General features: G+C 58.6%; 4 protein-coding genes across 34 annotated transcripts; 3 read left to right on the plus strand and 1 right to left on the minus strand.

Annotated features, from left to right (window-relative positions):
* The first annotated feature begins 9,827 nt into the window (after positions 1–9,827).
* NKD2 (NKD inhibitor of WNT signaling pathway 2) lies at positions 9,828–44,671 on the plus strand. Of its 16 annotated transcripts, none has more exons than XR_013418244.1 (12): positions 9,828–10,100; positions 10,189–10,224; positions 10,496–10,575; positions 36,351–36,440; positions 37,084–37,144; positions 38,275–38,429; positions 39,173–39,268; positions 39,730–39,877; positions 40,509–40,593; positions 41,257–41,453; positions 42,912–44,374; positions 44,467–44,671. XR_013418244.1 is itself a non-coding variant. In XM_078004578.1 (11 exons), the coding sequence occupies exons 1-11, from the start codon at positions 10,076–10,078 to the stop codon at positions 43,487–43,489; spliced, it is 1,551 nt and encodes a 516-aa protein (XP_077860704.1). In that variant the 5' UTR covers positions 9,828–10,075; the 3' UTR covers positions 43,490–44,671. The 16 variants fall into 16 exon arrangements, 8 of the variants coding, with proteins under 8 accessions (XP_077860704.1, XP_077860706.1, XP_077860705.1 ...); XR_013418246.1 differs by having other exon boundaries at positions 41,326–41,453; XR_013418245.1 differs by having other exon boundaries at positions 38,302–38,429.
* Positions 44,672–48,870: 4,199 nt separating this feature from the next.
* SLC12A7 (solute carrier family 12 member 7) lies at positions 48,871–152,985 on the minus strand. 11 transcript variants are annotated; one of them, XR_013418239.1, is made up of 26 exons: positions 107,422–107,665; positions 88,292–88,386; positions 87,677–87,799; positions 85,171–85,317; positions 84,566–84,620; positions 82,675–82,805; positions 81,126–81,367; positions 79,706–79,917; positions 78,841–79,008; positions 75,966–76,064; positions 75,050–75,107; positions 74,169–74,343; positions 72,917–73,035; positions 72,362–72,460; positions 71,406–71,525; positions 70,620–70,724; positions 69,716–69,884; positions 63,544–63,739; positions 62,496–62,665; positions 62,244–62,375; positions 61,842–61,935; positions 61,305–61,498; positions 59,272–59,379; positions 56,329–56,507; positions 51,843–51,976; positions 48,871–50,947 (listed from the first exon to the last, which is right to left on the minus strand). XR_013418239.1 is itself a non-coding variant. In XM_028849317.2 (25 exons), exons 2-25 carry the CDS (start codon positions 152,574–152,576, stop codon positions 50,856–50,858), a joined length of 3,321 nt encoding a protein of 1,106 aa, XP_028705150.1. In that variant the 5' UTR covers positions 152,577–152,590; positions 152,780–152,985; the 3' UTR covers positions 48,871–50,855. The 11 variants fall into 11 exon arrangements, 8 of the variants coding, with proteins under 8 accessions (XP_028705150.1, XP_014995182.2, XP_077860676.1 ...); XR_013418242.1 differs by having other exon boundaries at positions 50,411–50,947; positions 61,842–62,009; positions 107,422–107,664; XR_013418240.1 differs by lacking the exon at positions 61,842–61,935 and having other exon boundaries at positions 107,422–107,664.
* A 48,023-nt stretch (positions 152,986–201,008) lies between these two features.
* Positions 201,009–225,441, plus strand: SLC6A19 (solute carrier family 6 member 19). Of its 3 annotated transcripts, none has more exons than XM_078004589.1 (13): positions 201,009–201,079; positions 202,513–202,829; positions 210,004–210,144; positions 211,673–211,810; positions 213,370–213,551; positions 214,482–214,592; positions 214,977–215,089; positions 217,415–217,543; positions 217,646–217,802; positions 219,750–219,954; positions 220,312–220,471; positions 222,380–222,542; positions 222,931–225,441. In XM_078004589.1, the coding sequence occupies exons 2-13, from the start codon at positions 202,628–202,630 to the stop codon at positions 223,132–223,134; spliced, it is 1,905 nt and encodes a 634-aa protein (XP_077860715.1). In that variant the 5' UTR covers positions 201,009–201,079; positions 202,513–202,627; the 3' UTR covers positions 223,135–225,441. The 3 variants fall into 3 exon arrangements, with proteins under 3 accessions (XP_077860715.1, XP_028705155.1, XP_077860716.1); XM_028849322.2 differs by lacking the exon at positions 201,009–201,079 and adding an exon at positions 208,226–208,358 and having other exon boundaries at positions 202,568–202,829; XM_078004590.1 differs by lacking the exons at positions 201,009–201,079; positions 202,513–202,829 and adding exons at positions 205,031–206,006; positions 208,226–208,358.
* Positions 225,442–226,309: 868 nt separating this feature from the next.
* On the plus strand, positions 226,310–246,827 carry SLC6A18 (solute carrier family 6 member 18). Of its 4 annotated transcripts, XM_001119131.5 has the most exons (12): positions 226,310–226,706; positions 233,387–233,527; positions 233,898–234,035; positions 236,303–236,484; positions 239,006–239,116; positions 240,100–240,212; positions 241,158–241,286; positions 243,153–243,309; positions 244,010–244,214; positions 244,673–244,832; positions 245,066–245,228; positions 246,442–246,735. In XM_001119131.5, the coding sequence occupies exons 1-12, from the start codon at positions 226,547–226,549 to the stop codon at positions 246,613–246,615; spliced, it is 1,833 nt and encodes a 610-aa protein (XP_001119131.3). In that variant the 5' UTR covers positions 226,310–226,546; the 3' UTR covers positions 246,616–246,735. The 4 variants fall into 4 exon arrangements, with proteins under 4 accessions (XP_001119131.3, XP_028705156.2, XP_077860718.1 ...); XM_028849323.2 differs by lacking the exon at positions 245,066–245,228 and having other exon boundaries at positions 246,442–246,827; XM_078004592.1 differs by lacking the exon at positions 233,898–234,035 and having other exon boundaries at positions 226,320–226,706.
* Positions 246,828–253,184: the final 6,357 nt, after the last annotated feature.

A 253,184-nucleotide genomic window follows, 5' to 3' on the forward strand; every position in this document is an offset into this window, starting at 1 on the left:
TCAGAGATGCCTCAATGCAATTCACTGTTCTGGCAATGGGGAGGGAAGAGCCTCTTTTAGTAACTCCCAAAACTGCCATTGAAGAGGGGATCCTGGACATAGCCAGCCTGACCCTCTGAGGTGAGAAAAGAAACTATAACACAAGGACTGCTGCAGTTGCTCTCCTAAGCAGCCCAGCAAGCTCCCCTGTTGCCAGGAGAATCCCAGAGACCCTCTGGGACCCTCCAGCACCCAGCTATACCAGCTCCACTCCACAGCTCACCCAAGATGGACATGAGGACTTCAGATCATGATGTCCAGTTTTAACTAAACTAACTCCCCAGAAACAGGACGCGTGACTTCACAAGGCTTTTGCCGAGGAGCCCTTGGCTGCAGGGAACGTAAATGGGGTAGGTGTACCCAGGCAAGGATGTGGGCAGACCCTCCAGTCTCTTGTGGTCTGGGTCTGCCCTGGGAAATGGCCAGCAGGATTCTTGTCGGAGGCAAGCTGGAGGTTTCTAGGTCCTGGGTTGGAGGGAGAACTATGTGATTCCCCTCAGAGACCTGGGGATGGAGGGATTGGACCCTTCCAGCCACCTGTGCTGAGCCCATCTGCTGCCTCCTAAGGGGCTCCTAAAGGGCGAAGGGTGGAAGTCTCCTGGGCCATGCCCTGAGCAGACACCACCCTTTCTGCTCCTTTGCAAAGATGCCTCTCAGGATCAGAGCTGGTGGCCCGGTCCCTCCAGGAGGGATGGGAGGGCCAGCTTCCTTCCCTGACAGCTGTGGGAAGCTGGATCCCAGTCCAGGCCTTGAGTGCAGTTCCCTGACCCTCATGGTAAGCGCCATGCCTGGTCCCCTCATCTCTCTGGGGAAGAGGTAATAAACACTGTTGGGTTTCCCCGACTCAGGCACAGTGACTTACACATCCTTGTCACAACCTGGGCTTTAAACGCTGCACCACACGTTCCCAGCATGAGTGAGGGCTGCCTTTCTTTAGGAGATGGAGGCACAGCCGCCTCCGGGGGTCCTGCTGCCTGTGGGCACCCATCAGGATAGAACTCACAATCTGCCCACCACTGCCTACCATGTGGTCCCTCAATATCCCCAGGCCTCCTCCCACCAAGTACCCTCAGGCTTCTGTGCCCACTGCAATCTCATCGTAGTGACATCCATGATGTGGTGAAGACTTGAAGAAAAAGATGTTAAATGAGGGATTCCTTCCTCAAAGTAGAATGCCCCTTTTGTGGGCTGAGAATTGAAAACTGAGGACAGGGTTCGTTCCTTGAGTCCACATCTGCTGCTGCAAGGAAAATCTGCAGTACAACCCCAACCCAATCTGCCTGGCATCTACACCTGTGCACTGGGCAGGGGAAGGAGTGGGTCCTTGTGACTGGGACCCCAGGGAGTCCCCAGCGGTGGATGAGATGGACCATGGAAAGGGACTCCCCCACCACAAGAGCTGCACAACCTGTTAAAGGGGCTGAGGCCTCCATCTTAAAGATAAGTGGCTTTAGGCTGGGCTCGGTGGCTCACGCCTGTAATCCCAGCACTTTGGGAGGCCGAGGTGGGCGAATCACTTGAGGTTAGGAGTTCAAGACCAGCCTGGCCAACATGGTGAAACTCTGTCTCTACTAAAAATAGAAATCCAAGCTACTCAGGAGGCTGAGGCAAGAGAATCGCTTAAACCCAGGAGGCAGAGTGAGACTCTGTCTCAAAATAAATAATAAATAAAAGATAAGTGGCTTTGTGAGCCCAGGGCTGGGGACTGTCCTGGGCAGCTACGAGGCAGTAGACCCAGCTGGCCTGCTGTCCCTGGGAACTTGGGACTTGGGTAGGTAATAGCAGCATATCTCAGCACTGCCCCAGGTAGAGGAGTGGACGGGGGAACCTTCCTTCCTTCTCGGGGATGATTGGCACACACAAAGCACCTTCTGTATGCACACAGGCCCATGGACAGGGCAGGAGGCAGGGCAGTCAGGGGCGGTGGCAGGTGTCCTGGCAGGAGGGAGGATGCACCCCTGGTGAGAACCATCAGGAGACAGTTTGGCATTGCATGACCAGGCTGGAGAAGGGGAAGCCCGTGGGACCAGGCCACAGAGGGGCATCTTGTGGCCCACCAGATGGCAGAGACTTCCCTCAGGCAGCATTCCCTGCACACTCACTGACAACACCCACGAAGGCATGTGGATTCTTCCAGAAGCAGCTCAGAGCCACACAGGGAAGCCTGCAGTGCAGTGGAGAAGCAATTCTCTGGGTTTCTCAGGGGCAGGCAAAGAGGTGTGTGAGCCCCCTGGGCTGTGGACAGCGGGACACCTAACGGCCCCCCAAGCCTCTGCAGAAGCACCAGTCACCATGCCCAACGATCACATCCCCTGTCCCCAGGTGAGGCCTGCGTGGGAAACAGGTGTCCACAGAAATCCCTGAGCCAAGGTCCCTTTGTGATCTTTTCTGACTTCCCAGTGAAATTTCACCACAAACTGCACATTTGGAGCATGGCTGCTGCAGCTTAGGCAGAAGCAGGCCTCGGTGGTCGGGTGCAGAAGCTGTTGGAGTTGCCATGTCTCAGGCCACCTCCGGCCTGGGCACCCAAGGCTGACCACATGCTGCGTTGAGTGGAGGACGAACCTGAGCCCCTTAACCTGGAAGTGAGAGCAGTAACTCACTGCTGATTCACTTTAATTTCCAGCTGGGAGAGACTTTCCTCCAAGCTAGAGCTGATAAGATACAAAGACTAAGACTAAAACTCCCCAGGTTGGGGTAAGATAAATATCACTAAATTACAGTGAGTGTTTAGGTGGAAAGCACCTCAATAATCATAATTGATTCCCACACATGTTTCTTGGCAGTTGGGCTTCCTTTACTGCTCACTCAGATTCCTGGGTTATTTAAAAACTCACGGCCAGGAGTGGTGGCTCATGCCTATAAATCCCAGCACGTTGGGACGCCGAGATTGGCTGGGTGGGGGGAATCACTGGAGGTCAGGAGTTCAAGACCAGCCTGGCCAACATGGTGAAACCCCCTCTCTACTAAAACCAAAAATTAGCTGGGCATAGTGGTATGCACCTGTAATCCCAGCTACTCGGGAGGCTGAGGCAGGAGAATCACTTGAACCCAGGAGATGGAAGTTGCAGTGAGCCAAGATCATGCCACTGCACTCCAGCCTGGGTGACAGAGTAAGATTCCATCTCAAAACAAAAACAAAAACAAAAACAAAAACAAAAACAAAAAACTCATGCATACAGGACCCTGGGAAGGCATCTTCTCACTGTCACTGCTGTCTGCCCTTCTACACATGATAGCTGTGTTTTACATGTTCACCGGTGTGTACGCCTGGGTGTGCTTCGAACTGAGGAGCCAGGAGCCCAGGGCTTCTCTGCTGCCCACGAATCATGCCTTCCTCTTGCCCCCGCTGCCCAGCTTGCAAGGCCCTTTTACTGAACTTACTTTATTTTGATTGTGATAAAAACCAGTAAAACCCAAAAAACAAGTGCATACAAAAGTATGCCCAGTACACCTCTGGAAAACCATTTTCTGAACTGGGTGGTTTTTTCCCTTCTGGGTCTCTAATCACAAATTTGCCTAAAAGATTTGCACAAATATTTACCTGAAACTGGAAGAGGTGTTTCCTCAACTATGAATCGTGGCCAGTCTGGGTCCCTTTGAGGCATTTTCCCTTGAGAAATGCATGTTATTAAATTTAATAGGGCAGATGATTCATCTTTTGGATGCGGTCAGAATGATGGCTGAAGATAAATGTAGAATTATCCTTCTAAGTATCCAGTGGTCTGGCAACGTTCCAGGTGTGCCAGGAAACAGGTAGGCATGCTTCACATCCACCTCCTTTTTAATAGTTTTAACAGTCCATGAACCAGAGGTGATATCACAACCACCCTGTAATTCAAAATAAGCGTCCTGTGGCAACACCCGGCGGGGGGGGGGGGGGTGCGGGGAGCAGGTGAAATGCAAGGCACTTGGGTGTGGCAGCCACTTGAACTTCCTGTTCATGCCTTAGAAGTCATGTTCATGCCAAAGCGTGTGTCTGCAGGGAAACTCGGGGCACGTGGGAGGCACAGCCAAGGCTTCAGGAGTCAGCATGGCAGGCAGAGGCTGCACAGACAAGGAGAGGTGGACTCAAAGGCTGCCTAGGGGGCAGTGTGCAGGCGACATCCAGGGGATCTTGTGCACTTAAAAACGCAGTGATCCATTTGCAAAGTGAAGAGCACGCAACGGGAGCACACATCCGGACCCGGAGTCGCCATCCTCCCGCATAGGGCAGAACCGCCAGGGCCAACGCAGCATGGGCAGGGAGGGGAAATGGCCCCAGCAGGCTCCCTGTGACGTGCCACAGTAGCGTTCTGTCCCATGTCAGGCAGTGCTTTTCTCAGAAGTTCCCAAGGCTCACGCGAAGACCAGCCCGTGTGTGAATTTCAGTCTTGCCGGCTACTTCGGGTCTCGAGGCTCACGGGTTTGCTCGCACTATGGGGACAAAGCTGGGCACCAAAGTGGGTGTTGGCTCCGCGCATGCGCCTATTTCAACTCCAGCCACAGCCTCAGGCCAAGACAGTGTCTTCAAAAGAGGCTCCTGACCCCAGGGTCAGAGTTGGCTACACCATGCCTTCCAGACATGCCACACCCTGACGTCACGCCGCGGACGCCCCTCACACAGGGCCACCCCCCACGCCGCGGACGCCCCTCACACAGGGACGCCCCCCACGCCGCGGACGCCCCTCACACAGGGACGCCCCCCACGCCGCCGACGCCCCTCACACAGGGCCGCCCCCCACGCCGCGGACGCCCCTCACACAGGGCCACCCCCCACGCCGCGGACGCCCCTCACACAGGGACACCCCCCACGCCGCGGACGCCCCTCACACAGGGACGCCCCCCACGCTGCGGACGCCCCTCACATAGGGACGCCCCCCACGCCGCGGACGCCCCTTCACACAGGGACGCCCCTCACATAGGGACGCCCCCCACGCCACGGACGCCCCTCACATAGGGACGCCCCCCACGCTGCGGACGCCCCTTCACACAGGGGACACCCCTCACGCCGCGGACGCCCCTCACGCCGCGGACGCCCCTCACACACGGACGCCCCTCAAACCGCGGACGCCCCTCAAACCGCAGACACCCCTTCACACAAGGACGCCCCTCACACAGGGACGCCCCTCAAACCGCAGACGCCCCTCACGCCGCAGACACCCCTTCACACAAGGACGCCCCTCACACAGGGACGCCCCTCAAACCGCAGACGCCCCTCAAACCGCAGACGCCCCTCACGCCGCGGACGCCCCTCACGCCGCAGACACCCCTTCACACAAGGACGCCCCTCACACACGGACGCCCCTCAAACCGCAGATGCCCCTCAAACCGCAGACGCCCCTCACGCCGCGGACGCCCCTCACACAGGGACGCCCCTCACGCCGCGGACGCCTCTCACGCCGCGGACGCCCCTCACACAGGGACGCCCCTCAAACCGCAGACGCCCCTCACGCCGCAGACACCCCTTCACACAAGGACGCCCCTCACACAGGGACGCCCCTCACGCCGCGGACGCCCCTCACACACGGGGCACCCCTCACGCCACAGACACCCCTTCACACAGGGACGACCCTCACACAGGGACGCCCCTCACGCCGCGGACACCCCTCATTCCGCGGACGTCCTTCACACAGGGGATGCCCCTCACGTCGCGACGCCCTTCACACAGCAGACGCCCCTCACACAGTGGATACGCTATGAAGCCCTCACACGGCAGACGCCCCTCACGCGGCGGACGCCCTTCACGCTGCAGACGCCCCCTCACGCCACAACGCCCCCTCAGATGGCAAACACCCCTTACCGCAACGCCCCTCACATGGCGGATGCCTCCTGACTCCATGGACTTCCCACACACGGAGGACGCCCCTTGTCCGCGGATGCCCCCTCTCACACTGCAGACACGCCGCGGACGCCCCCTCACGCACTCCACGCCCCCTCACGCAGTCCACGCCCCTTACGCCGTGACGCCCCCTCACACGGTGGGCGCCCCTCCCAGCGAGGCTCACCCACACGGTGGGCGCCCCTCGCCGCTACGCTCACCATCAGCGGACGCCCCTCATGCCTCCGACGCCCCTCACGCTGCAGACGCCCCTTCACGCCGCGGACGCACCTCACACAGCGGACATGCCTCGACGCCCCCTCACATGGCGGATGCCCCCCTCACGCTGCGCACGCCCCTCACACGGCGGACCCCGACCTCGCTGCCTTCTAAACGGGAGAGGAGGAGCCATGGCCACCGTGACAACCGCAAAACAGGATGAGCCCCGCCTCCCAGAACGGTGGAGTCGCGGTGGGAGAGGCTGAGTTCACGAGGGTGTCCCAACCCGAGTGAGGAGCGCGCGGGTGCGCTTTTGTTCCCAAGGCCGCATGAGCGCCAAGGCCTCGCGGGGACAATGGCCACGGAGGGAGACGGGGTCCGTGGTGCCCCATGAACGCTGTTGGTGGGGACCCCGCGGCTGTGTCCGCTGAGGTGGAGGGGCCGGGAGGACAGAGCCCCGCGCACGCCGCCGCCCGCTTCGGAGCCTGCGGGTCCTGGGCTGGTGCAGAGAAGGGCGGGCCCAGGCGGCCGTGCTGGGAGCGGCGCCCCCTCACGCCGCGACGCTCCTCACACGGCGGATGCCTCGGCGTCCTGCGGCCGCACCTCCCCAGCCTGGATACCAGGCCCCTGCCCCGCCCGCTGCTGATGAGATAAGGAAAAGCTGTTTTGAAAAGCTGCGAGGAGGAGGACGCGCATTTTAACCTCCAGGGACGGCTTCAGCCCCGCCCTGCCCTTTGAAAGTGCTGGGAACGGATTTTATCAGCAGGCGAAACTGTCCTCAAAGCTCCGTGGCCCAGAGAAAGGCAGGGCGAGGACGACCATGGTCCCCGGACCAGCCCCCTGCAGGCTCAGCCTCGGAGCACTTCCGGACTGGACGTGCGGGCATCGGGGGTCCAGGCTGCTCCAGCAACCCCCCTGTGAGCCCGAACCACGCTGCAGCCTCTGGTCACTTGTGGGGGTCCCCCGCGTCCTTTCCTCCAGGCCGGCAGTGGGCTGGGGCCGCAAGTGTCCCCGCATACACTGGCCGTTCCCCAGGGACAAGGACACTTGCCCTGAGAAGCTGCGGCTCCCGCCAGAAGGTCCCAGCTCGGGCTGTCCCGGGCAGACGCAGAGAGAAAGGCGAGGCGGGGACGGGCCTGAGGAACCTGGAAGTCCCTGCAGGGCCCCTGGAAGAGGCAGGCAGGGGGTTGCCCCACAGACAGGCCCAGGAGAGGACACCAGGGCTGGCATCCTGTGAGGAGGGCATCCAGCAAACCACACTGGTTCCAAGGCCTCTACAAAAGTAGACGGGCACCTTACAGCAGCCACCACTGAGGCAGCATTAGGAAGGCGTGGTGGGTGCCCACTGGCCCCGCAGAGGGCAAGGGCATGCACATGCCAGAAGGGAACGTCAAGGGGAGCAAAGAGAACCCCTTCCTCCTGAAATGGCTGAGGGGACCAGGCCGCCCTGTGATGCAAACATCTCAAGGGGCTCTCCCTTGCGCTATCCCATGTGGACTTTTAACTCCCAGTTTGGAAAGTAACGATGTCATCTTCTGTGGTCTCAGGGTCCTAGTGAGTGTGTGAGGATAATAGTGTTACGTGTTATGTAAAGGGATTGTGAACTGGCACAGGGGTGAGCTTTGCAGGGCCTGGAGCTGGTGACTCCAGCTCTGGAACAACCCCAGGTGGGCTCTGCCCTACCCAGGAGAAATGGTCATAAGAGGAAGAGTCCACTGGGCGTTGGGGGCATAGGGACCATTTAGGGTTGCCCTTTGAGCTGACAGCCCACCCCTGCCCCCCAGCTCCACCTGCCCTCCCAGGACATGTCCTCCCCAGACCTCCTGACATCTGCATTTGGCCAGGACCAGAGCTCAGCCACCTGAGGAGTGAGACACAATGGCCCACAATAGCCAACCTCCCCCAGTGAGACCTTCTCAGGGTCTTGGGAGGAGTGCCCATGAGTGTGTGAGGCAAGGCTCCCAGCCACACAAGGGTCACAAGACCACCAGCAGATCTTCACCCAGGATGGCTCACCAGTCCTCAAGTAGGGGCAGGATTTAGAGGCATGGAAATGGCTGCAATCCTCAGGCTGTGCTACTTTGCATAACATGTAATACTATTATTCTCACACACTCACTAGGACCCTGAAACCACAGGTGACATCGTTACTTTCCAAACTGGGAGTTAAAGTCCACATGGGGTAGTGCAAGGGAGAGAGGAGGGGCCGGAAGAGCCTGGGAGGGTGGCCCTGGCCCTGAAGCTGGACGCCTGGACACTACACCCAAGGGCACTCTGAGCCCATCCCAGGCAGGGCCTGGCCAGGTGCAACCCTGCTACAGGTGCCAGAGCTGTCTGCCTGCAGGAAGTGGCCCCTCCACTAGGGTTCTTCTGAGGATGCTGGGAATGGTTCGCAGGCAAGACTACTCCCAGCAGGGTTGGTGGCTCACGGGCAGCTCAGGTATCCGCAAACAGCCAGCACGGGGGTCTGCTGAGGTGGGGGCTGGCCTGTGGTTCAGCTTCCGGTTTTGACACTGAGCAGCCTAGGCCTCTGTAAAATGGAGTGATGGCGGCATCTGCCCTGAGGATGGTCTGAGAATGGGAGGCAGTAATTAGCCTGAAAGGGCTTGGCTGGACGTCAGTTCCAGAGGTGTAGGTCAGCGCTGAGCAGCCGCGGGACTGCGCTGCTCAGCTGGGAGACAGGGCTCCAGCCAGCGGAGTGGGAACCGAGAGATGGGGTGGGACCTGGGCCAGCTCAGCGGAGGCCTGGCAGGGCCTGAGCAAACCGAGAGATGGGGTGGGACCTGGGCCAGCTCAGCGGAGGCCTGGCAGGGCCTGAGCTGGGCAGGTGAGGAGTACCCGACCGCCAGCCTCGGAGCTCCTCCACCAGGGACAGGAGATGCCCTGGCAGTGGGGTCACCCACTGAGGTTGGAGACGTGGGCGTGGCAACAGCCCATGGGGAAAATGCTGAGCTAGCTCTTGAAAGGCTAGAGAGATACAATGTATCAATGCAACAGTGCATGTCAGGGAGGAGATTCATGGGTAGGGAAGGGAGAAATGTCCCAGAAACAGGAGCAAGTTAGGGTTCCAGGAGGTGAGGGAAGATGGTTCCTCTGAAGGTAAATAAGGAAGAGAGCCCCCAGGTACCCAGCAGGGTAGGAGGCAGAGAGGGGGTCCAGGGCAGGGTCCTGAGGGAGTGGTTTCCAGAGCCAGCCGGAGGATCTTGAGATGAGGCCAGGGAGGGAGCTGAAGCCACTGAATTGGACACGTGGAGGAGGCAGCGCAGGTGGCCAGGCTTAGGGCTCCTGGGAGGCTCCCACACCCTCAAGGCACAGATCAGAGGAGACCCTGCCCAAACCAAGGACAAAGTAAGGGGGTGTAGGGCGCTTCCAGCCGGGGGGGGGCCAACGCTGGTTCTTCATCAATTTGGAGCGCCAGGAGAGGGCGGGAACTAGTCCTGTACGGAGACCCCCCCACTTTGGGCTGCCCACACCCCCACCCCCTCTCAAGCAGCCAAGGGAGGCGGGTCCTCCCCTTCAAAGGGAGGGGCCCTCAGGCTCCTCTGGAGTTGGACGTCTTGACCCAGGACGGCCTGGTGAGGGGTCGGAGCTGACTCCCGCCAGGCTCTGCTGCAGCCCCTGACCGCCCTTACGGGTGGCCAGGCCCGGTCCTCGTCGCTGTTGGGGGCTCCGGCTGGGGGCGGGGGTCGAGGCCGATGCGCTGCGGGCAGCGGCCGCCGGGGGCGCTGCGGGGGCCGCAGTTAAAGCCCCGGCGCGGGCGCACGCGCTCAGAGAGAGCTGGGCCGCCGCCGCCGCTGCTGCCGCTGCTGTCCCCGCGATCTGCGCCCGGTGCCCTCCATCTCCGCCCCGCGGCCCCCGGCTCCCCCGGCCCCGGCACGGCGTCAAGCCATCTTCCCTCACCTCCTACCGGAACCCTAGCTTGCTCCCGGCCCATGTGGCCCCCGCGGGCGCCCGGCCCCAGCTCCAGAACTCAGCCTTGCACCTGAGCGCGGGGCCCGGCGGGGCGCGGCGGCGGCGATGGGGAACCTGCAGTCCAAGCACGGTGAGCCGCGGGCCGGGAGGGCGGGCGGGCGGGCGTGGGGCCGCCTCTCACTGTCGTTTTCCTCTCCCCGCGCCCCGCCGTGCCGCAGCCGCCGCCGCCCGCAAACGGAGAGAGAGCCCGGAAGGTGAGCGGGCGAGTGGACGGGCGGGGCGGGGCGGGGGGCGGCGACCCCGGCCGGGACCCTCGGAGCCAGGAGCCCGCGCGCGCCCTGCCCTGGAGCCAGCGGTGGGGGGACGGGGCCGCGGGTCTCCAGGAGCGCGCGGGACCCGCACGCCTGCCCCTGCGAGGTCTCCGGGAGATGGGGACACAGCGAAGGCGCAGCGCCCGCGGGGCTCACGGCGCGTCTCTTTCCCTCCTCGGTGCGGGTTTCCCGCGCGTCCGCCCCCGGGCCGCAGGGGACAGCTTCGTGGCGTCAGCGTACGCGAGCGGCCGCAAAGGAGCGGAGGAAACGGAGCGGCGCGCGCGGGACAAGCAGGTAGGCGGCGGGGCGACGGCTGGGTCGCACTGCGCACCCGCCTGGGGACAGGGAGCGGTGTCAGAGCTGTTCCTGGCGCCCACCCGCGGACAGGCGAGACGTGGGCCGCCATGGCCGCACGAGTTACCGAGGGGCCAGGAGAGCCCGTCCCTCCCCAGCCTCCAGGACGTCTGGGGGTCCCGTGGGGGAGGCCTTGCTAGTGTCCCGTGCTGGGTGGAGGAATAGGAATTCCTTGTCCTAGGCTGGGGGCGGTGTGGGGGCTCTATGTTTCGGGCTGGAGGAGCTGGGGGAGCAGGAGGGGCTGGACTTAGACGTCCCGGGCTGGAGGTCTTGGGAAGCGGGAATGCAGTACCCCGGTTGGAGGAGCTGGAGGAGCTGGAGGAGGAGTGGGAGCTACAGGCTTGGGGCATCACTGGCCAGAGCCTCAGTGCTCGCTCAGCAAACACGGCCAGAGTCAGAGGCCGCGGTGCCTCCCATCTCTGGGGGGCCGGGGGGTGACCACAGGCCTGCTAGAGGCTCAGGAGACAGAAGGACATCTGCACAGCTGTGGCCACCCAGACTGCAAGGCTGGCTTAGGACCCAGATGGCCCTGAGTGTGGGTGAGGAAGGTTCTATGTCCAGGAGCAGAGAACTCTCTGTCCAGGTCTGGCATCCTGGAAGGGTCTGGGGTAAATTAGACCTGCATGTTTGCTGAGTGTGAGAAAGCTAACATTCAGTGGTCATCAGTGTCAGTGTGAACAGGATCGCTGTAGACAGGCCCACCAGGTGGCCAGGCCCACACTTGCCCCGTGCTTCCTCCCCCACTGTCCCCACAGGTCCCCAGACACACAGCATGCTGGGACACACAGTCAGTTTCTTTTTTGGAAAGATGTTCTTCTGGCAGTTGATTAAAAAAAGCTCTGGGCGTGTTTGGAGACATTTTCTGCAGCTCTGTCTTGAGAAGGGGCTTAGATGTGCTTGGAAATTAACACGCAATAGAGTTAGGATTGGTGTTTCCTGAGAGTGACCATCTAACGCCTGTGACGGTAGGAAGCATGCTCTAAGGTACAGTAGCTTGGGTGGTCCTGTGAGCCTCCATCCGGGATAGGGAGACCAGGGTGAGGCCATCCAGGGAGCTGCCCCTGCCCCAATCTGGCTCTCTCTGCCAGTTACATTTGCACAGGGGCTTGCTGGTGAGTGGATGGTGCCATTTAGCAGCCAGGTTCTCCTAGTATGATTAGTCAGTGATGTGAGCACCTGGGGTGGCCGGGTGTTCACCTCACTCACAGTCAGGGCTTTGGCCGGCCCCTGTCCATTGGCCCATCAGCCTGGGGCCTTCTCCCTGGGAGGTGCGGCACCGTGAACCTTAAATTCCCTGAGCCAGCGCCCCCACCGTGAAGTGCGGCTCCCAGGGCCATAGCGGGAGGTCAGTGCGCTCTGGAAAATGCACGTGCTCCCCGTGTGGCTACGATGTCAACGTGAAGGCTGCGTGTGGGCATTTAGACCCGGCACTCCCCTGGGACGTTTTCTTTAGAGAATAGTTTGGGGGTTGAGGCTTGCTTGGATTGTTACCTTCTAATTTTGCCATCATTTCATGAAAGAAAACTCCTTTCTGAGTTAAAATGAATAAACTCAGAATCAAAGGCTAGCCTGTGAATTAAATACATTTCAGCTTTCAGACAAAAGTGCTACCTTTCTGTATTTTCCACCTCTGGCCGTGACTCCGCCCACCTGGCATGGAGACCCCTGGGCCCAGGTGCGCCCTCACCTGGCCAGGTGCCCTCCCTGCCACATTGCTGTTCCTCTCACCTGGCAGCCGTGCCGCCAGCGACAGATCCTACCCAGGTCTGGGAGAGCCGTGGCCACCACAGCAAAGTGTCTGGCCAAAAGTTAGGTGTTGAGTCCAGCGTCCCTCTGGCTCTTACTTTCTTCCTTCTTTGTGTAGTCCAGAGCCTTGCCTATCATCCTTGTCCTCCCAGGTGGTATCCACTGAGGAGGGCCAGTTCTGAGTCACCCAAGGCACCCCTCGTGATGCCTGGCTGGGGCCAGCGAGGGGACTCGCTCCTTCCCTTCTCCAAAATCCACCTCGTGGTTCCGTGCGAGGCATCCTGGATGCCACAGAACGGTGGCAGAGAACCCTGTGGAGATTGGGTGCACTAAGAGCCAAGACCTCCAACCTGCCCTCTCTCCCCAGCCCCCAAAATAACACAAATGAGATTGGCCATTATTAATTCTCTGTGAGCAGTGCTGGCTCCTGCCTCTGTACGTGTCTGAAAACACCAACAGCAGCACTTTCCCAGACAGGTGTCTCTCTGCACCCCTGACGTGGCTCTCCCTGGTGACTCTGCGGAGCGCCACACTTTGCTTTTGGTGGGGCCCGCGCGGCTTCATCACCGAGTGTCCCTGAAGGGCCAGGGCCATGGGATTGCTAGTGACGGTGCCATGAAGGTCTGGAGAGCGGATTGTGAGGGATCCAGAGTCTCTGGGGTCGTGCGTGGGTGAGGAGTGGTGCATGGTGGCAGTGCACTTGCGTGGCTGTTTTTAAAAGTGGTAGTGACTGCGGGGAGGATGGCTTCAGTCCTGGGAACAGGCTGCCCCTGCACACTCACCCTCACCATCTGGTCTGCAGAATAGCTTTGGTTTCCACGGCGCTCCCTGAGGCTGGCAGAAAACAGTTCCAAAGACAAGAGTCACTGTTAACTGGAATGTTGTGAACAGAGCACAGACGTCCATGAAGTAGCGCTGAGGAAGGTGCACTGGGGTAACTCCAGAGGCAACACTGGAGTGAACACTCATGACAGACCAGCCTGTGCGTTGAGGAGGCCGTGGCCCTGGCCTGCATGGGGGGCTCCTGCCCACATCTGTGGGAGGCCGTGGGCACGGCTCTGATTGGCCTGTGTAGGGCAGGTCCCAACTTGTAGGATGCACTCGCCGGTCCCACCCCCATGCCATGGCCCTTCTGAATGTGCTAACATGGTACATGTTTCCCGGAAGGGAGCCGGGAAGAGCACAGCTGCAAGACATGCTGGCTCTGTCCAGGGCTGAGCTCCAGGCCAGGGCCCAGGCCTTCACCTGCACTGGCCTCTGGCTTCCCGCAGCAAACTCCGTCTGCCCTCGGCATGGCCTTGCTCACAGGAACTGGGGGCTCAGCCCCATTACATGACTTGATGCCTTCAGACTGGAGCCAGCCACAGCGCTGAGGACTGCAGCTGGCCTTCCCCCAGAGGCAGGGGTGGGGCTGCCCCTTCCCTGCCCCTCCTAGCCACCCAGAAGCCACCGCTCACCTGTCCTCTGTGGGGCCAGAGAGCTGGATGTGGCAGTGGAACGCCCAGTTCTCGGTCAGGGGGAGCAGTTTCTTGTAGAAGATCCTGGGAAATTCTTCATGGCTTCGAGCACAGTCTGGACACTACCACATCAACACAGAGATACGGGGTGGAGACAAGATACACATTTGCAGGAGAGACTCAGGCCAGCACACATGTGCCCAGAGACAAGGCAACGTGGACCATGCTCTGCTTGGTGCTCGGCCACATTCCACGCAGAAGGAGAGGTTGTGGGTGCCCGGTCCAGCCAGCTCTGCATTTGAGGGTGCAAGCCACTCCAAGATGTCCAGGAGGACGGCAGCCTCCAAAAGGAGCAGGGGCACTTGGGGATGCCTCTAGCACAAACACTGAGGGCCGACCTTCTGTCTTCTGTGACCCGTGTTCCGGGACCCTGTGGCCTCATGCAGCTGAGGCCCACGTGGGGCCTTGCGTCAGAACCGGCGGCGGCTGTAGTATGTCGTGGCTGCCCTTTGCTTTCTTTTTGGTGCTCTCTGCATGCCTGGCCCTTGGATACAGGCAGCTGTGTTCCTACCCTGGGATGTGGTCTGGCCATGTGGCAAGGCCGGCACAGACGTGCACAGAGGCTCAGGCACAGAGGGAGCGGAAGGGAGTTGCCAGGCCACCTGGCCATCCCCGCTTGTTGTGGGGGGCATCGAGGTCACCTCTGGGCACGCAGCCGATGGCAGCTGATGCCCAGCACCTGAGAGCCATGGGACAGACTGGACACCATGTATGTAGTTTCTGCGCCAGCCTGGGCCCTGGGGCCACCGAGGGCCATGTGTGCCCCCAAGCTCTCCACCAAGCCACAAGCATCCCCTGTCCTGCAGCAGAGGCTCTGGGGTGCTGACTGGGAGAGGCTGCTGCCGGTGCCCGGCCATGAGGCTGGGCCAGTAGATCTGTGTTGCCCATGGTGGAGGCCGGAGGCTGGCCGGTGGCATGGTCCTGCCCGCCCAGGTCACTGCGCCTGGACAGTGCAGGTGTGCGCTCTCACTGGCAGCCACCTCACTTTATGTCGGCCCCTGTGTCTGTGAAGTGCATCCTGACAGCCCTGCACATGGGCCAGGCAAGTGTCTGGATGGAGGCCCTGGAGCGCAGAGCGTCCCTGCCGCAGGGCCTGGGGCTGGAGCTGGGGGTTTCACAGACAAGGCCGAAGAAAGAGCCCACAAGCCCGCAGCTGCATCTGGGGCAGCTGTCACCCCTGGACTTCCGAAATAGCTTCCTCAAGCTAAAACTGGCCATTTTGCTGCTGAATGAGCTGAAGGTTTAGATTTCTGCAGGTGAAAGAAGACAGGCGGCTTCGCTCTGCCCTTGTCAGTGGGAACCTCAGCCTGGTGCTGCTCCGTCCTCCTTCCTTCCTTCTTGTGGCTGAGTAATTTGAATTCCTTTGAGGTTTTCATCTTGTTTTGGCTAAAGAGCTTACATCTTTCCTTTTCTTAAAAAACCCAGGCTGGTTTGCAATCCTCAGAAACCGGTCATCAGCCCTGCAGCTTCGGGCCGTCCTGTGCCTGCTTTAGGGGGTTGGGGGTCCATCAGACACACGTGCGACTCCTGGGAGCCGCGGGAACTGTGGCTGGTGTGGGCCAAGGCGGTTGTGCCAGAAAGGGCAGGGCCGTCTCAAGTACCCGTCCACGAGTGCCCTTTGGTGCACTGGCCCCTGCTGTGCATGTCTCCCGTGTGAGCAGCAAGGTGATGGCGAGATTGGAAGTGCAGTTTCACCTGCCTCATAGGAGTGGCTGGCTCTCCTTTGCCCTTAGGTGGCCACCGCTTGTTCAGAGCTGCCTGAGCAGGCGGTAAGTTCATGGCCACCCCAGGTCTAGGCCCCGGCAGGGGGAAACGCGCACCTTGCCACTGTCCTGTCTAGGCTGGGGTTGGGGGTTCGGCTGTTTCTATTTCTCAGGAAGTCAGGAGTCTGGGCCAAGGGTTCCTGTCCTCCACCCTCACTTTGCAGCCAAGGGATACCCACCTGGTCAGCCCTGACAGAGGCTGTGAACGATGTCCTGGTCAAAGACCACAGTTGGGAGCCACCATGTGGCCGTTTTACGTGTGACTGGGCCCCGTCGTCAGTACCAGGTTTCTGTCATCCCATCGTTAGCGGAGGCGGCTTGTGGGGTGGCTCACAGCCTCTGGACCCGGCTCCGGACCCAGTGCTGCCACTCACAGCCTGGCCACATCCCTCGTGCCTGGGCCGCCTGCTTCACCTTGTGGTCCTGTGAGGAAAGACAAGGGACAGCTCCACACTCCATAAGGCCGGGCAGCGAGGGCCACCTGGAGAGCAGCCCGGTGTGGCCAAGCCCCTTGCTGGGCTTTTCCCCAAGTGCCAGGGTGCTCCAAGCCAGAGGGGTGCATGAGGCCGTGAGCTCACGCCAAGATGCTGTGGGCCCGACCTGTACTGCACAGTCGTCTGAGCTGTCAGCAAGCTCTCACTGGTTGGCAATGCCCACAGCCTCCCCGGTGTGGCCAGGTGTGGTGGGAGCAGAGGCCAGAGGGTGGGAGGGGGGTCTGCCCTCCTTCCTGTAGAGAGGAAGGCTCTGGCCTCCCGGCTGCTGTTCTTGAGTTGGCAAAGCCACACTTTACGGAAGCAGCAGTTCTTGAGGCCAGACATACCTGAGTTTGGAGTTGCCCAGCCTACCCCAGAATTTGTGGATAGCTACCTGCCAAGTCACTGGGTCCCTGGAGCTCTGAAGGCTGAGCCCTGTATCCTTCCTGCAGGGCTCTCAGACAGATGCCTGCATCAGAAAGTCCCTGGGTTATGAAGAAAGGCCCATGACACCCCCAGGTTGTTGGGGAAGCCTCAGGAGCATCAGGAAGCAGGAGGAAGCAGGAGCCCCTGCTTGGGTGAGGTCAGCGTTTAGGGGTGGTCCTGCCTGCTCATGCGGCTGCCGGCATTTCAGGGTGGGCTGCTCCCAGCGGGACTGCGGATCTGCCTGTCCACGTGTGGAACCCAAGGGGGCCTGTGCTGCGTCCTGGGGCACTCATGGTGGAGGGTTCCTGTGGCTCTGTCCTCTCACAAGTCTTGCCAACCATGGCCCCTCTCCTGTTGGACTTGCCTTCCTGAACATGGGGAGGGGTCCCAAGCCCAGGACCCCTAATCAGTTCCAAGGGCTCCAGAGCTTTCAGTCCCTGCCACCTTCTGAGCCATTGTCTGTCACAGATCATGACCATCAGCTGTCCCTGGAGGAGCCCTTCCCACAGGGCTACTGGGTTAACGCTGGAACCATGGGGAGGAGAAGGCGCGGTGTATGAGGGGTCTGCCCAGGTAGCAGGATCCCCCCACATGCCGGACACTTCCCAGTGTGGGGCGAAGCTCGTGGTGCTGGCCTGGAGGGACACATGGTGCTGACCTGGGTCAGCACCGCTCCTCTGGCTGCCGCCTCTGGGCTGTGAAGCCTGGACATGCTGGGACAGAAGCCTTGCAGAGACCGCGGTCTGATCCGCTCTCACAGTGAGCTGCACCCATGCTAGCTGATGGGAGCTTTAATTTGCTTTCATGTTGGCAAATACTTGGCAGGGCACCCTCTGGCAACCTTTCACGCTGGCGTTAAACAAATTGGGTTTGTTCGATCCTGTCCTGCGCAGAGCTGGAATTCACTGGCGGTGATGGCCAGCCCTCGGCAGCGGGAGGGGGAAGGTTTGTTTTCGTTTGTTCTGCAGAATTTTCCAGGGAAATTGTACATAGTTTTGTGCATCAGAATCAGAGAAACCAAAAAGCATGAAATATTGTAATACAAACATTCAAATTGGAGATTATTTTAATGGTAAGTGTCTTGGTGGATTTGGACTGAGAGCTTTGCTGGAGGCCGATGGAAATGGGGGGTCCTTCCTTGCTGTCTCTGGTGAGGTTCCATGGCACTCACATCGGTGGCTGTCAGGACCCTCCAGGGCTCCCACCTGTCCTTAAGGCCGTGGTCCTGCATGGACCTACCTCTAGGACGAGGCCTCTCACATCCACTAAGGGGGACATGGCAAGAGCTATAGCTGCTTTTGGGTAACAGAGCCCACCCCATCCTCGTTCCCACAAGGATAACAGAGCCGACCCCATCCTCATTCCCACAAAGGATAACAGAGCCGACCCCATCCTCGTTCCCACAAAGGATAAAGGAGCCGGCCCTATCCTAGTTCTCACAAGGACCTGCCTGGACATGGTGCAAAGCTGCTGCCCCTGGTGGCCTCCCTGCTGCCCCGGGGACGTGGGTAGCCTGGCCCTCGGTGGCTGGCGTCTGGGCCTCAGCGTCACCCCACATCCCTCTGCGTGCCATCGCTGCCTGCTCTCTTGGCTGCCCAGATGTACCCGGTTCATCCGTCCTGAGGGCCCTGCCAGGCCAATGGCCAGGTCCGTGTGCCCTGCACCCTTTGGGGCAGCCACTCACGCTTGAGACCAGCCAACCCTAGACAGGGCTGGAGCAGCGGCCATTTCAGTGGCTCTGATTTTGCTCTTGAGGGCTGTGGTGTAACATGAAAGAACGTTGCCGTAGGCTTCCGGCCATGGGATTCCGGGACTGCCTTTGCCTTGTGCTGCTGTCACAGGCTTGTCCTGGGCACGCCCTCAAAAGGAGGAAACAAAAACAGAAGAGCTGAGTCCCGGACCCAGGACCCCAACCCAGAAGCCCCCCGACCAAAGCCCGCACCCCCACCACCGGGCTGCCCTGCTGCCCCAGGGTCTGAGCTGCTCTCTGGCTGCTGGGAGAACCTGATGGTGGTTGCCAGAAGGAAGGCCGGCAGGGCCCTGGGTTCTGGGATGCGGGAGAGGCCAGGCATGGGTGCAGGGCCTGTGGTGCTGGGGTGTGAGAGAGGTCAGGCCTGTGGTGCTGGGGTGTGAGAGAGGCCAGGCTGGGGTGCAGGGCCTGGGGTGCTGGGTGTGAGAGAGGCCAGGCTGGGGTGTGGGAGAGGCCGGGCAGGAGTAGGGGCTGCCGCTTGTTGTGGGTGTCAGGACAGTGTGTGGTGAGGAGGCATGGAGGAAGTGTGGCCCCCTGGAGGCTTCCAGGCTGGGTGGCCAGTGTAAAGGCCCTGAGGAGTAGACCTGGAGAATGGGACAGTAGCAGGCAGGGGGCTGCGGGAGATGGGGGGAGGAAGAATGGCGGCCCCCACCCATCTTCCTCTGCCTAGAAGGAGCCATGGGCACAGCCTACAGGTGTGCACTGGTCTCTGTGCTGTGGGAGGCCAGACCTGGTGTCTGTGAGGAGCACCACAGCTGCAGACCTGCCGGATGACCCTCGGGTGACACTTCAGGGTGGAGGACCCCCACCCACCCTGCGAGCCACATTCCTTGGGCTCCGAGCCTGTCCTCCCGTCTGTGGAGCAGGTGGAGCCACTAGCAGGGGCTTCTGGCCCTTCCTCTCCTGCTGTTGATTTGTTGCAAGTGATTTAGGTTTTCTGTAAAACAAAGCGAATGTGGGCCTGGGGAAGGCTCTCGCGGGTGTTTCATGAGCTTTCCCAGGCCTGAGACGCATTTTAGGCGGCAGCCAGCTCACGTGTGTTGGGAGAGGCTGGTCACAGTCGGGTGACTCGGGGGCTTGTGCTCAGACGGTGACACCCAGCCCGCTTGTCCCCAGGGTGACGGGGAGGTGGCAAGAACTGGCAGCTGCCCCACAGGCTGAGCCAAGCCCAACAGAAAGGCCCAAGGCCGGAGCACAGAGGTGGCCCGGATGCTTCTGGCCAGTGGTCAGGACCCTGCCAGGCCTTGCTTGGAGGCGTCTTGTGTATGAGGGGAGCCCTGTCCATGCCAACCACCTGGATTTGCCCAGGGGAAACTGCCCTGGAGGCCTGTTCTCAGGGTCTGTTTGCCTGTCGTGGGGAGAGCGTGGCGCAAGCTGGGTCCGCGGAGAGGAACGTCCTTGACCTCTGAAAGGGCTGAGAGCACCACCCCTGCGTTGGGCCATCTTGGGGGCAGCAGGTGGGGACGTTGCGCCTCTGTCCACAGCTCAGTCTGGGAGACTCAGAGCCCTGTCGGTGAGTCCTGGGTCAAAAGGGCATAGCGACCAGGCCAGAGTGCCACCTTCCTGCTGTCCCCTTGGCAGGGCTGTGATTGCCTCTAGCTCTAGTGACCGGGGCAGTGGTCCTGGCTGCCTGCACCTCCCCTGCCAATTATGTCCCCCATCTGCACCCCCCATGCTGGCTTCTCCTCTTTCGAGTTTGGAGTGTGACCCCAAGGCTTTGTGTGCTGCTCAGAGCTCAGCCTGTGCACCCTGCAGCCTCGGGCCCAGCGCCCTTCCTGAGATGAGATTGTGTGTCCTGTAACAAAGATGTGCGTGGTCTCCTCTGAACACTTCTTACCTCTCATGCGTGGGTTGTCACCACTCTCCCTTGAGAGTGGGCTGTGGCTCGTGTGGATGGCAGCTGCCAGGCATAGCCCCTGCCCCCTAGAGCCCTCTGCAGCCTCGGCCAATAGCAAAGTTGCGGGTGGGCACCAGGCCCTCCTTTCATCTCTTGGAGCCCCTCGCCAGCCACAGCAGGGCCCATGTGGAAGTTCTGAGATTGTCATGTGCAGGGCATGCAACGGGGGTGCTTAAGAGAAAGAAAAGGCCTTGATTATTTGTTTGAGTAGCTCAGTCCCCAGGGTCTGGAGCTGTAATCAAATATAAGCCCCTCAACCAGCATTTCCCGCTGTTTCTCCCTGGTAAGGACATCGACGTTGCATGTTCACATGTGGTGTCTTCCAAATGAGAAAAAAGAAAACTCTGAAATGCAGTGTTATGCCCAGACCGTTTATTCCCCGAAGAAGACCACCAGAGTCCAGAGTCAAAGCTAAGCAGCAAGGATCTTTATTACAGGTTCGAACCTGGAACTCTCCCTCGCTCGTGAAACGAGACGGGCAGGAGAGCTCCCCCACTGAGCTCCGAGCAGTGTTATATAGTCTAAGAAAAGTGGGCATAGAGTTATTATACAAATCAGATATATGATTGGCTAGTGTTTGAACAAGGCGATTTGGCTAACTATGATTGGTTCCCGCCATTTCTGATATTTTGGTTCAAACTTTGAGGCGGGAGAGCAGGTTTATGGCAGCAAGAGTTTATCTTACTTAAACACGTCTTGTGACCTTGCCTCAGAACTTACAAAATCTCTGGTATGTGCAAAACAAAATCTCTGGTACGTGCAGAAAACCAGGTACTCACAGAACTTACGAAATCTCTGGTATGTGCAAAGATTAGAGAGCAGAACAAGGGTGTAGCGGGTGGGGGGCGGGTACACATCTATCTTTGTGTCCTTTCATTTCCCCCTTCTCATAAGTAACTGGATGTCCAATCTTGGATTTCCAGAGTCTTATAATATAGCCTCACTTTCTGGGTGCAGGAGAGGCTGGTGATGGCTACGGAGGACCATTAGTTGGATGGTATCAAACCTTTCTCTGACAAATTGTAAAATTTTATTTACCACACAGGGGCCTATAGTGAATAGAAGTAGTAAAGACATTAGGGGGCCTAAAAGGGGTGCCAGAAGGGAAAACATTGAAGAGCTCCACCAATTGTTAGCGGCTGTAGTGAATTGTTGCTTTTTCATTTCTAAGCTTAGTTCGTGTAGGCGTTGGACTCTTTCCTCAACTAACCCTGACTCATTTATATAGAAACAGCATTCTTCTTTGAGGAACATACAGGTACCTCCTTTCTCAGCCGTGAGTAAGTCTAAGGCTCTGCGGTTTTGAAGGGTGACCTGTGCTAGGGAGGTGAGCTGCCGCTGAAGGGAGGCTAGGGAATAGGCGGAGTCTTCCATAGCAACAGAGAACTGTTGTAACAGCTTGTCGTTTTCTATCATGGAGGGCCCCTCCTGCTAACCCCGCTGCGACGACAGAGGTGGTTAAGGATATTCCGGCAATTAGTGGTAGAAAAACTGCTCGTCTATGTCACGCAGTTTCAGTTGGGGCAGTCCCTGCCCAGCCTATGAACTCTGCCGGGGTCAGCAGGGTCAGTCGGGGAACTAGTGTAACAGGGATGCACAACTGTCCGTCAGAGATGCTTTTGGACAGAGTTTTTAACAGAGTCATATTACACCAGAAGAACACACCAGGGGGAGCACGTATGGGGCTATTAGGGTATGTAGCCGTCTGGTTGCAGAGGCTGCTACTAAATGCTGAATAACAGTAGGGGTATTTCTCTTGGTATGGGTCACGGTACAGGGCTACATCAGGTATTGCAACTGTTGATGAATTAGAATCTGGCATATAGTTTGTGGGTGGGGAGGAAAGGGGAACAGCGGTTAATGGTGGTCTTCCTAAGGTTGCACACATCAAGAGGACAGGTCGCCCAAACTGGTGAGGTTGGCGAATGCTAGCCCTTCTTGTAATAGGGTTAGCCAGGAGAAGGGCTGCAAGTCTTGTGATAGCTTGGTTTCCTGTCTGTGGATTTGTGTATGGATTAAGGGTCGAATCTGGACTAGACTCCGCCACAAGTACAGGTGGCTACTAGGCCAGCTACTACTGGCATCGTAGTAGACTGCCCCATGTTGGGGCGATGTCCACCGGGAGTGCCCTGGATCTGTTGTTATCCAAGTGAATATGTTGGGAGTCCCTGTCGGGTAGCGAGTCCTGAGGAGGTTAGACTTTCTCGGGTATTCGTCCCATACCCTGGCTGAGTGCATTTTACAATAGTGGTATGGGCAACCTGCATTCTGGTGCCACCAATAATTCTTACAATTATATTCAGTCTGATCATATTCAAAACAAATCATGGGTATCCCCGGTTGGGCAATTTGGAAATTAGTGAAATTGAGGTAAATTGGAGTATTGCACCCGGAGGGGGGGCAGTCTGCACTAGCTAGCAGTTTACCCGCTTGGGGGGTTTCCCCGGGGTGAGTTTTGTTCTCATAGAGCCAGAACCTCCAGACATAGGGATTAGATGGCGCAGCAGTTAGGAGAGTCAGATGTATAAGGCATAAAAGCATAGGCAAGCTAGACATGGTTACGGCTATGTGGGTGACGGCGCAGGGTTAGCTTTAAGGGATTGTTCTTAGCTTTGTCTACAGTCCATGTAACCGGTGCTCCAGACGGCTCGAGAAGGTCGGATGTTGGGTCCACTGGTTTGACGTGTGTGTAGTGGATCCACGAAGCGATGCCTTCTACTTTGAGAGCAGTGGGAGTAGTCAGGAGTACTTGCAGTGGTCCTTTCCACCTGGGTTGAAGAGTTTCTTGCCGGTGGCGCTTGACTAGGACCCAGTCTCCCGGCTGGAACGGATGAGGCGTCGGCGGAGGTCCTGCCTCGTACAGTTCTCGTAGTCTGGGCCAAATTTCCTGGTGAATTTTCTGTAAGGCTTGTAAGGAGAACAGGAGCTCGGAGACATTTTCAGTTTCAGGTTTGAGTAAGTCATCTTTTAGACTGGGGACCAGGGGTGGGGGTCTGCCATACATGATTTCATATGGTGTGAGGCCCAGTCTGTAAGGGGTATTTCGGGCCCGGAACAGAGCGTAGGGGAGAAGTACTACCCAATTAGCGCCAGTCTCCATGGTCAATTTAGTTAAGGTCTCCTTCAGAGTCCGATTCATCCTTTCTACCTGTCCTGAGCTTTGGGGCCTATAAGCACAATGTAATTTCCAATTTGCCCCAAGAATGGAAGCCAAATCCTGACTTACCTTAGCAACGAAGGCTGGTCCATTGTCTGACCCTATTTGGACGGGAAAGCCATACCTGGGGAGGATTTCTTCCAAAATTTTCTTTGCTACAACCTGAGCAGTTTCTCTCTTAGTTGGGAACGCTTCTGTCCATCCTGAAAAAGTATCTACAAAGACAAGTAAGTACTGATACCCATATTTTCCAGGCTTTATCTCAGTAAAGTCTATTTCCCAATAGATACCAGGCCTAGTTCCTCTACACCTAATTCCTGTGGTGGTCTGGGTTTGGGGGCAAGTGTTGTTTAGTTGGCAGGCTTTGCAATTTGTTGTGACATCGCTGGCCAGTTCAGCTATGCGCCTGATTCTAAATTTGGCGTGCCTGATTAAGTCCATCATTCGCCGGGCACCCAGGTGGGTTGTCCAGTGGATGTGTTCCAACACCTGCTGTCCTAATTTTTCTGGTAGGATGGTTTGGTCATTTATATCAGTCCACCACCCATTTTTAACCTGTTTTAGGGGAAGCGTGTTCATCCATTCGCGATCCTGTTCGGTATAGTCGGGAAAACATGGCAAATTTCGCAGGCCAGGATCAGGGAGCTGGAGCGCGAGGAGCTGACTGGGAGCTTTTGCTATGCTCCTTGCGGTTTGGTCGGCTAAGAAGTTGCCTCGAGCAATTGGCGTAGTTGGTTTCTGATGCCCAGGGCAATGTACGATAGCCAATTTCTTTGGTTTCCACAAAGCAGTTAATAGAGCTAGGATCTCTTGCTTGTTTTTTATTTCTTTGCCTTCGGCTGTTAATAGTCCCTTTTCTCTGTAGATGGCCCCATGTATGTGCGCAGTAGCGAAAGCATAGCGGCTATCCGTGTATACTGTTAGTTTTTTCTCTGCCCCTAGAGTGAGGGCCTGTGTGAGGGCTATCAGTTCGGCTCTTTGGGCCGATGTCCCTGGAGGCAAGGGTTCCGCCCAGATTACCTCAGTCTCTGACGTTACAGCCGCTCCTGCATACCGCTGGCCTTGGTGGACGTAGCTGCTGCCATCAGTGAACCAGGTGAGTTCTGTGTCGGGGAGTGGACGATCTTGCAGGTCCTCCCGCACCCCATGCACCTGAGCCAGTATCTCAGTGCACTCATGGAACGGGGCGTCCAAATCTGGATTTGGCAGCAGTGAAGCAGGGTTTAAAGAGGTTGGGGGCAGAAAAGTTATTCTGAGGGGGTTTAACAGCAGTCCTTGATAGTGGGTGAGCCGGGCGTTACTCATCCATCGGTCCGGCGGCTGCCGGAGGACGCCTTCAATGGCATGCGGGGTTATAACGCGCAACTCTTGCCCCATGATAAGTTTATCAGCGTCTCGGACCATTAGGGTGGTCGCCGCGATTATCCGCAGGCAGGGTGGCCAGCCAGCAGCCACTGAATCTAATTTTTTTGACAAATAGGCAACTGGCCTCTGCCAGGGGCCTAGGTACTGTGTTAACACGGCTTTTGCAATACCCTTACTTTCATCTACGTATAAGTGGAAGGGCTTGGAGACATCAGGGAGCCCCAGCGCGGGGGCTGATAACAAGGCAGTTTTGATTTGTTGAAAGGCCAGCTCAGCCTCTTCCGTCCAATTGAAGGGCTGCCGTTCCTTTGTTGCCTGGTATAGGGGCTTGGCTAACTCAGCAAATCCGGGTATCCATAACCTACAGAACCCTGCCGACCCCAGGAATTCTCTCACTTGCCGTGTCGACTGGGGTCTAGGGATGCGTAGGACTGTTTCCTTTCAGGCTTTGGTTAGCCAGCGTTGCCCCCCTTTTAATAGGTACCCCAGATAAGTTACCTCCGACTTGCAGATCTGAGCCTTTGTTGCTGAGGCTCGGTAGCCTAGCTCCCCCAGAGTCTTCAAGAGGTCCTCAGTCCCTTGAACACAAGTTTCCGGGGATCTGGCTGCTATTAAGAGATCATCAACATATTGCAAAAGAGTTATTTCAGGGTGTTGCCGCCGGTACTCACCCAGATCTTCATGAAGGGCTTCATCGAACAGGGTTGGCGAGTTCTTGAACCCTTGTGGCAGCCTGGTCCATGTTAGCTGACCGTTGATGCCCCTCTCAGGATCCGTCCATTGAAATGCAAAGAGTCCTTGACTTTTGGGAGCCAGAGGAAGGCTGAAAAAAGCATCTTTTAGATCAAGAACGGTATACCACTGTTTTTCGGGATGTAAAGCACTCAGAAGGGTGTATGGATTGGGCACAGTGGGATGTATGTCCATGACCCTTTTATTAACTTCTCTTAAATCCTGTACTGGCCTGTAGTCCGTACTGTTGGGTTTACAAACAGGTAACAGTGGAGTATTCCAGGATGAGTGGCAAGCCCGTAGGACTCCCTGGTCTAGGAGTCGGTGGATATGGGGCGTAATTCCTTCTCTTGCCTCCAGGGGCATAGGATATTGCCGAACCCGAACCGGGTCCGTCCCTGGCTTAACTTCCACAAATATGGCAGGTCGATGTTTAGCTAGCCCTAAGCCCCCAGTTTCTGCCCACGCTTCAGGGAAACGCTGGAGCCAAGAGTCAATTTCCTGATCGGGGGGCTTTTGCTCTTGATGGAGTCTGTACTCATCTTCTAAGGTGACAGTCAGGATAGATATTGGCCTGTTTTGGGAATCAGTTATCTTGGGCCCTTCTGGCTCAAAGTGGATTTGGGCCCCCATTTTTGTCAGCAAGTCCCTCCCTAGTAGAGGGCAGGGGCTCTCTGGGATGACTAGGAAGGAATGGGAGACTTTTCCCGTTCCTAAGTCTACAGTCCTCTGGGTTGTCCAGGGGTATTTTTTGATGCCTGTGGCCCCGTGCACCCAGGATGTTTTCTTAGACATTTTTCCAATTGGTTTGGTTAGGACTGAGCGTTCCGCCCCAGTATCGACCAAGAAGCGAACTGGGTTCCCCTCCACTTGCAAAGTTACCCTGGGTTCGGGGAGGGGGTCCGAACCCCGTCTTCCCTAGTCAGAGTCCTGGGTAACGAGTACGGAGGTAGGGTTAGCTGGTCTCCGTTTCTTTGGGCAGTCTTTAATCCAGTGACCACGTTCCTTGCAATAAGCACACTGATCCTTTTCTAATCCTTGCCTAGAGCCTTGCTTTGTCTGCTTTCTGCTTTGGCCATTCCCTGCCTGGGGGAAAGCTGCTACTAAAACTTTGGTCATTTCTTTGGTTGCCTTGAACTGTTTTTCTTCTGGAGTATCCCTATTATTATAAACTCGCTGGGCCATCTGAAGGAGGTCCTGAATCTGCTTTCCCTCTAAACCTTCTAATTTCTGGAGTTTTCTTCTAATATCTGATGCTGCCTGGTTTACAAAGGACATTACTACCGCAGCCTGATTTTCCGGTGCTTCCGGGTCCATAGGGGTATACTGTCTGAAAGCTTCCATTAATCTCTCTAAATACACAACGGGGCTTTCTGTCTTACCTTGTAACACAGAATATACTTTAGCCAAATTGGTGGGCTTGCGAGCTGCAGCCCGGAGACCCGCCATTAGAGTCTGGCGATAAATGAGCAGTCGTCCCCTACCTTCTGCCGTGTTGTAGTCCCATCTGGGCCGGGTCAAAGGAAAAGCCGCGTTAATGAGGTCAGGATTTGCAGTTGGCTGGCCGTCATCTCCTGGAACCAGCTTTCTGGCCTCAACTTGGATTCTTTCCCGCTCCTCCATTGTGAACAGGATTCGGAGGAGCTGTTGACAGTCATCCCAGGTTGGCTGGTGAGTAAACATGACACTGTCTAACAACGAGGTTAGATCTTTGGGATTATCGGAGAACCGAGCATTTTGGGACTTCCAGTTGTATAATCACTAGTGGAAAAAGGCCAATACATGAGACGGGAGAGCCCGGTATCATCGAGCGATCCTATTTCTCTGAGAGGCAGGGCTACGGTGGAGTCAGGGAGTCGGGAAGCTTGGTCCCACAGTACGCGGCCTCGCGTTCGGCCGGCCGGCCCCCCCGGGTTGCTTTCGCTCTTGGCTGCTTCCGCTTCTCGGTTTCCCTCTACAGAAGCACCACCCTGGGGGACTGGGTCCTGCGGGATAAGGTGCGGATATGGTGGGGGAAGTGTGGGTTCTAACGTTAGGGGGTCCTGGCTGTCTGGCAGCACAGGGGCCGAGGGAGCAGAGAGAGTCCTTTGTCTTGTAGGTCGCATTACTAGGACCTTGCAAGGCTCAAGGATGAATGGAGTTATCCAGGGCGGTGGGTCTTCCACAAGATTTTGCCACACTAGAATATAAGGAATTTGATCAGGATGTCCTGACTGCCCTGGCAGGAAAATCTTAGTTTTTACCTTAGTAATAATAGAGAGACAGAAAGTTCCTTCGGAGGGCCACCCTATGCCGAAAGAGGGCCACTCCGAAGGGCAGAAAGTAACTAGCTTTCCTTTCTTTAGTTCTACCCTTAAGTTACGCCCCCGAGCCTTCACATCCTTAAAATTGGTAACAAGGAGTGAGAGCGGCGTGCTCTGGTTGTTGCCCATCTTTGGACTGCTTCTACAAAGAGAAGGAGGGACGAAAATGAGTGTGAAGCAGAGGGGAGTATCCGACAGGTCCGGTCCTGGAAGGGGAAGAAAAGGTTTTATGTTTCGTTTTGGACTTACACTTAACACTTAACAATAACGGACAGACAGTGAGAAACGATGAGCCTTCGTGAGCGCGTGTCGGACTTCCGACCTGAGTCAGACGGGGCAACCAAGGATGGAGACCCCCAGATGGGCACTGGGGGACGTCTCCCACCAGTCCCGAGTGGCTGTCTTTTAGCGCGTCCGCCAAGACCATGCCACTTATAAAACAGACCAATACAGATTACAGATTACGGATTTCGCGAAATTTCAGGGAGACAGACAGAGACAAAGACAGAGACAGTGACAAAGCCGGCTTACCTACAGATTAAGATCCATTGACTTGGGGGTCTGGTGGGCTTGGGGGAAATCCCGGACGAGCCCCCATTTGTTATGCCCAGACCGTTTATTCCCCGAAGAAGACCACCAGAGTCCAGAGTCAAAGCTAAGCAGCAAGGATCTTTATTACAGGTTCGAACCTGGAACTCTCCCTCGCTCGTGAAACGAGACGGGCAGGAGAGCTCCCCCACTGAGCTCCGAGCAGTGTTATATAGTCTAAGAAAAGTGGGCATAGAGTTATTATACAAATCAGATATATGATTGGCTAGTGTTTGAACAAGGCGATTTGGCTAACTATGATTGGTTCCCGCCATTTCTGATATTTTGGTTCAAACTTTGAGGCGGGAGAGCAGGTTTATGGCAGCAAGAGTTTATCTTACTTAAACACGTCTTGTGACCTTGCCTCAGAACTTACAAAATCTCTGGTATGTGCAAAACAAAATCTCTGGTACGTGCAGAAAACCAGGTACTCACAGAACTTACGAAATCTCTGGTATGTGCAAAGATTAGAGAGCAGAACAAGGGTGTAGCGGGTGGGGGGCGGGTACACATCTATCTTTGTGTCCTTTCAGCAGCAGGGTTTTTTCCAGCTTTGGAACTAATCTTCCTTTGAAATAGGAAACATGAGGCGTTAATGTGAATGAAAGAAAACAAAAACGTCCGGTGGGTTTTTCCCGGGGAAGAATTCAGATAGAAGGGAAGTGGATTCGGGTCTGCTTTCAATCCCGCTGGAATTCAGCCTCCTCTGACTGGGGCGGCCGAGGGTGCAGCCGTTCGGAAGTTCAGGGCCTGAGTCGTGGTTTTATTCTGTGTGTTCTGTGGCCTGGATGTAAGCTGAGGGTGGCAGCTGAATTTGGAAGGTCTTCACCCTTGGTTTTCCTTTTTCTGCGACATTGGGGATCATTAGCTCTGAAGACAAAGACAGTAGCAGGCGTGACTGGGAGAAGAAAAACCTGCAGATGAGTTTGTGAAATGGTTGTTAACATTCAGTGTCAGGACGTCAGGATGCTGAGAGTAAAAAGCAGGGCATAAAGTTTCGGCAGAATTTATGATCACACCTCTATTATCTGGGCAGAGGCACACGTGTGTATGTAGGTGTATGTGTAATGTGTTCACGTATGTGAGTACACGCGTGTATACATCCATGTATACAGGTTACACACACACGTACATAGGTCTGTATTTAATACCTGAGCTGAAAACATTTCATATCAAGGCACCCGCTCTCCACCCCTGGCCCTGGTCACCCTGCTCAGCCTCAGCCACACCTGGCTGACAGTGGAGTCTCTGGGAGGGCTGTGGGTTCCCATTCCTGAGCCAAGGTGTGGGCTCAGCGGCGCTGACGCCTTCCCCCTCCCGTCCAAGTCGGTTAATGCGGGTAAAGTGCTCCCTGAGTCCCTCTCTCTAAACATGGGGGGAGGGAAGCTCGGCTGCCTGGTTGTAAAGCCAGGTCTCGCTGACCACGTGTTGCTTGTCATGTTTTTTTTTTCTCTGCATATGTTTAGATTGGAGTTAATTTCATGGGCAGGGCAGCCCTGGGCCTGTCGCTGTAACTCATCTCTTCACTTCCACTTGTAAGGGTGCGCCGTGGCTGGGCTAGGTGCCCCTTGACCCCTTGGTGTGGTCAGTCATCCCCTTAGGCTGAGCGTCCACCCTCGTGGCAGGGGTAGGCCCTGCAGAGACCCTCCCTAGGCTCAGGGCATTTACTGGGTGAGGGGGCAGATGCCAACACAAAAGCCCTGTAGTGAGGGAGTGAGGGGCGTGGGGAATGTGGCGCCTCCATTTAAACGATCCAGATGATGGAAAAGCTGCTGTGAGGCAGGATGAAGAGGGAGACGGAAACATTTGTATTTTCTGGGCCTACAGGTAGTTAAGTTGCAGCAGAACTCTAGCTTATGAGGACATCTGAGTATTTTAGGAGGCCTTTTGACCCCAAAGTTACTGCTTTTCTAGATATAAATTTCACATGTGGTTATTAAAAGATCTCTCAAATCAGTCCTAACCCAGAAGAACGGATGGGCAAAATCTGCAAATGCCTCTCAGATCCGGAGGCTCCGTCTGAATGTATCCTGGGCTTGCGTGGGAAGCCTGGCTCCCCTGCCCAGTCCCCCCGCCCCTCCCCTCCGCCCGGCCCCCCTCCACCCGGCCCCCTGCCCCTCCCCCCGACCTGGCTCTCCCCAGCCCCTCCCCACAGGGCCTCAGTCTCATCGTCCTTAAATCTTTCACTTTAGAACCAGAAGTTCGGAATAGCAAGCACAGCCTGGAGGGACCGGCAGCAGGCGGTGTTACTGTAGCCTCTGTGGGCCCCAGCTGCACATGTGTCGGAATTATTAAGCCCATAAAACTACATTGTCACATCTGAAACTGTTTAGCCATTGAAACCGAGACTTTGACTTCAAAGCCGGCTGCAGGGTTTCCAGACAGGCGTGCTGGCGGATCACCTTGAAGTCAAATTCCATCCCATGGCGGCCCAGCAGAAGTGGGCCCCAGCACCTCCTTGTAAGAAAACACACTCTTCTGCAGACGCTGGTGGCAGGTCCCCCCCACGGTGACATTTTGGAGAGACGTCTTTGCATCTGAGCTCCCAGCAGGGAGGAGGCGGGTGGGGTGGTGGTCTTTGCATTTACAAATGCTTGGAAATCACCGTCCCCCACCAGGCCCCAGGCCCTCTCCCTGCTGCTCTGGCCCCTCCCCCAGGGCCGCCTGCAGCCTGCTGTGACCCAACCCGCCTCCTTCCTGTTTCCTGCCGGCCTCACCTTCCACCTTGTCTCGTAAGGTGCCCTCCCACCCTCCCCCTACCACCAGCCGAAAAGGGGTCCTTGGCTGTCCTTCAGCCCCAGAACCTGCACCCTTGACCTTGCTGGCTCCTGTCCGCCAGTTGCCAGTGACGCTGTCCCTGCTCTTCCTATCCACTGTGAGGTGTCCCAGCCCTTTGTCCCTCCTCTTCCCACCAGCTATGGGTGTCCCAGCCTGTTGTCCTTGCTCTTCCCACCTGCTGTGAGGTGTCCCAGCCCTTTGGGTTCCTTGGGATCCTGGCATCACCCTCAGCCTTTTCCCGAGAGGCCCAGCTCCAGCCCGTGTGCCATGTCCTGAAGCTCCCCTCCCTGAGCCGCCTGCTGGGCACTCACATCATCCCACCACGTCCAGCGTTCTCGCAGCTTCTGAGGCAGAAGGTCACTGCTGGCCTGGACATGGCCTTGGTCCTGACCAGCTGCACTCCAGGCACCTCCCGACTGCCCTGAGGCAGTGGTGGCTGTAGCCCAAGCCTGGCAGGTGCCCACCTCGCTCCTTACCACCTGGCGTCCTGCCTGAGCCCCACAAACCTGCCCTCGATGCCACGACAGCCCCATAATTCTGGAAGCCTCGGGCCTTTGCTGCCCAGCAAAAGGCAGCCCAGTTTGCAGGATTAGCCTGCAGAACAGGGTGGCCACGGGGGTGGTGGCAATGACCGCAGGACATGGGCCAGGCCGTTGCCTCGGCCCTTCCTTTCAGCTCCTGGAGGCCCCCTGGGTGCAACTCCAGAGCCACTGCTTGACCTGCCAAAGACAGGGAGGTGCACCGAGGCCATTTCCCCAGTGGTAGGAACTTCCAGCCAGGGGCTCCACCCGACAGGGCCGTCCCCACCACAGTGCAAGGCGGCTGAGGCACTGGGGAGCCAGGGTACAGCGCGGGAGGCACCTGTGGATCCAGGGGCACCAGGCGCTGCTGGTGGTGATGGACGCTGTAGGAGAGGCCCGTCCCGCGTCGGGTGGAGCAGGAGCTGCGCCTTTTGGACAATGCCCCAGACTTGGGGCTCCACATCCACTCCAGAGGGACCTGGGAGCCCCGAGTTCTGGAAAGTGCTGCCCGACACACCACCCCGTTCTCCGAAGCCTTCCTCTCTGTCTCTCTCCTCCCTCCCTGCTCCCTCTCCTCTGCCTCGGCTCCCATCACCTCCACCCTCCCAACTCGTGGGGAGACGTGGGCTCCAGGGGATGCTCCCAGCCTGGCCTCCTGGATATGCCACAGCCTTTGCCTGTTTATCGGGGCTGGTATTTCCAGAACCCTAGACCAGGGCTTAGGTCGTGACCCAGGGGCCATGACTTCACTGTGGACCACCCGTGTGCTTCCCGCCGGGGGTTCCACCAGGGCTGTGGCCAACAGCTGCCCTCACGAGGCCCAGGAGGGGACGGCACCTCCCTGCGTTTCCGAGACCTGGGAAACGTGCCTGGCCGTGCCCGCCTGTCTACTGGGAAGAGGACATTGCCCACTCCAGGTGCCTTCCAGAGGCGCCTGCACCGGCACTTCCAGATTGAAGGCCACTAGGATGATACCTGTGATGCAGCTGCCTGGCGCCCCTCCAGGGGTTCCGACAGACGGGGCGGCTCTGGGGGGCAGTGGTGCTGCAGCTGCTGGGCGCTGCCGAGTGCTGGCACACGGGACACGGGAACATGCTCCTTTTGACTTTTCTAAGGAAGCTGGGAGTTGTTTTGTGAGCGTCTCTCCATGGCTGGCCGCCTGTGGAGGCTGTGGTTTGCATCTTACCATCTGGGCTGGGACCAGGACGGGAGCTGGGTGCTGGGAGGACGAAGCACTCAGCCTGGTGCCTGTGGCGGGGAGCAGATGTCCTCACTGTCATGGCAGGGACATGGACAGTGGCCTTGGGGCTGTTGGCCCACAGACCGGAGTGACCTCTGTGAGCGTCCCACGGGGCCATGGGACCTGGAGCAAAGGCCACCTGTTGTTGACGCCGTGTGACAGACACCTGCCGCTCATGCAGCTGTGAGGCTGTGGGCTCTGGCCTCCGTGGCCTGGGGTCAGACCCTCCTCCCAAATCTGAGGTGATGCTGAGTGAGGGAGTGGGGTCGAGCTGCTCAGGCAGATGCGGCTGCTTTCCTTATGGGATGAGGCCCCACGGGGCAGGCCCATGGTCGGGTTCCCTGTCCTCCCAGGGGCCAGGAGAGCGCCCAGCATTGTAGGAGGATGCCGTGGGCAGGAGGGGACAGCGGGCATGGGGAGGCCTGAAGGCCAGCCGTGGAGTTGCTGCTGACATGGAGGGTTCTCAGGGATGCAGGGCAGTGGGACAGGTTAGAGGAGGTGCCCAGGCACCCCAAGCCGGAAGTGCAGCTGGGACGGGGCGGGGGTGGAACAGGTTGGGGGGTCACAGGAGGCTCTCACTGGGGGCAGGGTGAGAGGGATTGAGGGGGGGTTGGACCCTTGGGAGGGAGTGAGGGGAGGGTGGGTCCTCGGGAGGGCGAGGCCAGGTGGGGGCTGCATCTCAGGGAGGGGCGCCTGCCCTGGGAAGCTGAGGCTTTGGTGGGTGCTGGGGCACATTGGGCCAGGCCTGCCGGGGTTCCGAGTGCGGACTTGGCCTCTCAGGAAGTCTCCCCAGTGGGGAGGGGCCGCACATCTGGCCAGTGGCCCGGGGGCAGGTTTTATAAGTTGCAATTAAAGCTCTTGGCCTTCTAGTTAACCGAGGCAGCATAGATTAAAGGGCAATTTTATGCAACCAGGACGGATTCGATGAAATCACCAGCCACAGAGACCGGTGTGGCTTTGACTGCAAATATTTCTTCCCGTTTGATCCGCTCTGCATCTCGGAGGCAGCTGTTGACTTGTGGCTTAGAAAAAACACTGTGCATTCGAGGGCTGAGAATTCTAGGGCTGAGGTATAAGTGGATTTTTTTAAATGGGATTTTCCTCTGTGTTAGGAACTCGGTCATGAGCTGGTTGGTGTAGCATTGGCTGGTTGGTGTAGTGTTGGCTGGTTGGTGTGGCGTTAGCTGGTTGGTGTAGTGTTGGCTGGTTGGCGTAGCATTGGCTGGTTGGTGTAGCATTGGCTGGTTGGTGGAGCGTTGGCTGGTTGGTGTAGTTTTGGTTGGTTATTACAGTGTTGGTTGGTTATTGTAGCTTGACTGGTTGGTGTAGTGCGGGAAGCGTTTCCAGAAATCAAACCACGGGTCTGTGCAGATTTCTGTCTTGAACAGCTGCACCCCTCCTCCTGCCATCTCGCAAGTTTAGACTCCTGTCTGTAACCAGTGAAATCCCCCACAAGTGGCCGGGCGGTGGCTCACGCCTGTAATCCCAGCACTTTGGGAGGCTGACGTGGGCGGATCACGAGGTCAGGAGATCGAGACCATCCTGGCTAACATGGCAAAACCCTGTCTCTACTAAAAATACACACACAAAAAAAAAACTAGCCAGGCATGGTGGCAGGCACCTGTAGTCCCAGCTACGTGGGATGCTGAGGCAGGAGAATGGCGTGAACTCGGGAGGCGGAGCTTGCAGTGAACCGAGATTGCGCCACTGCACTCCAGCCTGGGCGACAGAGCGAGACTCCGTCTCAAAAAAAAAAAAAAGAGAAATCCCCCACAAGTGCACTCAGAATTTTTAGACACATGACATGGACGGCGTTTGCATGTTCGCTGTATTGACATCATGCTTGGAGTGCGTGATGCGCCATTTCTCACTTGTCATTTTCAGCAAATCGTGGAAAACACTTAAAAATCCCTTAAAAATTACTCCACCCCGCCCAACTTGCTGCCCGGCTGCTCCTATGAGTTCTGGCACTTTCCAGGAAGCCGCTGCTGCTGCCCCCATCTGGACAGCAATGTGGCCTCCATGAGTGACTTCATTTAGGGCTCTTTAGCAAGGAGTGCTGTGCGTGCCGGCCCTCAGGCCCCAGGGCACCTCACTGCCATCTGTAAAGAGGCTTGGGGCACCCAGCACCATGCAGGAGGCCTGAGCTCTGCCTGCTGGTCTGATGGGAGGTGAACTGGGCACTTGGTGGGGGATTGTGGTGCAGTGGGGTGGGGGGACTGAGAACCCTGCGTGGTGCAGCCCCCCAGCACCCTCCCCACGTCCCAGAGAAGGTCTGGGCTGGAGCTCCCAGGGGTGGACAGGGATGCCTCGGGGCGCCCACCTCAGCATTTAGGGTCACTTTCCCCTCCCTACCAGCCCTCCACAGTGACAGTGCCTGCATCCCTCAGCCTGGGCGTTGGGGGGCCTTGGCTGCCCTCATGACACCATTTCTGTTGGCAGCCGCCGCCAAGCACCTGGACGAGTCCACCTGAGGGGCTCTGGAGCTCCCGGCACCTGGTCCTTCCCACGAGGATGCTGTGCCTATGGGGGCTGCACCTCTGGGGCTCTGGGCACTGCTCTGCACTCCACAGAAGCCTACGACTGCAGCCTCATCCATTATTCTGATTTTGAAAAAAAATAAATAACCACAGCCCGGGTTTTAGAGATGATTTGGTTTTATGCCAGTGTCCACCTGGACAGAGTTTTACCTCACAGCGGTGCCTCCCTGCTGTGTGGATGTACGAGGGCCTCGCCAGGCTGGGCTCATAGGGCCCCTCAGTTCCGCAGCAGCCAGTCCCGGAATGTCGGGACTGCAGCCCCCAGGAGGGAGGCCTACTTTTTAATAATCAGCTGTTTTGTTTCTTATTAAAATGAGGGCAAGCTCTCCTGCCTCCCACTGGGAGCTGCCTACCCTGCCTTGGCACCTCCCTGGGTGACCGGCAGGAGACCTCAGCTCCAGGGGGCCCTTGGCTCAGCCACAAGGAGGGCTGGGGGCCTGGGTCTGACTCAACCATACTCAGCCTCGGCAGCGTCACCTTAGTGTCCATGTGCGGATGGGGGTCCAGTCCTTCTCCCTGCCCAAGGTCTGGGGTGGCAGCCAGCCAGCCTGGAACCTTCCAGCATACCCTGCTTGGCCCCTGGCCAATGACCACGGTGGCAGGAGGCGCTTGGGGGGGTCCAGGTGCCCTCGAGGGCGACCTCTCTCGGCCTCCTGCCCGGGCCAGACTCCAGGAACCCCAGGGACCCCAGCGGGGCCGGTAGCCCCCCAGGAGGTCAGAAGGGATGAAGGGCATGTGACCCCGGTCAGGAGGAAAGGATGAAGCGTGGGGACCATGAGGGCAGCCCTGGGGTCCCGTGTCCACCCACGGAGACACCAACTCGCACCAAAGTCATCGCCAGGGTCAGGCTCTGGCCATCCAGGTGGATGGGACTCAGCTCTGTGCTCTGTCTCCTTGCGGGCTCTCCACGGCTTTCCAGGGACCTGGAATCAGAAGCAAAAACACAGCTGCCCATCCCTCCAGCCCGCCTGTGCGAGAGCTGCCTGCTCTCAGGAAATGCTCCAGGGCGGTGAGTGCTGGGCTGAGGGACGCCGCATCTCCACTGCCACGCAAGGCCCCTGCCCTGACCATGGTCTGTCTCCTCCGTGTCCTCAAGGCTGTAGCTAATTCATGAGGACCCTGTGAGCTTTGGCTCAGCAGAAACACCGCTGGGATGTGTTTGAAGTTTTTCCCCATTTTCTGTAACTGGTCTCTGCCGGCAGCCCTAGAAGAGGCACGCTGGGGTGCTGGGCAGCCGTGGGGGCAGCGGCTGGAGTCCTCGTGTCAGGCTCCGGGGGGCAGTGCTGGGAGCAGGCCCCAGAGCAAAGGGGCAGGCGTGTCTCCTCTTGTATTTAGGGTGATCCAGCGTGGGGCCCTGGCCAGGGGCATCCTCAGGGCAGGACTGACCGAAGGGGTCATTCTAGGCAGCCGCGTCTTCCACCTGGAAATGCTCTGGGGAACCTGACAACACGGGAATGTCTGTGTGTTTTGCCTCCTAAAATCCGAGGCTGAGTGGGGCACAGAGGGTTGGTGTTTCTGGACCCAGAGATTGAGATGCCCCAGGAGGCTTGAGGCGAGTGTCAGGCTCCAGTCTAGACACCCAGAGCTCCTGCCCGTCTCCCCCGCCTGCCCACTGAGCTGTGTGGCCGCTGAGTGCCCCGTTCTTCCTGCAGGAGCTGCCCAATGGGAACCCCAAGGAAGGGCCTTTCCGGGAGGACCAGTGTCCCCTAGAGGGTAAGTGCAGCTCCCGCAGCCCTCCCTCCCCAAACCTCGCAGACTTCATCCCGTACCAAGGCAACGCCAGAAAACCACCCTTAAAACCCCCCTGTGTGTGAGGCAAGGGGCGCTTCCCAGACTCAGACGCACCTTGTTCTTGAAACGTGCTCGGCAGCACAACTCGCAGGGTCCTCGCTGGACTGGCAGCAGAGATGAAAAAGGCCCACCCCACATCCCATGGCCAGAGCCCTAAGCATCACCTTTATGTGTTTGGAGTCTCTGTGAGCCTGTGTTTGTGGATGGGGGTGGCTCTGTATAAAGGTGACCTGTGAATTTTCACGTCAGCCCTGGGTCAGAGGATGTGTGAGATGCTGGCCCAGCCTAAGTCCCTGCCACTTGTGTGTCTCCGTGGCACCAGTCCTACCTGTGGCGTGTGGCAGGTCGACACTTGGCTTACCTGTGGGTCTGTGGGAGGGTGCTGGGAGGTCAGCCAGCCGGGTCACCTTCAGATGGCTGCTGAAGCCAAGAGAGGCACCCAGACCCCCCTCAATGGGAAGGCAGGCCCAGAGTGTCGTCCCAGCTCAGGCTCGACGTGCACTTGTCTGCAGGTGCTAAGCTGGGACAGGCCCATGCTCCTATCCTGGGGACGCGGCTTGCAAGTGCCAGAGAATAATGGAATAATTGTGCCCCAGAAACCTGAGTGCTGTTCATCCATCCTGCCCAGAGGCTGGGGGAGGGGGCCGCCTTTGACACACTCAGTGCACAGGTGGTCTGCATGGCCTGTGGGCTCAGTGCCAGGATTCTGGAGTGGAGGGCGGTAGGGACTGTGTCTACGGGGAGGGGGGCCTGATGATGACACAGGGAGCATCTCCTGGAGGCCCAGGCTGTCTTCCCCTATCTGTGCTCCTCGGAGTCTGCTGCATCCCCAGCCCCGAGGTGGTGGTTGCAGTTGGGAGCCACTGTGGGCTGGTGAGAGGAGGGCACACCTGGCTGAGGCTGGCTGGGATGGGGCCTCTCTCCCCTCTGCAGGGGTCCCAAGATCAGGCTCTTGGCTCAGGCTCGTCTGGATGGGATCATGGTGCGGGGAGGGGAGGGCAGCAACGCCCCCCCCCCACGGCAGGCCACATCCTCCATGTCTCCTCTGCCAGCCCCTTCGCCACCTCTTGTCCCCGTAGTGGCACTCCCCACTGAGAAAGCTGAGGGCCGCGAGCGCCCAGGACAACAACTCAGCGCAGATGACGGAGAGAGGGCAGCAAACCGTGAGGGCCCACGAGGACGAGGCGGGCAGCGCCTCAACATTGACGTAGGTCTTTCTCCGGCCTCACTTGCGGGAACACATCCCTGGGGCCGGGGGCACAGGGACAGGCGTGTGTTGCCCTAAAATGGGTATCTGTGGACACTACGTAGTTCACTCAGTTTTCCCCACAGTTCACCCCATTTAAAGCACTGAAGCAAAACTTGAATATGCAGCCAAAGTCAGCAGGAGCCAGCAAGTGCGGGATGTTGCTGTGAATTTGGCCAAAACTGACTGGTCTGGCATTAAATAACTTGAGCCGCGTTCCCAGCCTTGGTACCCTTAGCACTACAGGAGTAATGCCAAAGCTGATTTGACGGACAGCCCGACTGGAGGCAGGGCACCGGGCCCAAGGCACAGGGCACTGGGCTTCCGCTTCCCGGGAGGGCTGAGGGAGGGGTGGGGTCTCCGTGTCCAGTCAAGATTTCTGGAATTGACAACACTTGACGGCCAGCGTGTCCTCTTCTCCTTCTGGGGGACATGGAGTGCTTGCATGAGCTGAGACAGGTGTCACTGTGGGGAAACCAAGTCACGGAGCACAAAGCTGGGTCCCCCCAAGGAGGGCCGAAGACGGACAAGAAAGATCTGCTGGTTCCAGGGCCTGGGCTCCAGCCACGCTGCCCTCTAGGCTCCCCCTTTCCTGGCTGGCATGAGGGACCCCCGGGAAAGGCCCCAGAAGATCCTGCCCCCTACGGAATGGGGCGTGTTGGTGTGGGTAGGAGGCGAGGTCCCAGCCCCCATGTCCCCTGCAGGCACTCCAGTGCGATGTCTCGGTGGAGGACGACGACCGCCAGGAGTGGACGTTCACGCTCTACGACTTTGACAACTGTGGGAAGGTCACCAGGGAGGTAGGTGAGCTTGTGTTTGTGTCAGGTCTACAGGAAGGGCTGCACAGGGCCCAGTAGTAGACAGACTGGGGGACAGATGGAGGGACAGATGGACTGTGCTGGCCTCGCCATACCTCAAGGGGCGGGCGGGGACCTGTCTGCGGCGAGGTCCTCACGCCAGCTGGGCTTGCGTCTCCCCAGGGCCTGATTCACATGTGTTTCTGGGCCAAGCCTGCACCGCCCATTTCTGCGGCTGTGCTTCCCACACGGCAGGGCTGCCCTGAGGGCACTGGAGGCACTCACAGGGCCTCCCAGGCAGACCCAGGCTGCTCAGAGAAGACGCCTGTGTTGGTCCCTGAGGTCTGTCGGCAGCTGCGAGGATGGTGTGGGGAGGGGCAGGGGATGGGTGTGTTTTCTGGCAGGGAGGGCGGGTGGCATCCCCTGGGGTCTGCTCTGTCAGTGACACCGATGCTGGGCCCCAGGACATGTCCAGCCTCATGCATACCATCTATGAGGTCGTGGATGCCTCGGTCAACCACTCCTCGGGCAGCAGCAAGACCCTCCGTGTGAAGCTAACCGTCAGCCCTGAGCCCTCCAGCAAGAGGAAGGAGGGTCCTCCTGCCGGCCAGGGTGAGCGAGGCCTGAGCACACACACAGGACCCTACCCCACATTGGCAGGGGCCTAAATTGTGTGCTGGGGTCAGGGAGGGACAAGTGAGTGGATGGAGGAGTGAGTGGGTGAATGGATGGGTGAGTGAGTAAGCAGATGAATGAATGAGTGAACGAGTGAGCTAATGAATGAGTGAACAAGTGAGTTAATGAGTGAATGAGTGAGTGAGTTAATGAGTGAATGAGTTAATGAATGAGTGAACAAGTGAGTTAATGGGTAAATGAACGAGTGAGTTAATGAGTGAATGAACGAGTGAGTTAATGAATGAGTGAACGAGTAAGTTAATGAATGAGTGAATGAGTGAGTTTATGAATGAGTGAATGAGTGAGTTAATGAGTGAATGAGTTAATGAATGAGTGAACGAGTGAGTTAATGAGTGAACGAGTGAGTTAATGAGTGAACGAGTGAGTTAATGAGTGAACGAGTGAGTTAATGAATGAGTGAACGAGTGAGTTAATGAATGAGTGAACGAGTGAGTTAATGAATGAGTGAGTTAATGAATGAGTGAATGAGTGAGTTAATGAATGAGTGAATGAGTTAGTGCTGAATGAAGAAGGGAGTGAGTGAGTGACAGCAGGACCCCCCTTTCAGACCGGGAGCCCAACCGTTGCAGAACAGAGAGTGAACTGCCAGAGGAGCCAAGGGTGGCCGACAGGAGGTTGTCTGCACACGTCAGGTGAGGGCTGGGGTGCCAGGGTGGGGCTGTGCCTTAGGCAGAGGCACCCTGGCCATACCCCTGTTTCCCGCAGGCCACAGGCCATGCATTGTCCTCTAGGTCAGACCTGCTGGGGGCACCTGGGCCGGCAGCTCTGTGGGGCACGGGCCCTTCCAGCATCTGGCACCGTGGCTGAGCTGGGCCCCCGAGTCTGTCTGAGCAGAGGGCTTTGAGGGGCAGCAGTTGCAGCAGCCTTGACACCCTCAGCTTGGACTTGCCGTGGCTCCCTGTTGCTCCACTCAGCAGCTTTGGCAGCAGCAGGGCTGGGGGTGGCTGGGGCAGTGGTTGGGGGTGGCTAGGCAGTGGCTGGGGCAATGGTTGGGGGTGGCTGAGGGTGGCTGGGGATGGCTCAGGCAGTGGCTGAGGGTGGCTGGGCAGTGGCTGGTGCAGTGGCTACAGTGGTCCCAGAGTGGTGACCAGGGGCCACTACAGCATGAGCCGCTCCCTAGAGCACCTGCAGCTCTGGTGCCTGGGACAGAGATCACAGGGTTCCGGGGGGCGGCCATGACCTTGTTTCTCTGGACGGCACTTGGCTGTGTCTGCGCCCAGTCGTCCGCTCTTCCTGCTCTGCGAGGAGGTGGGTGCTGGTCAGGACACACCCCGGACGTCCGCCGCCTGCTGCAGGTACCCCATCCTCGGGGACGTGCCGCCCAGTCTGTGTGGCGGTCAGGCCCTTCTCTGTGCTCCATGCAGGAGGCCCAGCGCTGACCCCCAGCCCTGCTCAGAGCGGGGACCCTACTGCGTGGACGAGAACACGGAGCGCAGAAACCACTACCTGGACCTCGCCGGGATTGAGAACTACACGTCCAGATTCGGCCCTGGTATGTCCTGGAGGCCACCCTGGGCGCGAGGCCCCGGCTGTGGGTGCCCATTGAAGGTCCTGCTTCCTGCAGCCCTGAGTGCAGGGGGACCCTGCCCCGCCCCGCCTGGCACCCAGGTCCTTCCACAGCTACCTGTTGGTCGTGACTGCCTCCTGGCTACCTGTTGGTGCCGCCCAAAAGCAAGGCGGGCGCCCCGTCCAGGTGTGTGTGTATGGCAGGGGGAGTACCTGGTTCAAAGTGAGATGGAAGACGTTGGGTTTGCATTCAGGAAAACCCTGCCTTGGGGTGAGAAGTCAGTATTTTAGGGTCGAATCACCAGCTCACTCAGCAGAGGGGTTGTCCAGTAGTGTGGACGGCAGGCAGTGTGGACGGCAGGCAATGTGGACGGCAGGCAGGCAGTGTGGACAGCAGGCAGTGTGGACGGCAGGCATTGTGGACGGCAGGCAGGCAGTGTGGATGGCAGGCAGTGTGGATGGCAGGCAGTGTGGACAACAGACAGTGTGGACACCAGGCAGTGTAGATGGCAGGCAGGCAGTGTGGACAACAGACAGTGGACAGCAGGCAGGCAGTGTGGATGGCAGGCAGTGTGAACGGCAGGCAGTGTGGACGGCAGGCAGTGTGAACGGCAGGCAGGGTGGACGGCAGGCAGTGTGGACGGCAGGCATTGTGGACGGCAGGCAGTGTGGACGGCAGGCAGTGTGGATGGCAGGCAAGCAGTGTGGATGGCAGGCAAGCAGTGTGGACGGCAGGCAGTGTGGATGGCAGGCAGTGTGGACGGCAGGCAGTGTGGATGGCAAGCAGCGTAGACAGCTGGCAGCCTGCCCAGCACCCATTTATTTCTGACCAGCAGCACCCTCGTGTGGCCTGCATGGAGATTATTGGACTAAAGCCCAGGCCGCTTCCCAAGGACTGGGGCCAAGTCCCTCTCCTAACCCCGGCTCCAGGAGTCCCCAGGGGCAGGAGGGGTGGAGCTGGATCGGGGTCACGGGCTCGGTGTGCTGTGTGCTGACGCTGAACTGGGCCATTCTGTGCATGGGGCTTGCACTGCACCTTGTGAAGGTGGAAGCCCTGGGTCCTTCTGGAATCTGTTTTGTAATGAGGGTTTAGGGGACGTGAATCCTGGGGGTGCCCTCCCTAACATAACCTGGCTTTCTGCCATGGGGCCCCAGGCAGGGTCTCAGCTGTGCGAGGAGAGAAGCTCCGCTCCCAGGACACGCAGTGGGGATGGGGCTAGAGGAGTCGGCCTTTGCAGGGAGCTGTGGAGCCAGGCAGGTCATCCCCGGTGGCCGGGCCCCTTCCCTTCAGGGCTGGTGGCCGTCTGACTGCAGACTTGGCTAACAGGCCGGCCTCAGATGGGACACCTGGCACAGCTCTTCCAGTGGGCCTTGGGCCGTTTCGGAGGAGATGGGAACCTGGGCCTGCACTCCCAGGGCTTCACACTCTGACCTGTGTCCGCAGGGTCCCCTCCTGTACAAGCCAAGCAGGAGCCCCAGGGCAGGGCCTCGCACCTCCAGGCCCGGTCCCGCTCCCAAGAGCCGGACACACACGCTGTGCACCACCGCAGGTCGCAGGTGCTGGTGGAACACGTGCCATCCTTGGAAACTGCTGCCCGGGCCCTGGACCCACAGCCCCGGCCGAAGGGGCCGGAGAAGCAGTTCCTCAAGTCCCCCAAGGGCTCCGGGAAGCCGCCCGGGGTGCCAGCCAGCAGCAAGTCCGGGAAAGCCTTCAGCTACTACCTGCCGGCCGTCCTGTCCCCCCAGGCCCCTCAGGACGGCCACCACCTCCCGCAGCCTCCCCCGCAGCCCCCACCGCCACCCTACGGCCACAAGCGGTACCGCCAAAAGGGCAGGGAGGGCCACTCGCCACTCAAGGCCCCACACGCCCAGCCTGCCGCAATGGAGCACGAGGTGGTGCGGGACCTGCCGCCCACGCCAGCGGGAGAGGGCTACGCGGTGCCGGTGATCCAGCGGCACGAACACCACCACCACCACGAGCACCACCACCACCACCACCACCACCACTTCCACCCGTCCTAGTGCCGCCGCCAAGCACACCTCGCTCCAGCACACCACGGCCCGCACCCTCGGGACGGGGAGCCCAGCACCCCCAACCTCCGACAGCAAACAGCAACTGACTGCAGGTGCTGGTGTGACGGAGGCGGCACAGCTTGGACACGCGGACAAGGCCCAGGGGCCCTCTGCTCTCCTGCCCTCGATGCCACGTGGCGGTGAACACATCTGGGCCGCTGCGTTTCCTGGCTCTAAGGCTCATCTGTGTCACCCATAAAACTACTTTCCTTTACAATTCCAAAATGAGGTCCTAGAGTGCGCAGGGAACGCCCGGATGCTTGGGGTGGGTGTTCCTCCCGGGCTTCAAGCAGTGGCCTCCGTAGGCTGTCCCAGTGCGAGGCCGGGAGCGAATGGAAAAGCTGAAGCTTTGCCTGGCTTGTGCATCATGAAGTCAGAGGGGACAGGGCCGAGGGGAAGCAGCTTGTGCTTAGCAGGGAGCATCCGCGGCTCCCTGCAGGAGGCCAAGCAGCAGACGTAGCAGAAGGCAGCAGCGCTAGAAAGAGAAGTGCCAGAGTGGGGAGCCCAGACCAGCGAGGAGGGACCACAGGGCACAGGGAGCCCCGACGAGCGAGGAGGGGCCACAGGGCAGCATGCGGCGGTGGAGGTAGGCCCTGGTCCCGGAGCCACAGCAGCTCAGGTGGATGCAGGACACAGTCAAGGCGGGGAGGGGCAGAGGCTTGCGCTTGGTGCGGCCCAGAACACGGGGACTTGAACATTCACTGTCCAACACTCACGGGGCGGCTTCTGTGACGTGTCAGCTTTGGAGAAAAGTGTGTCCTCCTGCAAGGGTCAGGAGAGGGTTGCAGGGTTGAAGGACGTCCCAGTGACATTTCTGAGTCTTGCAGCCTGCGGGTGTCCACATGGTTACCCCGAACAGGAACGTGCGGGCGCTTTCCGGGATCTGGTGGGCCCGTGCCAACATTTCTGAGTCTTGCAGCCTGCAGGGGTCCACGTGGTCACCCCGAACAGGAACATGCGGGCGCTTTCCGGGATCTGGCAAGCCTGCACAGCAGTTTTGCGTTTACATTCCTCGTTCTGTTTTTAAGGATAAAGCAAATTGATGCCAACTGGTGACAGATGTTTTTCAGGCCTAATAAATATATCTGCATTTTGTACCATGCCACACCTTGTATTAAAACAAGCTTTTCAGAGAGAGATGGTCGGTGCTGTGGTCGGTCGGTCCCCTCCGCCAGCCCGTGGCCGAAGGCGTGGAGAGCAGGCTGCCTGCGCGGGGCTCTGGGAGGAAGTGCGCCTGTTCGTCTCGGCTTAGAGGACGGTAAATTTACATGCACACACACAACTCCATAATTATAGGTAGGATTTTTTGTTTTTCCATTTTACTGCTCTAAGAAAACCCCGAAGTTCAGTTCACGGTAACAGGAACACAAGGCTGCGCGAACCCAGCTTTATGGAGAGAAGCTGGGCTCTGTGTGAACAGGAATCTGTGGAGAAGCCACGGCCTTTGCCAGCTTATTTGCTGCTTCTCTGTGGACAATGTGCCCTGCTCCTGGGTGTTTACAGACCCCTCGGGACTGCCCAGTGGTGTCTCCTGTGAGCACAGGGAGGGATTTTCGGGGTTCCTGAGGCCAGAGCGCTCACAGCGTTTCCAGGCACTTCCGAGCCCCTGGAGGCACTGCCTGGCCTGGTGCCTGGCAGCCCCTGGTTTGGCGATGACTGCATCTCATGTGGCACTTGCTTTGGGGATGACACATGAGGAAGATTCATCTGGGGGTGCAGTGATGTCACACGTGGCCTCACGCTGAGGGGACCTTGTTTGTTTAGTCCCGGAGGACCTATCAGACCCCAAGTGACATCGCCGACTGGAGATCCCTGCACACCCTTTGGGCCAGGCTCAGCCAACCGACTGGGGAGGAGGGAGGCTCTGCCAGGCCTGGGCTTCAGCCTGCTTTGCCTCTAAACCTTGGTGTTAAAAACGAAAACGGTCAGTGCAGACGAAACTCCAGCAAACACAAGACAGGAGCAGAGTTGTTCTGGTCTGGTGCTCAAAGAGCCCCGGAAACAGTCGCTGACACCACTGCCAACTCCAGCTGCTGGGGCCTGCCTCACCCAGCAGGGCCCTTGGTGCCTCAGGGTGCCACACTTGAGCCTGAACGAGGTAAGGGGAATGGACAGGGCTTGGGTGTATGTCCCCTCCAAGTCTCATGTTGAGATGTGATCCGCGGTGCTGGGTGGGGCCTGTGGGAGGGGTTTGAGCCACGGGGGTAGATCCCTGGCAAATGGCTTGGCGCCCTCGCCATGGTGATGAGTGAGCTCTCATTCTGAGTTCGTGGGAGATCTGGTTCTTTAGAGCAAGGGCCCCCAACCCCCAGGCTGTGGATTGCTACCGGTTTGTGGCCTGTTAGGAACGGGCCACACAGCAGGAGGTGAGCAGTGGTGAGGGAGCACGACTGCCTGAGCCCCACCTCCTGTTAGATAAGTAGGGGGATTAGATCCTCGTGGGCCCTCGAACCCTGCTGTGAACTGCGCATACGAGGGATCTAGGTTGGGTGCTCCTTATGAGAATCTAATGCCTGATGATTGGAAGTGGAAGTTTCATCCTGAAACCATCCCCCCACCCCGTCTGTGGAAAACTTGTCTTCCACAAAACCAGTCCCTGGTGCCAAAAAGGTTGGGGACTGCTGGGTTAAAGGAACTGGCACCTCCCCCTCTCTCTTCTGCTCTGACCATGTGACATCCCTGCCCCTCCTTTGCCTTCTGCCTTGAGTGGAAGCTTCCTGAGGTCTCCCCAGAAGCTGAGCAGATGCAGGCACCGTGCTTGTACATCCTGCACAACGGGGAGCCAAATACACCTCTTTTCTTTATAAATACCCCAGTGCCAAGTATTCCTTTATAGCAATGCAAAACAGACTAACACAAGAACCACACCCCCCTCCAAAAAAAACCCTGCAAAAAACACACATGCACAGAAAGTGAGCCAGTGCTGAATGGGTGTCATTCATTAAACACCCACGTGTAAAGATTGGTGTGTCTCGTCAGTTATGCTGCAGCAGCTTGGCCTGGGCCTGGGCGAATTGTGTGTGTGAAGCTGTTGGGTACCATGTCCAGCAGGCCTGGCACGTGGCAGATGGGAAGGGACACAGCACAGGATGGCATCAGGTCCTGCTCTGGCTCCCGGGTCACACCCGTCGGGGGACGTGGGTGCCACTAGAAGGAAGGCCATGCATCACTGCAGGCGAGACAGAGGCGGAGGCTCCTCGGAGGACTCCCGGCACACAGCCTGCTCCTGGGGCAGCTCTACCTGCCGTTCGGCCAGGTCTTCCCACCATGCTGGCGCCAGGAAGGCTTTGCTGCAGGAGACCGGGTGACAGAGGTGACACAAGGACAGAGGCCTGTGTCACAGAAACCAAGAGCTTTGTTCTTTCTTACGTTTGTGTAGACTTTGACTAGCAGATGATCTTGTAGCTGAACCAGCCTGTATCTGAATGAGTGGGAGTGACCTGGTGTAAATTAGTGAGTGAATGGGTGAAGGATGAGTGGGTGAGTTAGGGAATGAATGAATGAATGGGTGAATAAATGAATGGAACAGTGACTGAGTTTGTGAATGACAGCGATGAGTGAGGGGCTGAGGGGTAAATGAGTACGAGTAGGCGAATGAATGGGGTGGGTGACCGTGAGTGGTGAGTGGGTGAATGAATGGGTGAGGCGGGGCACGGGTGGATGAGCAGTAAGTGAATTAGTGTGCAGATGAGTGGGAGAACGACTGGGTGAGTGAATGAGGGAACGAGGGAACGAGTGGGTGACTGCTCTAGCCGAGTTCTTGCTCCTTGGGAAGCACCCACTGAGGCGAGGAGGCAGCCTGGTTTTCGGGTTCCCAGGGAAGGGGACACCTCGGGGTCTCTGACTGGGCCCTGGTCCCAGACGTGTGGGTATCAGTGGGTCCTCAAACCTCCCTGCTGGAATTTGTGAGCACGTGGCCCTCAGGACAGCAGGCCCACCCCAGCTGGCCACTCCTGTGCTCCAAGTCCCGGGTGTGGATTCCTGGGTGCAGCCAGCACTCACCCGTCAGGGGTCTGAGGACAACGCTGCTCTCACGGTCACTCTCCTGTGGCCTGAGAGCCAGAGCAGGACCCGCCACCCTCCTGTGCCATGTCCCTTCCTGTCCACCATGTGTCAGGCCCTCTGGAGACGGTGCCCAACAGCTTCACACACATAATTCACCCTTCGACACACACGAGGCAGTGTTCCAGCACGTTCAGTCACGTAAGCTTCACCACAGCCATTTCGGAACATTTTCACCCCAAAAAGAAATCCATACCCCATGAGCAGCCTCCCCCCATCCCCCATCTCCCCCATTCCCTCAGCCCACCCCCGGCACCTGTCAGTGCACACCCTGCCTCTGTGCCTGGCCCGCTCTGGCATTTCGCGTTAAGTGGAGTCCCGCAGCGTGAGACCCCTTGTGTCCAGCTTCCTCCAGAGCAAGAGGCTTCCAAGCTTGGCTCCTGGTTCTAGCTGGATGAGGCCCACAGCAGGCACAGCCTGCATGGACTCAGCATGTTCTCAGACCGCGTCCAGTTTGGCTGCTGTGAACCTGCGTGCACCCGTTCCTGAGGCCGTGCCACACACCAGGAGTGGACCTGCTGGGGAAGGGGCAGCTCTGTGTCTCGCACTTTCAGGAACCACAGGCCCTTCCCATGTGGCTGCAACCCCGCAAGAAGGGTCCGATTCCGCACGTCCTCACCGTGGTTCTCCACTGTTTTGGCTGTGGCCAATCACAGGCGTGAGGTGGCATCTCACCGCGTTAGAACGTGCTGTCCCCACTCAGGTCAACTCTCTGGTGCCTCCATCCTTATATAAATTATAAATCAAATGGCTGGGCACGGTGGCTCACGCCTGTAATCCCAGCACTTTAGGAGGCTGAGGTGGGCAGATCACTTGAGGTCAGGAGTTCAAGACCAGCCTGGCCAACATGGTGAAACCCCATCTCTAGTAATATACAAAAATTAGCTGGGTGTGGTGGTGCATGTCTGTGATCCCAGCTATTCGGGAGGCTGAGGCAGGAAAATAGCTTGAACCCGGGAGGCAGAGGTTACAGTGAGCTGATATGGCGCCACTGCATTCCAGCCTGGGCAACAGAGACTGTCTCAAAAATGAATACATAGATTGGGTCATTTTAACATGCAGCACTAGGAAGTTTGGGGTAAGGTCAGTTCCAAACTGATGACATGATTTAAAGCCCTCGTCCGATTCATATGGTCACTCTCCAGCCACCTGCGTTGGCTGTGGCTGGTCAGCCCTGACGCTGCTGCTAGAGAAGGGGCGGCTAGTACCATTTTCTCCAGTTGTCTAACTTTTATGCTGAATGACACTCGAGAGATTCTTCAGCATACTCAGATTTCATCGGACTTTATTTTTCTACTAACAAAATCATACAAAGAACAAAGACAGGGAACCTACAAAAGGAAACGGAGTCAATTATAAATGGCCGTAGTTACTGGTTACATGGAGTTGATAACAGAAAGGATGCCTGTCGCTTGCTTGCAGAGGCTGCAGCCCAGGGCGGAGGCAGAGCTGAGCCCTCACGAGCCGTTTGGTGTGCGGGACTGAGCGGCCCTCAGAGGCATCCAGCACACAGGGCTGTTCTCCAGCCACCAACCGACATTCAGAGCCAGCACCCAGCGGCCACTGTGCCTCTAGCCTGCTCTCCTCCAGGTGCAGGGGACACAGGACCTGCTGGCCCCATTCATACACGGAAGAGAGTTTTGCTGCTTAACTCACACTTAGCCAAGGCAGGCAGAGGCTGTGGGAACTGCTGAGCCCCGCTGTGATGTCCGGGACATGCTCTAGGCAGCCGTCACTCTACAGCAATGCCAGCCTGGTGCGGAAACCACTGTCTGGAGGCACAAGTGCAGCCTCTGCCCTGATTTGAACTTCGTTGATGGGGCTGATTCCCTCGGGAGACCGTGCAAGCCGGACGCAGCCCGAGGCCTGGCCATCTGGGGCCTCCAGTATAGAAGCAAGCTCTTTATGGACAACCTCCTTACCATGTAACTCCCTGGGGTGTTTAAATAAATAAATACGCCACACACAAAGGAAGGCCCAAGTCGGTGCCACTGCTCGCAGTCTGCAAATGTGACCACAGCCTGTAAAGCAAACTCACAGCGGAAGTGCAAAGTGTGCTGGGCCCTTGAAAGGTATCTCTTCAGTGCCGCCGCCGCCGCCGCCTCCACGCAAGGCACAGGCCATGGAGGGGACGCCCGGGACTCAGCCAGACAGGTCCGACGCCAGGCGCCACTGCTGCCCGAGGACCTCCCACGCAGGGGCCGTGTCCACCTTCCCTGGAGCGCCCGGGTGGGGATGGCACGTGTGAGCCGGCTCAGAGGCTGAACCATGTGCCATGCTCCTGGGGTGGGGTGGGATGGAGAGTCCTGGCTGTCGTGGGCCGTATGGGAACTCGGTGTTCACTCCGTGTGCGTGTGCCCCTGGGTTTCAGTGCATTCACCTGTGCGAGGCACTGACGGCAGCGGTGGCTGTGGGCTGGGCCCTGTCAGTGCTTATGAAAAGAAGTGGCTGGTTTTCTGAAGGCGGATGGAGACTCGGATGGCTACGAACACAGCCCGGCATGGCAGAGCCACAACTGGGGGCTCCTTCCTGGAGCATAGGCCCTGACGAACACACCGTGTTCACCACACACACAACAGATGATCCACCATATTCCAGAAAAGCTGAGTTCCCTTTCCAGATGGCCCCAGCCCACGCCTCAGCTCGTGAAACGCGGACCTGCTGAGCCCAGATGCTCCCACACGAGGGTGACACGGGCATGGACAGAGTCCTCCAGCCTCCCTGCCTTGAGGTGCAGAAACACAAAGACAGTCAAGGAACACAGCGACTCGGAGGTGACCAGGGCCCTGAGCGGAGCCACGGCCAGGGCTGACGTTTCACCTTCATCACCAGGGACAGCTTCGGCTCCGGGTGCTCTTCCAAGAATGTTCTGGATGGGGTAGAAATGCAACCTAACCACTGGGTAAGTCCAGCCAAGAAAAGAACTTCCAGAAACCAAGGCGAGGGCTCGCTGGCGTCTTGTGACCTGCGAGAAGATGCGGCCACGTCCAGGTCACTCCTGCAGCAGTGTCTGCCCTCGGACGCAAGGAAATCGTCCAGCCGCGCCCTTGCTGGTTGAGCCTGTCGTTTAAGGCTGCTGAACAGGAGAGCCCCAGGTGACGGGCCTAGAAACTTCCGTAGGAAGCCCCACGGGCAGGTTGGGTGGCATCACTGGGGGACAGGTGTGTTTGCTGTTTCCCTGGGCCAAGCCCAGGTGCAGGCCGCCCACGCCGTCCTCCGTGCCCGTCCCAGCGCGCCGCAACGCTGTTGGGCGTTAGGAGTAGATGGTGATCACCTCCCGGCCGCCACCCCTGACCAGGAGGACTCTGTTCAGCCCCTCGGTCAGGACCTCAAGAAACTCCATGTCTGTGGTCAACAGAGTTAAGGCCAGAGCTGATCTCACCTGGGCGTGTGTAGCTGGAATCGTGTTGGGAGCGAGGTTTTATCCTCTTCCTAGTTAGCTAAGATTTGATTTGTGAAAGCCAGAGCCAAGGTGAGAAGAGGGGTGGGGATTAGAGAGACCCCCAGGCACAGAGAGGCAAGGCAGGGGGGAGAGGCCGGTGCTCAGGAAAGAGAAGGAGCACCGTGGCCACAGGAAGGATGAGCAGAGACAGCGACAGAGCCCACGGTGCTGACCCCACGACAGGGAACCCCAGCCAAAGGACTGGGTCCTTGCCAGTCTCTAGGGGACCTGGGCCACAGCTCCTGACCAGGACCCGTGGAGGACATGCCCTCACTGGCCCCAGCTCTTGGTGCCGACCTGGCAGGGATGTGCCAGGCATCGCCCTGTCTGTGCCAATACGCCCAGATGCACCGCGGAGTTCTCCTTCCCAACAAAGCACAAATTCCCAAAGCTGCGGCTAATTGGGGCCTTAAAGCCGAGCTGGGCTCTTCACCTCCCACCATCGTCCGGGCAGGGTGGGGCCAAGCCCCAGCAGAGGTCCCACGATGCACAGCTGCTGTGGGGGTGCACAACAGGGAGCCTCCCAGCCCCAGGGCAGCCCTGAGCACCCGGAGACAGTGGGGCTGGTACTGTAGTCGGGTCCTCCCTCTCCCACACCAATGCAGGGTTGGCCTCAACTCTGGCCCCGTCACCACTGGCCTCAGAGTCCCACTGCATCCCAGTCGCAGCTCCCAGGGCCTGGGGCTGAAGGAGAGGCGGGAAGCCAGTCTCGCTCACAGGACCCACAATCCCAGGTCTCAGTGAGAAGCCGCCAGGGGATGCCCACATGCCCAGCAGGCACACTGCGGGGAAGGATACAGTTCTCATCTCCCTGCCGGTTTTTGGGGGGCCCTGGCATGTTGAGCAGGACCAGTTGTGCGTCCTGGGACTTGTTGAGGACGACGCCATTGAGCTTCACAGCCGTGTGCATCCGCCTGACGTTGGACTGGTCCCTGCGGGGGAGGTGGGCACGGTCAGCGGGCAGCAGGTGCGCCCCACGCTCTGGACATGAGGCTGAGCCGAGCCCTGATGAGCCACATTTACACGCGCTGGAAAGGGCTGTGTGAGTCAGGATCAGGCAGTTCCTCTGACCCTGAAGGATGCAGAGGCGGCCGCTCTGAGCGAGAGGCGCTGAGTGCAGCGGGGCGGCTGTTCAGCAGTGGGTGCTTTGGCCTCCAGGCACCTAGAACTCAGCACACTAAGGCTGCCAAGCTTCTAAGGGCTAGTCACACGACACAAACAACAAGCGCTTTCTCAACTACATCTACATCTGCGAAGCAGGCAGAACAGAGTGGAAACCGTCTGGGTGTCCCGTGTGCCTGACGCCTTCAAGGCTGACACATTTCTCTTGACATTCATGGCGTTGCCCCTAAACCCCATGTCAGACGCTGCCAAGCACCACCCGTCAGGCTGAGCACACGTGGCCTCCTCTCCCCTCCTCTCCTCTCCCCTCCCCTCCCCTCCCGTCCTCTCCTCTCCTCTCCTCTCCGAGGGTCCTGATACGACTGGGTCCAGGGCCCAGAAGCTCAGGGAGGAAAGGCCCCGAGGAACCCCCGGCCTGTGCAGCCATCGCTGCTGAAGCTCTCGGGGGGGCAGGGTCTGCCGAGAACTCAGCTGGAGGCACAGGTGCTCACAGTGGCCACTATTGGGGTCCCCTCCCACAGCCCACCCTGCCCTTGCCTGGCCAAGGGCTAAAGGACAAGCACTTCCACTGTGTGGCCGTCCAGCCCCGGCCTTCCGTCCTCACTGACAACGAAGCTCTGCTCCACGGCCCTCCCTGTCTGCTCTCCGAAGCTGCCGTGGCCAGTCCATGTCTCAAAGCGTCCCTGGCAGCCTGGGCCCGGCCGCGGCCCCCCAGGAGACTCCCCAGCCAAGCAGGTTTGGGGACACTGCAGAATCATGCTGTGCAGTGCTCAGGCCCCTGCGGGACAGAGCTTACCTCCCTCCTCTACCCCATGGTCCCCTCCCTAGGCAGGCCCCGAAACCGCAGCAGAACTGGCGTTCCAGGAAGCCACCTCGGGAAACGCCGGCAGAGGGCAGCCCTAGGGGAGCACTCGCGTTTCTGTGTTGGAAAAACCCGGCCTGTGTGTGGACCTGCAAGTCAGAGCGGGTCTCAGGCCAGCTGCAGTCAGCACAGTCGTGACCGTGGCCCCCTGGGGAGGTCACCAGTGCCCTGGACGCAGAGGGGCGGCGGCGGACAGACAGAGCCCGCCCATGCAGGGTCACGGAGAGGCCCCACGGACGCCGTCCAGGCTCACGCCCTTTGATCCACTTGACCCTTAAGCCAAATAAACCTGATCACAACCACCAATTTCCAGGAGGAACACGGAGAGGCCTTTCATCTCCTCTCCAGCTTGGTCTAATTACAGATGGGGTCTCTGTCCACAGTACAGTCAAGGGGCTTTCGTTACAGGAACTTGGAACTTTGAATTCGACTTCTGGATAGACCACAATTACCAGTGTGTTTGGGGACAAAGAGCAACGCCAGGAAGTGAGACCAGGCCAGGGGCAAGGGGGGGTCGGAGAAGGCAGCATGTCTACAGCAGTGAGTGCTGGGGGGAAGCAGGGACCTGTCCCTTGGCTGCTGGTGGAGTATGCCGGCTGCCACAGCGAGGAGGACCAGTGCAGACACAGGCACAGATAAGCACACTAATGTGTATACGCACGCACACATACATGCAGACACACTGACATGTACACACAGGCATGCAGTCACACTAATACACAAACACGTGCACACACTATCATGCACACACAAATAGGCGTGCAGTCATAATGTGCACACAAACAGGTGCAGACACACTAACATGTAAGACATGCATAGTATGTGCAGACATGCATACTAACACGTACGCAGACATGCACACAGGCAGGTACATGTCCACCTGCAGGTGCGCTGACAGGTACATGCGAGCACGCACACAAATGCACAGACATTCCTAAGTGCGCTCCCAGTGACGTCACAGTAAGCTGTGCACATCTCACACCTGCACTGCCCAGAAGAGGTCAGGGCCCAACCTCCAGATCTTCGGAGGACTTCTAGCCCAACCCCAAGGAACTGCTGGGCCAGGAGAGTCAGTGCCGTCCCAAACGCACGCCCCACATGAACACAAAGCCCATGCTTCGTCCATTCTGGCCCACCTTCTCCTGACCCTACAGGCCTGTGGGGACCTGCCCCTGCCCCAGCCCAGGAGAGGCAAGCCCTGGTGCTGGGAGGAGGCACAGGTGCCACTGCAGGTCCCCGAGTGTGCGTGCACGTGTGTGTCAAACCCTACTCCTGGGTCTGCGTCCTCATTCTGCAGCTTTAATTAATACGCTATTCTGAAGGCACTTTCAGATTCACAGAATGGAGCAGGAAGTACAGGGATTCCCTACACGCCTCCCACACAGCTGCAGTTTCTCAAGTCTGATTAATTCAGATTTCAGGGTTAAAGATAAAAAGGGAAATGTGGCCACTCAGCCAAGGCGTTCCTCACTCAGGCCCCAGGCACTGCCTGCCCACAAGGAAAACACAACCCAGGCGGTTACTGGCAGGGGCAGGCAGGGGACAGAGACAGCGTCGAGGACTCCCAGGGAGCAGCTTGGGGGTCCGTCCAGGGTGCTCCCTCCCACCCACCCCGGAGCTCAGACACAAGCAGCTCCCACCCCAGGGTCCGACCACACAGAGAACTGATCTGCAACCCTCTCCGCCTGGAGACTGAACGGTCAATCCCCAGGGTGTACGGCTTTAACATGGAAGGCATTCCATGTGGGGCGCAACTCAGCTAGCGCCCGACCTAAAAGGACGTGGAAGGACTGATGGGCCCTGCGAGGCGGACGCCTCCCCTCCACTCTGGAGCAGCTCGGCCACCTCCCAGGTCTCAGTTCCTGGGCCTCACTGACCGGCCCTGTGAGGCACGCGCCTCCCCTCCACTCCGGAGCAGCTCGGCCACCTCCCAGGTCTCAGTTCCTGGGCCTCACTGACGGGCCCTGTGAGGCACGCGCCTCCCTTCCACTCCGGAGCAGCTCGGCCACCTCCCAGGTCTCAGTTCCTGGGCCTCACTGACGGGCCCTGTGAGGCACGTGCCTCCCTTCCACTCCGGAGCAGCTCGGCCACCTCCCAGGTCTCAGTTCCTGGGCCTCACTTAGGAAGAGGCTTCAGGTGTGTGCTGGAGCCACCGTGAACAGAGGGGAGCAAAGGCAACAGGAAGTTGATGTGAAAGCCGCAGCAGCGCTAGGTAAGCTCTGGCCACACTCGGATGCACACAGGCCAGCGTGCACAGGGCAAGCACAGGCCTGGAACACACACACACAGACACACACAGGCCATGCACACACAGGCATGCAGGGCAACCGGGCCCGGGAGGCAACCTGGTAGTAGCGAGTGGACTTACAGGTTTCCCCATTCTCTATGCAGCAGAGAAAAACAAGAGTGCGTTACTGACTTCAGAGGTGAGCACCGGGGCTGTTCCAGACATCACGGCTGCCGGGGAGAAGGCCACCTCGTCCCACCCCACAGGGCCTGGGAGCCCCCAGTCCTTCCTGAGAATCCAGCTTTAGGATCTGGCTCCAACCCCAGGTGAGAGGTGTCTCTGGTGCTGTCACCCTGGGACTCAAAGGCTGCGTCTGCAGAACCAGACCCACACCCCCAAGGACCTTGTCCAGCCCCGGTGTTCGCAGCCCAAGGCCACAAGTGGGAGCCTTGGCGTGGGGCAGGCCCTGGGGCCTGACAGCAGCCTGAACTACCCACAGGGTGAAGGCCAGGAATTCCGTGCCCGCCGGCACACACCTCCTCGCCTCCATGGAACACTCATCTGCCTGCCACAGTGAGGCTTGCACAGCAGAGCAGAGCAGGCCTGGCTGCAGGGCTGACTTCGGGGCCGGCCTAGGTACCAGGAGGACCACTTGGCACCCAGCTGTGTGGTTAACACTGGGGCCCAGCCTAGGTCCTAGAAGGACCCCTCAGCGCCCGGCCTCAGCACTAGAAGGATCCCTCAGCGCCCGGCCTCAGCACTAGAAGGACCCCTCAGCGCCCGGCCACAGCACTAGAAGGACCCCTCAGCGCCCGGCCTCAGCACTAGAAGGATCCCTCAGCGCCCGGCCTCAGCACTAGAAGGATCCCTCAGCGCCCGGCCACAGGGTCGAACTCAGGGCCCGGCCTTGGCAGCAGCAGGACCCCTCAGTGCCCGCTCAGGCGGCTCCCTATTCTCTAACGGGCCCACTGGCCTGCGGGGTTGCCCCGAAGCTCTTCAGTGGTCAGGGAAGGGACTCTGTCCTCACTGTCAGGTCAGCACTGCCAGGATCTGTCACATGCGCGGACACTCACGGCTTCATGCTGAAGAGGTCTTTGAACCCAGACAGGCTGGTGTCTCTGTTCCTGTACTTCTCGGCAATCAGCTTCTCCCTGGTCCAGGTCATCTGCACCTTGTCTGGCGTAGGCGGCGCTTGAGTCCTGGCCGCTGCTGCGGTGTGGGACGCACTGTTCCTGTCGTGGATCAGCTGGGCCTGGTGGGACCGGGATTCGTTGAGACCAGCCAGTCTCAAAACTCCCCCGGGCGAGAACGACCCAGGACGCCAGGCCAGAGGCGAGGCCAGCCCACAGAACCAGAAGGGCCCTGCGTGCCTGACCCGGGACCCAGCCTGGCTTCCCACACTGGCCCTGCGCCGCTCCCGCGGCTGCCTCCCTCCTCCCAGGCTTCCCGACCAAACGCTCACTTCCTCCTCCCATCTTCACCCCCTCACCGTCCCGCCCTGGCCCTGAACTGGAGAGAAAGGCCCCACGACCCCGTGCTGACAGGAGGGGACACGTGCTGGGAGTCTCCCCCTACCTGGCGGGGCTCCACACACACTGTGTTCGCCCGAGACCACCCGCTCGCCCACACAACCGGCATGCAGGCGTCCCTGTCTCAGGGAGGCTCGGGGCAGGTGGGGCCGTGCCAGCATCCAGGCCCTGTCCCAGGGAAGCAGGCTGTGTCTGACCAGCCAGGGGACGTTTGGGGGCCAGCCAGGCTGACTGGGGCCCTGTGGGGCACCGTTGGGGCCAATGACAGGGCCGGCCCCATAGGTCACTTCGGATAATCCAAGGAAAATGAGAACACCGTCCGCCCCTCGCTGTAGGCACCGAAGGGGAAGTGGTGCCCTCACTGCGAGGTCGCACCAACGGCACAGTCCCTGGTGGTTGAACACCCTCCACGGGGTCCTCCCTCCCTCCCTGTACCCTTCACGCCCTCCTGCTGTTGTGGCCAGTCTGAAGGGGAGGCCAGTGGGAGCTCCCAGACACGGGTGCCACCTTGGAAGTGATATTTACACATGTGCCGGAATGGCCACCTCTCCCACCGTGGCTGGAGCCCTGCCTGAGTCTGTGCCGCAGCCCGGGGGAGCCGCTCGTCCCGGGGGCTTCAGGAGTCTGTGAGCCCCGGGATGATTTTAAAAAGCCAAAGGCCCAGAGTGATTTCACTGGACCAGGTTCTTCCTCCCCAAATAAACATGCTTAACTTGGATGCCAGTCCTTCCAGAAAGGGAAGAGGCTGGCACAGATTGGGGAGGGCCTGGGGCTGCCTCCCTCTCTGGACATGGACAGCAGGCCCCAGGCCTCTACTCACTGTGGCTGGCCCTGCAGTCACCTCACAGCCCGGCCCAGCCTAAATTTCCCGTGGCCTTGAACGCGAAACCAGAGCCCAAGGGCTGCCCGCTCTCGCCAGAGCCAGCGCCGCCCACCTGGCCCTGAGGGTCACCGTGTAGGGCACTAACTAGAGGGTGCCCAGCCAGCGTCTGCACAGTGGCTCAGCCAAACCCCGGCCTCTGCAGAGCAGCGACACCTGCAACCCCGCCCTGGCCCAGCAGGCGCCCTTCGAGCTCAAGCTTGCCGTTCCCGCCCGCGGTCCCTCCTCGCTCAGCATTTGCCGACTCTCCACACTGAACTTCCCATCAAGCCGTGGGTGGATTCTTGCTCCTGGCTGGACCTGGGCTGAACCCTTGTGATGCCAGGGCGACCCTGCTGGAGCTCAGGGACCTGGCCTGGACAGAAACAGAGGATGTGGGTCCTCCCAGCACTCCTGGCTGCCCGGGCCACCGTGGAAGGGGTCTCTGTCCACAGACAAGCTGGGCATCCCCCCTAGTTCCCACATCTGTGCCCACCCTGACCTTCCCGGGGTCTGGGAGCGGGCAGAGCCGCGCTTCTCTGTTGGGGAGTGGGTGGTCACTGCTTAGTGATTCCGGCTGGCAGCGCATATGGCCCCATACACAGACCCGTGTACTGCAGGTTCCTGCTGAGGCCGAGGCCCCAGGGCAGGCAAAGCCTCTGTCCCTGCCGCTGCTGCCACTGTAGTCTCAGAAAACCATCGCCTGCACCTGGTCTGCAGACACAGACACGTGTGTGATGCCAGCCTGGTGGGAGCCACGAAGACCCCACGGGGCCGTGACCTCACAGAGCTGAGCATCCTGCTACCAGGCGACCCCCACACCGTCCTCCGGCGTGAAGTGACCCCAGAAACGCCTGCCCTCAGGGTCTCACAGTGGCCACGGGGCCCAGCCCAGTGTAGCTCAGGTGGACACACCTGGACATCCTCAGCAGCCTACAGGTACCCACGGAGCCCAAGCCTCTGCGGCTGGGCGAGCAGCTTCCATGTGCGGAGGCTGAGCAGGTCTGCATTGGTGGCAGGGTGTGGTGGCACCTCCTCTCCAGCTCACTTCCCTCCCTCCCCACACACTCACTCTCCCCTCCCACTTGGTCTTGGACAGGACAGAATCTGCGCACGCTGCGGGGAAGGGCGCTGAGGGGCTCTGGGGTGTCAGGCTGTGAGACGAAGCAGCCATCGTAAGAAGCTGCAGGCACTCATGTGGGCACTCATGCAGGCACTCATGCGGGCACTCATCTGGCTCAGAAGCCGCTGACCCTGTCAGAGGGCACCGCCCTTGGGGAGGGTCCCCACGTCTCCCGCCTGCATCGCTGCTCAGTCAGAAAAGCTAAGTTCAAAGGTCCCGGCCCTGTCCCTTCCTGTACGTGAGCGTGCCTCTGGCAGGCCGCCGCTCCTCTAACCAGGCACCCGCACGCCCAGGCTCTGACGCGCTCTGGCTCTGACCCCACTCCTGTGCTCCTGCAGGGCCTCTGCCACCTCCACGCGGACCGGGGGCTGAGACCGCAATGCAGCACCTGAGGAATGCTCCCTGGAGGACCCTCCTGGGCTGCAAGAGAGTCCCAGGAAAGACTCAGCGAAGCCGGCTGTACTTCTCAGAAAGTCTGATCTCTGTGGCCGCGGCCCCCACGCACCTCTCGCTCCCGCTCGTTCTTGGACAGCTGCATCTGCTTCAGCATCTGTGACCTCTGCTCCATCATGAGTGTCCTCTCGTAGGTGAAAGCAGAAATGTCGTTTTCAACCTAGAAAGTTCCCAAGCACAGAGTGAGCCCGGTGTGCACAGAACCATGACTGCCTCCACCACCACCCCGGCACCCAGACTGAGCTGCCCTGAGCGGTGGGAGAGGCCATGTGTCCCGGGCCCCACAGGCCCCCTCTGGCTCTCAGGCCCCCCGCCCAGTGGCCAGGAAGGTGTGAGACAACGGGCAGTCACGCTGCACACACACTCTGCTCATGTCCCTCCCCAGGACCCTCCGACCGGGCACAAGGGCAGCTGTGAGGACAAGGCCACAGTCACAAACCAACCCGGCGCACGCAGCTCAGGGCAAGGCACTGCCCCATGGGGCTGCAGGATCCACGCCCACAGGTGTCACTGTCTATGCTCAGGGGGGCTCGGCACCACGGGAAACCCACCCAGGACACATGGAGAAGCCACAGCACAACCTCAGCGCCCACCGTGTGGGACCCTGGGTCTCACCCAGTGCACCCGCCATGCGGGACCCCTGCGTCCACCTGCTGCACCCGCCGTGCGGGACCCCTGATCTCACCTGCTGCACCTGCTGTGTGGGACCCCTGCGTCCACCCGGTGCACCCGCCGTGCGGGACCCCTGCGTCCACCTGTGCGGGACCCCTGGGTCTCACCTGCTGTACCCGCCGTGCGGGACCCCTGCATCCACCTGTGCGGGACCCCTGGGTCTCACCCGCTGTACCCACCGTGCGGGACCCCTGGGTCTCACCCGCTGCACCTGGCTCATGGGAATTGGGAGCAGCTGTGCCTGTTAAGCACCAGTGTTTAAAACAGCACACCAGATCGGGCCCAGTGGCTCACACCAGTCATCCCAACATTTTGGGAGGCTGAGGCAGGTGGATCACTTGAAGTCAGAAGTTTGAGACCAGCCTGGCCATCATGGTGAAACCCTATCTCTGCTAAAAATACAAAAAAAAAAAAAAAAAAAAATTAGCCAAGTGCGGTGACGCGCACCTGTAGTCCCAGCTACTTGGGAGACTGAGGCAGGAGAATTGCCTGAACCCAGGAAATGGAGGTTCCAGCCTCAGGGACAGAGCGAGACTTTGTCTCAAAAATTTTTTTAAAAAACAAACACCATGCCAGACTGAATGGCAGTGGCCCACACACCCCTCTCCAGCCAGGTGACACTTGTACCTGGGGCCAGGGCCACGGGGGGCGGGCAGCACCAGCCCTGCCAGAGATGTGGCCGAGAGCATCGGGGGTGCTGGGAACTGCAGGTTCCCGGACTTCAGAGCTAACAACCCCTGCTCAGGAGCTGGTGAGCTGCCTCTGGCACCACAGGGGTGCTGGGGTACGGCTGGGGGTGCGGCAGGGGCCATGGGCTCACTTTGCCTGTTTCCTCTGGGCCCCAGTGGCTGCCCCACCTGGGCCCCTGGCAGGGCTGGTTCTCCCAGGCAGCATTTTGTTACCATTTTACTAAGTGGTTTTATGACTTGGAAATAACGTTATTCATACAACTATTAGCACCAATAATAACTCCTACAACCTTGAACCTGCAAAGCCTCGTCCAAGCAAGACAAACTCCAGCCATCGTCCCCGAAGACACGGCCACGTGCAAACTAAGCCCAGTGTACAAAACTGGGCAGAAAACCGCCGGGCGTCACGCAGGCCTCAGCCTCGGCCTCGGAAAGGTCCCACAGGGCAAGAAGAAAAGCAGCCCCACGGGACAAGCAAGCTCCACGGGAACTGACGCAGAAACACAGAAGGTTGTCGGCGGGGCACGAAGCCATGCCTGGCCTCTCACAGCCAGACACAAACCAGGAGCAGGTGCTTGGGGCCTCTGCCATACCCAGGGCTGGGGGGCTGAGGGGCTGGGGGGCTGCGGAGACCGCACCTCCCAGGCTGCTGCAGGGGCACAGATGGCTTCCTGGGGGACAGCATGACAGTCTCTATCCAGCTTTATGTCTTTCCAGCACCCACCTCCAGGAGTCCAGGCCACCGAGGGCCTGCAAAACCGTGCGCTGGGGTCACGGGAGCCAGAAGAAATCAGGACTTTGCGGGTTCTGACTTCAAGGCCAGTGTAGTTGGTGTGATCCACATGGGGTCAGAACCCACAAAGTCCCAGGACCGCCAACAGGACCACAGGGGAAGGCACAGCCGTGGATCCGGGTGGGCTGGTAGGGAGCAATAGCATGGTTCTATCCAGCACAAGGGGCCCACCAGACCCCCAGGGTCCAGAGCTTCATGCTTGGGGGCCCGGAGCAAGCACTCCCACGTCAGGCCTCCGCCCATCAACCCCGTCCTCTCCAGGCTTGAAGGACAGGACGAGTCTCTGTCCAGGCCCCACCTGCAGCTGACTGAGGGGCTGTCTGTCCTACGCGATGGCTGCAGCCCGGCCTCCCTCTGACCAGTGCCCTTCTCCCCCAGTCCCGACTGCTGACGTGTGGTTTCTAGCCATGGGACTGAGCCCATCTGGGGAGAGCACCCAAAACGGGAGGTGCTCAGAGGTGCACCCACCATGGCAATACCACTGAGGTGTGAGGTCCTGGACAGGGCCCCGGGCCGAGGAGGACATGAGACCATGGGGCACACGGAGACGCCGACGCCGGCTCTAGGGCAACACCCACGCCCAGGTTACACGAGGTGTCAACAGGGACAACGGGGCTCTGTGCTCTCTGCATTGTCCTGACGATTCCAAAACCAAGCCTCCTCAACCACCCCACAAGGCCTGGCAGTCCCCACCACAATCGCCACCACCTTCTCCTCCCCACCTCCACCTCCACCTCACGAGGCCCACAGCCCTCCCCATCCCCCTCTCCACCTCACGAGGCCCACAGCCCTCCCCCTCCACCCCCACTTCCACCCCCACCTCCTCCCCACTTCCCCTCCGACCTCCTCCCCTCAAGCCGCAGGCCTCACCATCTCCACCACCTCCACCTCGGCGCTGATGCGCAGGTGGTACAGGAACATCTGCAGGTCCTTCTTCATCTGGATGCTGTTGTCGTCCACCTGGGCCACGGTGAAGATGCGCATCCGGCACTTCCTCCACACCTGGAGACGGGGCGGGCGTCGCTGCGGGTCCTCGGAGGAGCCTGCCCGGCCCGCGGCGCGGGGGGTAGCCGTGCTCCGGCTGGTGCATCCCCGTCCCCACCCGTCCCCGGCGCACCCCACCTTGTGCTGGCGCAGCAGGAAGGGCAGCAGCATGAGCATGCCGCCGTCGTGCACGATCCACCACACGTCGATGCAGCCCCCGCTGAAGCGCTCCTGGTTTTGCGGAAACGAGTCGACGTTCTTGGCCACCAGTAGAGCCTGGTGCGCGGTGGTGGTGTCGCGGACGGTGTCTGTGAGAGAGGCGGCCGTCCGCAGGTCACCTGAGGCCAGGGTGCGGGACGGGCCTCGGCAGAAGCGTCTGGCCTCCCCCGGGACTCACAGCCGGCGCAGGGGCGGGCACGGCGAGGTGAGTGGCGTCCCCGCAAAGCCCCCACCCTCACTCCGTCAGCTCCTCCAAGGCCCAGCCAGAGACTCACAGCAGAGTTCAGTTTCTGGTCATGCGCCCAGGGACTCCCCCAGCCCTCGTGGGCTCTGGGAGAAGGGGAGGGAGTGCCTGGACGCTTTCAGATGACCACTCCCCGGGCCAGAGCCCTCCACAGCCTCGGAGCACACACCCTCAGGCCGGCAGCCTCGAGGCCCATCGGGACCTGACAGCGCACAGGCCTGGGGACGTCGAGGGGACAGCGAGGAGACGGCGAGGGGACAGCGAGTGGACGGTGAGGGGACAGCGAGCGGACGGTGAGGGGACATCAAGGGGACATCGAGGGGACAGCGAGGGGACATTGAGGGGACGTCGAGGGGACAGTGAGGGGATGGTGAGGGGACATCGAGGGGACAGCGAGGGGACAGTGAGGGGATGGTGAAGGGAAGCTGAGGAGACAGTGAGGGGACACAGGGGACAGTGAAGGGACGCTGAGGGGAGGAAGAGGGGACAGTGAGGGGACGCTGAGGGGAGGAAGAGGAGACAGTGAGGGGACGGTGAGGGGAGGAAGAGGGGACAGTGAGGGGACGCTGAGGGGAGGAAGAGGGGACAGTGAGGGGACGGTGAAGGGACGCAGAGGGGACAGTGAGGGGACGGTGAGGGAATGCAGAGGGGACAGTGAGGGGACGGTGAGGGAATGCAGAGGGGACAGTGAGGGGATGCCAAGGGGCCACCAGCCACACCTACCCACGAAGTTCTTCCAGGAGAAGGGGTTGTCCTCCTGCTTCCAGGACGCAGGCCAGGCCATGAGCACTGTGTTGTGCTTCAGGCCGCCCAGGCCGGCCGACTGGATCAGGTGAGACATGCCGTCCCGCAGGCTGGACGAAACCACCAGCTGGCAGAAACCCTTGGCCTTCTCTGCACTCATCAGGGACCGAATGTTCTGTGGGAGACAGGACAAGTTAGTGCTACGGCCCCCAAGAAGAAGCGGGGCGCACAGACCCACACCCACCACCCACGGTGGCCAGAGCACCCCCACCAGCTCCGTGGACCCAGCAGGAGGGAAGGCCCGAAAGCTCAATGGTGTGCTGCGGTGCTCCAGGCCGCTGTGTGCGTGTGCGTGTGTGTGTGCGTGTGTGTGCACGCGCGCTCACACACTGGGGAGAGACACACAGAGCAGGTGCGACTGATGCATGTGCAGGTGATGTGGAGGGCTGCTCTGGGCACACAACGCCAGGCAGTTCTCTGAGGTGATCCACAACATTCTAGACCCACCCGCCACTTCACTTGGATTCTCTGGGCCAGGTTCATACACCTGGTGCCTCAGAAACACCCAAAAAAGGGTCAAACTAGCAACTCTTTAAAGAGAGGCCGTGAGGTCCAGGATGAAGCAACCCTAAGAACAATGGCAGTGGGGGAGGGTCACTGCTGTGTGCAGTCTCCTCCCGGGGTGTGGGGGGGTCACTGCTGTGTGCAGTCTCCTCCCGGGGTGTGGGGGAGGGTCACTGCTGTGTGCAGTCTCCTCCCGGGGGGGGTGGGGGTCACTGCTGTGTGCAGTCTCCTCCCGGGGGGGGTGGGGGTCACTGCTGTGTGCAGTCTCCTCCCGGGGTGTGGGGGGGTCACTGCTGTGTGCAGTCTCCTCCCGGGGTGTGGGGGGGTCACTGCTGTGTGCAGTCTCCTCCCGGGGTGTGGGGGGGTCACTGCTGTGTGCAGTCTCCTCCCGGGGTGTGGGGGGGTCACTGCTGTGTGCAGTCTCCTCCCGGGGTGTGGGGGGGTCACTGCTGTGTGCAGTCTCCTCCCGGGGTGTGGGGGGGTCACTGCTGTGTGCAGTCTCCTCCCGGGGGGGGTGGGGGTCACTGCTGTGTGCAGTCTCCTCCCGGGGTGTGGGGGGGTCACTGCTGTGTGCAGTCTCCTCCCGGGGGGGGGGTGGGGGTCACTGCTGTGTGCAGTCTCCTCCCGGGGTGTGGGGGGGTCACTGCTGTGTGCAGTCTCCTCCCGGGGTGTGGGGGGGTCACTGCTGTGTGCAGTCTCCTCCCGGGGGGGGGTGGGGGTCACTGCTGTGTGCAGTCTCCTCCCGGGGGGGATGGGGGTCACTGCTGTGTGCAGTCTCCTCCCGGGGTGTGGGGGGGTCACTGCTGTGTGCAGTCTCCTCCCGGGGTGTGGGGGGGGTCACTGCTGTGTGCAGTCTCCTCCCGGGGTGTGGGGGGGTCACTGCTGTGTGCAGTCTCCTCCCGGGGGGGGTGGGGGTCACTGCTGTGTGCAGTCTCCTCCCGGGGTGTGGGGGGGTCACTGCTGTGTGCAGTCTCCTCCCGGGGGGGGGGGGTGGGGGTCACTGCTGTGTGCAGTCTCCTCCCGGGGTGTGGGGGGGTCACTGCTGTGTGCAGTCTCCTCCCGGGGGGGGGTGGGGGTCACTGCTGTGTGCAGTCTCCTCCCGGGGTGTGGGGGGGTCACTGCTATGTGCAGTCTCCTCCCGGGGTGTGGGGGGGTCACTGCTGTGTGCAGTCTCCTCCCGGGGTCGGGGGTCACTGCTGTGTGCAGTCTCCTCCCGGGGTGTGGGGGGGTCACTGCTGTGTGCAGTCTCCTCCCGGGGTGTGGGGGGGTCACTGCTGTGTGCAGTCTCCTCCCGGGGGGGGTGGGGGTCACTGCTGTGTGCAGTCTCCTCCCGGGGTGTGGGGGGGTCACTGCTGTGTGCAGTCTCCTCCCGGGGGGGGGGTGGGGGTCACTGCTGTGTGCAGTCTCCTCCTGGGGGTGTCTGAGTGGCTCGACTCCATGGGGGGGCTGCACAAGCGTGGCCGAGGGCCTGCCACACACTAAAGCCACACGTGTGTGGACACAGGCCTTCCACCCTCTGATCTTCGGGCAACCTCAAGCCCTGGAACCCCAGAGCCTGCCCTGCTGGGTCTCAGCCTTGTGTGGTACCAGTGGCCCCTTCCCGCCTGATTCTCCCTTTTGGAGCAAACATGCCTCTCCCGGACTGTCCCCTGCTGTGTTCTGGGATAACCACTTCCTTGCTTGCACAGATCTACAGACAGAGCAGTTCTGTCCAGGATGGACCAGATCCCACATTTCACTGGCTTCTGGTTTGGATGCTTACAGGATGAGATTTGGGAGCTCTGAGCGATGAGATTTACATGAGACTTGGGACTCAGCTGGTCTGTGCAGGGCTGAGACTTTGGGAGACGCTGGGATGGGGTGAACATACTGTACACGTGTATCAGATATGAATTTTAGGGCCCAGAGCACAATTGCAGTGGGTTGAATGGTGGCCCCCAAAAAGAGGATACCCACATCCCGGCCCCGGGAACCTGAGAATGCGAGCTTATTTGAAAAAACTGTCTCTGTGGATGTATTGAAGAACCTTGTAATTAAGTGATGATCTTGAGAGAGCATCCTGGGTCAGAGTTGGGCCCTGAAGCCACTGACAAATGACCTTACAGGATGAAGGCAGGAAGAGCTCTCAGACTGGGAGGGGGCGGCTGCGTGCAGGCGTGGACAGAGGCAGAGGGACCGGCGCCCAGGGTCGCCTTGGGGCCACAGGAGCTGGAGGAGGCGTGAGGATCCTCCCAGGAGACTCTGGAGGCAGCGTGGCCTGTGGTCTCCTTCATCTCAGACTCCCGGGCTCCAGAACTGGGAGAGAACAGACGCCCTTTGCTGTGAGCCGTGTGGTCTCTATCCCATCATGGCAGCCCTGGGCCACTCAGAGACCAGAGCCACCACCTGGATCCTTTGCCAAGATTCCAGTGGCCCCTATGTCAGCCTGACTGGTGTCCTCACCCCCTACCCTGGCTCACACCTAGAGCTCCACCAGCCCTCCATACACAAAACAACACCCAATGTTCTCCCACAGCCCCGCTCCTCCTCGGGCACCCCTCGCCCACACCCTGCTCTCGACACCTCCACCTTCTGCCCAGCTGCCTGGGGCAAGACGGGACAGGGTGCAGGGCCAGCAGATATGCTCCTCTTTGAGACTTTTGCTTAGGTCAGGAAAGGCCTGAACATGTTACCCCCAAGGGGCACCAGCCAGCGAGCAGAGGCAGGGGCCCCAGCGAGGCAGAGACCAGCTAGAGGCGGAGGCTGTGGGGTGGACACAGCGGCCCCTGGGCAGGAAGGCGCCGGGAAGCGCCCGCATCAGGGGTCACGTGGGAAGACGGCAGGAAGCACGGCTGTTTCAGCAAAGGCTGCACAGCGGCCCCTTTATGCGGCTGCTTCTCATCCCCACGAGACCCCTCTGCAGGGCAGTTCAGGCTCTCTGTTCCTGGGCCCCCATCTGGCCGGAAACCAGAGCCCAGGGAAAGCGCTGTTCAGGATCAGCCAAGTTTGGACGCAGCCACTGGAGGGGCCCTGAGGGTCTCCAAGTGCTGGAGCCACGTCACGGGGGCCACTTCCCACAGGACCGGCTGCTGTGTTCACCCCACGTGCTGGCTCCGAGGAGTCGGAGCTGGGGATCTCCCCTCTCCTCCGGCCTCACCGTTGGGAAAACCACCTTGCAGGACTGCAGGGTTTCAGGAGGACGCGGCACTGCCCTGGCCTGGCAGGAACTCAGCACTGTGTCAGGGGGCCCTGTTACTACAAGTCCCCGCACCAGCCCGGTGCGGCAGCCACAGAGGCCCCCATGCAGACAGACCTCAACCCGGAGGGCAGCGGGCCCTTTACAAGCGGGGAGCAAGAACGCCAGCGCCTTAGGACCCCTTTCGTGCCAATCAGTGCCACACAGAACCGAGCACAAGGGCGTGCGTGAGCCTCTGGCGACTGCATATGAGTCACGAAGCCGCACGCTTCTTAGAGAAAAGTCTATGCTTTACAGACTTGCTCAGGCCGGGCGCAGTGGCTCACACCTGTAATCCCAGCACTGTGGGAGGCCGAAGCAGACGAATCACTTGAGCTCAGGAGTTCGAGACCAGCCTGGCCCCCGTGGCGAAACCCCATCTCTACTAAAAGTACAAAAATGAGCCGGGCGTGGTGGTGGGCACCTGTAATCCCAGCTACTTGGAAGGCTGAGGCAAGAGAATTGCTTGAACTCGGGATGTGGAGGTTGCAGTGGGCTGAGATCGCACCATTGCATTGCAGATTGCAGCCTGGGCAACAGGTGAGATTCTGCCTCAAAACATAAATAAATAAAAACTAAAAAAAAAAAAAGATTTGCCCATATTTGTCTAATTTCACACTAACATAGCCACAGTGCAGGAGAACACAGCTCCCCAGAGCAGTGCACCCCAGAGGCAGCCAAGGGAAGGCGGGGCCTGCAGCTGGCTCCAGCCCTCACCACTAATGCAGCTAAGTCACAGCCAAAGGCTCGCTGAGAGCAGCAGGGGCAGGGTGGGCTCAGTCTCCCATCGCGAGAGCGGGCTCCTGTCTGAGGCTGCCCCAGAGCCCCCAGCCGAAGGGCTGTCAGCCGGAGAGGATCTGGCTGTGAGCTGCATTAGATGTGAGAGTGAAAGTGAGGGCAGCTCTTCCCATGGCAGTGATGACTGTGGCAGAGCGTGGCAGGCCGTCCCATCATCCCCCCAGTCACTGCAATCCCGGCCCTGTCCCCCAGTCACTGCAATCCCGGCCCTGTCCCTCGTGTGCACAGACGCGCCTTCACACACCTCCAGGGAGGTCAGGTGGTGCCAGGATTCTTAGAATCCACACCATCGGGGCAGTTCCAACTCCAGGATTCCTCCTAAGAGCATTCCAGCACGGGATAAGCAACACGGAAAGGGACATACGGGGACCAGGACTGTGAACATGCCCCTGAAAACCACAATACCTAAATCCACAGGTTCACAGTCAATAGCAGCTAACGCCTGAACCTGTGGTGAGCCACGATGCCACTGTCAGGGAAAGGGAAGGCCCAGAGCATCTCCTGTCTTCCCTGGAAAAGCAACCCTGTGGAGCAGCCTGAGAGGGCAGCCGTCCACGTGGCCAAGGTGGCGGGAGGGGCGGGGGCCATGTTTTACCTCCACGGATCCTGGCCCTAGGTCACGCCACCTGAGGCTGCCACCGTCCACACGCCCACGGCCTGCGTTCCCACCCCTAGGCTGACCGGCCTGGATCTGGACGGGCCTCAGTGCAGCTGTGGTTGTGCAGAGAAATGGACAGCGGGGGCCACCTGCAGATGCCTGGACACACCCACAAGGCCCCAGTGGGGGCCTGACAGCACGGAGCTGGCTCCCGACCCACAGCAAGGACAGAGTGGGCACCGCATGGGAGGGGCCTCGGACACACACCACCACAACAGGCACTTTGTGTAGGCTCCACAGACTCCCACAGACACGAGGGGGAAGAAGGAGGCTCAAGGCATGAAAATCATGCAGGTGGGTGCTCAGAAACTCCCCGCTTTAGCGAGAAATACAGAAGTAACTCCAGGTGGCGTGACGGGACCCGCGGGCTTTGACGGTGTCATAATTCCATTTCCGGACAGGGAGAAGCTTCCCATAAGAAGTTTGAAAATCAGAGAAATGAAGACATGAAGTCTCAGGCCCCGATGTCCTGGGGGAGCCGACTGTAGCAGCACGGTACACGCGCAGGGCACTCACCCGTCCCTCCCCACAAAGCTCTGAGTGGGCAGAAGTTCGGCCGCACATGGGCATCACGCTGACGTGGCCCCCAGTGAGCTCGAACAGCGGAGGAGACTGAGCTTGCAGCAGAACCATGACTGCGTCTCTGGACGGGGCTCACCCACGGCGGGAGGAGGCGGTCCCAGGGTTCGCCCTTGGAAAGCTAACGGCCCTCAGCGCCTCCCAAGCGTCCCGGGGTGCGGCTGGCACTCCCAGGCCTCAGCACACTGCTCCGAGCTCAAAGCCACCGCCACGGCTGAAACACAGCAGCGCCATGCACGGCACCGTGTTGACACATCGCGATGAGGACATACCAGGGCGCGTTTCCTGTGCAGCCCAGGTGGGAAAGGGGCCCGGCCCCCAGACCCTGCCCTGCCCACCTCCTCAGCCCGCTGTGCCTCTGTGTGCTTGTCCAGGTACGTCCCCTCCAGCACCGAGCCCACGATGGTCAGGCCCTTGCCGGCCTTCAGCTGAGACGTGAAGGACAGCAGGCGGGGGTGCTTCACAGCCTGCTCTGCGTCCAGGTTCAGCATCACCAGCACCTGGGGCCTGCAGCGGGCGTGGGGCGGCTGTTACCACGGCAACACTCACCCGCACACCCACACACGGCCCATCAACAGGGCAGGCGGGACGGCTGGGGCACGTGACACAGGTGGGACGGGGGACACATGACAGGCGGGACAGGTGACAAAAGGGGCAGGTGACACAGATGGGATGGGGAGACACATGACACAGGTGGGGTAAGTTGAACAAGTGACAGGTGAGACAGGCCACACAAGCCAGGTGGGACAGGCAGGGCCGATGGACAGGTGGGCACTAGCCAGGCAGGACAGGTGAACAGGCAGGTTAGACAGGTGGGACAGGTGACATGCTGGACAGGTGAGACAATGGCCCAGGACACATGCCGGATGCCCCTGCCAAGACCCTGAGGGGACACTGGCCCAGGGCACAGGCCTGAGGCCCCCGCTGAGACCCTGAGGGGCAGAGGCTTCCTACAGATGGCCTGTGCTTCAGCAGGAGCCACCCTCTCCCACCCCAAGCCCAGGGCTGTGCCGGCAGAGGGGCCGGCTCCCCACACCCCCGCCCTGCAGCAGGGACACCCCCGGTGCTCCAAGGCCCCCAGCTGTGCAATTCGCTCTGCACCAGGCAGTGTTCACACCCCAGACCGTGCCCAAGCGGCTGAAGGTAAGACGCCCCTGAGACTCCAAGGTCCCCACTCAAAGGCCAACCTCAGAAACGGCTCTTCTGTGCATCTGAGGAACACGGGGCACGGGCAGTGCTCACCTCCAGTTCTTGGTGTGGGGAGGCCCGTGCTCCACACGCAGCAGGGCATAGCGGGCAGCGTTCAGGGACAGGCCGCGGATGCCGTCACCCCACTCCTTCTCGGCACTGCGGGAAAGGAAGTGGGGGGCTTGTTCAGCCCATCTGGGAAAGAGAAGACTTCTGGGGGCAGGTGAGTCAGGGCAAACAGGACCCTCGGAAAAAGTCCCTGGATAAGGAGGGAGGCCTCCGTGCCCACCCCTGCCCTCAAGGGAGCCCGTCCCAGGAGCCACGGGGTCAGAGGGTGCCGTGGCTATGGAGCAAATGAGGTCTACGTCCAGCATGCGTGAGGCGCCTTCCTCGCAGGGTGGGGAGCAGAAGGCCTGTGACAGGGAAGTGGCTGGACCCTGGGAAGGAGGCGGGTGCAAGGGGAAGGAGGGTGGGCGCTGGGGCACGGGGAAGGACATCCGTGGCTGCCAAGTGAATACAGGCACAACCTGGGGACACCTCGCGAGACATGTAGCAGGAATAGTCAGCCATGGGCTCACCGCCTGCTGAGGACGGCACGAGACAAGAGCTCCAGGCTGGAGACACTGTCCACGAGTACAGGCACCTTGGCCTGGCTGGGGGCAGGAGAGAAACCCTGGCTTTCACAGCACAGCCCATCTGCATGTGCTCCCAGCTGCTCCCAGGACGGCACACAACATTCGGGCCCCAGGGAGGCCCCTCTAGGGAGCTGCCCTGGGCATAGTGTGAGAGGGGCCCGCAATCCTGTGCACCGGGTCCGTGAGGGGGACTAACGGTGCTTACCCGCGGTACTCGATGTACTTGTAGATGCAGCCAGCGATGAGCATGGCGGAGAGCGCATAGTACCAGGAGCAGATGAACATCAGTGCCAGGCACAGGCTCATGCCCAGGAAGGACAGGGTCCTGGGGGCGGGACAAGTGGCTCAGGGGTGGCCCAATGCCACACGGACACTGCCCCTCCCTCAGTGAAACTCTCTGTTAACACCAGGAAAACAGTCACTGATGCCTGACGACCATGCCTGCACCCAACCACCTCTGAGGGGTGACGTGGCTCCCTGGGCCCCTGTGGGAGCCGCTGCTCCAAGACCCAGTACACAGCTCCAGCTCCCAGCGTGCACACAGCACCTCGGCTGTGCACGCAACACCATGGCTGCAGCATCCACCCAGCACCTGATTCCTGAGGAGGGGAGTTAAGAAGACCCACAGCCCTGATGGAATACGCCCCAAGTCTGGGAGGGCCGGCTGACCACGGGAGGTACAAGGCGGCACACAGACACCTGGGCATCCTCGTAACTAGAGGCCTTCCTCAGGTGCAGAGGCAAAGAGAGGCCACAGTCTCATCAGCTGCCCAGGGGCTTACTCCGCAAAGGAACAGTCGAGGACCCGCCTGGGGTCTTCAGGCCCAGGGCAGCTGGCCTTGCAGAGACACCCGGTGTCCCAGCCTGCAGGGCCCCTGACGCCCATGCTGAGCGGCCTCCCCACTGGCAGAGGCACCCAGTGTCCCAGCCTGCAGGGCTCCTGACGCCCATGCTGAGCGGCCTCCCCACTGGCAGAGACACCCAGTGTCCCAGCCTGCAGGGCCCCTGACGCCCGTGCTGAGCGGCCTCCCCAGTGGCAGAGGCACCCAGTGTCCCAGCCTGCAGGGCTCCTGACGCCCGTGCTGAGTGGCCTCCCCAGTGGCAGAGGCACCCAGTGTCCCAGCCTGCAGGGCTCCTGACGCCCGTGCTGAGCAGCCTCACCAGTGGTAGAACTTGAAGCGTGGACGCCAGTTGGGGGTACGTAGCAGGGTCTGCACGGCGCAGGCCAGGTTCACGAACAGGTAGCACATGAGGAAGAACCTGCAGGGACGACCAGACACTGACACGCGCCGGCTGGGCCCCTCCAAGCCCCCAGTCACTGCAACCTGGGAGACCACCCTTGTCATCACTGTCCCTCCCACCTGCGTCTTGTCTCCCCGTGTCTCTGTACATAAGCTGACTCAGACTGACTCCGAATCAGGCCCCCTCAGGCCCCAGTCATCCTGTGGCCGCCTGGTCCATCAAGAGATGGGCCATTGTCCCTTCCCCAGCAGCCATTTGTTCAGCCACACTGTCCCGGGCAGACCCTGGCCGGCGCCTGCCTGGAGGCCTGTGCACCTGCCTTCCCCGGCCCAACTCCCTTCCCGGCAGGATCCTGACTGCCCACGGCTGGCCCTGCCTGTTTACTGATTGTCCTGAGCAGGGCCTCCCGTCCACACTGCCCCATGCTCCAGGCCCATACACCCAACCCCAGGTCCCCGTCCTGCGGGGGCTCACATGGAGAGGATCGGGGCCACGCTGTCCAGGGAGGCAATAAGGATGCCAGTCTCACAGATGAGGACCGTCAGCAACAACGCCCACGTGGGCTCCCCGTTGGCCTTCCCGTGGCCAAACACCTGCAGGGACAAGGGCAGGAACATGGGGCAGATGACACCACCCTTTTAGGAGAGAAGCTGCAGTCTGGTCAGGTCCAGCCCAGATGAGTCTTAAAGGCAAAGACCAGCAGACACCGCCTTTCACAGTAGGTCCCCGGGACGTCACCCGGCTGGCCTGGGAGGAGGCCCTGACAAAGGGTTATAGCCCAGGAGGCTTCAGAGCTGTGTCTACACCGGGCTTGCCTGCAACCTGTGTGGCCTCAGCCCACCCCCCACCTGCCTCAGTTTCCCCAACCACACAACACAGGACCAGCGTCTCCAGGGCACTCACGGTTCCCCAGACCCTGTAGTGACCTTTCTCACCCTCAGGCCGCCCTCACCTCCCAGAAGCTGAGGCCCACGGGGTCTGTGTGTCCGTCCCCTTCCCGGACACCAGGCCCTAGGCCCGGCTGGGCCTGACAAGATGCAGGTCTGTGTGCCCATCCCCTTCCCGGACACCAGGCCCTAGGCCCGGCTGGGACTGACAAGATGCAGGTCTGTGTGCCCATCCCCTTCCCGGACACCAGGCCCTAGGCCCGGCTGGGACTGACAAGATGCAACCACACAAAGGCCCTGTGGGTCGGCACCCTGCTGAGGGACCGGCGATGGGCGAGGACGGCTCTGCCATCCACAACCTTCCCACAGCTCCCCTGGGCCCGAGTGGCAGGAGGAGCCACAATCGGCAGCTCTGGGCACAGCACACGGACAGGACCCAATGCGGGCGTCTCTGCCATCCTCAGAACAGCCACACACTCTGGCTGCAGGCTGGTGACGCCACCTCCCACGGGCTGAAGAGCTCAGCCACACAGAGAAAGGAGTGGCAGGCAGGCAGGGGGCTTCTGGCCAGACAACAGACCAGGCACCTCTGGACAGCCGCTCCTGACACACCCGGGGCTGCACTTGGAGGGACCTGCAGGCAGGAGGGCTGGAGCTGCCTCTGCCCACCACTCACCACCCACCACTCCCATGCTCAGAGCAACGGCCGGGGCAGAACGACCACCACGGGGTCCAAGCTGCAGGCATGTGCCCCACACACGGCACTGTGAGGATCCCGCAGGGGAACAGAGCCCGACCCTGACCTTCCAGGGTCCCCTCCCCGAGGACGCAGGGCTCACCCGCAGGAAGGGGATGATGCCATCACGGGCAATGGCCTGCAGCAGGCGCGGTGCCCCCGTGAGGCTCTGCAGGCCGGCGCCGCAGGTGGAGAAGAAGGAGCCGATGACGATGACCCAGGGGGAGGGCCAGGCCAGCATGCCGATGACCAGGTTCCCCTGCAGGGCCTCCCCGAACCTGCGGGCGGGCGGGCGGTTTTCAGAAATGTGCCTAAATCAGACAAAACGTCTTCTCCCACCGACGGGCCCGGTGTGGCGGGAGCAGCTCCTTGGAAAGCTGAGGCCTGACCTCCAGCCCCCGTTGGCTGAAACCTCCACCAGGCTCTGCCCGGCCGGAATGCTCTGGAGGGTCTTCAGCGGGGGAGCGGGTCCTGCTCACCTCAGGGTCGCTCTTGGGAGCAGGGAAGACCCAGCCTGGCATCAGCTTCAGTCGGGGACCACCCAGGATCCCCGGGGCTGCCAGACAGGCACATCCCATGAGGATGCAGGTCAGCGACGACCTGCCTGGGACCCCACTACTTCTCCACTTGGCAGCAGGGCTGGGGGCTCTCCCAGGGCCAAGCCTCACCCGTCCGCACCCCTGTGGCCTCCCCAGGAAGGGCCTGTGCCCCCAGCCGCATCAGGCTTGGAGGCGGCTCTGAACGGTTCCTGTGCCCCCAGCCGCATCAGCACTTGGAGGCGGCTCTGAACGGTTCCCCAGGCTCTAGGCTCCAGTGGAAGAGACACACGTCAGACCAAGGGGATCCCAACCCTGGGACCAGGAGGCGTCAGCTCTGTACACGGACATGAAGTCCTAGGGCGATGCGATTTCAAAGTCGAACTCGTCCTCAGGAAAACCCATGAAGACGACAGGCTTTGCGAGAAAACTGCAGATGGAAACGTACTTATCTCGTAAGACCACACCTTCGATGCAGGCCCCAAACAGCACAATGCAGGAGAGATCTACAGCTCTCGTCAAGGAAAGGCGGGTCTGCGGGTGCAGGGTCCTCAGGTACGGGGGGTGGGGTAGGAGGGGAGACGCGCTGGCCCCAGGCTCCAGGTACGGGGGGTGGGGTAGGTGGGTGTCCTCGGGTACGGGGGGTGGGGTAGGTGGGTGTCCTCGGGTACGGGGGGTGGGGTAGGTGGGTGTCCTCGGGTACGGGGGGTGGGGTAGGTGGGTGTCCTCGGGTACGGGGGGTGGGGTAGGTGGGTGTCCTCGGGTACGGGGGGTGGGGTAGATGGGTGTCCTCGGGTACGGGGGGTGGGGTAGGAGGGGGGACGCGCTGGCTCCAGTTGGGCAGGGACCATTCTGCACCCCGTCCCATCCCGGGCACGTCCTGTCCCCCGCGTCCTCAGCGCACCCTCCCGGGGCTCTGTCCAGCATCACAGAACAGGGCCCTGGGGTGGTGGAGACACACCTGGCCTGGTGCTTGACTGCCAGGGATCGGCAGGGGACCTTGCTGAGGGGACGATGCTCGGCTGGAAAGAGGCAGCCTTGGGATTGAGAAGCCAGAGGCCCCACGGGCCCAGCCTGCCGATGGCACACACCACACACAGCTGCGCGTCACTGTCCACAGGCAGCAGGGTGACTGCTTCTGTTTTATCTACGATGGCATCACACAGTGGCGAAGAAGCCGGGGTCCTGACAGCAGCCCCAGCCCCGTCTCCCAGGGAGGATGACGTGGTCAGAGCCCGGCCTCACCCTGGAAGTCACACGCCAGTGGCCGAGGGCGCAGCGCTGAGCCGGGGAGGGCATGGGGGCCTCCCCCCAGGCAGAGGCTGGAACCCGCACCTCCCTTGCCTGCACCCCTCCAAGGATACAGATGAAAGACGTGGTCACTATGGCCAGGATGGTCCCCGTGGGGATGGACTTCTGCGCATCCTTGAGGTCCCCGGACCGGTTTGAACCCGCCATGATACCTGCGAACATGGAAAATGCTGCCAAGACCCATCTGAGGAGTCAGTGCCATGTGACGGCGGCCCCTGCCCAGAGAGCCGGAAAGGTGGTCTCTGGGGAGACCCCGAGGGTGAGCCGCTCCCGAGGCTGCAGTCCAAGCTCCACCGGCCCACGCTGCAGGACCACGGCTGGGGGGACGCAGGCCCAGGCACGTTTACCTCTCCCCTGGACCGAGGACAAGGCCTGACCCCAACACTGACCCCACGCCCCCCACACCCCGGGCTCCTCTGGAGCCTGCGTTAATCCCACGACCAAGGGCCAGCCCAGGGACGCTGCTGAGCAATGGCTCACAGGCCCCCCAGGACCTAAGCACTTTCGGAATGAGACCCCAGAACGACTCAGAGCCCAGCCAGCCGGGCGGGCAGACGCTGTGACCCCTCCTGCTGCAGTGCCACGTGGGCACCACCTTCCTCTAGGGAGCCACGGCCACGGGCATTTCCACACAATCGGCTCCCACAGAGCTCCGGGAAGCCGGGTCGGTGGCGGCCACTTGACGCCTGGCTCAGTCCCATCCAAGGCACAGCCTGAAGCGCCTGTGCTCAGGGTGGCCTGGAAGGCGGCAGAGCGCACAATCCGGTGCGGTAGAGCATAGAGACACCCGGAGCCACGCAGAGGCTCTGCCCCACGCCCTCCACCCACGGTGCTGAGAGCAGACGGACGGGGTAGGCTGGAGCGGAAGCACACGGAGAGGTCCCCGGGCTGATCGCCCCCTCCACGGTGAGACGGGCCCACCTTCAGGGGTGGCGAGGTAAACACGAGACGCCAGCGCTGGGCCAGGCCCTGTGGCTGACCCTGGGCTCCAGGGCTTTGAGATGCGCTGAGATAAAGTCCAGGAGCAGACATGGGAGGGACCGGAAGGGCAGCCCAGGCCACACAAGCAGCCAGCGCCAGTCAGGGGCATCCCGACAGGAAGGCCGAGTGGAGACAGCCGGGCGCGTGTGCGTGTGACGGGGGGAGCACGGGGCCCGGCCCCACCCCTTGGGGAACAACCAAGGGCCCCACCCCCGGTCAGAACAAGGCCCACTGTCTGAGGAGGACACAGAGGGCCGAGGTCCCCGGCCTCTGAGCTCACACGAGGCCACTCCTAGGCGTCTGCTAATATTGTGCCACGTACTCTCAGCAACCCTACAACAGCCTCTCCTGACACAGGCCTGCCCAGGAGAGCGGCAGACAGGCGTCTTGCGAATCCATCAGGACACAGAGCGGAGACCTCAGCCGCTTCCCCTGAACCAAACAGGCAAGATAAGCAGGGACAGGAAGAAACACACGAGAGAGAGAGACAGAGAGAGACACAGAGAGAGAGACACAGAGAGACAGAGAGAGAGAGATGGGGGAGGGAGAGGGAGACACAGAGAGAGAGAGAGACACAGAGAGACAGAGAGAGAGAGAGAGAGACAGAGAGAGACACAGAGAGAGAGAGAGAAACAGAGAGACAGAGAGAGAGAGAAACAGACAGAGAGAGAGAGAGACAGAGAGAGACACAGAGAGAGAGAGAGAAACAGAGAGACAGAGAGAGAGAGAAACAGAGAGACAGAGAGAGAGAGAGAGAGACAGAGAGAGACACAGAGAGAGAGAGAGAAACAGAGAGACAGAGAGAGAGAGAAACAGAGAGACAGAGAGAGAGAGATGGGGGAGGGAGAGGGAGACACAGAGAGAGAGAGAGACACAGAGAGACAGAGAGAGAGAGAGAGAGACAGAGAGAGACACAGAGAGAGAGAGAGAAACAGAGAGACAGAGAGAGACACAGAGAAAGAGACACAGAGAGAGAGAGAGACACAGAGAGACAGAGAGAGAGAGAGAGACAGAGAGAGATGGGGGAGGGAGAGGGAGACGCAGAGAGAGAGAGAGAGAGACAGAGAGAGATGGGGGAGGGAGAGGGAGACACAGAGAGAGAGAGAGAAAGAGAGAGACAGAGAGAGATGGGGGAGGGAGAGGGAGACGCAGAGAGAGAGAGAGAGAGAAAGAGAGAGACAGAGAGAGATGGGGGAGGGAGAGGGAGACGCAGAGAGAGAGAGAGAAAGAGAGAGACAGAGAGAGATGGGGGAGGGAGAGGGAGACGCAGAGAGAGAGAGAGAGAGAAAGAGAGAGACAGAGAGAGATGGGGGAGGGAGAGGGAGACACAGAGAGAGAGAGAGAAAGAGAGAGACAGAGAGAGATGGGGGAGGGAGAGGGAGACACAGAGAGAGACACAGAGACAGAGAGAGAGGGAGGGAGGGACAGAGAGACACAGAGAGAGGCAGACAGAGAGAGAGAGGGAAAGGGGGAGGAGGAGAGAGAGAGAGAGAGAGACAGGAGGGCAGAATGACAGAGACAGAGAGATGGACAGAGAGACAGAAGAAGGGAAAGATGGAGAGAGGCCGGGCGCGGTGACTCAAGATGCCTGTAATCCCAGCACTTTGGGAGGAGTAGGATGGCTTGAGCTCAGGAGTTTGAGACTAGCCTGAGCAATGTGGGGAGACCCCCCTCTACAAAAAATACAGACATTTGCTGAACGTGGTGTCGTGTGCCTGGGGTCCCAGCTGCTCCCCCTCTACAAAAAATACAGACATTAGCCGGGTGTGGTGCCGTGTGCCTGGGGTCCTGGCTGCTTGGGAGACTCAGGTGGGAGGAATGTTTGTGTCTAGGAGGTCGAGGCTGCAGAGAGCCATGATCACGCCACTGCCCTCCAGCCTGGGTGACAGAGCGAAAAAGAGAGGGAGAGAAAGAAAGAGAAGGAGACGGCTGGAGCGGCGGGCTCACCGGTCACGGAGGGGAAGTAGATGCCAACCAGGAGGGTAAAGGAGGCCGCAATGTCGGTGAGCACGTAGGGCAGCGTGCTGGCGCGGCTCTCCTCTGCCACAGGCACCGAGGGCACACCTTTCTTCTCCACAAACGCCCCTGCGTGCGCGTACGTACTCCACAGGTTCTCTGCCGGACAAGGAAGATCCCATGGGTTTCTGGCACCTTCCGTCCAGCGCCCACACCACGGGGCAGGCCACTCCCTGGCAGGTCCCACTGGTGGCCAGAGGGGAAGGGTCACAGCTTGTGCGCTGCAAGCAGGCTCCAATTCAAACAAGTTTTTTGAGACGGTACCTCTGGGAAAGCTACCTGTCTGCGTCTACGGAAGGAAGGTCAGCACTAAAGAGAAGCCTCAGTGCGGAACAACATACTCCTGGGAAGCCTGGGCCTCCCGTCTCGGGTTCTGGAGCAGGTCTCGTGTACCCTGCCAGGGGTCCTTTCCCTCAAGCCCCTGGGGCGGGTCCAGGGCAGCCTCTCCTCAGGGAATGACGCACAGAGGGGGTGTCACCGCCCAGCCACCGCTCCCTCACTAACACAGCAAGCTCCCCACACACACTGCCAGGTGGTCGTGGACGTAAATCCATGGCTTTAAGACCAGCTTGCTGACCACGACAGAGGCCATCTCCCCGCCACGCTATGTTTGGCTTCTGTGGCTCTGCCAGGGGTGTGCACAGGGACCCCCAGGCTCGTCAGCAGCAGCTGGGGAGGGGCTCGGCCAGGCAGGAGGAACTGGGGCCCTGAGAGCGACTCTACGGTGACAGTATCCACCGGGGCCAGCGCCGGCCGCCGCCACCCCCAGCCCCTGCTGCAGCCCTGCGGGCCTCACCCAGGAAGACGCCGCTGGCCGCGCCCGGGATGCCCTGGATTTCGGTGACGTTGTTCTGGATGAAGTACTCGTCACACGTGGCGCTGGGCTGGGAGCCGTTGCAGAAGAGGCCCCAGAGTGCAGAGGCGGCCGAGTTGTTGTCGGTGACGTAGGCCTTGACGCAGGCATCGAAGCTGCGCCGAGACAGCGTGCGGTTCCCCAGGAGGCAGACCCTAGGGCGGGACAGGGAGGCACGGCCGTGTGCTGCTGCCGAAGTGGCTTTTACTGCCCCACCCGGCTCCTCCAATGGGCACCCGTGGTGTCACCCGCAAGTGGCTCCTGGCACCCTGCACCTCCCAAGACAGGAAGGCCACAGATCACGCTGGGAACTGGGCCCGAGCCAGGCTGCAGCAGGAACGCAAGGGTCACGGATCATGCCGGGGACCAGGGACCCGGGACCGGGCCAGGCTGCAGCAGGAATGCTGTACCGTACAGCCGTCCCCTCATCCATGGTTCGGCCACCCATGGTCCAAACATGCTTAACTGAAGTGTTCTAGACATAAACAATTCACACGTTTTCCACTGCGCAGTGGAAACCACTGAGGTGGAACCCCGCAAACCCCCCGTGCCGACACAGCCACGCTGCAGTCGCTCCTGCCTGAGGCCCTCAGCGGTGTCCTGGCCGGGTCGGCTGTCACAATCTCAGTGCCTGAGTCCAAGCCACCCTCCTGCCACGTCCCAACGGCCAAGAGCACAGGAGTGCCGCCTCTGGTGTGTAAACCAGGCCTGTGTGTAGAAAACAGTCTACACGGGGCCACGGCTTCAGGCATCAGCAAGGGGTCTCAGGACGGGCGCCCCAGGGAAGTGCAGAGCTGTGTTTCCCTAAAACAGGCTCGCAGGGTTGCGGCTGCTCTGCCTCCCTCTGTTTTGAGGCCTCTATGAGGCTATTCCTTCAGGGGCTCCCTCCACACGGAGACGGCAAAAACTTGGGAACCTCGAGGGGCTTGGCTGCTGGCCTTTTCTGGACCCGCTCCTGAGGGCTCTGGCGGCCACTCTCGTGTTCCAGGACGTGGGCCGCCTCCCAGCTTCTCCTCCAAGAGGACAAGAAAAGAGACTCTCCAAGCACCTCTGGGAGGGAGAAGGGAGCCCACGACCCTCGGTGCCACCTGACCGTGCTCAGGCCGCCGGCCATCCCTGAAACCTGCCACTGAGGAGGGTCTTCACACTCAGACCCGGCCACAAGGATGCCTCGGCCCGCCTCACGGCTGGGTTTCCCATAATCCTCAGAACGAGCCCACAGGGGTTCCTGCCGTGGTCACACCCAGTCCCGCCCCTCGCGGGGAGCTCAGTGTCAAGGATGACGGACCAGAGGCGGGCAGAGCCCATGGGACCTGGCCCCAGCCCTACACACCACCCACGGCTCAGAGGCCCCGAGACTTACGGGATGTCCGGGGGGTCGAAGGCAGACTTGATGACACCGGCGTAGATGGCCAGGATGGACAGCACGACGCAGGCCAGGAAGACCAGCGCCAGCTTGTTGACGTACTTGACGCCCACGAAGACCACCAGGGCCATGAGCACCAGCGTGCACGTGCCATACACACGCATGTTGTGCAGCATGGCGGCCGCCTCGCCACCCGCAGCCTCTGCCTGGAAGATGGCCGCACCCGGGGAGATGTACGTCTGCAGGGACAAGACGGGTTGGGAGGCCGTCCCCGGACAGAACTCCCCAGCGCCCCTCCCTCCTGCAAGCGCCACACAGGGGCCTCCTCCCAACAGGCGCTGGGGCCATCGGGAGGCATCCGTGCTGGACGGAGCCCGCGGGGTCAGCGCACGGGCAATGGACGGCCAGGGGCTTGCACGTTTCCCAGGAGCCACCCGGGCACCTGAGAGTAAAGCAACTTCAGGACCTGGGGCGGCCGCACGTCCACACTCAAAAGAAACACCTGCTAAGAGGAATGTGACAGCCCAGAGAGCTCGGCCCATCCCGGCTGGACGTCCTGGACAAACACTGGGTCTGACCACGCCGGCTGGGTGCAACCTCTGTTCTGCCCAAATTCAAGGGACGGAGATGCGAGACGGTGCTGCTCAGCTCCCTCAAGACCGGGACAGGACTGGGGTACAGTAGGCACGGAGGACACGGCACTCATCCCCACCAAAAGCAATCCGGGGAGTGCGGCAGCCATGGTGTCTTCGCAGCCATGGCACCCGGGGCAGGAAAGACCGAGGGGCATGGCCAGGGGACTCAGGGTGGGACAGAGGTGGATGCGACCCCACTGAAAGGTTTCAGAAACTTCTCAGCCATGTGGCTCTCTGCAGGAGCCCAGGAGGCCGGGAACCAGGTCTGGCAGCGGAGGGAGGGGCAGAAAGACTGGGGATGGGGGCTCAGGTGGGCATCTCTGAAGCCCTGTGGGGACAGTGGGTTTCAGAAGCTCACAGGAAGGGTGGTGCTCAGCAGCCAGAGAGGGCGGTTCCTGTCCCCACGGGGACCAAGGAACTCAGGCCACAGCTCTTAGCTGTGCTCAGGTGATGTGGGGCGTGCTTTGAGCCTGTTTTGGGAAGGTGATGACATCACCTGGCCGTACACTGCTGGGCTCCGTAACCCTCGACCAAGTGCCCAAATCAATCAGGCAGGGAAGGGGCTGGGGTCCTGGCAAGAGGTTCTTCTGAGCCAAGTTCCAACCCTGCCCCTAAAACAGCTCAGACTGCAGGGCCGCACCCACGTGGGGCTCAGATCTACAGCCCAGACGTCTACCCAGCTCATGCCAGGCACACCTCGCGGAGGGCGGCAATGGTGCTCACGGGGGACCCAGGTCGCTGCGGAGTGGACGCTGCCGACGGCTTCCGCCAGGGAGAGCCCAGGGGCAGTCAGGGCAGTGGGGTCGGGAGGGCTCCGTGTGCTGTGTGTGCCACAGAGCGGGTCAGGCAGGGCCCCTTGGCGTCCTGCCGCAGACTGTGGGGTGGGGAACACTCCAATGCAGCATGCTCACCAGAAGGATCTCGATGGTCCCCAGAATATACATGGCCCCTGCGAACGTCGTGCCCAGGTAGAAGCAGAGGCCGACAGCGCCTCCGAACTCGGGTCCCAGCGAGCGCGATATCATGTAGTAGGAGCCGCCAGCTGTGGAGACACAGGCGGCAGCCGCGGGTCAGGGGCGTGCTTGGACGCAGACTTGAGGTGCGGTCTGCGCTGTCGCTCATGAGTGAAGGAAGGCCCGTCTCTGCGAAGGCAGCGTGTTCGCCCACCGCAAAGCAGCACATGAAGACGTCCGGCTGCTCCCCTCCCGAGGCTCGGCACTCATTCCACACCGACCGTGCCCTCGTGGACATGAGGACCAGGTGAGGTTGGGGCAGGAGGCCCCAGCACGTCCGGGAAAAAGGCCTGCGTACATCAATGGCAGCCCCAGCCCCCACTTCCACTACATTTTGCTTATAAAAAAGGCAAAAGAGAAACCAGGATGTTCAGGAGTTCTCTGGTAGACTGTGAACCACGCATGCGATGGCTGACGGGAAAGCTGGGAGCGACCCCAGGGTTGCCTGGAGAACGCGGCTCTCCCTGCTCTGAGCAGTGCATGTGGCCATGAGGAAGGGGCCCTAACGGATGCAGTCATCGAGAAGCAGAGACTGGTCCCCTGGCTGCTGAGGGAGACCCCCGGTGAGGGCCCTCGTGCTCTCCTGCGGCGGGGGAAGTCCACTGAGCACCACGCAATGCTCCTGTGGGGGTGGGGGCCAGTTGCGTGACGACCTGGTGCTGAGCAAGCCCGGCCGTTAACACACGCAGGACACGTGCACTAGGGAGCAGACGTGGCATCATCTCAGTTCACTAGTTATTTCGTGTTGCAATTTATTACTAATTAACAATATCATCTCGGTTCACCAGTTATTACGTATTGCAATTAATTTATTACTAATTAACATCATCTCAGTTCACTAGCTATTTACGTAATTAATTACTAACAGTATCATCTCAGCTCACCAGTTATTACGTACTATAATTAATGCTAATTATCATCTCAGTTCACTAGTTATTACGTATTATAATTAATTTATTGCTAATGAACATCATCTCAGTTCACTAGTTGTTACGTATTGTAATTAATTTATTGCTAACGAACATCATCTCAGTTCACTAGTTATTACATATTGTAATTAATTTATTACTAATTAACATCTCAGTTCACTAGTTATTACGTATTGTAATTAATTTATTGCTAATGAACATCATCTCAGTTCACTAGTTGTTACGTATTGTAATTTATTGCTAATGAACATCATCTCAGTTCACTAGTTATTACGTATTGTAATTAATTTATTACTAATTAACATCTCAGTTCACTAGTTATTACGTATTGTAATTTATTGCTAATGAACATCATCTCAGTTCACTAGTTGTTACGTATTGTAATTTATTGCTGATGAACATCATCTCAGTTCACTAGTTATTACGTATTGTAATTAATTTATTACTAATTAACATCTCAGTTCACTAGTTATTACGTATTGTAATTAATTTATTACTAATTAACAAGGTCAGGGCAGCGTTTTGTCTTCACCTTCCCTCATGAGATACAGGTTCCAAGAACTCAGCCTATGGCACATGCCAGGCTACAGGCGTCACTGGAATCGCCCGTGCCTCCCCCTCCCAAGCCTGCTGCCTGGTGGGCACTGCCTACCCTGGCAAGAGACGGTCACCATGCAGCAAAATGGGGAAGAAAACCAAACAGCCGTGACCTCACAGCTCAAACGCTAGAGGAGCCAGTGGAGAACACGCAGAAGGCCTGGCAGTGACCCCCAGGCAGCCCCTGGCCCTGCCTCGCGGAGCGGCCTCCTCCCAGTTACCAAACACACAGACTCCTCTAACAGGACTCAGGCACCCCTTACCTGGCACCACGCCGTTGGTAGCAATCGCACTCATGGAAATGGCGGTCAGCATTGTCTGCAGAAAGACAGGCGGCCATCTGAGGAGAGCTTTCCAAGAGCCTGCCGGCATCGCAACACTCCCAAGGCGCGGTCTATGGCCTGGCTCCCGCCAAAAGTCAGCCCCCGGCTCCAGGGCTCTCCATCTCAATGGAGTGGCTGGGAAACTAGGACCCGGAGGCTCCCGGGCACCAGGCATGCAGTGTCCTGGTTCCCACCCCTTTCCCTATGACAAGGACACCTGAAAGTACCCAAGGTCCTTCCAAACTGGAGGTGATGTCGTCAAAACACAGGGTGTCCCTTCCCTTGGAAGCCTCAGCCCCCTGAGGCCACCCCACAACACCCACCACCGGCCGAGATGCCTTTCCGCAGACACGGGTAAATGAGGTGCCAGCGCCAATCAACATGCCAGCGCTAACCCCGGCCAGTGCGGTGTCTCATCCCCGCAGCTGCCCCGGCTCTCGTGGAGGGGACGGTGCTGAACAACCTCTACACGGGTGTCTGGGGAGGGCCCTACTGTCCGGCTGCCCCCGCCTGAAGGCACAGCCACACTGGCCGGGGAGACTCACGCAGGTGCAGCACATGGCCACGATGAGGAAGGACTCCAGGACACCAGCCACCCCCACGATCCACGTCAGGCGCAGGAAGAGGATGACGCCCAGGATGTTCTGCAGGCACGGCAGGTAGACGCCAATGAAGGTGCCCATGCGCGGAGCCTGCGACGGAACACAGTGTGTGCCGGGGGCTCGGACCCCACACCCGAAGGCAGCCCCCTCCCCAGGCTGCACTCAGGCCCTGGGCAGGCAAAGCGGCCGTGGGGGCAGGAAGAGGCAGAAGGGGACTGGAGGGGACAGGAGTCCGTCCCGGAACAGACGGAGGCTCAGAGAGAGGCCCAGGGTGGGACCCTGACCATCCCGGGGGCGGGGGCTTAGGGGAGGGGAGCAGAACCACATGGTTGGCAGAGAACCAAGATGCAGCTGCTCTGCTGTGCCTCCCTGACGGAGGGGAACCTGTTACACTGGAAAAGTTATGGGAAAAACTAGAGGGAGAACAGGAGGGCCCCCAGCTCCATTCCCTGGATGGCTCAGGGCCTCAGACCTGACACCTGGGGAGAGCCTGAGACTTCAGGAATGGAAGCAGAGCCGGCGGAGGGAAGAAACGGCTGCTGCCCATAAAGCTAAAAAAAATAAAATTAAATTAAAAAAAACAAAATCCACAGCTCAGCATTGGCCCAGGTCACCACAATATAACAGCAAAGGTTCAGATATCCACCCTGGGGCCACCCCGCCTGCCCCAGCATGGAGCAGGCAGCCCGCTTCAGACACCTGTGCCAGAGAGGGGGACACACCCCGTGGCCCTGAAGAAACCCGCACGGGCAAGGACCAGCAGCACAGCCAGAAGCAGGTCAGTGCCTGCGAGGCAGCCCCCCAGCCCCGCTCGGGACCGGCCAGGCTGGGGCAGAAGTTTCAGCTCTGTCCCCATTGCCTGCTCAGCCCCACTCCCGCCATGAGCAGGGGCACATGGCTCGGACCTGGAGGACAGCTGGCCCCAGCACAAGGTGACGTTTTAACAGGAAAACATCTCAAGGTCAATGTAGAAAACGGGGAAGGTTTTCTTTGAAGACATTTCCTGTGAACAACGGCCACAGTGCAGATCAGAACAGGCTCCGTGAGGAGGCTGAGGAGGGGGTTCGATCCTGGGGTTCACACAGCCCAGGCCTGGGGATGGGGCCGGCTGCCGGATGGGAACAGGGGACCAAGTGATGGACAGCTCCCAGGGAGAGCACGTTTAGCACCACACCACAAAAGCAAACAGGGCGGCTTCCGGGGTCATTGTGCCGGAACGCCTCCCACAGACAGGCCGAGTACAGGGCTTGGCAGAGATCTAGGGCTCCAATAACTTTAGGACCCTGGAGAAAATAATTTAAGAGAGCAGCCGGGAGCATGGGAAGCTCTGGCTCTGAGAGCCTGGGGGATGCACTTGGTTCCCTGAGCCCTAGGTGGGGAGCAACAGGGGAGCAACTTGCTTGTGACAGGGGCCCTGGAGAGGAGAGGGTGACGGGGCCGGGGGCCGCTGCTGGGCCCTCCAAATCTGGGTACGCCTTGTTCTTGGTGCAAACGACAGACGTGGTGGGAGATGGAGAAGAACCGGCTTTGGGACATTTTCATGGGATAAAACTGAGAACCCAGGGCAGGGGTGACAGCAAGGCCCCGGGGACAATTGTTGCTGTGACTTCACAGCAAGGCTTCAGCTAACGCAGGAGCCGACAGGCAGAGCTCCAGGCAGAGACGCCGTCCACACAGGGGACCCTGCCCTCCAGGCTCAGCCTCAGATCCCATGGCCCCGTGACAGGCAAGTCAGAAGCTGATTCTCCGCCAAAGGCGGAGGATCCCGACTCCTCACGAAAGGGCATGGCTGGCCTTAGCCTCTCGGTTTGCGCCTAAAAGGCAACTTATAAGGCCCAACCCGACCCAATTTCAGGCGCGGGAGGCTGGAGATGCCTGGCCCTTTTAATGGGTGCAGGTCTGCTGGGGATGAGCCTCTGAGCCTGGCCAAAGAGGACGAGGGGCGGCCCCTGCCCTTCCACCCCAGGGGCCGAGCCACAGTCCCCAAAGGGAGCTGAAGGATTCACTGCCAACCGAAACCTGCCATCGTCACACAACAGGCCTGCTGGGGTCACGGGCCCTGGTCCCTCCCCGACTGAAACGCAGGCTGCACCAGCCTCGAGCACCTGCATGTTGACCCCGAGGGACAGAGGCCTGAGAGCCACCGGCCTGGGGGTAGGGTTGCCAGGGAGGGCCGGGGAGAGCCCTCCAGGTGGGAACCTCCTGGACCCTGGCCCACGGTGTGCCGTCAACAAACGCACCTGCCAGGACGTTTCCCTCATGTCTCAGTACCACGTAGGGTGAGAGAAGCTGGGGTGTGCTCTCTATGGGCACCTCATGGCAGGCTGGGCTCCACCAGGCAGAGGGGTTGGAGCTGGGTGGCCAGGTCAGTGGTGCCTGAGCCCAGCTGAGCTGGAACTGAAGCCAGTTCCCAGAGCACTCGGACCAGGCATGGGCAGGGCAGCAGTACCTTGGCCTCGCGCCGCCGGCTCTCCTCGTCCTCCTCATGCTCCACCACGCCCTGGCTCAGGTTGGTGTAGTTGGCCAGCTTGTTGAGCAGTGAGGACACCATGGGGTTGCTGTCCATCTCCTCCTGTGCGGTGTGGACATAGGTCACAGGCGGCCCTCACCTCGCCGCAGGCCCCCAGGCTGCCTCCCCATGTTCAGGTTGTGGAGCTCAGGCTCTTGCCCGGTCCTGCGCCCCTGGGTCTGAAGCCAGCCAGAGAGGCCTGGACACCTGGGTGGAGGTCTGAGTCTGAGGCCGGGGCTCCAGGCCTCACTGAGTGGGACCACCCACCCACGGCAGGGACCCCGGGATGGCCAGCACTCAGCAGCTCTGAGGGGTTCCCGTGGGGCTGGAACACCCTCGATCCAGGAAGGACCCCAGAAGGCGCCCGTCGAGGACCACATCCCAGCTCAGGTGCGGGACTGGGTCCCCTCCATGGCCTTCGGGACAGGGAGGCCCCAGTTCCTTCCACGTGGTGTCCAGTCCTGTGGGAGGCCCCGGCCTGGGGGCCCCCAGGGGCTCCTTTACTTTTCCACATCAAAGCAACGGCCCTGGCACCTTCTTCTTCCAATAAGTTACCTCGAAAAGTGCCATGTTCTTCCCTTCAAAGAAACTCTCCTGTTCCGCCTCAACATTGTTGAGGAATGGGCTGTTTTCTCTTGGATTTCCATCTCCTGGTGAGGGAAAAACAGTTCAGAGTCAGCATAGAAGAAACTAAAAGCAGGCACAGAAGGCCAACCGCAGATCCTGCATGGAGGGCCCTGGTCCCCACCAGCTGTCACCTCCAAACCGTGGCTAAGGGTGACACTACCCCTTCCTTCCACATATCTGTGTTCCAAAGAAAAGGGCATTTCCCAGGGTGCACGCTAGTCCCAGGACACACGCTAGCCCCAGGGCACATGCTAGTCCCCGGGCACACACTAGCCCCAATGCACACGCTAGCCCCAGGACACACGCTAGCCCCAATGCACACGCTAGCCCCCGGCACACGCTAGCCCCCGGCACACGCTAGCCCCAGGACACACGCTAGCCCCAATGCACACGCTAGCCCCCGGACACACGCTAGCCCCAATGCACACGCTAGACCCCGGCACACGCTAGCCCCAGGACACACGCTAGCCCCCGGGCACAAGCTAGCCCCCAATGCACACGCTAGCCCCAGGGCACATACTAGCCCCCAATGCACACGCTAGCCCCAGGGCACACGTTAGCCCCAGAACACACGCTAGCCCCAAGGCACACGCTAGCCCCAATGCACACGCTAGCCCCAGGGCACACGCTAGCCCCAGGACACACGCTAGCCCCAGGGCACACGCTAGCCCCAATGCACACGCTAGCCCCAGGGCACACGCTAGCCCCAGGGCACACGCTAGCCCCAGGGCACACGTTAGCCCCAGGGCACACGCTAGCCCCAGGGCACACGCTAGCCCCAATGCACACGCTAGCCCCAGGGCACACGCTAGCCCCAGGACACACGCTAGCCCCAATGCACACGCTAGCCCCAGGGCACACGCTAGCCCCAATGCACACGCTAGCCCCAGGGCACATGCTAGCCCCCACACACATTATCATTTAAAACAAAGCCCCTGAAAGCCTCAGCAAATGAGCTGTTCAGCCCAGGGCAAGGGTACCTCCCTCTGGCATTGAAAATCTCTCATTCAGCCAAATGTGGGCAAAATTCTCACTTTCAAAAGTCAAGGCTGCACCTCCTGGCCTTGCTACTTAACCCGCCGTTTCTGAGGGACACAGAGGATTTCCCACTGTTCCCTGTCGAGGATGCTGCCCACGGGCTCTCCAGGCAAATGAGCCCCCAACTCCTGCATCTTTCAAGAAGGCTGGGCTGGTGACCCCTCCGGGGGCTGGGCCCAGGGCTTGGAACCAGGGGGTAGATCCTAGCAGCTGCTCGAGGGCATGAACAAGGGGGTTGGGGCGGAGGAGGACTTGAGGCTCCCTGGCAAGTTGAGGCCCAGTGGCCCATGTGATGGTGTTAGGAGGCAGGGTCTGTAGGAGGTGGTCTGTAGGAGGTGGTGAGGCATGGAAAGGATGAAAGTCCCTATACCCAGCCCTCAGCAGTAGAACTCTCTCACCCTCCCACCCTCCCACCCTCCACGCAAGGACACGGCAGGGAACCTAGGGCCCTCAACAGACCCCAAACTTGCCCAGGCCTTGGTCTGAGACTTTCAGCCTCGAAAACTCTGAGAAGTTTCTGTCTTCATGAATCACCTGCCCTTCAGGAATCATCAGGGAATCAGGGACTGTCACAGCAGCACAAGGACCTCAGCACAGCCACTGCAGAGACCACAGCCTGCCCATCATCAGGGACTGTCACAGCAGCACAAGGCCCTTGACACAGGCCACTGCAGAGACCACAGCCTGCCCATCATCAAGGACTGTCATAGCAGCACAAGGAACTCGGCACAAGCCACTGCAGAGACCACAGCCTGCCCGGGACCCCCGAGCCAGCAGCCCATGACCAGGAGAACAGGGTCTGCAAATGCACATGCCCCAGCCAGGCACGGTGAGGAGCTGAAGGGCATCAAACCCACACCCACCCGTGCACCCCAGGGCCCTCTGCCCCATGAGCTGCACACCAGCCCCCCAGACTGGGAACGACCAGGCCGGGACCCTTCCTAGCGGTGCTCAGCCCATCCTTGACCAGCCACCCTAGCCCTGAACAGAACTGTGTGGGACGCTGAGGGTCCAGAAGAAACGGCCAAGGTAGGATGCGAGGTGGCCGGAGGACGGCAGGCCAGGAGCTCATCACTGTGGCAAACAACACTAGGGGGAAGGTGGGCATTTTCTATGGTATGTTTCAGATGTGCCAGAGCCCACTGGCGGCCACCTTGGCTGGCTGACAGGCACCAGCTGCAGGAGTGGTGGGTTCCGGCCATGCCAGCAAAGAGGGCATCGCCGTCCCGGGGCGGGCGGGCAGCACGTGCTCCCAGTACGGTGCCCACGGCGGAAAGCACAGCCCTCAGGTTATAAGGTCCTTGGTGCGACCATGAGCGACTGCAGACGCCCAGACCGCGGGACACACCACAGAGAGGCCAGCACCACAGAACAGCAGCCCCACCCCTCAAAAACATCAGGGAGACAACACAGACGAAGCTCCAGATGACAGAGACGGCCAAGTGCACGCACGACCTCAGACTTTCTTTTTCTAGAGACCGTGTTTGGGCCAGTTGGTGAGATCCGAAAAAGATATCTCGTGTGTGATCATTAACTCCCTGCTTCCGGGGACTGCACTGCAGATTCCGAAAGAAACGTGCTTGCCTTTAGGAGACACACCTGTGAGGGGGACACCACTCAGCTGCTTCTTCCCAACCGTTCAGAAACAACGTGAGGGTGAAAGATGGAGACCCAGGGCGGGGCGGGGAGCAGGAGGGACACGGCCGACACGGCAGGAGGTTGATATTTGGGCAACGAAGGCCAAGGCCGGGTGGGTGTTCTCCACACTGGTCTTGCAACCTTTCTGAAATCTGAAGTTCCATGAAAATCAGGTTAAAATAAAAATTACAAATACATTCAACTAAGAAAATACGTCTAAATGTCTTTCCCAAGGATTATAGGTGTCTTTCCAAAATGAGCCCCATCCAGGGCCCTTCCCCACTCCTCTCCCATGTTTTCAGCGGATTCCTGCTCAGGCCCTTTGTCTGGACAGAATGGCCGACTGTTTACAGAGAGATCAGCGGTGACTGGCGAGTCTTTCGGGAGTCAATGGAAGATGAAGGACCAGGAGCCTGGTACAGCTGTTCTTGGAGGGAGGGAGGGACGGACGGAGGAAAGGAGAGAGGGAGGGAAGAAAGGAGTGAGGGAGGGAGGGAGGAAAGGAGTGAGGGAGGGAGGGACCCGAGGGTTTCAGGTTCTCCCTCCCACGCAGCCAACCCCACATACAACCTTGGACAAAGTCACAGCTGCTTGGGTTCAAGTTTCTCTTCTCCGCAGGAAGGGTGCGCGGCTCTGGAGGCCGAGCCCTGCCTGCCCTTCTCCACCAGGAGGGCAGCTTGGGGCTCCACTGCTCGGCCCACATCCCTTCTGGAAAGCACGGGTTGACTGGTGGTTGGGGTCTTAGCATGGAACTACGTTTGCGTTCAGCAAGCAACCACTGTTTATCTGAACTTCTACGAACCGCGCAAGTAGGAAAAATGTGTACACAGCAAGCACGTTCACTCAAACCAAGGAGACCAACATCCTTCCCGTCACCTCCAACACTCCCAGCAGCAACAACCACTGCTCACCTCGGTGTCTCCTCTGCACAGCCTGCTTGGGAAGATGGCAACACCTATCAGGCCCCAAGGACACCTCAAAAAATACACATGCAAGCCTCCTACAGGCAATCTATGCAGTTGGAAAAAAGCACTAGCAACAACTTGTTCAAGTTGGATGAATATCGAGCAATTCATTAAACTTAGAAAACATAACCATGTAACCGCCACAGGGTCACACCTGGGATCCGTGTGTCCGACTGTGCACCAGCGGCCTCACGACAAAGCCCCACACGTGGGGACAACGAGGCGTGAGTCTGTCCTTTCACTGCTTACTAAAGTAACACAGACGATGAGTCCAGAACACAAAGACGCACAGAAAAGGGGGACGGAGCACGCCAGCGGGGTATGGCTGGTCCTCCCACGTAGGGACTGCACTGAACACATGAGCATGTTCTACCAGCCACCAGCACGTTCTTGTTACCAAAAGCAGCCTCAGACCATGACTACAACCTTCGAGCCTTTGTTTTTTTTTTGTTTTGTTTTGTTTTGTTTTTTTTGTTTTGTTTTGTTTTTTTGTCTTTTTGAGACGGAGTCTTGCTCTGTCGCCCAGGCTGGAGTGCAGTGGCGCGATCTCGGCTCACTGCAAGCTCCACCTCCTGGGTTTACGCCATTCTCCTGCCTCAGCCTCCTGAGTAGCTGGGACTACAGGCGCCTGCCACCGCGCCCGGCTAATTTTTTGTATTTTTAGTAGAGATGGGGTTTCGCCGTGGTCTCGATCTCCTGACCTTGTGATCCGCCCGCCTCGGCCTCCCAAAGTGCTGGGATTACAGGCGTGAGCCACCGTGCCCGGCCACCTTCAAGCCTTTGAAGAGAACGCGTCTCCCCTCGCTTTCTTAAGAGTGTCGCTTGGTCTCTGTGGAGGCCACGGCAAGTGTGCTCTCAGCAGGATGGACGTGCCCACTCGGGAGACGCACAAACATTTCCACCTGGTTAAAACAGCCAGGTCAGACCCGAACCAAGAGTGCGTCCCAGGGACGTCATGCCTCAAACGCCACCCAAGAGACTGTTAAAAATCCAATGTCCCCTCTAACCCTCTGCATGCCCAGCCCCCTCTAACCCTCTGCACACCCAGCCCCCTCTAACCCTCTGCACGCCCAGCCCCACCTCTAACCCTCTGCACACCCAGCCCCACCTCTAACCCTCTGCACGCCCAGCCCCACCTCTAACCCTCTGCACACCCAGCCCCACCTCTAACCCTCTGCACGCCCAGCCCCACCTCTAACCCTCTGCACGCCCAGCCCCACCTCTAACCCTCTGCACGCCCAGCCCCACCTCTAACCCTCTGCACGCCCAGCCCCACCTCTAACCCTCTGCACGCCCAGCCCCACCTCTAACCCTCTGCACGCCCAGCCCCACCTCTAACCCTCTGCACGCCCAGCCCCCTTCAAACCCTCTGCACACCCAGCCCCACCTCTAACCCTCTGCACGCCCAGCCCCCTTCTAACCCTCTGCACACCCAGCCCCCTTCTAACCCTCTGCACACCCAGCCCCACCTCTAACCCTCTGCACGCCCAGCCCCCTTCTAACCCTCTGCACACCCAGCCCCCTCATCTAACCCTCTGCACACCCAGCCCCCTCATCTAACCCTCTGCACACCCAGCCCCCTCATCTAACCCTCTGCACACCCAGCCCCCTCATCTAACCCTCTGCACACCCAGCCACCTCTCTAATCCTCTGCACACCCAGCTGTGTCCCTTGCGCTCCCCTGGCCTGGACTTGGACATCGGCAGGCCTGGCTGCTGTGAAGGGCAGCGAGTTTTCCTCTGGCCGAGCCCCGCCTGTGTTTTGGGGATAGGGCCACTCGCCTGGGATGGCACCTCCTCCCTCGTCATTCTGCACATTCATGATGACCGGAAAGCTCCTCAGAGGACAAACGGACACACAGGAAAGACTGGGTGTGCGGTGCAGGAGGGTGAGACGGGCAGGGTTCTTGCCGGGCGGCCCACAGTGTCTAACCCTCAGGGCAGGCCTCGGCGGTGCCCCTGCCCAGGCGCCATGCACAGGTGGCCTCTGACAGGCTGGGTGAAGCGGGGGCAAGGGATGGCCCAACAACCCAGATCAAGTGTCCCCAGCCAAATCCACCCTGTGGGCCAAAAAACAGCACCCAGACACCGCGTGCCCTCAGGCAGGAGCGGGGCACAGACACCGACCCAGCCTCAGGCAGGAGCGGGGCACAGACACCGACCCAGCCTCAGGCAGGAGCGGGGCACAGACACCGACCCAGCCTCAGGCAGGAGCGGGGCACAGACACCGACCCAGCCTCAGGCAGGAGCGGGGCACAGACACCGACCCAGCCTCAGGCAGGAGCGGCACAGACACCGACCCAGCCCCGACCCAGTCCTTCTCCCCTGGGGGACGGCAGCGCCCCGACCCGGTCCGTCTCCCCTGGGGGAGGGCAGGGCCCCGACCCGGTCCATCTCCCCTGGGGGACGGCAGGCATCTCGGCAGGTCAGAGGATTGATCCCGGTTCCGGTCAGGACACATAATGAGCCACGGTACCGACCCCCACCTAACTTGCCTCCTCAGAAGACAAACCCATTTCTGATTTGTCTCCACATTTAAGGACTGAAATACTCAACTCACCTCACAGAAACCCCTGTAAAGGCCTGCTCCTTTCACATTTTACATCACAGCAGTGGCCTGCCCAGGACAGTTTAGAAAGGCTGACTCAGGAATCTCAGTTCATGCCAAGCTCATGGTCTCCCCAAAACCAAGTGCAGCAAAACTCGGGACACCTTAAAACCATGCGACCAGGCCGGGCGTGGTGGCTCACGCCTGTAATCCCAGCACTTTGGGAGGCCGAGGCGGGGGGATCACGAGGTCAGGAGATCGAGACCATCCTGGCCAACATGGTGAAACCACGTCTCCACTAAAAAATACAAAAAATCATCCAGGCGAGGTGGCGGGCGCCTGTAGTACCAGCTACTTGGGAGGCTGAGGCAGGAGAATGGCGGGAACCCGGGAGGCGAAGCTTGCAGTGAGCCGAGATCACGCCACTGCACTCCCACTTGGGCGACAGAGCGAGACTCGGTCTCAAAAAAAAAAAAAAAAAACAACCATGTGACCAGTCGGGAGCGATGGGAACGGCCCCTTCGCTAACACCACGGTCCCTCCGGCGGGCGTGTGGGGCAGGAGTGTGGAGCAGGAAGTCCAGGGTCCCCCAGGCCTGGGCCGCTCCACTCCGCACCCTGACCGTGCGTGATGGTTCCTGTTATCACTGAGAAACGTGATCAATAAGGCTTTAAAAGAAGGCACCTTCAGCCAGTAGCATCCAGGGCGAGAAGTAGCAGCCACGGCATTTCAACCCTCTCCTCCCACCAGGCCGGCTGGGCTCCCACACGCCTTGGAAGAGAACAGCGAGGCGAGGCGGCCGCTCAGGAATTTCCCCTTGAAGGAGACTCGGGCGGATGTCTGCAAATAGCTCATGAAGCCCGTGAATCATCCACGAATGTCCCTCGCCCTCGGGCAGCATCAGGACGGCAGGGGCTGGTACTGTCCGTGCTGCCTGTCGAGGCTTGTACGGTGCTTCATTCTGCAGACACGCCGTCAGAATTAAAAATCCACAGGACCCGGCCAGAGTCACGGGGAAAGAAGCCCCTGTACAGGCCGCCCGGACCCTGGGCCTCCTGCAGCCGCTTGCTGTCATCTATCTTTCCAAAGCCTTTCAAAGGCTGGATGCTCTCACAGCAGCCCCCAAATCCACAGCACGGCAGGCCCCAAAGGCAAGCCCATCTGCAGATCCAACAGCGGGAACCAAAACGAGACCCCAAACCCTGAATGAGGGTCCAGAAGCCTGGCTGGGGTGGGAGAGGAAGGTGAGCTGCACTCATGGGTAACGGAGGGGGAGACGGCGCCCTGGGGAGACTGCACCCAGTCCGGCTGACGCGTGTGCCCAGACGCCGTGTACAGGGAGGGCGCCTGTCCTCTGGGGTCTTCCTCCCGGAAACACCCAGCCACAGGCTAACCACGAGAGAAAACACCAGACACCTCCCAACTGAGGGGCGTTCTCTGAAATGGACCAGGATTCCCCAAAACTGCCAGAGTCATCAAAAAAAGAAAGTCCGAGAAACCGTCACAGCCAAGAGGAGCCCAAGGAGGTTTGGGAACTCGGTGTCTGTCACGCTGGATGCTGGACGTGTCCTGGGACAGAAAAGGACACCAAAGGACACCGGGAAACAGGAGGTGAAACACGAGCCTGGAGGGGTGTGGTTCTGCGTGGTGAGCACCCACCAGGAGCCCTCAATGAGCTGAGCCCCCCACCGCCCGTGGCCACTCCCCCACAGCTGTGTGCATTGCTCTCCTGCTCCGTCCATCCCAACATCTTCCCAGCTCTGGGAACAGCCCTGGCCTTGGCCCACCTCGTCCCTGGGAACAGCCTGTTTCAGTGCCTTCTCCCCAGAGGCCCCTCCTCGCTCACCTGCCCCAAGCGGCCCTAGGCAGCTGGCACTGGGTGAACCGCCCTGCCTACCTGTGCTGGGACAGGGCCTTGACCAGTGCCACCGGCGCCCGTCCCTCCAGGTTTAAAGCAGTTCCAGCAGCAGCTCTGCTCACAGCTTGTCTGGTGTCTTCATGAACCCCATGCACCAGGCTGACCTATCCCCAGGGGCCAGGGTCTCAACAGGACCTGCCCAAGCAGACAGGCCCTGGACTGACAGCGTCTGGCCAGCAGGCCCGGCCTGGGTCCAGGCCCCAGAACCACGGCCTCTGGTGGGCCCCTGAGACCTTGGAGGAGCCCTCCCAACCAGACACACCAGGCTGACCAATGCCGCTCTCCTCCTCAGCCATGAAGGCAGCGAGGTCGAGCCCTGGCCTGGAGAGCTGGCCATAGGTCAGTTTTTTCTCATCTTGTTTTTTTCTACCTCTTAATTTTATTATGAAAATGACCTCAGGTAAGCAAGTGGGCAGACATCCTGTGCGCCCCCAGTGCTAGCTATCCACACACAGATCCACCCCATGGACGCATGTCACAGCACACAGTGGCCACCACCGCCCCTGCCCGGCCTCCAGCCCCCGACACTGAGCAGCCTTGTGGCCCTCTGGAGCCACTTTGCTGAGTTTTCTCTGGCTGCGGCCACCTGGGCAAGAAAACATCTATCTGCTAAGCATTAACAAAGGCCTGTCCCTGCTCACCGGACCTACCAAAAGCCTCCCACCACTTCCCCAGCTCCCTCCCTGCCAAGCCCCCCAGCCACAGAGGCAAGTTCTGGTCTGTTTTTCACTCTAGATTAGTTTTCCCGACACCTTATCAACACAGTGAATGCAGACTCTGTGGTCAGTAAGCAGATCCTGATGGGCTGGGCTCTTGGGGAGCAGCCTCCTGGGCTTGTCCAACCAGGCTGTGTCCCCACCCCAAGAGGGAAGGGGGCGGCTGCAGATGGAAGAGTGAAGACCAGACACACAAGTGTCCCGGCCAGAGGAAGGGCAACCCCTCCAGCCAGAGAGGCAGCGAGAGTCTGCGTGTCAGACCCCTGACCCATCCCGATCCACGCCTGGGAGGTGCCTTCACGGGTAGTGTCTGCAGGGAGAAGCTGGTCTAACCCCCTCTGAGATCGAGATGCCTCCACCAGCCTCCCTATCTCCAGGCACAACCTCCTCCCTTTCTCAGTGGCTCATCCCTCCCCCTATTCCTCCTGCGTTTTGGGATTTTACAGCCATTCTCCGAAAAGGGCTCCAGGAACGTCCTCTTAGAGCTGGAAGCAGCTGACAGGCAGGAGGGGCTGTGAAGCTGGAGTCAGGTCCGGCAGCCTCCGCCCCTTCCTGCCCTCCAGCGTGGGTGGTCTGTCCAGCTCCCCAGCCCTGCAGAGCAGTGGCAGGCGGCACAGGACCTGTGCACACAGAGAGGCGCCAGGCCCGGGGCAGGGGACAAGCAGGTCCAGGCTTCCCGGCTCCCTGCACTCCGGGAGGTGCTCAGGCCTGGCTCTGTGTGTCCCCTGGGTCCAGGGGGCCACCCTCCCCTGGAGCCACAGGGACACCTGCAGCAGAATGAGTCCCACGTGGTGACCTAGTGGCATCAGTCCACGTGGTGGCCCAGTGGTATCAGCCCACATGGCCTCTGGGAACAGCCCGCAACTGAATGGACCCAGGAACACCCCCCGCCCACACCACTGTCTGGAGGCTGGGCTCCCTGTGAAGACGCAGACCCAGGAGCACTCCCCCACCCCCACCGCCTGGAGGCCGGGCTCCTGGTGATGGCACCAGGCACCAAAGTACAGTGTGTTTGGGTTCCAGGACCCGAACGCCAGCTGATGACCCCTGACCCTTGCCCTCCCTCTGCCCCTAAAATCCAGAACCTGAGGCTCTCGGGGGCAGAGGATGAGAACCGCCCAGTGTTCAGGCTGGGACCCGGGGGTTTCAGGTAAGCGCTGAAGCTTCCAGCACAAGTTTCTGGCTAAAGCAGTGCTGCCTTCTGAGGCAAAAACAGGCCCTTCATCACCCATTCCCGAAGGGCCCTCCTCCCAACGGTCTGTGCAGACACCACTGCCAGCATCCTGTAAACCAGGAGAGCCCAGGAGATCCCAGCTCACCGTAAGAGGCACTGGGAGCAAGGAAGCCTGGCTGGAAGGTCCTGGCAAGCTACGGCCAGACACACATGAACACCCGCCCCACAAAACACACACTCACACACACACAGACTTGCATGGGTACGCGTGCACAGACAGGCACTTCCACGTGCACACGCAAACATGCTCACACGTAAGACACTCTCCATACCCGTACTCAAACGCACACACGGTACCCCACTCATCCATACACACAACACTCACCTCGCAAACCTGCACACGCACCTGTACTCACGTGTGCATACCCTTACCACAGTCACAGTCACACACAAACACCCGCACATACACGTGTACACATACACATATCTGCAGCACACACATCTGCAGAAAGTCCCAGGGGCTACAGCCCCCAGACTGCACCACCCATGGGGCGGGGTGCCCAGGACACAGACACACACTGGGACCACAGTCCTTCCATCTAAAGGACACGCCTGCTTGTGGGAAGGCGGCCTCGGGTGAACTCACTTCCCGAACCCTCTGTCAGGTGGCTCTTTGCTGGTCCTGGTCCAGCCTCCTCCCTTAGCAGCCCGAGTGACGTCTGAGCCATGGAGGGGCCACGGGGTCCCCTAGTGCCAGAGGCTCGGGGCCCAGGCAGCCTGCAGGGGCAGAGACGAAGGAAGGCGGGAGAGGCAGGGCCCCAGCGCACCTGCCAGGCCCTCCCAGGGCAGCTCCTGTTACAGGCTCCATCTGGGCTGCGGTCGGGACCCTTGGTGGTGTGGAGGGGACCCAGGAGGGGCCTGGCCTGGCGCGCTTCCCTCCTCTGATTTCCACTCCACTCAATCCCTCCCCAGTGACTGCCCAGGGCGTCTCTGAGCCTCCCTGAAAGCCCAGGCCCGACCCGCTGGCGCCAGAGGTCTGCAGACAGAGCCAAGGAGACTAGAGGTCATGGCCACTGCCACCCTCGTGACAGGCTGGCTCCTGGCAAGGGAAACTGAGGCACGGAGCAAATGTTCAAGGATCACTTTAACATCCTCCTCGCGAATGCACATGTACAAGGTGGACATCCCCTGTGCACTGGGTCTAAATGGACAGGAATGCTGGAAGGGCCAGCGGGGCTACCCCACCATGAGGACGGCTCCAGGCCATGGCAGACACACCAGCCAGACACGCCAACCAAGCACACGGGCATGCTGCGTGCGGCTGTCCATGGCCAGCCTTGAGCTCAGGCCCCAGCCCCCTAACTTCCCAGAGCCACTGGAACCAGCACAGTGGATGGCAATCTGACTCCAGGGGTCAACACAGGCCTCACTCTCATCCCAGACCCCAGGACCACTCCCCACAGAGCCGAGCTCCCTCCCCAGCCAAGGCCCCCAGCCACAGAGGCAAGTTCTGGTCTGTTTTTCACTCTAGATTAGTTTTCCGACACCTTATCAACACAGTGAATGCAGACTCTATGGTCAGTAAACAGATCCTGATGGGCTGGGCCCTTGGGGAGCAGCCTCCTGGGCTTGTCCAACCAGCCTGTGTCCCCACTCCGAGAGCGAAGGAGGCGGTGCAGACGGAAGGGCGAAGACCAGACACACAAGTGTCCCGGCCAGAGGAAGGGCAGCCCCTCCAGCCAGAGAGGCAGTGAGAGTCTGCGTGTCAGACCCTGACCCATCCCGATCCACGCCTGGGAGGTGCCTTCACGGGCAGTTTCTGCAGGGAAAAGCTGGCCTAATCCCCTCTGAGATCGCGATGCCTCCACCAGCCTCCCTATCTCCAGGCACAACCTCCTCCCTTTCTCAGTGGCCCACCAGGGAGGTGCGTGTGGGGTGCTGCCCGAGAAAACCCCAGAACGCAGGAAACAAACCACCCTTGATTCACACGTGATTCAGACACAGCACTCTCCTCCCCACAACTGTTTCCTCAAAAAGAAACCGCCCAAGGAGAGAGCGGAAACAGGCACTGGCTGGCAGGCTGGGGGCCCGCGTCACAGCCCAGGGCCGCAAGCACCTCAGACCCTGAGACCTCTGCAACAGCAGCACACACCCCTCCCCGCAGGGATGAGGTCCTGCAGTCACCGACCAGCCAAAGGGGACCCTGCTGTAGGCCTGTTCCCCGGCACTCCCGGCCAGAGGCTCCAGGACCCTTGGGGCGTCAGCGGCCACGAACAAGGGAAGAGGCAGGGCCTGGACAGCATGGCCAGCCAGGCAGCTCATCGTTCAGGCTGCTGCATCGAAGCCAGAGGTTTATCTTCACAGAACAGGCCTCTGCCCCCAAAAGGGAGTTTCCCTCCTCTTCACAAAGGAAAGGTATTAACCCTTTGTGCTCTGCCCTTGTCCCTGGGCGGCACTTCCCCAGCCTCTGAGAAGGAAGACCAAAGAAGACCAGCCCCCCCCCCGTGTCAGTTACCAGGAGGGCCCCCAGTCATCTGTTCACCAGGCCCCAGACGCCCCCAGCCCAGCCCAGTGCCCTGAAGACCAGCTGGTCCACTCCTGAACGCCGTCCATGCCCAGCTCCGCCAGGCTCCACAGGGTTACCAGGCCCCACAGGGAGCAGACTGCCGCTCGCTCAAGGCCCCGGCGGGTCTCACACTCCCCAGCACCCAGGGACTCCTGCCCCACCCACCACGCGGCCATCACAAAATGACTCTGGGAGCCGCCCCCAGAAACACTCAGCTGATGGAGCTGGTTGAAATCAAAAGCACCCAGCCAGGAAGTGTGGTTAATACTTAACATCAAACATCAAACTTTGCCCTCCAGACCTCGGTCTAAGGCACAGCTTAGAAAATTCATATTCCGGCCAGATATGGTGGCTCACTCCTGTAATCCCAGTGCTCTGGGAGGCCGAAGTGTGCAAACTACTAGAGGCCAGGAGTTCAAGACCAGCTTGGCCAACATGGCAAAACCCCATCTGCACTTAAAATATAAAACTTAGGCCGGGCGCGGTGGCTCAAGCCTGTAATCCCAGCACTTTGGGAGGCCGAGACGGGCGGATCACGAGTTCAAGAGATCGAGACCATCCTGGCTAACACGGTGAAACCCCGTCTCTACTAAAATACAAAAAAAATTAGCCGAGCGAGGTGGCGGGCGCCTGTACTCCCAGCTACTCGGGAGGCTGAGGCAGGAGAACGGCGTGAACCCAGGAGGCGGGGCTTGCAGTGAGCTGAGATCCGGCCACTGCACTCCAGCCTGGGCAACAGAGCTAGACTCCGTCTCAAAAAAAAAAAAAAAAAAAAAAAACTTAGCCAGGCGTGCTACTGCACGCCTGTGGTCCCAGCTACTCGGAAGGCTGAGGTACGAGAACTGCTTGAACCTGGGAGGCAGAGATTGCAGTGAGCTGAGCTTGTGCCACTGCACTCCAGCCTGGGTGACAGAGCAAGACTCTGTCTCAAAAAAGAAAAAAAAAAAAGAAAATTCATATTCCAACAGAGATGTAACAGGAGAGCCCTCCGGGCAGCCGGCCGGCCCCACAGAGGCAATCGATCACTGGTGTGTCAGCTCCACTCGTGCCCTTCATGGCTGGGATGTCCCCCTGAGCTGACCTCCACTCCCAGTGCTGTGCCCAGCGGTGCCACGTCAGGGTCTGTCTGCAGTGCCCGAGGACGGCAGCCCTGGGACGGCTCGCTGGTCCAAGGTATGGAAGGAAAACAGGATCTCAGGACCAAACCCACTAAGTCTCAGGCAAGAGTCACGCTGGGAAACGGGTCACGCAACCTGCCTTCTGTTTTCTTCCTGTGTAGGAAGCTACACGCCTCCCTCACATTTTGGGGCCCACAGGATCCTTACGCTAAAGCAGTTGCAACAAAACACACCCTGACCGTGGAAACGACAGCTCATCCTCACGGTGCGGGACCAAGGACAGAACCAGGAGTTGTTGCTCTGCTCGCCAGAGGCAAACGCACACCTGAGCACTTCACGCACCCCGTGGTGACTGTGTCGTAGGTAAATGTGCAGATTCGCTGAGTGTGAGGCGTGAGGGGTTCTTCCTCTACCCCCACGTGTGACACACGGGTTCAGTGAACGCTGATCAAATGCTGCCTGCCTCTTATCTGCCCTCCCTCTTCTTTTTCTTTCTTCCCCTAATACGCACGCTTTACCCTCTGAATATTCAAGTTCCCAGCCTTCTTTGAGAAGAAAAGCCCGGACCACAGAAGTTTCCCGTGGTTCTGTGCTACGCACATCCTTAACCTTGGCAAATAAACCTCTCAAGTGATTGAGGCCCACCTAGGTCGCTTTCTGTGATTTACAAAGGCCACCCATCCCCCATGCAGGAGCCTGGGCCATCCCGGAATCCCTGGGTCAGGTCCAAGGAGCTCTGCAGGACGTGGCCCCACGTCCAAAGGGCAGAGGCCCTGACAGAGGTGACTTCACTCCTGCCAGGCATGAGGGAGGACAGCCCCCAACTCACCTTCAGGGTCCCGCAGGTGCCTCTGCCTGACTCCAGCCCGCCTGGCAAGGTCTCCGACATTCACTGATCCCCAGCAAGCCTGGGGCTTCAGCCCCGACCAGCCCCCTGCACCAGGCCTGAGCACCTGGCCCTCCTCTTGGCACCGCCCTCCCAACAGCCATCCAGACCACCGGAGAGGCACTGAGAAGTCACCCACTCTAAGTAGGGGATCTGGTGTCCAACACGAGACAGAAAACCACTGTGGAATCCGCTGGCCTCGCCCACTCCGAGAGGCCTGGGGAGCTTTGCAAGACAGGAAACCAAGTCCACGAGGCAAAGGTCTCCTCACATGATCAGAGGCCCTGGAGCAGGTTCAGACCTGAACATAAGGCCACACCAAGAGGGGGAGCTGCTGGCCACTCACTGACCGGCCTAGCCCAGGGGAAAGGAATGGATATCCAGAGGGACACTCAATGCCATGTGTCCCTCTGCTGCGAAGGAAGCCCCAGTCCCTGTCTACCTGCCACGGTACGCGCACACACACATACACGCACACACGCGTGCACGCACACACACATACACGCACACACGCGTGCACGCACACACGCACGCACACGCACACGCGCACACGCGAGCATGCCCACAGCACACAGCTGTGCAAGAGCACAGTGCACTCATGTGTGCACACGTGTGTACATGCATGTGCACATATACATGGTGCAAGCACATGACTCACACATGGATACACCTGCACACTCACAAGGCACACAGGTGACTGCACACATGCGCCCGGCCAGCTGATCGAAGGCACCACACTTTACCACATGCCTGCTAAGGAGGGCCTCTTGCCTGGAGACAGCCTGGGAGTATACCAGGCGCAGGAGGAAGCACAGGCCCCAGCCTAGATGCCCAGCAGCCACCACCTTCCTGTGTATCTTTTGTTTCCTTTGGTTTCAAAAAGGGAAGCTGATACACAAAATGCATGTCTCGTAGCCTCCCTGCCTGCCCACCACATATCCATGACCATCCATACCCACAAGGTGGTGCCCAGCTGCTGCAGGGGTTCCCAGGCACAGCCACAGGGTCAACGGCCTGCCTGTCACCTCCAGCTCCGACTGCCTCCCGTGTCTGTGTCAGGAGCGCCCTCCTGAAATCTGGGGACAACAAGAGCTGTCCGTCCCTACTCAGAAGGACGGAACCCGGATGCTCTGTGCATGGTCCCCCTATGTAATGCATGATCCCCCAAGTCCCTGCATCCCCAAAGGGGACCCCAGATCAGTGCAGCCGGCGTGCACCGTCTCGCCGTTCCCAAGGCCAGTGCAGAGCATGGCACCCAGCACCCAACAGGCAAGGATGGCCCAGGACGGCCTTCTGAGTAGGGACGGGAAGTGGCAGCTCTTGTTATCCTAAGATTTAAGATTTCAGGAGGGCACTCCCAACACAGACACGGGAGATAGTTGGAGCAGGAGGGACAGGCAGGCCGCTGACTGTGCGACCGGGCCTCTGTCAGCGGCCAGGGGCAGAGGGAGGCGAGACCGCCCCTGGACAACCAACACGAGCTCAGCCACAGTGGAAAATCTCAGAAACGGAACCCAAAGAGGGAAATGGCGCCCGAGCCAGGAAAAGCTCCCGGCAAACCCGGCAGAGCCCCAGCTGAGGGTGGGAGACTTGGGGGTGCCAGGCAGGACCCACCCTCTCCCAGCCCAGGGAGCCCCGGACATGTGGACGTCCCTCCTAGAGAGTGGGTGGTCCGGGCCTGCGGGGCCTCGCCGGAGGCTCTGCACACTGCACCTTCCAGACAGGCCAGGGCACTGGCCAGCCCTCCCTCCCCACCCCTCCCACGGTCTCCTGGGTCCCGACACCCCTCGACGCATCCGTATAACCTGGGAAGGAGCGAGTCTACCCTGATGTAGTCACGGAGGAAGAGTGGGCTCCCCCAAGTCAGTTATAAAACCCAACCCACCCTGAAGTCAGAGGAGACGCAGCCGGCCCCCAGCAGTGTCCCCCCATCTCCTACTGAAGACGTAGCCAGCCCCCAGCAGTGTCCCTCCAATTCCTACTCAAGACACAGCCGGCCCCCAGCAGTGTCCTCCCACCTCCTACTCGAAAAATCACCCCACTGAGAAACTGAGGGCTAACATGTCCCATCACTTCAAGACGAGGCATTTCACATAAAAATAAAACCAGGAATAAAAGCTCTGTCCGAAGAAGTGCTGAGGGCACAGTGCCCATCCTGGGAACAGGACGCCTCCCGCAGAGGCTCCGCCAGAGGCAGCAGGGAAGCTGCAGGGGTCGGGGACAGGAGGCTCCTGGAGCCAGGCTGGGCAGACACGGCCTTGCTGGGTTCTGGGTCGAGCCAGGCAGCCTGGGCAGCAGCATTTACCCCTCCTCCCCCCGAACCCCCAACCCGGGCTCAGGACGCCGAGTCCCCTGTTCAAGCTGGGGTGGCTCAGGACGCCCTCTCCACGCCCACCTAGCAGTGCCCAGGAGCAACCCACCAGGCCCCCCAAACTTGCTTCACCGTCACCCAGGCGCCAGCCCAGAAGTACCTCTATGGTACCTCCATGGACCATTCGAGGGAACGGCAATGGAGTCAGGAAGAGCTTGGGTGCCAGTAACTCCCGTGGCTGGACAGGTTTGGAGCTGGTCTGTGACCTTGTGGCGTGGACCCCATGCAGCAGGCCTTTGGGAGCAGCTCCGGCTGCTGCAGGACCCCTGCCCCCGACCACCACCACCGCCACCAAAAAGCAAAGCCTGTGCCTCCTTCCCCAGGCTCTGTGCCCATCACGGGACTCCTCGCCACACCTCTGTGGGCTGAAGATCAGGATGTGATCAAGTGGATTCCGAAGGGCAGCTGCATGCCCGTTACAGCCTGGCAGTGGCTGGGCACCGGGCCCTTTCTGTGGAAGAGGAAGCGTGGCCAGCACAAAAGCCCCAGGTGCAAGTTCTCTGCCAATTCGGAGAAATCTCCCAAGTTCAGCTCACACCACAGGCCACCTTCAAGTGTGTCCAGAAGCCCACACCTGGCCCGTTCCCTCCTGTTTCCGATTTCATGAAGGGCCAGGGAGCCTCTTGACACGCCTGTAGCAGGACCTGAGTAGCAGGACCTGAGTGCGCCGGCAGGGCCACTGCCTCCCGGGCAGACAGAGGCCCAGGGTACCGCTCAACAGCCTTGAGAGTAGAAGAGACAAGAAAAGGAACAAGCACAAAATTCCCTCTGGCTTAAAAGCAAACGACACTTACAGTCTAGAGACAAAAGTGAACCTGATCAGCCTTGAGAAAGGGCCGGCCAGGCGGGAAGACTCCTGAGTGCGTTTCGGGGGCGTTGCTATAAAGCTCACACAGAAAGACCAGGTCAGAGCCCACCCTCCTTGGTGCTTCCTCACTCAGCCCTGATGGCTGGAGAGAAGGGGCTTGGACTCATGGACCCTGCTTAGCACTTCACCTGGTGTTGAGCCTGGCATCCAGCCTGACCAATTCCAAGATCTGGGCTGGCCTCCGTGCAGAGGAAGCTGAGCCCACTCTTCACCCGCCTCGGTGGGTGCCTTCACGGTGGGTCCCCACTCGTGTCCCTGGGTTCCTAAACTGCCTGGAGGGGATGTCTGGCCTTTCCTGCCGGGGATGGTGGGTTAGGAAGGATCTGGGGTCTGCCGCCGGACTTGTCCCTGGATAGACCTCACCTTCCTTCCTTCCACTGCAAGGGAACAGGGAGGCTGCCACCCACTGCATGAGACCCGGGCACATGCGGGCACGGCCAGCACGCGGGGTGGCGGCTGGACTGAGTCCCGTCACCTTCTCAGAGACTCTGGAGGGAAGGGCCTAACAGCCTCCGCTTTCTAGATGGGGCTGAGATCCCGGGAGTAACTGGGATTTGGAGCCAGGATGGAGGGAACAGGGCTGGGGGATTCTCTCCCCAGTCCCATCCCCAACCCCCAGAGAAAGTGAAAGTGCTAGAAACCTCCAGATTCCCGGAACCGGGAGGACGCGGCCTGAGCAAGGCCCCGGCGGCCGCCCACTCCCCAGCCAGGGCGCAGTCCTTCCTGTTCCGCCGCTGGGGGGTGGGCGGCTCCTCCAGGGTCAGGCGGGTGCAGGACGGGCCGGCCCGGGCTAGTGGGACCGGACGGCCGCGGCGCAGGGGAAGGGAGAGCGCGGGGGACGCAGGACGCCCCGGCTCCCGAACCGCCCGGGTCTCCACCGCCACCCCTGTCCTACCGGGGACCACCCAGGGGCCCGGGCTCCCTCCCGAGCCGCGGTCCGGCCCCTCCCCGTTTCCATAGCTACCAGCAGCGGCGTCCACACCTCCGCCCCCGGTCCCACCCGAGCCGATGGTACCCGGAGCCTGGGCACAGCCCCTAGCCCGCCAGCCCTGCCACTAACGTGGGGTGGGGGCCCTCGTGGGGGGCCGAGAAGATCAGGCGGTGGGGGCGCGGGAAGGGGCGCCTCCTGTACCCCGGCCCCACCGCCGCGGCCACAGCCCCCACCGCGCCGCCCACCTCCCCTCCCGGATGCAGGGCCCAGACCCGCTCTCGGGGCGCTCGGCCTTTGTCCGGCCAGGTGCGGCCGCGCTCACCCGGGCTGGGGCGCTCGGGCTCGGGGCCCTCGGGGGTGCCCGGCGCCTCCGTCCGCTCGGCCGCCTCGTCCCCGCCGCCGTCGGCGCGCGCCTCCACGGGCACCACGGTGAAGTTGGTGGGCATGGCTGCCTGCAGCCCACAGTCCCTGCCCCGGCCCGGCCCGCGCTGCGCCGCTCCCGCCGACGCCACGGGACTTGGGCGCAGGGGCGGGGTCCGACCGACCAGCCCCGACCGCCCCGCCCCGCCCGAGCCACGTGACCTCACCTGCTGGCCCCGCGGCCCCAAGAAAAGTTGGCCCGCGGCGGAGCTGGGCCAGGCGACTTCCCGCAGGGACCCCCAACCCAGGCTGCGTCCGCCCGACCGCCCCGACCCAGGACGCTGGGCCTTCGCTGCCTGCGCCCCCGACCCTCGCAGAGCCAGTGAATCCCCTCTCCTTCTCCTGCACCCCCTCCTGCTCCAGCCCCCTGCCCCGCCTGCTGGAAACCCCATCCCCCTGCCGCCCTCCTGCTTGCCCCACTCCCTGCCCCCCCCTGCTTGTCCCCTTCTTCGATCTCCTACCCCCACCCCGACCCCTCCGCTGCTCTTGCTCCAGCCCCCTGCCCCTCCTGCACGCCCTCCTGCGGGAACCCCCCCCCACCACTCCTGCACCCCCTCCTGCTGGGCCCCTCCTGCTGGCCCCCCCGGCACCCCCTCCTGCTTGCCCCCCATTCCTGCTCCAGCCCCCTGCCCCCCCTGCCATCCTCCAGCACCCACCTCCCACACAGTCCTCCCACCCACTCCAGGCGGTCAACACCCGCTCAGACCCTGGGCTCCTAGCCTGGCTCATGGCTAGCCCAGCCTGGCTGCGAAGGCATCTCCTGTGGAAGGAGTCTTGGATAGTCTGGGGATGGGGTCCTCTGGACCTTGGTCCAGCTCCAGGTTAGGGACCTAACCCAGTAGAGGGAGTGTCCCCCTCCATGACAGATACCACCCACGAAGACCCCAGTCTCCTCCACGCCTACCCCAGGAGTGCCCTGCGGCCCCTGCCCTGGAACCCTCCCTTCCCTCCTTGGGAAATGTTCCAGAAGCTCACAGGGTGGTGCAGGGAAGGTGGAGTTCTAGAACCTGCCAGGCGTACACCAAGATACCACCGGCCAGCACCTGGCACATTTCTCAACAAATGACTCATGAAAAACGGAACAATCAGATGTCCGTCAATGGAGAACTGGGCTAAAATGCTATGGCACACAGGTGCAATGAATCAGCCTTTATTCGTAATCACCCACAACTGCTGTACAACAACAAAGCAGAAACACAGGTGGTGTGGGCAAACATGGCCACAGCCTCTTGTCACATGGAAAATGGGCATGGCCTGGCCATGTTTTAGCAGCATGCCTGTCTAATCCTAAATGGCAGCTGGATGAGAGTGATGGCCTCCAGGCTGTGGGATCACGGGGCTCTGTGGGATCAAGGAATGCAAGCCCAACCTCTCCAGCCATTTCCAGTAAAGCCAGTCATGCCCTGGGATGGCCCAGGGTTCTACCCTTTGCCCCATGGGCTCTTCTGGGCAGAAGCTGGAGGCCTGGGCCCCTCCTGGAATGTCCCCCATCCAGCACCAGCCCTCTGCAGAGGTGAAGGTACCTCTGGCCTGGGTGTCTGGAGCTGTGCCTGGTCCACACTCTCACCCCACCTCCCACCAAAGGGAGCTCAGGGCTGTGGGTGGTGCTAGGTCAGCTGTCTCCCTGGGTCAGTGGGACGGAAGGTGAGAAACCACCTCCCCAGAAGATAAAATGGTTCCCAGGCATCCTCACGAGGAGGGCTGGCCCCAGGTATCCTCACGAGGAGGGCTGGCTTTGCTGAAAAGATCCAGGGGGTGGGAACAGAAGTGCTCAATGGGGTCAATTATAGGGTTCACACTTAGGGTGCTGGGTAAACCCTCTCTTCAGTCACCCCAACAGGGGCTTCTGCACATTCAACCCTGGTTGCCACTCAGCGCTATTTCTGAAGGTTAGACAGAGCTCAGCGTGGGCACGAGGCCTCCCCAAGTGATGCCAGCAGGAGCAACAGATGTGCAGGGCTCCCGTCGCACGTACAAGTTCTGTTTCACACCCCTGGACTGTGGGGACGGCTGCCCGCCACACACTGGCTGTGGACCTTCAGAGGAGCTGGTTTGGAGGGTCTATGGCCAGGGCCAGCGCCCGGACTCAGGACTCATCAGCTTCATTTTACAGAGGAGGAAACCGAGGCCCAGGAGTTTAGGGTCCTGCAGCAGCTCCGAGGGTGGTCTTCTCAGTAATTACAAAATCTTGACTAGGACCAAGGGCCATGGCTGAAGCTCCCTCTTGTTTAAATCTTAGATCTTACTTATGGGAGGCCTGGGGTAGGGGGTGAGGTCTGCCTTTTGCATTCTAATTAGGTGAGTCATTACAGAGATCAGCACCCTGTAAGCACCCGCGGGTCAAGACAGAGAACCTTGCCAGAGCCCAGAAGCCGCTGCAGGCCCCTCCCATCCCGTCAATAGCCCATCCCTAGGGGCCTGGTGGCTCCTTCCTTCGCTCTGTGGGTTTCCACGCCCATGTATGTCCTCCCACACTGCAGCCTTGGGTTAAATGTGCATTGTGTGACTTTCAGTGCTCTCTTCCTACCTACCTCCAACCCTCTGTCCTTTTCTGTACATGGCACCTGTTGTAGGAACCGGCCCTCGGACATGTGGAGGTGCCCGAGACCTGGGTTGGAGTTGCATCTTTTGGTGCAGGCCTCTGTGTCTCCTGAAAGTGGGCGTCTGGAGGCAGGGGACTGCTGGGATCTGGGTCCAGTCCCCTGGCAAGGCCAGGGGCTTGCTCTCAGAGGGAGCCACGCGCTGTCTGGTGGTAGCCCCTCCGTCAGCAGTCGTTGGTGCTTGATGTCTGAAATGACAGATTCGTGGAGCAAAACAGTGATTTTCCAGTGCCCGGTGGCTTCGTCAGGAATTCACTGGAGGAAGAGGCTCATCCTGTTCATCTGGCCGTCTGGATAACGGTGCCCATAGGAAAGGCAGGGCGAGGGTGCCTCTCCCTCACTTGTTGGTTTTCACAGTGGTGAATTGGTTCCTGACGATCTCCCAAGTGTATTTATACATCACTGATGAAACACGTTGGTGGGTCTCAGTCGATCACCATTAGTGCCCTTTCCAAGCATTGGTGTCCAGCTTTGCCCAGCGGAGCCTCTTCAAAGGCAATCTCACGTCCTTATGATGTGAGCCTGGTCGTCTGAGATGGCCTCTTGGCCGTGTGCAGGACATAGCCAGGGGAACCCTAGGCTTTAGTGCAGAAAGTGGCCAATGGTGGTTACATTCTGTTTGTAGATTCTCGGAATAGTCCCTGCTGCCCGCCACCCTGGCATGGAGTTTCTAATTGATTAGGATGGACGCTCAATGCCAGCTTCCAAGTCAGGAGGCCGCTTGTGCCCATGGCTTGGAATCAGAGCTGTGGCCTGGGAGGGCTCTCACCAGGTGCAGGCTGCCTCCAGGTGTCTGTGTGCCTCTGCACACGGAGCTTCTCCCCAGGTCCATGGGTCCCCCCAGTCCACTTCTGCTTTCCTGTTAGGGTGGGGGGCTCATCTCCTGATGTGCCATCTGCATCCTTTTGGGCTGGGAACCTGCTGTTGGGTACCAGGCAGGACGCACCTCCAGGGCTGAAGGATGCAGGTGGGGTCAGTGGGCAGAGCGTCCATGGAGAGCTCCGTGTCCAGGGAAGGGGACACCTGGGGGAGGCTGGCCCTGGAGGCCCCACACTCCTTCTCACCAGAAAGCCACCCGCCTTCTGCCTGGCAGGGCTGGGCACCCACCCAGGTGCTTGCCTGTTGGCCTGGCACCCATGCTGAGTAGGGGGAGTAGGGCAGATTAGAAGAGAGGGGAAAAAGGAGAAGCAGGAGAAGGGTGAATGGGAAGTGGGCAGGGGAGAGGGAAGGGAGGCCCCAGTTACCCAAGGCTAAAGTGATTTTTAAAAAACAAAACTTTTTTTTTTAAGGGTGTTGAGCCTCTCCTGGCAGAGTGGGGTGCGTGGACACCCGCGGAAGAAGCAGAGGCTCCAGCCGCCTGTGGGACCTGCACTCTCCCTGCCCAGGAGTCCCACCAGGGCTGTGAATTCTGCCCATGGTCAGGGTGGCCCTAAAGCCCCACATCCGCCACCACCTGTGGGGGCTTGAAGGGAGCTGTGGTAGATAGCGATGATAGAAGACCCCAGCCACAGCCCCAGGCCCACGGCTGCATCTCCCCTGAAGATGCAGCCCTGTCCCAAGGGTTCTGCAAACAATGCCTGGTTCTTCCCAGGCAGGCACCACAAGCTGCCTCCACCCTCTGCACCCCCGGCTTGCTCAGGGTGGGGCCCTGGGCCTGGTGGATGGTGGGCCTGGCTCAGCTGGTGCTGGGGAGCCCGTCTGCACAGTGGCCGGGTACATGGGGCCTGAGTCCTGAGCCTCCCGGCTCCTATGCCTGCTGGGCAGGGGCACATCCCGTGGAGCTGAATCTGGGAACAGACAGGGCCTCCCCCCGGAACAGAGCTCCTCTGAGACCATCTGTGTCTGAGACTGTAAGTGACGCCAACAGAAGGTCAAGCTTGAGCGACAAAGCTCTCAGTCCTGTAATTCACGGACACCGAGTCTTCACTCAAGTTCCCTCTGGAAGATTCCGTGGACAAGGCCGACACACTCTGCCCCTCACTCAGGAGGCTCCAGGATTTTTAGACCACGTGTGCGGCTTTCCTTCTCTCAAAGTGTTACTCACGTAATGTTACTCAGAATCTCACTCAGACGCCTGTGAGCTGCGGACACAGGGAAGTTCGCATCTCCTCTGAAGTCCAAGCTGCCCAGAAGCCCACCCACCCCCTGCCAGCTCTCGTTCCTGCTCCACAGGTGACTTCTTTCCAGTAAACCGTGGGCAAATGTTTGCTGTCAGCTCAGGGGGAAAGGCCGTGCCAGGGTCCCGATGGGCTCAGAACCTCCCAACCTGGCAGCCACACAGCCCTTGGGAAAGGGATGCAGAGCCCAGGACACGCGAGGCCAATCCTCTCTCAGACGTCATAAAGAACTGGGTATGGAGGACGAGGCCAGCCCTCGTCAATGATGCCCCCAACCCCGGCAACAGCATGAGATCAGGGATCTGCTGGCTCTGTCTCAGAGCCGCAGTGGGTCCTGCTCAAACCCCAGAGCCACAGGGATGGGCCAGGAGGCTGGTGGGGGGTGTGCTGTGAGAGACTGCTGAGCAGGCTGGGGTGAGCTGGGCCTGGTCTGCAGGGGTGGGGGCACAGCCTTCACCGGGGAGGCACCAGGGAAGGGGTTCCTGCCAGCCCGAGATGGAGCAACGGAGCAACTAGTGAAACCAAGTCTGCAAAATTATCACCGTTGGTGGGAGTGATCCGACCTGACTCCCATCTTGGTTATAACCTCCAAGCTGTCCTTGTTCCTTCCTGGGCGTAGGCTGAACTAACTTTGGGAGGAACTTAGTTTACAGTTAAAATAAACCTCCTTCTTGCCCGAGGACTTGACTGCCTTTGTAGGATTAACAAATTAGCCGCAAGATTAAAGAAATTGTGGTTTGGGAGTCATGTAGCTGGAGGCTACAAGATTCTGACCCTCCCTAAACTGCTCCTAAAGTCAATGCTTGAGATGTTTTGCAGACCCTTGTTGCACTAGATGGATCAGCTGGCACCACCCAGATTAATAGACTGGCTCATCTGATCTTGTGACCCCACCAGGAACTGAGTCAGCGCAGAAGGACAGCTTCAGTTCCCTGTGAGTTCATCTCTGACCTGACCAATCAGCACTCCTGGCTCACTGGCTTCCCCACGCACTAAGCTGTCCTTAAAAACGGATCCCAGGCGGGCGCATGTGGCTCACGCCTATAATCCCAGCACCGTGGGAGGCCGAAGCGGGTGGATCACGAGGTCAGGAGATCGAGACCATCCTGGCTAACACGGTGAAACCCGTCTCTATTAAAAATACAAAAAGTTAGCCGGGCGTAGTGATGGGCTCCCAGCCCATCACTACGTAGATGTAGTCCCAGCTACTCGGAAGGCTGAGGTAGGAGAATGGCATGAACCCGGGAGGTGGAGCTTGCAGTGAGCCGAGATCACGCCACTGCACTACAGCCTGGGAGACAGAGTGAGACTCCGTCTCAAAAATAAACAACAACAACAACAACAACAACCTGATCCTGAATGCGCGGGGAGACTGATTTCAGTGATAATAAAACTCCAGTCTCCGCACAGCCGGCTCTGCGTGAATCACTCTTTCTCCACTGTAATTCCCCTGTCTTGATCAATCAGCTCTGTCTGGGCAGCGGGCAAGGCGAACCCACTGGGTGGTTACATGACGGGGAGTCCATGGGCCTCAGCCCCTCGAAGAGAGAGAGAGGAAAACCCCACGCGGGGAAGCGTTTCAGTGCGGTCTGAGAACGTCGTGGGCAGGCCTGGCAGCCGTGCAGACCCGGCAGAAGAGTCTTCCCGACAGCAGCACCAGGGATTCACCAAAAACAGGCGTGACCCAGACCCACGCCCTCGCCAGACACAGGTGAGCTGTTGGCCAAATGTGAAGGCCGACGAAGCCGTCCTTGGGCGTGAAAGGTCTTGCATGAAAGGTCTCTCTAGACTGGGAGATGCCTCCTGCCAGGAAATTCGAATGAGTCCAGGAAGAAGGAGAAAACCTGGACCCGACACAGGCCGCAGAGGGCCTGGCCTCACCCACTTCTAATGGAGCCGATGAAAAATCAGGGAGTGTGGGGGACCCAGACAACAGCAAACAACTGTGCTCATAACATCAAATGCGCCGGCCCCGCAGCCTCGCAGGTACCAAGGCTGGTTCTAGTGGCTTCTTCCAGGGCTGTGGGAGGTGTGCGGGTATCTCACTGAGCTTTTGGACCAGAGGGCCAAGACCAACTAACGTGGAGGAGCACGTGCAGACGCCACCTCGCCCGGGGACGCTCGCCATCGGCAGTGTGCCGGGGACACCACGGGGTGCTGGCCAGATGCTCACAGCCGCTGCACCTCCCAGCACAATGCATTCCACAGGCGGGATTTGGGGGTGTCAGAATCTCACCAGCATCCAGGCAGTGTGGGGATAAAAATTCTGGCTGCCCGGCACAGCCCCTGCCCCTGCACTTGGCACCTCAAGGGGCTTGGATTCTCAACACCAGCTCAGATAACTGGTAAACATGTTTATTAGTTTTAACTTTGCTTTTTCCTTTTTCTAAAAAAACCATTTAATTGTAGTAAAATAATATGTAAAATTGCCATTTTCACCATCTTTAAGTGTCTGATGGAAGAAACATTCCCACAGCTGTGCGTCCACCTTCACCGACGGTCTCCAGAGCCCTCCCAAACTGAAGGCCTCTCCGCAGCCTGGCACCTGCCATTCTGTGTTTGGTCCCTACAGATCTGGGAACTCCAGGGACTTCCCAGGAGGGGATCAGACAGGGCCCTGCGGCACGACGTCCACACAGCCCCTGCGTGCTGTAACCCGTGCCAGCATCTCCTTCCTTTTCTCTGCTGTCAAGTGTCCACTGCGTGGATGGGCCGTGTTTTGTTCACCCACTCATGCACGGATGGGCACGAGGGTTGCTATTCCCCCTCTGTAGAGTGCTGGCTAACAACTTCAAAGGTATATATCTAAGTAAAAATGAAAATGTGTAAAATGTGTGAGGCACCCCACGTGCGCACGCACGAGCCCTCTGGGAGGAACTGGGGGCGTCGCTGTGGCTGCCTGGGGGCGCGGGGCCTGACCTTCTGCCGACGCTCCTCTGTCCTGTTACCTGGGGTGGCTACACCAGCATCATCTGGCCAAAAATACCTCCTAATCGTTCTGGCTGAGCCGCTGCCACTGCCCAAGATAAGCAGGGCACGTTCTGGCTCCCGGCAGTGATTTCTGTCCTATTTTTACACTCGGTTCGGATAAGGTCTCTGGTGGCCTGTGCCCAAGGTCACTCTGTGAGGCCCCAGGGAGGCGGTGGCTTGCCCTGGGTTCACCTTCCCTCTGGGGAAGTGGGTTCCGGGAGCCGCACAGAGAGGCATACTGGGTGTGCAGAGCAGGAGTGGTCGCAGGGACCCCGGTTCCGAGGAGGGGAGGGGTCCACTCCTGGGCCCTCGAACCCTTGGGTCCCAGCCCCTGCAAGCACAGCCCTGCCGGGTAACACCACCAGCTCCTGGAGGCGCATGAGAGCCCACATCTGGGGTTCCTGGCAAAAGAACCCCCAGATAAATGCGTTGAGCTGTCCAGCCTCCCCCCGCCAAAGGCCCCAGATAAATGAATAAAGCTGCCCAGCCTGGCCCCCGGCCCACGGAGGCGCAGCCGCTCAGCAAGGCAACGAGGCCGGCCAGAGACTGTCGCACAGGAGTGGACGTTCCCCGCCAAGGGGCCGGGGGCCACGGTCAGCTTCTCTGAGTGTCCTGGTCTTGGAGGACACACGTCGTGTGTGTCGGCCAAGGAGCCGGACTCGGGGCCTCCATCAAACAGTGTTGCAAACTGGTGCAGCATATCCTCAAGGTTTAAGCTTCAGATTTTGCTTGGCAAACGGAATCCAAATCCACTTCTCTTTCTTGACTTTCTTCGTTTGTTTCATTAAGAGAAGAGAGAAGAGGAAACATGTTTGATTAAGTTTCTGAGATAACTCGCTTGGTCTAATTGCCTCATTGAAACCTTAAATATTTGGCTTACATCACGAGAACAGTCTGGCTAATACGCTGCTAAATTCATCGCTCTCAACGGAGAATGACTTATCTGTACAAATACTGCAAATCATTAATTTGTATTTTCTCAGGGCGATAAGTTAAAAATACATTTTAAAAATAAGTTTTGATTGCTTTTGAAGGATAGCGACCTCCATGGACCTCGCAATGCAAAACCCACAGCTGACAGCAAGTCAATCTGCCCCAACAACTAGCAACAGCTAGATCCGTCCTAAGGGACACACTTCACAGGCCAGAGATCTTCAGCATAGAGATCAGCGCCCACAAGCCAAGAGAAAAGTATTTTAAAGACCACCTAATCCCTCACTGTGCTTTCGAGGAGAAAAGGAATGCACATTTAAAAAACAAAAACCAAAACGATCTGCAACTCCAGCGCCTGGCCATGAGGGAGTAGCTGCGTGCAGTGGTCAGAGAGAACACAGAGGACAGAAGACCGTGGGAGGGAGGGTGCTTCCGAAGTACAGAGAAACAGCTGCAGCCTCCACCTCTGTGCCAGCAAACACTACCTTCAAAAATGAAGGCAAAATCAAGACATTTCCAGACAAACGACGACTGTGAGGATTTATCCCAAGTGGACGGAAAATGGTTCCTGGTGGAAACGCTGAAATCCAGAGCTCAGAGAACACGGACTGGCGGGGCAGGTGAAGAGCCTTGCAGTGCTGGATGCATTAAACACTCAGTGTCCAGCATGGGGGAGGGAGGCCCTGGAGTCCCTGACCGCAGTGGACCTGGACCGTCAAGGGCGTCTGTGCAGGGCAGACGCTAGGGCAATGACCGTGAGAACAGCAGAACACACAGCTACCAAGCGAACACAGGGAGAAAACGGAGTAATAAAAAAAGGGTTTAATCCAAAATAATCAAGAGAAAAGACACCCATGCTTGCACTACCCGGAGAAGCGAGGTGGCAGACCAGGCCTCGAATCTCACGCCCTGATGACGGCCCCACTTCAGCAAAAACCAGAGAAGTGGAGGAGAAGCAGACACTGCTCCAGGGAACAGCTAGAGATTTCAAGATACCTCGCCCCGTAACTGGTAAAACAAATCACTGGAGATAAAGAAGATTTGAACAACACATGAGCAAGACTGACCTAATGGTGAGCTACGTGGAAATACACCCAACCACTGCCCAGCCTGTACTCCGCACCACGGGATTGGGAGGGGAGCTCTGACAGCTGGGAACGCAGCACAGAGCAGCCACGGAAAGATAACGGAAAATCCCCCAGGGCCTGGGAAACTGCAGCACATCGAGAAACCCACGTGCTGAAGAGTGAGCCATGATCGGAATGAGATAATGTTTTAAACTAAAGAGTGTGTGTGTGTGTGTGTGTGTGTGTGTGTGTGTGAATTCTTTTTAATTCTAAGACTTTCATATAGAAACATCACTTCATGGGTAAAAACAAGTAAAGTCAAACGGCACACTTTTAAAGTTTATTTTAGTATTTTCATGCTAAATAATACATAATAATGGTATTGTAGTATTTTCATCGAATCTGCAGTCATGTCAGCACGTTAGAAATTGTACTGCGGAAAATGCCCCGATCTCAGTGGTTTTTGAAAGTTTATCTAGGGCGGGAGACTCTTCTAATTTATTTATAACTTTGACTAATTGGATCCCAATTACTTTGGACAAATGATAAAATATGAAATATATCAAACATGGTTAAAATGTCTACCTGGGCCCGGCGCAGTGGCTCAGGCCTGTCATCTCAGCACTTTGGGAGGCCGAGGGGGGCGGATCACCTGAGGTCAGGAGTTTGAGATCAGCCTGGTCAACATGGCGAAACCCCACCTCTACTAAATATACAAAAATTAGCCGGATATGGTGGCACATGCCTGTAATCTCAGCTACTTGGGAGGCTGAGACAGGAGAATCACTTGAACCCAGGAGGCAGAAGTTGCAGTGAGCTGAGATCACATCACTGCACTCCAGCCTATCTGCACTCCAGCCTGTCTGCCTGCGTTGTTATATCTTCATTAATTTAATTGTTAATGTTTCCAAAAAATCACCCATGTTATTAAGCTAATTCTTAACAATATACACATAGTATATTTACACAATATTAACCCATGAATTCACTTATTCTTTTTATTTTATTTATTATTTTTCGAAACAGAGTCTCACGCCAGGCTGGAGTGCAGTGGTGGGATCTCAGCTCACTGCAGCCTCCACCTCCCAGGTTCAAGTGATTCTCATGTCTCAGCCTCCCAAGTTGCTGATAGCTGGGATTACAGGCATGGGCCACCATGCCCGGCTAATTTTTTGTATTTTCAGTAGAGACAGGGTTTCACCGTGTTGGCCAGGCTGGTCTTGAACTTGAGCTCAGGTAATCTGCTTGCCTCAGCCTCCCAAAGTGCTGGGATTACAGACGTGAGCCACTGCGCCCAGCCTATTCTTTTTAATGTTTAATATAATTGAGATGTTACTCACTGTTTTTGTTTTATGGGTTTTTTTTAAACAGAGTCTCACTCTGTTGCCCAGGCTGGAGTGCAGTGGCCGGATCTCAGCTCACGGCAAGCTCCGCCTCCCAGGTTTACACCATTCTCCTGCCTCAGCCTCCTGAGTAGCTGGGACTACAGGCGCCGCCACCTCGCCTGGCTAGTTTTTTGTATTTTTTTAGTAGAGACAGGGTTTCACTGTGTTAGCCAGGATGGTCTCGATCTCCTGACCTCGTGATCCGCCCATCTCGGCCTCCCAAAGTGCTGGGATTACAGGCTTGAGCCACCACGCCTGGCTGAGATGTTACTCACTTTTTAAAAGATTTTGAAGTGTTTAGTTTTTCTCTTCTGATTTGTTTTTGTTTTGTTTTGTTTTTTAACTTTTAAGTTTCAGGGGTACATATGCATGTTTATTACATGGGTAAATTTGTGTCATGGGGGTTTGTTGTACAGATTATTTCATCACCCAGGTATTAAACCCAGTACCCATTAGTTATCTTTCCTGATCCTCTCCCTCCTCCCACCCTCTGCCTTCACGTGGGCCCCAGGGTGTGTTGTTCCCCTCTATGTGTCCATGGTTCTCATCGTTTAGCTCCCACGTGTAAGTGAGAACATGCGGTATTTGGCTTCCTGTTGAACTAAATTATAATGAAAATACAACCTATCGAAACCGTAAGATGCAGCTGAAACTGTGCTTAAGGGAAGGGTCACCACTGCAGATCCTGCAAAAGTATAAAGGTAGTGGAGTGGGTTGAGCTGGGTTCCCCCAGAAGGATATGTTGAAGTTCTAACATGGGTACCTGTGAATGGCCCTGACTGAGTGGTAGGTCCTTGCAGATGGGATCGTATCGTGAAGATGAGGTCATCCTGGAGTAGGGTGGGCTCTCAATCCAATGACTGATGTCTTTTTTTTTTTGAGATGGAGTCTCACTTTGTCGCCAGGCTGGAGTGCAGTAGCACGATCTCGGCTCACTGCAACCTCCACCTCCCGGGTTCAAGTGATTCTCCTGCCTCAGCCTCCCAAGTAGCTGGGACTACAGGCGCGTGCCACCACACCCAGCTAATTTTTGAATTTTTAGTAGAGACGGGGTTTCACCATGTAGGCCACGATGGGCTCAATCTCTTGACTTCATGATCCACCAGCCTCGGCCTCCCAAAGTGCTGGGATTACAGGCATGAGCCACCATGCCTGACCGACTGATGTCCTTATATGGAGAGGTTTGAGGCCACAGAGGAGAGGCAAAGGGCAGGGGCCACAGAAACAGAGGCAGAGGCTGGGGCGATGGGGCCACAGACCCAGGGATGCCTGGAGCCACAGAAGCTGGACAGGGTAGGAAGGACCCTCTTTTAGAACCTCCGGAGGGCGTGCAGCCTTGCCCACACCTGAACTTCAGATTTCCTTTCTCCACCGCTGAGAGAGAAGGCATATCTGTGAAGCCACAGTGTGTGGTAATCACAGCAGTCCGAGGAAACTTATGGATATAAAAACACCACAAATAACTCTGTGATAATGATCTTGTAAATGGAGATAAAATAGACAAATTCTCTGGGAAACAAAACCTACCAAAATCCATACAAAAAGAAACACAAGCTCTCAATAGTACTATGTATCATGAAGACAATAAATCCTTGATCTAACCTTGCCCCCCTTCTCCACATAAAACCTTCAGGGTCTGACAGACTCACTGGTAAACTCCTCCAAACACTGAAGGAAGAAATAATACCAGTTACATTGAAGTATTCCAGGGAATTTTAAAAAAGAAGTAATCTTGCACAACTCCTGTTATCAAATTAGCACTTGTCACCAAGGAAGGGAAGATAAAGCATGACGAGATGCCCACACCCCAGGAAAGTGTCCCAAGAGTGGCTCAGATTCTTCAGGGCTGCGACGTCCTGGTTTTCATCTGGGAGGTGGTGACAGGCGCGTGATCTCTGGTTATTCCAGAACCAGTGAATGTAGGATGTGTGTCATTTAGCTTCTCACGCCATGCACTGGGGCAAGTTCACTTAGGAAACAGATCTCATCCTTAAGGAAGGCCGGGAGTGGGCGTGGCTGGGAGGTGGGTGCCTGAGGAACCATACCCCCCACCCTGCACCTGTGGTCTCAACCTGGCGGGAAGTCCGCGCCAGCTCCGGTGGGATCAGGGTTGCTGAATCCCAGCTGCCAGGTAAACTCCCGCTGATCTGCAGCACAAGATCCCAATCCCAGGACTGGAGCTCTCACGGGGCAGTCAGGCCCAGTGGAAACCTGTGGCCTCACTCCAGGAAGTGAAGCCGGACTCAGACTAACAAAAGCCAGCAGCAATGCATGGAGGCAGGACAGGACATCTCACGCCGACCCAGACACCTTGGAGCATACCGCGGTACAGATGGAGCCTCCAACAGGGGTTTCCTTCCTCATGTGGTTGATGGAAGGTTCTAGACTTCGTCTTCTCATAGGGAGGAAAAGTGCCGCCCAGCCCCCAACACACCGAGACCACTGGGGCTCAGTAAATATTTGATAAACAACAGGCTCAACGGAAGGTTCTAGAATTCGTCTTCTCATAGGGAGGAAAAGTGCTGCCCAGCCCCCAACACACCGAGACCACTGGGGCTCAGTAAATATTTGATAAATAACAGGCTCAGCAGGTGCGGTGGCCAGTGAGACTGGTACAGACCTGGTGGCCCATGGGCATCGGGTCTGCCCTGTGACTACCAGTCCTGACAGGCTGCAGCGGAGCACGTGTGCATGTATGTGTGTGTGTGCATGCATGCACACCAATAGGAGTGGCCCCAAGTCTGCCTGGTCTCTACACGGCTCCCAGCCTTTTCCTAGAACGGATCACATGTTTGCATACACACGTATGTGCACACACATGCGGAAACCAGACCCACTCCCACCATCTACCCACACAAGCTGAACCCTCAGTCACGCCGCTCCCTGCCACGTGCACCATCCCCACACACGTCAGACACGACTTCTACTGAGTTCTGCTTTCAGCTTTCTCTGATGGCCAAGCATACCCCACCACCCCCTGCAAGGCTTGGGGGTACCGCTGGGATCCCAAGTATGATGGCCTCTAGAAGCCCCTCTCCTCAAACCTCAGTCACAGCTGCTGCCCAGGGCCTGCCTCGCCACGGGGACAGCCACATCTCTCTTTGACACATGAGGACACCCCTCCAAGAGGCCTCCCTCAGCCAGCGGCCACTGCTGCCGGCCCCTCTGTCCATTCCCAAAGGCTGAGCTGCTGCAGGGAGCAACGCCTCCTGGCTCCAAGTGAAAGTCAGAGGTGGGCAGGACATTCAGGTAACACCCCCACCTCCAAGGTCCAGTCTCACAGAGCCTCAGCAGCTACCCAAGGCAAGGAGGTGGTCACAGGGCCACCAGGAGTGTCCCAGGGGACCCCAGGCCCACGAGGGCCACAGAAAGTTCCGGGCTTCCCCTGGCGTAAGGGACAGAACCAGGCGCCCTCCCCTCCTGGCCCCCTCAGCCTTCCTGTGATGTCCAGGACCAGGACCAGGGAAACCACAGCGTCCTGGGAGACAGGGTGGAGGGTGGCTCCAGGAGCCCAGCTGGGGCATCGGCCAGGCCCCGAGAGACGCGCTTGCTCAGGCATCCCTGGCAAGGCTTCCAAAGCCCTCACGCGGATGAACACGAGAACACCCGGGGCACCCACTGTTTCACAGAGAAAGTCACAGCGGTCACCCTGGTGGGATGTAATTTCTGGACATGATTAAACAGGAAGAAAAGATCCCAGCTGAGATTACGTGCAGAGGCACCTTAGAGCCGGGCTCTTGACACCGCTGACCCGAAACCTGGTGATTCAAGAGGAAAAGAACGCCCTGCTGCCGTCAGAGCTGGAAACCTTACAGCCCACTGTGTCCTGGGCGTGAAGCTGTCACCTGACTCCCAGGTGAGGAGCCTGTGGGTCAGGGGTCAGAGCTCAAGGGATGCCCTCGCCAGCTGGGGCAGCCAAAGCTACCTCTGCATTTTCCCCTGAAAGAGGAAGTTTAAACACCCAAGAAGCTTTGATATCACCTCCGTAACTTTACTTCTGGATGTGGTTCAGAAAATCTGCGGAAAATCACCCAGAACTGCACCCGTTTGGTTACAGGAGTCTTAACTGTGGGGGCCCCTTTTCCACTGCTCCCATCAAGTGGCCTCCTGGGCAGCCCAGGACCCTCCAGCATCTTCCAGAAGCCACAGCACTTGCTTCAGTCTTAACCTGCAGGAACCTACTGGGCAAGGCTGGCTGGGAGGAGGCACTCTCAGGACAAGGGACCTGGGCAGGCACCTCCTGTCTCGGCTCGATGCCCAGCGAGGATGGGAGGACCCAGGGTGCGCCTGCATCTGCATCTGGGCGGGGAGCAAAGACGTGGCCCTCCCAGAGCTTGAACTGTGAGAGGAAGAGAGGCTGAGCGAAAGCCCGCCCCCACCCCACCCCAGGAGAGGCCACCTGGGGCCTCCCACAGCCCTGCCCGCGGCTGCACACACGTGTCCCCTCACCTCCGCGGCCGGGGCGGCTGCGCACGCGTGTCCCCTCACCTCCTCGGCCGGGGCGGCTGCGCACGCGTGTCCCCTCACCTCCTCGGCCGGGGCGGCTGCGCACGCGTGTCCCCTCACCTCCTCGGCCGGGGCGGCTGCGCACGCGTGTCCCCTCACCTCCTCGGCCGGGGCGGGGGCAGCAGGGAGGGAGGGCGTGCTGCATTCTTACCTGTGCCTGCCCAGAGGGAGCAGTGGGAGCTTCCAGCAGACACACCTGGACAGGTGCACGGAGCCCCTGCCAGGGAAACCCAGCACATGCAGGTGGGCGGAGGGCGGCAGGAGGGTGGCAGAAGCGGGCAGAGGAGGAGGCTGAGCTCAGCACGGCCCATGCAGTCTCCTTCGGGCCAAGGGGAGTGGCTGGCCCGGTCTGAGCAGGGAGGCAGCTCAGGGAGTGAGCCCTGGGGACAGCATTGGAGCAGCCCGGGGGTCCCGGACGGAACCTCACCTCAGAGGGTGGTCCGAGGGCCGCCGGGGGCCCCCTGGGAGGTCAGGGAGGGGCGGTGTTTTCAGGGGGAGGGCTGGGGGCGGGAGCAAGGCCTGGACTGGGGGATGGAGGCCTGAATCAAAGCAAAACAGACTCAGAGCTCAGCACCCGTATTCGCAGAGACACACAGGGACTCACAGGGACGTCCCGGCTCGCAAGGGGACACGTGGGGACACACTGGGACCCACGGGGATGTGCAGGGACACGATCCCTCCCGGCTGTCCTGCTCCTTGCTGATAGTCGCCCGGAGGCTGGGGCCTGGAACCACTGGCACAGGGGGATTCCTGGGCCCCTCCTTGGGGCACCTCCGCCTCAGCAGCAGCTGAAGGGCATGGGGGAAGGAGCCGGTGTTGGTGCAACAGGCAGATGGTTCCAGAAACTCAGGATTCTACACAATCCTAGCACCTGGGGCGCACAGTCCCGCACGTCTGCCATGCTGTTGGAAGCAGGCACTGGCCCTGGGGGTCAACACAAGCCCTGAGGACCTCCCCAGAGGGTGTGCTCCAGGCAACCTGCCGGGACCACCTCTCCTGCCCGGTGTTGGGGGCCTCACCTCACCTCTCCGGGTCCCTAACCAGGGGCTAGGGCTGCCCCCTTTGGGCCCCCCAGAATCCACCCTGGAATGGCCGCTGGGACTGAGACCCTGAGTCAGGCCAACCCCCAGAGCCTTGCCCAGCAATGGCCTGTCTGGGGTGGGTTCCCAGACCCTCGTCCAGGACACGGGAAAGGGGCTCTCTTTGTAGCTGTGCTGTGGAAGGGCTCAGTGAGTAAACTGATCCTCCCGGGAGGTGGGGCAACACCCCCCAGAAGCAGATTCCCAGGTGGGGCCCAGCACCCTGGTTGTGTACACGGCAAAGTTCACTGCCCCTGGTTCCGTCAGGGGCGTTTGAACCAGAGTGACTCCATCTTGAACAGGGGCTGGGTCTGAGGAGGCTGAGACCTGCTGTGCTGCAGTCCCAGGAGCTTCGGGATTCTCAGTCACAGGGTGAGACGTCGGCACAAGAGGCAGGTCACTAAGACCTTACTGATAAAACAGGTTGTGGTCAGGAAGCCGTCCAATACCCAGTACCCACCAAACCAAGGCGGCCGGCCAGTGACCTCTGGTCGTCCTCACTGCTCACTACACGCTGATTAGATTGCATTAGCATCTACGAGACACTCCTACCAGCACGATGGCAGTTTACAGAGGCCACGGCAACATCGGGAAGCTACCCTCTATGGCTGAAAAAGGGGAGAAGCCCACAGTTCTGGGAATTGCGCGCCCCTTTCCCGGAAAATTCATGAATAATCCACCCCTTGTTCAGCGCATAATCAAGAAGTAACAGCGTCCTTGGTCGGGCAGCCATTCTTCATCCCTTCACTTTAACAAACTTGCTTTCACCCTGTGGACTTGCCTCCAATTCTTTCTTGTGAGGTCCAAGAACCGTCCCTGGGGGGGTCATCTGGATTGGGGCCCCTTTCTGGTAACAGTTCTTTTCTTTTTTGAACTAAAACCCAAGCTGTTTTCTGTCCCTTCCCTTACAGGGTTCCCTGGCGCATGAGGACCCCTGGCCTTCCGGACCATTCCAGTTCCAGCTCTCACCACGGCCAAAGGACCTGGCCAGGGCTGCCGGAGAAGACACGAGCCCTCGGCCCACCGCAAATTTCAGATACATGATGAATTTTATTTTGATGTAGTGTGGCCCAAATATTGCTTCTACTAAGAATTTATTTCTCTCTGAGACAGAGTCTTGCTCTGTCATCTAGGCTGGAATGCAGTGGTGCGATCTTGGCTCACTGCAACCTCTGCCTCCTGGGTTCAAGCGATTCTCCTGCCTCAGCCTCCTGAGTAGCTGGGATTACAGGCGTGCGTCACCACGCCCAGCTAATTTTTGTAGACAGGGTTTCACCACGTTGGCCAGGATGGTCTCGAACTCCCAACTTCAAGCGATCTGCCAGGCTTGGCTTCCCAAAGTGCTGAGATTACAGACATGAGCCACCACACCCAGCTGCTTCTACTAAGAATTGTGTTAATTTGAAAAAAATTTAACCAGGTGCCCCTGCGCTGGGCTGGTGGTTGGGGGTCGCGCATGTGGGCAAGAGCTCCCCCCAACTCCCCAGCCTCCTCAGGATCTTCAGACCTGAGCTTGCATTCCGTCAGCCCCACCTCCTCCCAGAGAGGAGGACATTCAAATGCACACGGCTCCCTGGGAACCCTGCCCTGCTAGTCCTGGGGGGACGGCTGGGCGAGGTGGGGTCAGGGCCATGAGGCACCTGTTCTTTCCATCAACAAGACTTAAGGCAAGAGAGGCGAGGGGGACCCCACACAGCGCTGTCTGCGGTTGACTGGGTGGAGAGAACAACCCCAAACACTCGTAGGCCCTGTGGCTGCTGCTGGACACTTGCTGGCCGGCGTGCTTGCTGGGATCACCCCAAAGCACCATCAGAGATGGGAGGCTGGACGTGTGCCCCTCGGTGAGAACTTCCTCGGCTCTATGTGTGGAGTTTCAGGGTACAAACATCTGATGCTGAATCTCAGAGGCTGAGGTTAGGGGCAGCGCAGGAACCCCCCAGGGTTCTCAGACCCTGTAAATAACTTTCCGAGTAATCCAGGGGAGCCAAGTTATTTCCCCGACCAACCGAGGCAGCAATAGCAAACAGGGTTGTATGGAGCTGCACCTGGAGGTGGGAGTGGGCTCTTGTTCTAACCGCTGCTCGGCCTTCCTCCCTGAACTTCCTGGCACGCGCACTGTGGAGAGACGGGGCTTGATGGTGCCCACAAGCCTGCTCAGCCCAGCCAGACTCCCTCGCCCACCCCAGACACACCCCAGACAGCCAGAGTGTAGAACAAGCCCAGCCTCCCCTTTAAAAGCTGGTTCTCCTGTTGTGGGAGAACTGGGTGACTCTCCCAGCTCCAGCCCTGCAATTCTGGGACAGCTATGTGTTTCTAGTAGGTTAAAAAACTTGGCTGGGCGAGGTGGCTCACGACTATAATCCCAGTACTTTGGGAGGCCGAGGTGGGCAGATCACCTGAGGTCAGGAGTTTGAGACCCGCTTGGCCAACATGGTGGAACCGTGTCTCTACTAAAAATACAAAAATCAGCCAGGCGTGGTGGCACATGCCTATAATCCCAGCTACTGGAGAGGCTGAGGCAGAAGAATCACTTGAACCTGGGAGACAGAGGTTGTAGTGAGCTGAGATCATCCCATTTCACTTCAGCCTGGGCAACAAGAGCAAAATTCCGTTTAAAAAAAAGAAAAATCTTGAACACCCATGAAGATGGCTACTATCAAAACACGAGAAAATGAACGCTGCAAGGATGTGAAAATATTCGGCCCCTTCTACTGGTGGGAGTGTAAATTGGGACAGTCAATACAGAAAAGAGAAAGGCAGTTCCTGAAGAAGTTAATAGAATTACCCTCCCACCCAGCAATTTCACTTCTGCATGTGCTAGAAAGAACTGAAAGCAGGGACTCGAACAGGTATTTGCACACCCGTGATTACAGCTGCACTACCCATAACAGAGAGGTGGCAGAATCAGCCCGAGAGGTGGTGAGCAGATAAAGCCATGAACAAAACGAGTCTGTCCACACAGCAGGATATTGTTCAGCCTTAAAAAAGGGCATGGCTGGGCGCGGTGGCTCACCCCTGTAACCCCAGCATTTTGGGAGGCCAAGGTGGGCAGATTACCAGGAGTTCCACACCAGCCTGGCCAATATGGTGGAACCCCATCTCTACTAAAAATACAAAAATTAGCCGGTTGTGGTGGCGGGTGCCTGTAATCCCAGCTACTCGGGAGGCTGAGGCAGGAGAATCACTTGAACCCGGGAGGTGGAGGCTGCCGTGAGCCGAGATGGTGCCACTGCACTCCAGGCTGGGCGACAGAGTGAGACTTCATCTCAAAGAAAAGGACACTCTGGCCGGGCGCAGTGGCTCAAGCCTGTAATCCCAGCACTTTGGGAGGCCGAGACGGGCAGATCACGAGGTCAGGAGATCGAGACCATCCTGGCTAACACGGTGAAACCCCGTCTCTACTAAAAAAAATACAAAAAACTAGCTGGACGAGGTGGCGGGCGCCTGTAGTCCCAGCTACTCGGGAGGCTGAGGCAGGAGAATGGCGTGAACCCGGGAGGCGGAGCTTGCAGTGAGCTGAGATCCGGCCACTGCACTCCAGGCTGGGCGACAGAGTGAGACTTCATCTCAAAGAAAAGGACACTCTGACACAGGTGGCAGTGTGATGACAGCTGAGGACGTTCAGTGAAATCAGCCAGTCACGAAGGACAAAGACTGTACGCTCCCACGCCTAGGAGGTCCCCGGAGGTGCCGGATCCAGAGACCCAATGTAGACGGCGGTGCAGGCTGGGGAGGGAGGGGGAGTGAGTGATGGGGACAAGGGTCTGTTGGGCAGACAGCAGATGGACGGCAGGGATGGCCGCACAGCAGCGTGGACGTGCTGAATGCCTCAGAACTGTACACTTCAAAGTGGTAAAAACCATAAACGTTGCAGAATGTGTATGTTTGCCACAATAAAGGGAACTCAAGCTGGACACCTGCACAGCACCCGCAGGGAGAGGTCAGGAGGTCGGCTGGGGGAGTGGGGCCCTGGGACACTCACAGGCAGCATTGGCACCCCCTCCCCACAGTGCACACCCGATGCTTTAACAGGCACCGTCTATCAGATCTAACTTCAGTCCCCACCAGTGGAGTCATCAGAGCTCCCAGCGCAGCCTCAGCCCCGCGGCTTCAGTCACCTCAGGGGGAAGATGGGCTGGCCCAGCTCCTTGCTGCCCAGTGGGGGGATTCCTGCCTGCCTTTGAAAGCTGCTGCTCCCCTCTGCTCACAGTTGAGGCTCAGGTGCACCAGTGAGTGGGACTTAAGGATGCTTGCTAACTTCAGCCCGGAGCCCTGACACCACCTAGGCTGACCTTGGTAAGACACTGACCTTCCTCGGCTGGGTGCGGTGGCTCACACCTGTAATCCCAGCATTTTGGGAGGCCGAAGTGGGTGGATCACCTGAGGTCAGAAGATTAAGACCAGCCTGGCCAACATGGTGAAACCCTGTCTCTACTAAAAACACAAAAATTAGCCGGGTGTATGGTGGGTGCCTGTAATCCCAGCAACTCGGGAAGCTGAGGTAGGAGAATTACTTGAACCTGGGAGGAGGAGGTTGCAGTGAGCCGAGATCTCACCACTGCACCCCAGCCTGGGTGACAGGGCAAGACTCCATCTCAAACAAAAGACACTGACCTTCCTAAGCCGTGGTTTGCTCATCTGTAAGATGGGGATGAGTAGACGGAAAATGATGGAAATGATGGAAAATGAAAAGAGAAACATCTGGACAGACTGTGGGGCCAGCCAGAACCTTCCTACTAAGGAAACTGAAAAGGTGCATTTGCAGCTGAGCCTGTGAGATTTTGACTCAACAGGCAAAGGGAGTTCCTGGGACCCAGGAAGTCAACCACACACAACCACCATGCTCCATTTCCATGGCCTTGGACAAATGCCTCAACACTAGACCCGTTTCCAGGGCCTTGGACAAATGCCTCAACACTAAACATTTCGGCTCCAGCCCAGGTGCGCTCACCTGTGGGTGATGTGACCTGCAGCCCTCGCCCCCAGCCCTGCTGCCCTGGGATCCAGGGTGGCCATGGAGATAACATGATGCTGGTCCCAGGGGTGAAGTGGCCACAGGGGTGCGGAGACAGAGCCCCAGAACAAGTCTAGGGCGGTGCTTACCCCCAGTGCCGTTTCTGTAAGGGTGAACATGTGCAAAGTGATGCCACATGTGGGTTCAGGTGCATGCATGAGTGGTGATAGTGTGACGATGTTCCTGGAGAGAGAAACGTCCCATTCAGGGTTTACAGAAGGCTCTGCTGAAGTGTGTCACCCTGGTAAGGGCAGGAACACACCAGGTCTCTTTCAGAGGAGTGCAGTTTCACAGCTGGTGGGTTTTCCAAAAATATTTTCATGAGTTTGACAAACAATGCCAGCTTGGACCACACCGTCCCCACATCCAGGATGTACTCCCTGTTCCCCTCACATCCTCCCCGCTCATCCTGTAAGTTCCCCACAGAAATGGTGGCCTCGTCGGCCCTGCGGGGTGTGGGGGTAAGCAGCACACCCCCTCCAGGCCTGGCTTGGGTGCAGAGGACACGGATGCACATGGCCCCTTGATCCATGCTGGGAATCCCGTGTTTAAGCAAACAGCTGCTGATGGGAAGGTTCAGAGCCCATGGATGAGGAGCCTGTGGAGAGGCCACAGGATAAGGGAGACTCAAGGCCATCTCCACTCCTGCAGGCACTGCTGTGCGGCTTTGTCCTCCCAAGGAACCATCCGCGCAACACAGGGAAACACTCCACTGTCCTTCCGACCCAGCTCCGAGAAATCACGACTCCTGACACCCGCCAAGACATACGACTTGACTGACGCAGACGTGCTCACACCCCAACACCAGGACACGCAGGCACACATGTGCTCAGACACCAACACCAGGATACACAGACATGTGTACACACCCCAACACCAGGACACGCACACATGTGCACATATACCAACACCAGGACACACACATGTACGAACCACCAGGACACACAGACACGTGCTCACACCAACACCAGGACACACACGTGCTCACACACTCCAACACCAGCACACACATGCAGACACACGCGTGTCTACGGCGAGTGTTTCCCAGCCCAGAGCTGGGTGCACAGAGCCACAGTGAGGCCGCTGCAGCCCCTGGTTCTCACCCCTTCAAGTTCACCCTGCCTCTACTCCAAGGACTCATACCCCAATCACAGGTGGGGCCACCTGTGCCCTCCTCCCCGAGCACTGGAGCCCAGGAACGATCCGGAGCCACTCCCTGTGTAGCCCCACCTGTCTGTGCCCCACGAAACCAAGGACTCAAAGGACAAGGATCAGACCACGAACAACAAAGAACCTTGGCCCAGAGAGCCAGGACTCCATCCCTGCCTGCCTGTCTCCCCACCTTGTTTCCTTCCAGCTCGGCACCTGCCAGGGACGTCAAGTACACCCCACCCAGCCCCAGAGGGTCCCGACTGCTAGGGGACAGCCTTCAGTCCCAACTGCACCTTCCCTTCCCGTTGTACACACCTTCCCGCTCCTCAGCCTGCCTGGACATCCAACCCCTCCCTGTAACACGTGCTGAATGACCCTGGTTCCCTCCAGGTGGTCCCCACTCAGGTCCACAGTCTCATCCTGAACTTGGCAAACAGGGCCTGCCCCAGGGCTTCACACAGCTGTCCTCGGGCCACGCATCTGGACGGTTCGGGCCCAGGGCTCCTCTTCCTGGAGGTGGCCTCTGCAGGTCAGGCCTTCCCTGCTCGCCCAGGTGCGTCATCAGAACCCATGGTCCAGCTGGCGCCGGAGGAGCCAGCACAGGCACCCGGATCAGCCCCTCCCCCGGCACCGGCTCCCCGGGGCCTGGCACACCGTGAGAAAGAATCAGGGCGTCCACACCAGTGCTGTGAAAGACACCTCAGGAGGTCCCGCGGGCTGTGGCAGAAGGAACAGTCTCTCTTGTCGGGCTGGTTGCTGGGCTCCTGGTTCCTGAGTGACCCTGAAGCAGGGATAGCTGCCGGCACCCGCCCCTCCTCTTCTCAGGAGTGGTCAGGCTGTGTCCAGAGTTGGTTCCTTCCAGTAGGTTCATTGGTCTAGGCTGACTTCAAGAATGAAGCCCCGGGCCGGGCGCGGTGGCTCAAGCCTGTAATCCCAGCACTTTGGGAGGCCGAGACGGGCGGATCACGAGGTCAGGAGATCGAGACCATCCTGGCTAACCCGGTGAAACCCCGTCTCTACTAAAAAAGTACGAAAAACCAGCCGGGCGAGGTGGCGGGCGCCTGTAGTCCCAGCTGCTCGGGAGGCTGAGGCAGGAGAATGGCGTGAACCCGGGAGGCGGAGCTTGTAGTGAGCTGAGATCTGGCCACTGCACTCCAGCCTGGGCAACAGAGAGAGACTCCGTCTCAAAAAAAAAAAAAAAGAATGAAGCCCCGGACCTTTGCACTGAGTCTTACAGCTCTTAAAGGTGACACAGACCCAAAGAGTGAGCAGCAGCAAGATTTATTGCAAAAAGTGAAGGAAAAAAAACCAAAAACACAAAGCTTCCACAGCACACAAGCTCAGCCCCAGCCTGCTGCCTGCCCACTTGGGGGTGGGGAGGGTTGGTCCCCTTTTATTCCCTTATTTGTCCCCGCCCACATCCTGCCGATTGGTCCATTTTACAGAGCACTGATTGGTTCATTTTACAGAGTGTTGATTGGTCTGTTTTTACAGAGTGCTGATTGGTGCATTTACAAACCTTTAGCTACACACAGAGCACTGATTGGTGTTTTTACAATCCTTTAGCTAGACAGAAGTTATCCAAGTCCCCACCCCACCCAGAAGCCCAGCCTGCTTCACCTCTCAACCTCAGGGGCCTCCTCTGCTTGCCTCTCTTCTCCTCTGTCTCTGACTTGCCAGTGGGTTTAGAGCCCGCTCAGATAAACTGGGGCGACTTCAGCTGGAGATCTTTAACTTTACCCCATGTGCAGAGATTCTTTTCCAAATAAGGTCATATTCTCGGATTCCAGGAATCAGGACATAGATGTAGCTCTTTAGAGGCCACCATTTAGCTTACTACAAACCTTGAAACCAAAACAGGATCAAGATCCAAACTCAGAAGGACTTGGGCTCCAGAGAGAGGCCCAGGAAGCCAAGCCCGACTGCCGGACACAGTCCTGTGTGCACAGCGGGAGACTCAGGGTGTCTGTTCATCTGCAGCACTCGGCTTTCTACCAGGTCCCTAACACGTGCTGGGTCCTAAAACATGTGCCCTGAGGTGGGCTGGGGATATTTGACTCCAGGGCACTGGCCAGAAGCCTGTGGACCTGCACCCACCACCAGGCCTCTGAAAGGAGAGCAAGCTGAAGTCCTGACTTTGAAGTGGCTGCAGGGGTGGCCCCTCACCCAAGCTTAGGGGTGCCTCTGGGCGGCAGCAGGTGCACTTTGAAAGCCTCGGATGGTCCCCACAGCTGGGCTCCTTCCTCATCCCCATGGGCGTGGCCCACTGGGTGGCTGCTGAGTCCTCATGGTCTGCAGGCAGGAGGAGGGGGGAAAGTGTGAGCCCGTGGCCTCCATGGCAGCCGGCTGGGATCCTGGGGGGGGACCCTCACTGGTAGCATCTCCCCAGGATGTGCAGCCCCAGTGCCTGCACCCAAGCCCAGCCCTGGTGGGGAGCAGCCCCTGGAAGGCAGGAATCACTCCAGGCAAATGCAACTGGGGCTCAGCTACATCCTCACGAGGGCCCTGGGCCCTCAACCAAGACGGGGCTCAGCCTGACAGATGCGGTTCTGGGAGCTGGGGTGGTTGACACTGCCTGGGCCTTGCTGGCTTCATCTGAGGGGATGGTGTCCGCACAGCGGCAAAGGTGCCACATGCTGGAACCTGGAGCCGAGGTTGCCTCGAGAACTGTTCAGGCAGTGGCCCCAGCGGTGTGGGTGCCGGGAAACAGGAGGCAGAGTGGCCCCCATGCTCCTCCGCGGGCATCCGCACAGCCTGCTTCCCCTAGTGCACACGGCGAGCTTGCTTGACCCTGGGGTAGCCATGGCCCACTTTTATGACCCACGCCCCTCCTCCTGGCAGGCCCCATGTCTTTGGGGAAGGCGAGTAATTCTGAAGGTTCCCGAGCTCCACTTCCCATTCTAGGGCCTCTACGTCCCCACGGCTCTGGGACACTTGCTGAGACAAAGGCAGATTTTGTGAGTCAAAAGGATTTTCCACATCTCTAAATGGCATTTCCGGATGCATGGGCCTCAGGGCTCTGATCCCAAGAAGTGTCAAGAAGACCTCTGTGGTCACAGATGCGGACCACGCCGGGACGTGCTGGAAGGTGTCAGGACATGCCCGACCTGCACCCCTGTCTCCCGGAGCATCCCAGGTCTCAGGGCATCACATGCTCCGAGGTTAGCGACCAGGCACCACAGCCTTGTCCTCAACCGGCACCCCAAAGGCGCCGTCCTGCCCTCAGAAGGTCCCCCAGAAACGCTGTTTCCCATCACCGGCTGGCTGTGGGGGCCTGCGTTTGGCTGCATCTGGGTCCAGGTTTGGGTAAACTCCTCAGCATTCCCTGGCCCAGGCTGGATTTGAAGGGGTGTGGAAACCTGCAGAACAGCGTGCTGGGCGGAAACAGGTGTGAGAGGGTCTGTGTCCACGGAAGGCAGAAGCCTCACCTTATACCAACAGCTGCGGGGTGTGGGACTCTGCAGCTCCGGCCCACCTGATGCAGGGAGCAGGGCCCCGTGGGAACCCAGGCAGACCCCTCTCCTGAGGAAGGCGGCCCTGCCGCAGCCAGCACATCCCAGACGATGAGTCACGTGGTCCCCACGGCCCCTCAGATGAATCCTGACCACCAGTCTGCCCACATGGCCACACCTGTGTCTCCATCTCCCTGGGTTCCCTTCCCACCCCTGGGTCTGGAAGACACTGGTAAGCAAGGGAGGAGGAAACAGGTACAGCTCCAGCAAGGGGGTGCTCCCTGCTGGCTTCCCTTCCCCACAGCTGCCCCAGAGGGAGGTGTCGTTCTGTAAACAGGGAGATGGGGTTCAGGACAGTGCCAGTGTGCCCAGCAACCCCGGAACTCCCATGCTCAGGAACTCGCACTGCTGGCTCCGCACTCTCTACTCCAGGGGGACAAGAAAGCTCTGGTCACCAGGCAACGAGAGGCGCGAGGGAGGAGCCCAGGGCCCCGGGGAGGGCTCAGGTGGCTGGCGGAGGGGGTGCAGGGGAGGAGATTCACCCAGGAGGGCCGTCGACAAGCACTGGCTGGGGAGGGATGTGGTCACTGCACCGGCATGACAGCTCATGGGGACGACGCCATGGGAGAATGTTCCGGGGGGAAACCCTCGGGAGGCTCAGGGTGAGGCAGAGCTGCAGCCAAGGTGGTCAAGCTGGGCCTGGACAACTTCAGAGAGGCCAGGCTGAGGGGGAGGGTAGACACGGGGAGTTTACATCAATCCGCTCGGGCCGCCGTGGAAATGAGTGCAGCCAGGCTGCGCACACCACGGACGTGTCTCGCAGTCTCAGGCCTGAAGTCTCAGGCCAGCGTGTGGCTGGGCTGCTCCCCTGAGCTGTGGGGGGCTCTGGTTCCAGCCTCTCCTTGGCTTGCCCGCCCCAGCCTCTCCCTGTGTCTCTGCATCGTCCCCGCTCTGTGAGTGTCTATTTCTGTGTCCAAACCCCCCCTTTTAATAAGGACACCGTCATATTGAATTAGGACACACCCCTGTGAGCTGTCACTTGATGACCTCTGCAAACACCTCCCTCCCAATACCATCACATTCTCAAGTGCTGGGCAGTAGGACCCCCAGTCCTCTCCCAGTCCTAATGGAGAGATGTCACTGCCTGTAACTCCGCTGTCCCAGCCTTCCCTGCCGCCACAGGCACCACAGTTGCCACGGGCACCACAGCTGCCATGGGCACCACAGCCACCATGGGCACCACAGCTGCCACGGACACTACAGCCACCATGGGCACCACAGCTGTCCCTGCCACCATGGGCACCACAGGTACTACAGCCACCACAGTACCACAGCCATCCCTGCCTCCCTCTCTGTGCTCTCCCCCAGCTCATTTTCTGTCCCTCCTGGGATGAAGGCTCCCTGGGGACTGTCTTCCCCGCCGTGTCCTCAGCACCCAGACCTCACTGGGACAGCAGCCACTAAGCTTGTGTGGTCACTGAAGTTTAGATTTAAGTTAACATTTTTTTAAAAATGAAGGATCCAGGTCCTCAGCCACAGCAGCCACAGCTCAAGTGCTGATAGCCACGTGTGGCCGGTGGTGCTGCATGGGACGGCGTGGACAAGGAATAGCTCCGTTGGTGCAGAGAGGCCACTGGACACTCAGACAGAGACAGGAGGGTTCACCAGGACAGATCGACGGATGAGCAAATTCAGAACAAAATGCTTAGTGAGGGAGAAGTGAACTTTCATTTTGTCCAAGTCACCATTATCGTGGGTGCTGCTGGCAGGGTCAGATCTGGTCATGCGGAGTCTGAAGCACTCCCAGCCGCCAACTGTGGCTGTGGCTTGGAGATACCCCCACCTTCCCTCAGCCCTGCAGGACTTCCCGGTGCTTCCCGGTCTCCACCTTTGCTTCTGGTGCTAGAGGCAGGGCAGGTGGCGTCAGGGTGGCTGCTCCCCTCCCGGGAGCTGCACTGGGCCACAGTCAGTTCACCCGGCCACCGCTGGCAGCACCTCTGGGCCCCGGACTGGGCCCCTCCATACAGAGCCCAGATGCTCCACAGGGCAGGGGCAGCCCAGCCCTATAAGCCGTGGTGCCCCCATAATCAGGAGGAAGAAAACTCACCCCCTCTCCTGTCCCCCTATCCCCTCCCCACCTCCCGTCTCCCCTCCCCGCTCTTCCCTTTCCCCTCTCGCCTCTCCCCCTCCCCCTCCCCTCCCCTTATCCCCTCTCCTCTCCCTCCCCTTATCCCCTTTCCTCTCCCTCCCCCCTCCCCTCCCCTCTCCTCTCCCTCCCCCCTCCCCTCCCCTTCTCCCCTCTCCTCTCCCTCCCCCCTCCCCTCCCCTCTCCTCTCCCTCCCCCCTCCCCTCCCCTTCTCCCCTCTCCTCTCCCTTCCCCCTCCCCTTCTCCCCTCTCCTCTCCCTTCCCCCTCCCCTCTCCCCTCTCCTCTCCATCCTCTCTCCTTCCCTTCCCCCTTCTCTCCTCTCCCCTCTCTTCCCCGTTCTCTGCTTCTCTGTGTGTCTCTCTCTCTTTCTGTCTCTGTCTCTGTCCATCTGTCTCTCTCTCTCTGTTTTTCTGTCTCTGTGTCTCTCTCTGTTTTTCTGTCTCTGTGTCTCTGTCTCTCTCTTCTTGTCTCTGTCTCTGTCTCTGTGTCTCTCTGTCTCTGTCTCTGTGTCTCTCTCTGTCTCTGTCTCTGTGTCTCTCTGTCTCTGTCTCTGTGTCTCTCTGTCTCTGGCTCTGTGTCTCTCTGTCTCTGTCTCTGTCTCTGTGTCTCTGTCTCTGTCTCTGTGTCTCTCTCTGTCTCTGTCTCTGTGTCTCTCTCTGTCTCTGTGTCTCTCTCTGTCTCTGTCTCTGTGTCTCTCTCTGTCTCTGTCTCTGTGTCTCTCTCTGTCTCTGTCTCTGTCTCTGTCTCTGTGTCTGTCTCTGTCTCTGTGTCTCTCTCTGTCTCTGTCTCTGTCTCTGTGTCTCTCTCTGTCTCTGTCTCTGTCTCTGTGTCTCTCTCTCTCTGTCTCTGTCTCTGTGTCTGTCTCTGTCTCTGTCTCTGTGTCTCTCTCTGTCTCTGTCTCTGTGTCTCTCCCTGTCTCTGTCTCTGTGTCTCTGTGTCTCTGTCTCTGTGTCTCTGTGTCTCTGTGTCTCTGTGTCTCTGTCTCTGTGTCTCTGTCTCTGTGTCTCTGTGTCTCTGTGTCTCTCTCTGTCTCTGTCTCTGTGTCTCTCCCTGTCTCTGTCTCTGTGTCTGTCTCTCTCTGTCTCTGTCTCTGTGTCTCTCTGTCTCTGTCTCTGTGTCTCTCTGTCTCTGTCTCTGTCTCTGTGTCTCTCTCTGTCTCTGTCTCTGTGTCTCTCTCTGTCTCTGTCTCTGTGTCTCTCTCTGTCTCTGTCTCTGTCTCTGTGTCTCTCTCTGTCTCTGTCTCTGTCTCTGTGTCTCTCTCTGTCTCTGTCTCTGTGTCTCTCTCTGTCTCTGTCTCTGTCTCTGTCTCTGTGTCTGTCTCTGTCTCTGTGTCTCTCTCTGTCTCTGTCTCTGTCTCTGTGTCTCTCTCTGTCTCTCTCTCTGTCTCTGTGTCTCTCTCTGTCTCTGTCTCTGTGTCTCTCTCTGTCTCTGTCTCTGTGTCTCTCTGTCTCTGTCTCTGTGTCTCTCTCTGTCTCTGTGTCTCTCTCTGTCTCTGTCTCTGTGTCTCTCTGTCTCTGTCTCTGTGTCTCTCTCTGTCTCTGTCTCTGTGTCTCTCTCTGTCTCTGTGTCTCTCTCTGTCTCTGTCTCTGTGTCTCTCTCTGTCTCTGTGTCTCTCTCTGTCTCTGTCTCTGTGTCTCTCTCTGTCTCTCTGTCTCTGTCTCTGTCTCTGTGTCTCTCTCTGTCTCTGTCTCTGTGTCTCTCTGTCTCTGTCTCTGTCTCTGTCTCTGTCTCTGTGTCTCTCTGTCTCTGTCTCTGTCTCTGTCTCTGTCTCTGTGTCTCTCTCTGTCTCTGTCTCTGTCTCTGTCTCTGTCTCTGTGTCTCTCTCTGTCTCTGTCTCTGTCTCTGTGTCTCTCTCTGTCTCTGTGTCTCTCTCTGTCTCTGTCTCTGTGTCTCTCTCTGTCTCTGTCTCTGTGTCTCTCTCTGTCTCTGTGTCTCTCTCTGTCTCTGTCTCTGTGTCTCTCTGTCTCTGTCTCTGTGTCTCTCTCTGTCTCTGTGTCTCTCTCTGTCTCTGTCTCTGTGTCTCTCTCTGTCTCTGTCTCTGTGTCTCTCTCTGTCTCTGTCTCTGTCTCTGTGTCTGTCTCTGTCTCTGTGTCTCTCTCTGTCTCTGTCTCTGTCTCTGTGTCTCTCTCTCTGTCTCTGTGTCTGTGTCTCTCTCTGTCTCTGTCTCTGTGTCTGTCTCTGTCTCTGTCTCTGTGTCTCTCTCTGTCTCTGTCTCTGTGTCTCTCCCTGTCTCTGTCTCTGTGTCTCTGTGTCTCTGTGTCTCTGTGTCTCTGTGTCTCTGTCTCTGTGTCTCTCCCTGTCTCTGTCTCTGTGTCTGTCTCTCTCTGTCTCTGTCTCTGTGTCTCTCTGTCTCTGTCTCTGTGTCTCTCTCTGTCTCTGTCTCTGTGTCTCTCTCTGTCTCTGTCTCTGTGTCTCTCTCTGTCTCTGTCTCTGTGTCTCTCTCTGTCTCTGTCTCTGTCTCTGTGTCTCTCTCTGTCTCTGTCTCTGTGTCTCTCTCTGTCTCTGTGTCTGTCTCTGTCTCTGTCTCTGTGTCTGTGTCTCTCTCTGTCTCTGTCTCTGTCTCTCTCTGTCTCTGTCTCTGTGTCTCTCCCTGTCTCTGTCTCTGTCTGTCTCTGTCCCTCTCCCCTCTTGCTGAACCGCTGCCCGGAACTCCAGGCAGGAGCTGCTCACGGCCCTCCCCACATCTTCCCCCTAGAATACCGGTGACCATCAGCTGCCTCCCCATATGCGCCCCTCCCCTCCACATCCCAAACTCACTCAGAGCCCCTGTTCTTTGGGCAACGTGCTCAGAACTCAGGGGAGTTAAGGAGGAGTAGGTCAGCAGAAGAAGAAATGGACTTTCCTGGCCCATTCTCCACCCCGGGAGGGCGCTGGGCCCTGGGCCCTGGGCCCTGGTATTCACGGTAACAGGGACCAAGAGGCGGCCAAAGAAGGCTTGTTCCCATGCCAGGCACCACAGAGCTTACGGCTCCATCTGTGACCCAGGGCCTTCCGTCCCTGAGGGCCCCAGCACAGCCTCACGGGCAGCACGCCCCTCCATCCGCAGGGTCAGAAGCTGCAGCTCAAGGATTGCCCATGGAAGGTGGCATTTCCCAAGACCCGAGCTTCCCGACATCCCACCACCTCCCGCAGCGCTGGTGCCAGTCCTCTCGGGTAAGGGACAAGTGTAAGGCCGGCCTCGCTGGCTCCAGCGATTATAACAAAGCTCCTCGGGCGGGGGCTTCAACACCAGAAATTGTTCCCTCGCAGCCTGGGGGCTGGAAGTCCAAGACCAAGGGGCCGATGGGCGGCTTCTCCTGAGGCCTCTTTGTGGCCCGCAGACGGCGGCTTCTCCCGTGTCCTCCCACCACCGCTCCTCTGCACACACGCATCCCTGGCGTCGCTTTCTCTTCTTACACGGACACGTCCTATCATTCCATTGGGTCAGGGCCCTCCTTACAACCTCATTTAACCTTAAATCCCTCCCTCAAGATCCTAGCTCCAGATACAGTCCTGTGGGGGCTGGGGCCTCAGCTGCGAATTTCAGGGGCACGACTCAGTCGGCACCTGTCTGTGGCCTGCGTGCGCCTCTGTGGGCCTTCCCAGGGTTCTCCCTGTGTCCTGGTGCTGCTTCTCCGCCCAGAGCGCCGGCACCCACTCCAAGCACCTTCCTCAGTACCAACCAGCAAACCTGCAGCTGCACCGGGGCCAATAGACATGCTCGGGCAGAGTGCTGGGCACCCTGGCCTCCTGGGCACCCTGGCGCTGAGCACCTTGGCCTCCTGGGTACCCTGGTACTGGGCACCCTGCCCTCCTGCCCCTGGCTAGATGGGCGGCTGTCACCAGCGTGTTCTAAGATTGCAGCCCAGAGTTAAGAAATGGGCAGGGGGGGAAGAGGCCTGCAGGGAGGGTCTCACCCGCCAACATCAGAGAAGGGACCTGGACACACCCACCAACCTCGGGGAGGAGACCTGGACACACCCACCAACCTCGGGGAGGAGACCTGGACGCACCTGCCAACCTCGGGGAGGGGAAGTTGGCCTACGCAGCACTGGGTGGTGGGAGAGGACGGTGTCTGGGGCTTACTCTGTGCCCAAGCTCCCATAAGGCAGGGGCCCACGTCCCGGGCTCCATGCCAGGGCCTTGCACTGCCAGGGTGCTCAGGGCAGCTCCAACAAGGAGTGGCCCCTTTGAGCGAGATCCGGGAGAGTCAGGGTTTTCACCCCAACTTTAAAACAGTCGCCCCCAGGCCGCCGCTACCGCCCCCACCCACCTGTTTTGGTCCCAGCATCATCATGAGAGTTTGGGGACAGGAATTCAACTGTGGAATGGGAGGAGCCCTCAGCTCTGGGTCACACTGGGTGGAGGGCATGGTAAGGTCATGCTGGGTGATGGTGAGATGATGAGGCAGGCAGCCCGGTGGGCACTTGCCTTGAAAATGACCCCTCAAACCAGCAGACCACATCATACTTTACAATTGAGTACAGATATTTTTCCATTAACACCTGCATCCACTTCCCACATCTGTACAATTGAGTACAGATATTTTTCCATTAACACCTGCATCCAGACCCACGGATCACCAGGCTGTGGTGGGGACGTGTGAGAAAATTATAGGCAAGGAAGCAAAGACTGGAACCAGGTGCGTCTCTGAGTTCCAGCTCTGCTGAAATGCCCATCTGAGTAAACAGGTGCTGCTGCCATCCTGGCCGTGCATACACAGGCCTCTGAGTGGCAGAAAGCAGGGATGATACCAATGTGTCTTTAAACCAGTGTTCAGTTTCCCACGGCTGACTTGGAACGTCCTGAGGCAAAATGTGAAGTTTGCTGCATCCCAGGGAGGAAGACGCAGCAGCAGCCGGCACCACTGGACTGACCGGGCAGGGGCTAGAGAAGGAGCACATTCTGCCGGCAAGGCCAGGATAGGCCTGGAGGGCTGGAGAGAGCCCGCGTGGGACAGCAGCTGGAGGCCACAGGGGGCCCAGGGATCACCCCTTCTTCAAAGGGAACCTACGCCGAGAACTCGGCCCTCACACTTGGGTGTGGGGTCTCTGGAGAGAGGACAGTGAGTGGCTGTAAGGGCCAGGCAGAGGCTGCTGCCAATGGGCCTGGAAGACCAGCGAGGACCCACATCCGTCACACGGCCTGTGCAGCAAATGACGTCCGGTTCTGCAGACCCCTCCCCTGTGGGGACACAGCTGCTGGGGTGGTCAACCCTCCCCCTAATTCCCAGCCGAGGTGCCCCTGCAGAAGCCCTGAGTGCCCAGCGGGGTAACTGCGGCCAGGTGCGTGCTCTGGGAGCACCGAGGAGCCATCGGAGGCTGCAGGCTGCCTAGGGGCCAGGCTCGCTGCCCCTTCCTGGAATCTGCCCACAGGAAATCAGAGGCTGCCAGCCCCTTCGCTGACCTTTCCAGGACCAGTCAGGAAGGGCTCACAAAGGATGTTATTTGAAACAGGAAGGTCCCTGCACAAAAATATCTCTTCCAAGAGGCCTGAAATAGCACCCTGCAGAGAGTAATTTAGATTAAACAGGACCCCCTCCCCGGAGAACCTGCCTAGGTGTGAATCGATTTAATCAAACCGGCCTCCTCTCAGAAAACTAGAGGCCAGGATCAGGAGCCTCTGTCCTCGGCAGAAGGAAGGGGCTGGGGGTGGGGGAGGATTTAGTCTATGTCTAGGCCCCTACTTTCTGCTTGCATTTTCTTTTTGGTATTTTTTGTATTGTGATAAAATACGCATAACATTTTACCATTTTAACCATTTTCGGGCGAGCAGTTCAGTGGCATTAAATGCAGTCACAATGCTGTAAAGCCATCACCTCCATCCTTCTCCAGAACTTCCTCTTGCAAAGCTGCAGCTCTGTACCCATTAAACTGACTCCCATTCCCCTCCCCCAGCCCCTAGCACCCCCGTTCTGCCTCCATCTCCCAGAATTTGACAACTCCAGGCTCTGCCTGCAAGTGTTATCCTTCAGGATTGACCTTTCTGTGTCTGGCTGCCCCATCCCTCCTCACTCCCAGAGGCTCTTCCTGGAACCCACTCCCAGCAGGAGGGGCCATTCCCTGTTCACCCACCTTCTTGAGGCTCCTCGGGGAGGGTCTCCAGACCCCAGGGATCTGCCAGCAGGTGCGCTTTTGGAGTGAAGTTGTGAGAGCCCAGATGCTGGTGACCCTTGAGGGTGACCGCCCAGGCTGGTGACCATGGACCTCCAGGCCTGGGTCCCTCTGACCTGGCCGTGGAATGAAGGCTGGGGTGCCTGCATGGGGGTGGGAGCAGTGGTGGCCTGCCGAGAGGTGTTCAAAGCCATCTCTGCGGTGTAAACCAAAAATAAAACTCTTTTTTTTTTTTTTTGAGACGGAGTCTCGCTCTGCCGCCCAGGCTGGAGTGCAGTGGCGCAATCTCGGCTCACTGCAAGCTCCGCCTCCCGGGTTCACGCCATTCTCCGGCCTCAGCCTCCCGAGTAGCTGGGACTACAGGCGCCCGCCACTGCGCCCGGCTAATTTTTTTTCTATTTTTAGTAGAGACGGGGTTTCACCATGGTCTCTATCTCCTGACCTTGTGATCCGCCCGCCTCGGCCTTCCAAAGTGCTGGGATTACAGGCGTGAGCCACCGCGCCCGGCCACCAAAAATAAAATTCTAAGGCTCTTCCCCAACCATCTGAATGGACCCCTCCTCTGGGCCAGGACACCCCAACCTTAACCTGAAAGACTGGTTCAGGCCACGATGGGAAGCGGTCGTCGGCCATGCCTCATGCTGCCCTCCTCCCTTTCGGAATTTAGGAAAAGCCGACCAGCACTAACATCAACACAGACCTTAAGTCTGGTGAGAAACACTTGCCATACAATCTCTTCTCTCTGGAGCCTACTACCTGGAGGCTTCATCTGCATGATGAAACCTTGGTCTCCACAACCCCTTATCCTAACCCTGACATTCCTTTCTATTGATGATAACTTCCAACCAATTGCCAATCAGAACATTTTTCAATCTACCTCTGACCTGGAAGCCCCACTTGGAGCTGTCCCGCCTTTCTGGACCTGACCAATGTATATCTTAAACGTATTGATGGATGTCTCATGTCCCCCTGAAATGTCTAAGGCCCAGCTGCACCTCCCACCTCCCGAGGCTGTCACTGCACGGTCACTCTATGTGGGTCAGAATCTCTCTCTTCAAATATTTAACAGACTTTCGCTCTTTTCGTCAACAGGTTTATTTGATTCACACAATGTTCTCAGCCTCCATCCATGTGGGAGTGTGGGTCTGAATTTCCTTTCTTTCGTAAACTAAAAACAAAATACCCCAGCCTAGTGAACAGAGCACCCCTCTTGGACAAGGGGATCCAGGGCAACCAGAAAAACTAAATTCCTGCCATGATACGAGGGAGGAGGGACTCGCCTCGTCACGGCCGCCTCCCCCCCACCTTTAGGAGTTGAGGTGCAGCTGACCGACACTAACTCCAAAATACAGATCCGAAGACAGCAGACCAGACTCTGTGGCGGTAAGACCCCAAATCCAGACCCGCCGAGGGTCCCACACCCTGAGAGACCTGCCGAGAGTCCCATGCCCAGAGAGACCCAGGCCCACACCCTGAGAGGCCAGGGTCCCACACCCGGGAGAGACCCACCAGGAGTCCCCACACATGTGAAGGCCCTGCCTGCCCTCTGTCCTCTCTGGGGCGCCTCCTGGAGGCTTCTATGTCACCAGCACCTTGGCCTCCACAGTCCCTCAGCTGAACCCAAGCGTTTATTTCCACCCACTGCAAGCCTTCACGTCTTCAGCTGAACTCTTTCAACCAAATGCCGATCAGAAAACGTCTAAATCCCCCTGCTCCCCTTCAAGATGTACCTCATTTCCCACCGAATCAATGTATACCTTCCATGTACTGATTTATGTCTTTGCCTGTAACTTCTTTAATTAAATTAATTAATTACTTTTTGAGACAGGGTCTGGCTCTGTCACCCAGGCTGACAGTAGTGTCGCAGTCACAGATCATTGCGGCCTTCACCTCCCAGACTCAAGCCTCAGCTTCCCAAGCAGGTGGCACCGTGGGTCCGCACCACCACGCCTGGCTAATTTTTAGAAAATTTTTTGTAGAGACGGGATCTTGCCGTGTTGCCCAGGGTGGTCTCGAACTCCTGTAAGGAAACAATCCCACTGCCTCAGCCTCCCAAGGAGCTGGAATTACACCTAGCCTGGCTTTGCCTGTAACTTCTCTCTCCCTGAAATGTGTAAAACCAAACTGTAACCGCCTCAGGCACAGGTTCTCAGGCCCTCCTGAAGCTGTTTTCTGGGCCATGGTCACTCACATTGGCTCAGAATAAACCTCTTTAAATATTTTACAGACTTTAGATTTTTTTGTTGATAATTTTAAGGCTAAATAATATTCCACTACATGTAGTATTAAAATGTTATACAAAATTATAACAAATTTAGCTGTAGATCAAATTGGCTTTTATTCTCGATTCACGAATAGGGCAGCCTCAATCGAGGAATGAGAGCTCCCCCTGGGCAATGACCAACAGTGGGTTTTGTAAAGAGGGTGCAGGGACACGGAGCAGGAGAAAGGCTGACAGTTGACATCGGGTTCTCTCAGGTTCCTTGTTGTAAGGGTTAAAGCAGCAGAACTTCCTTAGTACACTGACCAGGCCGACTGGAGGCTCCTGTTTTCAGGGAAAACTGGTCAGCTTTGGGATCTATCTACTTCCTTAAAGGTTCAGTCTGATGACGCCATTTAGCATTTAGGCCAAATCAAAATGGAGCGATGTGTTGGGGACTGGTGTAGGAGCTCCATTCAAAACGACACCTGCCTATAATTTTTGTTTAAAAGTACATGTCACATTTTACAAATCCGTTCATCCATCCACAGACACCTGGGTAGCTTCCACCTGTGCCTACCGTGACTGATGCTGCCGGGAACATGGGTGTGCAATGTCTCTCTGAGCCCCTACACCCAGAACAGGGACTGTGAATCCTGTGATACCACACCCAGAAGGGGACTGTGGATCCCATGATGCTACACCCAGAAGGGGGACTGTGGATCCCATGATGCTACACCCAGAAGGGAGACTGTGGATCCTATGATGCCACACCCAGAAGGGGGACTGTGGATCCTATCATGCCACACCCAGAAGGGAGACTGTGGATCCCATGATGCCACACCCAGAAGGGAGACTGTGGATCCCATGATGCCACACCCAGAAGAGGGACTATGGATCCCATGATGCCACACCCAGAAGGGGAACTGTGGATCCCATGATGCCACACCCAGAAGGGGGACTGTGGATCCCATGATGCCACACCCAGAAGGGGGACTGTGGATCTTATGATACCTCACCCAGAAGGGGGACTGTGGATCCCATGATGCTACACCCAGAAGGGGACTGTGGATCCCATGATGCCATACCCAGAAGGGGGACTGTGGATCCCATGATGCCACACCCAGAAGGGGGACTGTGGATCCCATGATGCCACACCCAGAAGGGGGACTGTGGATCTTATGATACTACACCCAGAAGGGGGACTGTGGATCCCATGATGCCACACCCAGAAGGGGACTGTGGATCCCATGATGCCACACCCAGAAGGGGACTGTGGATCCCATGATGCCACACCCAGAAGGGGGACTGTGGATCCCATGATGCCACACCCAGAAGGGAGACTGTGGATCCTATGATACTACACCCAGAAGGGGGACTGTGAATCCTGTGATGCCACACCCAGAAAGGGGACTGTGGATCCCATGATACTACACCCAGAAAGGGGACAGTGGATCCTATGATACTAGGGAGACTGTGGATCCCACGACGCCACACCCAGAAGGGGGACTGTGGATCCTATGATACTACACCCAGAAGGGGGACTGTGGATCCTATGATACCACACCCAGAAAGGGGACTGTGGATCCTATGATGCTACAATGCTACTGTATAAACTTCTGACATCTGTTTTCCAGCCATGCCACTTTACATTCCCATGAGCACCACACAAGGGTCCCCACTTGTAACATCCTCACCAACATGGTAGTTTCCATTCTAAATATAAGAGCCTGGTCGGGTGCAGCGGCCCACACCTGTCATCCCAGCACTTTGGGAGGCTGAGGCGGGCAGATCACTTGAGGTCAGGAGTTCGAGGCCAGCCTGGCCAACATGGCGAAACCCCACCTCTACTAAAAATACAAAAATTAGCCAGGCATGGTGGCAGGTGCCTGTAATCCCAGCTTCTCGGGAGGCTGAGGCAGGAGAATCACTTGAACCCGGGAGGTGGAGGTTGTAGTGAGCCGAGATGGTGCCACTGCACTCCAGCCTGGCAACAGAGAAAAACTCCCTCTCAAAAACAAATAAATAAATAAAAATAAAAATAAGAGACATTCAAATAGTTGTGAAGTGGTGTCTTCACAACTATTGGTGTTGATTTGCATTTCTCTAGTGATTAAGGTGATTAGGATGTGAAGCATCTCTCCATGTCCTTATTGATCATTTGTATATCTTTTTGGAGAAATGGCTATTCAAGCCGGGCACGGTGGTTCACATCTGTAATCCCAGCACTTTGGGAGGGCAAGGCAGGTGGATCACCTAATGTCAGGAGTTCGAGACCAGCCTGGCCAACGTGGTGAAACCCCATCTCTACTCACAATACAAAAAATTAGCTGGGCATGGTGGTGCATGCCTGCAATTCCAGCTACTCGGGAGGCCGAGGCAGGAGAATCGCTTGAATCTGGGAGGCGGAGGTTGTGGTGAGCCGAGATCGTGCCATTGCACTCCAGCCTGGGCAACAAGAGCGAAACTCCATCTCAAAGAAAAAAGCAATAACAATAAAAAAAGAGAAATAGCTATTCAAGCCTTTTTCCCATTTTTACAAGGGTGTATTTGTCTGTTGTTGCTGTTGAGTTGTAGGAGTTCTTAGCATCCTCTGGGTATGAACCCCTCATCACCTCTATGCTTTGCAAACGCTGTCTCCTGTCCCGGGAGCTGTTCCGCTCTGTGTGTGTCCTCTGATGTGTGTTTGCATTTTTTTTGGTCTGTGCTTGTAGTTTTCTCTGCCCCTCCCCCATCCAGACAGAGCCATGCAGGAGCCGACACACACCTGCCCCCTAACCCCATCCCTCATTTCCAGGGCACAGGCCTCACCCAGAGGAACAGAGGAGGCACCTGGGTGGGGCCCTGCACCAAGGCCCAAAGGCCCAGCCCACAGTGAGGACCCCAACAAGGATCCCAGCTCGTGCCCCACGCAGCTGAGCTGCGGGCTCTCTTCCAGATGTCAAGTCTTTATTTAAAGAAAATTCTGGTGTATACATGGAGCTGGTGTCTCAAAACCCATGCCCCCTCCAGTGGAAAAAGAAGCCAAATTAAACACTAAAGAACAGAAAGAACGGACACGTGTTCAAGCATTTTCTTTTAAAGCCAAAATTAAAATCACTAAGTCGAGACTTCTTTAAGAGCAAAGTGACAAAGTGCAAACTTGTCCTCCACGGATAACTAGAGGCAGCTCATGGATTAACACGAGGGCCGAGCTCCATGAAATATTTAAGCAAAAAGAAAACAGAGTCTGCCCAGTGGGGCCGGCGGGTTTTCAGACACCAGAGCTGGCTGCCTCCGCCTGGGCTCTGCACACCGTGTTTCTGAGCGGCCCAGGAGGGCAGGCAGACGCAGCCCGGGGCTGCTGGTTTTCCTGACAAGGAGAGCATGGAGCCAGCTGAGGATATGGCATTCTCCTGAGGCTTTCCCCCAACAGAAGGCAATGGCTGAGGGGGCAGCCCGCTCTCCTGGGGTCCCCGGATGGGGAGGGCGGCCTTGGGAGCTGGACGGAGATGGTGGGGCCAGAGCCCTCACTGCTGTGCCCGGCAGGGTCTGGGCCCGTGGGCAGTACCCAAGGACAGGTCTCAGCCTCCTCCTGTTCCAGGTCCCCGGGATCCCAGCTCACAAAGCTCAGGCTTGCAAAGGCGCCTTCTATTGTGAGTGCTGCTTCCCAGCCAGAGCAGTTTCCAAGGCTCAGGTGACAAACTCTTACCTTCTCCTTAAGCGGCAAAAACCCAATACGCTCCACGGAGACGCAGACATCCACTCACACACAGAGACACGCAGACACACACAGAAACCTCAGCCCAGCCTCGGCACACATCTCATTGAAGATGTCAGTGGGCTGCCCTTGCCAAGCTGGAGTCTCTGCAGGGGGCCCGGCCTATGCCAGCCCTAGCACTTGGAGAAGGGTTCCTTTAGCCTCCCAGAGTGGTCTGGGCCGCACACAACCCTCCCAGTATAATTATGAGTGTCTGTAGGGCTCTGATGGCCCCGCCAGCCATAACAACAGCTGCAGGGAACAAAAGGTCCAACCCTCTAATCAGGGACTCACAACTGGTCTGTGTCCCAGGGCCAGGGATGAAAGGGCCAACCAGTGCCAGAGGAAGGGTCCAACGGGCTGAGGGACCCTGAGTTCCAGCCTGCCCCATCCTCTAGAGCAGGTTCAGTGCAGCCCAGTGGGGAGGCAGGAGGTGGGTGGTGAGGGGCGCACAGCTTGTGCTCCCCGTCGGCTGTGGCCTTGAGCCACTTGGACCTCCCTGAACGTCCTGTCCTCTGGGCAGCTTCCTGCACACAGCTCTCCTTGCAGGCTGGGGACCTACCTTTCCTCATCCCTTCCAGGTCTGGGGGCACGCCAGGTGACGGATCCTGCCATGTCCTGATAGCTGGATCTGGGACCCCACTGAAACTGTCCCACAAAGGGAGCTACACGGGGGCTGCCATCAGCACCCCTTCACTGGGGAAGGGGTGCAGCCATGTTCACCGTCTGGAGCCACTGGAATCATCTGTGAAATGGCCCTATCACCGCCCAGCTGGACCTTCCCACGGGGCCAAGCATCCCTTCACTGGGGAGGGGGTGCAGCCATGTTCACCTTCTGGAGCCTCTGGAACCATCTGTGAAATGGCCCTATCACCACCCAGCTAGACCTTCCCACGGGGCCAAGGGGCTCTGCCATTGCCTGATGTTCCCTGCTTCACCTCCCCTTCCCTCTCCTCTGCTTTGTGACATGGCCGGCCCCATCACCTCCATCCCATCCCACCTCCCGTGGGACTAGGAGGCTGTGTGATTGTCTGGGGTTCCCCAGCTCATCTCTCCTCTGCCCTGCGCACCCGGCCGCCCACCCCTGTGCCCACAGAAGATGCCACAGTGTGCAGGGGTCAGTCATGCCTGCAAGGCTGACTCCGAGGCTGGCCACCAACTGGGTGTAGAAGCCACAGGCTGCTCCCTGCTGAGCAGGAAGTGACACCACCCTCCTTGATACAAAAACACAGCTGGAAAGCCCCTGTCGGACCTGCTTGCACCTGCGGGCTCACCCAGCAGGACCGAGGGGGACCTGCCTGCACCTGCGGGCTCACCCAGCAGGACCGAGGGGGGTGCTGGTGCAGGGCAAGGATCCCAATGGCATGTTTACATCCCGTGGCAGACAGACGGGACCCACCCCCTAGAGAAGGGAGACCTCCCCAGTAAGGCAGACCCCCCAAGCTAGAGAAGGGAGACCCCCCCTTAGAGAAGGGAGACCCCCCCTCAGAGAAGGGAGACCCCCTTAGAGAAGGGAGACCCCACCACCACACATTGCCTAAGCACCGACACACCCCAGCCATTCACAGCAAAGTCAAGTGAGTACAAAGTCGGTCCGGATTCCTGCATTGAAAACTGAGGTATGACAGAGATGGGGGAGGCCTGCGGGGATTACTAGCTTATCCCTGGGGCCTGTGAGCAAAGAGGAGCTGTCTCTGGAGGATTACAAAGTTCATCTGATCACCGGGCCACACATCTGCAAGGGAAGGTCAGCCCAGGACAAATGGCCCGCCCGGCGTGCAATTCCTGTGGCGCCCAAGGCATGCCAATAAAATCTTTGTTTGCTTTTTTAAACTTAGTTTACATTGTCTTAATGGCAGTGTTAAATAATAGGTCTTCTGTTCATATGTAGTGGGCACGACACAAAATCATTCAGCTGATCATTGGCTGGAGCCATCCTCCTCCAACCCCCACAGGACTGGAGCCCAGCTGTCCACGGCAGCCAGGCAACCGCATGGCCGTGGGCACAGGGTCTCTACCCCCGGGCGCTGACGTGGGAGAAGGGACAGGCTTGCACATCCCCTGGGCCTTCCAGCCCAGCCTCCGAGCACCCGCCCCCCAAGAGGAGATGAGGTGGGTGGGGGAATGCTAGGCCTAAACAGGGTCTCTCACCTGCTCCATCCAAGATTAAGGCAACAGCTCCCTCCACTTCGACATGAATGTGCAAACATTCACAGCCCGAAGCAGGAAGGACAGATGAGTTCAGACCTGCACCTGCCCCCACATGCTTTCCTCAGGGGCCTCTAGGGGGTTCATGGGCCAGTGTGCTGGGCACCAGGGGGAGAGGCCGAGGCTCTCTAGAAAGGGGAATGAGGCGTGGAGGAGACCAGTAGGGTCAGCCCGACTCAGGACCCTGTCCATGCCTGGGGTGCTGTGGCCCTGGCACTACAGAGCCAAGGAACAGCCCACGCCAAGAGCAGTGCCCATGGGGAAGCCCCTATTGCCACAAGCCATGTTGTCAAACCATTTCCCCCAGAACAAATGAGGCCTGAGGATGCCTGAGAACCCTGCCGCCCTGACTTGGTGCTCTAGTTCACACTAACTGGCAACCTGCAGAATCACCAGCTCTGTTGCTGGGCTCCACAGAGAAAATCAAAAGGAACATGCACCCTGGTGAGTAGGCTGACTTCAGAATTAGAGAGAAACCTTTGTGCACATCTGGGGAGTGTCACACAGCAGCTGTTTGAAGACAGGGTCTTCCTTTAGGGAGGAGACCAGAGCATCCCATATCAGACATTGCAGGGCATGACCCTAGAATATAAGAAATGACTCAGGAGTCAGGAGAAGGACAGGGCTGGACCTGAGAGCCACAGCTGCCACCCAGAAGGGCAGGTGCCCCATCCACTTCGTCTCCACACACATGTGTCCCTAACCCTAACCCTAACCTCTAACCTCTAATCCCAAACCCTAACCGCTAACCCTAACCCTAACCTCTAACCCCGAATCCCTAATCTCTAACCCCTAACCCTAACTTTGTCTCCAAAACGTGTGTGTCCACAACCTATCTAGGGCACTGAGCTGAATCCAGTTGAGACACAGACGGCAGCTCCCACACACCCCTGTACCAATGCATGCAGTCCTGGAGAACTGGTGTCTGCAACACAGACACACACACACACGTACTACGCACCACACACCTAGACACACACACCACACGTTATAATATAGACACACACACCCCATATGCTATACACACATATACACACATCACACCCATAGACATATACACATACCACACACCACACACATAGACACACATACAGACACACAAACACACAGGCATGGACACTCACATGGTTCCCGGCAGTGCTGCAGGAGGCCAGCTCAGTGACCAGTTGAGGAGCCTGAGATGCTCGCTCCTCTGAGCCATCGCGTGTAAAGCCTGCCCTCGCTATGGACTGTCACACGTGTGACATGCATGAACAGGTGACACGGACACGCACGGCCCTCACACGCTGAACTGGATCCCTCAGGGCCCATTGGAGGCTCTTCTGCCTGGGACCTGTCTCATCCCCAGCCCCCTCACAGGGTGAGACATAGCAGTAACCACAGGTGTTCAGAGCAGCTCAGCCCTGCCCTGTCAGGCGGGAACAACAGACGGACCCTCGGGGCACCCAGGTCCCACGCGAGAGTGACGGCTCAGGGACATCTGCCCTCAGGGCCATGAGCTTTAAGCCCAAGCCAGGGTCCAGGCCTGGTGGCCTCTGTGTGGCCAAGGCTGGCAGGACACTCCATGATCCGAGGCAGGGCCCTCCTCAGCCCACTGCAAGCCGACTTGGCTCTGGGTCCTCTGTCTTTCCCCCGCCCCGCCCACTTCGGGGGCCCCCGTGTGTGCAGTGAGTGGTCAGGAGCACACGGCTCTGCTCCCCGCAGGGACGAGCCCCCAGTGCTTCCCAGATCTTCCGGGCCAGACTCCTGCGACCCTTCCGCGCTATAAACAATCAAACCACAGCCCCGCCCAAGGCCTCAGGGACCCGCAGTGGTCCTGAGAGAGGCAGCCCTGAGCGGGAACAGGGCCCCCTTTCCTGCCTGGTCCTCTCCCTCCCCACGAGGTGACCCGGTATGGACTCTGCAGCAGCGGGAACGGCGAGCTCAGAGGGCGCCCCGGGACCTGTCGGTCCATCCCCGCGGACGGCTTCCTCCCTGGCCCCTGCCCCGACTCGGTGTCACCTGCAGGCCGCGGACAGGGCGGGACTCCCGCAGGGAACTGGCCCAGGTCCCAGAGCTCGGCTGGGCTGGGGGGACGCGAGGCAGGGACCGACCCCCGGCTGACCAGGAGCCTCACCTTCCCCGCCCCGCCCCGCCCCGCCCCGCCAGGCCGCCGCCGCCCACCTGCGCCCCTCGAGGGGACTCGGCACCTGCGCGCACCTACCGTAGCGGCCGGGCTCGCGGCAGTAGCGCAGGATGGGAAGCGGGTCCTCGCTTGGCGGCTCGGGCGCGGCTGCGGGGTCCAGGCCGGGGTCGGGGGCCCAGCGGGGGCTCGGGATGGGGCGCTGGCTGCCGCCTTCCTCGGCCCGGGGTCCCGCATCCCCCGCCGCGGGGGTCACCAAGAAGCGCTGGGACATGGTGTCCGCGACGGCTGCGGGGAGCGGAGACCTGAGCGCGGGGAGGGCGGGGCCGGCGGGGCGGGCGGGGGAGGCCGGGAGGGAGGGAGGGAGTGAGGCCCGGAGGGAGGGAGGGAGGGAGGGAGGGACGAGGCGCACCGCCTGGGATGGGGCCGCGCGGCGCCGGCACTGGGCGGGAGGGCGGAGCGGACCCGGGCTGGCACCTTGGCGGCGGTCCCCTGCCGGCGGGGCGACCACAGCCTCAGCCCCCGAAGAACGAAGAGCGACCTCGGGTCTCGCTGCGTGACCTTGGAGACGCCCCAGCCAAGCGGTCGGGTCAGCGCGCCGTGCCGAAGCCCGAGGGGAGGAACAGACCTCGCTCTGCGCCGCCTGGAACCAACAAGGATCACCCTGGCGGCAGCGCTGCAGCCTGGGGTTTCTGGCGACGCCCACTGAGGGCCGGGTCCAGGGGGCCGGTGAGGGTGGAGGTCTCGCTGGCGTTTGGGTCTGTGGAGAGGGGCGCCCTGACCTGGGGCCTCCGCCTCCCCGATCCCCAAACTCCAGCCCTTTGCCAAGTAGGGTTCAGCGTGCGGGGCAGAGGCCTCCTCCTGGGACTTCCACCTGGGGAGAAAGGCCCCCCGGGGCAGCCAGGGTGGAAGGCGGAGGCCAGCCTGGCTCCGGAGGCACTGGGAGCCCCGGACCCTGAAAGTCTTGGGAGAGTCCCCCCTGCTCTTCAGTGGGATTCCTGCAACTGCTGTAGCTGCACAAATTCTGCAACTGGCTCTTTCCTCCCTTCTAATGACGCTGTTACCACCACCCTGCGTGGAAGTATTGAGCACTTTACAATATGTATTCACAGATTCAACAAATATTTATGAACACTGACCTGTGCCAGGCCCTGCAGATGACAGAAGGGAACCCCTGCCTCTGTGAAGTGTATGTTCTAGAGGGAGGCAAGGGTAAGAGCTCCCCGGTGTGGGGAGGGCCTCAGGTGACATCCAGACAGTGACTTAGAGGGAGCAAGTGGTCAGCTGTGTTGCCTCCAGTCATACTCTACCCTCATCATCTGCAGTGGCTGCTGCTGGTCCAGCCATCACATCTGAATCCCAGCAGTAGAGTGAGGACACAGGAAAGGTAGCTAGCCACCCCTTTGCAGAGTACAGCCTAGGAGTGCACATAGCACCTTTGCTTATTCTGTTAGCCAGAACTTAGTCCTGCGGCCACACCTTCATGTGCAGAAGGCTGAGAAACGTGCCCTACCCGTGTTTGTGGTGCTGTAGATGACAAATCACCAGAGGCTGGGTCTCAAGGGCACATCTAGCACTGGTGGAAAGACCAGGGAGGATGAGAACTCCTTTCTTCAACACACCTTCTCACCATCACCCCACCTCCACTCATGGCACCTGCATGTATGCCTGCCCACACCTGCCCACACTGGCTCACATCTGTCCACACCTGTTCCAGCCTGCTCACACCTACTCACACCTGCTCCCACCCGCCCACACCTGCTCACACTGGCTCACACCTGTTCACATCTGTCCACACCTGTTCCCACCTGCTCAACCTTCTCACACCTGTTCCTACCTGCCCACATCTTTTTCCAAGATGAACTTTTGAATATTTTGGAAGTTTCTCCCCAAATACATTTCTGATTTGGTTGAAAAGTCACTAAATGTATAAATAAATTTGCTGAGAACTGACATCTTTATGGTGTCAAATCTTTGCACCTAGGTCCTCACATTTTTTCCATTAATTTATGTGTGTGTATTCACATTCTTGTCACTACTGGACTGACGTGTAAAAACTGAACCAAACACCTTTTGCTCTTGTGTGTTTCTTTTGTAATCTTCTACCTCGCAGAACTCTAAATCCTATTATTCAAATACATTTCCAGTTCAACTTCTTGCATTTTGCAAGGAATTTTTGTTTTGTTTTGTTTTGGAGACTAAGTCTTGCTCTGTCACCCAGGCTGGAGTGCAGTGGTGCGATCTCAGTTCACTGCAACCTCCGACTCCCAGGTTCAAGCAATTCACCTGCCTCAGCCTCCCGAGCAGCTGAGATTACAGGTGCGAACCACCACGCCTGGCTAATTTTTGTACTTTAGTAGAGAAGGGGTTTCGCCATGTTGGCCAGGCTGATCTCGAACTCCTGACCTCAAGTGATTTCGGCCTCCCAAAGTGCTGGGATTACAGGCGTGAGCCACCAAACCCAGCCTGCAAGGAATTTTTTTAACCTGTAAGTAATGATATCTTTTCCTTTTTGGTTGTTTTTACTTCTTCTGTTTTCTTTTCACCCCTTTGTTCTTGTTTTGGAATTTCCTAGAAGTTCCAGGGTAATATCCAGGGCTGTGTTGCTGGTGGAGCTGCGTGTCTGGCCTGGACCCACGTGAGGGTGGTTCTGGTGTCTCCGGGAAGCACTGTGCCGGCCGGGAAGTTGGAGGCTGCCTCTTGCCCTTCCCCATGAGGCCGACCCTGGATGCCTCCCCTGAGACCCAGAGGCAGCTTGGGATGGACTTGAGGAGGAAGCAGGTCCCACAACTCAGATTATCTCACCTCCCCGCCTTCTGCCTCCCCTGTTCAGGTTCCTCAAGTGAGAGCTCCTCCGGACTCCTGCCCCAAGGGCAGCTTGTCTCCAGCTTTCATTTCCAAATGCGCCAATCTCTGCCATTCAGCCACACCCTCTGCTCACCCTGTCCCTGGGCTGGAGGCTGCTCCAGAAATTTGGGAGGTCCTGGAGCCGGTTAGAAGCCTCTAGCCATGCTGAGTCAGCCTGGGCGATGGGGCTCACTGCGGCCACTGCCCCCTTGGCCTCCCGTGGACAGTGGCTGCGTGTGTCCCGGGAGGACCGTGGTGAATGTCTTCTGAAGACAGGACTGGAGACACAGGAGGCCCAACCGGCTCTGATCATCTGACGCCTCCACAGGAGAGAAAGGATGTAAGAATCCAGGTTCTTTTATGAAACATTAAAGACAGAAAAATGCAGCCTGGCTCCTGTAAGTTCTCCGTGTTGAGCAGTGGATGGGGAGAGGACAAGGGCTGAGGACGGGGGAGAGGTGCACCGGCCACGCGCGTCCCTCGGTGGGGAGACGGCTGCAGACACCGGGAGGTTGAGCAAAGGCTCACTGCTGTTCCTGCTTTATCCTCCTCTCCAGGTCCTAAATTCTGCTTCTATCACTTTCTTTCAAGACGGTTCTTCCTGCGGTCTTGATCTGAGTACTCCTTCATGCTTTTTGTTTATCTTGCTAAATAAAGAAAACAGTGAAGCTTATGCAGTTTCCCCTGAAAATAGCCGTGGCCTCTCGGTGTTATTGTTTTCCACTGTCTATAATGACAACTTTAATCTCTTCGACTAACAACCTATTTATAGCTCCTAATTTTTTCAATTGTCAGTTTGCAAAATTGAGGTCTGATCTGCAAACAGTAAGACTTGCCACTTACGATGCAAGTTCTGTGGGGGGCCGACTGCGAGGGCCAGGTGGGTGGTCTGGCCCCATGCAGGCACCCCCACCTTCATTCCGCAGCCAGCTCAGAGGCCCCATGCAGGCAACCCCCACCTCCCCCCATCCCCGGCCTTCATTCCACAGTCAGGTCAGAGGGACCCAGGGATCACCTCCAGGGGTCACCCGCACCTGGGCTCCCACAACTTCACTCCCACCTGCTGTCACATCCCTGGGGTCTCATCACAGACCTGGAGGCCTTCCTGGGGGAGCCTCAAGAAGGCAGGTGACCAGGGAATGGGAGAGCCTTTGGGAGTGAGGAGGGATGGGAGTGCAGTTGGGAGCAGAGACAGAGACAGAGAAAGAGAGAGACAAAGAGAGGGAGAGAGAGAGAGACAGAGAGGGAGGAAGAGAGACAGGGCGAGTGATAGAGACAGAGAAAGATGGAGACAGAGAGGGAGGGAGAGACGGAGAGAAGAAGGGAGAGGCAGAGAGAGATAGGAAGAGGGAGGGAGGGAGAGAGAGAGAGAGACAGAGAGAGATGGGTGGAGGCAAGAGACAGGAGATAGGATGTTTTTGACCCTTTCTCCCCACCATTTACTGAACCGGACGTTGGACGATGGGACGCCTCCTCCCCCCACCCTGTGACGGGGCCCTGGAGGGGCTGACTTTGGAGAGGAGCTGCTGAAGGGTGGTGGGAGAACAGGCAGGGAGCGCCACAGCCACACTGCCCGTCAGGGGTGATATTGGTCCTCTCTGGCTCCTGGAGCAGTCCCTGCTACTCCCCACAGGCGTCCACAGGTTCTGCTCTATGCCAGGGTTCTCTCCCGGGTGGGGGCGATGGCCTCCAGGGGTGGCCTCCTGGGAAGGCTGGGCGGAGGGCATTGGAGTGTGGGGACGGGACGACCCCTGCACCTGACATCCCGGTGCCTGCCAGCCAGCCCGGCTGTGGACTCCTGCGTGTAAGCTCCGCTGCCAACGGCATGGCCCGGTCCCTGCCCACATTCTCTCTGCCTGTGCTCCCAACCGATGACACTCAGAGAAGCCTCCCATGTGTCCCCTCCACAGGTGAAGCTGTGTTGATACAGGAGCAAGTGTGGCGAGGAGACGGCAGACGCCCCCGTCCCAGATGGGGAGCTGCTCCAGGCACGGGTCCCCCCAGCTTCCTGAACCGTATCTCACGGTCATCCCAGAGCAGCCCGGCCTTGCCTTCGGTCAGCGAGGGCTCCTCACCCCCACCCCAGCCAGCAAAGGGCCTGGAGCTGCTGCTGAGGGCACCAGGCTGCAGGAGACGCACATCCGGGTCCCTCACAGAAGCCCGCAGAGGTGTTCCCTGTGTGGATGGGCTACGGTCATTGCGGTCACGTGCCACGGGCCAGAGACAGCCGTGCGCCCAGGCCTACTCATCACGCAGAGGCAGGAGAGCCCACTCCTGGCCACATCGAGGCTACTGGAAGGAAAACGTAGCGGGGGCATCAAGCCCAGTGCTCCAGAAACCAGGGGGGCCTGTGCGGCCGGGGGTCCCGGGAAGGGGCCTGGGCAGTTTCCTTTCCCAGGGCCTCATCCCAGTATCTGAACCTGTGTGAGGGGGGAGTCCTGAGCAAACGCCCGTGGCTCCACCCCTAATCCACTCCCCTCCCCACCTGTATTATTTTGCACAAACCGCCAGTCATCAGAGGCTTCATCTGTCCACATTCACAGGCTCCCGGGCACACGATAAAACCCCAGCTCCCTCTCTCCCCCACAGACAACAATTCCTAGATGTCCTCATACCTGGATTCCTCCCTCATACCTGGAGGACACTGGCTGCCAACCCCAGAGTTTAGAAGAACCTGAGTCGCCTCAGTGAGGAATGCAGCGTCCGTCCCCTGGTGCAGGCCCAGGAGAAAGAGGGCGTCAGGCGCCTGGCGTGTGCTGGTGCTATGGGGGTGAGGTCCAGCCCCTTCAGATGAAATGTTCTGTCTGTGCCTTGAGTCGCCTTTTTCTGCTAGATTTTCCAGCTTGGCTGTGGTGTTCCAGGGAAGGCCCAGAGAACATCTGCAGCCCAGGCCTGGCCGTGCGGGAGGTGCCTGTGCAGACACAGGGGACAGGTGCAGGGAGGACATGGCCTGTGCCCAGGAGCAGGTGGGGAGAGTCTGCCCGGCCTCTCCCACTGCCCCTCTCTCCCCCTGGCAGCGCCTCCCAGCCCTAGTCGTGCCCCCTCAGTGGCCTTGGGGGCTGCTAGCCAGGCAGGTTCAAAAGGGAGTGAAAAGTTAGATTAGAGCTCAGTGAACCCAGCAGGGGTCGATGGACTTGGGCTCATCACAGTGCGTCAGTGCTGGTTCGTCAACCCCAGCAGACGTCGCGTGATAATCAGTTTGTTCATGGGGTGGGGAGAAGGTATGTGGGAACTGTGTACTTTCCACTAATTTTTCAGCAGTCCTGAAACTGCTCTAAAGCCTATTAGGTTGTTTGTTTGTTTGTTTGCTTTTGAGACAGAGTCTCACTCTGTGGCCCAGGCTGGAGTGCAGTGGCACGATCTCGGCTTGCTGCAACCTCCACCTCCCAGGTTCAAGCGATTCTCCTGCCTCAGCCTCCTGAGTAGCTGGGATTACAGGTGCCCACCACCGTGGTTGGCTACTTTTTGTATTTTTAGTAGAGACGGGGTTTCACCATGTTGGTCAGGCTGGTCTTGAACTCCTGACCTCAAGTGATCTGCCTACCTCGGCCTCCCAAAGTGCTGGGATGACAGGCGTGAGCGCAGCCAAAGTCTATTAGTTTTTAAAAGGCACACAAATGGAAATACGTTCTATTCGATAAGATGCTGAGATGAGCCAGTCTGGGCTGTGGCTCCTGGAAGATCCACATCTTGAGTCTCAGTGCTCCTCCTGAGTCTGAGTGCTCCTCCTGAGTGAGTCTCAGTGCTCGTCTCTTCCTGAGTGAGTCTCAGTGCTCGTCTCTTCCTGAGTGAGTCTGAGTGCTCCTCCTGAGTGAGTCTCAGTGCTCTTCACTTCCTGAGTGAGTCTCAGTGCTCCTCCTGGGTGAGTCTCAGTGCTCTTCACTTCCTGAGTGAGTCTCAGTGCTTGTCTTTTCCTGAGTGAGAGTGCTCCTCCTGAGTGAGTCTCAGTGCTCGTCTCTTCCTGAGTGAGTCTGAGTGCTCCTCCTGAGTGAGTCTCAGTGCTCGTCTCTTCCTGAGTGAGTCTCAGTGTTCCTCCTGAGTCTCAGTGCTCCTCCTGGGTGAGTCTCAGTGCTCTTCACTTCCTGAGTGAGTCTCAGTGCTCGTCTCTTCCTGAGTGAGTCTCAGTGCTCTTCCTGAGTGAGTCTCAGTGCTCGTCTCTTCCTGAGTGAGTCTCAGTGTTCCTCCTGAGTCTCAGTGCTCCTCCTGGGTGAGTCTCAGTGCTCCTCCTGAGTGACTCTTAGTGCTCGTCTCTTCCTGAGTGAGTCTGAGTGCTCCTCCTGAGTGAGTCTCAGTGCTCGTCTCTTCCTGAGTCTGAGTGCTCCTCCTGAGTGAGTCTCAGTGCTCTTCCTGAGTGAGTCTCAGTGCTCCTCCTGAGTGAGTCTCAGTGCTCCTCCTGAGTGAGTCTCAATGCTCTTCACTTCCTGAGTGAGTCTCAGTGCTCGTCTCTTCCTGAGTGAGTCTCAGTGTTCCTCCTGAGTCTCAGTGCTCCTCCTGAGTGAGTCTCAGTGCTCGTCTCTTCCTGAGTTCTGCCGCAGACGTGGCTCTTTGGTCATCAAGAGAGAAGCAGTGGCTACTCCTGAGGAGGCCAGGATGCAGATCAGGAGGCCTCAGGGCCCATCCCAGGGAAGGCGTCACCCACCAGGCCCACGTTGGCCAGGGGTGAGGTCTCCTTGGCCAAGAATCAGGGCCCCTGCTGTGCCCCTGCGTCCCCACTTTGGTGGGCAGTGAGGGGCCTGGCAGGGAAGGAGTGCAGAGTGCAGAGGTCGCTGCTGCCTGGGGGCCGGGGGGCTCGCTCTGCAGCCCAGGCAGGGCTCGTAGCCCTCTCAGCCCTGGATGTTGACAGAGGGATGGCTCCCGGGGTTCCCGCGTGGCACCCGCCTCCCTGCTCCTTAGGAGGCATCCTCTTGCTCAGGGCAGAGCTCTGGGAGGGGCCCGTCCTGGGGTGCCTGGGGGTGCCGTGAGGTCTGGGAGGAGCTGGGAGCACAGCAGAGGAAGCTGACCTGGGTCAGAGCCTCCGTGGCCCTCACCACTGCCGCTGAGGGCTGGGTTCCGTTCCCTCTGTCTCGAGATCACGATGGGTGCTTGAATTATTGTTCAGCAAACACCTGGTCCCTTCCCCCTCCACCCCCGAAGGACACAGGCATGCTCTGCTCTGGATCAATAGTGGATCAATAATGGATTTCTAGCAGGCTGGGCTTGGCCTCTGCTGTCACCATAAGAAACACACCCCAGGTAAGGCTGCCGGACCCTGGAGGGTGAGAGACCTGGGGAGAGGTTCCGGGCCCAACCTCAGCCCCGAGCGCAGCCCAGAAAAGCCGATAAGCCTAGACCAGCTGGCTCCGACAGTGAGCAGGGATAAGTAACTGCAGCTCGACTTGTTATGCGGTGTTACCGACAACAGCAGACTGATGCACTTCTCCTGCACGCCCTTGCCGAGGTGAATCCTCCCAGGGCCTCAGCCTCTCACTTCGGAAGTTGGGAGAACAATGGTGCCTCCTCCCTAGGACCGGCTCAAGGATGAGATGACTCACTGCAGGGGAATTCTCTGCAGGACGCCCTGTCCTCCGTGAATGCTGCTCTTGTTCCTGACTTCCAGGACCAGGCGAAGGTGGCCCAGCTCCATCCCCGGAGCCTGTTCCATGGCCCACGGTGCAGGGCGTGAGACTGCTCCCTGGCTCTGTGGGCTGGGACCTCCCTCTGGGCAGGCTCTGTGGTGGGAGAGACAACAGACTCGCTTTGTAACTCCGGCTGCCAGGTGCACACCCACTGTGTCCTCCGGCCCAGGCGCTCCCTGAAACGTCCCCGTGGTGCTCTGCACCTTGTTTGCACGGGCGCCACTTCACCTGCTGAAATAAAGTGTCCCATTCAGCTGTCTACTCCCGCGTGGTCTGTTGGTCCACGATTTGCCCCTTGTGAGCAGCTAGCTCAGTGGCATTTCCTGGAGACGAAGGCCCAGGGTTGAGGGTGCCGTGGAGACAGCGCTACTTATGGAAAGCTGCAGCTGCAGGGCACAGCCCCTTGCCGGGGGAGGCCGCCACAGAGCCGGGCATCTGCTGACCTTCAGCCAGGTCTGGGATCACCCTCACCAGGGCCAGGCCAGTGGGGTCCTGCAGGAGGAGGAGCTGCTCTGGGGCCTCAGCTGTTGCCCATCCATGGAGGTCACGTTTAGGCTAAGCTAGGCAGCCCGGCCTTGTGTTGCTGGCCCCTAGCCAAGGGAGGAGTTATGGGAGGGGTTGGGGTGAGGCTGTGGCTAGGATGTGCAGTCCCCAGAGACGGAGGGTGCTGGACATGTGCCCGGCTACTGAAGAGCAGCCAGGAAGCAAGTCACGACAGAAGCCGAGTGGGAGGCTCCTGCATCCCCACTGTCCAGAAGGCGCATCCAGCCGGGGCGCCCTCACTATGCGGACACGGAGGCTCCCAGCTTTCTGTGCACACAAGGCCACGGCAGGAGCTTCCTGGGGTCTGCAGATGACCCAAAGCAGAGTTCATTTTCTTCCAGTACCCTCCCTGCTTTTAGAATCTTCTTCCAGCCCCATTCCAGGTCCACTCTGGCCGAGACCTCTGCCCACTCACTGGGTGGTGGCCAGCTGCCCACCCCACGTCAGCAAAGCCAGCTGTCTGTGGCCCGGGGATGTGGCCTCGCCGTGTTCCTATGGCCAGTCCTCCTGAGGCGGCCTTGGCCCTGAGGGGTCCCATGACGGGACGGGCAGCTGACCCAGCACTGGCCGGGTGGCCACCCACTGGAACCCTCCCCCAGTCACCCCTGCATTTATCGTGTGCCTCCTGCACCTGAGGACGCCCTTCAAAGCCCTGGGGCTGGGGGTGGGCGTGTCCTCTCTCAGACTAAGGAATCTGTGTCTCAGGTGCGGCTGCCCTTGGGATTTTGCAGGGTGGGTGATGTGCACAGGGTTGGGCCTGGGATAGAATTTGGGCTCTAGGGGACGCTGAGCAGAGCGGAAATGAAACATCCAGACCTTCAGGGGCCCGGCTTTTGGGGTGCAGCCTCCGCCTGGCAGCAGGTCTGTTCAGGGACAGGGGCTGAGAGCTGGCGCCTGCCTCAGCCTGGTGAGAATGACAATGAAGGCAACTTCTGCTTTTCTTGAGGAAGAAACTTGGCTTTTGACTGGCCAGATTCGATGACTTTTCTTCCCTCCGAAACATCCCCTCCTGTCACCGGACTCTTTCCTTTTTGACATCTGTTTATTTCTTTCTTTAACAATGAGCTCAGCACAAGGGGCGTGTTCGCTCCCTGCCAGGAGGCAGCTAAGGGCTTATTGTGAGAACTTCTTTCCTTCCCATGGCAGCCCTGCAGGAGGGGCCATGGCTGTCCCCACTTTATAGACGAGCAAACCAAGCCACAGCCTTTGGCCACCTTGCTAGGAAGAAGGGGAGGGGGGTTGGGGCCAGCGAGCCGGTGAGCAGCTGGAGCTGTGAGCTTGGTGCTGGGCTGGGCCCCAGGGAGGCCCTGAGTGCTGGAGGGGCTCTCGGTGGCCTGAGAGTGTCTCTACAACCTCCTACTCCTGTGCTCTGCAGTGAGCTCTGGGGCTCCCCACTGGGAAGGGGCTGCGCTCCCACCCCTTGGGGATTTCCTGGGGTCAGAGGTCTGAGTCATCTCCAGGGCCTGCCCCTGCAGTGCTCAGTTTAGGTGTGATGCAAGGGCCTGACTAGCCAGCTGTGGGGGCCAGTCATGGGGTGAGGGCTGAGGGAGCAGTAACATTCTGAACACGTTTTTCTGTGGAGCAGGCGAGGCAGTCTGGTCAGGGTGGTGTTCTCCCCTGGGCCATGGCAGGGGTATGGGGACACTCAGCCACAGTCGAGGGGTCCACGGCCCAGTTCCAGTAGCCAATCAGGGGCACATGGTCCTGGTTCTTACCTGGGCTCATCGAGCAGCCGTGCCCAGTGCTATGGGGTCAGGGGTGACATCACAGATGGGCCTCCTGGATTTGGGCTGAAAGATCAGTCTTGGGATACCCCCAGGGTCAGGGTGCCCAGAGACCCCCATGGTGGGCCTGGCCTGCCTTCCCGCTCTGCAGCCCTGCCCGATGCCAAAAGATCACTGTGCCAGTCCTTGCCCACGGGCCCCTCCCCACGGTGAGACCTGCCCCACTTGAACCTTGCAAACATGGAAACTTGGCCACCTGACCCATGGCCTGGCCCAGCGCTGTGACCTGATCCTGCAGCCCTGTGGGCCCCGGGCTCCCCATCGAGGTTGGGTTTCCAGGCTGCCTCAGCCTGTTCCAGTGAGAGGTGCTCGGGGGACGCTGGCCTAAGCCCCGCTGAGGTGTCTCCCAAAGAGAAGACTGTGGCCCTTGGGTGCAGGGGGTTGCAGATGCCCGTGAGCTCTGTCTCCCTTGTGAGTGGCCTGGGCACTGCTGCACGCAGCTGGTGGGGGCTGTGGCCCACCAAGGATTCAGCCTGGTAAGCGGCAGTGGGCGGGAGGGATGGTGTGGGCTCGCTTGAGGGTCATGGGAGCCCAAAAAACTCGGGGACAGACTCAGGCCCAGGGAGGTCACATCCACGGGGACATCAGGTTCCTCCCTAGGGCCACCAGGACCAGCCACATAGCACCCTGGCCTCTCATCTCACAGTGTGGATCTGTGTACACACAAACATAGACAAAGACACACACAGACAAACACACACAGACACACAGACACGCACAGACACACACAGAAACACACAGATAGAAACACACAGATATGGAGACACACACAGAAATACACAGACACAGATACACACAGACATACACAGACACACAGATATGGAGATGCACACACCGACACACACACAGATACACGCAGATACACACAGACACACACAGATACACACAGACATACACAGACACAGATATGGAGATGCACACACTGACACACACACATACAGAAATACAGACACGCACACAGATACACACAGATACACACAGATACACACAGACATACACAGACACACAGATATGGAGATGCACACACCGACACACACACATACAGAAATACAGACATGCACACAGATACACACAGATACACACAGACATACACAGACACACAGATATGGAGACACACACACCGACACACATACATACAGAAATACAGACACGCACACAGATACACACAGATACACACAGATACACACAGATACACACAGACATACACAGACATACACAGACACACAGATATGGAGACACACACACCGACACACACACAGATACACACAGACATACACAGACACACAGATATGGAGATGAACACACCGACACACACACATACAGAAATACAGACATGCACACAGATACACACAGATACACACAGACATACACAGACACACAGATATGGAGACACACACACCGACACACATACATACAGAAATACAGACACGCACACAGATACACACAGATACACACAGATACACACAGATACACACAGACATACACAGACATACACAGACACACAGATATGGAGACACACACACCGACACACACACAGATACACACAGACATACACAGACACACAGATATGGAGACACACACACCGACACACATACATACAGAAATACAGACACGCACACAGATACACACGGATACACACAGGTACACACAGACACACACACAGAGCCAGCTGCTCCACCTTTGTGACCTCACCACTTCCTCCAGGGGCCCACCCTGATTGACTGAGAAGGTTTTGTTCCTAATTTGCTGAGACGAAGCCAACAGCGCTGTGGGAGGCGTGGCCATGTGTCCCTTGAGCTCCCCGAACTGGCCTCAGAAACCACATGTTCTGGCTGCACGAAGAGCCAGCACTCGGATAAATCCGTCTCCAGAGGGTACTTTTCGTGCAGAGCCAGTTGACTGGGCTGTTCTTCTCCCTGCAGGGCACCCTGTGTCTCTGTGGGAGGAGGGCAGCGATGCGGAGTGGGGAGTCCTCCTCGATCAGATAACAGGTGTCTCCCGGATGAGAGGCCCATGAGGCCCAGGGTGGGCACAGGGCTCTCAGAGGGAGTGTCTGGGGCCAATGCCGCAACCTCTGCTTCGTGCCTTTTCCGGACACAAGCACAGACTCTGAGCAAGGAGGGAGGTTGAGACTCTGGGGGCCCGGGGACTGGCGGGAGCTCTTGTCCACCAGCTGAAGCTGCAGAACCAAGGTGGGGACAAGCCGGGCCCATGGTTTCCAGGGCCTCTGTCCTCCATCCACCTGAGAGCTGTGCCTCGAGACAGGAGGCACTGGGGAGCCAGCACAGCCTCACTCTGAACGTCCACACAGAAGCCTCCGCCCAGGCAGCCCCTCCTCCCAGGCTGGCCACACCATCCCTCTGATTAAGAAAAACCAGATTCAGCCCTCTCCTCTCTTGGGACACACAATAAGGGCCCTGGTGCACCAGAGCAATATCATCCCCCTAGGGTGCAAGGAGATGTTTTCGCCCCTAAGGACACAAAGGGCTGAGTGGGAAGACCAGCCCCTCCTAGAGTGGCGCTTAGAGGCTTATGTAAAAGACCCCACCCAGGGCTGGAACAATGCCGGCCCCAGGCCACGTCCTGGAGACTGAGGCTCTGCCTACTGGGAGTCCTGGAGACTGAGGCTCTGCCTACTGGGAGTCCTGGAGACTGAGGCTCTGCCTACTGGGAGACCTGGAGCCTTTGCCTTTGCAGGGAGCTCCTGGGTGGCCCCAGTGAGTAACACCCTGAGAGGTTACACCCGTATCTCTCAGGAGTCAGGCTCCTGCCTCTGTGTGGAGCATAGTTCATGGAGACTGGTGCATAGGACACAGGCCACACAGACACAGTAGGGTAGATCCAGCTCCAGGGCATGAAGAACAAATTCACCTACTCATTCATTCACTCATTCTTTCATTCACTCATGAACCCATCCATCCACCCACCCATCCACCCACCATCCATCCATGTACCCACTCATCTATCCATCCATGCATCCATCCCCCCTTCTATCCATCCATCCATCTATCCACCAACTCACCCACCCACTCATCTGTCCATCCATCCATCCTTTCACTCACCCTTCTATCTATCCATCCATCCATCCATCTGCTCACCCACCCATCCATCATTCATCCATCCATCCATTCACCCACCCACTCATCTGTCCATGCACCCATCCATCCATTCACTCACCCTTCTATCTATCCACTTACCCACCCAACTATCCATCCATCCATCCATCCATCCGTCTATCCATCATTCCATTCATCCCTCCATCCATCCACCTATCCACCCACCCACCTATCTATCCATCCACCCATCTATCCATTATTCCATTCACCCATACATCCATCTACCCACCCACCCACTCATCTGTCCATCCATCCATCCATCCATCCATCCATCCATCCATCCATCCATCCATCCATCGATTCACCCACTCTATATAATCACCCATCCATCCATCCACCTACCCACCTATCTACTCATCCATCCACCCATCCATCTACCCCTCTACCCATCTATCCATCTATTCATCCATCCACCCATTCATCCATCTACCCATCCACCAATCCATCCATTCATGGTACAGGGACGTGCAGAGAATGAGATACCTTATGTGGCTGGTGACACAAAGGGAAACCCCCCAAAGTAGCTGTCCTGAGACACCTACCATCAGGAGGGAAGTGAGAGGCACTGAAGGGGTGTGTGGGGAACCCAGGGAAGGTCAGTTGTGGGGTGGGCAGTACAGGGAGAGGAGGCATGGGGGAAACACCTGCCCATCAAGTTGATGCCAGGTGTTCAGAGCAATTAAGAAGAGCCAGAAGGTGTTCAGGCAGGGGGACCCCCAGGGTGCTGGCATCAGGGAATAAATGACACAGATTTGCAGAGAGAGGCTGTGGTCGGTCCTGCCTCCAGCTTCCTGGCCAGCCCTGCCTGCCCAGACATCTGAGTCAAAGTAGCCTCTATCTTCTGTTGTTATTTTCAGCATTGTGCCTGCCACTTACGGTCCAGAAGGTGATGATGACAAGAACTGAAATAATCTTCTTGATCCAGGTGCTTCCTTCTTTCTCCACAAAGGCCTCCCTCAACCTAGAAGGCTCCATGGCTCCTTATGGCCAAGCAAAACCCTGAGTGGTCGCAGGGCTCTCGGTAGCGCCTGCCTACTCCACACACACACAATCTTAGTCCCATCCTCCCTGCTACAAATTCCTTCAAGTTTCATACTCAGGAAATGCAGCTGGGGATGGGCACATCTGGGTACCAGGTGCTTTCAGAAGGGCAGGTGTGGTCAGGGAGCAATTTATGACAGAAACAGAACTTTCGGTCAAAAATGTCCTGTGCATGGTGACTGAGCACCACCTTGGGGACAAACTGCCGGTGAGCTGAGCCCTCCAGCATAGACACTGGCAGCAGGGAATGTGGGCTCCACATAGACAGCTGGGTCCACCTGCATCAGCACCACCCCCAGAAAGCTCCGTCCTGGCCTTGCGGTCGGCCCTCGCCCAGGGGTAATGCTGGCCTGGCCGTCTCTGCCCCAGGCATGCTTTGCCTGCTCCAGAACCCCACAGAACAAGGCCCCCACCTTCCTGTCTCCTCGCCCACCGTGGTCCTGATGTTGTTGTGTCCACAGCTCTGTCCACAGCCCCTGCCCCTGGTGCCAAGCAGCACTCCACGGCGCAGACGTGCCACAGCTGCCAGTCATGCTCCTGAGCCTGGACGCTGTGTCATCTCCAGTTTGGGGCAATTAAAATATTAAAATACAGCAGCTACAAACCTTCCTGTGCCTGCATCTGTGCAGACGTCTGCGTCCATTTCTCTCCAGTAAGCACCTGGGGGGAGTGGCCAGGTCACAGAGCGAAAGGATGTTGCATTTCCTGAAAAAGCGCCACACACTCTTCCAAATGTCTGTGCCATTTCCCACGTGTGGAGCCCCTGCCCGTTTCGTAAGGCAGATCCGCCTTATGCTGCACTGCCCCCTCCGCATTTTTGGCATTCGGTTGCTGAAATAGAGTAACAGCCATCTCTGCTCAGCACTGTCCATTCCAGGAACCTGCAGGCATTTCATATGCATGATGCTATTTTTGCAGAATCCTTAAAAACACAAGTATTACTACAATGGACAGATGAGTAAACTGAGGCATAGAGGAAGAGATAACTTGCACATTTCCCAGCTTGCTGGTGTTGAACTCAGTTGCCCCTAACCCCCATCAGGCTGGCCCTGACACAGAGGCCTTGGTCTCCCTCAAAAACCATGATTCTCAAGGTCATAAAGATCCCAACACATGCCCCATCACAGGACCCCACTGCACAACTTCCTGAAATGACCACCACCCAGCCACAGCCCAAAGGCCCCGTGTGCAGCCCTGACCACCAGGCCGGACCACTTACAACACACAGGATCTATTTTCTATTTCTAGGGACCCACGGCCTTAGGCTGTTGTGCCAGCCCAGAGATGGTGCGTGGGGAAGCTCCCAGTGCAATGAGAAATTGTGGTCTTGATTTTTATCTAACCGGACAGTTAATATCTGGGACTGTGCCCTGTGGTATGATGGTTGGTGGCAGGAGCTCTGGAGCCTAGTTGGCTTGAGGCCTAACTGCTGCTCTGGCAACAGGTGCCCAATTTTCCCAAAAGTCTGATCGTCCATAACGACAGCACCAAGGTGGCAGCTGTGAGGTTTTGGTGAGTCCCAGCACCTAGAGAGCCCAAACACCCAACAATGACTGCGACTCCTGAGGTCTGCAGGTGCCTGGAACAGACGTGAGGGACACCTGGGCCCTGGACAGAGTTGCCCCCTCCTGCCTATCTTGCCTTGCCACCTCCCCGCACACTGCCAACATCCCCAGCTCCAGGGCCCAGGTGGATCCACGGGTTCTCCACGCGGCCAGCTCTCCAGTGTCCTGCAGTCAGTTCAGTGATGTGAGCATCACTCCGATGGGATCTGTCACGGCTGGAATTTCCAGGAGCGAGCGCGAGATTAGAAATGTGGCTGAGGCCTGTGCTTCGTGGATGAGAGCTGTGGGAATCGCACTGGGGTCTGGGGAGGCCAGGGCAGCCCCTCGTCCCCCGACGTCCAGGGGACCCTCTGGTTCCTGGAGGGGAGCCCGCCATGCTCCTACATGACTCTGGAGACCAGCCACGCTGGTGCAGGGGCGGTGCAACTCAGGAGGCGAGAGGCTTCCCAGTGAGGAAAATGTCACCCTAACGAGGAAGGGGCCACGTTCCTGGGGAAGGTGGTGTCTGCTGGAGACTGGAAACTGCACCTCCCAGCCCAGGCCTGCCGAGCATGGGGACTCCTGGGGGAAATGGTAGGGCATCGGCCCCAAACGAGGACGGGACAGTCAGGGTCTGAACACTAAAGGCTACAGCAGGGGAGGAGGGAAGGAGGGCCGGGGGCTGGCCATCATGGGTGTGAGACAAGGCCTTGGTGTCTGTCCCCCACCAACAGACAAAGCCGGGTTGCAGAAGGGCCTCCGTTTCAGGAGAGCCGGCTCAGAAGAACAGAGCACAGAGCCCTTGGTGAGAGAGCAGGGCCTGACCTAAGGCCGGGCCTCCTGTCCTGGACGTCTTGTGTCCCCTCAGCTCATAGCCCTGTCCACTAAAAAAGGAGTCCAGCTTTTAAACAAGCAAAATTCATCTTATTTGGACGTTTTTCTGAGCACTGCATCCCGGGGGGGTCTTTCAGAGGCACATGGTCAGGCTGCTGTGGAACAGTCCCAGCTCCTGGCACAGCTCTGGTGATGCAGCTCGAAACGTGCACAGAAGTCACAGCACAGTCAAGTCACACTGAGCTGCATGTGGGTTACAGAACGTCGCGATTATAGGCACAGAAGTCACAGGAGAGCCGAGTCACACTAAGCTGTGCGTGGGTTACAGAACGTCTGGATTACAGAGAACGTCTGGATTACAGAGAACATCTTGTTATAGAGAAAGCCTGGATTGTACAGAATGTCTGATTACAGAGAATTTCTGGTTATAGAGAATGTCTGGATTAAAACGAACATCTGGGGCTGGGCGCAGTGGCTCACGTCTGTCATCTCAGCACTTTGGGAGGCTAAGGTGGGCGAATCACCTGAGGTCGGGAGTTCGAGAGCAGCCTGACCAACATAAAGAAACCCCGTCTCTACTAAAAACACAAAATTAGCTGGGCGTGGTGGCACACACCTGTAATCTCACCTACTCGGGAGGCCGAGGCAGGAGACTCGCTTGAACCTGGGAGGTGGAGGTTTCAGGGAGCTGAGATGTCACCATTGCACTCCAGCCTGGGCAACAAGAGTGAAACTCTCAAAAAAAAAAAAAAAAAAAAAAGTCTGGATTATAGAGAACATCCGGTTACAGAGAACGCCTGGATTATACAGAACGTCTGATCACAGAGAATGTCTGGTTATAGAGAATGTCTAGTTAAGAGAGAACATCTGGTTGCAGAGAATGTCTGGACTATAGATAAGGTTACAGAGGACAACTGCTTATAAAGTCTAATTACAGAGAACTTCTGTTTACAGAGAACATCTGGATTATAGAGAATGGTTACAGAGAATATCTCGTTACAGGTCCCAGAGGCATAATTGCCAACCCTGCCAGACGTCATCTCTTGCAGGACACAGCAAGGACTGGGGTCAGGTACCGTCTTCAAGGAATGGAGTGGCTCAGGCAGGAGTCTGGGTGGCGCATGCTCATTCATTGTGTCTTCAGAGCATCTTTCCAGCAAGCGGCAGTCGTTACAGACTCGGGCTGTGAAATGAGTCTGCAAGTGGCAGTGGGCACACACGGCTTCTCACGCTGCTTCTTTGCCCCACAGCCCCCTTGTTCTTGGTCCCGCAGCATCTTCCTGCATTGTCCACCCTCCACCCTGCTGTCTGTCCCCATCCTTGGTTCAAGTGGACGCCCAGATCCCACGTGGACGCCCAGATCCCACGTGTCTAAATATTCGTTTATAAATATCAAGACAAACTGTCACACACAGTCAGGTCTGGGCCACCGTCATGGTGACCCACAAAGCCAGGATCCAGGTAGAATCTTGGTTCCCCACATTCAGCATGGGATCTCTGGCCCTGGCCTCAGGGGAACAAGCTGCCCCCTCCACCCAAGCCCAGAGAGCTCCAGGATGCACCCTCAGTCCTCACACTGTCATGGGTGTGTAACCTGCCTCCGCACTGCCCAGCACAGAGAGACCCACCGGGCTGTGTGGGTGGGAAGTGAGAAGGGGGCCTCCTCTGCCCCTGCCCCATCCGCCAGCAGCCCCGGGGAGATCAGGAACCCGGCACTGCCCACAGAGCAGCCTTCTGGCCACCGTCCCCTTGTGGCGGGCCACATCTGCCCTGTGGGCTCGTGAGCTCCGACTTGACTATGGGTGGCGTGGGGGTGCCCACAGGGCTGTGCATGGAGGCGTGAGCCGCCTGGGTGACCCCAGCACAGGGGCGGAGCCACCTGGGTGACCTCCAGCACAGGGACAGAGCCGCCTGGGTGACCCCAGCACAGGGACGGAGCCACCTGGGTGATCTCCAGCACAGGGATGGAGCCACCTGGGTGACCCAGTAGGGGAACGGAAGCCAGCAGCATGGCTGGGGTGGGAACACTGACTTGTACCCTGGTTCCCCACCTGGATCTGGGAGCTTGGACTCTCTGGGGAGGCTTCCCTGACCAAGCACCATGGGATCCTGGGATGGAAGGAGCTTCCAGTCCCCCTATGGCCAGCAAGTCCCAGACTCCTCACAAGCCCTCCCCCGATCAAGGCCCCATTCCCCGGTAGGATCCTGCAGACTGTCCAAGACCCAGCAGAGTCAGTCCAGAGTAGAAATGACCATGTGGGCCTGGTGGGGTGGCTCACGCCTGTAATCCTAGCACCTTGGAAGGCTGAGGTTGGTGGATTGCCTGAGCTTAGGAATTCGAAACGAGCCTCGGCAACACGGTGAAACCCCGTCTCTACCAAAATACAAACAAATTATCTGGGCGTGGCAGCGTGCACCTGTAATCCCACTTACTCTAGAGACTGAGGCAGGAGAATTGCTTGAACCCAGTGGGTCCAGAATTGTTTCCTTCTGGTGGGTTCTTGGTCTCGCTGACTTAAAGAATGCAACCGCAGACCCTCCCCATGAGTGTTACAGTTCTTAAAGATAGTGTGTCTGGAGTTTGTTCCTTCAGATGTTCAGATGTGTTGAGAGTTTCTCTCTTCTGGTGGGTTCGTAGTCTCGCTGACTTCAAGAGTGAACCCGCAGACCTTGGCAGTGAGTATTACAGCTCATAAAGCTAGTGCAAACCCAACGTGCAAAAGAACAAACCCTCCGCAGGCGGAAACCCCAGCAGGTTGCCCCGCTGGCGCAGGTGGCCAGCTTTTATTTCCTTATTTGGCCCCACCCATGTCCTGCTGATTGGTCCATTTTACAGAGCGCTGATTGGTCCATTTTACAGAGTGCTGATTGGTCCGTTTTTACAGCATGCTGATTGGTGTGTTTACAAACCTTTAGCTAGACACAGAGCTATGATTGGTGCATTTTTACAGAGTACAGATTGGTGTGTTTACAAACCTTTAGCTAGACAGAAAAGTTCTCCAAGTCCCCACTCGACGCAGGAAGTCTGGCTGGCTTCACCTCTTTCTGGGAGGCGGAGCTTGCAGTGAGCCGAGATCGCACTCCAGCCTGGGCGACAGAGCGAGACTCCATCTCAAAAAAAAAAAAAAAAAAAAGAAAGAACCGTGTGGGGTGGATGGTAGTCGTGGTCTGCACTGCAGAGACCCTGGGAGCTCCTGTGCCTGAGGGCAGAGAGCACCCACAATGGTGAAGGGGCCTGCATCTGGCCTGACCAAGGACCAGGCCAGCTGATCGCTGCTCAGTGGACTTTGGTGTGGACAGAGGGCAGGGAGGCTCCACAGGTCCCAGCCGCAGGCACCTCCGGAAAGCATATCCATATCATTTTCCACCGTGAGGCGGGAGGCAGCCAGAACGCAGTCAGCGTCTTGTATAAAACCCAGCGCTGCGCCTGTGTTGCTGCCCCGTGACCCCAGGGGGAAGAAATCGCTGGGTCTGAGTCCTTGAGGGTGCAATTAAGACTGTCAGGAAGGGAGCGCCCCACCCAGCCCGAGGGGCCTCGTCCCACCCGTGACCATGGACACACATGGACGCAGGTGGGGCTGAGCCGCCGCTGGGGTGCCCTGGGCACTGGGGCACTGCTGGTGCCATCTCCCACCTCAGGCCCCTCAGAGGGGTGTCCCTGGGCCGCTTCCCCTCCCTCTGCTGGGGGGCTGCCCTCTCCCTGGAGCACCCCCAGTCCTTCCCCAGGAGCCTGATGATGAGAGTGAGACAAAGGCTGAAAGGCATTTCCAAAAGGTCCTCGGTGACACTGTAACTGGAGTTCAGTGGTTCTGCTTGTTAAAAATTTCAAACCGGAACGAGACTTTGGAGCTTATTTTGTCCAAACCTTTTATTTTTCAAAGGGGGCAACTGCACTGAGAGTGTTAGATTTCAGGTGCCTGGCACTGACTCAGGCTCCAGCCCCGCCCTCGCTCCATGCCCGGCACGAAGCATCGGTCCCTAGAAAGTGCCCCCAGGTTCGTGGTCCCATCTTCAACCCCAGGGTTTACTGTCTCTATATTCTCTGCCGTGAAGTCTAAGGGCAGCTGAAATTTCATAAATGGAGAAAGAGCCCTATTTGTGGATTCTCGCCTTCCTTTATCTCCAGGGATCCCGAGACAGCAGGGATTTGTGGAATGACTCACTGTAGCGGGTCTTCCGGCGGTGGACCAGCCCCGGTGCACGATTTTCCCTGTGGGTGCGAGTGCCCTCTGCTGGCCCATCCTGACACTGCTGTCAACAAAGTTTCCTGGGGGATGGTCACCTGGCTCAGCTGGGGGAACTGGACTCCCCATTCCATTCCATTCTCTCCCCCACCTAGAACCTTAAGCTAGACCAAAGCTGATTTTTCTCCCACCCTAAGAATACACACAGAAGGGGCCCGGGGCTGGTATAGGGCACCAGGTGTCAGGAATGCAGGCTCTGTGAGTCTCGCCAAGTCACTGAGTTACCATTGCAGCACAGGCTTCCTCCTGATGGCCCAAGATGGCTGCTCAGGCTCCAGCCCTCACATGTGCCTTCCAGGCAACCGGAAGGAGACATGAGGAGGGGAAGGGCCTGTCCCTTCCTTTAAGAAAACTCCTGGAGGTTGTATTCACACTTTTGCTCACCTGTCATTGACCTGAACATTTTCCTGTGGCCACACCTGGCTCCAGGGAAGCTGGGGAGCCAGTGGGTCCAGGAACAGTGAGGGACGCTCATATCAACAAAAAGCGTACCCACCAGTCACAGAACAGCTCCGCCCTGTCCTACACTCACCCTGTATGCAGTGCCATCGCTTCTCTCAGTGCCAGTGGCTCCAGAGTTTCTAGAGCAGCAGCATGCTTGGAAAGAACATGGACTCAAGGAAAGTGGCACCTGGAGCCTGCAGCCACTGGTGAGATGGGCGGAAGCAGCCCTCAGAGGCCGATCCCTCCCTCACACCATCAGGATAGGCTGTTAGCCTCGCTAGGCCCCAGTAGGCCAATTCCTCTCCTACACCACTGGGATAGGCTGTTAGCTTTGCCGGGCCCCAGGAGGCCAATCCCTCCCTCACACCATCAGGATAGGCTGTTAGCCTCGCTAGGCCCCAGTAGGCCAATTCCTCTCCTACACCACTGGGATAGGCTGTTGGCCTCGCCAGGCCCCAGCTTTCTTGTCCATGGAGTGGGGATACTAACAGTTCACACCTAAGAGGCTGGGATTCATAGAGTCTGGGTTTTAGGGGAGGCAGGGATCAGAGAGGCTGGGATCAGGAGGCTGGGAGTTGGGGGGCTGGGATTAGGAGGCTGGGATTGGTGAAGCTGGAATTGGGAGGCTAGGATGGAGGAGGCTGGGATGGAGGAGGCTGGGATTGAGGGCACCTGGGTTCCATCTGGTCTCTGCCTTCTCCCTGGCTGCCTGGTTGGTCCCAAGGCCACACTCAGATTTAGAAGGTGATCTGTGTCTCATCCAGGCGTCCAATGTGGCTTCATGTTTCTGTGAGTCATATGCACTAGGCTGCATCTCACATTGTTAAGCAGAGATTTTAACATTCACCCCCTGAACAGAGCATGAAATCAGCATGAGGACTAAACTCAGAAAGAACCTTTCCTGAGGCAAAATCGTGTTTCTAGGGGCCATTTGGTGTGATCTACTTAAACTATCACTGGAATACATGGTGGACACCAAGGAAGGCCCCGGCCCAAACCTGCTGCTGCTGAGGGAGGGGGCGGGGTGAGGCCTGGAAGGGGGGTGGGAAGCACCTCTGAGTTCTGTACCTGGAGCGCCCACCCTGCATCACCCACCTTCATGCACTGTCTTTGTGGCTGTGGAAAGATCCAGCACAATAAGCACCGGGCGACTGAGTCAGGGCCTTAGAAAGGGCGCGGTCTCTGGACTTAGTTGAAGTGAATGTCTCTGCACCGTTGGGTGTCAGACGCCCCAGTGGCTCTCAGTATCGACTGGAGGCTCGACAGAGAAGCGCAATTGTGTCTGCTCTGCTGGTGGCGATGAATTACTGAGACATGACCGTCTACACCGACTCCCACTCTCAACAGGGCTGAACACCTGCGGCCACTCCGTGGTCCTGTGAAGGTGCTTATGGCCACGCTGGGGCCTGGGCGACTCCTCCTGGGCTCCGGCATCACCGAAATAGTGTCAGGGACCTCGATCTCAGGCCTCCAACCTCCAGAACAGTGGGGAAGCAATGTCAGTCACTCACCTCGGCTGTGGCATTTTGTTACAGCGGCCCAAGCTGACCAATGCACCCCCTCGCTTCGCGGGGGGTAGTAACCGGAATCCGTCGTTCCAGCCAGTCGCCTCGTGGCCAGAGGTATGAGAGGCTGGAGAGGCCGACTGTGGTCAGAGGGACCCTCTGTGTTCTCTTGGCGGGAGAATCAAGCCTTGAAGAAGCTGCGGGGTTGGGGGGCCCTTTGCACGGGGGTCGCTGAGAGTGAGAGCGAGAGCATTGCTCACCACCCCCCCCCCGGGACCTGTGCAGGAGGAAAGGCCCCTGCCCTGGCTCTGGCCCCAGCGTTGACTGAGAACCATCGCCCCGCACCTGAGGCAGGAGAACAGGGAATGGGGGTCACCGAGGGCTAAGGCAGAAGCAGAAGGGCAGCAGGTGTCGCTGGTTCCTGGCTGGATAGGGCGGCACACAGGCCTTAGCCTCCTTCCTGGGATAACAAGACAGGGGTCTCCACCTTAGCTTCTGATTGGCCGCAGGCCAGTCCTTCATAGGGTGCAGCCAATCGGAGACTTTGAAAGGGCACCTAGGAGCGTTACCAAATTCTTTTAGCCCAGTACAAACCCTAATGGGGGCTCTGGAGCACTTGCTGGAGTTGGCGTCCCCCCGGGAGTGTATGTTCGCTGCAAAGAATCTGTGCTTTCATTACTCTGTTATTTGTTGTTTTGTGAGTTTTGTTCAGTTCTTTGTTCAACATGCCAGGAACCTGGACTCAGAGTCAGGACCTCCCTTCTGGTAGCACACCCAGTAGGGCCTCCTGCCCACCCACAGCGGGGCTCCCGCCACCCCCCAGGTTGCCCACAGCGGGGCTCCCACCGCCCCCCGGGTTGCCCACAGCAGGGCTCCCACCGCCCCCCAGGTTGCCCACGGCAGGTCTCCCACCACCCCCTGGGCCGCCCATGGCAGGGTTCCCACTGCCCACCAGCGCCAAGCCCTTCTGCTCAGGTCGCCTACTCCTGAGTGGGGGGGGACACGGCTCTGGGATCCTATGGCCACAGATCTGTTCCTCACCCCTTTGCTGTAAAATGCGTTTCTTGGTCAGGAACATTGTGTGGGAAATTATAACATCTGAATAAGGCGTTCGGAAAGACTGTGGGCGACAATGCTGAAGACAGCCCTGGAGTAACGGATGGTGACAAGTCCCAGACAAGCACCCACCCCAGGGAGAATAGCTCTGCCCTGCCCGCCAAAGAAGAGCCCAGTTTTGGCCAGGCGCGGTGGCTCATGCCTGTAATCCCAGCACTTTGGGAAGGCCTAGGCAGGCGGATCATGAGGTCAGGAGTTCGAGACAGTCTGACCAACATGGTGAAATCCTGTCTCTACTAAAAATACATATATTAGCCAGGAGTGGTGTCAGGGGCCTGTAATCCCAGCTACTCAGGAGGCTGAGGCAGGAGAATCACTTGAACCCAGGAAGCGGAGGTTGCAGTGAGCCAAGATGGCTCCATTGTACTCCAGCCTGGGAGACAGAGTGAGACTCTGTCTCAAAAAAAAAAAAAAAGAAGAGCCCAGTTTCCATCGGCCGCCCCTATGGCTGGGTCCTGCAGTGACGCTGTGACCAGAGCCGCCTCCATGAGATAAAACGCTTGCTTGCTGGGGAGCCCTCGTGTTCTCCCCAACGCCACTGTGGGCACCTGTCCCCAAGCTCTCGCAGGAAGGACGGGGCAGCTGGGAAGGTGGTGTATTGTCTATTCTGACACAGAGAGCCCCAGTGCCCGGGTGGGTCCTCGGTGAGCGTTCACCGGGCGCGGTGTCCTCTAGCCGTGAGCATTGGAGAGGCTGATGTGCGCCTCTAACCCGACAGCCCTGCCATGCCTTTCCAGGGATGCTCCTCCCTCCTTGATGGTCTCGTCAAACAGCCATCCACGAGTCAGCGTGCATCCACGCTTCTGTCCGTCTCTCCTCCAGTGCAGGCGAGCAACCCACTTACGGTGGACATCCTGCCTCCCCGGGCATGTCCCTTCCCCAGCACCTTCAGGACCACCTGTGCCTGGCATGTGGGCCTCAAGCTGCTGCAGCCGTACAAAGGCCACCCAGACACCCAGGGGCAAGTAGCACCAGTGTACTGGCAGCCTGCAGCTCACCTGCTGAGCGGGTTAGGATGTGGCACAGGCATCACCAGAAGGCAGAGGGGCCCTCCAGCCTTGAGCATCCTTCTCGGTAAGAGGTGCAGGGGCAGCCATTTCTCTTTCACTTCTCACCGTCTCCAGAATAGGAGAAATATCCGGAACTCAGGCCTGTGTGTGTTTGTGAGGCCAGAGGTCAGTGAAGCCTTACAAACTCAGGATGTGCTCCTCCTAACCCTCAGGTCTCCTTCTCCTCCTCGCCCGTCCCCTCCTCATTCCTCCCACTGGGATCTCGGAGTCAGAGAGCTGCAGGGGTGGAAGAGATGTGGGGGTCACACGGGCGTCCGCTCGAGCCCTGCCTGGGCGCTGGAGGAGGGCCTGGCCATACTTTCTTTCCTAGAAACTCTCATTCGATTCTCTGAAGGGAGAGAAGGGACAGGAAGGAACAAAAGCCTTGGGTGTTGGCCTAATTCCGTCCCAGGGCAGCCCTCATCTGGCCAGGCTCCCAGCTCCCACTCGCGCCGTGCTTGGCCAATGTTGAACGCACACAACGTGGTGCTCTCTGCTTCATGCCTGGGGACGGATGTCACTCCTATTCCATGTCTTGTCTTTCCACAGGACTCACATACGGACTCACGCGGCTCTGTGTGCGAAAGACGACTACACGGTCGTAAACGGGGCAGCCCACCCCAGCTCTCCCTCAGGTGGGGCTCAGTTGAGGGCAGACCAGGCCAGCCAAGCCTGGTCACTGGAGACACCCGGCCCGCTGGAGCCCTATGCAACCCTGACATGCCCAGGACCCCGCTCACCCCACACCCTCGCCCGGGCACCCACTCCCCTGCCTAGAGCGGGGACTTTCCTTGGGGCCTCGGGACCACTGGAGGCAGGCGCGGCCTGTGGGGCCGCGTTTCTTCTCTCCAGAATTCCTGAGTCCAGAGCACACAGGCAGAAGGAGCTGCTCCCCACGTTCCCAGGGCTGCTTCTGCAGGGGCTCAGGAGTAGGGGGCTGGGGGGTTCATCAGAGCGAGTCCCCGGGGGCCAGGCCCAGTCATCTCACTCAAGGCAGCCTGGGCCCGAGGCCCTGACCACTTGCCCTGCACGACACAGGGCCCCCTCCACACCTGGACACAGGGGCCCCACAGGCCATGCCCAAGCTGCCCCCAGCATCGGGAACACAACGCTACGCTGGGAAGTGCCAGCGCCTCACACGTAGGATTGGTGTTGCTTCTCTCTTCTCAATATCCACCCCGATATTTTCCACATTTTCTATATTAAACTGTATTATTTTGTAGTTAGAAAAATGTTTTATTTCTAAAGATGGCAGCTTCTGTCTCTGTACCCGTGGAGTTAGAATCAGGAAGAGAATGTGGCTCCCCTCGCGTGGCACCTGTGGTCAGGGTGGGGGCACCCAGCTATAAGCCACGTCATTCGTGTTCAGTCCCCGTCAGTTTCATGAGAAGTGGCAGCCGAGAGGGCAGCCCCAGAGGTGCCACCTGAGCTGACGGTGACACCACGGCGATGCCTGGCTGAGCTCAGGGCGGCAGCACACCCCTCCTCGGGACCGCCCGTGTGGGTGTCCCCTGTAAGGTGGCATTGCCTGGGCCCCTGCCAGGCCACAGTTTTCCAAGGACTCCAGGGCTTGCCCGCTGCACCCGGCCGCAGAGTCCTGCTGGGAAAAGAGCTGAGGCCACAGGGAAGAAACACAGGCGGGTCCTGCCGGCCTCTCCAAGGCCCCGACCACGGGACGCAGAGGAAGCCGGCCTCACATAAGGGTGAGAGGGATGGAGACGGCCATGGGCAGGGCTGCCCCCAGCAGGGCACACCCAACACTGGACTGTGGGGTCCCCTCCAGAGCCGCCCATCTGGTCCTGAGACTCAGCCCGAGGCTTTGGGTCCACAGCCTGGCTCTAAGGAGAGCCTGTGCCAGGCCTTGGGGAGCCCATTGCTGAGCACTCATGGAAAGCTCCCAGGGTCCCTGAGGCCCATCTCTGTGAAGCCTGGGGTGGTGGGTGGGGGTGGGGAGCAGGGCCCTTCCCGCTGGAGCCTGGAGCCTGTGCCTCTGGGTCCCCTGTGGGGTGGGGACCTCACAGCCGTGCATCCAGGTGCCCTGGTTCTTCCCACATGGAGCTTGTCATAGGTACAGCTGGTGTGCCAGAGTCTGAGGCCCTCTGTCCCAAGAGCCCTCGTTCTCCTGGCTCTAGGTACCAGACCTCCATCTGTGACTCCCCCAGGCGCCCACACTTTCCTGGCTCTCCCCCGCTCCCAACCCCACCTGCTGGGGCCCTCACAGCCCCTCCACGTCTGTTCCTCCTTCCTCCTCCCCACAGAAGCCCTAGGGATGGTCCTAAAGCCAGACCAGGTGTGAGACACCGTCTCCAGCTCCTGCGTGCTCAGGGTCCCGGGCGGGCTCAGCAGGGTGTCCAGCTGCTGCCTCTCACCCCTTCCCTCCTTCGAAAACACTGCACTGGGTCTGACATTCACCGTACGGGACAGTGGCTGGGCTTCTCTGGCCAGACCGAGGGGCCGCCCCTGCTGGCACTACGGGAGGTCACCCTGCAGCACCCAGGATGCAGGGAGGATGCCACCCAGAGGATCTCCCTTCTTCTTCTGAGGCTTCCCAGGAGCCTGGGGCTCAGCGCAGCCGTAACCCCTTGGAATCCCCCGCTCCTCGGAGCCCGCGCTGCCTCCCCGGGCTTTTCCTGAACACCGTGCCTGCTCATGGTGGGCTCTGGGGCCTTCTGGAAAAGAGGGAGCCCTTGTCTTTTCAGCGCTTCAGAGGCTGTGCTAATTCTTTGCCAACACCCGGGGAGGAGAAGTCGCGTGGCGTCCGAGGGCTGGAGAAGCCGAGCCCCTCCCCGGCCCTGGCCTTGAAGGCGGCTCTGTTCCCGAGCTGGGCACAGAAGCTGTGGTGACTCAGGGTCCACTGTGGGGTCGAGCCTCACCCTGGGCCCAGGTGAGCCATAAGGGACAGCGCTTTGAGGGCTGACCCCACGCAGGTCCTGGGGCCAGGGAGAGGCCACACCTGCACCTGGGTGGTGGAGGGGGAGGGAGGAGCGGCTGCCCCCACTCTGAGCAGACCCTGAAGGAGGATCAGGACAGGCCCTAAGGCACTGTTTCTCCCCCACCCCAATGGCCTTGGGAGAGGGTCCACCCCACTCCCTCCTCTCTCCCGCGACCTCTGACCCTCAGCCCCTCCTTCCTCTGGGCCATGCCGGCTGGTAGGCTCCTCACATACCCACAGCGGCAGCTCCACTCTGCCCCTGGGACTTCCCCAGCAGTGACCCTGACCGCTGGACCTTGGCCACCCATCCCAGGCCACACCCCAACCTGGTCCCTCCGAGTGTCCACCAAACCCTGGAAGGGAAACCCTGCTTGCCTGTGCCCGGGGGGCCAGGGTCTGCCCAGAATGCCTTCTCTTTCTCGCTTCTTTCACTAAATGATGTTTTATTTTATTTATATATTTTATTTATTTATTTGTTTGTTTATTTGAGACGGAGTCTCACTCTGTCGCCAGGCTGGAATGCAGTGGCGCCATCTCAGCTCACTGCGACCTCCACCTCCTGGGTTCAAGTGATTCTCCTGTCTCAGCCTACCAAGTAGTTGGGACTACAGGCGCCCATCACCACGCCCGGCTAATTTTTGTATTTTCAGTAGAGACAGGGTTTCACCATGTTGGCCAGGATGGCCTTGATCTCTTGACCTCATGATCTGCCCATCTTGGCCTCCCAAAGTGCTAGGATTACAGGTGTGAGTCGCCGCTCCTGGCCTGAATGATTTTTTCAGGACCACTCAGGCTTCCAGCCCCAGGCGCCCACGAGGCTTGCCTGTTTCCCACCCAGGAGCCCCCACCCTGCGTGTCCTCTGACAGCCGTGGCGACCTCACCCCAATTGGGCTTCGGCGCTGTGTGCAGAGGTGAGATCTGACCTCAGCCTCCCTCCCGGCCCATCCATCTCAGGTCCCCTCAGCACCCTGGCAGATGTGCCTGAGAACCTTGCTGAAGGGGTGCCAGGGCAGGGGACTCGACTCACGGCCAGACGAGCTCTCCCCGCCCCCCGCTGCCCCGAGGAAGGGTGTCTGAGCCCTGCCTCTCCCTGGTCCACCCCTCAGGGCAGCAGCTCGGAATGGGACGTCCGGGAAGGCGCTGTGCTCTCGATGAGCTTATCAACACCCCCAGTTCACCTTTGCTCCTCTGCCTGCTGGTGGTTGAGGAAAAGCAAGGAGGAGTTACATTTTAACGTTTGTGATAGCGCAGCAAGCAGCTCCTGCAGACAGCTGATGGGGGGAGGGTGACCAGGGAGTCCAGGCTGGCTTGGATAAACCCGGCTCCCGGAGAGCTGTGTCCTGTCGCTAGGCCTGCTCGCCCCAGGGAGGCTGTGGGGCACAGTGAGAAACGTCTCTGGCGTGATTGCTATTGGTGAACTGTGAGTTTCGTTCACCTAATAAAAATGTTCCCGGAAACAATGTTTCCTTGGAAGCACTTCCATTTCAAAATATACCTGCAAAGTGCATTGCTTGGCCCATGAAGGTCAATGAGCCTGCAGAAGGGGCAGAGACGAAAGTGTTTTTAATAACGCTCCTTGCTGCCGGCAGCAGCACAGGCTCTGTAAACAAGTCAGGCTTTGTTCCTGGGCGTCCGCTGTCATTACATGGGGCAGCTGGGTAAAGACACCAAGGCCAGCTCCCAGGCCAGGCTGCGGACCCCAGATGCACAGACGCTGGGTGGGGGATGCCCCTCACCTGGATAGGAGGACAAAATCCACAGGAGACCTGGACAGGGGTGAGGCAGGAATGGAGTAAACCACATGCAGCACCCGGCACCCAGCACCCGGCTCCCGGCACCCGGTACCTGGCACCCAGAACCCAGCACCCAGCACTGTGCTCAGTGAGCCCTGGAGGACACCCAGGCTGGCCCCAGGGAAGAAGGGGAGAGCAGGTGGCTCTGTGGTCAGGGCTGGGCAGAGGCAGGAAGGGACAGGGCCAGTGGCCTTTGGGTAACAGCGAAGCTCCTCCTTGCTTGGTTTTCAAGCTCTGAGATCCCTCAGGGGCTGCTGCAGGGGTGAGGGAGGGGCAAAGGGGCATGAGGGGGAAACAGGAGATATAAGGGGAGCTCACTGGTCCCCCAACCCTTTCCAGGGCAGCAGATCCCTTCTGACCAGCTGTGTGTGCTCCACCTCCACCTGAGGCTTCCAGTCTGGGCTATTAAATGGGGAGCCCCTGTCCCCACCCCGGCTGCAGCCCCAGGCTCCCGATAGGCTGGGGAGGCTGGAGAGCCATGGGCAGGCCCACCAAGGGTTCTGCACATCAGGGCGTGGAGATGATGAAGGGCTGGGCGCACGTGGCCCTGGGGTGGGGCAGGAGGAGCACCCAGGGTGCTGAGTGAAGGGGCCTGGATGGGTGGGACACGGGCATCCTAGCCACGGGCAGAAACCTGGAGGCCACAGAGAGAAGACTCACCTGGGGACGAGAGCCCCCTGAGGACCCCGCACGGGCACAGGTGCCAGGCAGGCAGAGCTCCTGGAATGTTCCACAGAGGTCGACCCCGCTCTGCCCAGGTTCTCTTCACAGATGCTTGGCAGGGTCACAGCTGCTTCTTGGAAAACCACAGGCCACTGAGAAGACACCTCCTCAGTTGATGGTTAGTCACAAACCGTTGCTCAGAAACCATTTTACAAGATTCTAGAGGTGCTTGAAGAAGGAGCGCAGGGACATCCCAGGTGCTGCAGGGTCAGGCTGTGGCCTCGGATGCCCCTTCTTTCCCGTCCACAAACTCAACTTGGCGCCTCCTGGGGCTGGGACTGGCTCCTGAGCCTCCCCTGCACTGGAGGCCCCTGTACACCCTGGGGTCAGGTGGACGGAGCTGAGGACCACCCGTGCCCTGGGGTCAGGTGGACGGAGCTGAGGACCGCCCGTGCCCTGGGGTCAGGTGGACGGAGCTGAGGACCGCCCGTGCCCTGGGGTCAGGTGGACGGAGCTGAGGACCACCCGTGCCCTGGGGTCAGGTGGACGGAGCTGAGGACCACCCATGCCCTGGGGTCAGGTGGACCGACCTGAGGACCACCCGTGCCCTGGGGTCAGGTGGACAGAGCTGAGGACCGCTCATGCTCTGGGGGTCAGGTAGATGGAGCTGAGGACCACCCGTGCCCTGGGGTCAGGTGGACAGAGCTGAGGACCGCCCGTGCCCTGGGGTCAGGTGGACGGAGCTGAGGACCGCCCGTGCCCTGGGGTCAGGTGGACGGAGCTGAGGACCGCCCGTGCCCTGGGGTCAGGTGGACGGAGCTGAGGACCGCTCATGCTCTGGGGGTCAGGTAGATGGAGGTGAGGACCACTCCCCCTCACCGGGACCCCTGGACGCTGTGCCCACATCCCAGGACCTTTCTTCTGGGCCATGGAGGCCAGGGGTGGCTGAGCTGCTGGTTTGAGGATCTGGGTTCATTTGCTGACCAGGCCCTGGGTGGACGCTTGGGCCCTCAGCTGGAAGATGGGGCAGGTCCTGCCTGGGGAGGCTCCCCTGGGAGAGGCTGTTGGGAGGGCCTTATCCTGGATGGGGCTGTGAGGTGAGCAGGGCCATGGGGCTGGGCTGGGTTGTGGGAAGGAGACCTGGGTTCTGATGCCCCCTTGGCCTCCAGCCTGAGAGGTCTTTTTGTCCCGTTACCTCATCTGTAGAATGAGGGCTGACCCAGCCCGCCCTTTGTCACCAGGTACCTGGAGTGCCTGGAGGATCTGTGGGAGGGGTTCCTCCCCCAACTCCCATGAGGGAGTATTGGCACATACATGTGATGTGTGTGTGCATATGTACACGTGTCAGGATGGAGTTGGCACGTACATGTAATATGCATGTGCATCTGCACACATGCATCAGGATGGAATTTGCACATATGTGTGATGTGTGTGCATCTGCACACATGTTGGGATGGAATTGGCACATACGTGTGATATGCATGTGCATCTGCACACATGTCGGGATGGAATTGGCACATACGTGTGATATGCATGTGCATCTGCACACATGTTGGGATGGAATTGGCACATACGTGTGATATGCATGTGCACCTGCACACGTCAGGATGGAATTGGCACATACGTGTGATATCCGTGTGCATCTGCACATGTCGGGATGGAATTGGCACACATGTTGGGATGGAATTGGCACAGATGTGTGATATCCGTGTGCATCTGCACGCATGCGTCAGAATGGAAAATGCTGAATTGGCTGTTTCTTGCCCCCATGGATGGTGAAATGAAGATGTTTCTCCTCTCCCTGTGTTTGTTCTGCATTTTCCAAATACGTTACAAAACTGTATTACTTTTATAATCACGAAAGTTACAAAAACACACATTTACACGACTGTTATTTCCCTGACAATAACTAGGGGTGTCCCTTCGCTTTTCCCAGCTGTGCACCGTAGAGCAGAAGGGTTCCACGGATGGGACCGGGGCTTCCAGGCAGGGCTCTGGCTCCCAGGCCTCCAGCCACAAGCTTCAAGCCGGCTGCTTCCAGGCCCAGGGCTTCTGGCCGGGCAGCCTCCCTGGATGTTGTCTCCTCAGGGCAGCCAGGGCCTCATCAGACACACGAGGTCACAGCCCTTCTCTGTGCTTCCGCTGCCACCCGCTGATCTCAGCTGTTATCTTGACACAGAAGAAAGTCAAACTGCAGCCTGTCCCAGCTTATCTCTGGGTTATTTCCGCAAAGATCCACGCTTGGGCAAGCACTGGCTCTCCCGATAACCCAGCAGGAAACACAGCCAGGAATGTGATGCCCGTGGGGGAGGGACAGTGCCGGTGCAAGGCCAGCGTCCCCTGGCAGGCAGGTGCCCAGAGCGCCACACGCACAGGTGTCCTGGGAATTCCCACCCAGGGACAAGAGGGTCTGGGGCGCGGCCCCTCCTGGGAATGCAGTGGCCCCAGCATGGAGCACCCATGAGTGCCATGGGTGCCAGGGATGGGAGTGTGGGCACTGGCCCCCTCTCTCCCCTTCTGTCCTCTCTCCTCTCCTCTTCCCTCCTTCTCTGTCTCTCTCTCGCAATCTCTCTCTGCCTCTCTGTCTCTGTTTCTCTCTGTCTCTCCATCTGTCTTCCTATCTCTGTCTCTGTCTTACTATCTGTTTCCCCTGCCCCGGGCCTGCTGCCCTGGTGGGTGAGCAGTCTGCCTCCGCTTCCCTGGAAAGCAAAGGCAGAGGCAAGGGCACTGGTGAAGGTGACCAGGATGAATGTTGGAGATGGAGCTGACCCTGTGGATTTAGCTCCAGGCCTGGGGGAGGTGGGAGGCCTCAGGGTCTCGTGACATAGGAAGCTGCTGCTCAATAACTTGGGCCTTATAAACTCCGCTCCTCCGTGAAAACAAACCACCCCGTTCAGAACAAAGGTTACTGATCCACGATCACGAGGCTCCCCATGGCCGCCCTCTTGGCTGCTGCCTGACGCCAGGTGCTGAGGGACATGAGAGGCACCACCAATGAGCCATCAGCATCCCTGGCACCTTTCCCTGGCTGGGCGTGGGGGGCGTCCGTGCTTTCAGGAGGTCTCTGCCCTGTCCTGGTGGCTGCCCCAGGACGTGGGCACCCCCACCCCCTCCTGCTTTTCTCTCCTGGGCCCAGCCTAGCCTCACACTCATCTTGCTGCACCTGGAAGTTTCCAGAAGAGTTGGGATCAGGGCCTTGGGCCTCCTCAGGGGAGACCTGTGCTTCTCTGTGATGGCTCCAGCCACAACTCGGGTTTGACCACCATGCTCCAGCTGGCAGCTCCTCCAGGGCAGATGCAGGAGCCCTGTGGCCCCACTGGGGTGACGTGAGCCTTGGGGAGGAGCCTCCACTGATAATTCTCAGGCAGGGACGGGTGGGAGGGCTGTGGAGTCCAGGACGCAGCAGGTCCAGTCCTTGTCGGGGCGCTTGACCCTGTGCTGGGGACAGCAGCCCCGCCTTGGCTGGCTGTGAGCAGACAGTGGGAGCGGCACAGGAGGACCAAGCCTGGCTTCCTGCTGCTTCCATCTCCTGAAAAGGCCCAGAGGCTCTGAAAGGGCAGTGCCTCCGGGGCGGGCCCCCTCCCCGCCTCCCTACCCAATGGGAGGTCATTCTTCTTCCCTGCAGAGGAGCGAGGACCTGAGCAATGATTCCAATGATTCCCATGTGTGTGTCTCCACTGGGCTTGGTTCCTGTGAGATGCCCCGGGGCTCCGAAAAGCCAAGGCCAGGGCACGCTGGGACCCCTGTGGGCCTGGTGGCTTCCAGATGCTGCCCCTCAGTGAGGGCCTGGCTGAGCAGACAGGTCATTACCAGGCTGCTGTGCCTGATGAGTCCTCTGCAGACCTGAGGGTCCACCCACCACTCTGGGCTGAAGGCACAGCCGGAGGCCTCTGTTGCTCAGCACTGAGAGGTCCTGGCTGGGAGCTGAGGCCTCTGCCAGCAGGCTGAGTGGGAGCTGGGGGTGGCACAGTGGTGGGAGGAGGTGCCCGTCCCCCAGGAGAGGAAGAAGCCAGAGAGTGTGTCCCAATGCAGTGCTGGGCCGGTGTGGGGCTGGGGGGGCTGTGACCCATCCTCAGTGTGCCTGGCCCCTGGCTGTCCATCCTGGCCATGTGGGTGCCTCTGACCATGCCTTCAGGCTCTCCTCCTCCAGCCTTGAGGGTGCTGTGCCTCCTTGTCCCCTTGAAGGAGCAGGTGCTTGGATGCTGGAATGGCTTTGGCCAGCACACTGTGGGCAGGGGTGGTCCATACCGGGTCCCCAGCTCTCCCCTGCCAGCCTCAGCAGCTGTGGACTCTGCAGGTGCTCTGGAGGTGCAGCTGCCTGGAGGGTCTCCGGCCCGTAGGACGTTATCTTGGTCAGTTTGGGGATGTTTGTTCCTGCAGCATAGCCTCTCTTGTACCGGCTAAAATGTTGTCTCTTCCAGATGATTTGAAAGATGGAGCATCTTATGTGGGAAACAACTAACACTGACAGGGTGCCCCATTTCAATACAATCCAGGAAGGGTGCCCCATTTCAGTACAATCTGGGAAGGGTGCCCCATGTCAATACAATCCGGGAAGGGTGCCCCATTTCAATACAATCTGAGAGGCACAAACACTACATTGATTAAGGGTCAAATCCCCTTTACAAAGGATTCCAGAAGCTCTTTGGTATATTTCAGCTGTATGTTGTTAAGCTTATGAAATTAGTGAAGGTTTTTAAATAAATAATATTACCTACTGCGAGTGAAAGTTCAGTGAATAGAAGATCCCTAATTCCTGCTGGCGGGAGCGTAACTCAGTTTTTTATAGAGAATTCTGTGACGTACGTGTCTACCCTGAAGATAAGGGCAGCCTGTGACCTCATAATTCCTGTCGCAGCAATCAACCCCAAGGACACTGTCGGAAATGTGGATTAAGTCTTATGGTCAAGGAACATAGATTATAAAACCCCAAGTTTATTTGTGGTGAACTGAAGCCAGTGTTGTAAAAATTATGCATGATGGACAAGTTCGGATTATTCCAGGATGGTAAAATTGGTTTAATATTTAACAAACAGTGTGCGGTGGCTTGTGCCTGTAATCCCAGCCCTTTGGGAGACCAAGACGGTGGGTCACCTGAATTCAGGATTTCGAGACCAGCCTGACCAACATGGTGAAACCCTGTCTCTACTAACAATACAAAATTAGCCGGGTGTGGCGGTGGGCGCCCATGATCCCAGCTACTCAGGAGGCTGAGACAGGAGAATCACTTGAACCCAGGAGGTGGAGGTTAGAGTGAGCCAAGATCGCGCCACTGGACCCCAGCCTGGGCAACAGAAGGAGACTCCATCTCAAAAAACCAACCAACCAACAAATAAAAAATCTGTGTAATCACCTCATGAAGATAATGAAGAATGAAGAAGAACAATGTTCGGTTACCTCAAAAATGTCAGAAAGGATTTTATGAAGTTTATCACCATTCATGATAAAAAGCGGAACATCAAGGAGGGTTGAGGGCAATGGGAATTTCTTTTTCAGTGATGAACACATTCCAGGGTTGATCACAGTGACGGTCGCAGGACGACTGAGTTCCCTGAGAGCCCCTGCATCATGGGCTTGAAGTGAGTGGATTCTACGGTGTGAGAATCAATAAAGCTTGTGAAGAAATTAAAAGAAACTCTTAGTAAACTGAGAACAGAAGGAGGAGCCTTGAATCTAAAACGAGCTTGTATGACAGTCTCCCTGGAGGTGGCTCCAGGGGTGATCTGCTGACGGCTTCCCACAGACAGGGGCGAGGCCAGGAGGCTGCCGCGGGGACCCCACCCAGCACTGTGCTGGAAACAAGGTGGCAAGACAAGAAAAACAGAAAAAGCAAAGATGACAGAGTGGGAGAGAAGAAATAAAGCTGGCACCTGCAGTTGGCATAATTTTGTATTAAGATATCTTTAAAGGGCTGGGCACGGTGGCTCACTCCTGTAATCCCAGCACTTTGGGAGGCCGAGGTGGGCAGATCATGAGGTCAGGAGATTGAGACCATCCTGGCTAACATAGTGAAATCCCGTCTTTACTAAAAATACAAAAAATTAGCCAGGCGTGGTGGCGGCGCCTGTAGTCCCAGCTACTCAGGAGGCTGCGGCAGGAGAATCGCTTGAACCCGGGAGGCGGAGGTTGCAGTGAGCCGAGATCGTGCCACTGCACTCCAGCCTGGGCGACAGAGTGAGACTCCGTCTCAAAAAAAAAAAAAAAAAAAAGAGGCCGGGCGTGGTGGCTCAAGTCTGTAATCCCAGCACTTTGGGAGGCCGAGATGGGCGGATCACGAGGTCAGGAGATCGAGACTATCCTGGCTAACATGGTGAAACCCCGTCTCTACTAAAAAATACAAAAAACTAGCCGGGCGAGGTGGCGGCGACTGTAGTCCCAGCTACTCGGGAGGCTGAGGCAGGAGAATGGCGTGAACCCAGGAGGCGGAGCTTGCAGTGAGCTGAGATCTGGCCACTGCACTCCAGCCTGGGTGACAGAGAGAGACTCCGTCTCAGAAAAAAGAAGAAAAGAAAGAAACTATTTGCTTGGGAACAGGCGTTGTGAGGGGAGTAGGCAGACGCGGTTGGGGGGCTTTAAAGGGAAAATGAGGAGGGTCGCACATGTTGTTGTGGAACAATTCTCCTTGGCGACAGCATCAGCAATGAGGGTGGCATCAGTCCAAGGTTGGACAGGCAGTAAGCGGGCCGATGTCCGCAAAGAAGCATTTTGTGCAAGGTTGTGGGTTTCGCAGTCTTTTCTGTGATTCCTGTTGTCAGGCATTCGGGCGGGAGACCCCTCCCTTCACGGCCTTCTCAGGCTCCGGTTTCAGTGGGTTCAATCCACAGGACAGTGTTTCAAATCTGAGAGCTCTCACATGACGTCCACCAGCCAGGCAGGTTAGGAGACGGACATTTTAAAACAACACTGTTCACAACAGCGTCAAAAGATAAACAACTGGGAATAGATCTAATGAAAGATCTTCAGGACTTCCACACAAAAACTATGAAACATTACCAAAGAAAGAAAGCCTAAATTAATGGAGACATAGACGGAGTTCCTGGTTTGAAAACCTTAGCACTGTAAAGATTTCCACTTACACTGATTTATAGATCTACAGATTCAATTAAATGCATTTCCATTAAAATCCCAGGAGGCTTTTCTCTTTGGAAAGTTACAAGATTGTTACAAAATGTCTGTTCCCGAGAAAAATAAAGTGGAAGGACTTGACCACCAGACACCAAGGCTTATTGGAAGACTACAGGGAATAGGACGGTGTGTTATTGGTGCAAAGTAGACAAGAAGATCAATGAACAAAATAGGAAGTGGAAAAGCCGATGGAACAGGCCTGGACATGGGTGGGAGGCAGGGGCAGCCTGCAGAGGCAGGGGGTGGAAGAGGAAGCTCCAGGACCTGAAGGCGGGCAGAGGTGCTCATGAAGAGCAGATGATTGGTCCTGCTTATACTTGACAGCTTCTGTTCATCAAAAGGGAGGAAAGGCTGAGGAGTGGGGGAGAGGTCATGGGGGGAGGAAAGGCTGAGGAGTGGGGGGAGATGTCATGGGGGGAGGAAAGGCTGAGGACTGGGGGGAGATGTCATGGGGGGAGGAAAGGCTGAGGAGTGGGGGAGACGTCATGGGGGGAGGAAAGGCTGAGGAGTGGGGGGAGACGTCATGGGGGGAGGAAAGGCTGAGGAGTGGGGGGAGACGTCATGGGGGGAGGAAAGGCTGAGGAGTCGGGGGAGATGTCATGGGGGGAGGAAAGGCTGAGGAGTGGGGGAGATGTCATGGGGGGAGGAAAGGCTGAGGAGTGGGGGGAGAGGTCATGGGGGAGGAAAGGCTGAGGAGTGGGGGGAGACGTCATGGGGGGAGGAAAGGCTGAGGACTGGGGGGAGATGTCATGGGGGGGAGGAAAGGCTGAGGACTGGGGGGAGATGTCATGGGGGGGAGGAAAGGCTGAGGACTGGGGGGAGACGTCATGGGGGGAGGAAAGGCTGAGGAGTCGGGGGAGATGTCATGGGGGGAGGAAAGGCTGAGGAGTGGGGGAGACGTCATGGGGGGGAGGAAAGGCTGAGGACTGGGGGGAGATGTCATGGGGGGAGGAAAGGCTGAGGACTGGGGGGAGATGTCATGGGGGGGAGGAAAGGCTGAGGACTGGGGGGAGATGTCATGGGGGGAGGAAAGGCTGAGGACTGGGGGGAGATGTCATGGGGGGGAGGAAAGGCTGAGGACTGGGGGGAGATGTCATGGGGGGGAGGAAAGGCTGAGGAGTGGGGGGAGACGTCATGGGGGGAGGAAAGGCTGAGGAGTGGGGGGAGACGTCATGGGGGAGGAAAGGCTGAGGAGTGGGGGAGAGGTCATGGGGGGAGGAAAGGCTGAGGAGTGGGGGAGATGTCATGGGGGAGGAAAGGCTGAGGAGTGGGGGAGATGTCATGGGGGAGGAAAGGCTGAGGAGTGGGGGGAGACGTCATGGGGGGAGGAAAGGCTGAGGAGTGGGGGGAGACGTCATGGGGGGAGGAAAGGCTGAGGAGTGGGGGAGACGTCATGGGGGGAGGAAAGGCTGAGGAGTGGGGGGAGACGTCATGGGGGGAGGAAAGGCTGAGGAGTGGGGGAGACGTCATGAGGGGAGGAAAGGCTGAGGACTGGGGGGAGATGTCATGGGGGGGAGGAAAGGCTGAGGACTGGGGGGAGATGTCATGGGGGGGAGGAAAGGCTGAGGACTGGGGGGAGATGTCATGGGGGGGAGGAAAGGCTGAGGAGTGGGGGGAGACGTCATGGGGGGAGGAAAGGCTGAGGAGTGGGGGGAGACGTCATGGGGGAGGAAAGGCTGAGGAGTGGGGGAGAGGTCATGGGGGGAGGAAAGGCTGAGGAGTGGGGGAGATGTCATGGGGGAGGAAAGGCTGAGGAGTGGGGGAGATGTCATGGGGGAGGAAAGGCTGAGGAGTGGGGGGAGATGTCATGGGGGGAGGAAAGGCTGTGGGGTTGGGGGAGATGTCATGGGGGGAGGAAAGGCTGTGGGGTTGGGGGAGATGTCATGGGGGGAGGAAAGGCTGTGGGGTTGGGGGAGATGTCATGGGGGGAGGAAAGGCTGAGGAGTGGGGGGAGATGTCATGGGGGAGGAAAGGCTGTGGGGTTGGGGGAGATGTCATGGGGGGAGGAAAGGCTGAGGAGTGGGCCTGTGCTGACCAAGCCAACACCCTGGGAAGCAGCTCCCAGCCGGCAGCAGGTCAGGCCAGGCCTGCGGGAGGACCCTGCAGGGTCAGAGGCCACGCGCAGGGCAGGTAGGGCGCTGCTGGCCCTCAGGGATCATGGCCTTTGCTCTAATGAACACTGAAGGGTTCTGAGCAAGAGGGACTTGGCCACCGCCTGGGGAGTGCAGAGGCCCTGAGAGCTGCTTCCCTGGCCCCTGCCCCACCCTGGAGCCCAGAAGAGGACAGTCCGTCTTTCCCTGCCTCTGAGGAATGAAGATCACGGACAGTCACCTCCCACCTCCTGGGCACGCAGTCGACGGCCTCTGAGACCACACCGGCATCACGGAGGCCCCGTGCGGGTGACCCAGTCTCGGACTCTGCGCAGGAAGCGAGGTCCATGGTCCTTGGCTTGCCTGGTCCCTCCTCTCAGCCGGCAATGGGCAGGGCAGGCCAGCGCTGTGGGGGCTTCGGGAAGCTCAGGCGGTGGTGGTGCCGAGCCCCTCCCAAGGGCTCCCCGTTCCTCAGAGGCAGGGACAGATGAGATGCTCTTCGGCGGGAAGAAAGCTCCCGTGCAGGATCAGAACCAAAGCGGCCCCCCAGGCCCTGTGGTGGGAGCCGCTGCAGGCATCAGGCACTGGTCTTCCATCAGTCATAGCTGTTTCTAGATATTTTCTCAGGGAACAAGCATGGAGTACTTACCTAGGTACAAGGCAGTTGGGTACCGTGGGGGTTGAGTACTGTGGCAGTTAGGTACGTTGGGAGATAGATAGGTACTTTGGGAGTTGGGTACTGTGAGAGTTGAGTACTATGGGAGTTAGGTACAAGGGAGTTAGGCATTGTGAGGGTTAAGCATTGTGTGAGTCGGGTACTGTGGGGGTTTGGTACTATTGTAGTTGGGTACTGTGGGAGTTGGGTGCTGTGGGGGTTGGGTACCATTGTATTTGGGTACTGCGGGATTTGGGTACTGTGGGATTTGAGTACTGTAGTAGTTTGGTATCGAAGGAGTTGTGTACTGTGGGAGTTGGGTATTGTGGGAGCTGGGTACTGTGGAAGTTGGGTACTGCAGGAGTTGGGTACTGTGCAAGTTGGGTACTGAGGCAATTGGGTACTATGGGAGTTGGGTACTGCAGGAGCTGGGTACTGTGGGAGCTGGGTACTGTGGGAGGTGGGTACTACAGGAGTTGGTTACTGCAGGAGTTGGGTACTGTGGGGGTTGGGTACTGTAGGGGTTGGGTACTATTGTAGTTGGGTCGTGTGGGAGTTGGGTACTGTGGGAGTTGGATACTATTGTAGTTGAGTACTGTGGCAGTTAGGTCCTGTGGGAGTTTCATAATGTGGGCGTTTGGTTCTGTGGCAGTTGTGTAATTGGGATTTGGGTACTGTGGAGGTTGTATACTGTGGGAGTTGGGTACTGTGGGGGTAGGGTACTGTGGGAGTTGGGTACTGTGGGAGTTGGGTTCTGTGGAGGTTGTATACTGTGGGAGTTGGGTTCTGTGGAGGTTGTATACTGTGGGAGTTGGGTACTGTGGGGGTAGGGTTCTGTGGAGGTTGTATACTGTGGGAGTTGGGTACTGTGGGGGTAGGGTACTGTGGAGGTTGTATACTGTGGGAGTTGGGTTCTGTGGAGGTTGTATACTGTGGGAGTTGGGTACTGTGGGGGTAGGGTACTGTGGAGTTTGTATACTGTGGGAGTTGGGTTCTGTGGAGGTTGTATACTGTGGGAGTTGGGTACAGTGGGGGTAGGGTACTGTGGAGGTTGTATACTGTGGGAGTTGGGTACTGTGGGGGTAGGGTACTGTGGAGGTTGTATACTGTGGGAGTTGGGTACTGTGGGGGTAGGGTACTGTGGAGGTTGTATACTGTGGGAGTTGGGTACTGTGGGGGTAGGGTACTGTGGGAGTTGCGTACTGTGGGGGTAGGGTACTGTGGAGGTTGTATACTGTGGGAATTGGGTTCTGTGGAGATAGGGTACTGTGGAGGTTGTATACTGGGGAGTTGGGTACTGTGGCGGTAGGGTACTGTGGAGGTTGTATACTGTGGGAGTTGGGTACTGTGGAGGTTGTATACTGTGGGAGTTGGGTTCTGTGGAGGTTGTATACTGTGGGAGTTGGGTACTGTGGGAGTTGGGTTCTGTGGAGGTTGTATACTGTGGGAGTTGGGTTCTGTGGAGGTTGTATACTGTGGGAGTTGGGTACTGTGGGGGTAGGGTACTGTGGAGGTTGTATACTGTGGGAGTTGGGTTCTGTGGAGGTTGTATACTGTGGGAGTAGGGTTCTGTGGAGGTTGTATACTGTGGGAGTTGGGTTCTGTGGAGGTTGTATACTGTGGGAGTAGGGTTCTGTGGAGGTTGTATACTGTGGGAGTAGGGTTCTGTGGAGGTTGTATACTGTGGGAGTTGGGTACTGTGGGGGTAGGGTACTGTGGAGGTTGTATACCATGCAGGTTGTATACTGTGGGAGTTGGGTTCTGTGGAGGTTGTATACTGTGGGAGTTGGGTTCTGTGGAGGTTGTATACTGTGGGAGTTGGGTACTGTGGGGGTAGGGTACTGTGGAGGTTGTATACTGTGGGAGTTGGGTTCTGTGGAGGTTGTACACTGTGGGAGTAGGGTTCTGTGGAGGTTGTATACTGTGGGAGTTGGGTACTGTGGAGGTTGTATACTGTGGGAGTTGGGTACTGTGGAGGTTGTATACTGTGGGAGTTGGGTTCTGTGGAGATTGTATATGGTGGGAGTTGGGTTCTGTGGAGGTTGTATACTGTGGGAGTTGGGTACTGTGGGGGTTGGGTTCTGTGGAGGTTGTATACCGTGGGAGTTGGGTACTGTGGGGGTAGGGTACTGTGGAGGTTGTATACTGTGGGAGTTGGGTACTGTGGGAGTTGGGTTCTGTGGAGGTTGTATACTGTGGGAGTTGGGTACTGTGGGGGTAGGGTACTGTGGGAGTTGGGTACTGTGGGGGTAGGGTACTGTGGAGGTTGTATACTGTGGGAGTTGGGTACTGTGGGAGGTGGGTTCTGTGGAGGTTGTATACTGTGGGAGTTGGGTTCTGTGGAGGTTGTATACTGTGGGAGTTGGGTACTGTGGGGGTAGGGTACTGTGGAGGTTGTATACTGTGGGAGTTGGGTTCTGTGGAGGTTGTATACTGTGGGAGTTGGGTACTGTGGGGGTAGGGTACTGTGGAGGTTGTATACTGTGGGAGTTTGGTTCTGTGGAGGTTGTATACTGTGGGAGTTGGGTACTGTGGGGGTAGGGTACTGTGGAGGTTGTATACTGTGGGAGTTGGGTACTGTGGGGGTAGGGTACTGTGGAGGTTGTATACTGTGGGAGTAGGGTTCTGTGGAGGTTGTATACTGTGGGAGTTGGGTACTGTGGGGGTAGGGTGCTGTGGAGGTTGTATACTGTGGGAGTTGGGTACTGTGGGGGTAGGGTACTGTGGAGGTTGTATACTGTGGGAGTAGGGTTCTGTGGAGGTTGTATACTGTGGGAGTTGGGTACTGTGGGGGTAGGGTACTGTGGGAGTTGGGTACTGTGGGAGTTGGGTTCTGTGGAGGTTGTATACTGTGGGAGTTGGGTTCTGTGGAGGTTGTATACTGTGGGAGTTGGGTACTGTGGGGGTAGGGTACTGTGGAGGTTGTATACTGTGGGAGTTGGGTTCTGTGGAGGTTGTATACTGTGGGAGTTGTGTACTGTGGGAGTTGGGTTCTGTGGAGGTTGTATACTGTGGGAGTTGGGTTCTGTGGAGGTTGTATACTGTGGGAGTTGGGTACTGTGGGGGTAGGGTACTGTGGAGGTTGTATACTGTGGGAGTTGGGTTCTGTGGAGGTTGTATACTGTGGGAGTTGGGTACTGTGGGGGTAGGGTACTGTGGAGGTTGTATACTGTGGGAGTTGGGTTCTGTGGAGGTTGTATACTGTGGGAGTTGGTTACTGTGGGGGTAGGGTACTGTGGAGGTTGTATACTGTGGGAGTTGGGTACTGTGGGGGTAGGGTACTGTGGGAGTTGGGTACTGTGGGGGTAGGGTACTGTGGGAGTTGGGTACTGTGGGGGTAGGGTACTGTGGAGGTTGTATACTGTGGGAGTAGGGTTCTATGGAGGTTGTATACTGTGGGAGCTGGGTACTGTGGGGATAGGGTGCTGTGGAGGTTGTATACTGTGGGAGTTGGGTACTGTGGGGGTAGGGTACTGTGGAGGTTGTATACTGTGGGAGTTGGGTACTGTGGAGGTTGTATACTGTGGGAGTTGGGTACTGTGGGGGTAGGGTACTGTGGAGGTTGTATACTGTGGGAGTTGGGTACTGTGGGGCTAGGGTACTGTGGAGGTTGTATACTGTGGGAGTTGGGTACTGTGGGGGTAGGGTACTGTGGAGGTTGTATACTGTGGGAGTTGGGTACTGTGGGGGTAGGGTACTGTGGGAGTTGGGTACTGTGGGGGTAGGGTACTGTGGAGGTTGTATACTGTGGGAGTAGGGTTCTGTGGAGGTTGTATACTGTGGGAGTTGGGTTCTGTGGAGGTTGTATACTGTGGGAGTTGGGTTCTGTGGAGGTTGTATACTGTGGGAGTAGGGTTCTGTGGAGGTTGTATACTGTGGGAGTTGGGTACTGTGGGGGTAGGGTACTGTGGGAGTTGGGTTCTGTGGAGGTTGTATACTGTGGGAGTAGGGTTCTGTGGAGGTTGTATACTGTGGGAGTTGGGTACTGTGGGGGTAGGGTACTGTGGAGGTTGTATACTGTGGGAGTTGGGTTCTGTGGAGGTTGTACACTGTGGGAGTAGGGTTCTGTGGAGGTTGTATACTGTGGGAGTTGGGTACTGTGGAGGTTGTATACTGTGGGAGTTGGGTACTGTGGAGGTTGTATACTGTGGGAGTTGGGTTCTGTGGAGATTGTATATGGTGGGAGTTGGGTTCTGTGGAGGTTGTATACTGTGGGAGTTGGGTACTGTGGGGGTTGGGTTCTGTGGAGGTTGTATACCGTGGGAGTTGGGTACTGTGGGGGTAGGGTACTGTGGAGGTTGTATACTGTGGGAGTTGGGTACTGTGGGAGTTGGGTTCTGTGGAGGTTGTATACTGTGGGAGTTGGGTACTGTGGGGGTAGGGTACTGTGGGAGTTGGGTACTGTGGGGGTAGGGTACTGTGGAGGTTGTATACTGTGGGAGTTGGGTACTGTGGGAGGTGGGTTCTGTGGAGGTTGTATACTGTGGGAGTTGGGTTCTGTGGAGGTTGTATACTGTGGGAGTTGGGTACTGTGGGGGTAGGGTACTGTGGAGGTTGTATACTGTGGGAGTTGGGTTCTGTGGAGGTTGTATACTGTGGGAGTTGGGTACTGTGGGGGTAGGGTACTGTGGAGGTTGTATACTGTGGGAGTTTGGTTCTGTGGAGGTTGTATACTGTGGGAGTTGGGTACTGTGGGGGTAGGGTACTGTGGAGGTTGTATACTGTGGGAGTTGGGTACTGTGGGGGTAGGGTACTGTGGAGGTTGTATACTGTGGGAGTAGGGTTCTGTGGAGGTTGTATACTGTGGGAGTTGGGTACTGTGGGGGTAGGGTGCTGTGGAGGTTGTATACTGTGGGAGTTGGGTACTGTGGGGGTAGGGTACTGTGGAGGTTGTATACTGTGGGAGTAGGGTTCTGTGGAGGTTGTATACTGTGGGAGTTGGGTACTGTGGGGGTAGGGTACTGTGGGAGTTGGGTACTGTGGGAGTTGGGTTCTGTGGAGGTTGTATACTGTGGGAGTTGGGTTCTGTGGAGGTTGTATACTGTGGGAGTTGGGTACTGTGGGGGTAGGGTACTGTGGAGGTTGTATACTGTGGGAGTTGGGTTCTGTGGAGGTTGTATACTGTGGGAGTTGTGTACTGTGGGAGTTGGGTTCTGTGGAGGTTGTATACTGTGGGAGTTGGGTTCTGTGGAGGTTGTATACTGTGGGAGTTGGGTACTGTGGGGGTAGGGTACTGTGGAGGTTGTATACTGTGGGAGTTGGGTTCTGTGGAGGTTGTATACTGTGGGAGTTGGGTACTGTGGGGGTAGGGTACTGTGGAGGTTGTATACTGTGGGAGTTGGGTTCTGTGGAGGTTGTATACTGTGGGAGTTGGTTACTGTGGGGGTAGGGTACTGTGGAGGTTGTATACTGTGGGAGTTGGGTACTGTGGGGGTAGGGTACTGTGGGAGTTGGGTACTGTGGGGGTAGGGTACTGTGGGAGTTGGGTACTGTGGGGGTAGGGTACTGTGGAGGTTGTATACTGTGGGAGTAGGGTTCTATGGAGGTTGTATACTGTGGGAGCTGGGTACTGTGGGGATAGGGTGCTGTGGAGGTTGTATACTGTGGGAGTTGGGTACTGTGGGGGTAGGGTACTGTGGAGGTTGTATACTGTGGGAGTTGGGTACTGTGGAGGTTGTATACTGTGGGAGTTGGGTACTGTGGGGGTAGGGTACTGTGGAGGTTGTATACTGTGGGAGTTGGGTACTGTGGGGCTAGGGTACTGTGGAGGTTGTATACTGTGGGAGTTGGGTACTGTGGGGGTAGGGTACTGTGGAGGTTGTATACTGTGGGAGTTGGGTACTGTGGGGGTAGGGTACTGTGGGAGTTGGGTACTGTGGGGGTAGGGTACTGTGGAGGTTGTATACTGTGGGAGTTGGGTACTGTGGGGGTAGGGTACTGTGGAGGTTGTATACTGTGGGAGTTGGGTACTGTGGGGGTAGGGTACTGTGCAGGTTGTATACTGTGGGAGTTGGGTACTGTGGAGGTTGTATACTGTGGGAGTTGGGTACTGTGGGGGTAGGGTACTGTGGAGGTTGTATACTGTGGGAGTTGGGTTCTGTGGAGGTTGTATACTGTGGAAGTTGGGTACTGTGGGGGTAGGGTACTGTGGGAGTTGGGTACTGTGGGGGTAGGGTACTGTGGAGGTTGTATACTGTGGGAGTTGGGTACTGTTGGGGGTAGGGTACTGTGGGAGTTGGGTACTGTGGGGGTAGGGTACTGTGGAGGTTGTATACTGTGGGAGTTGGGTACTGTGGGGGTAGGGTACTGTGGAGGTTGTATACTGTGGGAGTTGGGTACTGTGGGGGTAGGGTACTGTGGAGGTTGTATACTGTGGGAGTTGGGTACTGTGGGGGTAGGGTACTGTGGAGGTTGTATACTGTGGGAGTTGGGTACTGTGGGGGTAGGGTACTGTGGAGGTTGTATACTGTGGGAGTTGGGTACTGTGGGGGTAGGGTACTGTGGAGGTTGTATACTGTGGGAGTTGGGTTCTGTGGAGGTTGTATACTGTGGGAGTTGGGTTCTGTGGGAGTTGTGTACTGTGGGAGTTGGGTGCTCTGAGAACTGGTACTATGCCTTGTTTTACATATCCGAATGCTGGGCCTGAGGGCACCAAGAATGGTGGGACCAGTGACCCAGCAAATGTGGGTCCAAGTTGGTTTTGGTTGCTACCTAGCAACCTGGTTGCCTCTGCAGAAGTTTCTAGAGGCACTGGGGAGAGGTGGAAGCCCCAAGGCCACTGGCTCCAGGCACCCTTTAAGTTGGGCCCCAAGGCCCCTGGTGAAACTCAGGTGTGTCCGGTGGGGCCCTCCACACACATCTGGGCTCATGCCTCCAATCATCTGTGGTGTGGAGTCTCCCACAAAGCTCGTTCAGAAGACCTGCCCTCAGCCATCCCATGCTCATTCTCCCTTGCTGGTCCTTGGGGTCCAGGAGACACGTCCTCCCCATCTGCAGGCTGTTGTGTCCCCTTCGCCATTCCTGAGTCCCCACTCCAGGCCTGGGCCAGCCACTGACTGTCTCTCTCTGTTTCTGTCTCTGTCTCTTTGTGTCACTGTGTCTCTGTCTTCCCCTCTCTCTGTCTCTGTGTCTCTGTTTCTCTCTGTGTGTCACTGTCTGTGTCGCTCTGTCTGTGTCTTTCTCTCTCCCTGTCTTTCTCTGGTTTTCTCTCTGTCTCTCCCTGTCTCTCTCTCTCTGTCTGTTCCTCTCTATCTCTGTCTCTCTGTCTGTTCCTCTCTATCTCTGTCTGTCTGTCTCTTTCTTCCTCTCTGTCTCTCCCTATCTCTTTTTCTCTGTCTCTGTCTCTCCCTGTCTCTCTTTCTCTGTCTTTGTCTCTCTCTGTCTCTCCCTGTCTCTCTGTCTCTGTCTCTCCCTCTCTCTGTCTCTGTTCCTGTCTCGCTTTCTCTGTCTCTGTCTCTCCTTGTCTCTGTCTCTCTCTCTCTGTCTTTGTCCCTGTCTCTCTCTCTGTCTCTCCCTGTCTCTCTCTCTCTGTCTCTCCCTGTCTCTCTCTCTCTGTCTCTCCCTGTCTCTCTCTCTCTGTCTCTCCCTGTCTCTCTTTCTCTGTCTCTCCCTGTCTCTCTTTCTCTGTCTCTGTCTTTCTCTCTCTCTCTTCCCAGGTCCCCACCCTTCCCTCCAACCTGCACTGTGCTCGGAAGCCAGACGTCCTTAAATGCAAGCGTGATCTCTTCCTTCTGGCCTCCTGCGTCCTAGGGGCAAAGGTCAGGCGCCTAAACGTGCTCATCTCTGAGTGACGGCCCAGCGCCTTCATCTCCATTACTCAGCGAATGTCCAGTGTCGGTGAGCCCGTGGGGGGCGGGGGTGGGGGCGGCCCTGGGCCCTTATGGCCCAGCAGTGCGACTGAGATAAAGGAACCAGGAGGCTAGTGAGAGGGTCCCGTGCCCGCCTGCCTGCCGGGAAGGCCCCGGCTGTGGAGGGAGCCGTGTGGGCAGTGGGGGCAGAGGGCCAGCGAGGGCCCCAGGGAGCTGACCCCAGAGGCTGAACGGAGGCGACAGGAGGAAGGCCTGGGGAGGGCAGGGTGTGGCCCCGTCCCTGGCCCCAGGAAGGCCAGTCGGTCGGGGGATTCCAGAGCTTGAGGTCTCCTGGATGGGAGAGACTCAAGGGGAGGCCAAGTTGGGGCCCAAATGGGCAGCGCCTGACACAGGAGCGGTCCCCCGACTCCCTGTGTGGAAAACCAGGAGAGAACCCCGCTCTGGCTTTGGAGACACAACCCCCCGGGGTAGGAGCCTCTCCTGAACTCCCCGCAACGTTCCTCCAGCCTCTCCTGGACCCCGTGGTCAGCCCTGTGGCTTCCCTGCATGACCTCTCTGCTGGGGGGCAGGGATGCCATCTCCCCTCACTGTCCCGTGCCTGGCACAGGACTGCCCCCCACGAAGTGCTCCACAGAAGGACAGAAACCCTGCAGTCCCCGAGAAGGCGGGGATCTGGGGTGGCTGCAGTTTCCATGACGCGGGACACTGCGTCCCCGGTGACTCCAGAGGGCCCATGGGGACGAGGCTGCCCCAGAGGGTGGCTCTGGGTCCTGAACCTATGGCTGGGAGCTGGACTTCTCCTGCTCGATGTTCTCCAGCTCAGCCAGGTATGGGATCCGGGCGTCCAGGCTGGGGTTGGGCAGCGTAAGCTATTCATGACGAAGTTCATTACGAACCCCAGAATGAAACTGTGGCCCCGGAGACACAGCCATGGGAACCCCACTCTCAGGTTGATTCAGGCCACAGCCCAAGCAGCCGTGGTTCTGTGGGTACCGGTGAGAAGCCAGGCCCCGTTTAGTGCCCAGAGCGCCGAGGGGCCCAGGGTCTCACTGCCTGGTGTGAGCAGACCAAGTGCTGCCCCGGGGCCCCTGCTCCTGCCGAGTTCCCTGGACTGGGGTGGGGGCCGGGGATGCCTGTGCTCCAAGGAGCGGTGGAGAGGCCCACCTGGCTTCGTGCAGGTGGGGGTGTGCGGCAGCCAGGGGGTCTGACACTGTGGGGCAGAGCCAGCGTCCTGTGTCCTGTTTGTTTGCCTCAGTTCTTCCTCCCTGGGGGCACCGGCTCACCTGTGTGCGTTTGTGCAGGGGGAGGGGTGGCCAGCGCCACGGAGCAGCCTCCGGTTGCCCGACGGCAGTGGGTGGCTCTGCTGGCCCCAGGGCTGGGCGTCTCTGCAGATAAGGCATTAACAGTCCCTCCGCGGACGCACCCTGCAGATCTGCTGACGACTGGCTCCGTTCTGCCCAGGTGCGTGGGGCGAGGTGCCAAAGGTTCTCTATAAAGTGCCCGGCTCCCAGCCCACGGCCACTCGCCCTCCAGCTTCTGCCCTGCCTGCTGTGTGCAGAGCCGTCCAGCGACCACCATGGTGAGGCTCACGCTGCCCAACCCCGGCCTGGACGCCCGGATCCCGTCCCTGGCTGAGCTGGAGACCATCGAGCAGGAGGAGTCCAGCTCCCGGCCCAAGTGGGACAACAAGGCACAGTACATGCTCACCTGCGTGGGCTTCTGCGTGGGCCTGGGCAACGTGTGGCGCTTCCCCTACCTGTGCCAGAGCCACGGAGGAGGTAGGCTGGCCGGGCGGGGCTGTGGGCCAGGCCGTGGCCAGGGAAACTCAGACACACGCAGAGACCCTGGGCGGACATCCTCCCCAGACCCTTGGCTCCCCAAGCACAGAGGCGAGAGGAGAAGCCGCAGGGCGTGGGGGAGCTGGGGCCCCCACCTGCCCTTGTGCCCAGTTCCTAGGCTGCTGGTGAGGAGATGGGCCTGGCCGGCACGGCCCCAGGGCTTCGTGTGAGGCTCCAAGGAGGACCCCGAGTTCCAGACTGGCAGTCCTGGAAGGTTCTGGCCCGAGGGTGGGGCCGGGGAAAGGTTGCTTCTCCCGGTACAGCCCCTCCTTGGAGGACACGGGGCCGAGCCCTCCTGGGCATCACCTCTCGTCCCAGCCCCCCAGGCGGGCACCTGCCAGTGCAGGGGGCAGAGGAGGTAGCTGGGTTGGGGGCAGGTGACCCTACAGGAGCAGACTGGGTGGCCAGAGCCTGTGGACTTGGGCCTGGAGGCCGGGGAGCCGCTGTGCCCCCCTGACACACAAGCCTGGTGCTCCTCGTTCCTCTGGCTCCTGGGGCCGAGGTGGGCATGGTCGCTGCTAGCATGGAGGTGACATTTGTGCTCCTGCTCAGTGGCCCTGAGCATCTGAGAAGTGGCTCCCAGGCCCGGCAGGGGGCTGCACGTAAGACCCCACACTTGGGCTCGGCCTTGGGCTTGGCGAACCCCGAAGCTGCTGCCCCCATAAACCTGCTGCTTTCTCGGTGGAAGGTCCAGAAGGGCCGGGCGCCCTCAGGAAACAGGCTTCCTGCTGCCCTGGGGCCGTTTGTGGTGGGCCGTGGGGGTCTCAGCCTCCGTTCAGAGCCCGGCCTCGGCGCGCCCTATTTTTTCTCACCGTGGAGAGCGTGGGGGTCTCAGCCTCCATTCAGAGCCCGGCCTCGGCGCGCCCTGTTTTTTCTCACCGTGGAGAGCGTGGGGATCTCAGCCTCCGTTCAGAGCCCTCCCTCGGCGCGCCCTGTTTTTTCTCACTGTGGAGGGCGTGGGGGTCTCAGCCTCCGTTCAGAGCCCGGCCTCGGCGCGCCCTGTTTTTTCTCACCGTGGAGAGCTGCTGTCTCTCACACGGGCTTTGTGATGGGAAGGTTTTTAAAGAAAAACAGAGACAGGCTTTTCCTGAATCCGTTTTGCCTCCAGCGTTGTCGAGGAGTTGATCATGGCCTTGGGGGGTGGGCGCTTCACGAGCCTCCGGTCCAGCCGGCACTTCCCACTGGAGGCAGGGCGGGGTCCTCGGCCACTGCAATGCTATAGTCCCTGACAGTCCCCAAGTCTCAGCTCACCAAAGCCTCAGGGACTTCCTGGCCACTGTCCTCACTCCCTCCCCCAGGGCCCTGTCCTGTGGGGAGGATCCGTGCTCTGACCCACACCCCAAGTTTGTTTAGCTTGGAGGAGAAACTGAGCCACAGGCACTGGGGACGGAGGAGCAGACGTATGCCTCCTGGGAAGGGGAGGGGGTGGGACTGCCCGAGCCTGCCTGGGAAGTTACTTGTCTTTGCACAGACGGGCAAGTTCTAAGATGTAGGTTTGGGTGGGAATCTGATGGGGCTCCCAGCACCTCAGATAGTCCCCACTCTGACACTGAGAGACCAGCCGCTGTGTACGGTGGAGCCTGGGAGTGAGCAGCTTTCAAGCAGCGGATGCTGGCGCCACACCCTGGGCCAAGCTGGGGTGGGCAGGTGCGGGCAGCAGGCAGTGGGCTCCAGGCAGGCAGGCCCAGGTGAGGAGGGCCGAGCTGCTGGGGTGGGCAGGTGTGGGCAGCGGGCTCCGGGCAGGCAGGCCCAGGTGAGGAGGGCCGAGCCGGGCTCTGGGATGTGCTGGGTCTCAGACGGTCCTGTTCCTGGGGTGGACACCAGCAGGCCCTTCTCCCCAGACCCCAGACAAGCTGCCACTGACTTGGCCTTTCTGCTGGGCCACCAAGTCACCTGCTAGACTCTGAGGGCCACTGTCATCTGGGCCCCCATCAGCTGCAACATCACAGGTGGCTCCACAGGGTTCTGGCAGTGCCCCCGGCCTGGAGGAACCCTGTGCCTTTTGGTCACGCTGTGGGGGCTGACCAGGACCCCACACACCAGACCACCGGCCTAAAAGAGCTGAAGCCTGCGTTGCAGCCGGAGGGACTCAGGCCAGCAGGGCAGGGCCCTGAGAATGGGAGACGGCTCTGCAGGCCACTGGGTTTCCCACCAGGGCACTCGTCTCCTGGTGAATCTAATCGGGGCTGCAGCTCGGCCGCCAGGAAGCTTTCAGGGAGGCAGCTGACAGGACCCGGGGACACAGGGTCCCCGCCTCCGGCTCCGGGGGCCTCGTGGGCGCCAAAACAGTGGAGCAGGCAGCATCCCTGGGAGGCCGCATCCACAGACAGCGCGCCCTCTCTCTGTGCATCTCAGTGAGGGCTCCAGCATGCATGCCGTGTCAGACACCAGATTTCCTAATTTATGCGGGTCATCGAGACCAAATCGAGGGGAAGCAGGCAGCCAGGTCCTCCTGGCTTCCCTCCTGGAAGCCTCCTGAGTGTTTGGGATTGTCCTTCGAGGTTGAAAACCATTACGCCTCCGAGTCTCCTGTGTCTTAACAGATTTTGCCGTCCTTGGAGAGCCTGTGCCAGTTGGGCAGGCTCAAGGGACCCTTTCCCGAGGAAGGGCATTTCCAAATGCAGCCACCACTCACCTGAGCCAGCTCAAGGGCACGCTGTGCCTGGGCGTTCTCACCTGGGAAACGGGTGTGATGGCAGAGCCCCCCTAGGGCGGTGTTCAGGTGGGGGGCGGGTGTGCAGGAACAGCAACCGAAAGCCGTGAGACGTGGTCAGCCAGGGCTCACCCCACTCACCCCCACCTGGGAGCACCACGTCCCCACGGTGGGGCCCCACAGTGCCAGCGGCCCAGGCGGAGATGCATTCACGCCCCCCTGAGTCTGTCCAGGCCTCGGCTGCCCCGTGTGTCCCCGTCAGTGGCTGCTGACAGAGCCCACCCCACAGCTGGGGTGGACAGCCCTCAGGGGCTGCCCCCCAGCTCTTCCACACACGGCAGTGACCAGTGACGATGCCCGTGAGAGAGGCGGGAGCCTGAGGAGCCGCCCCTTCCAGGACCGTGTGGCCCCAGCACAGCTGTTTCCGGCTGTTTCTTCTTTGCTGCTCAGCACCTGGCCCCGGGGTCAGCTTTTCCCTGAGTCGGTCTACAGCTATTTCTTAGCAAAAATCCAGGCAGCATTTACTTGGTGCCACAAACACCACCTGCTGGAGAGAGAAAAAAGGGGAAGCTTAGTGCCTGCGTGAGAACTGCAGCTCGCTCCTCCCCGCTCCTCCCTCTCCTGGTTTCCCACTCAGGACAGACAGGAGGAACTGTGTGTCTGTGCTCAGTGTCTCTTTCCCTCTGGCTGCTTTCCATCTGGCCACGTCCCCCTTCCCCACCCCATTCTCTCCATTACCTGCTTCCACCTGAGTGAGCCAACGTCTGCAGCGCAGCAGACAGGCCTGGTTTCCAGGGACCTTTGCAACCACATCCAGGAGCCCTGCACTGCCCCATCAGGTGAAGCCACACAGTGTTGTCTGGGCGCCGGCAGCCCTCTCTCCTTCTCTCCTTCCTCTGCGCCTCACCCCACACTAGGAAGAAGTCGCTGGGTTTAAAAGACAAATGTTCATATTCTGGTGGCTTTAATTGTCGAGAATGCTTGGCTTTCCTTCAGTTTCTTGGGGCAGGACGGCCCCCTTCATTGGGAGCAAGGGAGGCCCTGGCTGCCTCCGGGCTGCGTTTGGGGTAGAGTGGGTGTGTGCCCCCCCAGTCCTCTCTGTTCACTGCTCCATGCTGAGCCTGAACCCCAGGGGTCGGGGGTTTGAGGGTCTCCTGCCCCAAGGAACTTTCAGAAAGGAGAGCCACCAGGAGCAAGGGCAACAACTGAGACTCTCAGAAGAGGGGACACTCTGGTGGGGTTTTCAAGGCTGAGTAGGAGTTTTCTCAATGGAGATGGAGTGGTAGGAAGACCCAAGCATTTAGGGTTAGGGCATAGTGGAGGGAAGGGAGGAGATGGAGGACGTTTGGGATCATGCACTTGCTTTTTCCCTGGTAATTTTGTCTGGAAGAGTTTCAAATCAAGCTCTTGGGAAAAAAAATTGGAGGAGCGAATCTTTTCTTATTTTAACCCAATGAGCAGGCCCTGCTGAGGTCTTGGGTGTCCCTGCAGGTGAGCCTGCAGCCCCCACCCCCTCCCATAGAGAACCCGCTGGTGGGCGCTTCCTGCACCTGGCCTTGGGGACCGGCTGGTGGGCATCTCCTACACCTGGCTACCATTCCCCTCTGCCTTTCATCTCACGATGAATCCAGCATCCCGGCAGCCCACCCTACACACCTGGCTCTCCTGGAATTCCCCACCTACAGCTCCTGCTTCTGAAGGAACCTGTCCCTGGAGCCCCAGCTCAGAGAGAGGGACCTGTGCACAGGCCAGGACCTGTGTGGGGATAGAGGCCTCAGGCTCCAGAGGGCCCTGTTCCACCCAACGGGCAGGCACCAGGTGGACAGAGGGAGGAGGAGAGAGAAGAGGCTTGTGTTAAACTGGGAGAGGGAGGAGTGAGAAAGGCTGGCAGGGGGCAAGTAGGGAAGTCACGGCTGCCAGTACCTGGCTCCTCCCTCCCGCCTCTACCCACCCCTCCCTTCTCTACCCACCCCTTCCTCCTCTCTCTCTCTCTCTCTCCATCGCCCTGTCTCTATTTCTCTCCTTCTCTGTCTCTTTCTGTTTCTGTGTGTGTGTGTCTCTCTGTCTCTTTCTCCGTGTCTCTGTCTTCCTCTCTGTGACTCTGTCTCTGTATGTCTGTGTGTGTCTCTGCCTCTCTCCCTGCTTCCCTCTCTGTCCCTGTCTCTCTGTGTCTCTGTCTGTGCGTGTGTCTCTGTCTCTCACACACGTGCAGTGCCATCCCCTGAGGATGGTAGTTTGGGGTCTGACATGGCCCTGCTGGCTGGGGAGACAGTGGCTGAGCCCGGGAAGGGAGGCAATGGGGAGGGAATGGGGGGAGCTCAGGGTTTTAGAGATTTGGTGGGAGAAGAACAAATGGAACACGTGTGTGGGGAAGGAGAGTGAGGGAGCCCGGCCTGGGGACGGGAGGCTGATGGTTCTGCTGGTGGGGCGGGTGCAGGCGGGCGGGTCACACATCCCGTCTGAGAGGCCCCAGGGACACGCAGCGTGAGGAGGGGCTGTTGCTGGGACCCCAGTGTCATGTGAGCAGCCCCACAGCCCTCCCTCTCAGGGTCAGTCACCACGGGACGGAAAGGTGGCCCAGGAGACAGGACCCAGGTTGGGATCAGGCTCATGGGGGTTTAGGACCTGCACACCCCCAGGCCCTTCAGCCACAGCTGTGTTTGGAATTCTTGCGCTGTTGCAGCTGCTGACCCAGGTCCCAAAGGCTGTCGGCTTCGCTGTGCTCACTCCGGCTGCAGCGCGGGCCTTCCGTCCAGCCTGGGGCAGGTGCGACGGGAGCTGCTTCCGCGTCCCCATAGCAGGGTGCTCGGGTTCAGGTAGGAGACGCACTGCGTGGTGTCAGGCCAGCCTCGGAAGTCGGGCCCCGTGGCCTGCACTCCTCTCTCCTGTTCCCTGACCCTCGTCCTTTTCCACCTTTGGGCGAAGGACCCACCGGTGTCCACGCTGCCCTGGCTGGATGGGAGTCCTGCCAAGGTCGTGTCTCTCCTCGCCCTCTGCCAAGCACCTTGGGCACTGTCACGACGCCCAGGAGTGGCTGCAGCTCATCCTGTGTGTGTAGCCTTGGGGCCTTGTGGCTGAGCTGGGAGGCTGTGCGTCCACCCACAGAGGGAGCGGTCAGGGCTGCCTGCTTGGCCGGGCGAGTGGAATTCGTGGGCGCGGCCAGGCCCCTTCTCCGGGTGCTGAGCTCTGAGAGGAAGCCAACCTATGCTTTTCAGCTTTGGTTTTTCGAAAGAGACAGAATTTAAAGACATGAGGAAATGTGAGTGTGAAATCCTTCTAAGCATCTGCGATTTTTCCTGAATCTCTTCTCCCGGTCCCAGGCTGACTCTGAGCCTCTACGCCTGATGACCGCAGGAGCCACGTGGCTTCCTCTCAGGATCAGCACATCCCTATCTTTTATCCAGTTCAAACCAATGTTCAAACAAACAACTCTCCAGCCAGTTGAAACACTAAAAGTGGCCCTCGGTTTAGACCATGAGTGATCGCTCTCAGTGCCTGGACAGTCCCACTTTCCTGCTACAGTTCTAGCCCAGACTGAATGGCTACAATTTCACAAAGATTAAATAGCATCATATGTCAAAGGTGGTTTTTCACTGTTCCAAATTAGAGAATTAGCCCCAGAATGATGGCTGAAGCTGTCCTTTTAGGGCAAAGAGGCAGCAGAGCGGAGGTGGGTAGATCCACCATAAGACAAAACTGTTGTCACAGCAGAAGCAGAAATGTCTCAATGTAGTTCTTTTTGCAATTTTTTATTGTTACTGAATACATATATGTAAAATTTGCCATTTTAATCATTTTTACACATACAGTTCAGTGGTATTAAAGACACTCACAATGCCATGTAACTAGCACCTGGACCCAGGTCCATCTTTAGAACTCTGTCTTAAGAACCAGAACGGTCCCCACTAAACCCTAACACCCCACTGAGGCCACACATGGTTGCCAGAAAACAGTCCCTCCCCACAGGCATGCCAAATCCACAGAACGTTCATTAAGCCAAAGAAGGACGTGGCAGGTTCAGCCGGCACAGGTGGGGCAGGGGCGGGCACGCTGCTGTTGGAAGCCCGTGGCTGGACAGGCAAAAGCAGCTCCTCCGTGGGACTCCTGGACTGCCAGGGGGTGGGCAGGGAGGTCGACTCACAGGCAGTAGCTGTGGTTGCAGGTTGGTCAGTGCACACTGGGGCATGGACCACACCTCGCTTAACGACCACAACGTCCCGAGGTCCCACAGGTGGCCTCAGCCTGTATGATGGTCAGGAAAGGCCAGCTGCCCAGCAGTGCTTCCAGAATGTGGAGTCAGCTCTGGCCCTGATCCCATGGACTGGCTGCTCCATCTCAGCTCTGTTACCCCCGGTGGGCCAGCCACAGGGGCTGCAGGGTGCTGTGAATGGCTGCTCCTGAGGGAGGCCTTCCTGCTGCCCGGGGCCAGCTCTCAGGCATGGCGGACTTCTCCCGTTGCAGGAGCCTTCATGATCCCGTTCCTCATCCTGTTGGTCCTGGAGGGCATCCCCCTGCTGCACCTGGAGTTCGCCATCGGGCAACGGCTGCGGCGGGGCAGCCTGGGCGTGTGGAGCTCCATCCACCCAGCCCTGAAGGGCGTAGGTGAGTGCCTCGGAGCCGCTCCACCCGGGCCCAGGGGTCCCCTCTGCCGTGGAGCCATTCCACCTGGGCCCAGGGTTCACCTTGCCGGTCTTAGCGCCCCTGCTCCGCCTTCCCTGTCTGTGTCTGGTGAAACAAAGGTCCCAGGTTCATCTCCTCTTGGAGGCCTTTGGAAACTCCAGGCCACTCCTGGTCACCAGGAACCAGACAGGCCAGCAGAGGCTGCCCGAGTCCCTGGGAGCCCAGGGCCCAGGAGGTCCAGACTCTGGACAGCAGAGTGACCCCTCAAGCCCTGCCCAGGGTGGCGCTGCCCAGGGTGGCGCTCAGTGAGAGCCCAGGGCCCAGGAGGGGGCGCCAGCCACTGCCCTCCCAGCCTCCTGTGTCCACTCCCCCACATCTACTGAGGAGGTCCCCAGCACCGACACCCCCAGACATAGTCATTCATTTATAAGCTCTGGGGCCCAGGAGCAGACCCAGTGCAGCCTCACCAAGAGGTCACGGCTCATTAAGGCCTCAGAATATGGGCAGGCGGTGAAAGACGGAGGAGGAAAGGGCAGGGTCCACTCCAGAAAGGGGTTTGAGTCCAGGAAGCATCTGCCCTTCAGAAGCCTGCAGGCCTGAAGCAGAGCCCACACCCTCATGCCGGCCTCTCCCTCAGTCTCCAAGGCCTCCCTCCAGGCCCAGGGCAGTGCCCACGCCCTCTCCTGAGTCTCCAGGACCTCCCTCCTCTCTCTCTCTTCCTCTCTCTCTGTCTCTGTCGCTCTCTCTTTCCCCTCCTATTCTCTCTCTTCCCCCCGCTTCCTCCCCCCACTCTCTCTCCCGCTCTCATTCCCCTCTCTGTCTTTTTTTCTTTCCCCCTCCTATTCTCTCTGTCTCTTCCCTGCTTTCTGTGTGTCTCTCTCTCTTCCCCATCTGTGTCTCTCCCTCCGTGTCTCTTACCCATCTCACACTCACATATTCACAACACACACTTGGTTTTGAGTTTGAAACTTCGGTAAAGCCTGTAGTACACAGCACACTCTCCATCCTGCCTAGTTGTCCCCAAATAATTGAGAAGATTCCCCTCTGCAGTTCCTGCTGTCTCCCCTCTCAGGAGTCCTCCACAGGGAAGGTTTTCTTGAAGCCCACCCACCTGTCCTGGGCACGGGGGCTTCCTGGTTTGGGGCAGGGCCAAGTGGGCAGTCCCCTCAGCCTGTAGGCAGCAACCAGGCTACTGGTACATCAAAAGTTCTCTGCCAAGGCCGTGGCCTGGAGGCACCTGCTGGAGGCTGCACTGGGCAGGTGAGACCCATGCTTGGGGCCAGCCAAGCAGGCATGTGCCAGGAAGGTGTGAGCCGGGAAGGCGTGTACGGGCTGCACCACGGCATCAGCTGCACAATCCCGGCCCGCACTGGGTCTGCCCCTCAGATTCTGGGGCAGCCCATCCCGGCCGCACCCTGTGCCAGCCCTGGGACCTCCTGCTCAGAGTGGGGACGGGTGGCCAGAGGAGGGCGTGCCTCGGCCCCAAGCCTCAGCAGTAGCCTCCCTGCAGGCCTGGCCTCCATGCTCGTGTCCTTCATGGTGGGCCTGTACTACAACACCATCATCTCGTGGATCATGTGGTACTTCTTCAACTCCTTCCAGGAGCCTCTGCCCTGGAGCGAGTGCCCGCTCAACGAGAACCAGACAGGTGAGCCCCTGCAAGCAGCCCTGTCCGCCTCACCTGTGGGCTGCCATGCCTCTCCTCGCAGGCACATGACCTCACGAAACTCAGGTCAGGCGTGGCAGAAACCAGAGCCCCAAGGCAACAGGGCATCAGAAAATGGCAGCACGAGAGAAAAGGCCTTCAAAGTGGTGGCTCTTTTGTCGGGGGTGTGGTGGAGGCTGAGGCCCTTGGAGGAAAGTGTGGGAGCCCAGCGGGGGCTGTGCCCACTCTGAGGGCCCGTGGTCACCAGCCTGGAGTCCGGGGCTGCTGGGAGGCTGCTCCCTATTCTCCAGGAAGGGACGTGGTGTCAGGACTGCCGCCTCCCGCCCCATGCATCCCTGCGTTGCTCTGCACAGGTGGGTCTGTCCTGCCCATGTGGGCCCCGCACTGCCCTCTCACCCCGGCCCTTCCAGAACCCTCTTGCCCAGGGAGGGAGCGTAGGGGACAGACCCTCTACGTGTGACATGCAGTCAGCTCACGGCGATTCACAAGTGGCCCCGGGGCCTGAATGGCTTGGTCAGCACCGGCTTCTGGTCTGACCAGCGCCCCGGGGCCAGCGGGACTTCCCTGCATGCTGCTGTTCTGTTGAGGCCAGCGAGACGGCCCCTCAGGTCGGAATAAGACAGGTCCTCTCACGTGCAACCCTCTCTGCACTCTGGGACTGTCGGGGCCCTTTCCTGCCTCTGGGGGTGTGGGGTCCTCTGGAATTAGACCACTTCCTCCTTAGAAGGGTCTCAGGGTGGTTCCACAAGCCCAGAGAGGCCCACGGTGGTGACAGTGTGTGGAGTGGGCAGTTGCAGGCGAGGGCCCCAGCCCAGGAGCACACACGCTCTGAGGCCGCCAGACTTGCACAGAGAAGAGGGAGCAGCGTGAGGCCCAGGGTGCACCTGAACGTTGGGACTGGAGCCTTCTAACCAGTGCACCTGTGTAGGCATGTGTGCTCGTGTGCTCACAAAGGCGTGTGTGTACGTGGGGTGTGCAGGTGTGTGTAGATGGGTATGCAAGGGTGCAGCTGTGCATGTGTGCTGTGTGTGCACATATGCCTGTGTGTGCAATGTGTGTGCACACATGTGTGTGCACATGAGCATGTGTGCTGTGTGCATGTGCATGTGTGGGGTGTAGAGGTACATGTACCGGATGTGCACGTGAGGATAGTCACGCTTGTGTGCTGTATGTGTACATGCATGTGTATGCATGTGAGCAAGTGTGCCTGTGTGCATGTGTGTGCTGTGTGCATGTGTGTGCTTTGTGTATCCATGCATGTGCGTGCATGTGAGCACGTGTGTCTGTGTGCACGTGCATGTGTGGGGTGTGGAGGTACATGTACCAGATGTGCACGCGAGGGGGCAGCTGTGCGTGTGTGCTGTGTGCGTGTGTGCTTGTGCATGCACGTGAGCATGTGTGCCTGTGTTCATGTGCGCATGTGGGTGTGTCACTGGTGTCAAGGCCTCTGGAGCAGCTGGCATTTCTTCCAGCTCAGGGCCTTCCATTCTTCTCCCTTGGGGGACCTGCACCCTGAGGTATATGAATGGCCCTCTCCCCAGGGTACGTGGACGAGTGTGCCAGGAGCTCCCCTGTGGACTACTTCTGGTATCGAGTGACGCTCAACATCTCCACGTCCATCAGCGACTCGGGCTCCATCCAGTGGTGGACACTGCTGTGCCTGGCCAGTGCATGGAGCGTCCTGTACATGTGCACCATCCGCGGCATCGAGACCACCGGGAAGGTACTGCGTGGGCCCGGCGAGGCTGCAGGTGCTCCAGAGGGCAGGTGTGGGCAGCCCTGCATCCGGCTGGCTGCACTCTAAAACCCAGCTCTGGGGGTCCCGGGCTCCGCCTTTCCCCAGACCCCACCAAGAGAGCTGCCTTTGCCCTTTGGCTCACTGGCCTGCGCGGGAGGGGCCCTGCCTGCCCTGGGTTTCCCGAAATGACCAGACTTGGGGCCCCAGCAACTTGGCGTTGGCCCACACGACACTTAGCGTTGTGTAGGAGTAATACAAACTACTGGAAAGAGACGACGACGACAATGATGATGATAAAGTAGGAAGGTGGAAATGGAAGAGTGAGGCTCCATCTTCCCTACATGGGAATCTTTGGTGCGAGGTCCAGAGCAGCCAGCCCGTTCTCCTGGTGGGCCAGCAGCCTGTGAGGCCCTGACCCCCTCCCAGCTCATCCCATATGCCCCGCCCCCTCAGGCCCGGACCGCTCCCTCCCCAACCCCCATCCCACATGCCCACGGCCTGCAGGCCCTGCCCCCCATCCCCACCCATTCCACATACCCGGCTCCCCGCAGGCCCTGCCCACCAACCCCCACCGGTCCCTCATGCCCCACCCCACACAGTCCTGGGCCCCCTTCCCCACATGCCTCAACCCCCACAGGCCCGGCCCCCCTCGCACCATTCCACATACCGGACTCTGCAGGCCAGGACCCCATCCCCACCCATTCCACATCCTCGGCCCCCTACAGGCCCTGCCCCCCACAGCCCCTGCCCCCATCCCCACCTGTCCCACATGCCCTGCCCCCCCACAGGCCTGGCCCCCTCCCCACCCTTCCCACATGCGCCGCCCACCATCCACCTGGCCCCCTTCCCCACATGCCCCGCTCCCCCATGCCCGGCCCCCTCCCTGCGCATCCCACATGCCCCGCCCCCCCACAGGCCGTGTACATCACCTCCACGCTGCCCTATGTCGTCCTGACCATCTTCCTCATCCGAGGCCTGACGCTGAAGGGCGCTACCAATGGCATCGTCTTCCTCTTCACCCCCAACGTGAGTCCGCAAGGCTGCCTCGGGCCCAGACCCCCGGAGAGGCCTGGCTGCCCTGTGCCCCCGCCAGCCTCAATACCAGCTCTCTCACCCATGGGGACAGGCAGGCTGCTGCCCGACCAGTCCCAGGCCTGAGGAGGTCCACAGGGCCAGCGAGGGCAAGGCCTGTCCCTGGGGCCCAGGGCAGCTCCTGGGGGCGTGGCTTTGGCCCTGTGAGCTGACGGAGTCCCCACAGGGAAGGAACTAGCTGCCACCCCAGGGGGACCGTGGCCTGTCCTGACCACCCCAATAGCCTTGACCCTCCCCAGCCTCCCTGGGACCACACCCTCCCAGGTCCCCATGGCCCCACCCACACCGCGAGTGGCTGAGGGTCTCCATGTGGTGCAGGTCACGGAGCTGGCCAACCCGGTCACCTGGCTGGACGCGGGTGCACAGGTCTTCTACTCCTTCTCCCTGGCCTTCGGGGGCCTCATCTCCTTCTCCAGCTACAACTCCGTGCAGTGAGTGCGGGCATGGCGGGCCTCAGTTTCCCCCTCAGTCCTGGGAGGATCTTGCTGGGAGGATAAAAGACAAGGTGGAAAGTGCTCTGTGGCTGTGTGGCCGGGGCCTCCGTGCCCCGATGGGCCCGTTCCCTCATGCTTAGGGACCATGTGAGCTGAGTCTAGAGTACAGCGTGTGGAGGAGGGGCAGGTCTCCTTTCGAGGATGGCCAGGAACCCGCGGCCTGCAGCTTTCCCCACACCCGTCCCTCCGCAAGCCTGGTGCGGGCCTCTCCTATGCTCTCCCCAGTTCCCTCCTCCATGCCCATATCGCTCCCAGCCCACCCCTGAGCATCCCAGGCCTCCAGACATGTGGCGCCCCCAACGACCTCCACGTCCCTGACCGGTCTGATCTTCCACTGCCCCTTCCCCACATAGCCACTGTGCATACCCTGGAGTCCCCAGCAGCGTCTGGGAGGAGCACAGCTGGTGTCAGTTCATTTCCACTTGCATTTATGAAGCACCTACTGTGTGCCCAACCGGGTGCATCAGGGCCTGCCCTCAGTGACCTGCAGCTCTGCAGGTTGACAAGCAAGCGCAGAAATTGTCCTGTGTGCAGTGACCAGAATTTCAGAGCAGAAGGGGCTGGGGGTGAGGGAAGGACTCCTAGGGGTCAGGGTGGCCCTCCAGGCTGGGAAGGTGCGATTGGAGTCAGACACAGGGGACACTCAGTGCAAGGGGGCAGGGCCTGGGCAGGGGGGTGGGGCCTGGGTGTGAGGGGCGGGGCTGGGCAGGGAGGGCATAGCTGGAGCGTGGCTGGGGCTTGGCAGGTGTAGAGCCCAGGCAGGGAGGGCTGGGGTGCAGAGAGAGGTGCACTTGGAGGCACGTGCAGGATGGGGTTGGGGGCAGAGAGGATGTTGGAGGGACAGGAAGGACCCTGGAGTCATTGTGCGAGCACTGGATGGAGCGGCTGAGGTGGAACTGAGGGTTTTTTGTGGAGTGGCTGAGGTGGAACTGAGGGTGAATTATTTTTATAACAGCTTTATTCAGAAAACTTGTATACCACACAATTCCCCCATCTGGAGTGCCCAGTTCAATGGTCTTAAGTACATTCACAGAGCTGTGAAGCCAGTCATCACCACTGTCCAGTTCTAGAACATTCCAATCAGCAAAAGCCCCACATATGTGAGCAGCTGCTCCCCAGTGCCCTGTCCTCCTGCCCTGGGTGAGCACTGATGCGCTGTCTGCCTCTGTGGCTGTGCCTGGTCTGGACATTTCCTGCGAATGGCGTGGCCACATTGCCACAGCCTTATGTCTGATCCTTGCATGGGGCACGACATCCTCAAGGCTCGTCCCATCACAGTTGGCGTCAGAGCGCCATTATTGTTTAGGGCTCAGCAATATTTCGTGGTGTGCGTGGACTACGGTTTGTGCATCATCCATCTGTGGACATTTTCCACATTTTGGCTATCGTGAGTGATGCTGCTATGAGCCCGTGTACGCATTTTTGTGGATGCACTTTCATTCTCCTGGGTGTGCACCTAGGAGTGTAGTTGCCGCGTCATATGGGCCTCTGTGTGCAGTCCTTGGAGGAGCTGTCAGGCTGTTTTCCACAGTGGCTGCTCCACTCACATTCCCACCAGTGTGTAGGAAGCTCCAGTTTCCCTATATCTTCACCAACACTTGTTATCATCTGACTTTTGTTTCTGGCCATCCCAGCAGGGATGTGGTGAGGTCTCACTGCAGTTTGATTGGCATTTCCCTGAGGCTAACACATTCGGCTTTTGATGGAAGCATCTGGAAGGATGGTGTCAGCATCAGCCAAAACAGGAAGGGTGGAGTGAACTGGCTGGGTTGGGTCAGAGAGGTTGGGGCTTGAGTTCAGCACACACTGAGCACAGGGTGCCTTTAGGAAATGGTGAGGTCTCAGCGGCCGAGCAACTGGACAGGACGCCTAGGGTGGGGGCTGGGGAGAGCGGGTGTGATGTCTTTGGCCTGGAGCTGTCCCTAGAGGCCTGACGGAAGTTACCGCAGGCATGAGACGGGGAGGGAAGAGACCTGAGCTCTATAACCAGAGTGGTTTGGGGAGTCAGGAGCAGTCAGAGCCCCGGGCAGCCCCTAAGCTGAGACCAGGTCAGCAGGACCAGGCACTGCCCTGGGGCCACCTCTGCATCCCCCGAGCCTGCTCAGAGTGGAGCAGGGGCTCCAGCTGCCTTCCTGTGTCACTCAGTGGCTCAGCCTCTCGCTCCTGGGGCTGGCGCTCTGGGCGGGACGCAGGTGCTGCCCTGTGCTGTGTCCTGACCCGGGGCCTCATCGCCAGCCGCCATGACACTGGTCTTGTCTGCAGCAACAACTGCGAGAGGGACTCGGTGATCGTGTCCATCATCAACGGCTTCACATCGGTGTACGCGGCCATTGTGGTCTACTCCATCATCGGGTTCCGCGCCACACAGCGCTATGACGACTGCTTCAGCACGTGAGTGGCCGTCCCCCGACCCAGGTGCCTTGGGATGCGCCTCCAGGAAGCCTCCCGGCCTCCCTGGCCCCAGCAGGCCATCAGCCTCGATCTGACCCACAGGAACATCCTGACCCTCATCAACGGGTTCGACCTGCCTGAAGGCAACGTGACCCAGGAGAACTTTGCGGAGATGCAACGGCAGTGCAACGCCTCCAACCCCGCAGCCTACGCGCAGCTGGCGTTCCAGACCTGCGACATCAACTCCTTCCTCTCGGAGGTAGGCCCGTTCCGGAGCTCGAGGCGGGGAGGGGACACCCCTCGCTGGCACCTCAGAGTCCGGCCACCCCTGGGCCCCTGGCCTGTGGAGGACACAGATGCTGGGCTTCCTCCGGGAGGCCCAGCTCCCACTGTCTGTTCTGCCTGGTGTCCAGGGCTCTTCCGTCTGGGGTGCTGGTGTCTGCCAGGCCATGAGATTTCACTTCTGAGGCTCCTGTTACACTCAGAGGCAGAGGCTCAGAGGCAGGAGCCGGGGAACACCATGGGCTGCCCCTGCATTCTTTCCCATCAAACACACAAAACACTCCCTGGGACCATCTGTAATGTAACAACTTCTATCAACACTGAAAGAGTTTGTGTAGCTGTTTTTGAACTTGTGAGGCCACCAGGACAGGTTTTATTTTGGACCGGCTGGCACGTCTCAGTCACGCTGATACTGAGGATACTCCATGTGACGAGTGCTTTCGAATACTCTTTCCATAGTTAATGAAGTTTAGATGCTGCTACAATTAAAGGTCGACATTTGCTGATTTTAATTATGCAGTTTTCTTTTGGGGAGCCACCCCATATTTTGCGGGCATTAGGCACTTCAGGACCCAGCGCTGCTACTCCAGTGGCCGTGGGGAGAAAGCTGGGCAGAGCGAGCCATTTCCGTGCCAGCTGGAGCCAGGCAGAGGGCTCCGCGGCCTCTCTCAACCCTGTTTCACCAACTGCAGGAGGCCTCCAAGTGCAGGATGTGCAGGCAGGAGGGACCCAGCAGGGCCGTCCTGGTCTAAATGTCTTTTTTAAAAGCAACTTTAACGAGGTATAATTATGCACCATGAAATTCACCCATTTGCAGTGCCTTGCACAGCCATGTGCAGCACCCCGTCCGTGCCCGCAAGGTTTCCTTTTGCTGTTGCTCCCCACTCCTGGCAGCCCCAGGCACCCCCTCTGCTGCTCTGCCCACCTGCCTTTTCTAGAAACGCCACAGAAAGAAACCCCGTGGTGCACGATCTTCTGGCAGGGCTGCCCTCGGCAGTGCCATTCTGAGAAGCACCAGAGTTGCTACAGGTCGGCGCCTCCATCCTGGCACCTCCTCCCACCTCCTCCCACCTCCCACCCTGCACTGAAGAGCAGCGTGCCTTGTATGCACGTGCTGCCGCCTGCTTCTGACAATTTCCTTTAAACTCTTCAGAGCCCTCCACAAGCCATGTCCTGCTGTGTAAGGGGTTACTCTTGTCCCTGGAGCTCACATAGATGTGTTAAGCGGCCATGAAGGACCCTGTCTTCGGGTGGGTCCTTGAGTCCTCCCACCTCCAATCCCTGAGCCAGTACCCTGCAGGGCGCCCCACTGAGCTGGGCAGGTCTCTCAGCCTCATGGGTGGAGGTTTGCCTCCCGAGATTCCACAGCCAGGACCGCTGATCACCAGGACCGTGATGGGCCGGGGCCTGGTTCTTGGTGATGGTCTGGGACCAGACACAGGAGCAGAAGGTCAGCCATGGGGCCTCTGGGTGGCTGCACCTTGGTGGTTCTTATCCAAGAGCCTGTCTGTGGTCACAGCCTGCTCTAACTCGGCCGTCGGCCACTTGACTTCCAAGCACGTCCAGGGCATGCATTTATTAACAGGCGACTCATGTAACACCTCGTGTACACGGCTCAGCCGCGCTGGGTCAGGGCTGTGTGGGCTGTGAGGTCTCAGAAGCTCCCTGTGTTGGGAGAGCCCGTCTGTGGGCGGAACGGGGCTCTGAGTGCCGCTTGGTGATGGGATCCACTTGCTGGTCGTGATGCATAGTTCAGCTTTTGAAAATACACTTTGGGCCTGAAAGATAAGATCTAGCTATTTCATGACAACTCAGACCTGCCCGCCCCGTGCTGCGTGGCTTGGCGATGCACAAAACCTCGGGCAGGGAGGAGAGGGAGTCCATGGGGCGCAGAGGCCCTGGTGACTGTGTGTCATCCGTGCAGGGTGTGGAGGGCACAGGCCTGGCCTTCATCGTCTTCACCGAGGCCATCACCAAGATGCCAGTGTCCCCACTGTGGTCCGTGCTCTTCTTCACTATGCTCTTCTGCCTGGGGCTGTCATCTATGTTTGGGAACATGGAGGGCGTCATTGTGCCCCTGCAGGACCTCAGAGTCATCCCCCCGAAGTGGCCCAAGGAGGTGCTCACAGGTGCGTGTGCAGTCGGGAGGGGTCCCCATGGCAATGGTGCCACCTGTGGGGTGGCAGCCCCTGGGGTGTGAACAGCTCTGTCCCCTGGCCGTGTGTGCAGCCCCTGGGTATGTGGGCAGCTCAGTCCCCTGGCCGTGTGTGCAGCCCCTGGGTGTGTGGGCAGCTCTGTTCCCCGGCCGTGTGTGCAGCCCTGGGGGTGTGGGCAGCTCTGTTCCCGGCTGTGTGTGCAGACCCCAGGTGTGTGGGCAGCTCTGTCCCCTGGCCGTGTGTGCAGCCCCTGGGTGTGTGGGCAGCTCTGTTCCCCGGCCGTGTGTGCAGCCCTGGGGGTGTCAGCATCTCTGTCCACCCGGCCTGCAGGCATCATCTGCCTGGGAACATTCCTCATTGGCTTCATCTTCACACTGAACTCCGGCCAGTACTGGCTCTCCCTGCTGGACAGCTACGCCGGCTCCATTCCCCTGCTCACCATTGCCTTCTGCGAGATGTTCGCTGTGGTCTACGTGTACGGTGTGGACAGGTAGGGGCCACAGTGGGGACCGGTGCCTCTAATGCAGAAAAGCCAGGTCACAGGGCATTCCTGTGAGGAGGACCCGGGCCGTGTTCAGGGTACAGAGGGAGAGTCTATGACCTGGGGCCTCGGCTGGCCACAGAGGCTGGTGTACACCTCTCCTGGCGGGAGCAGAGGGCATCAGCAGGGCCCTGGCCCGCCGATAATGGGAGCTCCGTGTTGCTGGAAGCCAGGAAGCCCGGTGGAGCCCAGACCTTGGCGGTGCCCATGCAGAGAGCCAGAGCTGCATGCTCAAGGCCGCTGCAGGGCCCATGGCCAGAGATGCTCCTTGTGTGTGCTGGGGGGTGGGGAGTGCCTTATGTCCCCGGCGCTCCAGGCCTTTCTAGGGACACAGAGGCTCCAGTAGTGTGGTAGAGCCTCAGACAGGGACTCTTGGTCGGAGCCACCACAACTTTAGAAATAATCGGACAAGGCCGGGCACGGTGGCTCACGCCTGTCATCCCAGCATTTTGGGAGGCCAAGGTGGGCAAATCACTTGAGGTCAGCAGTTTGAGACCAGCCTGGCCAACACAGTGAAACCCCATCTCTACCAATAATACAAAAATTAGCCAGGCATGGTGATGCATGCCTGTAATCCCAGCTACTCGGGGGACTGAGGCAGGAGAATGGCTTGAATCCAGGAGGTGTTGAGGGGAGATCCCACCACTGCACTCCAGCCTGGGTGACAAAGTGAGGCTCCATCTCAAAAAAAATAAATAAAAGGAGAAGGAGAAGGAGAAGGAGAAGAAGAAGGAGAAGGAGGAGGAGGAGGAGGAGGAGAAGAAGAAGAACAAGAGGAAGAAGAAGAAGAGGAAGAAGAAGAAGAAGAAGAAGAAGAAGAAGAAGAAGAAGAAGAAGAAGAAGAAGAAGAAGGAGGAGGAGGAAGAAGAAGAGGAATAAGAAGAGGAAGAAGAAGAGGAAGAAGAAGAAGGAAGAAGAAGAAAAAGAAGGAGGAGGAGGAGGAGGAGGAAGAGGAGGAGGAGGAGAAGAAGAGGAAGAAGAAATAATTGGACAGACTCAGTTAACATTGATCAGGCACAGCCCTGCAGGCTCCTGGCTTGGGAAACCTGTCCTGCGTCCCTGGCAGTGGGGTTTGCAGGACACAAGGGCAGTAAGCTCTTCAGCACTGGATGAGTGAGGACAGAGCTCGCATCAGCCCCGGGGAGCCATGGAGAAGGCTGAGGGACACGGCATGCTGGCCATGCTATTCTAACATCACACAGGTATTGTCAAAGAATGTTTAGGCCTGACGTGTGGGTTAGCTGCAGGCTGGTGCTGCCGGGTGTGAGGTGCATAACCGTCTAAATGTGGGACATGTGGGACCAGCTACTCCTCACATGCTTCTACAGGGACCAAGGGTACTCACCTGCACACTGCAGGCCTGGGACCAGCTTCGGTGTAACCTCCCGCCTGCTCCATCCTGATTTCTGCAGACAATAAACTCCTTTGTGCAGAAGAGGGTTCAGCAGAGGACGGGAATTGAGCCGTAGGGTGGGGAAGGTGTGGGGTTTTCCAACTTCAGGGTGCTGCTAAGGAAGGCGAGGCTGCGGGTGTCTGGCGGCACTCCCTCCTCCAACCCCCCATTCTGCACCGGTGACCACCTCAGGCGTGGGTGTGGGCGGGACACCTCTGACCGTGGGCTTGCCATCGAGCACTGGCTGGTGATGTCATAGGACAAAGACAGCTGCTGGCCGTGCCCACAGACGGCTCTGCTTGAGGAGGCACCCATGGGCAGGAGTGAGGGATGGGGCCCTGGCGAGGGGAGGCTGGGCACCTCGCAGCACGATGCCATCTGTTCAGGTAGCAGAATGCACAGAAAGCTTGGCGAGTTGAAGCCCAGCTGGTAGCAGCAGCGACAGCTGTCTCTGACCTTGGCAGGTTCAATAAGGACATCGAGTTCATGATTGGCCACAAGCCCAACATATTCTGGCAAGTCACGTGGCGCGTGATCAGCCCCCTACTCATGCTGACCATCTTCCTCTTCTACTTTGTGGTCAAAGTCAGTGAGGAACTGACCTACAGCATCTGGGATCCTGGCTACGTAAGTGCCCAGGCCATCGCCTGGGGTGGGGAGAGGAACGGGAAAGGGGAAAGGAGGACACACATCCACACACATGGCACATGCACACAACACACAGCCACATACATGGGCACACACGCTCACACTCAGGTGCAGTCTAGCCACCACTCCATCGACTTGCTGGTTCCCCCTCCCTGACACCAGCGTGTCATGCCATCCCAGGAGGGAGGTGGGTGGGCTGGGAGTTGGAAGGCAGGGGAAAGAGAAAGCTGGAGGAGCCCCAGGCCAACCTGCCCACCCCACAGGACAGGAGGTAAGAGTCATGGGGCGAGGGGCGAGGGCCCTTTGCCCCAAAGTGAACCCCGCTGGCTCCTGAGGTGCCTACTCACCCATGGGACTCTCTCCCCAGGAGGAATTTCCCAAATCCCAGAAGATCTCCTACCCAAACTGGGTGTACGCGGTGGTGGTGATTGTGGCTGGAGTGCCCTGCCTCACCATCCCCAGCTATGCCATCTACAAGCTCATCAGGAACCGCTGCCAGAAGCCAGGGGATCGTCAGGGGCTGGTGAGCACACTGAGCACAGCCTCCATGAACGGGGACCTGAAGTACTGAGAAGGCTGAGCCCACGGCATGCCACACACTGGTGTCAGGGAAGGAGGAAACGGCAAGACCTGTGGGGTGGGGGCTGGGCTGCACCTGCATGTGTGTGAGCATGAATGTATCCTCACATGTGTGTGTTTGTATTTTATACACATGTGCCATGTGTGCAGATATGTGTCATGTGTGCATCTACATGTATGGACACTGAGTGTGCACATGTGTGTATGCATATACATATGTGCGAGTGTGTGTTGTACATGTATGTGCCATGTGTGTGGATGTATGTCATGTGTGCATGTACATGTATGGTCACGGTGTGAATGTGCACGTGTGTATTCATATACATGTGTGCACGTGTGTACATGTATATTTACTGCCCATGTGTGTGCATGCATGTATATATGGACTACATGCCTGTGTTGTGTGTGGTGTGCATATGTGTGAACACATGTGTATACATGCACACACATGTGCTTGTAATGGGTGTCCACATGCGTGTGTGCATGTATACCTGTGAGTGTATATACATGCATGCAGTTGTGTGTACGTGTGTTCTGCGTGTGTGTGCATGCATGTACATATGCACATGTGTATATGTGCATGCATGCCTGTGTGATGTGTATATGTGAGCATGTGTACATGGGTGTGTGTTTGTGTATACATGTGTCTTGTGTATAGGTGTATGACGCATGCTCATGTGTGTGCATATGCAGGCATGTGTGTATCTGTGCATGCCTGTATGTATGTACACGTACAGACACGTGTGGATATGTGTGCGTACACATCGATGGGACACATGCCTGCCACTCAGGGCCCAGCCGTCCTCTGTGTCCGTCCTTGCCACAGACACAGGATGCATGTGCAGAGGCCTGGGGAGCAGACCACTGGGGATGTGCTGCACCCTGCACATGCCCAGGGGAAGCGGAAGCTGCAGCCGGGGTGGGGGACACCTCCGTGCTTCCTCTCTGTGGATGGCAGGAGACGAAAGCACAGGTTACTGTCTGGGCTCCTGGGAGCGACTTTTGCTGCCCACCCCCACCCATCCCCTTCCCCTTGGTGTTGACCTTTGACCCGGGGGTTCCCAGGGCCCCGTAGCCCTCGATCGGGAGCAGCCTCTCAGAAGCCAGAGCGGGCAGTTGCTGGTGATTCTGAGAAAACTTGGCTGCATCGTCCGGAGCCATGCCTCCAGTCGGCCTCTGCCAAGTCTCTGCGTCCTGGCCATTTCCTGGCTTAATGAATGCCAGCCATTTAATCATTGCTCCTACCACCACAAATAGATGAGCAGTTAAATAAAACTCAACTTGGCATAATTCAAGGCAAATACCACTCTGTGCATTTTCTTCAGAGGACATGAGCTGTGTGAATTTTTAGCCAGCCTTTGGAAAAGATGGGTTACAGGGTAACTCGACCCTGGCACCATCCTTGGGCACTCTATGTGTCCAGGGCACCTTCAAGGACCATGCAGTCCCCAGAAGCCTCCAGCCCCTGCGCCACTCAGTGAAGCCCAGCCTGGCACCTGCTCTGCCCCCATCACGGGATGGGCCCCCGTTGGGGTTCGACGTTTCATCTCAGCCACAGGCAGTTGGCACTTGGGACATCTGCTTCAACGGACAGGTCACCTCTGCTTTCCATGGAAGAATCTGGATGCTTACATTAAACTGATGTTCTGAGAATTCCTATGGGCAGGACTGAAAGCCTGGTGTGTCCTGGTGTGATGTTCCACTCACAGAAACCTGGTCACACTCGTCCCTTCCAGCACCCCATCCAGCGGTGACTGCACACACTGACAGCACCCAGTCCAGCGGTGACTGCACACACTGAATCCTCCTACCAGCCTCTTCCACCCCTGCTGACTGTCACTGGGCCTTGGGATGGGCAAGACTCCACAGCAGCAGAGGTGTGGGGAGGAAACATCACGGCCTCTGCCCCCAGCTGTGATGCCACTGAGGGGCTCGCCTGCTGATGACTTCAACAGGGTCTCACTTCATCTTTTCCTGCTCTTTGGCCCTCAGTCAAGAACATTCCCATCAGTGCCCCATTAATATGCTGCCCTGTGGCACCTGCCTAGGAGGCCCAGCCAGGCGTGCACAGGTGTGCATTGGTGTGCCCTGGTGTGCACAGGTGTGCCCTGGTGTGACCTGGCGTCCACTGGTGTACCCTGGTGTGCCTGCCATAAGACCCTGGGTGGGAGCTCCCATCTCTTCTACATCTCCTGATTCATGCATTGTTTCGTAGGTTTCAATGTCTCTGTAAATGTGGTAGAAATGCAGGTTTTGTGGGCATAAAGTATACGTTTCTAAATAAATCCCTTCTATTTAATATTCTCACCCTAAAAGTTACTGTTGTCCAGACGTAGAGGGATGAGTGAGCCAGTGACCTCAGAGGGGATGGTGGGGACGGCAGGTCCAGCTCCTGCCTCCTGGGGGTCTGGCTTTGGAGGCTGGCTCTAAGGAGGCCATGGCTCAGGCCCGTGCCTTCGCGGCGGAGGCCAGTCAGCTCTTCTCATCTTCTCTCCTCACACTTCCTCTCACTCAAATAAGAACCTTCCAGAAATGTGTCCACCTGGGCCCCTGCCCTGGGACTCATGGATTTGGAGTTGTGGCTACACGGTTGAAGGGCGCAGTGTCCAGTGGAACTGGGAAATTGCGGGCCTGGGAGCCCTTGGCCTGTCCCTGGCAGGAGCATCTGCAGGGGGGAGCTCCAGAGTCCAGGGAGCACTGTGGGGAGCTCCTTAGAGCTGAACTCACCCGGTGTCAACTCATCAACCCTCCTCCCACGGGCGGGGGTGCCCCGAGCACAGCAGAGGACTCACCCCTCAGCCCCCTGCCCCCACACACAGTGGGTACCTGTCACCCCGTCCTGCCCAGTGGCCCGAGGGCAGCAGTGGGTGTGAGGGCAGCCCCCGGCCTCCCAAGAGCGGCCGAGAGGATCCCTGTGTGAATCCGGGCTTTGGGTGCGTGCAATCTGATCTGAGCTGTTTCTGACAGTGACGGAGTGAAAATCTACAAGTATCTCAAGATCAAAAGGTTAAATAAAACATAAGAAGAAATGTAAAACAATTAAAATATGCCTCAGTCTTGGGAGTCCTGGTGTCCACAACAAAAATCATGAGGCTGTCCTTGCAAATGGTCCTCATGGTGCTGGGGGTGGTGCCAGGCCTGGCATTTGCCTGGAACACAGAGCATGAGAGAAGGAGCAGAGGATGTGGGTGCCAGGGAAGGAGCCCAACGTCGGAGCCAGGGCCTGGGCCCAAGTTACCCATTAACGACGCACCACTGGTTTTCCTTTAAAGAAATGAAAAAAGAAAACTGCAGGGCGGCTGCTTGTGGCTTCCAAACGCCGGCAGAGGCTGGAGACGGCTCTCTGGTGCTGGGTGTGGAGTGAGGCACCACCCTTGCCCTGCAGCCTGGGGCATTCAGTGGCCATGGCTCATGCCCCAGAACCAGACCTGGCCGCCAGCGACCTCGGGGAGGAGAGGCCCAAGTGGGACAACAAGGCCCAGTACTTCCTGAGCTGCATCGGGTTTGCTGTGGGGCTGGGGAACATTTGGCGGTTCCCATACCTGTGCCAGACCTATGGAGGAGGTAAGCACCAGCCTGCGTCCTGGGGCAGACCCCTTAGCAGGGGAGGCCGTCTCCACCCTGACCCGCCAGGCGCCTGCCACGCATCCCCAGTGCTTGGACAGAGTCGCTCCTCCTGGAAACCAGGGTGCACCACTGCCCACGGCAGAGTCAGTCCCCTCAGGGTCCACTGTGGTCTTCCGGGACCTCAGGGCAGCTTCACCAGTGCCCACAGCAGGGAGGGTCCACTGTGGTCTTCCGGGACCTCAGGGCAGCTTCCTGCCAGGCGTCAGGTTGAGTGGGCCCCCCGCCCGAAACACACTCCAAGCAGTGAATGTTGTCGGTTCTGTTAAGAACACACATCCGCTCTGGGTTTCCTCGCCACAGCCTTGGTGTGTCCAGACAGGTGCTCAGGAGTTCTTCCCCGAAGTTCTTTGCGGGAAGTTGGGGGCCCACCCCTCGCCTCCCTGGCTTTGGTTCTCTGGGAGAGCCCTGCAGGGAGTACCGGGATGTTCGGAACTGTCTGGGTGACTTTACCGACCCTTGGACTCACCACCCCTAGAAGTGCGTTTTTGACTGAAATGGGCTCCCGCATGCCCCGAGCCTCCCCTCACCCTGTGCCTGCTTCTCTTCATGCAGGGGTCACACTTTGCTCTCCATGTGGGGACACAGGAGGTAGGGACAGGCATGAACCAACCCTCTCAGGGAGCCAATGTACAACATCACCCATGGACACCAGAGTCGTCCCCAGGTGCCACGGGCAGGGGCTTCCCAGGCCGCAGAGTCCTCCTCAGGCCAGGCCGGGCTGCTTGGTCAGCCTGTTCCCGGGGCCTCAGCTCCTTTCCTGAGAGCCCTGCACAATTACCCCTTGTTATAAGGTTACTCCTTTAAAGGGTTTTTCCTCCTGGTTAAGACAAGATTCTCAACCTTCAGAAAATGCTGGAAATGCGGACAAACAAAAAACAAAAAGAAACACCCGTCACTGCTGCCCTCGGGGCATTGGGGTCTCAGAGGCTGGACAGTGCGTGTTGGGCCTTGGATATTCTCATCATGAAAGAGTCCCCTTGAAGGCATTTCTGAAAGCACCAAAGCCCTAAAGTAGAGGACAGAGGCGTCCCTGGCTCCCGGGGCCCTCACTGCCTGGGCTGCGGCTCAGTCTGCTAAGAGTCACTGGAGCTTGCAAGGTTGTGCGGGCAGCAGGCTTCACACAGAGCTGGAAATGCCGGCCAGCGATTTACCCGCCGACGCCTTGTTCGCCAGCGCCTTGCCCGCCAATGCCTTGCCCGCCGACGCCTTGTTTGCCAGCGCCTTGCCCGCCGATGCCTTGCCCGCCGACGCCTTGCCCACCGAAACCCAGTTACCATTGCTAAGCACCTGCAGTGTGTCAAAGTGTCTGGCACTAGCCTCCCTTAAACTCAGCTGCTCCACGCTGGGGCAAAGCTGGGGAGGCCCCCACCTGGGGTGCTGCTGAGGAGGGAGAACAGCCCTGCCCGCCAGCTGCGTGGGGACCTCAGGGCTGCTCCACTCATGAACGACTGTACCATCACCTTCCCGATGCAAGCCACCGGGTCGCACGTCATGGAACATCCAAGTTTATTTAACTTGCACGTTTCCTAAGGGCTGTGCGGTCAGCATTCTCACCCTGTGTGTGAACGTGCCCTTCACTTTGTCTCACTGTGAGGATCACTCATTGATGATTTTGAAAATAAGATATAATTAAGAAGCAGGTACTGTGCAGCTTTTAAAATTTGCATATACTCATGACTACCAAAGGCGAATATTATTTGCTCTCCCATTCATGAGTATTTAACTACATAAATGTTCTCTTCAAAGCTAAGACTTGTAAAGCAACATTGTAACAGAATGTAGCAAAACATTGCGGTAAAGATTTACAGTGATTTTATCACATCTATGACACTTCATGGCACCTGCTTTATTACATATTCGGCGCCTTTAAATCAAAGGAGCGTAGACCCATAAATGCCAAGCAATGGGCTCAGGCCAGCTGCCTGGGACACTCTAACGCTTGTTGTGGTTTAAGGCTTTAGCCCAGGAAGTTTGATGACTAAGCTGGTGGCTCTGGGCTGGCTGTGTCCACACAAGTGAGTTCACTCATCAAGCACGGCCTCCTCCCCACTACCTCCGTGTTCAGCCAGCTTCCGTATCCGGTAGGTGCTGTTGAGATCTGTGGATTCTTGCACCAAAAAACGACACTATATTAATTACCATGGCTTTTTCGTAAGTCTCGATGCCTAGTAGTAGAGCAAGGCCTTCTTTTTTATTCTTTGAAATTTTGCCAGCTGCTACTTTTCCTCTGAGCTTTACACCAGGTTTTCAATTTCCAGAAGAGATTCTTCGGCACTGCCTCAGCCCTGCGCTGCTTTCCACACTGCCTGGGGGCAGTTTCCTCCTTGACGGTTTCACCCCGAGGCAGGGCCCAGGCAGTGGGGGCCGGCACGGGAGCACCGTCTCGGTTTCCTTTCTGCCTTCCTGTGGGTCTCTCCACCATGACCCTGGGCATGTCTCTGGTCCATTCTCAGCAATCCCTGGCCTTTGCCGCTGCTCTGAGCAGAGCCTGCTTCTCCTCTGCATTTGCTCAGTGGCTGGACTGCGGCCTCTGCCTCTCGCAGCCTCGGTGCGGCGGGGTGCACATTTCTCCCGATCCTGCGTGGACGACTGGAACAGCAGCCACCTGTTCACAGCCACCTTTCCCATCTTCAGCAGACACCACTGCGTCCTCCATGCTCATGAACGACTGCGCTAAACTTCACGTAATTGTTAAAACTAGGAGCTGCAGCCTGGGCAACATGGCGAAACCCCGTCTCCATAAAAAAAATATAAAAATTAGCCAGGCGTGCTGGCATCTACTTGTAGCCCTGGCTACCCAGGAGGCTGAGATGGGAGGATGGCTTGAGCTTAGGAGGTCGAGGCTGCAGGGAGCCATGCCTGTGCCGCCGTACTCCAGCCTGGGTGACAGAGCAAGATGCTGTCTCAAAGCAAACACTCAAAAAGGAGTCGTGTAGATACTTACCATGGAGAATCAACCCTTCTTCTTTCTTCAAATTCGGAAAAAAAGCATGGACTCACTGTCTCTTCCTGCACGTTCAACGTAAAGGCTGCCCGGTGAGAGCTGGGCCCACGCAGGCCACGTAAAGGCTGCCCAGTGAGAGCTGGGCCCACGCAGGCCATGTAAAGGCTGCCCAGTGAGAGCTGGACCCACGCAGGCCAGGGAAAGTGCCCACCATGCTGGGCTTGGGTTGGCCAACGGAGCCACCACCCCCAGCCGCAACACTCTAGTTGGTTTTTAATTTACATTTATGCCCACGTGGCAGTCTAAATACGGCTTTAAATGCATCTGATGTGCCACAGAGTCGATGTTCCTGTTTCATGAAGATCCTAGCTGTGGCCTCAATCTCATATTCACAGAAAACCCTCTCACCTCTTCTCCCCTAAACACAGCAGATTCAACTTCCCCAAACCAGTAACAGAGAGAAGCTCACTTCTCCCCAAATCTTTCCCTTTGATGATCTCATCAGGGTGGTCTCTGCCAAACTGACCTCAGCCTGGTCACCTGAGGCCCCAGCCCAGGCTCGATGGCCCTCCCCACAGAGCAGGGTCACTGGGACCCGGGGCACCTGCCGGCCTGGAGTCTGCAGTGCTCCCTGGACAGTGGATCCCACATCTGGAACCCGGAGCCCCAACCACTGTGATGTGGTGCCTACACCACCCACGTCTGTCCTCCACCCTGCCACTATGCGCCTGTGGCTGTGAAGCCCCTCCTCCGGGATGGGTGGCTGGTCACACACTGGCTGCGAGACCTCAGGTGCAGGCTGGAGGTCAGGGAGGGGAGAGGGGCTCCACGGTGCAGGTTGGGGGTGGGGGGTAGTGATGTTTTCACAGTGCAGGCTGAAGAGGGGAAAGGTAAGAGGGGCTCTCATGGTTCAGGCTGGAGATTGGGGAGGGAAGCGGGGCTCTCACAGCGCAGGCTAAAGGGAAGGGAAGAAGGGCTCTCGAGGTGCAGGCTGGAGGTGGGGGAAGAGGGACTGGCTTGGGTGTGTCCCCCATTCACACGGGAACCTGGCCTAAGAAAAGCAGGTGTAGGGACTCCCTGCCATGAGCTCCCTGGGGTGCCTGGGTTTTGTTCCCCTTTGCTCCAGGCCCTGGCCACGGCTGTCCCCATTCTCCCAGGAGGCATCTCCGGGTGTCAGGTGCCTCCACCTGAGGCTGAGTCCGTAGACCTCAGCTTCCCCTCTTCAATGCTTGTCTTTCTGCCCCTGTGTAAATGACATGGACAAGAGCCGTCCCGCCCCCACATGCTGGCCCTGGAGTCCTGTGCAGAAACCAACGGGGGTGAAGGCTCCCCTCCCGCTCTCGGGCTTCCCTGTTCCCGTGGCAATCACAGAACTTTCTCATGGTGACACAAGCCCAGAGCAAGGTTGTGCTGATGACCTGGAAACGAGCTTGTAGAAGCCGGACCCTGCCTGGCAAAGTGGAGCTGACAGGAGATGCCAGGCGTGGAGGAGCACGGCGTGGAGGAGCAGGGTGGGGAGGAGCATGGCGTGGAGGAGCAGGGTGGGGAGGAGCAGAGCGGGGAGGAGCGCGGCGTGGAGGAGCGTGGCGTGGAGGAGCAGGGTGGGGAGGAGCATGGCGTGGAGGAACATGGCGTGGAGGAGCGCGGCGGGGAGGAGCGTGGCGTGGAGGAGCAGGGTGGGGAGGAGCATGGCGTGGAGGAGCAGGGTGGGGAGGAGCAGGGTGTGAAGGAGCGTGGCGTGGAGGAGCACGGCGTGGAGGAGCAGGGTGGTGAGGAGCGCGGTGTGGAGGAGCGTGGCGTGGAGGAGCATGGCGTGGAGGAGCAGAGCGTGGAGGAGCAGGGTGGGGAGGAGCAGGGTGTGAAGAAGCGTGGCGTGGAGGAGCACGGCGTGGAGGAGCAGGGTGGGGAGGAGCGCGGCGTGGAGGAGCGTGGCGTGGAGGAGCACGGCGTGGAGGAGCAGGGTGGGGAGGAGCGCGGCGTGGAGGAGCATGGCGTGGAGGAGCAGAGCGTGGAGGAGCGTGGCGTGGAGGAGCAGAGCGGGGAGGAGCGCGGCGGGGAGGAGCAGGGTGTGAAGGAGCGCAGCGGGGAGGAGCCCGGGGTGGAGGAGAGCGGCGGAGAGGAGCGTGGCGGGGAGGAGGGGATGAGCACGGAGGGGAGGAGCGTGGTGGGGAGGAGCGTGGCGGGGAGGAGCGTGGCAGGGAAGAGCATGGGCAGCCGGCACCCATGTAGGTCAGTCTTAGGGCAGAAGGCCTGAGGTCAGTGCCACCCTGGAGCCTGTCCCAGCACCTGTGCATACGCAGTTGGGGAGGAGTCAGCAGCCCTGGGCATGGAAGTGGAGCTGCACAGAGATCCGAACTCGTGCACAGAAGGTGACTCGCTCTGGGAACAGTGCAGCTGCCAGCCCGGTGAGGCCACCAGGAGGACCGAGACGCAGCATGCAGACACAGGGGCCTCCTCAGCAGCGTAGGGACGCCCACAGAACCAGGAGCCCGGGAGAACCAGCATCCTCCCAGCAGGTCTTGTAGGCAACAGCTGCACTTAGAGGTCAAATTGCAGGAATCGATCATGCCCAGCTCTTTCACTGGGGCCAGGAGGGTCTGTGGACTCCACAGGAAGCCAGCCCTGCTCGAATCCTCAGCACCAGGCCCTGGCACCTTGTCTGCCCCTTCCACTGCGGGTGCCCCAGGCAGAAGGCACAGCCACTCGTCTCTACTGGGTGCTTCTACTGACTCCGGGAAGTAGAGCCGGCCTGTTCCCCCTGCCCTGGGGCCCGTGGGGCCTTCATCCTGCTGTGCCTGTGGGCGACCCCATCGTGGCGCTGGATGGAGATACAGAGGCCTGAGGTGCCAGGAAGTGGGGGGACAGGTCCAGCCCTGATGCAGTTCTCAGGGCCTTGGTTGGAGACAGCACTCTTCTGCGGCATCCCCATGAGTAAAGATGGTTCCAGTTCCCAGGAGAGCCGGCCAGCCGCCCTGGGATCCCCGCAGGAACAGAGCAGCCCTCCGCCCTGGGGTCCCTGTGGGAACAGAGCAGCTCGCGCCATCTGCGGCATGAAGCTCCAACAAGAGCAGCGTGAAGCCTGGGAGCCAACAGGCGGCCTCACACAAAAGCAGCCAGACCTCCTCCAGTGACGGGGGTGTTTAAAAAACATGCTCAGTCAGCACTTTATTTCTGCAAACTCATGAATTTTCTGAAAATCACGTTAATGAAAGGAGCTGTTTTCCCATGGGGAGGCTGATGGCGGAGGTTTTGAGTGTGATTCTGCCAGGCCCCTGCATGCCTCCTTCCCACAGAGACTGAGTCCCCACTGCCAGCCACAGCAGCCCCCAGGAAAATGCGGGTGCCTCTAATAATGCGGGTCCCTCAGTAAATGCAACACAGGGGTCACATTTAGACCCCAAGTCCTCGTCCAGGGCCGGCTGCCTCCTTTTGGGCCCCCTGCTCCCCTCCAGGGCCCTACCCTCTTGATCAGAGGTCTCAGCAACTGAGCCGAAATCAGAGACAGGGTTTGCAACCCGACAGTGCCCCAAGGGTGTCTCCGCCACCCAAGTGGTGCCCCCAACATTCAGGTTCCATCTGTCCCTTGAAGACCACAGGTGGCTCCCCCTGGCCTATGCCACAGTCCCTCCCTGCCCTCCAGCCTGGGCAGATACTGAGCACCCCCTCCTCACAGGGGCCTTCCTCATCCCCTACCTCATTGCACTGGTCTTTGAGGGGATCCCCATCTTCCACGTCGAGCTCGCCATCGGCCAGCGACTGCGGAAGGGCAGCGTCGGCGTGTGGACGGCCATCTCCCCGTACCTCAGTGGAGTAGGTAGGCTGCCGTCCTCCCGTGTCCTGACTGCGGCTGCCTGGGACGGGGCGGTGGGGTGGGGGCGGGTCTGTGCCTGTGGTACGCAAGTGGCCAGGCGAAGCTGGTGGGCGGGGTAGCAGGGAGCCCTTGGGTGTGTGTGAGAAGCAGCGGTGACTTGGGGAGAATCAGAAATGGAGACGGTGTGTGCCGGGACATCCCGGAAGGACCTGGAAGCAGCTGGTGTTGCCATTCACGTGTAAGGTGTGAGGGAGGCCTGGCTTTCAGTCGTGCCCCTCAGCATGTGTTATGTTTTTTGTTTTATTCTCACTGCTTCTGGGCAGAGGGAGCTGGGAGGAGCCCCGGGGCCGCCTGACATGGTCCCTGTCTGCAGGGCTGGGCTGTGTCACGCTGTCCTTGCTGATCAGCCTGTACTACAACGCCATCGTGGCGTGGGTGCTGTGGTACCTCCTCAACTCCTTCCAGCACCCGCTGCCCTGGAGCTCCTGCCCACCGGATCTCAACAGAACAGGTGAGCTGGGCACCGCCTGCTGTGTGGGTCTGGGCACGGCCGAGAGAGGCATGGGCTGCAGCGTGCCCAGCATCAGGGCAGCTGTGGGCGGTGGATGCTCACTGGGGAGGGCTGGGGAACCAGTCGCTCTGTGTGCACACACACACGCCTTGATCTCCCCAGAGGCACACGTGCAGTCCAGTTCTCATGACCTCCACGCTGCCTTCTGCTTTCCTCCCAGGCCTGGACCACCGAGGTCCCCTTACAGCCGTGTGCATGGCATGGTCATGCAATGGCACTGCTGTTGTTAAATTTAAGACTTTAGGCTGGGCGCAGTGGCTCATGCCTGTTGACCCAGCACTTTGGGAGGCCGAGGTGGGCAGATCACTTGAGGTCAGGAGTTCAAGACCAGCCTGACCGATATGGTGAAAGCCCATCTCTACTCAAAATACAAAAATTAGCCAGGCATGGTGGCGGGCACCTGTAATCCCAGCTAGTCAGGAAGCTGAGACAGAACTGCTTGAATCCGGGAAATAGAGGTTGCAGATAGCCAAGATCACTCCACTGCACTCCAGACCGGGTGACAGAATGAGACTCTGCCTCAGAAAAGGAAAAAAAAAAAACAGACTTCGGGTCCAGACTTCAGCCAGGAGCTCCCTCTGGGGAGATCCTCGAGACATGAATGACAGTTATAGTTTCTTTTTTTTTTTTTTTCTTTTCTGGGACAGGGTCTCCCTCTATCGCCCAGGCTGGAGTGCAGTGGTGTGATCACAGCTCACTGCAACCTCCAACTCCTGGCTCAAGTGATTCTCCTACCTCCACTTCCCCAGTAGCTAGGACCACAAGCAAGTGCCTCCATACCCAGCTGATTTTATTTATGTTTTGTAGAGACGGGGTCTCAATATGTTGCCCAGGATGGTCTTGAACCCTTGGGCTCAAGTGATCCTCCTGCTTCAGCCTCCCCAAGTGCTAGGATGACAGGCGTGAGTCACTGCACTCAAATGACAGTTGTATCTTTCAATGACTTGCTCAGAAGCAACTCTGACTTTCTTTCCTTCCTCTCTCTTGCTGACTAAAACTCACGCTGGGCTGGTACTGGATGAAACCAGCCTTGGGGACCAACACTGAGTCTGCACCTGGATGCCCTGGGCCAGAGCTGGGCACTCTGGGGAGGCCAAGAGCCCTGACAGTGACATCAGCCTCCTGGCGCCTCTCTGAGGGTGGGTGGTCCTGCCAGGGTTCCTCCCAGCCACACTCCGGAAGTGGCCTCAGGACAGGCTCTCTGCAGCCCGAGTTCCAGGATGATGGTTTGTGGGTTCCAAATTCCTTCTACCTTGTCCAAGGGTTTCCTTTTGGGGTCACTTAGGCCAGCTCTTCGATTTTCAGGCAGGCCTGGAGGGGTTAAGTCCTCTCTCAATGCACACGGCAGGGCCCTATAATTGCCCTTCCCACATCTGCCCCACGCTCCCCTGAAGGAAAGTTTCCCCAGAAAAGGGCCCGGAGGGGTCAGCTCTGCCCACGCCCTTCTCTCAGTCAAGTGTGGGGCAGGCAGTGCCCACTCAGAGCTGGGCTGTGACAGTGCTCGGGTCAATGACTGGCAGGGCCTTAGAAGGGGACTTGGGGCCAAAGGACAGTGTGAAGGGAGGAGCCTTGTGACATGGGCAGTGGCCTGGTTGGGATACTGGTAATCCTCAGACTTTTCCATGAGTGCCCCCCAACATTTCCCCAGTCAAGTGTCCCAGGAATGGGCTGCAGTGGGTCCTGAGATGTCGAGGGAGCCTGCTGCTGTCAGACACCGTCTCTGGCTCCCTGCATCGGCTTGTGGCCCTGTCAAGGAGGAAGTGGGAGTCACAGGACAATCTGCCTGCCTGGCCACAGCCTCACTTTCTCCCCAGGCACCAGTCAGCCACACACTTGACACATGCAGCCACTGTCCGTCCAGTGCCTCTGTGCCATCCTTGGGGGTCTGGGACGGTGGGTGGCAGGAGAAAATGAGGGGACCAGCTTTACACCATGACAGTGATGTCCAAGGGGCTGCAGGCTACCCGGGCTCAGCAGGGCTCATAAACCTTCTCAAAGTGGAGCTTCCTTTTGAGGTTCACTCAGCCTGTTCATTTTCATAGCCACGTCTGTTTCTCCATCTCAGCCCTGGGCCCAGAAAGAAGTGAAAGGGCACCTCAGCCCAAAAGGGCCGTGTTGAGAGCAGCCCAGGGAAATTGAGCTCAAGAGCCACATGGTGAGTGTGCCTATGCCCCATAGCCAGCCTGTGACAGGCTCCCTGGTTGCAGGGTTCGTGGAGGAGTGCCAGGGCAGCAGCGCCGTGAGCTACTTCTGGTATCGGCAGACACTGAACATCGCAGCCGACATCAATGACAGTGGCTCCATCCAGTGGTGGCTGCTTCTCTGCTTGGCAGCCTCCTGGGCAGTCGTGTACATGTGTATCATCAGAGGCATTGAGACTACAGGGAAGGTGAGAGCTGGCAGGGCCTGACCCCCTCTCTTGCTTCCTCTGGCCCCGAGGACCCCTCCCCATCAACCTGTGTTTGCTTTGTGTCTACAAGCTCTTATGAGGGGCATAAACATTTAGGATTGCAATGTCTTCTTAGGGTATTGATCCCATTATCACTGTGAAGCAGCCTTTTTTATCCTGGTGATATTCTTGGCTCTGAAATTGACTTTGTTTTAAAACAGCCACTCCAGATTTCTTTGGGCTATGTTAACAGAGTGTACTTTTTTCATCCTTTTTCTTTTAACCTTTTTGTGTCTTTATGTTGAAAGTGTTTTTCTTATAGATAGCATACAATTGGATCTGGCTTTTTTAACCAATGTGAAAATCTCTGCCTTTTATTTGGGGTGTTTAGAGCATTTACATTTAATGTGATTATTGATATGGTTGGGTTTAGCTCTAACTTCAGATGTATTTCCATTTACCACATCTGTTTTTTATATTCTTGTTCCTCTCTTTCTCTAGGTATTTTTCAGGATCCCGCTCTATCTCCTTGGTTGGTTTAGCTTTAACTGTCTCTTGTTATCCTAGTAACTGCTTTAGAGGTTACAGTCCATGTCTCTAGCCTGTCATGGTCGATCACTAAGTGATCTTGGGGTATTCTATGGTCATTTAAGAATGTCATTGCATTTTATCCCATTTTTCCCTCCCAGGCTTTGCACTATTGTTGTCATACATTTTACTTATAACATGTTATAAACAACAAATGCATTATTGTCAGTTTTGTTTTAAACAAGCAATTATCTTTCAAAGAGGCTTAAATAATGAGAAAAACTGTATGGATGTTCACCCATGTGGTTTCCATTGGAGGCAGCAGAAAGGACCAGTAGAACCTGAGCCTCCTGCTTGCCTGGGCCCCTCAAGCCAGAAGAGTTTCTCGTCCTGTATTCTCTGGTGTGTGCTATCATCTCTAGTCTGGTATCACACATGTGTGAATTCTTTTCAAATGATGGCACCCAGTCCACGCACCCTGGACCGTGCCTCCTGACCCATGGGCCTCAGACCCAGGACCCCAGTGCCCCATGCCCTGGGCAGTGTCTCAGTGTACTGAGGTTGTCATTCCTCTTATGTGGAGGGTAGGGGTCTTCATGCTTGAGAGGACTGGAATTACTAAATTAGACAAAGCAGACAGCCAGAAATTCCAAATAATCCTATTATAAAGGTCCTTAAAAATGCATCCCAAGGCCGGGCGCGGTGGCTCAAGCCTGTAATCCCAGCACTTTGGGAGGCCGAGACGGGCGGATCACGAGGTCAGGAGATCGAGACCATCCTGGCTAACACGGTGAAACCCTGTCTCTACTAAAAAAATACAAAAAAAAACTAGCCGGGCGAGGTGGCGGGCGCCTGTAGTCCCAGCTACTCGGGAGGCTGAGGTAGGAGAATGGCGTGAACCCGGGAGGCGGAGCTTGCAGTGAGCTGAGATCCGGCCACTGCACTCCAGCTCGGGTGACAGAGCGAGACTCCGTCTCAAAAAAAAAAAAAAAAAATGAATCCCAAGCTGGGCACAGTGGCTCACACCTGTAATCCCAGCACTTTGGGAGGCTAAGGTAGGCAGATCACATGAGGTCAGGAGTTCAAGACCAGCCTCGCCAACATAGTGACACCCCATGTCTACTAAAAATAAAAAAAATTAGCCAGCCGTGGTGTTGGGAGCCTGTAATCCCAGCTACTTTGGAGTCTGAGGCAGAAGAATCGCCTGAACCCAGACAGCACAGGTTGCAGTGAGCCGAGACTGGGCCACTGCACTCCAGCCTGGGCAAGAGAGCGAGACTCTGTCTCAAAAAAAAAAAAAAATGCACCCCAGATAATTCTGCAGTCAGTCTGTGTTGGGGGAGCTGAGAAGGGGAGTGAGACAGGAGTCTCCACTTGTAGATGCTTTTCCATGTGGACACCTCGTGTGCAGACCCTTGTCCACAGCTGATGGGAGCTGGGAAATAGCTCTATGTGGGCAGAAGGGTCACAGGGTAGGTGCAGCCAGGCGAGGGCATCAGGGTGGGAGGAAGAGGACTCCAGCCACACAGTAGGGCTGAGAGCTTGAGAGAGAACAGGAGGGAGGCCGGAGAGGGGACCAAAGCAGGGAAAGGACACAGTCGGAAACGAGGGTGACCAGGAGAGAGGCAAGTGGTGGCTGGAGGCTTGGGAGAGGGAGGCCAGGGAGGGGCCACGGCTCAGACCCCTCTTCAGGGCCCAGCCCCTGTGCTCAAAGGAGGCCTGACTCTCCAGATATCCAGTGCTCGATCGGGCACAAACGTGTAAACGAATGTGCATGTGACTGTTTCTGGTGAGCCCCAAACCCTCCGAGCTTAGCCTGAGCCTGCACCCCACAATCCCCCAAGGTGCCCCCCAATCCATCCTGGTCGATCCCACGCCAGAAGCGGCTACTGTGACCACCAGGGAGGTGTCTGGAGGCTGCCTGCTTCTCTAAGGCTTGTGGACGGACCAGAGGCCATTTCAAGTCTCACCAACTCCCACCTTTTGTTTCAAGGTGATTTACTTCACAGCCTTGTTCCCTTACCTGGTCCTGACCATCTTTGTCATCAGAGGGCTGACTCTGCCGGGGGCCACACAAGGACTAATCTACTTGTTCACTCCCAAAGTAAGTGGGTCTTGGATCAAAGTTCAGGGCTTCCAGCACACACATTTCAGGGCGGTGGCCAGCAGCTCCCTTCCTTACCTGGAGGCGTGAGAGGCCAGGAGCCACACATCCAGCAGCTGTGCTGTCTGGTGGTCAGGGGTGAGGTTGGTCCAGGATGGCGCGGGGGGAGGGGGGGCCTCAGGAAAGAGGTCAGGTTTGGAGTGAGCCTGGAGGAGGACCTCGATCTGGGGCAGGTGGACTTTGGCACCTGTGGGACACCAAGTGGACATGGATGTGAGGGGCCAGGGGAGGAGGGACAGGGTTCAGGGAGAGGCTGACTGGGGACCAGATGTCCCTGCTCTGGGCCTGACACCACCAAGGGCCTTGTCCAGCTGCACACACCCCCCCGGGAGCCACAGGAGCCAGTGCCCGCTCCAGGAGCCTGCACGGCTTCTAGAGCATTCTGTACTATCCAAGATCGTGGCATTGCCTGCCCATTGTCCTGAGGCAGCTTCCGGGGGTTGGTGTGGGAATGGGCACCTGGGTATGGGCATGGCTGCCTGGAGTCCTAGCAGAAGACAGAGGACACCTTCCCAGGTCCCGCAGAAACAGGAAAGCCAGGCTCCGTGCATGGGATCCTTGCCCTCGGGCCTTCAAATCGCCCAGAACTGCCAGGTTAGAGAGGGCACAGTAAACATGCCCACGCAGGAGCTGCTCAAACCCATCTCCAGCCCCGAAAACCCTGCCAGCTACACTCTCAAGTGGGTCTGACAGCCACCGGCTCATTTGGCCACATCCCGGACAGGGGCCTGGCATCTGCCATGTCCAGAGCTGCCACTCCACACCTGCACACCTGCGTGGTTCTACCCTGTTCCTGGCGTCTGTACAGGTCCCACTTGCTCATGAGTGTCCCCAAAGCCGCCTTGGGAACGTTCTGGAACAGTCAGGGCCACCGGCTGGTGTGGTTTGCCTGCTGAGTGAGATGCTCTCCCTACTCGTTCCAGATGCACATTCTCCAGAACCCCCAGGTGTGGCTGGACGCAGCCACCCAGATATTCTTCTCTCTGTCCCTGGCCTTTGGAGGACACATCGCTTTTGCAAGTTACAACTCGCCCAGGTAGGCAGTCGGGCTCAGGTGTCCAGCCCGAGAAGCTTTGGGGAGATGCCCCAAGCACTTCCTGATCTCAGGATCACACTGTGGATCCCAGGGTGGCCTTGTGTGAACCTGAGATAAGAACCTCATGCCACGGCCTGGGCCCTCGCGGCAGCTCCCAGCACGTCCGGAGCCGGCTGCAGGAAGACGGCCTGGATAATCACACCCAGGAACCAGGGTGTAACTGGGCATGACACCAATCAAAATGCACATGACACATGGGGCCGTAAAAGCCTCGACAGTCACCTGAAATAGACTCAAGGACCCTTGGTGCCGACGTGAGCGGGTGCTGCTTTTATGATGTCATAATATGCACAGAACCCAACAAAGTGCAATTCCACAGATCATAAAATGCATAGCCCAGTGCACTGTGATGAACCTGAACCAAACCTTATTTCCTGTGGCTGCCAGGATTTCTGCCCCCTTCAGAGGCCGGCAGTTTGCATGACATGGGAGGGGCAGGTTGGTCCCTGGGCAGTGCTGCCCGCTGGTGGCCTTTAGGGAAGGAAGTGCCAGCTGGGATGCCACTGAAGTTTTAAATGTTTGTGATTGACACCTTACTTCCTTGACCTCACACTGGAGCTGAGCTTGTGTGTGTTTCTCCTTTGGAGATGATTTTCCAAAACGTCTACATTTCAGACCCTCCATGAATGCCCTGCCTCTCAGCGCCCCGTGGGCCCAAAGGCCTTGGTGGGGGTGCAATGAGCTGGGGCTGCTGGAGGAGACTGTAGGGAGGGGTCCGAGGCCATCCTGAGACTCCAGGACTGGCAGCAGCAGCCCCTGGGTCAGAGAAGGGGCATCCCAGGCGGGAGGGAGGGCCAAGGAGGGAAGCCCCCTCCTCACTTCGTCCCCTGGGTGAGGCCCAGTTACCGCCTGCAAAGCCCGTGACAAGCGTGCATTTGTGCCCAGGAATGACTGCCAGAAGGATGCGGTGGTCATCGCCCTGGTCAACAGCATGACCTCCCTGTACGCGTCCATCGCTGTCTTCTCCGTCCTGGGGTTCAAGGCAACCAATGACCATGAGCACTGCCTGGACAGGTGAGCGCAGGGGCCATGCCAGGCTCTGTGGGGCATGGCCGCCAGGCAGGTGCCTGCCGCACTGAGACTCCCACGGCATGAGGAAGGGTGGCGTGGGCACTTTTCATTTCTCTAGGGGTGTGGAGTGAATGGTGTCCCCAGAAGGTCACTTCCACCCAAACCTTCAGAATGTGACCTGGTTGGAAAAGAGTCTTTGCGGATGTAGTTAAGTAATTAAGTAGGATCGGTCCCCCTGGAGTAGGGTAGGCACTAAATCCAATAACCGGTGTCCTTATAAGAAGAGGAGACAGACACAGAGGAGGCGGCCACGTGAAGACACAGGCAGAGGTCGCAGCGCTGTGGCCACGGCCCAGGGACACCTGAAGGTGCAGAAGCTGGAAGAGGCGGGAGGAGTCTCCTGTGCAGGCTTGGGAGGGGCCACACGGGGATTTCAGACACCACAGTTCTCCAGAACAGGAGAGGATGAATTCCTGTGGTTTAAGGCACTGTTGCTGGTCGTTTGCTGTGGTCCCAGGTCGCTCATGCAGTTAGGGTGTCCCCTGCACAGGCAGCGGCCTCATCAGACTCACGGCCTTCTCAGGGCACCTGACTTGCTTGTGAACTACCTTCAGGTGGGTCCTTGAGAACCCACTGGCCAGACAGCATGTCCCTACAACATGGGGTGACTCTGACCCCACCAGGGGACGTCTGGCAGCATATGGAGACAGTTTTGGTTGGCCACACTTGTGTGAGGGGTGTGCCTGGCACCCAGTGGGTGGAGGCCGAGGATGCTGCACAGCACCCTACAGTGTCCAGGACGGCCCCACCCAGACAGTGACTGGCCCTGAGTGTCCACAGTGCTGCTGCAACTCCGTGTTCCACCCCAGCCTCCTGCGGTCGGGAGCACGGCAGCACGTCAGCACTGCACCCGACGGCGCTTTTCAACAGGGACGCCACCAAGAAAAGGCACATAGAAGTGGAAAACATGGCACTTGCAGGCCACGGAAAGGACGGTGATTTATAGGATGAGCCGGGTCAGGGAGGACGGTGATTTACAGGATGAGCCGGGTCAAGAAGGCAGAGCTGGGCTTTGTTCAGCCCCAGCCGGGGAGGTGCAAGCGACGACTCTGATTTCTGTTCACTCTTTGAATGTTGCAAATAACCACAAACGTGCACAAATATTGACTTGGGGTTACAAGCACATCTTAGTGAGCAGGCGGATAAGGACCAGCTGTGTGCACGACAGCCTGCGCCGCACAGCCCAAGCCAGCCTCGCATGCCACATGCGGCTGGAATGAGGGGAGGGAGGCCTCTATCGTCAGGATTGTTCTAGGAACAGCTGGAGCCCCAAAAAGGTGTTTGCTGGTATAGACGTGCCCTGCCGTTGGGTGACTGTGTTTGAACCTTAAGCCCTGAGGACAGAATGAGCCTTTGGCAGTGGAGACAGAAGGGCAGGCGGGTGGGCTGAAGTCACTGCCGCAAACCTTCAGAAACCCAGGTCCTCGCCTGCAGGGCGGCCCCTCAGGGCGAATCAGGACCACCCTCGAGGTGAGGAAGCTGCCACCACCTCCACCCGCTTTGCACCCATGGGGGAGTGCTCCCCGTCCAAGCCCAGGGGCTTAGAGAACAGCTTCTCCCCCAACCAGCAGTGTGCATGGAGTAAACTGTGCCCCCACCAGTGCCGCCCTGTCATAGCACAGGCGTCCACATGATCCCAACAGGGGCCGGAGGCGTCCACATGATCCCAACCGGGACTGGAGGCATCCACACGATCCCAACAGGGGCAGGAGGGGCCCAGCCCTCCCAGGGACACTGTTCTTCCCAGCACCGACCAAGGGTTTCTCTGGATGTGTTTGGGAACCGGGGCCGTCCCCTCTGTCCCCGCAGAAACATCCTCAGCCTCATCAACGAGTTTGACTTCCCAGAGCAGAGCATCTCCAGGGACGACTACCTGGCCATCCTCATGCACCTGAACGCCACCTGGCCCAAGAGGGTGGCCCAGCTCCCCCTAAAGGTCTGCCGCCTGGAAGACTTTCTGGACAAGGTACCTGCACACCCACTGGGGTAGCCAGGCGGGGCCGCCCACAGGAGCGCCAGGGCCGTACTGGCTGTGCCTCACTGCCAAAGGCCGCAGACAATTCCCACAGACCGAGGGCCAGGGCCTGTGAACCGAGGACCCCAGTCTGTCTTTGTCTCGGGTTGCCAGGCCTCCTGGAAAGCCCGAAACCCCGGAGGCAGCTGTGTCCTGCAGACACTATACCCAGCAGTCCTGGGGGTTGGGCTGACCCGAAAGAGTGGGCACTGCTGGTGCCCAGACCCCAGGAAAGGGGGTGACCAGCATGAGGGTCACAGTGCCAGGGCATGGCTGGAGTCCAGCCACACTCAGGGCCAGTGGATGCCTGGACCTGGGGGCACCAGGCAGGGGTGCACAGCCAGGAGGCAGGTGCGGGATGCATCTCAGGGTGCCTGACCCAAGGCATAAAAGGCCCTGCATTCCAGGCCCAGCTGCCTGCTGTGGGTGTGGGTTATTAAAGGGGAAGGACCCTCCCCTGCAGAGATCACTGGCAGCCTGGTCTCCCAGAAGGCAGGGCCAACCCTGAGCCACCTCAGCCCGACACGAGGAGGGGCGATGTGCACTCGTGCCCTCAGCCTGGGAGAGAGTGTGTGCGTTCTGCAGGCAGGCGTGTGTGTGTGGTGGAGTGCGTGTGTGCGTGGTCCGAAGCCTGGGGCTCCATGTGTTGCAGAGTGCCTCGGGCCCGGGCCTGGCCTTCATCGTCTTCACGGAGGCCGTCCTCCACATGCCGGGGGCTCCTGCGTGGGCTGTGCTCTTCTTCGGGATGCTGTTCACCTTGGGGCTATCGACCATGTTCGGGAGCATGGAGGCGGTCATCACACCCATGCTGGACGTGGGGGTCCTGCCCAGATGGGTCCCCAAGGAGGCCCTGACTGGTGAGTGCACAGCTCGGCCGCCCTGGAGGACCCGTCCCCAGCATCCGGCCATCCACTCCCACCTGCTGTCCAGACGCCCCTCCTGGATGGAGAGCACAAGGGGCCAAGCCTGAGTTCAGGAGAAGTCTGAGCCAGGCTGCTCCTCGCTGACAGCCATCACCAGAGAGCCGAGGGTCGAGGGAGGTTCAGGGCTGCCCCTCCCCCACGACCCCAGAGGCCAAATCCCCGATCCAGAGCAGGAAAGCAGGTCCTTCCGGCTCGTTGAGCACAGCACAGGAAAGAGACAGGCGAGGGCAGGGATGGAGGGTGGGAAGCCAAGAGAAGTCTCCAGCCCGGGTGCCCTGGCCCTCCCCGCTGTCTGTCCCAGGGCTGTTCTGCCTGACTGGCTTCCTCCTGACCCTCCCCACACTTCCGCCCCCCATCCCCTTACCCCCCACACCCCTCTCCCGCTGCCCCAGGGCTGGTCTGCCTGGCCTGCTTCCTCTTCGCCACCTGCTTCACACTGCAGTCTGGGAACTACTGGTTGGAGATTTTCGACAATGTTGCCGCTTCCCTGAACCTGCTCATCTTGGCCTTCCTCGAGGTCGTGGGTGTCGCTTATGTTTACGGAATGAAACGGTGAGCTGCTGCCCCACGAGTGCTCCTCTGGGACCCACCAGGGTGGGAAGGGGAATGGGTGCCGGGCACAGGCACGACCCGCAACTGCCCAGACCGGTGAGAACGTTCTGCCCCAGGGAGCTGCCGAGGCACCAGAGGGTGCAGGCTGGACGCCAGTTAGGGTCTGGTCCTTAGCTTGGAGTGTGTGGACCTTCCACGGGCCATATGGAGCCTGAGCCCAGCATCTGGTGCAGGTTCTGCGATGACATTGCATGGATGACCGGGAGGCGGCCCAGCCCCTACTGGCGGCTGACCTGGAGGGTGGTCAGTCCCCTGCTGCTGCTGACCATCTTCGTGGCTTACATCACCCTCCTGTCCCAGAAGCCACTGAGCTACAGGGCTTGGAACCCCAAATACGTAGGTCCTTCTGGCGGGAACCTGGGGAGTCCTGGGACCCCTCGGGCTCGGTGTGGCCCCCATGGTGCCATCCAGTGCCCGACAACCCATGCGGTGCACATTCACGCCCCAGTGACAAGGTGGCACGGTCACTTCTGCCTGGCAAACCGGGGATGTGAACAGGACGGGCTTTGTGTGGCATCCCTGAGTACCCGCTGGGATCAGAAATGGGATCAGGGTGACTATGGGCAAGCACCTGGTCAGTGGAGTGAGGACCTGAGCAGTGCCCAGAGCCCAGGGACCCCACAGGGCCCTGGAGCTCCTTCTTGGGGATGTGGCTTCACCCTCCCTGCCTGTGTCCTGCCCATGTGGCGTGGGGACGGGCAGCTGGACAACTGCCCATTCCTCGTCTGTGACAAGAAAGGTCCTGCACAGACCCCTACTGCCACCCAGTGGGTCAGTTTGGCTGAGGCCATTTCCACACAAGAGCCTCCTGAGGAGGGATCGGAGTGCCAGCCACACTGTGAAAATGCCTCAGGGGCTCTGAGCAGTGCCAGCCCCTGACATACCCTGAGTCCCCACTGGTGGCCGCTCGAAACCTCTCCATGCCACCCCTTCTCGGGAATGTGGACGCCACTCCTCTCCGAACGTGTCTCGGGAATGTGGACGCCACTCCCCTCCAAACGTGTCTCGGAAGTGTGGACGCCACTCCCCTCCGAACGTGTCTCGGGAATGTGGACGCCACTCCCCTCCGAACGTGTCTCGGGAGTGTGGACGCCACTCCTCTCCGAACGTGTCTCGGAAAGTCCCTCCCTAGCAGAACACCAAGGGCAGGTGAAGGAGGAGTGACCATGTATTTTTGAAGAATTTCCATGGTACCTGCAGCCAGGTGGGTGGTGCCACCAGTGTATAGGAGAGAAAACTGGGGACATGGCCTCCAACGATGCCCAGTGGGTTGAGGCCATGTAGCCCCTCTGGTTCCAGAACATGATACCTAGGCTTACCTTGGGGAGTCCCCAGCCCCAAGAGAAGCTCAGCCCAGGTTCCCAAACTCCTGGCCCAGGGGAACCGTGGTGAGCGGCCACAAGTCCTGGCCACTGCTCTGGCCGCACCTTTTCCATTCCCATCCAAGTCCGGGTGGGCAGGTGGCTCTTGCCCCTTGGATTGAGGAGCGAGGGGTCAGCCTCAGGGCCCAGGGTGGCCGGCGTCACCTAACGAGGCTGTGGTCCCGCAGAAGCTGTTCCCCGCGCGCCAGGAGAAGCTCTACCCAGGCTGGGTGCTCACCACCTGTGTGCTGCTGTCCTTGCTGCCCTTGCTGTGGGTCCCGGGGGTTGCGCTCGCTCAGCTGCTCACCCGGCGGAGAATGTGGAGGGACAGGGACGCGCGCCCGGACACCAACACGAGCTGAAGCCGCCAGGAGTGGGACGGGGCCGGGGCCTGCATGGGCAGGTCTGGTGGTGGGCGGGGCCCCGCCCACAGGGCCCACCCCAATACACCAGCGACGCCGCCCAATACACCTTGATACCGCTGTGTCTGCGTGGTTACTGCTTTCCCGACGCCCGGGCAGGGCTGCAGACCTAGCCCCCAGCACTGCTGCTTGGGGCCCGCCCTGAGGAAGGTCTTGCAGGGCCCCAGCATCCCTGGTGAGCCCGCGGCCTGGGCGTCCTGCAGCAGTTGGGGGCCCTGCACTTGGCTGGGCTGGCTCGGGGATCTTCGCAGGTGCGGGGCTCCCAGTCTCACAGCCTCTGAACCTAGCCTGACTGGTCTCTGGGGAGCAGTGGCTGCCCGGGTGGCTCAGGAGGCCGCCTGCAGCCCGGCTCCAGGTCCTGGGCGGACTGTCCCCCTACGGCTCGCAGGCAGCAGGGTACCCAGGACAGATGTTCCCTCCAGCCTGGAAGTGGGGGTCTGGGGTCTGGAGTCTGCGGTCTAGTTGACTCTTCCTAACATTTCTGAGAAACACTGTAGGTTGCCACTTTTATTTTTCCAAACTGTTGAATTGTATTAAGGAGGTACCAAAAGGCTACTGCTGTCCCGGGGCAGAGGGGCGACAGGCAGGAGCTCGAACACGTGGGGCAGTCATCTGTGCCGCAGGCGCCAAGCGCACTGTGCAGCCCCCGTCCAGCCCGCCCTGCTCCGGAGTACCCCGGCTCCACGCGCTATGGGCCTGCTTCCCTCTTCCCTCTCCCTCTGTTCCCTCCTCCCTCCTGCCCCCTTTCCTCCCCATCCTTTTTCCTCCCCTCCTTCCCCCGCAAAAGCACCACGGAGCCAGGGATCAGGTCTCTGACTCGCCACACGGAGGGAGGCCCTGCAAGTCCTGGCTTCCTGCCGCCTGGAGAGGCCCTGTGAAGACCCAAGGCACCTGCTCCCGCCTTTGAAAAGAGCTCCTGGCCAGGCAGCACTGTCCGTGGTGCTGAAAAATCCCGGCAACAAGGCGCGGCCGTGGTTCCCAGCGTCCATTACACGCATTCTTGTCGGGAACCCGTCCTTGCCCACGGCCAGCCCAGGTCCAGAGTGAACAAAAGCATGTGCACCGCTACCCACCTGCAGATAAACTGAGTGCTAAACATGCAATTAACGCCAGTGCACCCCACCTAAGCACCTAAGCACGTCCTGAGCCCATGGGGCTGGGGGGAGCTGCCCACCCAAGCACGTCCTGAGCCCATGTCAGGGGAAGCTGCCCACCTAAGCGTGTCCCGAGCCCACGGCAGGGGGAGCTGCACTGCGTCCCTCTGTCCTGCAGTTGTGATGCTCCCCACACCCATGGTGAGGCCGGGGTGCTTGAGGACGAACATGTCACAAAGGGAGTCAGTCCGCTGTGAGATGGGGCTGTTGCAGAGGACAGTCTGACATCCCCCAGTTCAACCTCACAATCTTGCCGCAACTCCATGCTTGGGTCTACCAGTCAGCCTTTTCCGTTGTAACTGACATAAACAAACTCAAACCGAATGTCCTTCACCAGCTCTCAGAACTGGCCAAGTCCAGGGTGGGCTTCAGGACTCCAGGAGTTCACAGGATCCACGGGACTCTCTGCCCACACTGTTCAGCTTTTTTAAGTAGGGCGTCTCCGTGACCATTCCAAAATCCTTTTGGTTCATGATCTGGGTGAGATGCTCCCCCTTCGGGGTCTAGACATCAAATTGCAGGGAAGAGTGATCGCAGAGCCTGGAGGGTGGGGTGGAGAGGGGGTGGTTCCCCAAAGGAAAGCCCCCAGAAGCCAAAGCAACAGCTGTGTTCCATGGTGTCAACAACTCACACATGCAGAAGGTGGAGTAACCTGCTCAGAAGCCAACACTGCCAAGGGGCATGTGTCCCCAAAGGCAGCTTTTGGGACACCTTCCCCCACTCACCATAGAGCCTGCAAGTCCTTCATTGACCCGGACAAGAAAAACAGGCAGCGGTTGGCAGCAGGGGTGCTGAGAAGCCACTCAGATTTACCCGAGCTCACATTTTCATCAATACCATACTTAGAAAATAACTAGGATGTGAGCAGGTGCTCCCTGCTCCCATCCTGGATCAGACTTTTGGGTGTAGCACATCCTAACGAGGGCTGGGGCTCTGCCCAGCACTCTGTATAGGGGGAGCTGGAAGCAGCAGCATCCCCTGCCGTGGGCTCAGGGCACACTTAGGTGGGCAGCTCCCCCCCGCCCCACCTTGTGGACTCAGGACACGCTTAGGTGGGTAGTTCCCTCCTGCCCTGCCCCACCCCATGGGCTCAGGACATGCTTAGGTGGGTAGGTATCCCTGCTGTGGGCTCAGGACATGCTTGGGTGGGCAGCTCCCCCTGCCCCGTGGGTGGGTTCAGGACACGCTTAGGTGGGCAGGTCCCTCAGCTGTGGGGTTGGGACATGCTTAGGTGGGCAGCCAGAAAATGCCACTCCACCCATGTGCCTGATGCAGCCATGGATAAAAATGGGTAGAAAGGAGGAGGGAGAGAGGTGGCCCAATAGGTGATGATGGGTGGACAGATGGATGCCCCAAAGGGTGGCAGAGGTGCGTCTGTCCCATCACATTGCCAGGGTTGTTCAGGGCCAGGGGTTGAGGCCTCATGGGCTGCGGAGGTACCCGAGCACCATCCAGGGAGCGGGCACAAGGGCCAGGCTGTGAGAGCAGAACTGGACGGGCTGACCCTGCGTGGCCACGCCCCACACTCAGCTCCTTCAACTTGTCCTCCACCCTTTTGAGAAAAACATTCCAGGGGCGGGTCTCTCAGACTGGCTAGTGTCGGGACAGGAACAAAATGCTCATATCACCTGACTGGAAGTGGTTGGAATACAGGATCTGTAGCTCCACAGGGGCTGTCCCCTTCCAGGGGCAGCCATGTTGAACTGGAAATAAAGCCAGCTGCAGATGAGGCTAGCCGACCCCAGAGATGGACACAGCTACCATGACTGTGGTGGTCACATGAGAACAGGCTGTCCCGTGAGCTGGTTCCTGGCAGAGGGTGAACCCAGGGCTGCTTTGCCAGGCACAGAGAAGTCAGAGAGCACCTGACGGGAAAACAAGATTCAGGGTCCAGTTTTCAAAAGCCTGATGGGGCTCATCCGCAGGGTAGAGTCTGAGGTCACTAAGAACCAGGGGAGGATGCGTGAAGGACTAACAGCAGGAGAAGTGAGGCGGGAGGTCATGGAGGGTGCAGCCAGCACTGGAGCTGTCCCAGGACTCACCCACCCGGCTCCAAGGGAAGCAGCCCCTTCCACCAGGGGTGGGACTGGGACCTGACAGAGAGGACCCCACTGCCATGGCCAGGGAGCATGAGTCTCCCGTCCACACAGGGGCTGGGGAGACACAACTCCAGGTGGCGAGCCCAGGGCTTTGTGCCATGTCAGAGAGGAGAAAGCCCGCCAGTCCCCCTCCTGCAAGACTCGGTTCTTTCATGCCTGCATGAGGCTGAGGTGAGGCCCAGGCCTGTCGTGATGCTCGCTCTCCGGGGCCGCAGAAATGGGACCATGGAACCTTTGCCTCCGGATGGCACCTTGGAGACCTGTCCAACCCTCCTGCAGGCCACAGTGGAATGCCCAGCACCAGGCTCCACAAACCTGGGGGACCTGCACTCGCCAGGGGCCGTGGTCAAAGCTGGATCCAGGGTGAAGAGGCTCCATCCCTGCCCGTCAGTGCGAGGACCCGCCAGCAGCCTTGGCCATTGGAGCTGGACGGGCACAAGAGCTCTGCTGTCCCAGCATGCACATTTCATCATGACTCCAGGTGACCAGTACGCAGGGAGGCTAGAAGCCCCACTCTGTTTCTCTCTCCCGCTCGGCAGCAAGGCCACCTGAGCTGTCCCACACGATCCCCAGGGGTGGGCCGGGAGTCTCATTCTGAGACGGTCCCTGTGTTCATTTCCCTGCACTGGTATTCCATGTGCTGCTGTAACACATCACTGCAGCTTAGTGGCTTCACACAAACAAATTATCTTACAGCTCTGGAGGCCAGAAAGCTGAAATGGGTCCCGCTGGCCTGAAATCGAGGCGTGGGCAGGGCCTGTGCCCTCAGGATGGGGGAGGATTGCTTGCTTTTCCAGCATGGAGCAGCTGCCCCCATTCCTTAGCTGGGGGCCCCTTCCTCCATCTCAAAGCCAGCAGTGGTCAGTGGTCTTTCTCACGTCCCCTCTCTGACTCTTCCCTGCCTCCCTCTCTCACTTCTAGGGACCCTTGTGGTCACATCAGGCCCACCAGATAATCCAGGATGACCCTAAGATTGGCTGACTGGCAGCCGTGACTCCACCTGCAGCCTCCACCAGCCTCTGCCATGCAGGTGACACATTCACAGGTCCCAGGAGAAGGACGTGGATAGCTTTGGGGAGGGACTGTAATTCTGCCTACCACAAACGCCTGGGGCCTCTGAAACCCACCAAGGATTGGCAAGCACCCTTCCCAGGTGAGCACCTGGCACCAATCCACATCGAGGGTTACAGCAGGTGCAGGACCGGCAGGAGTGTGGCGCTGATGCAGGAAAATAACCACTCCCTTTCAGGGGTCCTGGCTGGCATCCCCCACAGCCTCCATCTTTGCCTGCTTCTCCTCCCTTTCTGCTTGGAACTCACTTGCTCCATACATGCTTGTCTGTGGACGGAAGCTGCTTGAGATGAAGTTCAGGCCTAAGGAAGTCCAAAGAGCTGGGGTTTTCCTTTCCTTTTAAAACTTCATTATTTTCATTTTGCCTTGAGGTTTGACAGTCTACCCAGCACCTCCAAGGCCTTCTTCTCCTTTTCTTTCTTCCTCCTCCTCCTCCTCCTCTCCTTCTTCCTTTTCTCCTTCTTCCTTCTCTCCTTCTTCCTTCTTTTTCTTCCTCTTCTTCTCCTTCATCTTTTTTTTTGAGACAGGGTCTCACTCTGTTGCCCAGGCTGGAGTGCAATGGTACAATCACAGCTCACTGCAGCCACGACCTTCCAGGCTCGAGCAATCCTCCCACTCGGCCTCCCGAGCAGCGGGGACTACAGATGCTGGACACCACACCTGGCTAACTTTTTGTATTTGTTGTGGAGATGGGGTCTCTCTATGTTATCCATGCTGGTCTCAAACTCCTGGCCTCAGACAATCCTGCCTCAGCTTCCCAAACTACTGGGATGACAAGTGTGAGCCACCATGCCTGACCTTACATAGTGGTTTTTAAAAGTGCCAGGCAGGGGCAGTGGCTCACACCTGTAATCCCAGCACTTTGGGAAGCTGAGGCGGGAGGATCACTTGAGCCTGGGGGTGTGTGGCTACAGCGAGCCATGATTGTGCCACTGCACTACAACCTGGGTGACAAAGTAGACTCCATCTCTAATAATAATAAGTAATAAGTAAAAAGAGACAAATCAAAAAATTGGTGCTTAGTGAGTTAAGCCATATCAAAGCAAATACCTTTTTCAAGGGTCTAATACTTTAGCAAAAAATGTAAGTAATTCTGAGTAAAATTTCAACAAAAAGCACCTGGAGAAACAGGATTCTGGAGCTTTGTAGAAAATGGATAACTGAACAATGGCCTGACCTGTTGGTCTGTGATTCAAACCCAGGTATGCCTGAGCAGCGGCCTCTGCTCCCAGGAGTCCCCACCGTGTTCTGTCCAACCTCCCACTGAGGTCGTCTGCCCACGGCACCCGGGGCCACTCCCTTCCGGTTTGCAGGGCAAAGGCGCCCCCAGGCTGCCAAGGGCCCCTCCTTGTCACAGTTCCTATACGGGGGCTCCAGGCATCAGTGTGCATTTATGACACGGTCTGTGGACGTGGGCCCACCATAAACACATTAGGCTCGGTCACTCGGACACTCGCCGAAGCAGCAGCAATAAATGAGGCCATATCCAGCAGCCATAAGCCCCCACCTCGGCACCAGGCACGTCTGGGCTGCACTCACACCAGAAGCCCTGTCCAAGGCACACTCAGCAGGACCTGGCCGTACCATAAGGCCCCACCAGGGACCTGCTGGAAGGCTCCGGAGTCGCTCACGCCGGGCCCTCGGTGTCATGTGGCCCAAGCCAACTTCCGAGGAGGGGCTGTTTCTTCACCCCAAGATTGTGTCCCTCTGAGCTGCCCCTCCCGTTCTCTGCAATCCTTCCAGTTCCTTCTGTCTGCTGAAGGACGGGTGTCCAGCTCTACTGCGTGCCTGGCGCCCGCCCTGGGATGAGACTGGGAGATAAGAGGATAGGAGGATGAGAGACGAGATTGGGAGATAAGATAAGAGGATGGGCCACCATCACCAGCCCCACCTTGAAGACTCCTGTGTCCACACCCTCCACTGCCCCACCCTACCCACCCTTCAGAGATCAGAATCGCCTGGTCCACTCTGAAGAGAATAGCCAGAGGGGGAACGTGACTTTCAACCTGAGTTGGGGGGCTCAGGAGGAGGAATCCTGGATTTTATACAGGATGGTGTCATGCTCCTGCCCCCCACTTCCATGAATGCTGATGGCCCAGAGGATGTGCACCAGGGAAGCACGTCCAGATCCACAGCTGCAGGTGGGAGGCAGGGGAGGAGGGGGCCCAGCCAGGTTTCCCCATCA

Source organism: Macaca mulatta, chromosome 6, assembly GCF_049350105.2.
Source record: "Macaca mulatta isolate MMU2019108-1 chromosome 6, T2T-MMU8v2.0, whole genome shotgun sequence".
NCBI lineage: Eukaryota > Metazoa > Chordata > Mammalia > Primates > Cercopithecidae > Macaca > Macaca mulatta.

Coding starts and splice junctions, on each gene's coding strand:
- SLC12A7 (XM_028849317.2), bottom strand. CDS start 152,576: ATGTCCCAGCGCTTCTTGGTGACCCCCGCGGCGGGGGATGCGGGACCC. Junction 63,740..69,715: donor AGGCACAGCGGGCTGAGGAG/GTGGGCAGGGCA, acceptor TGTCTCCCACAG/AACATTCGGTCCCTGATGAG. Junction 62,376..62,495: donor TCCTGCTGCGCCAGCACAAG/GTGGGGTGCGCC, acceptor CCCCGTCTCCAG/GTGTGGAGGAAGTGCCGGAT.
- NKD2 (XM_078004578.1), top strand. CDS start 10,076: ATGGGGAACCTGCAGTCCAAGCACG. Junction 36,441..37,083: donor TCAGGAAATGCTCCAGGGCG/GTGAGTGCTGGG, acceptor TTCTTCCTGCAG/GAGCTGCCCAATGGGAACCC. Junction 38,430..39,172: donor GGCAGCGCCTCAACATTGAC/GTAGGTCTTTCT, acceptor TGTCCCCTGCAG/GCACTCCAGTGCGATGTCTC.
- SLC6A19 (XM_078004589.1), top strand. CDS start 202,628: ATGGTGAGGCTCACGCTGCCCAACCCCGGCCTGGACGCCCGGATCCCG. Junction 202,830..210,003: donor GTGCCAGAGCCACGGAGGAG/GTAGGCTGGCCG, acceptor CTCCCGTTGCAG/GAGCCTTCATGATCCCGTTC. Junction 219,955..220,311: donor GCCCAAGGAGGTGCTCACAG/GTGCGTGTGCAG, acceptor CCCGGCCTGCAG/GCATCATCTGCCTGGGAACA.
- SLC6A18 (XM_028849323.2), top strand. CDS start 226,547: ATGGCTCATGCCCCAGAACCAGACCTGGCCGCCAGCGACCTCGGGGAG. Junction 226,707..233,386: donor GTGCCAGACCTATGGAGGAG/GTAAGCACCAGC, acceptor CCCTCCTCACAG/GGGCCTTCCTCATCCCCTAC. Junction 234,036..236,302: donor ACCGGATCTCAACAGAACAG/GTGAGCTGGGCA, acceptor CCCTGGTTGCAG/GGTTCGTGGAGGAGTGCCAG.